The 288358-nt window shown below is 41.9% G+C and overlaps 1 protein-coding gene and 1 long non-coding RNA gene across 3 annotated transcripts; both read left to right on the top strand.

Moving 5' to 3' along the window:
* Positions 1 to 50720: 50720 nt before the first annotated feature.
* LOC117357938 lies at positions 50721 to 266649 on the top strand. Its single transcript, XR_004538906.1, has 4 exons — positions 50721 to 50884; positions 114982 to 115066; positions 119899 to 120096; positions 266395 to 266649. It is a non-coding gene; the product is annotated as an uncharacterized LOC117357938 (long non-coding RNA).
* Positions 99075 to 99407, top strand: LOC117357937 (small nuclear ribonucleoprotein Sm D1-like). 2 transcript variants are annotated; one of them, XM_033939219.1, is made up of 2 exons: positions 99075 to 99162; positions 99286 to 99407. In XM_033939219.1, exons 1-2 carry the CDS (start codon positions 99075 to 99077, stop codon positions 99405 to 99407), a joined length of 210 nt encoding a protein of 69 aa, XP_033795110.1. The 2 variants fall into 2 exon arrangements, with proteins under 2 accessions (XP_033795110.1, XP_033795109.1); XM_033939218.1 differs by having other exon boundaries at positions 99075 to 99407.
* Positions 266650 to 288358: the final 21709 nt, after the last annotated feature.

Below are 288358 nucleotides of genomic sequence, written 5' to 3'. Positions count from 1 at the left end.
CTTCCCTCTGCTCTGTAGAAGAATGTGCTCTTACTCTCCTGCCCTTTTTTTTTTTTCTTCCCTTTATAACCCCATTGTATTATGTAACATCTTTCTTCTCTCATGTATTCTTTCCCCATGCTTCTCCAATGCATGATGTAACTTCCTTCTTCTTGCATTTTGTAATTCACCGATTGTCCAGCCTTCTTTCTATGTGAACCGCCTAGAAGTCAGTTCTATGGCGGTATAGAAAAATAAAGTTATTATTATTATTATTAGATTACTGTAACTCCCTATTTAATGGACTAACCAAAAATAATCTCAAACGCCTCCAACGTGTCCAAAATGCAGCTATCCGCCTCCTACACAACCTCAACTACCATGATCCCGTCTCCCCAGAACTCCGCGCTGAACACTGGCTCCCAATTAGCCAGCGCTGTGCTTTCAAGGCCCTAGCAGTAGCCCACAAGAGAATTTATGCCACCACCCCCTCCTACATAAAATCTAAGCTTCCCATCTACACCCCCACTCGCACCCTCCGCTCAAAATCGGAAATACGCCTATGCATTCCCCCTGGAAAGTCCCTCCTCTCAGAAACTGCCCGCAAACGATCCTACAGCCACTTCATCCCACATCTCTGGAATAAACTCCCCCCCCAACTCAGGCAACAGAACTCTTTATTGACATTCCGTAAAATGGTAAAGACCCTCCTCTTCAACTAAAGGTCTCCCTCAGTCTACACCCCCCCTTAAACCCCACCTCTCTCTTCTCTCCCCTATTTAACTTCTCCTAAATTTCAGTATAGTCCTCTCTTAGTCTGTACTCTGATGAATTGTCTGTACTCTGAAAAATTGTTTGTACCCTGATAAATACTGCACAATCTTGTATGTCCAAGCATCTAAACCTATTGTACATCTTATTTGCCTAATTACTTCTACTGTGTATGTTTACTTGTAGACCGTTCTGAGCTACTGGGAGAACGGGATATAAATCTAAATAAATAAAATAAATAAATAAATAAATAAATAAATTATTAATATTTACTAAAACACCCATAGTGCTATTGCTCATAAATAATTTAAATATATAATAAGAATTGACTTATCTTAGTAATAAGTCAAGGGAGCGCCTCCACCGACATGCCATGTTTCAATTCATTTCTTCAGGGTTGAGGCTTCCAGCACAGAATTATCGAGCTGTGTTCAGATGGCGCTCCTGTAGAATTCTACCCTGAAGAAATGAATTGAAACATGGCATGTCGGTGGAGGCGCACCCTTGACTTTATTGCTAAGTTAAGTCGATTTTTATTATTTAGTATATCTATCTATCTATCTATCTAGTATATCTCAAAAGGATCCAGTGAAGAAAGTGGCTCATGCAATTCATACACTGGAAGCACGTAAAGAAATAAACAGCCTACTGAGGATTCTACACATACAAAAATTGTTTGTCTGAATTGGTATTCATATATTGATAAATTTCATATTATTAACCGGGTTGCTATGGTTGAATTTTGATGACTATCCAGTTATATTATTAGCCTTCAGTCCACTTCAAGCATTGCGAAATATGGCACTATATCAGATTAGAGTTGGGTCTATGAATTGGGAAAAAAAAAAAAAAAAAGAAAAGTGCACTCTTTGCATTTTCCCCCTCTTTTACTAATGCATAGTGCAGGTTTTAGCGCCAGCAGCTGTGGTAACTGCTCCGATGCTCAAAGAATTCCTATGAGTGTTGGAGCATTTACTGCCGCTGCCGGCGCTATGCGTTGGTAAAAGAGGGGGGGGGTTAGAGAAAATTAAAACTTGTGTTAAAAATATATTGACATTTTGATATGGACAAATGGGCCAATGAAGACTCTTTCTTTTTGTGAGCCAAGCGTGAAATCTCATCGTTTGCATCTGGTGGTTCAAAAATAATGCATACAGTACTTTGCTTTTTCATTATTCACCCTAGCAGGCATAGGTAATAAAGTATGCGCCCACATGCTTTCTAATTCAACCATGTACGAGTCATTTTCTCATAAAAAGAGTAACTAAATGGTCACGGTCAGTTTAAATGGTTTAATATTCTTTCATATTTAATGTGAGAAAAATAGGTTTAATTCATCAAGAATAATATATTAAATGGGAGAAGAGTGAAGAAAGGAAATGAGAAATCACTAACTTTTGGCTTCTTAGCAAACAACTCTCTTGGGTTTCTTTTCTTAGATAGGTGTTTTCTGTGATTATGCTTTTTTTTTTTTTAAGCTTCAGTTTTATATACAGCTTAACATTTCTCTGCTTTCCATCCCAGAGAACAGTGCTTTATTCCTTTCTCCACAAAGGGGGAGAGTGTGGTGCAGCGGTTAAAGCTACAACCTCAGTATCCTAAGGTTGGGGGTTCCAACCCACGCTGCTCCTTGTGGCCCTGCCGCTGTATCGAGCGATGGTGCGCCCGCATCTGGAATACTGCGTCCAATATTGGTCGCCGTACCTTAAGAAGGATATGGCGTTACTTGAGAGGGTTCAGAGGAGAGCGACGCGTCTGATAAAAGGGATGGAAAACCTTTCATACGCTGAGAGATTGGAGAAACTGGGTCTCTTTTCCCTGGAGAAGAGGAGACTTAGAGGGGATATGATAGAGACTTTTAAGATCATGAAGGGCATAGAGAGAGTAGAGAGGGACAGATTCTTCAAACTTTCAAAAAATATAAGAACAAGAGGGCATTCGGAAAAACTGAAAGGGGACAGATTCAAAACAAATGCTAGGAAGTTCTTCGTTACCCAATGTGTGGTGGACACCTGGAATGCGCTTCCAGAGGACGTAATAGGGCAGAGTACGGTATTGGGGTTTAAGAAAGGATTGGACAATTTTCTGCTGGAAAGGGGGATAGAAGGGTATAAATAGAGGATCACTGCACAGGTCCTGGACCTGTTGGGGCCGCCGCGTGAGCGGGCTGCTGGGCACGATGGACCTCAGGTCTGACCCAGCAGAGGCATTGCTTATGTTCTTATGGGCAAGTCACTTAATCTCAACCCCTATACCTTTCTCACTATTACTTTCAAAAATGAATTACATGATACCACAATTCCATTGGAAGTTTCGTAAAGATTTCTTTCCCTTTCTAGTGCAGTAGCTAACATCGTTACACACGGGGATCTGAGGCTCTCCCCTCATTTACTATTTTGATAAGTTGTAATGTCCACGAAACTTCCAATGGAATTGTGGTATCATGTAATTCATTTTAAAAAGTAATAGTGAGAAAGGTATAGGGTTTGGATTCAGATTTTCTTTCTCATTCCTGAATATAGGATTTTGTGGTGTTTCAAGTCACTTAATCTCCCCATTGCCCCAGGTACATTAGATAGATTGTGAGCCTACTGGGACAGAAAGGGAAATGCTTATAAACCATTTTGAGCTCCCCTGGGAGAACAGTATAGAAAATTGAATAAATAACCGTGAAAGTGGTTTTTAATGCCAGCTAGTGTGCTGAATGTTCTGAGTTGCTCCCAGCACTCATAGGGCTAGATTCACTAAGCTTACCGATCGTGTCCTGACCAGTTTGCGACCCCAACCCAATTCACTAACCTTCTGCCCGATCCGGTCCGCACCCGATCCGATCTGCACTTGCAAATGAGGGGAAATGGCATTCAAAATAAGAAGGCACCGATTCACTAAACACACCTATTGGTCTGGACGATCCAAACTTGAGTGATTGCTGAGGACCAGTCGCTCACGTCCTTGCCGACTGTCCTGCTGTCTGCCACCCTGAAATCCCATCTCCCTTGTGCAAAAAGCACAAGAAGGCAAGCTCTTTGGGAAAAGAGGAGAGGAGAATACTTGTTCAGAGGATCATAGGGCTGCTGCAGAAGACGCCGAGGGTTGTGTACGTGTGCATGTGTTTTAAAAAGGCTTGGGGAAAGCAAAACGCACATGGATTTTTAAAAACCGGATTTCATAAGGAATCGCGAGCAGTGGCAGTCCAATGATTCTTAGCCAAACCAATGCAGAGACTCTCCTGTTCTCTGCCACCCTTCCCTGCAGTGCAAGCTCGTGTTTTTAACCTGCGGGTTAAAAGCATGTTCTGTTCCTGGCTGCAGCGTGTTCTGTTAGCAAAGCGTGTTCTGTTCCAGCCCCCACCCCCACTTGTTTTGACCTCGCTTGTGGTGTGGAGAGCCAGCGCATGCACGGACCACATCTACAGGCAAAAAAGATGGCCTGCGCATGCGTCTGGATCACTCTGCAGCAATCCATGGGGTCGCTGAGGGGCGTGCCTCCGATCGCTGCAATTTGCATGAGGACACGTTGTGAATCGGTCACTCGGGAAGACTCAACCACGGTTCGCCCACGGATCAGATCGCTTAGGTGAGTTTAGTGAATCACTCCTATAGAGTTCCTATAAGTGTCGGGAGCAGCGTAGAGCATTTAGCACACTAGCCTGTACTAAAAACTGCTTCTGCGGTTTTGTAAAAGGGGGGAAGGGGGGTTACACATATCAGTTTATTTTATCATAAGAAATCTAGAATGAAGAATACAGCTTCTGGATTGATGCAAAGGTGCATGTTCTCAATGATGACAATAAATATGTTAGATTTGATTTCATTTGCAAAAAGCGAGTACAGGTAATTCTAAGAGCCAATTGAAGAATATCAATAATTCACTGTTTATTTTAGACAGAGCGTCAATGTTTGGTTTGTGGTAAAAGCAGTACTATACATTATTAAGTGAATTATTCTCTTTTCCACAGATGTATTTAAAATTACATCTGGATGTATATCATAAGACCACTGATGTGAAACAGATAAATAAATTGACAATCACCACTATATAATTTGATGTTAAAATGATTACAAATAATATAATATAGAGGGCTCCTTTTATTAAGCTGCGACAGCGTTTTTAGCGCGCGCTTAGCGTACGCAGAATTACCACACGCGCTAGATGCTAATGCCAGCATTGAGCCGGCGTTAGTTCTAGCCGCGTAGCGCAGGTTTAACGCATGCTAAAATTCTGCGTGCGCTAAAAATGCTATCGCAGCTTAGTAAAAGGAGCCCAGAGTGTTTGTCCTCGGTTCCTAATGCAAGTTCACCAAGACTGAACCACAACCAAGGCAGGTACAGTCAGTGAGAACATTCCAGGACCTCTCACATTGTAATTACTGTGATTATCAAATGAAATTGTATTGAAATTCAAAAACAATGGTCTCAAAATCAATAATATCAAATCAAAACAAACACTCTATATTATATTATTTGTAATCATTTAACATTGGTATTCACATTACTTTCATCACTCATACACAAAAATAACTCCCTCCTGCTCATGCTCCAATAAAGAAAAGAAGTCTACATCCCGTCCATTCAAAATTCTCCGCCGCCACTTCTGGGACAGCAAACCATCCAAAGGAGCAATAGCAGATAACGTATGTCCACTACAAGAAATCTGGGCTACACCACCAGCATCAGGCACAACCACTGTATGCCCAACCACTGGAACAACACCAGAAGAAGAGGAGGAAGAAGGGAAATGCGATGAATCTCAGGAATCCGAGGATTCCCACACCTACATGGCATCACCCACAGACTGCCATTTACTCCTCGTCTCACTATCTAAATGCATAACAACATGTTGCAATCTCTTCAAAAACTTCTTATATCTCAAAGTCTTACCCAAAGACTTCTGCTCCCTCCCCCTCCCCCCCCCCACCCAACCTGAACAGCGCCACAATCCTGCAAACCCACCCCCTGGAATAAATCAGCACACTGACACAACTCACCAGCAGTCGGTACCAGGACACCGGACACCAGCAGACAAGCCAGATAGACCCAGAACCTCACCATCCTCTTGCTCCACCTCAGGCACAACACAACTCATCCCTCGGGCAACGGGAACCACAGGGCCAGCAGCAGTTGTACAAGAACGAATAGTATCCCGCGAGGAAGCTACACCAAAAGCCGCAGCCCGGCCACACCCACACCCACATCAGGTGCCTTCCGCTGAGGGGTTGACACCCTCCGAGCCTTAGCAGCCTTCTCTGCCTTAGGAGCCATGGCTAGTACTGCACTGACCAACAAGGCCACACAAGCGCTCCCAATAACCTCCCACCACTGGCTACAAAGAAGGACAGGCAACAGCACAAATGACAGCATAAAAGACATAGGAGCAAAAACCCTCCAGCAACCCCACCTCCAAAGCACAATAATCAGCCACACAAATACTGCTCAGCAACAAATCACCAATTCACCAGTCGCTGACAGGAAAACTACACACTAATACTGCCCCAGCACTGCACAGGCCAGGAAAACTGTTGACACAGTCCAAATAGAAGCCAGCAACACCAGCAAGCAGCCCTCAGACACAAGCACCATGTCGATCCACGCTCAACACAGCATAGCACCGCAGCCACTCTGCTGCGGCGCCGCAGTGCCAGCCAGCCATGCCTCAGAATAGGAAAATACTTTGCTGCCCCCACATAGTGTCGCAATGCCAGCAAAGTCCCAAAGTCAGCAAGCACCCGGCTGCCCACACACACATTGCTGAGACGTAGGGAAGCCACCTCAAAAATTAACAGAGCACACAGCCGCCCCCCAAATGCAGCATCGCACTAACCACTTCCAACAAAACTGACCCATAAGTCTTCCAAAGGGCTGCAGGACAAAGTCAGCCAAAGAAAGGGCTCCACAATGCCACACTGGACCACACTGTCCAGTGAACCATGAAGGAAACAAATTCCAGGAATAACTCAGTAAGCCACCTACAAATAAAATAGCTAACAAAATTGCTATTTTTCCTCACTCCCGTCCCTCTCACTTGACTACCCGCTCACCAGCACTCTCACCACCTTTTCTTCCCCTGAATAAAATAACTAAACATTCCACATTTCAGGGTCCAAACTCCCGCTCAGCCTTCCATCCAATCCTAAACCACATCCATTCAACCAATCATTTACAGGTCCTCTCCCTAACAACCATCCATTTTTCATTCATCCAATCAAAACACACCTCACCATTATCTGACATCCTCCTCCTCTCCCCATCCCCCCTCCCATCCATCCTAACACATATTCACTCTTCAATAGCTCAGCCACTGTTATTGGCCCACTGTTTATTCGTGAACCCTTTTAACATCAGATTATAAAGTGGTGATTGTCAATTTATTTATCTGTTTCACCTCAATGGTCTTATGAGTTCATAATATATATCCAGATGATTTGTTTGTTTATTTTCAGTCATACACCTTTGGTATAGGTTTTGGTTTTTTTTGCTTTTTTTTAAATTAAATTACTTGACAAAAAATATACAGTATATACGATAGAATGGGTCTTAGACACCTGGACCAACCTAAGATTCTGGGGTTAGGGAGGGTTTGGGTGGGGTAGTAGGGTGGAGGGGGGTATGTGAGGTGGGCTGGGCGGTCCAGCAAGGGGATGGGGGCGCAAAGATCACGCCACTTCAGGGGGGGGGTGTCCAGAAGGAGGTACTTAGCTTCCCTTCTGCTGGTGAATATCACGCCGCTTCGGGTAGGTGGCAGCAGGAGAGCTTGGTCATCTGTCCTGCCATGATCAGGTGTAGGGAGACGGGTTGCCTGGGCTGCTAAGCTGATTGCGGCAGCCAGATCAGCTCAGCAGCCCGATCCAGAACTTATGCCTGTTTTGACTTCGTCTGAGTTAAAACATATAAGTTCCATCTGGCAACCTGTCAAAGTTTTTTTTTGTTATGGCTGCCAGATGACTAAGTCTAGGTCGGCCCACACCCCGCCTACCTCCTGCCCTAGCCACTCCTCCAAAAATGCCCCTTTTCGCTCTGGGTGTACAGAGGCAGTGAAAAGGCCTAAGCTGGTTTAGATACGTCTAAACCAGTGGTCTCAAACTCAAACCCTTTGCAGGGCCACATTTTGGATTTGTAGGTATTCGGAGGGCTGCAGAAAAAAATAATTAATGTCTTATTAAAGAAATGACAATTTTGCATGAGGTAAAACTCTATAGTTTATAAATCTTTCCTTTTGGCTAAGTCTTAATAATAATATTGTAATTTATAGCTAAAGAGACATATGATCAAGAAACTGTTTTATTTTACTCAAATAATAAATAGTACCAAATAGTATTTTACTCAAAATAGTACCTGGCTGGCTGCGAGTTTGAGACCATTGGTCTAAACCCAGTTTTTGAGTATTGGTACTTGGATGACGTGTCTTTTTGATTGTTCAAGTACCGACTTAGGCCGTTTTTTGGACATTTGAACATTATTTATTTATTTACTTATTATGAGCCCCGTATGTTCATTTTTAGTTTAAATTGATCTTAAAATGGACTGTGGCAAATAATACACAAATGGTCATGCTAGATAATTGTCAACTCATACACAAAGGGGTTTATGCCATTTTTGATGTATTGATCATATAAATATTTATAAAATCATCCACTTTGGGATTCCAGAAATTAGCTTTATATTGATTAGGTCCAGTTATCTTTTATGCTTATGAGAACATAAATACAGGCACATGTTACTATCATTGATTTACTGTCCAGAAAATTATTATTGTTCATTATTTATTGATTATACACTTCCAGAACCATTTCACTACCCACCTATTGATATTATGAATGTCAGCATTTGAGCTAAAACAATTTGCTGCTCAAATTTCGAGTCAGATATTTAGAATACATTCAAAGAGGTATCGCACAGCAACTGCATGGCTGATACAAAAGCACGCTGAGTACCTCACACTTACATAAATATAATGCACAGGACTGGCTCAAAAGATTATGATAAAAGTCAGCTCCAAAATCTGAAGATATTCTCCTTCAATGGCATCTCAATTTAAATCAAGACACTATTGGAGAAGTATATCTTCAGGTTTTGAAGCTGACATTATCATAATCTTTTGAGCCAGTTCTGTTTATTTCAGTCCTGTATGAATTCCCGGAAGAAGCCAACTGAAGTCTGGCGAAATGGGCACCATCAGGATTGGACTGATGAAAAAAAAAACCTTAAGATAAGTTTGGAGGCTCTTCATTTTGAAGCCAGCTATCATTATTCAATGTGCATCTGATTATATTCCAACTTTATTTATGAGACACAAAAGGATGTATTGAAAATAAAGCAGTGTCCGAGGATCGTCAATTTTGAAATTAGTATATAAATTCAAATTAAAAAATATTTAAAAAATAATAATACACAAATAGGGTATTTTGATTTATGAGGGTATTTTTTCAGTGGAGAAGATGCGGTATATAAACCTAAGGCTTAGTTTAGTTTAGTTTAGGATCAGTGATTGAAATCTGAAACTGATAAGTCTCAGACTTAAATCCTTTAGTATTTCATCAGTTTCTGGGCAGGTTTCTGAGATTCTTTTTCCTCTCATATATGACCCAACACCTTTTACATGTTATTGGAAGCCAGAATTTTCGTAGAGCTTGGCCTACTAGTTTGGCTTTCCAGACCATCTCATTTGTTGGGCAGCATTTTCAAGAGATATCAGAGCTCTCTCATAGCCCTGCAGGGGAGAAGTTTTAATGTGTGGCTTTGTTTCCAGTCCACCACTAGTTCTTTCTATGATCCACAGTAACATTTTTCTCTCATTATTACTGTTTTTTTCCTAGTTTCCTGCAAACTATTCTTTTTAAGTTCATAAAATTTTTATTGAATGGGAACCATACTTTCATTTTGCTTGACAAAATTCCCTTTCACTCCCATCTGTGTCTTCCTGAGCCACACCTGGGTTTATTTTATTCATTTATTTAAGCATTTTTATAGCACTTATAGTCTAAGTGGTTTATATTCAGGTACTCAAGCATTTTTCCCTATCTGACCCGGCGGGCTCACACTCTATCTAATGTAGGCTTCTACCTGCAGAGAACCTGTGTTAATTTCTAAGAAAACGCAATAGTGATATGCAAAGGACTGGCGGTTAAGCCGTATGAAGTTAGTTCTATGTGAATACAGTGAAAGCTTAGAGACCAGTTCTAGTTAAGTATTTGAATAATCTTTTCTTTTCTTAATGTAGGACCTAAGACAAAGTAAAATGTACATGAGTAACCGTAAATGCAATAGCAACTGGGAAGGAAGCAGTTGGAAGATCTCCAAGAGCTGGAAGAATAAGAGCTCCACTGAAAGGAAGTAGAGACATAGAAGAGAGACAAAGCACAGATAAAGGACTGCAACATCTTTTCAGGAAAACATACAAGGAGAAGGAGAGAGACTAAAATATAGGAAGAAAGTTAAAAAAAGGGATGGGAAGAGAAAGAGTCTAGAAAGAAATATGTTGTAATAATACCTACCTGGTAATTCTGAGGTTTAAGGAATCAAAAGCCTGCATAAGAAGTAGTTTGTTAATAATTCATTGGTATATTAAGTGTCGCTTTTAAAGTGAAATACTTATCTGATAAATTGATGGCTGCTTAAAAGGTGGTTTGTGAATGTAGTCCCTCTTGAATCTAATTAACTCAAAAAAAGAAATGTAATAATTCAGTTACTTCAATACTGAAGTATTTTAAAGAGGTTTTAAGCTATTGAACATTATTTAAAGAATGCTATTTATTCTCTCCAATTCATTGCTTTTAGGGGACAGATAGGAAAAATGCTTGAAGAACCTGTATTTAAACTGATTTGAGTGTGCTTATACAACTACAAAAAGGTGGTATACAAGTCCCAATCCCTTTCCCTTTTAAAAATCTATTGGTTCACTGAACACTTTATTTTACATGTCATCCCATGTTATAGTAACTGATTTGGGGGGATAGTAAAACTGTTCACATCTTCACCTTCTCAAAGGACTTTTATCAAACTTTCTTTTATTTCCTCCAATTTGACTTGGACATATTGGATGAGGTCAGTGTATATATCTTTTCTCTCCAGCATTCAGCACTTATACCAAAGCAACGGCTACTGACTATATTGTATTGTATTGAGACTCATTGTTCGGTATTGTAAGTAGACTTATTGTATTGTATTAAGACCTTTTGTTATTCGCTGAATGTCCAGCCTTCTTACAATGTAAACCGCCTAGAAGTCGCCTGAATATGGCGGTATAGAAAAATAAAGTTATTATTATTATTATTATTATACACTATGTAAAACTATAAGAACATAAGAATAGCCTTACTGGGTCAGACAAATGGTCCATCAAGCCCAGTAGCCCGTTCTCATGGTGGCCAATCCAGGTCCCTAGTACCTGATCAAAACCCAAGGAGTAGCATATCAAAGAATAGCAACATTCCGGAGCTGAGATTGTGATATTATTAGCCTCATTCCACAGTACCTCAGAGCCAACCTCACCAGAGATCTTACAATGGCTTAATTGTCCTATACTTGGCTCAGGTAAGAACATAAGAATAGCCTTACTGGGTCAGATCAATGGTACATCAAGCCCAGTAGCCCGTTCTCACGGTGGCCAATCCATGTCACTAGTACCAAGCCAAAACCCAAGGTGTAACAACATTCCATGCTACCAATACAGGGCAAGCAGTGGCTTCCCCCATGTCTTTCTCAATAACAGACTATGGACTTTTCTTCCAGGAACTTGTCCAAACCATCATCTGGCAACGCGTTCCAGAGCTTAACTATTCTCTGATTGAAAAATGTTTTCTTCCTCCAATTGGTTTTAAAAGTATTTCCCTGTAACTTCATCGACTGTCCCCTAGTCTTTGTAAATTTCGACGGAGTGAAAAATCGATCCACTTGTACCCGTTCTACTCCACTGCTGATACTGTAAGAACAAATACTGTCACACTAACAAGGAGCAGAGAATGGTTATTGTCTGGACCTGCTTTCACTGATAAAATTCTCCTTTCATTTGTATTGGCTCCCTGGAGAGAAAGGATGACATTATGAGTATGCCAGAGCTTTAATAAATGGTAAGCACGCATGCTAAATGTGCTGCAGGGGAGGCTTCATTTGAGGCTACAGTAGGTGATGTTGAAGCTGTGAAGGTGGAAGTAGGACACTAGGCTGCAGACAGCAGGTAGAAGTTCTTCCTCAGTGGCAGCCCTAGTCCTAAAGACATCTCTACCAGAACAACTGTTGAGACTAGATGGGCCCTTTGGCCTTTATCTGCCATCATATTTCTATATTATCAACAAAGCCAATAATGGAAAATCTGTTTCCATGGTAAAAATGAAACAGTATTTCAGAAGTGTCCCATGTGGTTAAATAAATATCAGTTAACTGTGATAATGCTTTAAGCACAGATCCCTTCACAGAGGTTACAGATTTTCCAGTGGATTATCCAAATTCTTATAAACTTGAGGAAATAGATAGATAGATATATTTTCAAATATAATGTCAAACTCCATCTGAGTAAGAATTTTAATTATCTAATGCTCCAGTCAGTATTCAACTCCTTAATTTGTAACTTTAAAGGTAAAATAGTATCAAAAACCAGAATGTTATAAAATTTAGTGTCTGAAAGTTGACAATATATTTCACTTATAGTGATAAATATTTTGATTCACTATACCACCACCTTTGCCTGCATGATGATAATAGGAGTACTCATATTTATTCAATTTTCTATACTGTTCTCCCAGGGGAGCTCAGAAAAGTTTACATGAATTTATTCAGGTACTCAAGCAGTTTTCCCTGTCTGTCCCATGTGCTCACAATCTATGCCAGGGGTCCCCAAAGTCCCTCCTTGAGGGCCGAATCCAGTCAGGTTTTCAGGATTTCTCCAATGAATATGCATTGAAAGCAGTGCATGCACATAGATCTCATGCATATTCGTTGGGGAAATCCTGACTGGATTCAGCTCTCAAGGAGGGACTTTGGGGACCCCTGATCTATCCAATGTGCCTGGGGCAATGGGGGGATTAAGTGACTTTCCCAGGGTCACAAGGAGCAGCATGGGTTTGAACTAGAGAATGACACGGTGAAAAAATTGGTCCCCGTCACCGCCCCGTCCCCGTCTCACCATCCTCTGCACCGCCCCGTCACCGCCATTCCCTTCACCGCCCCGTCACCGCCACTGCCATCCATTCCATTCACCGCCCCGTCACCGCCACTGCCATTACATTCACCGCCCCGTCACCGTCACTGCAGCATGCATAAAAGCCTCAAACTGACACATTTTGATCACTAAATTGAAAATAAAATCATTTTTCCTACCTTTTTGTCTGGTGATTTCATGAGTCTCTGGTCCTTCTTCTGATCCTTCTTCTTTCTTCTCCTGCCCCCCTCTTTCTTTCTCTCTCCCCCTGGCTCCCCTCTTTCTTTCTGCCTTTCTTTCTCTCCCTCTTGACCCCCTCTTTCTTTCTGCCTTTCTTTCTCTCCCCCCTTGGTCCCCCTCTTTCTTTCGTGCCATCGTGCCAATTTCTCCACTTCCACGATTCTTTCCCTACCCTCACCCCCAAGCCAGCAGCCGATTTCACTCTGCTCCTTCCTAGATGTCCTGAACTTCATCGGGCAGCAGCAGCATTCACAATTCACTTCTGTTGCCCGCTTCAGGCCTTCCTCTCTGTCGGGTCCTGTCTTCATGAAAACAGGAAGTAGGCAGGACCCGGCAGAGAACAAGGCCGAAAAAGAAAACCGGCAAACTAAGGAAAGCTGGAGAGCAGTAGCGTACCAAGGGGGAGGGGCGGGAGGGGCGAAAAAGGTAATGGCACCAGGCCTTGGAGCACCGAGGCAGACCGAACCCCCGAACCTCCTCCCAGCCGAACCCCCGCTTATCCTCCTATCTCCCCCCCCAAGTGAACCTTTCCGACTTTCCCAGCGAAAGCAGCAAACCTCCCAACAGTAGCGTCATCACTGACGCGTCAGAGGGAGGAGAAAGCCGCGAAGGAGGTTTAATTACAGGTGTGGCAGTAGCGATTGGTCCTCTTCTTAGGGGGCGGAGTCAATGCGGCAACGTGCAAGTCGGGTTGAGGAGACAGACCACGCGAAGACAAACATGGCCGCCGGAAAATAAATGACACCCGGTCAAGACCAAAGATTCACGGTGAAGACACGGTAAATAGCGGTTCTTTGAAGGGGGTACATTGGCCTGCGGGGACAAATCTTTTCACCTGCGCCTGCGGGCGGTGAAAACTTTTTTCCCCGTGTCTGCGGCGATTTGAGTATAGAGTCTCTGAAGCCCGCAGCCAAACTGCAGGCTCCCCGCGGCTCACTGTGGGGATCTCTCCCCGTGTCATTCTCTAGTTTGAACCCAGAACCTCAGGGTGCTGAGGCTGTATCTTTAACCACTGTGCCATACTCTCCCCTTTCATCTTTTAGGCAGGTACTTTTATATCTGGGGTAACAAAGTATTAAGCGGCATGCCCAGAGTCACAAAGAGCTGTAGTGGGAATTGAACTCACAACCTCAGGGTGATGAAGTAGCTGCTTTAACCACTAGGCCACTCCTCTGATTGTAGTTTGAGAAGAACTTTTGCTTTTAGGAGAATAAAGTTAATAAATAGAAACAAAACAAAGACAACAAAATAAAAAGATACCATTTAATTGGACCAATTTTTTTTTAATGAACTTTTGAAGGTAATCTTACTCAGAAATTCAGAAATCATGTCCTAACATTTTTAGGAGAAAAAATATCCTTAAAATAATTGTACCAATAATGATAGTTTGTGGACTACTGTTATATGGTAATATCCATGTTGTTTTGTAGACAATTACTAAAATAAGTTTGATGGTTCATGTGGTAACATGGGTGTGGCAGCAGCACTGAGCCTCTACAGAAACAGCAAGTAAACCAAAATCTCTTTATTACTTCAACTAAATATATTGCGCAAGTTGGCTGCATTGCAAATAAAGAGTCTTATGGATTGGTGAAAAGCTCCTAGTGTTGACATTTATCTAAAACCCAGTATGTAGCAGCTCAGAAATAGTCTTATATAATGCCAGGCTTAACTCTGGCCTTGACATACAGGATCGGAACCCTCATGGGGAAAAAAAAAACTGTTTCTACATGGGCAGTCTTCTATTTTCTTATAGACATGTAGTAGAACAGGGGTGTCCAACCTTTTGGCTTCCCTGGGCTGCATTGGCCGAAAAAAATGTTTCTGGGGCAGCACAAATGCGCAAACGCTGCAGCAAGACAGAGGAGGGAGCCAGCAAGACGGTAAACGCCCAGGGGCAGCAGAGGAAAACATTGCATCGCCCTCGACTGGGGCCACACAAAATACTTCACGGATCCGCATGCGGCCCTTGGGCCGCAGGTTGGACACCCCTGTAGTAGAAGTTCATACAGAAGGGCAGTTCTTTTCTTCTCCAGAGCTATCTTTGGACAATGAAGCCCTTCCTGAGAATCCTCTGGAAAATCTCTCTTTTCTGATCAGGGTCTCCCCATTCTGTTGCCTCGCTAGACATTTCAATCTTCTCTATGCTCAAGTCTACTCTTTTGGCTGATCAGGCTATCTTTGCCTCCAGCCAAGCAAAGTATCATCAGAGAAAGGGAGAAATGGTGCACTTTCTGCACCTTCATTTAAAATACTAAGGAACACCTGTAACAAAAAATTCCCCTGCATAAAATAAAATAAATGAAAAAAATATAAACAAACAGCAAAGCACCATCTTGTCTCAACAAATCATAGTGACTTACTTTAACAACAGAAGTCCAATTTGATATATGAAGGTTAATAAGAGTGAACTTAAAAGTTAAAGATATTAATATACGAGGGGGGGCACTAAAAAGTTCTCAGCCCAATCAACAAAGTTGGGGCAGTCTCCATCGAGGACTATACACTGAGGTGGGCATTTTTCTACTTTTTTTGTTCAATATTTTTCTGTTGGAACAAAAAAAGTGGAAAATCACCAGACTAAGGCCCGGATTCTCTAACCGGTGCTGATATGTTTAGGTGACGTTAGGCGTTCAAGCTCAGTAAAAAAATGTTGTTTAAACAACGTTTTTAACTGAGTTACAAGGTGCTTACCTGTTCCTAAAAATTAGGTGCAGAAATTGCACCTCCATAGGCCCTTTAGGCCATCTAACACCATTGTGGGCATGGCTAAAGCACATAGGAAGGCACAATTCACAACTAAAGTAGGCACCAGAAATATAGACCTGGAAAACCCTGGCCTACATTTCTGGTGCTTATCTTGGCTTAGAGGCGCAATTTGGTACTCAGCACCATCGTGTGATTGACCTTCTTTTAAAGTCTTTTCACTCGGCTTTTTGAGCCCATGTCCTGCACACAGCTTTTATGGATCAGTTTATTTCCGACTGGCATTTTTATCCACGTATCTTTCCCATAGGACTTTTTAGGGATCCCTGAAGAAGACATTCTGTCAATACACGGACCGTGTTGGGTCCAGGGTCCAAAGCTTTTCAGCGGACTGCGTCCTAGAGGTTTTTATGTGGTTTTCCAAGTTTTAATTAATTAATTTAATATCTCAGGAACATCATTTCTCCCCATTATTTTTTGTTTCTGCTTTTAAGGTGGCCACTGACTTCGGCACCGGTTACAAAATCTGAGCCTAAGTATAAAGTCCTTGATGTAAACTGCCCCAACTTTGTTGGTTGGGCTGAAAACCTTTCACACATATACCCAGAGACATACACCTGCATTCTTTTATAGAACAGACCATCCAGGTATCCTCTGGGCACCTACATGAGATGCACTGTTAAAGAATTACCTTCTATGCTCAATGCCAAATATATTTCTTTTACGTGTGTATTCAACAAAATACTTTTATAAGTGCTTACCTAAATATGTAAAATGCTGTTCAACATGCCAGTCATTTATAAAATTACTCCCTAAATTTAAAGTAAGGAATATAACGTCATGAATTGGCTGGTCCATTGAATATTTAGTTCTTTTCTATTCTTCTTTGATACTAAGAAACCATATTCTTAATTTACTGTTTCTCTGACATCACACGCAAGTGCTCCAAGTAACAGACTGTATAATCATAAAGAATTATAACCTCATAATGTTGGAAAACAGCAGGAGTAGAAAGGTTATGAAGAAAAAAGCTTCTCAAATATGACATCTTCAACAATTAGTAATTTAGTGAGTGAAATAACCATAAAATATAAGAAGTGATGGCTGTTTTTATAATGTCTTTCTAAAAGCTTCCTAAACAAAGGAGTACACTGCAGAATGGTTTCAAATTAGCTAATTAAGATTACTGCTCCTTCAATTTATTTTCAAGATTGAATAGCTTGAAAATGTATAGTATTTATCATGCAGATTAACTCTTTCTCTATCGCAGAAAGTTTTATTTTAATACATGTGGAGAGCTGGCAGAAAAGGTCCGGTCACTCTGGGTAATGTAACTCAAAACTTTTCTCTGTAACATCGCTGTCTATGCACAGTCTCTTCCTCTGTAAACCGCTCTGAACTGTTTGTGGTACTTGCGGTATACAAAAATAAAGTTATTATTATTATTATTATTAATTGGCTGGGAGAACTGGCCTTTGCTTTCCTCTGCCTCACTGTATAGTAAACATTAAGTGGAGCTGTGAAGGTCGGGGACAGAATGTTTCACAGGGGTTGAATTTTTCTGCACCTCAGAGAGGCATCACAGTGGCAATTCCTGATTGGTTGTTGTTTCTGAGGTGAAGGGCTGGGGGTAGGGAGAGAAAAAGGAGAGTTACCATATTTTTTGTTCCATAAGATGTACCTGACCATAAGACGCACCCTAGAGAGTGTGGCGCAGTGGTTAAAGCTACAGCCTAAGCACCCTGAGGCTGTCGGTTCAAACCCACACTGCTCCTTGTGACCCTGGGCAAGTCACTTAATCCCCCCATTGCCCCAGGTACGTTACATAGATTGTGAGCTTGCTGGGACAGAGAGGGAAAAACTGCTTGAGTACCTGAATAAACTCATGTAAACCGTTCTGAGCTCCCCTGGGAGAACGGTATAGAAAATTGAATAAATAAATAAATTTAGAGTAAGAAACTAAGAAAAAAAAAAACATTCTGAATCAAATTGTGTACTAATATATACCAGGCCAAAATCCCATGCCGAGAGAGACTCTCGTAGAACAAAACAAATGAGAAAAAATAGATCCAGCACAAGTGAAACAAAATAATTTTCCCCTATTATACAACTCCCATGCTCTGCCCAGTTTCCTGTACATTGAATATGTATGCATTTATCTTTTCCAAGAATCTGATGCCTGTACTATACTGATTGTGAGGACAATCTCTAAAGCTGTTTGCCATAATAAAGAAATATTTACCTGGAGCAAAAGTACCGAGCCAAAATCCCAAGCCGAAGAGACAGTTCTTCGAGAGACTCAGTGAATCACCTGACAGGCAGATTCCGCCTCTCGCTTGATATCCCTTTCCACTCCTGTCTGGGCAGCGGGAAGAAGGGGGGCGCGCGGTGCTTCTCAGCATACCCACTCGCCATCGGGAGAAGATTTACACATGACGGGGCTTAGGGAAGCCTGCCAGCTACTATGGGTGTATCACTACTGGGTGGGCCCTAACGCACACATGCACAGCTTAAAGGAAACATACATCCTACATCTGTTCATCCTCTTTTTCCTCCCATTCTGACAAGAAAAAGTACAATAGGAAAAAAAAAAAATTATGAAGGAAACAGCTCATGCAGCTTCCCTCAAGATACCATTTAACTTCCTCTGCTGCTTCTTTTCAGCCTCATTACTCAGCTAACCATTTCTCCGGATAGTTACAAAACCTAGCCAATGTCATTCACTTTAGGGATTCTATAGCCTGCACAGATCTAGCCACTACCATGCTTAGAACAGCCCTGGGCTTCCAAAACTTGGCTGCAATGAGGATGCATGGGTACAGCAGCTGACGGCACTGCACAACTGAGCTGACCCAGGGATGCTGCGCTCGCTCACTGGGAAGTGTGGGCAGGGAAGGGAGGAGGGGATATGGAGGGAAGGGAGAGAGACACGGCAGCTGATGGCGTCACGCGACTGAGCTGACCCGGGGAGGCTCGCAGCGGCTCTCGGGCTGCACTCACTCTCTGGGAAGTGTGAGCGGGGAAGTGAGGGGGGGGGGAATGGAGGGAAGGGAGAGAGAAAGAGGCAGATCCGTTGTCTGGTTCAGAGCCGTTGTCTGGTATATTCGCTCCATAAGATGCACCCACTTTTTCACCCCCTTTTTGGGGGTGGAAAAAGTTTATCTTATGGAGTGAAAAATCTGGTACAGTGGTGCCTCACACAACGAACTTAATTCGTTCCAGGAGCAAGTTTGTTATGCGAAAAGTTCGTTATGTGAAACGCGTTTTCCCATAACAATACATGTTAAAAAAAATAATTCGTTCTGCAGCATAAAATATGCTAAGATGACATAAAAAAAGATAAATTTGTCAAAATGGTGAAAATGGTGGTCTTGCTGAGGCCAAACTCTTTGACGAGGTCACACTGTTTTACCCCACATTCACTCCTTCTAATTATTTCCCGTTTCATTTCAACAGAAATCACCTTCCTGCTTTTTTTAGAAGCCATGATATATAAAAAATATTGAGTTTATCTTAAAAGGACGACTGTATACAGTGAGAGAGGGCAGTTAAGCGCAGTGACTAACGACTGCCTGCAGTGCCTGCGCGGAAGGATGCAATACATCGGCAGCTCGGGCGACTTCGTTGTATGAAACGAAGTTCGTTGTGTGAAGTTCGTTGTGTGAAACGAAGTTCGTTGTGTGAATCAAGACATGAAGTTCGTTGTGTGCAGCGTTCGTTGTGCGAGGCGTTCGTTATGCGAGGCACCACTGTATTTGTTTTTGCTTCCTTTGTCTCTCTCCAGCATCCAATGTAGAAGCTGTCCTGGACAGTGGGCTGTGGGACACTAAAAAAAAAAAAACGAAAGAAGGAAGGACAGAAAATTCTAAGTCTGAAAGGCAAAGAGTATGATGACAAGAAAATTTACAATTTCACACATAAGTGCACTATAGGCTATTGCTAACTTGTAAGTGCCTTGCATCCAAATGCTATATATAGTACCTTAGGTTGCATGCACAAATTAATGTACAAAGCCAATTTGTGTGTGTAACTTAATTATTTAACAAACCAATCAGTGCCATTGATTGACAAGACTTAATAATTGACATTAATTGACACTGATTAGAAAAGTGTATTGCAAATTGTGTGCTGCGGCACACGACATTTCAGGTGTGCTGAGAAACAGCAAGAAAGAGGAGAGGCAACAGTGCTGACTGACTGCCTACAGGACGTGCCTCTCGCAGTGAGAATCACATCCTGTAGGCAGGCAGCCACCACAAGCATCTCTCCTCCTCCCTGGCATCTCTCCTCCTCTACGTGCCTCTTCTTTTTCAACAGCCCCCACTGGCGGATCAGGGCCCCATCTGGAGGGCCCTCTGCGCATGTGCAAATGTCAACGTGACGTCACCAGGCATGCACATGACATCACTTCATCGACGTCTGCACACTTCCGAGTGCCCTTGAGCTGCAGCTGCCAGCTTAATTTGTCATGGCTCGTAAAGTTTGCGAGACACTGGATTAGAACTTTCTAAGCATATTCTATAAAGTGGTGCGTGTCACTTCTAGTGTGCAAATCTCAAAAGGTATACTACTAAACTAACTCAATGTTCCAAGTCTTAGTAATCACAAGTCAACTAATAAACAGACTGGATTTACAAAAGGATTTTAAAACTAGAAATGCTTATTTATGTACTCTCAGATATCCGCTAGGTTGATCATCAAAGATCTCAACAACCTTTTATAGCGGGATCGAATATCAATCATCGAGTACCTTTAAATAATATCACAGTGTACTAAGTGAATTAATAAGTTAATAAATATAATGCACTTATCTTAGTGAGGCTTTTGGTGTAGCCGCTGTGCCCTGAGGCTTTTGAAAAAAGCCACTATTCCCTACGGGGACCCGTTTCGCCTTAAATAGGCTTCATCAGGGGTCAACGTTCTAAAAAGATAAACCAAGAAAATACTAGTTAAAATCTTTTGAAGCGAAGGAAAGATTTACTTAAATAAACTATAATTAAAGAGATAAAACTTTCTGACTTACTTGTGTATTGGCTCGGGTTCACGAGACAAAATGGCGTTAAAGCTCTGTGAACGCCGACGCATGCGCTGTATTTATATAGATTAATTAATGTTGGCGCATGCGAATTCTAACTAACCCATCTTATGGATATTAAACATACTAATTCTAATAGTTCTAAAAGGAACCTCAATCCCCCAGGACGTCCTATAATGTCCTCAAAGGGTTCTTTGTTAGAGCCTCTTTCTAGTTTCGTAGATGAATTTCTTAAACCAGAAGTCATTAAAACAGCTTCGTATATTAAGGATTCTAGAGACATCATGTTAAAACTAGAACAAATTGCAGTTGAAAGTTTCCCCTATGTATTGGTCACTCTCGATGTTGTTTCACTGTACACATCCATTCCACAATTTGAAGCCCTTAATGTTGTTAAAGAGGTTCTAGAGAGAAGAACTAGACCACATACAATTCCTACTAACTTCATTTTAAATCTGGCACAAATTGCTATGAAAGAAAATTTTTTTCTGTACAATAAAAAATTCTATCTACAAAAATCGGGGGTGTCTATGGGAGCAGTTTTCGCTCCGTCGATCGCTAACTTATACATGTGTGAATTTGAGAAGATTTGGATACAAAATTCCCCATTTGAAACTCACATTTCAAAATGGTTCAGATATATAGATGATATTCTGTTGTTGTGGAAGGGACCAGTTGACAGCTTAAATTTATTTTTTCAGTGGCTAAATAACTGTGATGATAACATCCAGTTCACGATGAAACATTCTTCACAACATATTGAGTTTTTGGATCTAAATATAATACAAACATCTAACAGTTTTGAATTCGATCTGTATGTGAAGCCCACTGATAGAAACACTTTTTTAGACTTTAGTAGTTGTCATCCCTACAGTCTAAAGAAGAACTTACCTTTCTCACAGCTTCTTCGTATAAAAAGAAATTGTACCAAAGATAGAGATTATTCCATACATTCCAAGGATTTCTTACGAAAATTAAAAACGAGAGGTTATCCTAAGCAAGTCTTGAAATATTCTCAGAAAAGAGCTAGATTCACACACAGAGATTGGTTAATGCAAGAAGAACACCATTTAAATCCGGAAGAAAAAATAGACCTAAGTTTCAAGCAGTTTAAAGAAGAAAATATGACTTGTGTCTTGAAATATTTCAACAATGGCAGCGATTTGGCCAAGATCTTTAGAAACAATTGGAAGATCGTCCAGTCTCATAGATGTTTTGAAAATACAGAACTGAGAATAGCGTTCTCTAGAGAACGAAACCTGAAAGAAATATTTACCCCCATGAGGGACATTACAGATAAAGAAGATTCATATAGACTGTTACCTAATGGTTTTCATAGATGCGGCCACTGTAGTATCTGTGTTTCTACAATCTCTCAAGATTTTTTCACCAATATAGTAGATGGAAAAACTTACCATATTAATAAATTTTTGACCTGTTCTTCGGATTTTGTGATTTACATGATATTGTGCCCGTGTAAAAAAATGTATATAGGTATGACGACCAGGAGCTTTAGAACTAGAATGATTGAACATAAGTCCAACCTTAAACTTAACAAAAGGATGGCTCCTTTGGTAGAGCATTGCAATACAGCCAAACACAAGTTTGAAGATCTTAAATGTTGCTGTATAGACAAAGAAGAAGTTAATGAAAGAGGGGGAGATAGAAAGAAACGTCTTGCACAAAGGGAGATTAGGTGGATCTATAGACTCCAGACTATGATTCCTAAGGGTCTAAATAATATCATAGACTGGAAGGTATTCTATTGAATTGAGGTTCCTTTTAGAACTATTAGAATTAGTATGTTTAATATCCATAAGATGGGTTAGTTAGAATTCGCATGCGCCAACATTAATTAATCTATATAAATACAGCGCATGCGTCGGCGTTCACAGAGCTTTAACGCCATTTTGTCTCGTGAACCCGAGCCAATACACAAGTAAGTCAGAAAGTTTTATCTCTTTAATTATAGTTTATTTAAGTAAATCTTTCCTTCGCTTCAAAAGATTTTAACTAGTATTTTCTTGGTTTATCTTTTTAGAACGTTGACCCCTGATGAAGCCTATTTAAGGCGAAACGGGTCCCCGTAGGGAATAGTGGCTTTTTTTTTCAAAAGCCTCAGGGCACAGCGGCTACACCAAAAGCCTCACTAAGATAAGTGCATTATATTTATTAACTTATTAATTCACTTAGTACACTGTGATATTATTTAAAGGTACTCGATGATTGATATTCGATCCCGCTATAAAAGGTTGTTGAGATCTTTGATGATCAACCTAGCGGATATCTGAGAGTACATAAATAAGCATTTCTAGTTTTAAAATCCTTTTGTAAAAACAAATCTCAAAAGGGACATGGCCAGAGGAGGAGAATAGGTGGATTATAGGCATTCCTAAAAGTTATAAGAATATACCCAATCTGAAGATGGCCGACGGTCCCGGACGCTGAGCAGCACGCCGGAGATTTTCTGAAAACTTTTCAGAAAGGAAAGAGTTACTTACTCAGAATGCCGAAGAGGAGAGGCCGCAGCGCCGCTGGAGCCTCGCGGCGTTCGGCGGTCCCCTCGTTCGGCAATATTGAAGAGCTCCTGCGTCGGATGCAGGATATCCCGGCAGCGTCGGCACCCCCCCCCGCTGGAGACGCCTCAGAGAGGCGGAAACGAGGTGATCTCCTTGGGGCTAGAGACTACGCTCAGCCCCGACGCTAGGGCACCTCCCCCACCTCCTCAGGTTACCAGCTCCCCACGAGTGGAGGAGCTCCCGGAAGGAAGCAAGCACCTACCCTCGGAGGCCAGGAAAAACAGAGAGGGGAGCGTGGAGATGGACTCCCTGAGTTTTCAGGTGAGTCCAAGAAGTACAGAGGATTTGGAAACATCAGGGATCATTTCAGCCCAGCAGAAGGATTGCCAGAATCAACTGATAACCGGTGAGACTATTCAAATTCCCAATCTTTCATATGTTATTGAAAAACCCAGAGAAGTAACACTGGACTCAATCTGGGATTTAGTTGCTGACCTAGCCAAGTCTGTTAAGCCCCAGCTTTTGCAGCTGGAAAATAAAATTACTCTTCAAGAAAATGATATAAAAAATATAAAAGTTGAAGTTGATGAATCCAAGAACTCAATTCTGAATATACAACAGGAGTTAAAAGCATCAAAACAGCTTAATGAAGCAATGGTAAAAGATAACACAAGTTTGCGCAGAAAATTGGAAAATTTGGAGAACTTTTCTCGTAATAATAATCTCCGTTTGATTAATTTTCCTAAGATAGCCTCTGTGACACCTAGAGATATGATGAAACGTTATATGGTAGAGATTTTGGGTATTCCAGAGGATACATTACCACCACTTACTCAAGCATATTACTTACCAATGAAAACTACTAAATTACCACTTAAACAACAGGAGGATAATCAACCACTTAATGTTTCTGCAATCTTGGAACTTTCGGACAGAGAGCTAGCATCTCCGGCAACATTGCTTCTCACGGTGGCCCTTGCACCAGATAAAAACTGGTTGCTTAGAATGTACTTTAGGAATAAAATGAAAGAATTTCTTGGACATAAAATATTAATGTTCCCAGATTTGGCACGGGAAACCCAGAGAAGAAGGCGAGAGTTTCTTTTGATGAAGCCAGGTGTTATATCTCTTGGAGGGACCTTTTTCCTACGACACCCTTGCAAATGTGTAATACAGTACCATATGAAGAAATATGTATTCTTTGAGCCATTCCAGTTGACAGCTTTTCTGGCAGGAACTCGACTGGATGAAGGGAAATCAAGAGAGGTCCAATTGAATAAATGATATCCTTCCTCAGCTAAGGGACTTTGTTTTCCTAATATTTGATTTGATTTTCGTCAGCATCTGTTAATATGTCCGCCTCATCCATCTTGGATCTAATTTTGAGGACTTGAGCTGAATTTAAGCTAAACATTTATTTTATTTAGTTGATTATTATGTATTTTACCTATGAGTATTATTTTTCTGCTTTTCTTCAACTTTCTGTACAAGTGGATACTTGATTTATAAAATGTAAAATTTGATAAATATAAAATAAAAAAAAAAAAAAAGAATATACCCAATCTACACGCAACTTAGGCTCAGTATTTAGGTCCAGTTTTCATTGGCCTAAATGTTAGCAACATATACAACCACTAAGTGCAATTCTGTACACTGTGCATATCTTTTATAGAATCACACTAAGCGTCATCCATATCGGTGCTGATTTTTTTTTTTTTTGCCACCATATATAGAGCATTGCCTTTAGTACATTACTGCAAGGGGATTTATTATTTATTTATTTATTTATTTCTATAATTTCTTTACCGCCTATAACTAAGCGGTTTACAGCATAAAACATTCACAATGATTCAGTACATATATTTAACCCACTAAAAATAGCAGGGAACTACAGTAGGATTACATATCATCAATCGTTAATGAATCCAGAGCATTATTCATAGTTCAGATTCCTCTTTGAACATTTCCCTTCCATATAGCATCAGTGGAAAGCATCTACATACAATTGAGTTTTTAGCATTTGCTTAGGTAAGGAATGTAATGGACATGGTTGTGTCCTCCAACATATGCAAGAAACAAGAGTACTAGATTTAACACACATTACATTGCACACTTAAGCATGCCCATTTATGCTTGTCATTCTCCTGGCATAAATGGTCACACCTACATGTTGGTGGGCTAATTTAGATTAACACTCTGCCAGACTATGCCAACATATTTCACAGGACTCCACAGCCTTCCACATTGGAAAAACATTCAGCATCAGAAGATTCTTCACAAGCTCATCTTCTTTTTTTTTAAAAAAAATTATTTATGCAATTTTCAAATATTACACTTGATAAAGAAAATAGATTACACTAGAAAAACTCCAGCAGCAATTAGTTAAGGCAAGAAAACAAAAGTGTAACTCTATATTTACCTCAATTTAAAGAAAAAAGAAATAAATGGAGTGGAGACAAGATTACAGAAATCTTGGAGGAAAGAAAACAACAGAATTTCAAAATAGAATTTTTTTTTTCTTTTTCAGAACCATTTAGGAATCATTTTTATAGATACAGCTATAGGAACTGGAGGTTGCTTTGCCTCTAAAAAATTATTTAAATAGTCTGGATCCAAAAATACATACGTTCTATCACTCATTTTAACTGTACATTTACATGGAAATTGAAGGAAAAACACCCCTTTGAGCTCCAGCACCTGAGGTTTGAGTGGCAAAAAGGCCCTCCTCAGTTGCGAGGCCCTACAAAAGTCAGGAAAAATCATTACTGACTGACCCAGAAACTTTACATTCTTAAAGCGAAAATACAATCAATGTATCCAATTCCTATCGAATCCCAGAGCAAAGGATGCAATTATTAAGGTAGACGTAGTCACTAGTGATCTAGAATCCTCTAAAAAGCCAGTAAGATCAAAATTGGCTTCTGATTTCTGTTCTTTAACTAAAGTAACCAGCGGGCTACCAGAGTTCACATAGAATGCTTTAGTAATTTGAGGGATTGAATCAGAAGATATTTGTAATGACTTTCACAAGCTCATCTTCTAATGTGGTATATACTATATTATTCAATACAAAAAAGTATATAGAAGGGTGCTACACTGGAGAGACAAGCCAGGATCAATTTATATAGATAGAGGGGCATAATCAAAACCCGTCTAAGTCCATTTGGAGCTTAGGGCACAAGTCGCCCAAAGTCGGCTGCGTCCAAAGTCCATTATCGAAAAATGCATCCAATTTTTTTTTTTCAAAATTCGTCTACTTCTACAGTACATCCAGCTATGTGATCATCTAGACCAGTGGTTCCCAAACCCTGTCCTGGGGGACCTCCAGCCAGTTGGGTTTTCAAGATATCCCTAATGAATATGCATGAGAGAGATTTGCATATAATGGAAGTGACAGGTATGCAAATCTCTCTCATGCATATTCATTAGGGATATCTTGAAAACCCGACTGGCTGGGGGTCCCCCAGGACAGGGTTTGGGAACCACTGATCTAGACTACTAGTATGTCTATATACTACATTCTCGTCCAAAAAATCGTCCAAGTCTCAAATGCCTAGAACCAGACCTTTTGGACACGGGAAGGGCCAGCAAAATGATGGACTGGCCACCCAGATATGGCAACAGAGTAGTGGGGTACCTTACAGGGCACTGCTGTGAACTTCACAAAAAGGGTGCCACAAAAACATCTCACCACAACTCCCTTGGAGGTCATGGTGAGCCCCCCAAAACCTACTATACCCTCCTGTCTAGAACTCTAATAGCCTTTATGGCTGCAGGTGCCACCTATATGGCAATACAGTAGGATTTGGGAGGGTGGTTGTTGGACTCACATTTTCCATCATGAATGCAGTGATTACAGTGGCTTATGGGTCTGGGTCCTCCTTTCTATGATTTACTAGCCCAGCCCCTAGACTACTTAAACCACCTCTGTGCAGCTCTACTAGGCTTTCATAGGCCAGGTTCTGATGTTCTGGAGGCAGGTATGTATGTTTATTCCAATTTGTATGGCGGTGGGGGGAGGGGTCAGTGATCACTGAGGGGGTGTGTGGGGGTTTGTACTCAAAGTCTGCAGTAGTCATATGGTCACTTTGAATACCTTCTGGATACTTAGACTTGTTTTTAGATTACCTAAGTCACAACATCTAAGTTCCATCCAGGCAGCCTCGTAAAACTTTTGATTATCCCTGCATTACGACTAAGGCTTCTTTTTACGAAACTGCGATAGCAGTTTCTAGCATGGGGAGCCGCACTGAATGGCCTGTGCTGCTCTTGATGCTCATTGAGTTCCTGTGAGCATCGGGAGCAGCGTGGGACATTCAACACAGCTCTCTGCGCTAGAAATTGCTGTCGCAGTTTTGTAAAAGAGGAGGTAAGTCTAGATCAGCCCACATCCCATCCTAACCACTCTGCGCTACTCTGGGAAGGAGGATAGGCACGTCCTGTAGGCAATCAGTGGGCGCCAGCACCTATCATCACTGGCGTTTGGCAGCCCCAAAACATTTCTCTTTAAAGATGCCTACCAATAAGTGGGAAATATGTGGGGGGAAAAAAAAAGCTTTTAAGAAGCGATATTCCTGTTTCACTCTTGTTACTCCCTATCCCTCTACCCTCCCTTTTATTTTTATTTATCACTGTAATTAAAAATTCCCTATTCCCCAAAACCTCTCGTTTCTAATCAGTCTTAATTTGTCATAGTTTTAGGTTTACCCTCTTTTTATTTTATCTCACCTAAATCAAAAAATTATTTTAGACCTTTTTAATTTTTAATATTGTAAACCACCTAGATACATGTGATAGTCGGTATATCAAACTTGAAACTGGAAACTTGAAACGTCTCAGAACCCGCCTAGAGGGCCTTCACACACACATGCGGACATTGACATGATGATGTCGCGCATGCGTGTGATATTATCACGGTGATATCCACGCACTTCCAAGTGCCTCGAGCCATGGCCACTACCTTTAGTGTGCAATGGCTCAAGAAAGTTTGTGGGACACTATAACTAGGGTATTGCTTCTCTTCAGCTTCCCTTTATCTCAATGGACATGATCTGTCCACCTCATTAAAGTTTTTAAAGCAAGGTAATTGGGCAGTGGATGTACTGATTCCTCAACCTTTGGCTCTTTTAAAATAGCCTCTAAGAACATCAGGCCCAATGGCCTCAGGGATGAAATTTAATGTTAGCTCAAAGCTTACATTATTTCCATGAATAATGATATCAAATAATTATATCAAATGCAAACAGTTATTCAAGTTTTATAATATTATATTTTTTGCATATATTTCTATGTATAGCCAAGTTTACAAGTTTATTAAAATTTTGTTAAGAACTTAAGAATAGCCTTACTGGGTCAGACCAATGGTCCATCAAGCCCAGTAGCCCGTTCTCATGGTGGCCAATCCAGGTCACTAGTACCTGGCCAAAACCCAAGGTGTAGCAATATTCCATGCTACCGATACATGGCAAGCAGTGGCTTCCCCGTGTCTTTCTCAATAACATACTATGTACTTTTCCTCCAGGAACTTATCCAAACCTTTCTTAAAACCAGCTAAGCTATTTGCTCTTACCACATCCTCTGATGTTCTAGAGCTTAACTATTCTCTGAGTGAAAAACAATTTCCTCTAATTGGTTTTAAAAGTATTTCCCTGTAACTTCATCAAGTGTCCCCTAGTCTTTGTAATTTTTGACAGAGTGAAAAAGTGATCCACTTGTACCCGTTCTACTCCACTCAGGATTTTGTAGACTTCAATCATATCTCCCCTCAGCCGTCTCTTTTCCAAGCTGAAGAGCCCTAACCATTTTAGTCTTTCCTCATATGAGAGGAGTTCCATTTCCTTTACCATCTTGGTCGCTCTTCTTTGAACCTTTTCTAGTGCCACTATATCTTTCTTGAGGTAAGGAGATCAGAATTGCACGCAATACTCCAGATAAGGTCACACCATGGAGTGATACAGGGGCATTATAACATTTTTAGTCTTGTTGACCATCCCTTTTTTAATAATTCCTAGCATCCTATTTGCTTTATTGGCCGCCGCCGCACATTGGGCGAAAGATTTCATCGTATTGTCTATGATGACACCCAGATCCTTTTCTTGGGTGCTAATCCCGAAGGTGGACCCTAGCATAGGGTAACTGTGATTCAGGTTATTCTTCCCAATGTGCATCACTTTGCATTTGTCCACATTAAGAGGTCTTAGTTCTTCTTTGCCTGTACCAAAACGCCACCACTAGGCAAAGAAGAACTAAGACCCCTTTTACCTACCCCCCACTCAAAGGCACCCAGCGCAAGAAGATATTTGACAGTCTGCTGGCGACGCATGCAGCAAAACTGGACCACACTATCTCCAACCTGCTGATAACAACAAACGACTACAAATATTTTCGCAAAGAAATCAAAACCCACCTATTCAAAAAAATTTATACAGATGCCTTAACCCCAAACAGACCCCCCTCAACGCAACTCCCTCCTCCTCCCCCCTTCACCAGTTCCCTTCTCTTTAGCCTCTAGCATGTCAACTGCTTCCCTAACGGTATATATACTGGATCTGCACTATTTCCTATTTGTACAGCATCTTGTAGCTCTTGAAATATACAGCTCCATTATTCTTGTAACTTCTCCTGGAAATGACCAGAATTCTCTCTGCAATTATCCTGAAAATGTCCAGTTGTCTCTTTTGTAATCCGCCCAGAACTGCAAGGTTGAGGTGGAATAGAAATCAGTAATGTAATGTAATGTAATTAAATTTCATCTGCCATTTGGACACCCAGTCTTCCAATTTCCTAAGGTCCACCTGCAATTTTTCACAATCCGCATGTGTTTTAACAACTTTGAACAGTTTAATCACCTCATTTAATTTAACCACCTCCTTCATTCCAATTTCCAGATCATTTATAAATAAGTTAAATAGCACTAGTCCCAGTACAGACCCCTGTGGCAATCCACTATTTAATCTGCTCCATTGAGAAAAATAACCATTTAACCCTACCCTCTGTTTTCTATCCGATAACCAATTCCTAATCCATAACTGAACTTTGCCACCTATCCCATGACTCTTTAATTTTCTCAGGAGCCTCTCGTGAGAAACCTTATCAAAAGCTTTCTGAAAATCTAGATATACTATATCAACCGGCTCACCTTTATCCACATGTTTATTCACACCTTCAAAAAAGTCAAGCAAATTTGTGAGGCAAGATCTCCCTCGGCTGAACCCATGCTGATGCTGTCTCGTTAAATCATGCTTGTCTACATGTTCCACAATTTTATTTTTTATAATCCTATCTACCATTTTGCCCGGCACTGAAGTGAGGCTTACTGGTCTGTTATCCCACCTTTTCAAATATCAAGGCGACTTTACATAAAATTCAGCATAAACAGGACAGTACAATACTCTTAGGACTTAACATCAAAGAAATATCAAAAGACAAAATACCAAGACTAACATGACTGACCTTAATAGACTGGCATGAAAGGAAGGAGAAGAACTACAATTGTTTGAAAGGAAAGAATGAAAAAAAGGAAAACCAAAAGGACGGGGGAACAGTGGGTTCATTCTGAGTGGCTGGACTAGCCAGGGGGGCTGGACTAGTATTAGATTAAAACATCCTTAGAAGTACGGTCATCCTGCAAAAACATCTGTAAAAAGCATAGGGCTCCTTTTACTAAGGTGCGCTAGCGTTTTTAGCACGTGCTGCATTGCCGTGTGCGCTAACCCCGCGCTACGTGCCAGAAACTAACACCAGCTCAATGCTGGCGTTAGCATCTAGCGCGTGCTAAACCGCTAGCGCAGTTTAGTAAAAGGAGGCCATAGTTTTTAGCCTAGCATCTTATTATTTCTTAACAGGATTTTGCCTTTTAAAGCATGTTATTTGGTTAAAAAAAAAAGTGTTCCTTTAACCAATATTAGTAACTACCCTACTTGCTGTCATAACTAATCTTATTTTACAGATATGGCTTTTTAATACAAAACAAATATATGTGTGCTTTTTAAATTTCTATTTACAATCTGCTTATTTTCTTTATCTGCTCTGTATTTAAATTCACCTAATTTGCCTCCATCTCTACCATAACCTCTCCATCATGGGATTCTAGCTTGGAAAATATTTCACTCTGAATTCAGCATTGCTAAGTAATTGCTGGTTTTCTCCCATGATCTAGTTTTAAAACTGACCTGTTTGATTTTTGAGCATTTAAATCAGCAGGCAGGCTCTACTTTGTCTAAGGTGGAATTCATTCCATAATAGAAGACTTCCTTTCCCCAATTCTCCCCAATTCCCAACACATCGCAAACATTCCTTTATGCACCGCTGTGTTATCAGTATATTGAGGATTTAGAACTCAGCCTGCCTCTGGAGTCCTGTGTATGAAACGGAGACCATTTCTTAGAATGAATATTCTGGATTTCAATTACTTGTCTGCAACCTTCATTTGGCTTTCAAAATCTCCCTCTTGCATTTCCCAGTTCCTTTGGCACCCATGTATACCAAAACAGCCAGTTCTTCTCTAGAACTCTTTAAAATCCTTTTTAGATGACAGATGGCATTAGGCGGGTGTGTTACAGACTAACTGAGATTAACTATACAGTAATTTTGCTCTGTGTCCCAGATTCTATAAACGGTGTCTGAAGTTAGGGGCCTAGATCGGCATATCTAACTGATCTACAGGTAGGTGCCTACCAAAAAAAAAATCAATTAGCTTAATCAGCACCGTAAATGAACAATAATGAGCTCATAATTGGTAAAAATTAAAATTAATTGGGTGGTAGGTGCTCAACTCAGTACACACCTACCACTTTTGGGGAGGTGCCTAGCCTAAGGCACCTACCAGAAAGTGATCGTGATTAGGGTCTGATTGTGGGCAGATCGTGGGTGTGTTTTACATCGAATCCCTTAAATTGGCCTTAGGCAACAATAGAAATCTGACTTAGGCACCAGTTTTTAGGCCAAGAAAAACCTGGCATAAATGGGGGGGCACCTAATATTTTGATACCTACTGGCACCTAAGTCCAATTTAGGCACCACTAGGTACAATTATATAATTGGCGCCTAACTGAAGATTAACAAGCACAACTCGCTGTATTCCTCAGTGCCTATCTTTTAGGTGTCATTTATAGAATGAGGCTCTGATTCTGTAGATTATACCCCCTCCCCTTTTATAAAACTATAACATGTTCATTTTGTGCTGGCTACGGCGGTAACAGCTCTGACTTTGCCTTAGCTGCAAAACTATGATACATCGAATGCAAAACCACTCCAAAATAATAACTAGTAGTTCATAAAGACAATTTCAACTTATAATGAAAGCATGCTCTGAGACATGGAGGTGAAAACAAGGGGCGAACCCCTAAACTATCACCTCACCACCCAATCATCACATATTCAATATATTGTCAGTTGATATTTTAAAACTCTTCATTTAACTGTGTACCCACAGGCTGAAACTTTTTCATGTGATAGTCATTCAATAATTCTTCAAAAAAGACATTCCCCCACCCTTGAAACATTATTTGGAGTTAAACTTTTTGGTTCCCTGACGCAGGATCGAAACGGGCCACGTCGGAACCCAGCATCTAAGATAAGTTCATCATTCAGAGACTGTGTTTGAATTCAAAAGGGCCTGGAATAGGCATGTGGGATCTCTTGGAGAGAGAAAGAGATAATGGTTACTGTGGATGGGAAAACTAGATGTACTATTTGGCCTTTATCTGCCGTCATGTTTCTATGTCTCTAAAACCAGATGGTGTTCGTTCACCAGCCGTTGTCAGTATTTTTCTAGGAACATGACGCCAGTAGAGAGCTGTTCATAAGCACTGTAAACTTATTCAGCGCCAATGTTTCCATTAGATATCGTCTTCGCAAATTCATCAATGTTAACTTTCAGCTGCCTCATAATCATCAGGAGCAGTTACCAGTATACCAGTACCTCACAGATTCTGAGCTATTTAAAACTGTGGCACTTCTTAAATTTCTATACCGAACCTTCTGAATATTCACAATCACTGTCAATGTTCAGTTTGTGATGGTATTTTTTTGGCTTGCTTCATTACCATCAAACCAGCCAATAGCATGCATTCACACCTTCTTTGCCAAACCCACTCAATCAGCACATAATCTAAATCTTTGTGTTTTTTGCTCTATGCAATGTTTTTCTGGTTTTCATTACTTTCTGCACATCACTCTTACCGTAAAACTTCAGCATAATATCTGCTTCTTTAAGTCATATATGATTGTTGTTCCCACACCATATTCTTCAGTCAGCCATTGTACAGACGCACATTAATAAAGCTTCTTCAATACCTCAACTTTTGGTGCTATTGAGAGAGATAACTGCTTCCTTTTCTGCTTCTCACTGCTACCCTGGAATCTTCAACTCTCAATTTTCCATCCCTCTGACCTTTTCTGCTTCTCATTGCCATCCTGTAATCTGCAGCTCTCCACTTTCCAGCCCTCCAAACTGAAGTGCACAGAGATGAGGAGAAACACATGCACCACATCGGGGAAATTAACTACTTCCGTTTCACATCAAATTTTGGGTTTCAGAGCTTTTTCTGTTTTCAGAATTTCAAATAAAGTATGTTGTGCCTGTACTGCTGCTAAAATAATTTTTTTTTTGGGGGGGAGGAGGTTAAAAAGAGCAGACCATGTGGCACCAATTTTGATCAGACTTCATTGGTTTCCAATTAAGGCTCGGCTTATTTTTAAATTGTCATGCTGGGTCTTGTGACAGGGAGAAGGCTAAAGCCCCTATATCATCAAGGGTCTCATCAGTTTTAAACTGCGGGAGTGTGAGGTGCAGGGGTTAGAACTATAGCCTCAGCACCCTGAGGCTGTGGATTCAAATCCTTCTCTGCTCCTTGTGACCCTGGGCTAGTCACTTAATCCCCTTATTGCTCCAGATACACTAGATAGAGTTTGAGCCCACCGGGACAGATAGGGAAATATGATAAAGTACTTGAATATAAACCACTTAGGATATAAGTTGCATAAATAAAATAAACCCTGTCACTGAGAAGAAACTCAGTGGCAGTGCCCTGAAAGCAAAGCAGAAGGCTGCGAGAAGTAAAAGCATTCCTGAGCCCAAGTTTTATTTGTCTTGCAGCCTGGAAGGCGGTGCAGTCAACCATAGAGACGAGGACTCAGGCCGTTATCACTAGAAAACACCCATCTCATAACACTGCCTATGACATACTCCTGGCTTTCCCTGAAAAGGTTCTTCTCCAAATGTCTTTTTTTTTTTTTTTTTTGCATGGTTTGTTCACTTAGACATTTTCTAAGCGTGTGTTTGATTATGGTGATTTGGCAGAAAAACATCATTCTGGCCTTTTGAGACTTTGTTTTCTGCTTTGAAAATGAGTGCCTGAAATACCTTACTCTCATCTCATGATGATTTCTAACCACATCTTCTAGACTAGACGTTTCTAATGTGAACTCGCTTCTTGCAAGTTCAGAACTCTCAGGAGCTATAACGCCTATCACTCCCATTAGGTCACTCTTTTAGTTTCTTCATGCACTCTGTAACTCTTTCTAGTACCAAACTGAAGTATAACCAATGTGCTACATACCTCTCATTCTTTTTCAAGTGCACTTGCACTCTAACCAGTCTATGGATGCGTTAGCGCAGTGTTCTTCAACCTTTTTAGACCTATGGACCGGCAGAAATAAAAGAATTATTTTGTGGACCGGCAACGGTCCGCAGCCCGGCGGTTGAAGAACACTGGGTTAAGTCGTGGGCCAGACCCTGCCCATCTCTACCCAATCTCCACTCCAGATCCTGCCCCCATATTCCTAATTGTAACACTATTTTTTCCATTCATTTTTCATATATACACACAATATAATCTTATTAACAATGCATCGATCGCACCACGGACCGGCAGTTGAAGAACACAGTTTTGGGCCTGATGCACATGCCGGCTCTGTGGACCGGCAAGAAGTTTCTGTGGGCCGGCACCGGTGGTTGAAGAACACTGCGTTAGCGTTTAGTGCACGCTAATTCGGTTAGCGCTCTTTAGTAAAAGAGGGGGTAAATGTTTTCAACTATATTGACATACTCGGAGATCTCAATATGTCTAGACTGGGAAAAAAGATGTGAGGGGGAAATATGAAAGAGACATTTAAATGCATTACGAGTAGGTAGCATAAATGCGCAAGAGGTAAATATTTTTCAATTGAAAGGAAATTCTAGAATGCGGGGGCATAGGATGAAGGTGAATGAGGACAGGTTCAGAAGAAACCTCAGAAAATATGTTTTCACAGAAAGGGCGGTGAATACGTGGAGCGGTTTCCCGATGGAGGTGGTGAAGACAAAAAGTGTATCTGGATTTAAGAAAGTTTGGGACAAGTGTATTGGATCTCTAAAGGAGAGGATGGGATAGTAGATGACATGGTTAGGCAGACTAGATAGGCCATATGGTCTTTATCTGCCTTCATTTTCCAATGTTTCTACGGGATGTTTCTTTAGGATCAGGAAAATTAAATAGCATTTTTTGTCTAATAAATCAATTACTGTACTACTTATATGAAGTTGGAAAACTACCAAATCTGATAAATATAGTGGAAATTGACCATATGCTATCAGAAAGAGCATTGCACACAACTTGAAAATAGCTCCAGATTCTGTTGGGACTGGGAACCAATGCAATTTAACAAACTAAGGTATAATTCTAACACATTTGATAGTACAACAGATGAAATGTTATATTTTTCAAAGTGTGGTGTTTCCTTCATAACTTTTCCTGCCAAAATATAACAAGCTGCAATTGACTAATTAAGATGATAATAATAGGGCAGGTTTGGTTTATGGGGGCTCATAATAAGACAATAACAACTCCAAAATGACACTTGGATGTCCTAATCACTGTGACATCCATGTGCTGATTTCTGAAGCCATTTTTTTCTGGACATCTACATTAGCGAGGTGTTTAGCCCTCTGTATGTCCAGGGTTCAAGGGGGTATGTTTGGAGGCGTGTTATGGACTGACTTTAGGAGGGTTATATTTGGACGTCTTGAGGTGATAATCAAACTTTTCCCAGGAAGTCCTAGATGGAACTTTAGACTTTTGGGGTTAGTCCTCTTTTAGAAGCATCTAATTGCTAAAAAGGTACCCAAACTTACCTGATGACCACTAAGTAATGACAATTAATGATAATGGTAGCAATCACAATCATTTTTTAGACCTACTTTGGAATTCCACTCACCCAGTCACACAACCAGGTACGATTCAGAGAGGGTTGTACAGCCACAGAGGCTATCACAGAGGATACCAGAGGGGCACAGATCACTTCAGGGGACCTTACAGGGGTTCATACAGAGGCAGGGGATGAGCTGATTACAATCAGAGAGATTGGTGAATGACATTCCCATCATTAACCTCTCTTCCATCCAACTATCTGAGATACAGGTAAATGTATTACAAAAAGGTCTATCCTTCGTTCCTACTTCATGTTATGATCCATTTCAAACAAGAATAGATCTTTTCAAATTTAAACGTAAGCTACATATACACCATTTTTTAAATAATGATTCAACCATTAACCAGTACACAGATTCATCAATACTTAAGAAGAAATCCAAATGGTTCCCACCAGGCCCTTGCGACTCAATTATCACAACTTTTTATGAATGTTTCCTCAGGGAGATAGAAAACATGGAGAAAAAACATAAATACGTTAAACATAAACCAAACCTAAGCCATTTAGAAATTAGAGCTATCAATGAATTAAAGAAGAATACTGAAATAGTAATCAAACCAGCAGATAAAGGTGGGGGTATAGTCATTATGGATAGAGATAAGTATGTAAAAGAAATTCAGAGACAAATTAATGATATGACATTCTATATGCCCTTAGATAAGGATCCTTCGTCTGATCTCATGGAAGATATAAAAGAACTGGTAAACACTACTTATGGCGCAGGTTATATCACCTTAAAAGAAAAACAGTTTTTGATAAACGACAATCCGATAATTCCTACCATATATGTTTTACCCAAAATACATAAATCATTGGAAGATCCCCCAGGAAGACCGATAATTTCAGCCAATGGATCTGTTTTGGAACCTCTATCAGATTTCACTAATTTCTTCTTACATCTATACGTACCTCTTATACCTTCTTATGTATGCGACTCAGCTCATATTATTAACATTCTGGATGAATTCAATGGAGATCTAGAAGAATTGATTCTTGTCACCCTAAATATTGAATCCCTTTATAAAAACATTCCGCAAATGGAGACCATACAGGTCATTGAAAATACATTGAGTGAAAGGGATACTTATGGTTGCATCTCTAATAGATTTATTATCACTGTGGCCACTATGGCTCTAACACAAAATTACTTTTGCTTCCAAAATAAATTATTTCTACAAATCAAAGGTACAGCCATGGGTGCTTCAATGGCCCCCAGATATTGCCAATTTATACATAGTTGAGTTTGAAAAGAAATTCCTTACCTCCAGAAAGAGGTTAGACTATACAAACGCTACATCGATGACATATTCATTTTATGGAAAGGTAACACTTGTAGGCTGCACTCTTTCCTGGGATGGCTTAACACATGCGACAGCAACCTCAAATTTAAAATGGAATTTCACAACCATCATATAGCATTTCTTGATATTATGATTTTTAAAGATCGTTACAGCTTCTGCACTACCATTTACAAAAAGCCCACAGACAAAAATAACTATTTGCATTATTCGAGTTTCCATCAAAAACCACTTAAGAGGAATCTTCCTTATAGTCAATTTTTAAGACTAAAAAGATTATGTACCACACCAGAGGAGTTTGAAAAACAAGCCCCAGTTATGGCCCACAGATTTGCAAGGAGGGGATTTCCCCTGGAAGACATATACCATGGTTACCATCGCTCTAAATTACAACATCGAGAAGATTTACTTCAAACAGGGAATAAGGTCCGGAAATCACCAGATTTCACTTGCGTCCTCAGACACTCACATTTATCAGGTGAGGTCGAATGCATTGTTATGGCAAATTGGCAAATTCTTGAGTTACACCATTGTTTCAGAGGCGCAAGACCTACAATTGCACTCACCAGGAATCCTAACTTTAGAGACAAACTGGTGCCTTCCGCTCTCCCCCAAGTAACTACAATACAAGCCAATCATACAGGACATCAACCCTGCTCCTCATGCTCCATTTGCCGACATTCTATCAGTACCATCATCTTCATACATCCAAGAACAGGCAAGCAGTACCATCTTAATTTCAGTACTAATTGTGACACACAACAGGTAGTCTACATCATTATTTGTCCTTGCAAACTTTGTATATTGGCAAAACCAAAAGGAAAATTAAAACAAGAATTATTGAACATAGGAGCTGCATACTGAAAGAAGTGTTAACAGCACCTCTGGTCACACATTGGAAAGAACTAGGCCATACCCTCAATGATCTCCGTTTTGTTGTCTTTAAGGCAAAGTGGTGGACTGGCCATGCAGACTTTTATAGAAGCATATATAACACCAGCCTTGAGCCCTTTCTTGCATAAATCTACCCTTCATTATATCCCAAGTTGTGGAATGCCTTGGTAAAGCAGTTACAATTATGTTCAAATTGGTTACAATTTAAGAAACAGTTAAAAACTCAGCTGTTTGTTACAGCATTTTGTGATGTATTTGGTTAATTCTGAAGCAGAAGATACCTTTTAAGAGTAAAGATTTTATAACCCTATTTTGTGATGTTAATTTTATGTGTTTCATTTATTGAAACCGTTTCGCCTTTAGGCCAGGGGTGGGCAACTCCGGTCCTCGAGGGCCGGAATCCAGTCGGGTTTTCAGGATTTCCCCAATGAATATGCATTGAAAGCAGTGCATGCAAATAGATCTCATTTATATTCATTGGGGATATCCTGAAAACCCAACTGGATTCCGGCCCTCAAGGACCAGAGTTGCCCACCCCTGCTTTAGGCAATATATACATTTTAAAATAAATAAATAAATAAGTTACCACCATATATTTTGCTAGGGTTCCTCTAACTTAGATCTCTCAATCAAAAACTCAGCACTAATCCCTTTTCAGATATAAGTAGGATACTGGTGCACTTACATGTCTTATTTATAAGTTCAAGTGCATTCTTCACCATGGACTTCATATTAATTTCCTCAGTTAACATACAACCATTTGCACTACTCAGTATATGATATATCAAAATAAAGTTAAAAAAAGGAAATAATGAGCTTCATGCACATTGTGGTTGTGGTAATACTCTAGCTTTCAAAGAAGAGCAGGAGCAGACCAAAACTGGCATGTGTAAAGAATTTAATCTGCATTTTAATGCTGTGGATGACCTTTCAATACCATTTTTCAAACTTAGAATGTGATTATTTTTGTCAGAAATTTCTCTAAGTCTCTGGAAAGGGTTGGACCTGTACTATAATGCCTATCAATTACTTACTCACAACACAATCCAACAGCAAATAAATGTTTTCACTTAGGCTCATTTGCAATTTGAACATTCAAAACCCAAATTAACCTGGAAGCTAGGGTTTTCACTAAGGAGAACAGACTGCTTATTGAATAGGAAAGCTTCCTATTAATATTATCTGATAAGATAATTCAGCACTATTATGCAATTAGAATGGGCGGAGCTATAATGGGAAATATATTGGCTGAATTTTAAATTGAAATGTCTAAAACAGTTCAAACTAAATAAGATATTTAGACCCTCTTTTACCAAGAGATTTCTACCGTGACCTGGAGCGCTAAATACTCTAATGCTGTTCTGATGCTCATAGGAATTCTATGAGCGTTGGAGCAGCGTTGGAGCATTTAGTGCTGAGGGCCACAGTAGAAACCTCTATGATAGCTGAGTAAAAAGGGGATTAATTAGTTACCCACCCACCCCTTTTATAAAACTGCAGAAGCATTTTTTTTAGTACAGGCCAGTGGGCTGAATTCTCTGCGCTGCTCCCAATGCTCATAGAGTTCCTATGAGCGTCAGGACCAGCTCAGAGTATTCAGTATGCTAGCCTGGGCTAAAAACTGCTTCCACAGTTTTGTAAAAAGGGGGGGGAGGGGAATTAGTTAGTTCCCCTCCTTTTACAAAACCGTACCATGGCGGTTGACACTAAAAATTGTGCTAGTACATACCAGTGGGATGGACATATATGCACCAGCATCCCCTTTACACGTGTCAGTGCTTAAAATATCAATGGGATCAACATGACTATATACACATAAAAGTGCGTGTAGGTTCAGAATGTATACACATTAGTGCCAACACATAGATGTGCATATACACCATTTTAGAAACATACATAGATTTTGAAGGGGAAGGGAAGAGGGAAATTAAAGAGAACAAATCCCATAATCCCTCCTGTAGAGTGCTTCCCAAAACCCATTTGTTCCCAGGAGCAGTTGCAAATTCAGACATTCCAAAATGGTATAAACGTGTATGAGTTCACCTTCTGAAATGGGGAATGCATATGTATATTTTGTCCCTGTATTAATCCAGCTGTAGTCCCACCCTAGCCATACTGCAACCATGCACTTTAGTATATGAAGGTTTTGGATCGATGAAAGATAACCCATACCACAATTCCTAATTGGATAATATTACTATGATCCTTGGAGTGGCAATTCTGAGATTCTTTCATTTATTTAGTAACCTAATCTTTTTACTATCATCCTTGAGTGGATCTTGATTAGCTGTGGTTAATATATATATTTTTCACACTTTCAACCGTTTGCACTTATACACCCCAGTTTTCTAAACCTGAAGTTCGTATGTCTAGCTGATATGCATGTGTAAATGCTGGTATTTACATGTGCAAATTGCAAACAGAGCTTACAAAATAACAACCTTTAAATCTTTGTTTATAGTGGTGTAGTGAGCATTTAATTGCAGGCACCATAAAAAAAATCTAAACTTATCTTTTTAATTCATCAATTTGTATCTTGCAGCATGCTTTTGAAACCGTGCTATACGCTGACAGATCTTGTTAATTTATGGAAAGGAACATGAAGTTACAAGCTTTGACAGTTACACAGTGCATAAATTTTCTTTTTTTTTCTGCAGTGGATCACTTTCACATTTGTGATATTGAAAGGGAAAGTTCAGTTTTACATTTTTATCTTCACAAATCTGATAAAAAAAATATGCATTCCTTTTAAATATCTTCACATATAAACTAAGAATTAAGAAGCTGCTAAGTGGAAAGCTGTTGCAAGTGGTGTTTTGGCCTTTTTTTTCTAAGTATCGGTAGAGGTTTTTACTGCAGGCCGGCAAAGTAAGTGCTCCGACACTCATAGAATTCGTATGAGCTTCGGAACATTTATGTCGCCGGCCTGCAGTAGAAACCTGTACTGCAACTTTGTGAAAAGATCTCTATATGTTTTTTCATTGATGATTGAAAACCTATCTTTTGGGGCCTGTTTGTTTTTTATGTGGATGGGTGAGTGAGGAGTGAAAGAGTGACTACGAAGGGTTGCTGAAAAGTTCTCAGCCCAACCAGGAAGAAAATGGCATGGATATGGTTCAATCAATGATCTGAAACAAGGTCAAAACATTAGAATTTTGTTTCTGCAAATTGGCACTTAACAAAATATGATAACACTATTTTCAGGTACAGTGGCAAAACAGCGCTCAGAATTTAGGAAGTTGGTGGATTGGGCTGAGAACATTTCAGCAATCCTTCATAGTTTCATTGCTTAATGAAGTGCTTAATGAAGGGGAGTGTGGCACAGCGGTTAAAGCGACAGCCTCAGCACCCTGGGGTTGTGGGTTCAAAACCACGCTGCTCCTTGTGAGCCCACCGAGACAGACAGGAAAAATGCTTGAGTACCTGAATAAAACTCATGTAAACCGCTCTGAGCTCTCCTGGGAGAACGGTATAGAAAATTGAATAAATATATAAATAAATATTTTGTGTTTTTATTTGTTTTAAGCTATTACAACTCACTCTGTACACCCTGTTTGGTTGAAAGTATGGGCTACAAAATATATAAAATTAAATTAACGTAAATCATTTTCAATAGTGAGGAGCAGGCAATATCTGCAGAACTCCAGGGAGCCTGCCTGTTCCTACAAATTGAAGATGAAATATTCAAGCCCTTCACTAACAAGAATGTGGTTGGAGGAATCTCACTCAGCTTAGAGCAGCGGTCTCAAACTCAAACCCTTTGCAGAGCCCCATTTTGGATCTGTAGGTACTTGGAGGGCATCAGAAAAAATAGTTGATGTCATTCAAGAAATGACAATTTTGCATGAGGTAAAACTCTTTATAATTTATAAATCTTTCTTTTTGCTATTCAAAAAATCTATCCAATTTTCTTAACCCTCCATATAATTTTCCCATTGACTTTCTAACCCTTTGACTCTATCATGTAACCAACCCCTAAACTGCAATTTCCCTAAATATAATCCTCAAATCTCTACCTATCCTCAATCCTCCTCAAACCTCTACTATGCAATCTACCCACAAAATTGTAACTTCCTGGTAATGTCCAGCTATCTTCTAATGTAATCAGCTTAGAACTGCAAGGTACAGGCGGAATAGAAGTCACTAATGTAATGTAATGTAATATTGTCATTTATAGCTAAAGAGACATATGATCAAAAAACTGTTTTATTTTACTTTTATGATTATGATAAATATACCGAGGGCCTCAAAATAGTACCTGGCGGGCCGCATGTGGCCCCCGGGCTGCGAGTTTGAGACCACTGGCTTAGAGGGAATAGTGGATTGTGGGTAAGACTGCATGAAACACTCCACTAAAGCAATGCATACTCCTTGCCCTAAGTGTCTTAAGTTTTTGCCAGTAACATATGGATCTGGAATGGTCAAGTTGTCATCTCATCTCACCCCATCTAACCCTTCACCAACCCCCATAATTACAATGCCCCTCCCTTCACTTGCTTATCGAGCTCATATATCCTCAGCAATAATGGCAACGATAAATAAACCACAGATATTTTATTGATGGTAATAATCAGGCCGTAGCTTTGTTTATTGGGACAACCAATAAGCAATGAACAATTGCTTTACCACCCACGCTACAAACATTGCAATTTGGCAAAAACTCAAAATTGTATTCAAGTTTATTAGGATTTTATATACCGCCTATCAAGGTTATCTAAGCGGTTTTATAATCAGTTACTCAAGCATTTTCCCTATCTGTCCCGGCGGGCTCACAATCTATCTAATGTACCTGGGGCTATGGAGGATTAAGTGACTTGCCCAGGGTCACAAGGAGCAGACAACCCCAGGGTGCTGAGGCTGTAGCTTCAACTACTGCGCAACACACTCCTGCCATATCAGCAAGAGCCTAGGGGGTAGCATGGACCTCCATACCCTATTCCGTGCCACGTGCCTCAAGGCATATTCGCTCACTTGAGCTCGCTTCCCTTTAACTGCTCATCCCCTTTCAGGGTCACCTGACCAGCAGCATCACCACTCAACTGAGCCAACTGCTCAAATGCCCGCTCATCTTCCGATGAGCCAAAACCTTGTAGCTCGAGTTACCGCCATTATGACAACCCTAAACCCCCATATCAACTGAGCGAACCCTATATCCAAGAGGAGGGTGGGAGGGAAAATTGCTTTTGAGGGACAGGGAAGTGAACTGTTCCTCGGAAGCATGAAACCTATAAAACCCCCACCCATCATGCCCTGCTTCCCCTCTTGCAGCCAATCCATTCCCAGCCACTTTCAGGAGCAGAGTCCCTCCTTATGTATCTCTGCCCCCCCCCCCTTCCCCTTAACCCAACTACCTCCCCCATGGATCTACAAGCTGTCTCAGCCTGGGCAACCAACTTGGACCATCCAGCCCATTGTTATAGTCACCTGGTGAGACTAGCTCTTGGGCTCCTTTTGCTGCTCCAATTTCTCCTACCTAACCTATTTATTTTATTGAATTCTGTTAACCTCTCATTCAAAACAACCTTTCTGCTTTTGAACCTGGTACTGTCTTGTCTACTGTTTTGGTTTCAGTGTGTTTTGTTAACCCCTCATACAAAAACATTTTAAAAAATAAGAAAATAAAAAAAAACAAATAACCTCTCAATAGAGAGCTGCACAGGAACGGGGACAATGGGAATCCTGCGGGTTCCCCCTTCGGGTCATGGGGATCCCGTGGGGATGCCCCCTAGGGTCGCGGGGTTCCTGCGGGGTTGGATGTACTCGCGAGGCTCGTCTTCTCCGTACCTGCCCTGCCATAGCACACAGCTGATCGGAAGTCTTCCATGATGTCAGCGCTGACGTCAGAGGGAGGGCTTAAGCAAAGCTGAGGAAGTTTTAGCATACAGCTTCTACTATACCCCTTTTCATTTTCTGGCTTTTCTGAATAAATCAGAATCCAAGACTCGTTGAGACTGGTAAAAGGGCTTTCTGTTGTGCAGGAGTTACGTTATGGAACTCCCTGGTGGGTCAGATATGGAATTACTGTGAAAAGGGTAGGTTCATAAAATGATTAAAGACTCAACTATTCGTAGATGCCTTTTTTAAGTTACTTCAGCTAAAATTTTTTAGTTACTTCAGCTAAAATTTTCCTGAGGACTGTATGTATATTCATTTTATTACATGTGTATTTTACCATGTATTTGCTTTTATTTTGTCTTCATTTTAATATTGGGCTCCTTTTACTTAGGTGCGCTAGCGTATTTAGCGCGTGCTACATTGCCGCGGGCACTAACCCCATGCTACGCACCAAAAACTAACGCCAGCTCAATGGTGGTGTTAACATCTAGCGCGCTTAGTAACAGGATCCCGTTGTGCATGTAAATCATGTAAACCGTTTAGTTTTAAACGGTATATAAATTTTTTTAAAATAAATCTGCTGGGCTGAAAATGTGGTCCAAAATAAATCAGACAAAATTTGGCTAGCCTGTTTTGCATATCAGTACTATTTGGATAAAGTGAAACTCTGCACTTTCTTATATACAATATCAGTCATGCAGTTTCAGATATTTAATTTTGTTTAATAAAAGTTATGATATCATATGATGATTTTTTTTTCTGTAAAAAATAATTTCAAGTAACCAACATGTTTTGTCTGATAAAATACTGTCCATATTCATAAACAAAAGACAATGGGCTCCTTTTACTAAGCTGCGATAGCGGTTTTACCACGCACGCTAGACACTAACACCAGCATTGAGCTAGCATGAGTTCTAGCCGCATAGTGCGCGGCAATTCTGCATGCGCTAAAAACGCTATCGCAGCTTAGTAAAAGGAGCCCAATGCTTTCTGCACACTATGTCACACCTCCAAATTATTCAAATTTTCATTAAAAAACAGTTTAAAGAAAACAACTGGAGGGCTAAAAGAAATGTAAAGAATGTGCAAAGTAGATGACAGTAAATAACACAGGGATAAGAAAATTACCATGGTGAACACTATCCTTCCAATTGAAGCAACCCTGTGAGGGTCATTCTAATTGATGCAGCCATATTTTCTATTTCTTATAAATGGTAAAGGATAATTCCTTTCAAAGTGAAGGCTATTTTATTGTTATTCTTGCTTTCCATGTAACTGAAAATAGTTCAAGTGATTGCAGGTATCTGTTAACGTGCGCTGGGTATCATTCTGCTTCAGCAGTGTCTGTTTTGACAAAGACCCATTGATAGATGAGAGCTGGCAGGTAATATATTTTTAAACACATTTCTTCTACACACTGATTCCATCAATCTGTATGTGATTAAATAAAAAGGGGGAAAAAAAGCATTCTTAAGGGATAGTGAGAAAGGTCTATTTCACAACTGATGCATGTAAGGCATCAATGCATGCAGTGTATATTTGTCCCTTGTGGGTTTGGTGTATTACCAAGTGGAAATAAATCATCAGCAGTATTCTACTAAGATTGATTAATACATGCTGCTCTTCTCCCTGCTAATATTCTTTATACTGTACACACTGCAAAAATTCTGACAGCTTAAAGAATTAATGTAGTAAACATGATAAGGGGAACAGAACGTGAGAATTAGGGCTAATCCTAAACCAGTTCAGTTGTCTAACTCCTACTGGTAAATTATTTTTTTCTTTTTGTTTTAATTAATTTTTTAATGCTGCTGTCAATTATTAGTATTGATTAAGCCAATTAAAAAAAATAAGTTAGGTGCCTAACTATAGGCATCTTTTATAAAATCAAGGCCTGTATGTATTACTCTATAAGGTAACCTCAGAGTTACACTTCTCCCTCCATATTCGCTGTGATAGGGGATTAACAGACCCGCAAATACAGAAAAACCGCAAATAACTTTTTCATATGTTATTTGCTGTTTTCTATTAAAAAACATTGTGAATATGGTGAAACCGCGAATAACATGGTGGGATACCTGGCCTGTTCCTGAAGGAGAGGCAAAACACGGTGAAGAAAGTGCTGGGAATCGTCGATTTTCTCTGTAAATGCTTAGAATTAGCGATTTCTCTATGCAAAGTGATGCAATTTAGGGGGAGGAGCCAGCATTCTAAAAACCATGAATAATCGAAACCGCGATTGCTGAAACTGCGAATACAGAGGGAGAAGTGTAGTACTTTTCTGATGTAGCAATTACATTGCTCCAAAATCACCATCTATACTCTTTTCTTTTGTTTGTTTTGATGATAATAAGATCCATAACATATCTAAGGGCCAAACTTACCCTCTCCTTTACAAAGCTGTGCTAGCGTTTTTAGCACCGGCCACAGCAGTAACAGCTCTGATGCTCATAGAATTCCTGTGTGCATCCAAGCTGTTACCGCCGTGGCCAGCGCAAAAAATGCTAGCGTGGCTTTGCAAAAGAAGAGGTTCGATATCTAAGCTTTCTGGAGAGTGGCTGAATTTTGCTGCTCTCAAGATAAAACTTTTATGCTGCCCCACCTAACCCTTTTAACTATGGACAAATGCTGATACAGTAAAACCTTGGTTTGCGAGCAGAATTTGTTCCAGAAGCTTGCTTGTAATCCAAAGCACTCGTACATCAAAGTGAATTTCCCCATAAGAAATAATGGAAACTCAGATGATTGGTTCCACAACCCAAAAACTGTAATACAAAATACTATACGTACTTGTATTGCAAGATCTCGCTCATTTAGAACAGTCACTATACTCTTGCAGCGTCAGAGAGAGAAGGACCATGGGCTCAATTGTGATATGTACATTGCTTGTACATCAAGTTGAAATTTAATAAAATGTTTTGCTTCTCTTTCAAAACACTTGCAAACCAAGTTACTTGCAATCCAAGGTTTTACTGTATATATAAACTTAGTGAAGACATTTAGGGACCCTTTTACAAAAGGGCTGTAAGCACCAACTCGTGCTTATCACTACTTAAAATCAGCACTAGCAGGCCAATTTTTTTTTTGTTCAGGGCAGGATTAATTCGTCGAGAGCCCCTAGGTACACAAGTACACTGGGCCCCCTGCCCCGCCCCACCCCACCATGCGCTCAGGCGGAAACAGGAAGCTGCGCCAGAGGGAAGCTTTGGGCAAGCAGCACCGTTTGCACAATTACAGTTCCCGTTTCCTTTCTTACCCGCGTTGCTTGCTTGTTTTACTTTCCGTCGATGGGGGGGGGCCCACGTTGCTGATCGGGGGGGGGCGTGTTGCCGATCAACGCTGTTTGGAAAAAACAATGCTGATGTCCTCCTTCATCGGGCCCCCCTGACCATTTCGGGCCCTAGGCACGTGCCTACTGGGCCTATTGGTTAATCCTGCCCTGGGTGTTTTTAGAGCGGTAAGTAGGTGTGTCTTGCACTAATCAGTTAGCGTGTGGACATTGGCGCACAATAACCGATTAGCACAAGAGTCCTTAGTGCTACAAAATAGGTGATTGTAAGGACTCACACACTAATGGCTATGTGCTAATATTGAAATTAGTGCATAGCCATTAATAGGGAAAGCCAAATTATGGCCATTTTAGAGCCAAACTAAAAAGTAGCCTCAGCATGTGGGTAACCCATGGGCTACAAATAGTGCAGGTCATTTTTTTCTTAGCGCAGCTTATTAATAGGGCTGCTTAGGATGCAATTCTACCTACCAATAACCTTACAAAATAATAATAATACACACTAAGGGCTCCTTTTACTAAGCTGCAATAGCGTTTTTAGCACGCGCAGAATTTTAGCACGCGCTATGCGGCTAGAACTAACGCCAGCTCAATGCTGGCGTTAGCATCTAGTGTGCGCAGCTTAGTAAATATTACCATAGCCTGATAATTATTTATTGAAAGTGGCTCAGAGAACGTGTACACTATTTGCCAATACAAAAAAATCAACAGCAAGTCTCAACTGAACAAAGTAGAAACACATTGTGACTTCCCCTGCCCACCCGTTTTTCAAAATAGAACCCCAACAAGCAAACAAACATGCTAGCCCACCGCAGAACAAAAGCAATCTCTCCAAGGGCATATAACTTGCAATCTTAGGGGACTGTAGTGTCCATATTCTCACGCTCTTAAAAACTTAACAAAGACATCACCAATATTAAGATGCTGGCAGCAGTCTAGCAGAGAGATGGGGGGGGGGGGTTCTCCAGTCATTTGCACCAAGTGTCACATGTTTGGTTATCTACCATGATTACGGTATCTATTAGTTGGTGAGAGGTCATATGTGTGTGCTCGGAGCAAAGAGTTCCTATCACTCAGGAAACTGGTCTGATCTCTTGAGGCTAGAGCACCAAACTGGAGCTGGGGTAGACAGAGAGGTAAATAGAGGAGAACTATATGGACATTGTAGAGATGTCCCACCTCTATTCTGACAACCTCTGTGCCTCTTTGGAGGAGAGAGGTCTTCTTAAGGAGAGCATCACCTGGGTGAAGTAGGAAGTAATCTTGAAGCCAGGACCTCCCCACCAGGGAATGTAATATCCTCTCACACCAAGGATGTATCTCCAGGGGCTTCAGCCCAGGAGGGAAGGGTTAGGATAGCAGTTTTAGTACGAAATGTAAGCATGAAGCATGTAGATAGTTGGGTGGCTGGTGAATTTGAGGAATGTTTGGTCTGCCTGGTGCAAAGGTGTCAGACCTCACATGTCATCCACATAAGACTTTAGACAATGCTGGGGAGTAACCTGTTGTCTTGGTACATATGGATACCAATGATAAGGAAATACGGTTGAGAGGGTCTAGAAGCCAATTTTGGGCTTTATGGTAAAAAGCTAGAATCTAGAACCTTGAAGGTAGCATTTTTAGAAGTTCTCCCTACTCTATGCACAGATCCAAGAGACAAGCAGTGGTTCAGGGAGGAAGGTTTTAGATTAGTTAGGAACTGGGCAAAATTCTTGAGAAGTGGGAGCCTATTCTTCAAAGATGGGCTCTACCTTAACCAGAGTGGATCCAGGCTGCTAATATCAACATTTAAAAAGGAGATAGAGTAGCTTTTAAACTAGAACTGGAGAGAGACCAATAGTTGCTCAAAAAAAGCCTGGTTCAGAGAAAGGTATCTTTAAAAAGATATCACCAAAACAGAGAAGTCAGGGCCAATTGGAGTCTTTGGCCATGCCCAGTGCATCCCAGGATTCATTGAGAATGGGAAGGCCAACCATTTTGAACAGGCACAAAAATATGTTTAATACAAATAAATAAAATTTCTTATTTACATTTAAAAATATAACATAAGCAAGATCCGCAATAGATTATAATTAAATAAAATTTATGGATGTTAACCAATTAACTATTGTTTGTGCTCCCCAACAGATTTAAATATTTAACCTCATTTATCTCCCCATCAAAGAGTATTCAGCGTGCCAGCCTGTGCTAAAAATCACTATTGCAGTTTTGTAAAAAAAAATAAAAAAAAGGGGGGGGGAGGGGGGCGGACAGTATTATCAGATATGCAATGTTTTATGTTGTTTCTAATTGAACTTTTAAAACCAAAGATTCAAGCAGGAGGTTAGTATAAGAATTTTATTATTTCTGTGACTTTTCTTACAGGGGTTTTGAGAAGATGGGCTCAGGTAAGTATTGTCACAGGGAACCCCCTGTGAAGTCAAAGGAATCCTTGAAGTGCCCCAGAACTAATGAGCAAAGTAGGGATTGTCCCAGGAGAAAACAGTAGATAAAATTCCTTCTAGGGAACTGCCAAGAAAGAAAATGCCTTAGCATAGCAGTGCACAGAAGGCGATAGAGACTCCTCCTGCCTGTTTACCTTTTTCTAAGCAGCAAGTGAAAAGCAAGGTAACATGACTAGAAATCCCATCAGGCCAAGGGCAGAGAATTCCTAAAGCCAGGACTGGAACAGCTCTAGTGCCTAGCAAATCCAGAACTGGTTTGAGCCAGCTCAACAAGCACCTGAGCTCAGAATTAGCCAGAACTAAGGGCACACCTGCACTCCAGCACAGGCAGTTAGCCACTGAGAGAGAAAAGGATGGGGCTCCTAGTTGTAGGAAGGCAGACATTGAACCACACAGGAAAAACACAGCAGGGAGAGAGAAGGGAACCAGACATTCTCTGCCAGGAAACAGAAATGCCCCAGAGCCTTATACTCCAGAAGGGCAGGTTGAGGACTCATTCATAAATGAAGATGATTTAGAAATGAATGAAGCTCAGAGTATGGAAGAAATGAGTAAGGATTTTTTATACGCTAATGACCCTGATTTAATGGAGTGGGGCTGAGGAACAGTAGAAAAAGTTTGGAATTTATCAAAGGGAAATTATTGGTGAAGAAGACTAGCTAGACTGTATTATTTAAAGCCTCTGGCTGAAAGAGGTGGTTTTTTTTTTTTTTCACTTGTATGGAACTTGCAGGGAAAACTGCCTAGCCTAAATCCAAGCAGGACTGAGTTTTGTTATGTTGTTTGGGGGCAGTGCATGAAAATTGGTTACTTAAAGCACTGCTGGCCACAGGACACTGGGGAACTCATTCAAAATCTAGTGGGATCTTGGTTGGGATTTTTGTACATCAAAATCTACAGAGCGGTACAGATCCCAACACCTCTGGGGGTATTTTAGCTAAGAAAAACACAAGGTGAACTTTTCCCCAGTGAAAAGACTTATAAGAAATCATAGCAGAAGCTGTTTGAACAAGCCAGGTGGCAAACAGTGGCTGGGTCGGGAAGGCCTGAGAGCCTCTGAGAAAGCCATTAAAGGGCTGAAGTAGAAGCCACTGGATGGCAACAAGCCAAATAAAGGAAACAAAAGGATTGTTTTTTTTTGTTTGTTTTGTATTTTTGTGCCAGGACTATTGTTTGCTTTTATTTTGGAACTCATTTTGAATTGCTACTAACTTGAGTTAAATGCACCATGTCTGGTGTGAAATAAAGATTTATTTTGTGGCACACAAGTGTTTTGCACTATTTTTGAACTTTATTGCAGTCCTTCCCAGCTACCCGCACCTCGCTTTCGCTTGGCCAAGTGTGACTTAGGGTATTGTCCGTTGGCCATGTCTAATCGGCCCCGCCCAGCCACAGTATATGTAGACCTTTCTTGACACCCTCTTGCATTGGGTACCAAGCACACTTTTGATTGTAGGTCCAGATAGACTAACCTAGCTGTAATCAACTCAAAAAAGCAAACACCCTGCTTCCTATCAATGCTTTTAATTAATTATTATATTTTTCTAATTAAATAAAAGAAAGAAAGATAATTCAGGTTTTCCTAAACTATATCGCTCTTATACAGTTTTCTAGATAATCTAATCCTTAGGTTTGTATACTGCATCATCTCCACGTTCGTAGACCTTGATGCGGTTTACAGTAGGAGAAATAGGAAGGAACTACAACAGAGGGTTAGAGTTAGAAGTGTGAAGAAAATTTAGAGGACTTGGGATGCCAAGATATAAGAGTTTCCTTGATTCCTAAGTTGGAGGGAGACTTACATTTTTTGAGAAAAGCCAGGTTTTCAGATGTTTGCGGAAAACTTGGAGAGAGCTCAAGTTCCGAAGAGGGGAGGTAAGGTTGTTCCAGAGCTCAGTGATTTTGAAGTGGAGGGAGGTCCCTAGCTTTCCTGTGTGGGAAATGCCTTTTAGCGAGGGGAAGGATAGTTTTAATCAAATAATCAAATAAAAAACAACACTCGAGGCTCCTTTTACAAAGGTGCGCTAGCGTTTTTAGCGCACGCACCGGATTAGTGCATGCTACCTGAAAAACTACTCCCTGCTCAAGAGGAGGCAGTAGCGGCTAGCGCGCGCTATTCCGCGTGTTAAGGCCCCAATGCGCCTTTGTAAAAGGAGCCCTCGGTTTCAAAACTAAACCTTTAATTTCCACAACTTGATGTGGGTATATCTTCAAATTAACAAAATATGAATTATTAGGCTAAAAGTGGACCAACAAAGCTTTAATTAAATTCCAGCTCAACCTGGCAATTTAATAACTTAAGCAAATATTTAGGATTATTAAATACACTTTCAATTCTAGGAGAACACAGTCACTTTTCTCTTAACAACAATTATTTGATGCTTGTATAAAAGAACTATTATAATAATAAGCCTACTTACCGTATATACTCGAATATAAGTTGAGACCCCCATTCCCCACCCCCCCAAAAAAGGAGGAAAAATGGTTGACTCAAATATAAGATGGGGGCTTAATATTCAAGTGCAATGTCCTGCCAGGATCTGCACCCAGCCATCTTCCCTTCTTTACCAGGCTCTGCAAACAGCCCTCTTCACTCACTCCCTGCCAGGCTCTGCACAGAGCCCTCTTCTCTCACTCCTGGCCAGGCTCTGTACTCAGCCCCTCTCATTCCATGTCAGACTTTGCACCCTGCCTCACCTTCCTACCTCTGGTGGTCTAGTGGTAGGCCGGGACAGGAGGGATGCCTCCAGTCTCTCGTCCCGGTCGACTAATTTTTTTTTTTTTTAACTTCCTTGCGCATGCTTACCTATTGCGCCATTTTTAATTCCTGGTGGTCCAGCGGTGTACGGGGCAGGAGCAATTTTTTGGTGCTGAGCCTCTCCGTCCCCGTTCCCTTTAAGTGGCCAGTGGCGCACCTGACAGGGCTCAGCTCTTCCTGTTTCCTGCTCGGCCCCGCGCTACTCTCTGAATGGCTGCCGCCAGTTCTCAACCTAAAAGCCTATTGCAGAAATCAACAGTTTCTAGCCTTTAAATGAAATGCATACCTAAGGTGACCATACGTCTCATTTTGAACGGGACAGTCCCGTTTTCGGATCCCCTGTCCCGTTATCCCCATACACAGCTTCGGGACGGCAAAATGTCCCGTTTTCAGGGACAGCGTCCCGAAGCTGTGCGTGGGAACAATGGGACAGGCGATTGCTTCCTATCCCTCCCCTGCCGCACCAAAAAAAACAAACAATAACCTCCCTCCAGGCCCGATTTAAACACCCCCCCCCCCCCCCGGTCCACTGCCGCTGCTCCTCTGCTGCTCGCACATGGAAGCCTTCTTCCCGACGTCAATTCTGACGTCTGAGAGGACATTCCGGGCCAGCCAATCACTGCCTGGCTGGCCCGGAACGTCCTCTCCGACGTCAGAATTGACGTCGGGAAGAAGGCTTCTGGGCGCAATTAGTGGGAGGTAAGCAGAGGAGCTGCGGCGGTGGACCGGGGAGGGGGAAGTTTAAATTGGGCCTGGAGGGAGGCTTTTGTTTTCCGCGGTAGGGGGGGTAGAGGAGATAGGCAGGCTGGCTCTGGGGGAGGGAGGGAGGTAGGCAGGCTTTGGGGGAGGTATGCAGGCAGGCTTGGTGACTTTGGTGGAGACAGGCAGGCTGGCTTTGGGGAAGGCAGGCAGGCAGACTCTGGGGGAGGATGGCAGGCAGACTGGCTTTGGGGGAGGTAGGCCGGCAGGCTTTTTGGGAGGGGATGTGACAAAGGCTGGAAGGCAGTGAGGGGACATTTGAAGGAGGCACTGGGGGCACTAAGGACATAGGAAGGGGGCGCTGGGGACACTAAGGACATAGAAAGGAGGCACTGGGGGCACTAAGGAAATAGAAAGGGGCACTAAGGACATAGGAAGGAGGCACTGAGGGCACTAAGGACATAGGAAAGTGGTGCTGGGGACACTAAGGACATAGGAAGGAGGCACTGGGGGCACTAAGGACATAGGAAGGAGGCACTGGGGGCACTAAGGACATAAGAAAGGGGTGCTGGTGACACTAAGGACATAGGAAGCAGGCACTGGGGGCACTAAGGACATAGAAAGGGGCACTAAGGACATAGGAAGGAGGCGCTGAGGGACACTAAGGACATAGGAAGGAGGCGCTGGGGGACACTAAGGACATAGGAAGGAGGCACTGGGGGCACTAAGGACATAGGAAGGGGCACTAAGGAGATAGGAAGGGGGCACTGGGGGCACTAAGGACATAGGAAAGGGGTGCTGGGGACACTAAGGACATAGGAAGCAGGCACTGGGGGCACTAAGGACATAGAAAGGGACACTAAGGACATAGGAAGCAGGCACTGGGGGCACTAAGGACATAGAAAGGGACACTAAGGACATAGGAAGGAGGTGCTGGGGACACTAAGGACATAGGAAGGGGGCGCTGGGGACACTAAGGACATAGGAAGCAGGCACTGGGGGCACTAAGGACATAGGAAGCAGGTGCTGGGGACACTAAGGACATAGGAAGGAAGGAGGGAGGGAATAGAAAGGGACAATTGTTGGGCCTGAGTGCAGAAAGAAATGAAAGATAGGATGTACAGTCAGAAGGAAACACAACCAGAGACTCATGAAATCACCAGATAGCAAAGGTAGGAAAAATGATTTTATTTTCAATTTAGTGATAAAAATGTGTCAGTTTTGAGAATTTATATCTGCTGTCTATATTTTGCACTATATTTGTCTATTTTTCTATAGTTACTGAGGTGACATCGTTGAAACCCCCCCAAAATGTAAATGATAATTAATATTTTCTCTGTGTATAGGATGCTTTGTGTTTTTTTTTAATTTTATAGTTACCATTATGAAATAAGATACTGTGTGTACATGAAAATTGAATGGAAGAAATTGGCGGCGGGGCTATGGTGTGATTGGGGGCGGGGCTACAGTGGGATTGGGGTGGGGCTAGGGCGGGATTGGGGGCAGGACTGAACATTAATAGATGTCCCGTTTTAATGAAAAAAATAAATGGTCACGTTATGCATACCTAAAAATTAACTCTAGCATTAATTAGATTGAAATAACATGTTCCCCTACCTTACAGGGATTTCTTTCCTTATTCCGATTTCTTTAAATTTTCATATTCTTTCCTGAAGTTGTCTTGAGACCTGGGATCCTCATACTCAAGCCACTTTGAGCTGTTACCAGGGTGACACTGATGTTTCCTGCTCTTTTCCACATCTCTTCTCTTCTGCCTACACTTCTCCTGCACATGCACCCATTTAAAATAAAAAGAATCTATGTCCAATTATCTTTGGGGGGGTCTCCGTAGCCGCCCCACTCTCACCAGGACCTTCTGCGCTCCTGCCGCCCTCCTCCAGATAAAAACAAACTTTACTTTGGGCCCAACTAGGCCCAGCCGGATCCAGGTGTCTTTCGTGTAGGCGCAGCTTGATGATATCATCAATGTGTATGTGTGATGATATCAGACATGTGCCACAGCCTTCCAGCTTCTCACAATGATGAGTATGACTGAGGGTTGCTGTGGCTTCAGTTAACACATGACTATCTCTACTTCAGAAAGCAGGTGATAGATTGGCTCTTCAACCAGGCTTTATACACACAAACACACACTATAGCAGGACATGTTTATTCATTTCTATCCTAGCTAAGAATTTTCAAGCACCATTCTGATCTCCTTTATATTTTTACTCTATCTTATCTATCTATATGCTCTGTCTCTGTCTATTAAAATGTTTTACATGTATTATGTTGACACTTCGATGTAGCATAATTAAGCCATACTTTGCTTGTAATTTGAATATGTTTACTGCTGTAATTGTTTACTGCTTATGCTTGACTTATTCTTGCTGTACACTGGCATGACTGAATTCCTTCAAAAAGGCAGTAAATAAAGGTGCCCACAGAATGATGGATTGGTAAGTGGCTTTACTTTCTTCATAAATGAGCTGACTATATTTTTACAATTGTTTTGTATAATCCTGTGGGTATTCTTCCGTCAGTTTTTTATAATATGCTTTTTGAGAACTGTCTGTGTCCGTCTTCAATGTATTTTTGTGTGTCCATAACCACCACAGAACCTCCTTTGTCTGCAGGTTTGATGACAATGTGGTTAATTTGTAGGTTGTTATGGCTGCTCTGTCTTATGGAGAAAGATTGCACACAATTTTATGTTGTGTTATGGAAGCTTCTAATTTTACCTTATGTCTGAAACTTTCTCATTTATTTTTTGTTTATCTTGTGCGATGAAATAGATGTCATTTTGTTTAAAATTGTATTCCAGACTGTTGGAAGTTTCTCTGGAAATGTACTTTTCAGCAGATTTCTAGATCCGAGTATAGTTAAATTTCATTTAGTTTCCTGAAAAGACAAAATGAAAATCTTTTAGATCATAGAGAGATTTCATGCTGTGATAACTAGTACGTAGATAGAGAGGTTTGCCTATCCCCATCTGATTTGCACTTCCACCAATGTAGTCGGTGGGAATTTTTCTGCAGGGGACTTGTAGGCTTTCATGATCTGCTGGTTTGTTTTAATTCTGATTCTCATATTCCTCTGATGGATAAGGAAGTGTGTCCAAGTTGTTTGGGTCTGTTCATCAGGTATTATGCCGGTGTGCCTGCCATAATTAGATTGTAAGCTCTATTGGGCGGTGACTGTCTTTTGCACGCAGCATTGTACATTAAACATGTGTATGGTAGTGCTATAGAAATAATAAATTGTCGTTCCTTCCTGCAGAATCACAGAGGGAAGTCAGCTTTATTGTACTTCTTTTGGATAGCAATGCATTATTTGGTTTTCACTTGGATTTCTTTCAAATCCTTCTTCAGATTACTCATAAGGCAGGGATTTAGCTCCTGCATATTCCTGATGATTTCTTCTTTCTGGGGTTTTATAATTTTCTTCTTTTTGCAGTGTTGATGTATAAGTTCATTTCTTAATTTCTGGATAGTGCATGTACAGCACTTGTCTGCATAGTCAGAATTGTAAGTAGGAAATTAAGGGGTCCTTTTACTAAGGCGCTAGTCGTTTAAACGCACGCTAAATATTAGTGCACACTAAACGCTAACGCGTCCATATACTATAATGTATTAAGTATAGGACAGTCTTATCTTTAATAGAATATATTTCAGAATCTCCTATTGCCTTTAAAGAGTGAGATCTTTCATTTCACAACATTGAAACAGATTTTATGGCCCCTGGTCCATAAAGAAAATGGGAATTTAGAAAAATAATCCATTCATTTCATGGGAGAGAGCTGAGCTTCTGAACTAAATGTTCTTTATCCAGAAGGATATTAATGCCCCTTTATGATGCATGGTGATCTGAAAAGATTTTCATAATTAACTCGGAGCCTCTAATGCAACAATTCTCAATCCAGTCCTTGAGGCACACCCATCCAGTTGAATTTTTTGGATACCCATAATGAATTTGCATCAGATAAATTTGCATGCACTGCCTCCACTGTATGTAAATTAATCTTATGCATATTAATTTTGGATATCCTGGAAACCTGACTGGCTAGATATACCCCGAGAACTGAGTTGAAAATCACTGCTTTAATAATTTGATAAATTAACAGAGGGGGAAATTCTTGAAACGGCGCCTATTTATAGGCTCCGGTAGGTGTGTGGTACCTAAATTAAGTATATTGGAAGAAGGATGGGAGGGCGAAGTTATAGTTTGATTTCAGTGAATGTATGATTAATAAGTATTATTATAGTGTATATGATTGTATAATTAATTACTTGTTGAAAGTTTTTAAATGAATTTTAAAAAAAAGTAATAAACACCATTTTAAAATGGCACCCTTAAAGCACCTAAATAATGTGCTGGAATCGCACCTACATAGGTGCTCTATGCCACCAAACACCACTATGGGCATGACTAACGCTGGATGTGGCATTAGGTGGCCTAAGATTCATGCCATAGTTAGGTGCCGGAAATGTAGGCCCAGAAAACCCTATAATTTCTGGCACCTATCTTTGTCACATGATTGACACGCTATCGGCAGCCGCTTTTTAGGCAGCCACCGATATCGGCGCCCTATAGAGAATCCAGGCCAGAAAGTCTAATGGGGAACAAAAATCCTTAAAGTTACCTACTAGGGACTCGAAAACTAATGGCTGAATAATTTGTCTTGCTGTTACCTTTCCTTTTACCATCAGCTTTCAGCCATGTAAAGATGGTACTTCGTTTCCAATACACAGGGACAATGTAGCAGGGAACTTTTCAGTTTTTGAACCGCTTACAGTTGAAGCACCTATACTCAGTGTGATTTTTGACAAAATCTATCTACTTTCGGTTGGCGGGGTCTCCTGAAGCAGTCGCCGAAACGGGGCCACGTCGGGACCCTGGAAAGTTGCATGTTGTGCATATAAGCTAAGTACAATCTTTAGCATTTTTACTGAATGCAATCACCATTATTTTGGACTTTTAAAAATCTTGTGAATCACTCCATCCAAATATTGAATATATTTTTCAAGCTTTGCACACCCTCAAGAGTTGGACTCGTTTTCACCAAATACTATGCTATGATTTGAAAAAATAACTCTTGTTCCAAGAGAGGGTTACCTCCCTCTCTTTAGAGTTACAAGTCTCTGAGCAGAGTTACAGTGTTTATGAGCCCTTCTCTTGGAGGTTTAATTGACTCGAGTCAGTCTTCTCAATTGCATGTAAAGATGGTATGCACAGCGGAGCAGACTTGTCTCATTATCATAGTATCAGGTTTCAACAAACATGTTTTGATTAGGCATAAAATATCAAGCCCATTATCTTTAATCAAGCTAAAGGTAGATCCTATTTTTGTTCTTTCTGAGCACATATTTACAAATATATTTTGAACCTTCCATTATTAACATTCTTCAGAGAAGCTAGAAAACTTAACGCAGGTGGTCTAATGATTTTTCTTTTCTTTTTTTACCCTATTACATTGTCTCCCCATAGAATAATTAACTTTAATAGAAACAACTTTAATTTGATAATAGGACTCAGATGTCTGCCCATAAGAAAGTACTAAGATCCTCATAATTATATCTCAGCTACAACCATCAAACTCTCTTAATATAACAAAAATCTATCCCCTCATAGAGCCAATTAATCCTTTACTTTATAGCACTCGGAATAATACAAATCTCTTTCATAGAAGATCAAGCATCCCATGGGAGAGGCCTTAGGTAGCTGGCCAATCAGAGTCTTAGGCCCCTCCCTGGTGTATCCCAGAATGCACCGGGAATGTGAATGTCACCATTTTGGAAGAGGCAGTCCTACTGTCCGGAGGGAATAGGCATCCCTCTGGCTTGCCTTACTTCAAAAAGGTACAGGGAGAGGGATGTTGTGATGGGGGGTTCAAGGGTTTATGGGGTGTTGGGGTGGGGGTTCAGGGAGTGTTTAGAGGGGTTGTTGGGGGTTCAGGAGGACTGGCGGCAGGAGGGAGTGGGCTTCCCAACTGCCAGTCTACAATTGGGGGGGGTTATGGGCACTTTGGGACGGTCTGCAGCAGGAGGGAGTGAGCATCCTTCTTGCTACTCTTCAAGGGGGGTTGGTGCTTCAGGGGATGGGGGTCAGCGAATTTAGGGGGGGGGGCTGTCAGGGAGCTCCTCTGCTGCATTTGGCTTGGCTGATCGTGGCAGGGGTATTTTCCCCCAATAAGCTGAGCTGGCAGGACTCTCTGAAGCTGCAGCTTCGGGGAGTCCTGCCGGCTCAGCTGATGAGAAATTCCTTGCCATGATCAGCTTAGCCAGCCACGTCCAGTTTTAAAGGTCTGAAATGTTATCCAGCATTTTATAGGCCTACATTTCAAGCATCTGTCATGGCTCTAGGGAGATGCCTAGGGCCACTTGAACTCACCCAAGGCCACTTCCTGCTGAAACCACTCCCAGCATTGGGCGAGCTTAGGTATCCCTACATGTTTCCCTAGACCCATGACAAATACCTACAGTGTAGGTGTCCTGCCTCGGGGAGATTTTTTACACATACACATATACTGTATACACATTTTTCATATAAAAGTTCAAGATGTGTGACCATTTTGATAAGCGATTAAGACATTACACATCTACATTTTTTTCACACAAAAGTTGAAGCTGAGCTACTGTTTTAAAAGAGGAGGTTTTTATGCCAATGAGTTTTCTCCCTATGTACCGTATTTTCACGCATATAACGCGCGCGTTATACGCGTTTTTACCTACCGCGCATACCCCCCCCTCGCGCGTTATATGCGTGAGCGCGGTATACAAAAGTTTTAAAACATAGTTCCCACCCAGCCCGACGCCCGATTCACCCCCCCAGCAGGACCACTCGCACCCCCACCCCGAACGACCACTCGCACGCGCTCCCACCCGCACCCGCATCCACGATCGGAGCAAGAGGGAGCCCAAGCCCTCTTGCCCGGCCGACTCCCCGACGTCCGATACATCCCCCCCCCGGCAGGACCACTCGCACCCCCACCCCGAAGGACCGCCGACTTCCCGACAATATCGGGCCAGAAGGGAGCCCAAACCCTCCTGGCCACGGCGACCCCCTAACCCCACCCCGCACTACATTAAGGGCAGGAGGGATCCCAGGCCCTCCTGCCCTCGACGCAAACCCCCCTCCCCCCCAACGACCGTCCCCCCCAAGAACCTCCGATCGCCCCCCAGCCGACCCGCGATCCCCCTGGCGACCCCCACGACCCCCCCACCCCCCTTCCCCGTACCTTTGGTAGTTGGCCGGACAGACGGGAGCCAAACCCGCCTGTCCGGCAGGCAGCCAACGAAGGAATGAGGCCGGATTGGCCCATCCATCCTAAAGCTCCGCCTACTGGTGGGGCCTAAGGCGCGTGGGCCAATCAGAATAGGCCCTGGAGCCTTAGGTCCCACCTGGGGGCGCGGCCTGAGGCACATGGGCCCAACCCGACCATGTGCCTCAGGCCGCGCCCCCAGGTGGGACCTAAGGCTCCAGGGCCTATTCTGATTGGCCCATGCGCCTTAGGCCCCACCAGTAGGCGGAGCTTTAGGATGGATGGGCCAATCCGGCCTCATTCCTTCGTTGGCTGCCTGCCGGACAGGCGGGTTTGGCTCCCGTCTGTCCGGCCAACTACCAAAGGTACGGGGAAGGGGGGTGGGGGGGTCGTGGGGGTCGCCAGGGGGGTCGCGGGTCGGCTGGGGGGGCGGTCGGAGGTTCTTGGGGGGGGCGGTCGTTGGGGGGGAGGGGGGTTTGCGTCGAGGGCAGGAGGGCCTGGGATCCCTCCTGCCCGTAATGTAGTGCGGGGTGGGGTTAGGGGGTCGCCGTGGCCAGGAGGGTTTGGGCTCCCTTCTGGCCCAACTACCAAAGGTACGGGGAAGGGGGGTGGGGAGGTCGTGGGGGTCGCCAGGGTGGTCGCGGGTCGGCTGGGGGGGCGGTCGTTGGGGGGAGGGGGGTTTGCGTCGAGGGCAGGAGGGCCTGGGATCCCTCCTGCCCGTAATGTAGTGCGGGGTGGGGTTAGGGGGTCGCCGTGGCCAGGAGGATTTGGGCTCCCTCCTGGCCCGATATTGTTGGGGAATCGGCGGTCCTTCGGGGGGAGGGATGTATCGGACGTCGGGGGGGGCATCAGGCTTTCAGGATGGGGACAGACCTTCAAGGGGGGACAGTGCACGGAAGTCAGGGGGGGTGAACGGAGAGTCGGGACAGCGCACGGAAAGTCAGGGCGGGCGAAAGGAGCGTCGGGCAGCATGCGCGGTATACCCGTGAGCACGGTATACCAAAGTTTTTGTACATATCATCGTGATTTCTGCGCGCTATACCCGTGTGCGCGTTTTATACGGGTGCGCGTTATTTGCGTGAAAATACGGTAATGATCTGTCTGCATAAAACTGAATGCAGCAGGTTGGAGTCTGAGGCTTTTCAAGTTTCAAGTTTTCAAGTTTATTATATTATTTGATTAAACGCTTTTCAGGATACAAAGCGTTTTACAAAGAAATAAAATTGGATTTCTAAAATCACAAATACATTGTAATTAAAATTAACTACTTTAAAATTAAAAAAATAAAAAAAAAAAAAAAAAGGAAAACAGTAATTTAACAAACAGTCATGAACAGAGATTTAAAATAATTGTAAAATAATTTTTGAAATTGTTGTTTAAAGGCATTCCTCATGAACAGGGTTAACAAAGAATAATTTTATTTATTGGTACAAGGTTTGTTTGTTTTTTTGGTGTGGTAAAACTTTAGAGTTCCTCTTTCTCCCTCACGGACCTCTCTAGGATGAACCCAGCCTGGGTAGAAATACATCTCTCCTGCGAGTCCCACCCCTGTGACTCAGCACTGAGCCCCAAAGTTCAGGGTATACTGGGACATATAAGCCATTCTCTTTCTGATTAGTGTCCCCTGCTGCTCAGGGGTATAATATGTGCATGGCGGAGGGAAAACCCTTTAATCTATCACACTTTCCCCCTCTTTTACTAAGGTGCGCTAACACATCCACAGACTAACATGCACGCATTAGCAATTAGCGCGCGCTAATTGGTTAGCGCACCTTAGTAAAAGAGAGCCTTGGTCACAAAAGCAAAGTTTTTATTTTTAATGAAAATAGACATTTTTGATACTTTTTTTTGGCGTGAGCAATTACAAAATTACCCTTAGGCCCAGATTCTCTAACTGGCGCCATTGTCGGTGGCCGCCTTGAATGCAGCCACCGATTGAATGTCAATCATGTGATGGTGCCAGTAGGCATAGGTAGGCACCGGAAATGTAGGCCAGGTTTTCCCAGTCTACATTTCCGGTGCCTACCTTTGATGTGAATCATACCTCCATAGGCACGCTACGCTGCCTACCGCCACTTCCAGTATTAGCCACCCCCACAGATGCATTAGTCACTGTAAAATGCCTATAGAGGCATGATTCCAACACCAATTTTTTATGCGCCAGTAGGCGCCATGAAAATCAGTGAAAACTGGCATTTAAATTGTGTTTTCCACTTAGCTTAGAAACATAGAAACATAGAAATAGATGGCAGATAAGGGCCAAGGCCCATCCAGTCTGCCCACCCTAATGTCCCTCCCCTACCATTGCCCTGTGAATAGATCCCTCCTCTTCCTTTGCCCTGTGAATAGATCCCACGTGACGATCCCATCTGGCCTTAAAATCAGGCACGCTGCTGGCCTCGATCACATGTAGTGGAAGACTATTCCAGCGATCAACCACCCTTTCTGTGAAAAAGAATTTCCTGGTGTCAGCTCGTAGTTTCCCTCCCCTAATTTTCCACGGATGCCCTCTTGTTGTCGTGGGACCCTTGAAGAGGAAGATATCTTCCTCCGTCTCTATGCGGCCCGAGAGATACTTGAACGTCTCGATCATGTCCCCCCTCGCTCTGCGCTCCTCGAGTGAGTATAGCTGCAATTTGTTTAACCGTTCCTCGTATGGGAGATCCTTGAGTCCTGAGACCATCCGAGTGGCCATTCTCTGAACCGACTCCAGTCTCAGCACATCCTTGCGATAATGCGGTCTCCAGAATTGCACACAGTATTCCAGGTGGGGCCTCACCATGGATCTATACAATGGCATAATGACTTCCAGCTTTCGGCTGACGAAGCCTCTGCGTATGCAACCTATGACTTGTCTTGCTTTGGATGAAGCTTGCTCCACTTGATTGGCAGCCTTCATGTCCTCACTGACGATCACCCCTAGGTCACGTTCTGCTTCAGTTCTTGTTAGGATCTCGCCATTTAGGGTGTAAGTCTTGCATGGATTTTGGCTGCCCAGGTGCATAACTTTGCATTTTTTGGCATTGAAGCTGAGTTTCCAGGACCTAGACCAGCGCTCCAGTAGGAGTAGGTCGTGCATCATGTTGTCGGGCATTGAAACATCATCTATTATGCATTTGCCCACTACATTACTTAGTTTGGCGTCATCGGCGAATAATGTTATTTTACCCCTAAGCCCTTCTGCCAAGTCCCTTATAAAGATGTTGAATAGGATTGGGCCCAAGACCGAGCCCTGTGGCACTCCACTGATCACCTCCGTCATTTCAGAGGGTGTGCCGTTCACCACCACCCTTTGAAGCCTACCTCCAAGCCAGTTCCCAACCCATTTCGTCAATGTGTCACCTAATCCTATAGAACTCATCTTGCTCAGCAACCTGCGGTGTGGTACGCTATCAAATGCTTTGCTAAAGTCCAGGTACACGATGTCCAGGGACTCCCCAATATCTAGCTTCCCCGTCACCCAGTCAAAGAAGCTGATCAAGTTGGATTGGCACGATCTCCCTTTTGTAAATCCATGTTGACGGGGATCCCGTAGATTCTCCTCATCCAGGATCTTATCCAATTGGTGTTTGATTAGAGTTTCCATTAGTTTGCTTACTATCGATGTTAGACTCACTGGTCTGTAGTTTGCTGTCTCCATCTTGGAGCCTTTCTTGTGGAGTGGAATGACGTTAGCCGTCCTCCAGTCCGACGGAACGCTGCTTTTGCTAAGGGAGAGGTTGAAGAGCTTGGACAGTGGCTCCGCCAGGACATCACACAGCTCCCTTAGCACCCTGGGGTGTAGGTTGTCAGGCCCCATTGCCTTGTTAACCTTGAGTCTTGATAGCTCACTGTAGACACTGCTGGGCGTAAACTCGAAGTTACTGAACGGATCAACTGAGTCAACCCTTGTCTGTAGCTGAGGGCCAAGCCCCGGCGCTTCTCGGGTGAAGACTGAGCTGAAGTATTCATTTAATAGTTGGGCTTTTTCCGAATCCTTTTCCACATAGTCTCCGTCTGGTTTCCTAAGACGTACAATCCCGCCTGAGTTTTTACTTCTGTCACTGATATACCTAAAGAAGGATTTATCTCCCTTCTTGATGTTTTTTGCCAGAGACTCCTCCATGTGAAACTTAGCCTCCCTGACTGCCGTTTTGACGGCTTTTGATTTGGTCAAGTAGTCTGCTCTAGAGACCTGTTTCCCTGATTTTTTGTAAGAGATGAATGCTTTTTTCTTCTTCTTGATAAGGGCCGAGATCTCTGTAGTGAACCACTTCGGCTTATTGTTCCTTCGTTGTTTACTTACTAATTTAACATAGCGGTTTGTCGCTTCCTGTATGGTGGTTTTCAAAGTCGACCACATTTCTTCCACGCTATCGGTTTCTGCTTGTTCTTGTAGCGCCTGGTGAACGAAGTCTCCCATTTCTTTGAAGTTTGTGTCCTTGAATTTGAGGATCTTGGTCAGTGTGGTAGATTTAGTGAAACCTTTCCTAAGATTGAACCATACCATGTTGTGGTCACTGGAGGCCAATGTGTCGCCCGCCGAGACCTCTGTGACACTTTCTCCATTGGTAAGTAATAGGTCCAGTATTGCCTGATCCCTTGTTGGGTCCAACACCAGTTGCTTGAGACCAGCTCCCTTCATAGCATTTAATAGCCTCCTGCTGCTGCCAGAAGCAGAGGTAAGTTTATCCCAATCCACATCAGGCATGTTGAAGTCACCTAACACTACTGTGTCCCCACGCAAGGTGATATTTTCTATATCTCTGATTATTTCCATATCCAGGTCATCATGTTGTCTTGGGGGTCTGTAAATTACGCCAAGATACAAGCATTTGTCCTTCCCTCTGGCCAAATTAACCCAAAGGGATTCCCCAGTGTACTGGACATCTGAGATTCTTGTGACCATAATGTCATCTTTAGTATATAATGCTACACCTCCCCCTATTCTGCCCTCCCTGTCCCGGCGAAGCAAGTTGTAACCAGGTAAGACCATGTTCCACCCGTGGGAGTCTGTGAGCCAGGTCTCAGATATTGCCACCACATCCAGGTCGGCATTCCTTATTTCCGTTTCTAATTCCAGGATCTTGTTTCCCAAACTGTGTGCGTTGACGTACATAGCCCTCCATGTTGTATTTTTGTTACGTCTCAGTGGGGGTGTTCCTGCTTGAGCTACTTGAACACCTTTAGCATTGTTTGTATTCTCCCTAGACTCATAACTACAATGTGTACTCCCCTTGGACCCAGAATTACAATGTGTGCTCCCTCTAGACCCAAAATTACAATGTGACCCATAATTGTCATATGAACATACCCCCGATTCGAAAGTTTTCGTACTCGCCCCTGACCCAGAATTATGGTGACTACTTTCCTCAGCCCCAAAAAAGTATTGGCAGTTTAGTTCGCCAGGTATGTTGTATGTGCCTGTACCCTCCCCCGACTTACCTAGTTTAAAGCCCTGTGAAGTAGGCGGGCTAGACGGTGTCCAAGGACATTCTTTCCTCTTCCGGTCAGGTGTAGCCCGTCGTGTCCCTGTAGTCCTTGCAAAGCTTCTCCATGGTGTAGAAACCCGAAGTTCATCTCCTTGCACCATCCTCGCAGCCAGTCGTTCGCCTTCTGTATTCGATCCTCTCTGGCTCTGCCCTTGCCCCTCACTGGGAGAATCGAGGAGAAGACTACCTGCGCATCCATCCTCCTCAGCTTCTCCCCCAGGGCTTTGAAGTCTTCAGATATGCTGTCCGGGGTGCTCCTGGCGGTGTCGTTGGTTCCAACGTGGATTAGAATCATGGGGAAGTGGTCTCGGGGCTTGATGAGTCTGTCAAGGCAAGCGGTTACATCCCGGATCCTGGCCCCTGGCAAACAGCAGACCTCTCTTGATTGTAGGTCTGATCTGCAAATTGGTCCCTCGGTGCCCCTCAGCAGCGAATCTCCGATGACCACTACTCTGCGCTTCTTTGGGGTGGGCCTTACTGTTGATTCCGGAGCTGGAACCATCTGCCGAACAACTTCTTGAACAACTTCTTGTACTTCGTTCTCAGGACCTTCCTGTAGCAGCTGATATCTGTTCCTCAGGACGAGTTGAGGTGTCGATGTAGAGCTGCCCTGTATGTGAGAAAAAGAGACAGAGTTAGGTCCTCTGCGTTTTCCTGTGGAGGAAGTCACCAGCTGCCAGGAGTCAGTGTCTCCAGTAACTTCCTGCATTCCGACGGTTTGTCTCAAGTTAGCAGGTTTGGATGCTTTGGGTGTTCCCAGGGTGATCTTGTCGGGTTCCTGTTCCGTGATCTGTGATCTGATAGGCGCCCTACTGGTGCCTAAGATGGCACCATTTAGAGTATCCAGGCCTTACTGTCCACAAACAAAAATCATGTTGCATACTCCCTCTTTTACTAAAGTGCGCTATGCTTTTTAGTGCATGGTAAATATTAGCTCATGCTTGATCCAGAGCAGGTGATCAAGGCCACCAGCGTGCTTGACTTTAAGAATAAATGGGACGTCCTAGTGGGATCTCTATGAGGGTCGAGTTAAGGAACTAGGTCAATAGTACTCAGACTTAATGGGGTGGATCAGTAGAGTGGGCAGACTTGATGGGCTATAGCCCTTTTCTGCCGTCATCTTTCTATGTATCTATGTTTCTATATTATCCTATGGGCGCGTTTGCGGTTAGCGTACCTGTTGATTTAGTGCACGCTAAACGCGCGCTAAAACGCTTAGTGCACCTTAGTAAAAGAGGGCTATAGTGTTATAGATTATACATTTCTGAGTTGGAACTGTACTGAGACTTATTTTTTCTATATTTTTTTTAGCCTAACATGCAATTAATTTTGCTCACCATTTGATTATCATTCTAGTAGAAATGTTTCTTAGCCGTGAATTTATTGACTGGAACCTTATATAAATTTGTAGGATAGTGTGGCGCCGTGGTTATAGCTACAGCCTCAGCACCCTGAGGTTGTGGGTTTAAACTCTGCACTGCTCCTTTTGACCCCGGGTAAGTCACTTAATCCTCTACTGCCCCAGGTACATTGTGAGCCCACCAGGACAAAGGAAAAAATGCTTTAAGTACCTGTGTGTAAACCACTTTGAGTGTGGTTGTAAAATACAAAAGGCAGTATACAAGTCCCAATCCCTTTCCCTATTTATGGTTCCTTATAAATGTTTTAATTATACTGTCTAGTTTTATTTACTCCTGTTTATCTGGAGTTTTCAGCTTTCATTAATGATACTTACAGTTTTAGAACTAAAGCCCTAAGAGTAGCTGAAATTAATATTTCTATAAAAATTAATCACCGATGGGGTCTTTACAGCTAAGTCAGCTGAATATATTTCTTTCTTCTTTCATTTTTTAATTTTGCACTAGTATCCCATTTTTAGACTGGCAGAATAGTACTTTCTATGGTTAAAATTGCTAAGATTTATTCACCACTGAAAAACTGGTCAATGCATTTTTGCTTCTTCATTAATCATCCTGCTTTAAATTTGCCTTTCCTGTCATGGGTCCTAAGAAGCTTTGTAACCTTCCCAACTAAAGGCTCATTTACCAGCTAATCAGCTGTATGAACTATCTTTGTCAGGTTTTAGACCTTCTCACAGTAAGAAACTACAGTATCTGTGTAATTAATGATATTCCTGTTGATTGCAACTTTGGGTCACTGTATGCCTACTTGCTCTTTGACATTAAAGCAGCGTGTAATAAAGCTAGAAGCTTTTGAATACAGATGCTACGTATTGTGTGAATACTCTATTTCAATTTCAAAGCTCAACCTTCTTTATATGTCAGACTTATTGTAGTAAGTGCATTTCCATTTCAAAGTCATACATTGTTAATGTTTTGGCCATACCTCTCGGGGACTATTATTATTTGCATTAATTACTTTTTATATTAATTGATATAGTTAAATACAAAGGATCCATAATGAACATTTCCTAACATGGTGTTGTAAAGCTAAAATATTATGAATAACAATATTCTGCCTTATATCTCACCCAATTAAAATTGTATAAGAAATAATGGGCCTCAAAGTGTTTATCATATAATATAGTGCAAGTACCTGGAAAATTGAGCTTTGCTTGGGAAAGTGGGCTATGTGATTATGATGGGTTTGTTTGGGTTAAAAGACATTAACTTTTAGTCCCTGTTTTCCCTGTAGCCTATTGGCTGACTAAGCTTCCTTAGGAATGCCTGACCCATCGACTGCAAGGGAGGGGAGGTGGGAGCAGTAGCTACGGAGACAGTTCCTTAGCAACATTGAGTCTTTGTTTTTTGGTTTGTTTGTTTTTCCTGCTGCCTATTTGCTGGCTAAGCTCCCTTAGGAATGTCTGACCAACATGCTGCAGTTTTCTTTGTATCAGTTTCCAGGAATGTCCCAGCTTGTATTAAATTAATCTGTGTTCTTCCTTTTACATTCCATATTTCTTCCCTCAGGCTCTGTTTCTCTTAGAACTCCTTAGCTACACTGCAGGTTTTCTTCCTTAGGCAGCCAATAAGCTGCAGAGGAGACAGGACCAATAGGTTATGATACATCGTCCTTCAGCCCTTGTTTTCTCTATAGCTATTGGTTAATTAAGCTTTCTTAGGAACGTCTGACCAATGGGCTGCAGGGGGAGGCAGGAACAGTAGCAATCTGCTTTGCAACTTTCAGTCTTGGTTTTTCCCTGCTGTCTATTAGCTGAATAAGCTTACTTAGGAATGTCTGATTAATGGGCTGTAGGGAGAGGCAGGAGCAGTAGCTACAGAGAGAGTGCCTTAGGAACCTGCTTAGTAACCTTCAGCTCTGTTTTTCATTGCAGTCTATTGGCTGGCTAAGCTTCCTTAGGAATGTCTCACTAATGGGCTGCAGTTATGTTTGTATTAGTTCCTATGCTTCGCCCAGCTTGCATTGACTTCAGCTGTGTTCTCCCTTTTAAATTCCATATGTTTTCTCTCTGCCTCACTTTACCTTTGAAATGCTTACCTACAGTGTAGGTCTTTGTATCAGTTTCCATCCCACAGCTCAACCTTTAGTTCTGGTTTTCTCTGTAGTCTATTGGCTGGCTAAGCTTCCTTTGGAATGTCTGACCAATGGGCTACAGGAGGAGGTGGAAGCAGTACCTAAGACAGTGCCTTAGCATCCTTCTTTGCAGTCTTCAGTCCTCTTTTTTTTTCACTACAACCTATTGGCTGGTTAAGCTTCCTTGTCTGACCAATAAGCTCAAGGGAGAGGCAAGAATATCAGAAAAATCCCCCATTTGACCACCCAAACTGACCTCTATTTCATCAAAATCCTTTGAGCTGTTTTCAAGATCACAGTCAGAGCTTGCTCACTTTATAGAAAAGAATATTGTCCTACTTCCCATTGTCTCTAGAAATGGATTGATCTGTGCTTATATCATTGAAAATTTATTTAAAAAACTTTTATACCAATTGTTTTATCTTGTATGCAGCATGGGGCCCTTTTACTAAGTTATACAGAAGAATCTCAGTTATCCGGAACCCACAGGGATCGGTGGATACCGGATAACAGTTTTTCTGGTTAATTGAGAGTGTGTTAGAAACCTTGTGTTAGAAGCCATCTGCTTCTGCCACTTCGGGACTGGAGGGAGGGAGGGAAGAGGGCTTTGCGGCTCAGGACCACTACCACACTAGTGCTTTGGGGTAGGAGGGAGGGGCCTTCATAGCTGCTTTGGGACTTGGGGGCGAGAGAGTGAGGAGGATTTGCAGCTCAGGTCGCTACCACTGGTACTTTTGGGGGGACAATTTTTTTTTTTTGTAAGTGGCAATTTTTTTGCTGTTGTATAAGAGTCATGGTTAACTGAGATCCAGTTAACCAAGACTCTACCATATTATGTGCTAATGAGCCCCTAACACAGCTTAAAATGGCATACTGTGGGACATGCTCGGGCAACCTGTGGTAAGTGCTAAATGTACACATTCTAACTGCATACTAAAAAATATTTTTGTTTTTGTTTTTTTTTTGTTTGTTTGTTTTTTTGAGGGTGGTATATTTGGGGCAGAGAGTGGGTGTTCCTGGGATAATCAGCTAGTTTAGCTGTATTATCGAGTGCTAAATGATTAACACATGTGCTCTCGCCACCTATGAAAAGAAAGTGTTTTTGTTTCTTTTTGTGTGTTTGGGAAAGATTGCCTCTCCTGATTTATGGCCAGCTGAAGGTCAGAATAAAAACCGATACCCTCTAACTCAGTGGTTCTCAACCCTGTCCTAGGAGACCCCCAGCCAGTCGGGTTTTCAAGAAATCCCTAATGAATATGCATAAGACATATTTGCATGTCTGTCTCCTCCATTATATGCAAATCTCTCTCATGCATATTCATTAGGGATATCTTGACAATTCGACTGGCTAGGGGTCCCTTAGGACAGGGTTAAGAACCACTGCTCTAACTGAATGTTTTTCCTTGAGGACTATTTTTATGCACTGCAGTTTCATCAGTTACCCTAGGCAGATGCCTAGATGGAACCTTCCTGAAGGGTTTTCTCAGTTCCCGGGGAACAAGCCCAGTCTTACGAAGGTCACGGCTAGCGCCCCCTACTGTCTTGAACAGAGGCATAGCTCATGCACCTCTGTGCCCTAGGCGCTACTCTATGAGGTAGCCCCTCAGTGCTATAGTGCCTAAACACAAGGGAGAAGTGCACATGGCAGAAGTCTTCAGGGAGAGGGGGCCATGTAGTGTCTCCCAACTTATGCCTGCCTTTGCCATGGCATAAAAGAGCACACATACACATGGGCATCAGTGTCTACCTTAAATTAGCATTCTAAAGGAATCTCAGTGGCAAGATGCCATTATAATAATAATTATAACTTTATTCTTCTATACCGCCATAGTCGAAAGACTTCTAGGCGGTTCACATTAGAAGAAGGCTGGACAATCAGCGAATTACAGGAAGCAAGAAGTGAGGGTTACATAAGAAATAGGTAGAGGACAGCAATTTACATCGAGGTAGAGAGAGGAGGAAATATCATTAAGAGTGGAGAGGCTTCTGTTTAGGAGAAGAATTTGTCAAACATAACAGTTTTGATTGATAATTATAATAATTATAGATCTGGCACTAAGCATATGGCATTAGGGTGCCTATAGAGCTTTATAGAGCTGCTATTTATAGGTCCCCAGTCTACATGTCGCATGCTCATTTCCTGCTCATTCCCTTATATCCTTACAAATTAGTGCTTTTACATAGACATCTATCCCTGTGCCAATGAAATCAGACTTCAGCAGGCTCATTCTACTACTTTCTGTTACTTAGCACTGTCATCACTTATTTGCTTCCTATATGTCCCACTAAATTGTAACACATCAAAGTCGAATACAGTGGCTGCTGTCCTCGTAGCAGAAGGCCCTTAAAAGACAGGGTCAAGACCTAGCTCTTTTCACAAGTCTTTAATGAAGAATGAGCTTCCAAAACCTGTCAACCTTTACCTCCTTGTTTCAAATAGTATCTTTATTTTTTTTCTGTTTTGACTGTACAGTAGTTTGTATGTTTCCTGTATTCACCATTACTGGATCTGCTTTTATTGTAAACCATACTGATGTATTTAAAAATAAAAGTATATCAAATTGACTATACACTTGCTACACACACTGTAACTAAATCTGTTCCTTATATTTTGTTTAACTTGCCTTGAGTTTAGTCTCCCAATGGATCTGTGCCACCCATCTTGTCACCTCGGCTATATGATAAGATGTTTAGTAGAAAAGCATTAGCATCGTACCTATATTAATTAAGTGGTCCTTTTACTAAGGTACAATAATCGATTTAACATGCGCTAATTGATTAACGTGCGCTAAAGATTAATGTGCGCTAAATGCTAAGGCACCCATAGAATATAATGGCTGCCTTAGCGGGCTAAATCGTGTGCTAAATCGGTTAGTACACACTGCGCTTATATTCTCTCGAGGAGCGCAGAGAAAGGGGGTCCATGATAGAAACATTCAAATACATCACGGGTCGAATTGAGGTGGAGGAAGAAATCTTTTTTTCTTACGGGTCCCATGGCGACAAGAGGGCATCCGCTAATACTTAAGGAGGGATGATTTCATAGTGACACCAGGAAATGCTTCTTCACCAAACGGGTGATTGATCGATGGAATAAACTTCCACACCAGGTGGTCGAGGCCAGTAGCGTACTCGACTTCAAAAGTCGATGGGACAAACAGGTGGGGGTGCTACAAAGTTATGCATGAAGGGAGTGTTCTTAAGTGGGCAGACTTGTTGGGCCGCCGGCCCTCTTCTGCCGTCATACTCTGTTTCTAAATCAGCACACCTTAGTAAAAGGACCCCAAAATGTTCGGTGCTTAAGTGTTTTATAAGCATTATGCTGATATTGTATCATATCTCTTATTTGAATTCCAGTGCTGTTCATAAGTATATTTTTAAAACTTTCATGGTAGTCCTATTATTATTTTGTAGTCTATGAAAGCTAAGCTCTTATTTCGTACCTTCTCAGCTATAAAGATTTGTCGCCCTTACAATAACTCCTTTTCAGTTTTTCCCACTGCATTTCTACTCCTTCCAGATGTTCCCATCCAGACATCCAAAGTTAGTTAGTTTTTTTTTTTTTTTTTTGTCTAAACCTTTACTTTTGAATGAGCCCTCTCTATACACATCTTAATATGAAACTGTACCATGCAGTGATCACTGTATGCCAGATGATCACTCACTGTAACATCAGAAACACTTTCCCTTTTTGAAAGCACTAAGTCCAGTATGACCCCATTCCGTGTGGAAAGGTAGAGGAGTGGATAGACAGATGGAGTGGACTTCAAATGAACAAAAGTAGTGAGACTGAGACGGGAGAAGTGCTTGAAGTCTACAGGAAGGTGAGAATAACAGCTCGCCTCTATGACCAATTGGGCGAGGTGTATGGGAGAAAAGGTAATCTCCATGACTTAGGGCAGTAACGAAAACAGAGTCTCCAGGACAGGGCCAGGTCTCCTTTAGTGCAAGCAGCTAGAAAGAATGTGGGATAAAGAGGTCATGGATGTAAGCAAGCTTGTTGAAGTGGGCACGCCTAAGGCACATGAAAAAAGTAGAGAAGAAGGGTTGAAGAGAGGAACAAAAATAAGTTTGGAGACATTACAGTATGACCTGTGAATTTGTGGGAGCCATTCAGGAAACCGCTCAGTGCCAATCAGCAGTGCCAAAGTGTGCTCCTGCTTAGTACTGCTGAGCAGCTGAAGTCAGAACACAAGGCAGCGACCGACCGGGTTAGCAGCGGGGCAGGAGCATAGAAAGTTTGCTTTTGCCTTCTGTACCACCAGAGATTCCACTGGCAGCGGAGGTACAATGGGCAGGGAAGAGGGACAGGGTGAAGAGCCTGCGTGGGAGGGAGGGAAAGGGGCTGTGAGCAGTGCCTGGCAGGGAGGAGGCTGGGTGCAGAGCCTGGCAAGGCCACCCAACTTATATATGAGTCAACCATTTTTCCTCCTTTTTGAGGGGAAAAATGGGGGTCTCAACTTATATTTGGATCGACTTACGGTACATTCAAGTATATACAGTAATTTTCCAATGAGAATCCATTATAAAAGAAAAATGGGGTGTTGATTTCAAATTAATTAATTAAAATTGTGTTCAAAATATATTGATATTCCATATTATGTTAATATTAATATTATTCACAACTTTATTTAATACTGAATGGTAATTGTATACTTTGCGGCATATCTTCGTATTTGGCCTAAATCAACAGTATCAATTTGCGGTGTTGTAGGTAGCTCATATACCATAATGTGCAGACTTGCATAAAAAAGGTGAAGCAGAATTTCTCGTTTGCAAATTTAATTATTTCAGATCTTAAATAACAATTTCAGAAGCGATGAAACCTAAGCACACTACTGGGCAGGGCTCTGGCCCAGAAATATCTAAGAAAAAAATACCATTTAAACTAAATTACCGTATTTTCACGCATATAACGCACGCGTTATACGTGTTTTTACAAACCGTGCATAGCCTTCCGCGGTATACGCGTGAGCACGCTATATAAAATTTTTTTTACATAGTTCCCCCCCGACGCACCCCCACCCCGAAGGACCGCTCGCACGCACTCCCACCCGCACCCGCACCCCCACCCTGAAGGACCGCTCACACCCCCACAGCCTCCCGACCCCCCCATCATGTAGAAGCTCCTACCGGTGTCCTGCTGCTTCCTCTTCCGGCGGTTCGCCCTTTCTCTAACGTCAACCCTCTTGCCCCGCCGACTCCCCGACACGATCGGGGCAAGAGGGAGCTCAAGCTCTCTTGCTCCAGTCAACCGCGGCACCCCCGACACGATCGGGGCAAGAGGAAGCTCAAGCCCTCTTGCCCCTGCCAATGGCGGCACCCCCGACACGATCAGGGCAAGAGGGAGCTCAAGCCCTCTTGCCCCCCCGACACGATCGGGACAAAAGGGAGCCCAAGCCCTCTTGCCCCGCCGACTCCCCAACTCCCTGACAATATCGGGCCAGGAGGGAGCCCAAACCCTCCTGGCCACGGCGACCCCCTACCCCCACCCCGCACTACATTACGGGCAGGAGGGATCCCAGGCCCTCCTGCCCTCGACGCAAACCCCCCTCCCCCCAACGACCGCCCCCCCAAAGAACCTCCGACCACACCCCCCAGCCGACCCGAGACCCCCCTGGCCGACCCCCACGACACCCCCACCCCCCTTCCCCGTACCTTTGTGTAGTTGGCCGGACAGACGGGAGCCAAACCCGCCTGTCCGGCAGGCAGCCAACGACGGAATGAGGCCGGATTGGCCCATCCGTCCCAAAGCTCCGCCTACTGGTGGAGCCTAAGGCGCCTGGGCCAATCAGAATAGGCCCGGGAGCCTTAGGTCCCTCCTGGGGGCGGGGCCTTGGGCACATGGTCGAGTTGGGCCCATGTGCCTCAGGCCCTGCCCCCAGGAGGGACCTAAGGCTCCCGGGCCTATTCTGATTGGCCCAGGCGCCTTAGGCCCCACCAATAGGCGGAGCTTTGGGATGGATGGGCCAATCCAGCCTCATTCCGTCGTTGGCTGCCTGCCGGACAGGCGGGTTTGGCTCCCGTCTGTCCGGCCAACTACACAAAGGTACGGGGAAGGGGGTGGGGGTGTCGTGGGGGTCGGCCAGGGAGGTCGCGGGTCAGCTGGGGAGGCGGTCGGAGGTTATTTGGGGGGGTGGTCGTTGGGGGAGAGGGTTTGCGTCGAGGGCAGGTGGGCCTGGGATCCCTCCTGCCGTAATGTAGTGTGGGGTGGGGGTAGGGGTCGCCGTGGCCAGGAGGGTTTGGGCTCCTCCTGGCCCGATATTGTCGGGGAGTTGGGGAGTCGGCGGGACAAGAGGGCTTGGGCTCCCTTTTGCCCCTATCGTGTCAGGGGGGGCAAGAGGGCTTGAGCTCCCTCTTGCCCCGATCGTGTCAGGGGTGCCGCGGTTGGCTAGGGCAAGAGGGCTTGAGCTCCCTCTTGCCCCGATCGTGTCGGGGAGTCGGCGTGGCAAGAGGGATTGACGTTAGAGAAAGGGCGAACCGCTGGAAGAGGAAGCAGCACAGGCGCAGGGCTCACGGAAGGGCCGGGATCGCCAAGAGAAAGCAGCAGGACACCGGTAGGAGCTTCTACATGATGGGGGGGGGTCGGGAGGCTGTGGGGGTGCGAGCGGTCCTTCAGGGTGGGGGTGCGGGTGCAGGTGGGAGTGCGTGCAAGCGGTCCTTCGGGGTGGGGGTGCGAGCGGTCCAGCAGGGGGTGAATCGGACGTCGGGGGGGGCATCAGGCTTTCAGGGTGGGGACAGGACTTTAAGGGGGAGAGGAGAGTCGGGGCGGGCAAAAGGAGAGTCGGGGTGGCCAGAGGAGAGTCGGGGCGGGCGAAAGGAGAGTCGGGCAGCATGCGCGGTATACGGGTGTGCGCGGTATATAAAAATTTCTGTACATAAATTTGTGTTTCCCACGTGCTATACCCGTGTGCGCGTTTTACACGGGTGCGCGTTATCTACGTGAAAATACAGTAATGTATGGAGCATGTATGGCTGGATGGCACACTCGGGTCTTTATCTGCCTTCATTCATTTACTATGATTTGCTGATTTGGATGCCAATACTAGGGAAATTAGATAGTCTCAAAATCCATTTGACTGATGTTTCTGCTTTCAATAAAACTCATATCTAGAGTTATTTATCTTTTTTTTTTTTTACTATGGCCGCTGAAAAGTGCTGAAGTACCCAATGTAGCCTTCGTGGCAAAAAGGTTGGACACCACTGGTATATCACACAGGCATGTCTCATAACTGATGTCAAGTAAGGAAAACATGTAACAGCACTCTGGAAATACAGTAGACCACTGTAGAGTCTACAGGTTTCTAAAGTACTCTCACAAGGCTGACATTCCAAATGAAATGCAGTTTGATCCCCAAAGTGAATAATTCCTATCCATCTTTGCTTTTGAATATGATCTCACCTTAGTTTAATGTGCCTAAGAAGTATAAAGCAGAAATGTTGCTATCAAAGTAACTTGACCACACGACAGCAGTTGGAAAAGCAAAAAAAAAAAAAACCCAACATATGTGCTGTAACAAAACCAAAGGTGGAATGGACAACCTGGATTACTTGGTATGAATGACTAATTGCAAATGCTAAACAAACAGGTGGCAGAGGATAATGCTTTTCAATTTGACTCAATTTGGTGCGATTGTCAGCTTGGTTATTAAGATGAGAAATCTAGTTTGGAACAGCAGATTACCTCGAAGACAATCCCTATTTATTAACGGAGGGCACAGTTGGTCAAAGAACTGAATAAACGAAGACTACAAAATACTAATCGCAGTCTGTCCAGACTAATCAGACCCGCATGATTACACCACTGTACTTAGACAACAAGGACACGTGATATCTGTTGCAAATATCAAATACATTGTAAAGACTACAAATGGAGAGGTCGCATAATTTTAATAAAACTGTGTTCTGACTTTATTCAGAGATAAACGGATCTAATAACTTAATACTTGCAGTATGAGATATGGACAAATATTTACAGTATTTCTCGCAAAATATATGTTTTCATGTTTATAAACAAAAGTGTTTTCATGTTTGTTTGTTTGTTTGTTTAACAAATTGATAACTAATATTAAGAAAATGAATCATAGGACAATTTTCATAAAACTTATCCACTCAAAGCAACTTACAAAGCACACTGGGGCTTTGCAAAGAATGCACTATACTCAAAGATCCAATAAATACTTTGTAGTTCACAAAAGTACCGATAATCAAAACTGGTTCTAAAACCAGTCTAGGCCTTTTTACTGCCTCTGTACACCCAGAGTGAAAAGGGGCGTTTTTGGAGGTCTGGATAGGGCAGGAGGTGGGCCAACCTAGACTTAGTCATCTGGCAGCCATAACCAAAAAACTTTGATAGGTTGCCAGACAGAACTTGTGCATTATGACTTAGACCAAGTCAAAACAGGTCTAAGTTCTGAATCGGGCCCCTGAGCTGATTGCGGCTGCCGTGATCAGCTCAGCGGCCCAGGCAACTCATCCCCCCACACCGGTAACGATTGCGGCAGGAGAGATGTCTAATTTTTCCTGCTGCGATTCCCCCCGTTCCCCCTCTGAATCTTCCCCGGCAGAAGAGATGCCCAATCTCTCCTGACAGACAACCTCCCCCCCCCCCGGTGTGATCATCGGCAGGAGGGTGCCTAATCCCTCCTACTGGACAACCACCCCAATACCAATGTGATTACCATCAGGAGGTGTCATCAGACAAACCTCCCTGACTGCGCACCACCCACCCTCCATACACCTTGGACCCCCCCTCCAACCTTAATAGATGGCTGGCCAGCAGGTCCTCCCTCCATCTGGCTGGCAAGCCCGCCTTCCTCTGAATGGCGGGTATTCCCCTTCTCAGTGCATTGTGGGATGTACTGGGGAGGGGCCTAGGGCATGATTGGCTCAGGTTGGGCAGGGCCTTAGGCATATGGGCCAACCGATTCTTGGTTTATTGTGTACAAAATTACTGATGGAACACCTGATTGGATACGTACAACTTCGACAAAATGGGATGGTTATCCGTTATATCTTATTTTATTCTCTACTCTCAAAAGACAGCATAGTCAAGATAAACTGATTCATACAAGCTGTGAGGTTGATTGAAATATGCTTGCTGAATGCTTGGATGTTCACTTATGATGCGCCTATTTGGAATAATAGTAATATTAAAATTAAAGGTAAGCCGCTGCATTGGCCTATGTGGCAAAAAAGCTAGAATTTGGTTACTCAAACACTTGTGGAATGATAAATGATACAATTTTCAGGAGTTACAGTTCAAGTATCACCTACCACCCACTCAGTGCTATAGATGGGTTCAACTCCAACATTGTTTGTCGGCCTATATTAAAACTATTCACTCGGCACATCGGATCCAGATCTGTTGTCCTTTGTTAGAATTATTAATTTGAAAAAAGGTGCTGTATCTTGTTGCTACAAAGTTTTGCAAACTATTTTGCTTACACATCTCAACAGTACAGAATTGACATGGCAATTTGGTTTGGGTTTTTTTTTTTTTTTTTATAATTCTTTATTTGATTTTAAAATTATAGTTGTGCACAATAATTAATACACTAACATAGAATATTAAAATTAAAGCACATTAAACTTAGAAGAATTCATAAAGGCAATCTGATTTTAAGAAAAACCTTCAGGTGGAAGTTTGGGAACAAATTTGGTCTTTAATAGATAAATCACTTAAATCAGTGGCATTAATACAGTCAATGGGTTTTTTTTCCTACATAAAGCTATATGGCCTCCATATAAACTATCTAAGCTTAAGGATGCTAATCCTAAATCACATGAATGCTGGTCTTGCCATCGAGAAACTGACACTTTCTCCCACTTACTTTACTACTGTGTGCAGATACAAGTGTTTTGGAGTCGGGTTTGGGACACTATTTGCTTTCTGCTTCATTTTAATGAACCCTTAACTCTACAAATTGTTATCCTGGGTCATCATGGTCTTCATCTAAACTTTGCAGAAGACCAGGCGGAATTACTCCGCATACTTTTAATGTTAGCAATTAAAGTCATTCTTCGACATTGGAAGGATACTTCTGCAGTCGAGTATATCACTTGGTGGAATTTAGTATGTATCGCTGCCAAATATGAGCAGATTGCTTTGGACTCATTTAGGAAAATAAGGAATCCTCTTATTGAATATAGTTGTGTGCCCAAAAACATAACATTAATCATTAACAAATTAACATATTAATAAATATCCATATTATTGTTCATGATGTACATCCATGCTGCTTTTTCTATTTTATTTTTTTCTATTACCAGTTTTTCTGCTTTTTTTCCTCTTATGGTTCATTTATGATGTATTCTGTTTGGATATTACTTTCAATGGAATATATATGTATTAAGATATTGTGTACTCTGCATACTTATTGTGTCTGTTTTATTATAAATAAATAAAAATTGTTGAACTAAAAAAAAAAAGGGCTCCAGGGAAGATCCGGGAAATTACAGACCGGTAAGCCTAACTTCAGTGCCAGGCAAAATGGTGGAAAAAAATGATACAAAAATAAAATTGTGGAACACGTAGATAAACATGATTTTATGAGACGGAGTCAGCATGGGTTCAGGCGAAGGAGATCTTGCCTCACCAAATTTCATGACTTCTTTGAAGGTGTGAATAAACATGTAGTGAGCCGGTTGATATACGGCCTCTCTTACAAAGCCGCGCTAGTGGCTGCTCTGCGCTAATGGCCCCGAAGCAATTAAAGGGCTTCGGGGCTATTTCCGCACGGAAGCCGCTTGCGCAGCTTTGTAAAAGAGGTCAATAGTGTATCTAGATTTTCAGAAAGCTTTTGATAAAGTTCCTCATGAGAGGCTCCTGGGAAAATTAGAGTCGTGGCAAAGTTCAGTTGTGGATTAGGAATTGGTTATTGGATAGAAAACAGAGAGTAAGGTTAAATGGTCATTTTTTTCAATGGAGGAGAGTAAACAGTTGAGTGCTGCAGGGATCTGTACTGGGACAGGTGCTATTTAACGTATTTATAAATGATCTGGAAATTGGAACGAGTGTGGTGATTAAATTTGTAGATGACACTAAACTGTTCAAAGTTGTTAAAACGTATGCAGATTGTGGAAACTTGCAGGGAGACCTTAGAAAATTAGAAGACTGGCCGTCCAAGTGGCAGATGAAATTTAATGTGAACAAATACAAAGTGATGCGCATTGGGAAGTTTCAAGTTTTATTTAAAATTTGATATACACTCATTGTCATTATTGCAGAGCGTATTACAAATCTAAAAGCAGGGGAGTAATAATATACAGGTACAAAATATGGACAAACTTATAAATGACAAACCTGATACAAAAGGAGGAGGGGAGGAACTACAAATGTTATAGTAAAGAAAGAAAAAACAAATAGGGGAAGCATAACAGAAAAAGTAAAAAGATGTAGAGGAACATCTAATGAGGGGCTTGATCATTAAGACTAAAAAATAATATGAGCAGAGAGGTGCTCAAATTTAAAAAAAAACAAGCCTCAAAAGCATCCCTGTATAATAAGGTTTTTAGGGAGCCTTTGAATTTATTCAATGCAATTTCGCTACAAAGGCATTCCGATAGGACGTTCCAAAGCTGGGGACCTGTCACAGAAAAAATTGCAGTCTGCCTTTAGCCAATAATTTTCAGAGAGTGTACAGTAAGCAGATTATGTTCTATTGATCTTAGGGCTCCTTTTACAAAGGTGTGCTAGAATTTTTAGCGCATGCAGCAGATTAGCGCGCGCTATAGCGTGCACTACCTGAAAAACTACCTTTGCTCAAGAGGAGGTGGTAGTGGCTAGCGCACACTATTCTGCGCGTTAAGGCCCTAATGCACCTTTGTAAAAGGAGCCCTTAGTATTCTTGGCAAAGTGTAAGGTTTGAGAAGGCAGTCAAGGAATATCGGAAAGTTTGTAAATCGGATTTTGAAGATCAGTAGTGCTATTTTGTAGGTAATTATATAAGATTTAGGAAGCCAATGAGCGTTTTTTAAGAGGAGGGTCAAGTGGTTGAATTTTTTTGAATTTGAGATGATCTTTATAGCTGTATTTTGAATTATTTGTAACCTTTTAAGTTCTTTCTGGGAAATAGCTTTGTATAGCGAGTTACAATAGTCCAGTCTTGATATGATTAGGGAGTGGATCAAAATGTTTAAAGCTGCTGTGTCTAATATTTTTGATAATGATCTGATTTAGTTGCAATTTATAAAAACATGATTTCACTTCAGAGCTAATTTGATTGTGATAGGAGAGTTTGTGATCTAGGGTTACTCCTAAGATCTTTGTGGACTTAACAGTTTGTAGTGGGATTTTATCTAGAGTAATTTGAAATGAAAGTGTAAGGTCATCTTTCCATGAGAACATTGTTGTTGATTTTGATATGTTTAGTGCCAGCAAGTTGTCTCTGAGCCATTGGATGATTTGTTCTAGTTGGTGTTTATGTTGTTAATATCAGTAGGGTCTTCCGAATTCAAGGGATGCAGGAGTTGTATGCCGTCAGCATATGCGTATACCGAGAATCCTATAGATTGGCTCAGAGTCAGAAGAGAAGCTAGAAAACCACTTGCATCCCATGTACTGACTAAACGTATCTTTATTATAAACCGTTTGTATCCCATGTACTGTCAAAATGTATCTTTATTGTAAACCGCTTCAAACTTCACGGTATAGTGGTATATAAGAAATAAATTATTATTATTATTATTAAATAGTAGAGGCGAAAGAATAGAGCCTTGCAGGACCACATAAGAATTTGTATAACTGCTTGAGGTATACATAATACCTGGTCTGAGACACCAATAGAAGATAATCAATTAAGAAGTAGATGATGATAAATGGTATCAAAGGCCGAAGATAAGTCTAGGGAAATCAGTAGAGAACAGACTTGTGATGGTCTAAGAAATATTGGATACTGATGGTTAAGCCTAACATGGAATGTTCTGTCGACTGATTGATTTGAAAGCCAGTCTGATTGGAATGTAAAACATGAGGTGGTTTTTTTTTTCCCCCCAATAAAGTCAGTTATTTGATTAAAAACTACTTTCTCTGTTAATTTAGCCAAGAAGGGAATGTTAGCTATTGGATGGTAGTTTGCTTCATCTGCAGCTGACTCACCATGATTCGTAATGATGGGGCAAATTAATGATTCTTTCCATTCTTGAGGAATGGAGCCTGAGATTAGACTATTTTTGATCAGAGTTTAGATATATGATCCAAAAAAAGAAAAGTGACGCTTTAAGAGAAAAGGAGGGATTGAGTCTGTATTTATCCCTTTGGTGTTAAAGGTCTGAAGCAGTCTTAAGATCTTCCAAAGATGGAATGTTGAAGTTGGTACATTTGAGATGGGAAGAATGGAGATTTGTTCTTCATCGACCTTATAGGAAGTTGTATTCTTTTTAATGTTCTGTCTAATATTTTCAACTTTTTCTACAAAGTAATTTGCTAGATCTTGTGCAGTAGGTTTTAAGGCTGAAGATGATTCAGTTTTGACTCCAGGAGTTGTAACAGACTTTAAAATAGAGTGGACAAGTCTTTGGCCTTAGAAATGCCTTTAGAGTAGTAGTTTGTTTTTTTGCTTGGTTTATTTTGCTTTAGTAGTAGTGCATCTGACATCTATATTTATGTAGGTTTTCTGAATTATAGTTACTGGATGTTAGGATCCACCTTGGGGTTAGCGCCCCAAAAAAGGATCTGGGTGTCATCGTAGACAATATGATTAAATCTTCTACCCAATGTGTGACGGTGGCCAAAAAAGCAAACAGGATGCTAAGAATTATTTAAAAAGGGATGGACAACAAGACTAAGGGCTCCTTTTACTAAGGCGTGCTAGCGTTTTTAGCGTCCACTACATTGCCGCAAGTGCTAACCCCGCACTACATGCCAAAACTAACGCCAGCTCAATGGTGGCATTAGCATCTAGCGGGTACAGCAATTTAGCGCACACTAAGTGCACGCTAAAAACGCTAGCACAGCTTAGTAAAAGGAGCCCTAAGAATGTTATAATGCCCCTGTATCGCTCCATGGTGCGATCTCATCTGAAGTATTGCATTCAATTATGGTCTCCTTATCTCAAGAAAGATATAGCAGCACATAGAAAAGGTTCATAGAAGAGCAACCAAAATGATAAGGGAATGGAACTCCTCTTGTATGAGGAAAGACTAAAAAGATTAGGACTCTTCATCTTGGAAAAGAGACAGTTGAAGGAGATATAATTGAAGTCTACAAAATCTTGAGCAGAGTAGAACAGGTACAAATGGATTGATTTTTCACTCCATCAACAATTACAAACACTAAGGCACTCAATGAAGTTATAGGGAAATACTTTAAAAACTAATAGGAGGCAATATTTATTTTTTCACTCGAAGAATAGTTAAGCTATGGAATGCATTGCCAGAGGTTGTAGTTAGTGGATAGCGTAGCTGGTTTTAAGAAAGGTTTGGACAATTTCCTGGAGGAAAAGTCCATAATCTATTATTGAGACAGACATAGGGTAAGCCACTGCTTGCCTTCGGTTTTTGTCAGGTACTGCTGACCTTCATTGACCACTGTGAGGATAGGCTAGTGGGCTAGATGGACCATTGATCTGACCCAGTAAGGCAACGTGACATAATCAAGCTCGAGGAATGGGCATCGACATGGCAGATGAAGTCCAACGTGGATAAGTGTAAAGTGATGCATGTCGGTAACAAAAATCTCATGCACGAATACAGGATGTCCGGAGCGGTACTTGGAGAGACCTCCCAGGAAAGGGACTTGGGAGTTCTGATCGACAAGTTGATGAAGCCATCCACACAATGTGCGGCGGCAGCAAAAAGGGAAAACAGAATGCTAGGAATGATAAAAAAGGGGATCACGAACAGATCAGAGAAGGTTATCATGTCGCTGTACCGAGCCATGGTACGCCCTCACCTGAAGTACTGCGTCCAGCACTGGTCTCCGTACATGAAGAAGGACATGGTACTACTCAAACGTGACCAGAGAAGAGCGACTAAGATGGTTAAGGGGCTGGAAGAGCAGTCGTACAGTGAAAGATTAGAGAAACTGGGCCTCTTCTCCCTCGAACAGAGGAGATTGAGAGGGGACATGATCGAAACATTCAAGGTACTGAAGGGGATAGACTTAGTAGATAAGGACAGGTTGTTCACCCTCTCCAAGGTAGGGAGAACAAGAGGGTACTCTATAAAGTTGAAAGGAGATAGATTCCGTACAAACATAAGGAAGTTCTTCTTCACCCAGAGAGTGGTAGAAAGCTGGAACACTCTTCCAGAGGCTGTTATAGGGGAAAACACCCTCCAAGGATTCAAGACAAAGTTAGACAAGTTTCTGCTGAACAGGAACGTGTGCTGGTGGGGCTAGTCTCAGGGTGCTGGTCTTGGACCAGAGGGCCGTCGCATGAGCGGACTGCTGGGCATGATGGACCACTGGTCTGACTCAGCAGTGGCAATTCTTATGTTCTTATGTTCATATGTCATCAATGTGTTGAAAAGAGAACAGTAGCTCATCTTTAATTAGAACACTGTGGACCCGTGGTGATTAACCAAGGTGGTGGAATGAATGTACATTTGAAGATTTGACAACCAATACGGAGTAAAAATGTTATACTTAGAAAGTACATTTGTGCAGTGGATTCCATATGGCATGTTTTAGCTATTGATGTGAATGGTGAGTTCATTGTTATACTTGTCTCTGGAAGTTATGGGCATAGCAGGATATATGATGAATATTTATTAATTTATTATTTTATTATTATTAATATATATATATTTTATTTATGATGATGATTTAAAATTTGATTATGTGTTAATTAAAATAAGATGTATGTCATTGGTATTGTATGAGATACATAATTGAAACGAAAGTATGTCTAAAATGCCGCCTAAATTGGCACTTGGATGATCAAAAAGACAGGTCGTCCAAGTGTCGATATTGAAACTGGTTTTAGACGTATCTAAAAACAGCTTAGGTCTTTTCAGTGCTGCTCTATGCCCAGAGCTCAAAGGGGCTTTTTTGGAGGAAATGGTAGGGCGGGAAGTAGGCAGGATGTGGGCCGACCTAGACTTAGGACTCCTTTTACGAAGGTGCGTTAGCGTTTTTAGCACACGTACCGGATTAGCACGCGCTATAGTACGCGCTAGCCAAAAAATTACCGCCTGCTCAAGAGGAGGCGGTAACGACTAGCACGCACAGCATTTTAGCACGCACCATTCCATGCGTTAAGGCCCTAACACGCCTTCGTAAAAGGAGCCCTTTAGTTATCCAGCAGCAATAATCGAAAGTTTAACGAGACTTCCTAGATGGAATTTACCGTATTTTTCGCTCCATAATATGCACTTTTATCCACCCAAAAGTGGGTGGAAATCTCGGTGCGTCTTACGAAGCGAAGATACAAAATTTTTACCCTCCCCCATACAGTTGCATAATTCCCCCCCCCCACGCAGCCACACCACCTTTCTGAACACCGCCCGCCCACCTTTTTAAAACAAACACCCCACTGCCGCTGTCACCGCCGTCCCTTTTTCAAGCAGCCTGGTGGTCCTGTACCTTTTTAATCATACCTCTCCTGTACCATTTTTTTGTGTTTTTTTTAACCCCGTACCTTTTTAAAATTCTTCCTTCCCTCCCTCGATGGCTCTGTATTATTTCAGGGCAGCAGGCGCACAAGTCAGGAGCACGGAGGTCAGGACCAAGCTTTTTGCGCTCCCGCTTGGGCCCGTGCCCCTCTTTAAATGGCTGGCGGCAGTTCTTGCAGGACTCACCAGAACTGCCGGCAGCAATTCAGAAAACAGCACGGGGCCAGGAGGGAACGCAGAAAGCTCGCGCCTGACCTCCACATCCCTGACTTGTGCGACTGCTGCCCGGAAATAGTATGGAGCCATCGAAGGAGGGAAGGAAGAATTTTAAAAGGTTATGGGGTGCATGCCAATAACATTTAGTAAACACTAAATGGGTCTCTTAAACTTGTGTGCCCAGAAAATTGCACTCTTGGAGCAGAGGAGGATAGACTGTTGTTTTAAGCATTGTAACTAAAAGCCAATTTTAAATACAGCCTTTCTCTTCTGCAAGTAAAATTTATTTGTAGGATACCACCTGTATGGTAGACTGAAATTTTTTTTAGATATTTATATTTATATTAAATAGCAGTTACACCTAAAGTTCACACTTAGGGCTCCTTTCACAAAGCCGCTCTAGAGCCTTAACGGACGGAATAACGCGCACTAAATTGCCGCGTGTGCTAGCTGCTACCACCTCCTTTTGAGCAGGCGGTAGATTTTGGGCAAGCGCGCGCTATAGCACATGCTAATCCGGTGCGTGCGTTAAAAACGCTAGCGCACCTTTTGTAAAAGGAGCCTTTAAAGTTATAAGTTAAACACAGGGTTAATATTAAGGAGAATTGGCCTACTGTTATAATATAAAATACTGTGGTTATGCTGCTTTGTTTTTGTTTTCATTTGAACTTTTTTTAATTGGCATTTCAAAAACTTTGAACAGGCATCTTCAAATTCTATTTAATGAGGTTTAATGTATATATCGACTTAATGCTGTAATGAAAGCCTACTGTGCTGTGTAAGTTTATTGATGTATTCTTTTAACCTACATATAGGGATTGCAAATGTATTGGACACACACCATAGTCCAGTTGTATAGCTTTAACCAGGCAGTTGTGTGGAAGCTTGCTTTCTAGTGCTGGCTAAAACAAAAGGAGGACATGTCTAAGTACTGGCTTCAATAAAGATAAACCCAAACTGCTTTAAAAAAAAAAAAAAAAGTATGATTTTAAAAGGTATGAGGTATGATTTAAAAGATACGGGGGTGTTTAAACAGGGGGAGGGGACAGGGGGGTTAGTTGATTTGAACTTTGCTTCCTGTTGGTTATTTCTTCACAATTGATTGTGCTTTGTATTTGCGTCCTGATGGGTATTTCTTCTTAGTTGATTGTACTTTGTTGGTTGCTTACACATAAAAGGGTACGGGGGTATGGGGGATGATGTAAGGTATTGAGGGGACGTGGGGGGCATGGGGGGATGATTTAAGGTTTTGGGGGCATATGGGAGAGTATGGGACCTGCCTGCCTGCCATGTGCCCTATCCCCAGTCCCGGCCTACCACTAGACCACCAGAGGGGGACAGGGTACAGAGTCTGGTAGGGAAGGGGGACAGGGTGCAGAACCTGGCAAGGAGTGTAGGGTTGGATGCAGAGCCTGGCAGGGAGAATTTGGTTCAGAATTTTTTTTTTCTTCTTGTTTTCCTCCTCTAAATCTAGGGTGCATCTTATGGAGCAAAAAATATGGTATACATGGTGACTTAGGCAATTTTAAAACAGGTGTAAATGCCCAGAAGGTATCAAAAGTGACCAGATAACAACTACAGGGACAAAGTAAAGATCCCCCACACTCTCTCCCAGTGATCATTAAATCCCCCCCACCACCACAACAATAAATTTGAAATAAAAAAGTACATACCTGCCTCCAGAACATCAACACCTAGCATAGGAAAGCCTAGTAGAGCTGCACAGAGGTATAGTCTGGGGGTAGAGGGGTAGGCTAGTGAACCATAGAGAATATGAGGCTTTTTCCTCCTTTTTTTGAAGGTCCTCCAGTGTATGTTGCAGTTATTTATGAGTTGAGAGCCAGCAAGAATATTGAATACTTCTTACATAGGGAAATTCGTGATTTTGATGTTTTCAAGGGTTGTGGAGTTGTGAAGATTTTTGTACCTTGAGTGTGTGAGTATGGCGTTTTTACCAAGTCATTTAATCCCCCAGTGCCCCAGGTACATTAGATAAGAGTATGAGCCCGCCGGGACAGATAGGGAAAAATGCTTGAATACCTGAATAATTTGTAATCCGCATAGAATTGTAGGATATGTGGAATATAATTAATTATTTAATGAATTAAATAAATAAATTCACTGTTTGTTCTTTTCTACACCCATGTTTGAAAGACAATCCAGTTATCTTCTCAGATGACATAAAAATATAGGCAACTGAATCTTTGGGAAAGTTGTACCAAAAACATATAGAAATAGAGAGTTCTATTTGTGATGTATAAACAGTTGTACAGAATATTGTTCCTTTTTATATTTAATAAAAAGTTGTACGCGATTGTGAGGTGGAGTGGAGAGGACAATCGTGTACAGATGCAGGAAAGCGCTTGTGTGATGTTACAGCAGTGAGGAGGGCAACGTTCCAGAGCATAAGGTAACCATTGGAGGCAGTGCGGCTTGTGCGTGTGTACGTAATCTCGTGCTGGAGGTGAGAGCTAAAGGCGGTTGCGGACGTGACCACAGGTTTTCCATAAAGAATCATTCTTTATAATGCTGAGGGCCTCAAAATAGTGCCTAGTCTCTTGTAGTTGATACTTTGATAGTGTTTCACTTTCTGCATGTTGCACTGCTTTCAGCTGTGTATAGCTGAAATTATCAGAAGCAATTAAGGATTTATAAACTATTACGAGTTTTACCTCATGCAAAGTTGTTGTTTATTTAATTAGGCATTAACTATTTTTTCTCCGGCCCCTCCAAGTACCTACAAATCTAAAATCTGGCCTTGCAAAGGATTTGAGTTTGAGACCGCTGGTCTAAATGTTCCTTCACATTTGCTATAGAGCCAGAGAGTATAGCATCTGTTTTTGCTTTTTTTTTAATGACCTTTTTCTGCACGTGCTTTCATTTTATTGTTATGAAACTCTTTCCAGTTGCACCTTTACTCAGAAAGACTCCTATCCAGCCCGAGAGGATTAGATGGTCTCGGAGCAATAATTTAAACAGGCCTTTTTCAATTATTCTATTTCCTACATCATGTTATAGCATACTTGCAGAACAATACCCTCAGAGGACTGAATAGCATTACTGGTTTCAAGTGTAGTATGAACACTGAACACAGCTCCTTAATAAAATAAGGAAAGCTATCTGTAGTTGTTGTTTTTTTTCCCCTGAATATTAAGAGCAAGACTTCTATATGTTCAAATTTTAAGTGTTAATGTTTCATGCTACTTGGGAGTTCTTTGAAAGCACAGATAATCAACTACTAGAAAAAGGGTATTATCTTATGTTGGAACTTTCCTTTGGAATTCATTACCTGATGAGATTCACAATGTTCCTTGTTATCTAGGTTTTCATAAACTTCTAAAAACCTGGTTTTTCAACAATGTTTTGTTTAATGAGTAATATTTTTATTGTGTTTTAATGTTATATTGTTTTGAAATGTTGAATATTGACTGTAAACCACCTCTATACCTTGGTATGAGTCAATATATAAAAATCATAACATTGGCACTCGCAATCCTATTACCCTTACTCTCACTCCACTCACTGCTCCCCCAAAAAAAACAAAAAAAAAAAACTCCTCCTACTCCAATTGAATTCAATGTCGAGATATTGGCCACAGCTTTATTTGTTAAATCCAATCTTACTCCTAACAACATCCATGTTAAACAATAACAATATAATACAATTCACTCACCCTGGCACAACTAGATGGTACTGTACTAGCTGGTCTCCTCTCTTGTCATGTATAAATATCCTGACCCCCACCTGTCTACACATATCACAGTACCACCAGGTCATGCTTGTTCTCGTGGCAGTATCACATATGAGCCCAACTTAAATTGTAATACTACACCCCAAATATTACCCATTAACATATATTAACATTCACCTTCCCAACCTCCTCTTCCCCACTAGTTGTGACTGCTCCCATATCACTCCCTCCACCACATGTAGGAGGACCGAGTGGGACAAATCCCCCCCCCACCTCTCACCTCCTAAAAAAAATAAAACCTTCCCACCTATTATTTCCCCTCACCAAACATTCTCCCCACCCCTTTTCCATTTCTCCACCAAGTATCTCACTCCCTCTTCTTCTTCCTATGGGAGGGGCTTTAGGCATCTGAGCCAATCAGAGCCTTAGGCCCCTTCCCAGTGCATACTAGATGCACCAGGAAAGGTAAGGCCCAACATTTTGGAGTGGCGAGCCAGCTGGCCAGAGGGTATGAGCGTTCCTCCAGCTGGACATTCAACTGTAAAATATGGGCAGTTGAGGGTAGAGTTAAGGCTGCATTGTAGGGGACCTGAGCCTTGGGGAGGATATTGGTGGTTCAGGAGGGTAGGCAGCAGGAGGGAGTGGGCATCCCTCCTACCGGCCATTGGTCTGGGGGTTCAGTGGTTCCCTGCCGCAGCCACTGAGCTGATTGAGGCAGGGGGATTCCCTTGCCACGATCAGCTGATGCAAGAGATTAGGTGCAATTCTCTAATCTTGGGATGTCAAACTCAAATCACAGGCTAAATTGAAGACCAAATTTTCTATTAAGATAATTATCCCCTCCTTCACTAACGCACAGCATGGGCCCATTGCCGGCAGCAGTGGCAACTGCTCTGACACTCTCAGGACTTCTATGAGCATCGGATCAATCACCGCCGGCGCCAAAACCCATGCTAAGCACCAGCAAAGGAGGGGGTTAGTTTTGTAAAAGTATAGGGATACAACCTCTCCAACCCCACACCGGCTATGTGTTACATATAAAATAAATAAAAAAGACTTGCTGTCTAACACCAGCTCTGACAGGATACACATTTCAAATCTGACATATTGTAATCACAAAATAGAAAATAAAATTAATTTTTTCTACCTTTTTGTTGTCTGGTTATTTTGCTTTTGGTCCCAGTTTCTCTTTCTAATTTTGCCTATATTCTAATTCTCTTTCCTGTATCTGCTGTCCATTTTTTTGTCTCCTCTTCTCTCTTGCTCCAGTCCCTGTCTCCAACATATCGATTTTTCCCTTTCAACTTTTCAACTTTTTCTTTTCTGCCTCTGTCCACTCAAATCTAGCCCTCTTTCTCATCCTTCTTCTTTTTAAATTTTCAGCTAGCTATCAACTTTCCATCTTCTCTTATTCTGTAGCTCTCCCATCTCACTCCTTTCCCAGAACTATCTCCTTCTATCTCTCCTCCTGGTCCAATATTTTTTTACTCTTTTCTGATGTTCTTCTTCTCTCCCCCCCTTGATGCTGAACAATGAGATGGAAGGGGGGGAAAAAGATGCTGCATCTGTCTCCCTTCCAACCCCAGGCCTAATATTTCTCCCTCCCTTCTATCTCCAGATCCAACTTCTCTCCCTTTCTCTTCCCAACTGCCCCCCCTATCCCAACTCTCCCCATTTCTGTCTGCCTCCCTCCCTCCCTCCCTCCCCCCAGGCCCACCATTTCTCCCTTTCTCTTCGCAAAGGTTCTCCCTTCAAGCATCTTTTTCCCTCTTCCTTCATACCACCCCAGGTCTAACCTCTCTCCCTTCATCTCTCTCTCTTCACAGCATAACATGTATTTCCCTCCAGTGCTGGTCCCTGTTTCCTCACAGCCCAGCATGTGTTCCCTTTCATACCAGTCCGATGTTACCGCCAAGCTGAAAAATCTGCCAGCCTCGGCAATTCAGCAATGTTGTACCCGGTTCACCTCCTGCTTTTTGCTTGCCGCGGTCTGTCTCCAATGACGCTTAACTTCCTGTTTTCACCCAGGTGGACCACGGCAGACGGAATGCAGGAAGGTGAGCCATGGACAACAACACCAAATCGCTGCCAAGGCTAGCTGACTTTCCAGTGTGATGGCGACATCGGACCGGCATGGGAGGGAAGACATGCTGGGCTGTGAGAAGGGGAGGTTCAGGAGCAATGCCACGGACCACATAAAAAGGCCAGGTGGGCTGGATTTGGCCCACGGGCCTTGTGTTTGACATGTGCTCTAACCGGTGCCTGATATGGACACCTGTTAGAGAATCGGGCTGGCTAGGTGAGGTTAGGTGTCCGTTAGGGTAGAGGTGATTCTGTGTAGGATGCCAGTGTTCGATTCTCAGCTGCTTCTTAGGCGACTGCAGAAACCGGCATCCTATACAGAATATTCCCCTTACTTTATGTCTTTTAGTTGAATCAAATGCATACATCTGTACAGCAGAGCAGATATCGCCACAGAAAAGACATAACAAGGTTGAGCATCTTAGGTACATAAGGGATGGGGAGAAGCAGTATTAGTAGAAGTGGTGCTTTTCCAGGGTTTAATCAATAAACATTTTTTGTTTGTGTGCATGGGGAGTTATCCATGTTTCAGTAACCCCACAAACCATAATTTACGTTCGCATATAAAAGGGTTCCAGTGTCTATCACTGACCCAAAAAACCTCCTGATAATTCGCTATTTTTCGCTCAAAACTTTTCTTTTTATAAATAAATTTTTCTTTTTTTTTTTTTTTTTAATAAATAACATTATATTTTTTCAAAAAGCAGCAGAGTGGGACTTAACTTAATCTGCACCTGCCGGCGTCAAGATCTTATAGAACAAAATGACTATTTTGTCAGTCCCCATCCCCATCGGGACCCGTTTCGCCTGATTCTGTGGCTTTATCAAGGGTCTGAAATATACTGGGGATATTGTCTGTGGGAAATCCCATTCTGCTGCTTTATGAAAAAAATAAAAAAATATAAAATAAGTTATTTATTAAAAACAAACAAACCCAAAAAAGAAAAATTTATTTATAAAAAGAAAAAGTTTGAGCAAGAAATAGCGAATTATCAGGAGGTTTTTTTACGAACGTAAATTATCCCTTGTGAATGGTTCACGGGGTTACTGAGACCCTTTTTCCTCTGATTTGATGATCTGTCTTTGGCTTTCATAAGAGATTCCATGATATTGATTATAAGTCATTATGTAATCTCTTTATCCTCTAGTTGTGAGTTATAGAGTTATCCATGTTTCTCATTTAAAGCCTTAAATCGAGAGGATTCAAGAGCTACCAGTACTTGTGTTAGCAATAAATTCTACATATTAATAAATTAGAATGGAGTCAACATGTTGTTCAGTGGTTAAATATAAAACAAAATTATATTATACTTATCTACAAGATAACCTTTTTTTTAGATTTTGCACACCACCTTGCCAAAGATCAATTAGCAAACGCTGATCTTACAAAATTTGCCATGTTTCATTTACTGTTTTAAAAACTATATTGTAATGAACACAGCAGCGAGCAATATTCCTAATGTATGAGTAACATTTAAGATACAAGTATATATGTAATTAGCTCAGTGGAGCTAAATCTACTTAATAAAATTACAGCTCCATAGTCTACATGAGGTTATTAAAACTCAAATTATGTAATTCAGGGCTATAACTATTTGGTGTATTATAAATATTTTCATTCTTATGGGGAAATGGGTATTTAGACAATGTGCAGACTACTTTCAGAACAAGCTAAAAAATAAATGCCCCGCATATTCTATTTCCCTTACAGATTTAGGGCTCCTTTTACAAAGGTGCGTTAGGGCCTTATAACGCGGAATAGTACGCGCTAAAATGCCGCTTGTGCTAGCTGCCACCGCCTCCTTTTAAGCAGGCAGTAATTTTTCAGCTAGCATGCACTAATCTTGTGCGCGCACTAAAAATGCTAGCGCACCTTAGTAAAAGGAGCCCTTAGATCCTCAGTTTGTTAGCGGTAACATACCAGTACATAGATACTGAGGCAATTTTTATGCTATAGAATTGTATGATTTTAAGTCAATATTTAAGAAATATGCTGGCTCTTAGGCCCAGATTCTATAAAAGTTTCCTAAAGTTTGGTGCCCAGATTGGTGTGCCAGCCGATCTAAGGTGCCTAATGTAATTATTTCAAAAGCTTAAAATCAACAATGAAAATGAACAATTAAAAAGCTCATACTTAGCCTAAATTAAAAATGAATGGGTGGTAGGTGACTTTCAGGTACATGACTAATCCAAGGAGCCAACCAGAAAGTGAGCATAGTTAGGGGTGAATCATTGGCGTGATTTGCATTTAGGTTCCTAAATTAGACACAGGCACCGATATTTAGGCCAAGAAACCCTGGCATAAATAGCAAGCACATAAAGTTAGATTTTAATCAATTTGTGTGTTTGTTATATCAAAGTCTTCAGCCCAATGAAAATTCTAAACTTTGACTGCTAAATGAGGGGGGGAATTAAATTCAGTTGGTGTAATCTGTTTCCTTATCTCCTTTCTTCCTTCCCCCTCCCCCTTTTTGGGGAGACACATTTATAAGGGGCTGCTGATTGCTCCTTCCCAGCGTTCCATTATGTATTCTATTGTCTTCATCGTCTTGTCTGTTTTCTATGACTTCATGTAATCCCCTTATTTTACATTGCTTAGAATTCATAAGTGATTAACCAAATTTTTTTATAAACTTGACACTTGTTTACTGTCACCGTAATCTAGTTCTATAAATGGCACATTGCAAGATTGACAAATGATGAGCACCATATTCCTTGGCACCTATGTTTCAAGCGCCTTTTATAAAGTCAGGGCCTCGTTACCTATTTGACAACTGCCCCATTAATATCCCCTGGTGCATTTCCAGCTAAGTTTGAGGAAATCATAGTCGCTCCAATACAGAATAATCAAACGGAATCCACAAATTTCACAAAGTGTAGGCTAATGGGTTTCCATCCCATTGTTTGTGAAGGTATTGGAAGGGCTGGTCACCTTGCAATTAGGGTACTACTTAGACATGCATATCATGGGTCATTGTACAGCACAGATGCAGTGCTTGCCTCTTTAATTGAACATGCTGATCCATTACTCAAGGGAAAAAGTTTTAGTACTTAAATTTGATCTCTCTGCTATGTTTGATATAATAGGCCAAGTTGTTCTAACACAAACTTTGGAACATCACATGAAAAAAAATATCAAGTTAGATTTCTATCTTCTTAACTTCTGGAAACTACATGGTTAGGTGAAAGATATTCTTTCCAATGGCTAGATTAACTCATGTGAGGACCCTTGGGGGGTCCTCTCTTTTTCTGATATTGTTCAGCACCTTCATACACTAATTAGGGAATCTGCTCAAAGAGAAAAAAGGTTGTCTATCTTATAGTTATGCAGATTATATCACAATCCTTATTTTCATAGACTCTAAGGGCTCCTTTTACAAAGCCACGCTAGGGCCTTAACACGTGGAATAGTGCGCGCTAAATTGCCACGCGCGCTAGCCGCTACCACCTCTTTTTGAGCAGGTGGTAGATTTCCGGCTAGCAAACGCTATAGCATGCGCTAATCTGGTGCGTGCATTAAAACCATTAGTGCGGCTTTGTAAAAGGAGCCCTAAATTAGAGGATGAACTTCTAGAATTTCAAGTTGTATTTTATTAAAAGAATCTTGGATGACTAAGGGGTCCTTTTTCTACGGCACGTTAGTGCATCTTAGTGAGCGCTAAAAATTAGTGCACACTAAATGTTAATGTGTGGCAACGCATCCATAGGATATAATGGATGCATTAACACCGTTAGCATTTAGCGCAAGCTAATTTTTAGCATGTGCTAAGACGCACTAGCGCACATTAGTAAAAGCACATCTAAGTATATGTTAAAATTGAATGCTAAAAAAACCTAACTTTCTATTCATTTCCATTTCTTTCCATTCATATTTATTTATAATAAGCTGAGTTGGAGTCATCCAACTGCATTTCTGCCAGTGGGGTATGCTGCTGTAATAGAAACATGATGGCAGATAAAGACCAAATGTCCCGTCTAGTCTGCCCATTCGCAGTAACCATTATCTCTTTCTCTCTCCAAGATATCCCACATGCCTATCCCAGGCACTTTTGAATTCAGACATAGTCTGTTTCTCCACCACATCTTCTAGGAGACTGTTCCATGCATTTGCCACCCTTTCTGTAAAAAAGTATTTCCTCAGATTACTCTGGAGCTTATCTTAAGAACATAAGCAATGCCTCCGCTGGGTCAGACCTGAGGTCCATCGTGCCCAGCAGTCCGCTCACACGGCAGCCTAACAGGTCTAGGACCTGTGCAGTAATCCTCTATCTATACCCCTTTATCCCCTTTTCCAACAGGAAATTGTCCAATCCTCTCTTGAACCCCAGTACTGTACTCTGCCCTATTACGCCCTCTGGAAATGCATTCCAGGTGTCCACCACACGTTGGGTGAAGAAAAACTTCCTAGCATTCATTTTGAATCTGTCCCCTTTCAACTTTTCCGAATGCCCTCTTGTTCTTTTATTTTCTGAAAGTTTGAAGAATCTGTCCCTCTCCACTCTCTCTATGCCCTTCATGATCTTGTAAGTCTCTATCATATCCCCTCTAAGTCTCCTCTTCTCCAGGGAAAAGAGTCCCAGTTTCTCCAAACTCTCAGCGTACCTTTTATCAAATGTGTCGCTCTCCTCTGAACCCTCTCAAGTATCGCCATATCCTTCTTAAGGTATGGCGACCAATATTGGACGCAATACTCCAGATGTGGACGCACCATCACCCCATACAACAGCAGGATAACTTCTTTCATTCTGGCTTTAATACCCTTCTTGATTATACGTAGCATTCTATTCGCTCTCTTAGTGGCCGCTGCGCACTGTGCCATCAGCTTCATTGTCATGCCCACCATTACCCCCAAGTCCCTTTCTTGGGTACTCTCCTTCAATAACATCCCTCCCATCGTATAGCTGTACCTCGTGTTTCTGCTTCCCACATATAGTACTTTACATTTCTCAACGTTACCAAAGTCTTATACAGGGGCATCAATATCTCCTTTTTCCTACTGGCCATATCTCTCCTTATGCAACATAGCATCCTTCTTGCTTTCGCCGTCACCTTTTCAACCTGTTTGGCCACCTTAAGATCATCACATACAATCACACCCAAGTCCCTCTCTTCTGTTGTGCACATAAGTCCTTCACCCCCTAAACTGTACCGTTCCCTCAGGTTTTTGCAGCCCAAATGCATTTCTCAGCATTAAATTTTAGCTGCCAAATTTCAGACCATTCTTCATGCTTCGCCAGGTATAGGCGGAATAGAAGTCACTAATGTAATTTGTGTGGAACACTGTCAAAGACTTTGCTAAAATCTAAATAAACCACATCTAGCGCACATCCTCTATCCAATTCTCTAGTCACCCTAGTTTTCAATCATTAGGGATAGGCAGGTTTCTTGTAGTCTTGTAGCGTTTTCTTGTCCCTCACCATTTAAAATATAATAGTGAAACAGCACCCCCAGTGACAGAACTGTAGGTGGAAGATTACTGTTCAGCTTAGAGCAGGGGTCTCAAAGTCCCTCCTTGAGGGCCGCAATCCAGTCGGGTTTTCAGGATTTACCCAATGAATATGCATGAGATCTATGTGCATGCACTGCTTTCAATGCATTTTCATTGGGGAAATCCTGAAAACTTGACTGGATTGCGGCCCTCAAGGAGGGACTTTGAGATCCCTGGCTTAGAGGAAACTGTCCATAACCCTCCTTGTAAAAAAAAAATATTTCCTGGTGTTACTCCTAATTTGCCTCCCGGCAACCTCATCTTTTAAATAACTAACCCAATGTTTGATAATTTATGTGAAACGCAAGATAAAAATTTTTTATAAACAATGTAATTTTTTATTAGAAAAATAAAATATATGGTTTAGTTTTCAAATAAATACCTACAAACTATAAATGGATAACTTATGCTTATAATATAGGATAACTTATGTATATGGATAACTTATGTATAGGTTTTCAACTATCCTAATTGCAAAATACAGAAATGCTGAAATGTATGCATATGTTTGCATGGAGAGCTTATCTGTATAAAGTTATTTATATCATTTAAATGGACAGACATGCATTTAGAGCTCCTTTTACTAAGGGCTCTTTTTACAAAGTTGTGCTAGCGTTTTTAGTGCATGCACCGGATTTGTGTGCGCTACTTGATAAACTACCGTCTGCTCAAGAGGAGAAGGTAACGGCTAGCTTGCAAGGCATTTTAGCGTGTACTATTCCGCGCATTAAGGCCCTAACTCACCTCTGTAAAAGGAGCCCTAAATGTTGGTAGAGGTTTCTACCATGGGCTGGTAAATTAGGTTTGAGGTTTATTAAAAATTTGATATACCGCCTTATCAAATATCAAAGCGGTTTTACATAGTATAAAAAATACATTAAAAACAGATTTCAAGCCACCACTCATTCAAAGCAAACGCTGATCGAGCGCTAAAGCTTTTTGGCTCTCGTCAGCTCAATATTTTTTGCTGTATATCTTCTTTGGAGATTGCGGTTTTCCGACTTCTCCTCTTTATCCGCAGCCAGCATGAAGCTTGTCAGATTTCTAATGAAATTGAGTCATGAGACTGTGACTGAGCTGAAGAATGGAACACAGGTCCATGGAACAATCAAAGGTGTGGATGTCAGCATGAATCCCCATCTTAAAGCTGTGAAAATGACCCTAAAGAATAGAGAACCTGTGCAGCTGGAAACCTTGAGCATTCGAGGAAATAACATTCGATACTTCATTCTACCATACAGCTTGCTTCTTGATACCCTGCTAGTTGATGTTGAGCCCAAAGTGAAATCCAAAAAGAGGGAAGCTGTTGCAGGGAGAGGAAGAGGCCGTGGCAGAGGAAGAGGAGGACCCCGGCAATAATTTTTCCTTCAACAGCACAGATGCCAAGACCAGAAGATATGGAATATTTTTTTGTACAGGTTTTGTTTTAGTTTTTAATAAGTATGAACAATAACAACAAAATAAACAGATTTCAATATAACGACAATCATACACACAGAAAACAATGACTTAGTGGTACAAAAGGTAACTGGGCAGAACTACAATATTTGGATTGAAAAGAATGGGGGAGGGGAAAAACAAGTGGAAGGGGTAGCAGCAGGCAAATCATCTGGAAAAACAAGGCTACTGGAAGGGTAAAAACTTCCATTACAGGTAAATGCCCAAACGCTATGAGCATTTAACTCACCGACCCATGGTAGAAAACTCTTAATACTGTTTAGGAAAACCCAACGTTAATTTTTATGGATAGCAGCTGAATATCAGTACAATGTTTAGTCCCTCATCGTGTTCTAATTTTAAAGGTTTTACATAGGCTAAATAGCAACTTATAGAACTAAAACTTTAACCAGTGATATATTTTTGAACAAAACATTGTACAGTTAACACCTATCTTTGAATGTCTATGTGGTTTCAAGTAACAACTTCTTATGTTTTGCACATTCTGATATATGAATGCATTTTATGATATCATGCATTTTAACATAAAAATAAAATCAGTGGAAAAAAAAAAGAACCAATTTCTTCACATATTTAGAAAAACTAGGCCATTCTTGATTATCAGTTTTCTCAGAAGCTTGGATCATTCAATCTTGGATGTTTGCCTCACAGTACACCCAAAGGTGTTTTTTAAGATAAAAGATAGGATGCTCACTGTTAAGCCTTAAGGCAATGGTATAGTACATTATAATCACTGTGGAATAGTGAATCGGGATCAATAAAGAACAGAATGCAAAGAAAAAAGAAGCTGCAACAATACCCAGTTGAATGTCAGGGTTTCCAACTTAAGACAAGTTTGATAAAGACATTCTTTAAAGTTAAAATGTACTCTTTTATCAAGAAAAAGAAATGTAGATTCTTCATACTGCAAGATTTCTGTTTTTAAAAAAATATTCACCCCCCTCTTTTACAAAGCTGCGCTAAGCTTTTTAGCATGTTATCCTATGGATGCGTTAGCAATTAGCGCACATGTTGATTTAGCGGGCGCTAAATCCATGCTAAAACACGTGGAGGGGCATAATCAAAAGGGACATCTAAGTCCATTTACGTCCATCTCACAAGTCGTCCAAAGTTAAAAAGAGCCTAATACACATTTTCGAAAGAGACGTCCAACTTTTTTTTACTTTCGAAAATCGTCTAATTATACGTCCTGCCGATCTGATTGTCCATCTTTATACCACATTTCCGTCCAACTTTCCGTCCAAGTCCAAAATGCCTAGAACAAGCCCTGTTGGACGTGGGAGGGGTCTGCAAAGTGATGGACTGCACACCCAGACATGCCACCTAAATAGTGGGGTACCTTACAGGGCACTCCTCACAAAAAGGGTGCCAAGGCTTCTCCTCACTACATCTCCCTTATAGGTGACAGTGAGCCCCCCCCAAAACCACCTCCAAAATGCCCTAGACCCACTTATCTACCACACCAATAGCCCTTATGGCTGCAGGAGCCACTTATATGCCAGTAAAAAAGGGTTTTGGGGGTGTATAGGGGAGTGCACATGTTTAAGTATCAATGCAGTGATTACAGGGGCTTATGGGCATGGGACCTCCTCTCCATGGGTCCCTAACCCACTCCCAAGACAACTTAAGCTGCCTCTGGGCTGGATGACTAGGCTTTCCTATGCCAGGCGGCCAGGTGATGATGGTCTGGAGGCTGAATTTTAAAGTTCTGAATAAAATTTTTATGGGGGTGGGGGGAGGTCAGTGATCACTGGGGTAGTGTGTGGGGGTCTGTGTTATGTGTTTGCAGTGTTTATCTGGTGACTTTAGGTGGGTTTTTGTGACTTAGACCATGTTTTACTTGGTCTAAGTCACAACGTCCAAGTTGTGGCTCTATTGTTAAAATTTCGGTTATCAGTTATACATGCTGTACGACTAAGTCTAAGCTGGCCCATGTCCCGCCTAACTCCCGCCCTCGACACGCCTCCCGAAACGCCCTGTTTAGCTTTGGACGTTGAGCGGCACTATGAAGGCCTAGGTCGTTTAGAAATATGTCCAAAACCCGTTTTTATTTTCGGCGCTTGGACATTTTTGAGAAATGTTCGTCCAAGTGCTGACTTAGGCCAGTTTTTGGATGTTTTTCTCTTTCGATTATGAGCCCCTTAGCGTGCCTTTGTAAAAGAGGGCCTCAATTTTAGTTTAAATTTGAACTTTGAAATGGTGAAAAATCATGTTAGGAAACTTACTGAGGCCAGCTGCTGTTCATTTAGGTGCTTTATTTATTTTAATGTCCATCAAGTGTACTGTATAGTCAATTGGAAGTCTATAAAATATATTTTCTATGAGACATCACAGTTATCTGCTTCTGTTGGTAGTAAGAGTTGCCTGTAGCTCCCAAGTTAGAGTTGAGACTTGAGTGCCACATATTTGAATAACTGGAGTGACCTATGCTGCTTCTTAACATTTTTTTTATATAAAGTAAAAAGTATTTATTTTCAAGTGAGTTTCAATTGACGTTCTCCCCACTATGTTGTAGACTGGAGTTAAAATATAGTTTTGCCATATTGAAATGATTTTGTTTGTGTTTATTAATAATATTTATTTTCCCTAATTTCAAAACATGTGATAATTCCTTGGATTGGATTGAAAATTGCAATAAAGAATAAAAAAATTATATCTGTATATAACAATTAAGGCCCCTTTTTATCAAGCCGTGTTAGGGTTTTTATCACCGGACGCTGTGGTTAAAGCTCCAACACTCATAGAATTCCTGTGAGTGTCAGAGTTTTTACCGCAACGGCTGGTGATTAAAAAAAAACAAAACCCTAATGCAGCTTGATAAAAGGGAACATAAAGAAGCAAATCTGCTTATTGTACATGTATGAATCACAAACCTGCAGAAGAGGAACTTGCAGTCAACCTCATGTTGCTCTATTCTGCTGCCCAAGAGCATGAGACCACTAACCTGCAGCCTAGTACATCTAGGGAACTGCCAGTATGATCCAAAAATAAATAATCTTGGGGGTCCCCTTTCTTCTTCTTTCTACCAGCAAACACTCCCCGAGCATAACTCTAGACCAGGGGTGTCAAAGTCCCTCCTCGAGTGCCGCAATCCAGTTGGGTTTTCAGGATTTTGCCAATGAATATGCATGAGATCTATTAGCATACAATGAAAGCAGTGCATGCAAATAGATCTCGTGCATATTCATTTAGGAAAACCTGACTGGAATGCGGCCCTCGAGGAGGGACTTTGACACCCCTACTCTAGACCCTTAGATTCTCCCTTCCCCTCCAAAGATACATTAGGTCTAAAATATCTACCCTAGCCCATTGCCCCCAGAAACCCACCTAACCCAATCATAGTACCATGGGATTACCACTAGGTGTCATGCCGCCATATAATGGTAAAAGTCACAAAACAAAAGCAGAACCCAACTGTTCCGCAGAAAGGGAATGGCAAGCAAAGGAAAACTGCTAAGATAATATTTGTGATGCTGAATTTTATTCCAACAGTAGAGCATATCACATCAAATTTATCCATAAGTGTGTTGAAAGGAGGGGACCCAACAAGGTCCATGTTTCGACTAAACCGTCTTCCTCAGGGGTCCTAAAATTTGAGGATACAATGATAAAAACCGAATGTGCATTAAAACAGACTGCTAGAAATCACTGGTGCTGAGATTAGTAAAAGGAGCCCTATGTCTGGACTGACTCCATCCTTTTTATATCTTTTTTTTAAGGTGCGGCCTCCAGAATTGTACACAATATTCTAAATGAGGTCTTGCCAAAGTCTTATTTAGGGGCATCAATATCTCCTGCTCAGTTAAATGCCACTGTCAGCAACCGGAACGCAGAGCTCAATTTATGCAGGCAGAAGTTCATCCTCCCTGGTTAAATCATTTTGAATATCAGACCCCAGTCTTACTAAACAGCAGACAAAAATAAATATTGGTCCACTATTTTTGTAAGGACAGGAAGCCACAATTTTACCCCGGGAAATAATTGTTTTTCCTATTCCTCATCAGCGATTTTCCAAGTGTATATTTCTTATTTTAAACAGTATAATTCATTGCTGATGGAATCCCGGTGCTATTCAAACTTTTATTATCTTTCTCATAGGTATATAAATTGTAATTTATACTGCATAAAAATGTTGTGGTTAGTTCATTCCTCCATTTATTGTTGCATCTGAATATAATGCATCCTAGAGGTTTGTCATAATAGATCTCTGCCTTCCAGAGGGCTTCTTATCCACCAAAGAGATATTGAAAATGAAAATGGTTCTTATTTGTGTCACTACTAATTATTGTTAAATAAGAATTTGGATATTTATTTCAATAGTCTATTATTACTTCAATAAAGTAAATCCCCATTTGTAATGCTCAGGTGTAGATCTGAGAGAAAAAAAAAATCACCATAGTAGTTTCAGTTTATAAATTGACTTACTAAAGTCTAGAATTTGATTTTAGACATAACTTATAGAGACAGTTTGCAAGCTTTATTTTTTATTTTTTTAAAGCAAGTGATAAGACTTAGGCTGAGTTTTACTAAACCATGGAAGAGCTTTTTACTGCGGATCAGCAAGGTAAATTATTCGATGCTCATAGGAATTTAATGAGCGTCGGAGGATTTACCTTGCAGGCTCATGGTAAGAAGCTTTTCCACGGTTTAGTAAAATGAGCCCTTACATGGTAACAAAGAAACAGACAATGACAATGGTCATTATTTATTTAATTTTCTATACTGTTCTCCCAGGGGAGCTCAGGATGGTTTACATGAATTTATTCAGGTACTCTCCTGATGGGCTCTCCTCCCCTCTCTCCTGATGGGCTCACAATCTATCTAATATACCTAGGGCAATGGGGGGGATTAAGTGACTTGCCCAGGGTCACAAGGAGCAGTGTGGGTTTGAACCTACAACCTCAGGGTGCTGAGGCTGTAGCTTTAACCACTACGCCACACTCTCCCCCATCTTGTCTACCCAATACCTTTCCTGATGCAATGCAAAAGACTCAAATACCCGTATATAATATGCAAATTGCATTGATTGAAAGCACAGAAAGGCGATGCATCAAATCCCATCCCATTTCCCTTTCCTGATGCTTCACTCTTTGCAAAACTTTACAAGTCCCCCAAGAACCCACTTCGGTTTTCCAGTGGCCCTATTTTCTCACCAAGGTCCAAGTCCCACCCTCCACCCATCCTTATTTCCTCATCCCCAGCATCGTAAGTAGTAAGTGTGGGGCTGGAGTATTCTTTGGTCTCAATCATAATTTTATAATTCAACTCTTTACAAATTGTGATTGGGCTGCTAAATAAGGAAAGGGGTGCTTGTTAGAATTTGGAGAATTTTGAAAGAACGGGGGCATCAGTGGATATGGGGATAGCCAAGCTGCTTAGAAACATTCCTTTAAAAATAGCAGGCCTGATCTGGGGTTTGCTGTCTTTGCAAGCATAAACATGTAAAATCCCTAGCTGTGGTACTGCAAAAATTGACCGTACTGTGGATTATTGGATCCCGTGGTAAATATTCCTGCAGTAGAATCGTTTATAAATGGGCTGTTTAGCCATGGGTTAGTAAATAGGTTAGCAAACAGGTCCAGAATACAGAAGATAAAGACTTTTTTTTTTTAGATAGATTCCCCCCCCCCCCCCCCCCCAGCATGCTTCCCATACTGCTAACATTCTCTAGGTAACTTTCTGTTCTGAGTCATTAAAAAAGGTATGGTGGACCATTTTGCAATGTGCAAAGGCTGCTATAGTCTAAGGCAGGGGTGTCAAAGTTCCTCCTCGAAGGCCGCAATCCAGTCGGGTTTTCATGATTTCCCCAATGAATATGCATGAGATCTATTTGCATGCACTGCTTTCATTGTATGCTAATAGATCTCATGCATATTCAATGGGGAAATCCTGAAAACCCGACTGATTTGCGGCCCTTGAAGAGGTCTAAGGCATTTGTCTTCCATTTTTTGAGGGCCACCAATGGACCAGGTTTTCTTAATATTCCTAATGAATATGCTAAAAGGAGATTTGCATGAGTACTAGCTCCATTGTAAGTAAATATTTTTGTAAGGCCAGTTTTAACCTAAGAGCCTCTTCTCTCAAACTGTAAACCTTTCCTGCCCTTTTGTCCTTTTGTGTCTAGCTTGGTTAATTTGTCTGTGTACTTTCCCCTTGTTATGTTTTTATTACCGTATTTGCCGGCGTATAAGACGACTTTTCAGTACCTTAAAATCCTCCCCAAAGTCGGGGGTCGTCTTATACGCCGGGTACTGTTTACATGCCCTTACTTTATATGCCCTAACATCTCCTTTCTTACCTCCTTACGGTGCTTACGGTACTAGTAAACCTGCCGGGACATCAGCGGGGCCATGGCGGGACATCAGTGTGACAAGGGTGCCAGCTCCTTCATCCTGCGCAGCGGGAAGCAGCGGCGCTCTGGCCCCACCCCTTTTCTCTTTACTACGTCTCTCGCACATGCGGCCGTGTGTGGAGTCTAGCCCTTAAGGAAGTTGCGGGGGCGAGCAGGAGGCGTGCCGCTGTGTATGGCTGTGTAGGGCTGGCACTCCTGTCCCATTGATGTCCTGCAATTTTACAGTTTACATTAAAGGCAGTGTGTAATAAAATACATAGTGCAACTATTTGTTGTGCAGAAGGTGTGCGGAAGAAGGGGTAGTCTTATACGGCGAGTATATAACAAACTCTATATTTTAACTGTAAAAGTTGGGGGGTCGTCTTATACGCCCAGTCGTCTTATACGCCGGCAAATACGGTAATTGTACACCGCTTTGATTTGACTTTTTGTTAAAAATGGCAGTATATAAAATAAATACCTTTTAACTGTAGCATAACCTGACCACTAAACGCTTTAGATTCTATCACTATTATAGATACTATAATCCCCTCTAAAATCTTGGGAGTTATTATAGATACTGGATCAAATGTTGCCTTCATATCTCTTCTATTGTGGGCAGATGTTTCTTTAGACTATGCCAGATCCACTCCATCCGTGAACTTCTCAAGGCAAAGGCTATTTGGATACTTTCCCATGTGTTGGTGTTCTCTCAGCCGGATTATTGTAATGCTCTGTTTAAGAGCACACATGAAAAGGATCTCAAATGTGTGCAACTTATACAAAATATAGGCCCTCTCTTATAAAGCCGCTGTAGAGGTTTCTACCGCAGCCCGGAGTGCTAAATGCTCTGATGCTGCTCCAACCCTCATAGGAATTCAATGAGTGTTGGATCAGCATCGGAGCATTTAGTGCTCTGGGCCTTGGTAGAAACCTTTTCCACAGCTTAGTGAAAAAAAGGAGGGAGGTAGTGGATAGTTGTTAAACTAATAACTTGGAGATGTAAATTTCACCACTTCACACCCCTTTTGAAGGAAGAGCATTGGCTCGCCATGAAACCCATATTGTCTATAAATTACTGGCATTGGTGCATTACATTAAATAAGGGCTCCTTTTTTCAAAGGCGCGCTAGCGATTTTAGCGCGCGCTTAGCACACACTAAAATGCCACGCGCTAGCCGCTACCGCCTCCTCTTGAGCAGGCGGTAGTTTTTCAGATAGCGCCTGCTATAGCGTGGCAGTACAGTAGGATTTTGGTGGCCTCACACTTTCCACCCAAAATGTAGTGGTTAGCGTGGGTTATGGGCCTGGGTCCCCCTTCTCTATGGTTTATGATACCACACACCAAGATACTCCAGACACCTGCTTGCTGCTCTACTAGGATTTCCTATGCCTGGAGCTGCTGTTACTCTTTCATTCAAATCTATGGGAGTGGGAGGGGGGTCAGTGAGCACTGGGGGAGTTTGGAGGGGTCATGACTTAATGCCTCTAGTGATCATCTGGTCAGTTTGGGTACCTTTTAGGCTCTTAGATGCTTTTAAAACAGGTATAGCTCCAGTTGTCATAATGGTATCACAGACCCCCCTGGTAAATGTTTGTCACCACAAGGCATCTAAGCACTAAGCATGCCCTAAGTCTGACCATAACTCATCTCCAACTCCCCCCCCCCCCCCTTGAATTTTAGATGCACTGCAGACAAAAAAATCTAACAAGATGACCAGAAAGTAAGCTTCAAAAATTGACATTTGGGCATTTTGGTGATTAAAATGTCCAATTGACAGTTTATGCCATCTTTTTGATGTCTTTCTTTTTTTTTTAAATGAGCCCCTATAGGCTGTATCTACATTTAAAGCAGAACACGGGCTTTGGCGGACAAACAGATTGACCAGTGATCCAACATACAGTAGTTTTATTTGGACTTATTACAAGTCTGTGATTGGAAAGCTGTTTCTCCACAGCCTTTACTCAGAGATGAACATCTAGGACAGGGGTAGGGAACTCCGGTCCTCGAGAGCCGTATTCCAGTCAGGTTTTCAGGATTTTCCTAATGAATATGCATGAGATCTATTTGCATGCACTGCTTTCAATGCATATTCATTGGGGAAATCCTGCAAACCTGACTGGAATACGGCTCTTGAGGACCGGAGTTCCCTACCCCTGATCTAGGATATCTGAGATGGTGAATTTTCAGTGCAGGAAAAAGCCCTTGTGTACTGCTATCTAATAGAGATGGGCTGTCATCATGTTACCACATTAAAACGAGCAGTAACAAAAAAACATTTTGGTTCAGATGCTCAAAAGTTTTTCTTGCAAGTAAGAGTGGTTAAAAACAATCTTACTTGCCTGGAAACTCCACTTCCTATGCTCATAAGGGTTCTCTGGGGTTTCTACCGATAATGGTAGCAACCACCATGAAAATTATGCATGGAGTACATTAGTATTTAAATTAGCACCCCATGTAATGATCAAAAGGGAAGAGGAGGGGTGCCGACCTCTTACTGGGGAATTTATTGCAGCAGGTCTGGAGCTGCCATAGTTTTTGAGTATGTTATATGAGTGTGTGCAATGTTCCTAACATACCACCTCAATGGTGCACAGTTTTTTAAATTGTTTCAAGGGATGTATAACCATCAATATCTCCAACACAAATAGCTATAATTTCTCAGCTATTATGCCAACTCTTGTAAGATCCTCAGTGGCACCATTCAGGACTCAATATATTTCATTGTCCCAAGCTTTACGTGTCAAAACCTCATTGGATCTGTTGTCGGTCTTTTCTTATTTAAATCTTATTCAAAAGCTTAATTTTTCTTAACTTTTCATTTCTACATTCAATAGTTTATAGTTTATAAATAAGCAAATACTTAGCTTAAAACAAGTGGTTTCTGACTGGGAATGTTAGATGCCGACATGTTTCACATAAAACAGCTTGTCAGGGAAGACATGAAGTCTGCAAATCAAGTAGAGCAAGCTTCATCCAAAGCAAGGCAAATCATAGGTTGCATACGCAGGAGTTTCGTCAGCAGTAAACCTGAAGTCATTATGCCACTGTATAGATCCATGGTGAGACCGCACCTGGAGTACTGTGTGCAATTTTGGAGGCCACATTACCGCAAGGATGTGCTGAGACTGGAATCGGTCCAGAGAATGGCCACCAGGATGGTCTCGGGACTCAAGGAGCTCCCATACGAGGAGCGGTTAGGGAAGTTACAGCTCTACTCACTCGAGGAACGTAGAGAGAGGGGAGATATGATCGAGACATTCAAGTACCTCACAGGTCGTATCGAGGTGGAAGAGGATATCTTCTTTTTCAAGGGTCCCGCGGCAACAAGGGGGCATCGGTGGAAAATCAGGGGCGGGAACTGCACGGTGACACTAGGAAGTTCTTCTTCACCGAAAGGGTGGTTGATCGCTGGAATAGTCTTCCACTTCGGGTTATTGAGGCCAGCAGCATGCCAGATTTTAAGGCCAGATGGGACAGACATGTGGGATCTATCCGCAAAGATAGATTGGGAGGGTCATTGGAGTGGGCAGACTTGATGGGCCGTGGCCCTTATCTGCCATCTATTTCTATGTTTCTATCAAGGCTTTACTCCCAACTAATAACCGCCAAGTAGTTAAAATACTGCAATCATGCAGCACACATACACAAACTTCAGAATTTGTATTAATTTATGATTTTCTTTTCTTTTTCTTTTTTATTTGTATGCTTCTTGTTTTATACTTGTAGTAATGCCTTCGAAGATAATCAAAATATGGCCCTTATCTGCTGAATTAAACCAATAAGTTTGAACTTTTTAATCCATATTAACCTAGTTTTTTATGGGATCTTTTGTTATGTCTCTCTTTCTGGTGTGGATCCTTATCTCTTCTTTTTTTTTTCTTAGCTATTATGGATATATTGATATATAGTACAGTCTGGAAGACATAGTTGACTCAAGTACAGGCAGTTCTCTCAAGTTCTTGGAAGCTTGTTTGATAGCCAAAGAAATGTTTTCTGGGATGATAAGAGGTCTATCCCCTAGGAAGGAGAAAGTATGCCCAAAGTTGTGGATTGTATCCATGTTCTCTAAGTGAACTAAAGGAAGCAAGAACATGCTTTACTAGGTTTGGTCAGATATTTCTGATGGCTCATGCTATATTTTGTAGAAAGGATAGAACTGTTGACTTGTCTCTTATGGAAGAAGGCACTAGAAGAGATTATATGGTTGACTGAGCTGGACACTGTGTTCCAATGCTTGAAGAAGCCCTGTGCTCCAAGCTAGTCTTGATTACTCCTGACTTTAATTATAATAATGCTGTGTTGTAGGTCTAGGTACAGTCCTGGCCCAAGCAGTAGATAAGGTAGAAAACACAATGACCTTAATAAGTTGATATTGCTTTCTTGTTAGAAGAATTACATGGTAATTAAAAAGGAAACACTAACTGTAAATTGTGTTTGAGAGGCATTCTAATATTTATCTACTGGGGTGATGGTTTACCTTAGTCATGAGCCATCATCCTCTCATGCCTGGCCAGACATAAAGCAATCAATGGGTGAATCATGTAGTGGTTTCTCAGCCTATAGCCTTTCCCAATATAATGTGAGGCATCAGTTTTGAAAGGAGTACCTGAATGCTGGCTTCCTTACTCACAAGGTGGCCCTCACTGAAGCATTCATTCAGCTGGTAATAGGCTGAAGGGGAGTAGATATGAACGAGTACCCCCTTATCCTCATAAGGTCAACTTAAGAGGCCTAGAGCTGAGAAGCTCAACTAGGAGGTCATGGTTCAGCTAGAGGAAAGAATATCCCAGGGCTGGGTAAATAGGCACAAAGCAAGAAGAAGCAGACCTCCAGAATACCCCCATAAGGCATATTATAACCCATAGAGTTGAATATAGTTTTAAAATGACCTGGTCTGGGTCCCAGGTCCAGGATGTATAGGATAGGGAATGACATAGGGATAAATTTGTCCTTTCCCATCCCCACGAGCTCTGCCCAATTCCTGCAAGCTCTGTCCTTATCTGCACAATCCTTGAACACTTTAAAATCATGTGTTTGAGGCTTGTACAGTTAATACAGAGTTTGCAGGAATGGGACAGAGACAGAACTCACAGGAACAGGATGGGGATATTGAGATACAGGAGTGAGCATCTGTGGTGATTGTAGGTACTGCACCATGAGTTGGGATTTCCTGGTAGCATATGGGACAGATAATCATAGTGGCACGCTGAGGCAAGATGGGATGATTCATGTCTTCTGGGGCCATGCCCAGCATGATTTGGGATGGCCTTTCCAAATAATAAGTTAACATTCTATTTGCTTTTCCATACAGAGTAACATAGTAAATGATGGCAGATAAAGACCCAAATGGTCCATCTTGCCTGCCTAACTGTACACATTCTATAAATTAATAATTTAATTTAAATGGTCCTTTTTATTAGATATTTCTGAGCCAGAAACCCAGAGCTCTGCCTGGTAGTGTGTTTAGGTTCTTTCTACTGGAGTTTCCATCAAAGCCCATTCCAGTCCATCTAAACCATATCAGTCATCGAAGCCCTCTCCAGCCCGTCCTCAACCGAAGGGTGTGGAGTGGCACTCGCTTGTGGACTGTAGGGGGTGCTAATGGAATGGATAGTGTGCAAGACATGGTGCAGAGTTTTTTTCTACAAAAATGCCGGCTTTTAGTATGGTTCTGGGTAAACTAGTTAGACATACATATGAAAGTTAAGGTCATGCCCACTAGAAGCATACAAAAAAGTTGGTGAATAAAAATCTGAATACGGATGTAGCCAAGGCCAGAAAAGATTAATATTAAGGAAAAGCATAATATTCTCTATATGTACTTTGCTATTAAGCCAGACCAACTAGACAACTGGATGCCGGAGAGTCACTAGACGTGGTATATTTGGACTTCAGTAAAGCATTTGATAGCGTCCCACACCGAAGGTTTTTGAACAAGCTGAAATCGATAGGATTAGGAGACACTCTAACTACATGGGTTGGGGACTGGCTGAGCGGTAGACTACAGAGGGTGGTGGTGAACGGTACCCCATCAGAAGCGTCGGATGTGCTCAGTGGAGTGCCGCAGGGCTCAGTCTTGGGCCTGATTCTATTCAACTTATTTATAAGAGATATGACGCAAGGACTTAGAGGAAAGGTATCACTGTTCGCCGACGACGCCAAACTTTGCAACATAGTAGGCAAAAGCTTGTTACCTGATAATATGACACAGGACCTACTGCTGCTGGAACGATGGTCAATGACTTGGCAGCTAGGCTTCAATGCTAAAAAATGTAAGGTAATGCACCTGGGTAAGAGAAACCCGCGCAGAACTTATGCACTAAATGGTGAGACCTTGGTTAGGACCACGGCAGAACGTGATCTAGGGATGATCATTAGTGATGACATGAAGGCTGCCAATCAAGTGGAGAAGGCTTCCTCCAGGGCAAGACAAATGATGGGTTGTATCCGTAGAGGTTTTGTCAGCAGGAGACCTGAAGTCATGATGCCGTTATACAGATCCATGGTGAGGCCTCACTTGGAGTAATGTTTTCAGTTCTGGAGACCACACTACCATAAGGACATGCTGAGGATCGAGTCGGTTCAACAAATGGCCACCAGGATGGTCTTGGGGCTCAAGGATATCATGTATGAAGAAAGACTAAAAAAATTGCGGCTGTACTCACTTGAGGAACGAAGAGAGAGGGGAGACATGATTGAAACGTTTAAGTACATCATGGGACGCATCGAGTCGGAAGATGATATCTTCTGTCTCATGGGACCCTCGATCACCAGAGGGCATCCGTTGAAAATCAGGGGAGGGAAGTTTCATAGCGACTCCAGAAAGTACTTCTTCACCGAAAGAGTGGTGGATCATTGGAACAGACTCCCACTGCAGGTGATTTGAGGCCAGCAGCGTGACGGATTTTAATAGAAAATGGGATGCTCACGTGGGATCTTTAAGGGAGTGAATTCAGGGGGGCGGATACTTGGAATGGGCAGACTTGGTGGGCTATAGCCCTTTTCTGCCGCCATTTTCTATGTTTCTATAGAGGAAATCGGGTAATGTGTAACATACTTCTAGAGGTATTAAGAACTCCATCTTGAGTTAGTGACTCCATTTTGTGTCAGTGACTTTCTGTCTCTGTCTGTTCTTTGTTCTTTCTGCATTTCCCATCTTGAGCCTCATGGCTCTGATTAATACCAGACCTCTCAGTCTGGCTTGTTGAAGATATAGGGTTTCATATTTTTGAATACAGATAGTTATATGTATCATATGAATGCAGTATATCATGTTGGTGTGTGTGGGGGATCCCACGAGTGATTATGTGTGTGATAAGTGGTATAAATGATATGTGAGAGAATGATTTGTACTTAATTTTAAATATTTTAAACCTGAAGAAACTTTAAGGGAGCCTAAGAGGCAACATCTGGAAATAGTTAAAGCCAGAAACACTGTACCAGTCTTTGAGAGACTCAGAGCAGGAAGGGTCAGCAGGTTTGACCTCTAGCATAGGAGGGAGGGGGAGTAGGCCTCCTTCTTCTGGTGCTGACAGGGACACAAATTTATCAGCAGACGCTGTAGAGAAATGCAAGCTGACTTTAATACAGACAAACTGTTTGATTTTGCCTTTTTGAGAATGACAAAAAGAGTATTGGATATATAATAATGGGTTTCTGCATATTTAGAAAGTTAAGATAAACAAAAATATGATTTGTGAAACTTTCAGTGTCAAAAAAGAATTTATTTGTTTAAACCTAAGGACAACCTCTATTAGCCGATTGGCTGACAAGTAATGATGTCAGACTGGACAGAAAATATATATTGGTGAGCAACGAATTATCGGTGAGGATTCTTTGTCAGAAATGCTAGCGTTTGGCGTCTGTAAAAGACTCCCACCGATGACGTAAATAATCTTTTGATGAATGTTATGGAAATAAATAAAATTAATACATTTTTTTTTGTGGAACCTTTTGTGTCATGTGCCATCATTCATGTACACTTTACCCACCTATGAGCAAACCTGGCTGCTCAAGGGCCATATATGGGACACAGACTGTTCAAGTCTGCCCAGTACTGGCCTTAGTTCATCAATATATTGAACTTTTTGCAGTTTTATTGCTAAACTTTGGATTGATAATGTATCTGTCTACTGTTTGCCCTTTGGTCGCATACATATGCACAATTACGATATTATGTGTGTAACCAATATGTTAACCACATAGTTTTATGCGGTATATAAATTATTAAATAAATAAAATAAATATGTAGCCATTAGAGATCCTCTGTGCTCATCCCATGCTTGTTTGAACTCTGTCACTGTTTTCCTCTCCACCACCTCACTCGAAAGCACATTCTATGCATCAATCACCTTCTCCATAAAGAAGTATTTCCTAACATTAATTTTCAAGTCTACTACTCTTCAATCTCAAATTATGTCCTCTGGTTTTTACCATTTTTCTTTCTCTGGAAAAGATTTTTTCTACGTTAATACCTTTTAAGTATTTGATCATATGAATCAAATCTCCCCTGTCCTTCCTTTCCTCAGGGCATACATATTCAGGATTCTAGACTTTCCTCATACGTCTTTCAGTGCAAATCTCCTATCATTTTCATCGTCTTTCACTGGACTGCTTCAAGTCTTCTTATGTCCTTTGCCATATATGGTCTCAAAAACTAAACACAATACTCCAAGTGGGGCTTCACCAATGACTTGTACAGGGGCATCAACACCTTCTTTCTTCTACTGGTTACGCCTCTCTATATACAGCCTAGCATCCTTCTAGCAGCAGCCACCACCTTATCACACTGTTTCTTTGCCTTTAGATCTTTGGACCTATCACCCCAAGGGTCCTCTCCCTATCCGTGCATATCAGCTTCTCACCTCCTAGCACATAAGGCTCCTTCTGATTTCTAATCCCCAAATGCATCACTGCATTAAATTTTAATTGCCAGATATTAGACCATCCCTCTAACTTTTGCAGATCTTTTTTCATGTTTTCCAATCCCTCTTGGTGTCTACTCTGTTATATATCTTGGTATCATCCACAAAGAGGCAAACCTTTCCTTCTAACCCTTTTATGACCATTGTCACATATTTAGCTGCAAATTTCAGCATATTGTCCTTCATGACTTGAACATCCATTCTCTGTCTGTTTCAGAAAGTTCAAGTTAAACATGGGGATACAGTATCTACGATTATTACCAAAAAAGAGAAATGCAGCTCTACTTCTCTTTGACTGCAAGGTGAATCACTGTGCTCACAGTGTTATTAATTCCTGTAATTTGATTCAACTTAGCAGGTGACAGACTCAAATATTTTAAGTGCAAATAAAGAAGACAGTAAGTAAAGAACATCCAGGTTATTGTGTCATTCCACATTATTAGACTCTAAATGCAACGACTGTGAATATGTTGACCTAAGGCTCAGTTTGTAGCTGCTCTTAATTGCATACATTTTTGGTCATCAGTGAAGCATTTGTCATGTACCTGCCATGAGTTGTCATAACAATCCTCAGAATTTCTTCAGTTGGTTACATTATTGGTAGCTTTCAAATGGCAATACTTTGGGTTTTTTTTCAGATAAGAGTGATAAAAACTGGGAACATTGACAAGCTCTGCACAAATTTCACCTTTGTGAATTTAGTTTTTGAGTCATGCTGACTAACCATGTAACTTCCTTGAGAATGTAGCATTTATTTTGTGAAGACATATAACAAGTGTTTTCATATTAATATTAACACACAGCGATGCATTTTAATCTCTAATGTGTATTCAGGGCCTTTGTTAGACATGATGGGGCCCAGGGCAAATGCTAGGGAGATGGACTCAAAGCTTGCTTGCAGTCTCTGGCTTTTTTCACCTTCTTGAATGATTGAACAACTCTCTCCTAACCCACCCCCCCCATGACAAGGAAGACCAGGGCAATTGCCCTGGATGCCAACCCCTAACACCGGCCCTGTGCGTATTTTAAATGCCACAGTCATATTCATTTTAATGGGACAACTTATTTATCAGGAACATTAATCAACACTGGAGTTAGCGCTTAGGTAGTATTTTATAAAATGCAACATAACTTGTTCAGCAAGTGTGCGCTTAAGTTGGACATTTTTAGAAGAGAAAATAGATACAAACCCCCTGAATACTATATAGAGCACCCAGTGTTAGATGCCTGATTTTATGCATTGATCCAAGATCCATGTGCAACTTAACATTAGATAGTGTGAGCCAACCAGGAAAGATAGGGCCAAATGCTTGAGTACCTGAATGTAAACTACTTAGATCATAAGTGGTATATAATTACCAAAATAAAATACTTAATTGGTACTAATTGATACCTAATTGGAGTTGCACACAGATCTCCCCTGTGCACTGTTCTATAACTTATTATCTAACTTTTCCTATACTGTATATAGCCAAAAAGAGGGTGTGGTCATGGGATGGGCATGGGCACTCCTAAAAGTTAGGCACCAAGTTATAAAATATGGCCAATCTGTGCGCTATGCTGGTATTTTATAAAGGTTGGGTACCCTTTATACAATACCCTCTGGATGCTGAACTTTATAGTACCTAGATTTTGACTCTATTTATAAAATTTGCTCCAAAATGACAGGAATATACTCATTTCTTGTCCTAATCCACTGTTCATTGCTATCAACCTCAATTTTGATCAGCTCCATTTCCTGATTCGTTCTCATAATAATGAGGACCATTAGATCCAATAAATATTTATTGAGAATTTGATGCCATTTCTTAATAAATTCAATATCTTCATTAATCAGGTGCAGCTCAAGGTTCACCCTTAGACCCCTCGGTATAAATTCCTGTTTACAATATTCTTGTAAGGTGGCTGCATGCGAATTAGCCTTAATCAAACATTTATTACTGGACATAAAAACTGCCCAACGGTGACACATTTTAATGAGTCAGCCACAACATCTGACTTGAATCTTAAACCCAATTGCCATGATTGCCCAGACATCTTCAGTCAGAAGGAGAGATGCTCACTTTTCCTGCCATCAGGCCCCCATCAAACCAAGTCACTCCCCTGAACCCCCGACACCCCACCCCAACACTTCCTAAACTTCTGGCACCCTACCCTGACACTCCCCAAACTCCCAGCATCCCACCCTGACATCAACCCCATATTTTCAATGACAATTGAGCGGGAGGGATGCCCACTCTCTCCCACCGGAAGGCCCGTCTTCATAATGGCTTTCCCCTTCCTGGTACATCCTGGGATGTACTAGGGAGGGACATAAGACTCTGGTCCAGTTGTCTAATACCCCTCTTATGGGAGGGGTCTTAGATGCCTAGGCCAATCAGTTATCACAGAGAAGGAGAAGAGGGTGGCAGGTGTTGAAGAGAGGTTAGCAGAAGGGGCAGATGGAGATCCCATATGCCTCCATAGCTTTCTCCACTTTCTGATTTTCTAGTTGCTTATAAATGTTTTCTTCTGTGAACCACTTATAGCAACACAGATCATGTATAGTATTGAGGGATACGGGAAATCCGGGTCTCCAACAAGGAGCACCTAAATGGGTCTCCGCGTGTGCGGATCGCCGGACTAGATGGACCTCGGTCTGTTCCGGTGAAGGCGTTTATTATGTTCTTATGTATAGGGATCTTCAGATTACCACCCAGGTAGCATAACCCAGGCTGGCCACAATCCTCATTGATCCCGGTTATTAGTATCTACACTATTCTTCTATTGTAAATTCATAATATTCATTAATCAGTTCTTGCTTTAAATCAGCTAATTATCAATTTTTAATATATAGAAGGGGAAGTAATCAACTTATCTTGCAGCAGCACCTCATCCTCCAACATGAGCCCATTTCAATCCTTTCCTCAGGGAGTGAAGTGCTAATATGCCATTGAGCTAACATTTACCCTTCATACCAACTAACATGTGCTTCCCCTTTATCATCTCGTTCACTCTTCTTTGAACCTTTTCTAGTGCCGCTATATCACTCTTGAGATAAGGAGACCATAAATGAACTCGATACTCCAGGTGAGGTTGCACCATGGAGCGATACAGGGGCATTATAACCTTCTTAGTCTTGTTAACTATTGAGTTAGAAGGTTTCATCTACATTGAGTAGAAGGTTTCATCTACATTGAGTAGAAGGTTTCATCATATTGTCTATGATGACAGATCCTTTTCTTGGGCGCTAACCCCCAGGTGGACCCTAGCATTCGATAAATGTGAACACGGGTTGAACATGGGTTATTCTTCCCAATATGCATCACTTTGCATTTGTCCACATTAAATTTCATTTGCCACTTGGATGCCCAGTCTTCCAATTTTCTAACGTCTAGCTGCAATTTTCACAATCTACATGGTTTGCCTTTTGAAAATAGGTATTTTCTTACTGCTGACTTTGGACGTCAACCACAGTATCTCCAAATTGGACTTAGACATATGTTTTAAAAAATGCCCCTCCACATGCCTAAGAAGGTATACACACCATACCATAGTGCCTAAATTCTCCCAAACCATTGGTAAGTCCCTCTGAAGCAATGATGAAAACAATCTCAAAAACTCTCTAAATCAGTACTGTAACACCACTACAGATGCTCTTTATGGAAATTTAAACAAAAATAAATAAATAAAATCACAGAAACTCTGTTATGTACCACCATTTTTATTTATCTAGTGTTTTTTATAATGTTCTCCAAGGGGAGCTCAGAACAGTTTACATGAATTTATTCAGGTATGCAAGCATTTTCCCTTTTCTGTGCTGCTGGGCTCACAATCTATCTAATGTACTTGGGGCAATGGGGGGATTAAGTGATTTGCCCAGGGTCAGAAGGAGCAGCATGGATTTGAACCCTCAAGCTCAGGTGCTGAGGCCATAGCTTTAACCATTGCACCACACTCACCAGTATAGAAGCTTATAAATTGTAACTCCTTTACAAAAGCTCACGTATTGCAACACCATTACAGAAGCTTGTGTAAACTGATCCGAATTGATTTCTCAGTCTTTAGTAGCAGTATAGAAGCTAACAATAAACAATGATGACATAATTTATATTATGATTATGATTATGATTTTTTTAAATGTTTTAGAGATTTTTGTGATATTTAAGCTTTCATTTTTTTCAGATGAGAGAAAGAGAGAGGGCATAACCACTTCAGCCAATAGCTGCACAAATATCTGCAAAATATTTAAATGCCAAAGCCATCATTTAAAAAAGAAATGCTGAATGTGGCCTTTGAATAGTGACCTCTGTTTGGTTTTTTTTTCATCTGTTCGGTTATCAAGTCTATGGCCCTCTTTTACAAAGGTGCACTAAGCGTTTTAGTGTGTGTTTAGCGTGCGCTAAATTAACGCATGCGCTAACCACTAACACGCCCATAGGATAACGTGCACGCGTTAGCGTTTAGCTCATGATTAGCGTGCACTAATATTTACCGCACGCTAAAAAGCGTAGCGCACCTTAGTAAAAGAGGGGGTATGTGTTTAACTGTACTACCAAAAGAGCATAAAAAGCAAGCTACAGTAATTTGTAAGCTTTTGTGTTTTACTTCCTAACAAAATATTCAAGTGCCTTAATTTTTCTTTGAGTTATAAAATTGCTACTGCTGAATAACAAACAAAACTACTGTACACAGCCTAATGTGTTTTCCCCCCTTTAAATTCAGTTTTAATTAAACATCCTGTCTAACAAATGTTTCTGAACAATGCTAGTCCGTTAAGAGTTTTGATAATCTGTGGTATCCTGAAGGCTTTCTAGGGGTTGCTATGGCAATGAATGGTCAGTTCCATTAATTCCAAGGGAGTCAAAGTGGGTTGCCCTAGCAATAAATATGAAAACTGTGGAACTATTGAAGACTCACAGAAGAGGTTGACACAATGCTCCTATTTAAGCATATGTAGATGGCTACTACTGTTGTCATCTGAAATTAAAACAATTCCAATCCTCAGAAAAGAAAAACACCACAGAAACCATCCTAGAAAGCAAATTTACTTGTAGTAGATATCCATTTATTCAAGTTTAAGACATTTGCCCAATTTATGTTATATACAAAAGGAAAATAACAGAAAACCAAATTGTACATTTTTTTGTGACAGGAAAAGCTTACTCACATAAATGGGATCTCTGGCTGCTCTTCCAAACTTCATAAGACCTGTTTATCAAGAACTGTGAGAACCAGTTGACTGCACCAGGCATACCCATTTCATTGAATCTCAGAAGAAGGAGTGAATGGTCGATGGAATCAAAGGCAGCTGAGATGTCTAATTGCAGTAAGGCTGTTTTCCTTTGCTCAGGTAGGATTTGGCTTCTGAGCTTAATTCTAGTGGTAGTATTTTGGTGCTATGCATAGCTCTAAAACCATGTTCTGAGCTGTGAAATCCATCCGCTTAGTTGAGGAAGTCAATTGTGTCAATTGGTCAATTGTGTGCTAACATGAAATTCTAAAGCAACAAAACAACAAAAGAAACAGAGGTCCAACTTCGTCTGCAGTGAAAAAACAGACCAGAGCAAATAAACCAAAACTGCAGATTTGTACACGGTGCAGGCAAATTTTATTTTGACAAATAAATCTTAACTAAAAACCTTTTACCAGACGGGGGACCCAACACGGTCCGTGTTTCGGACAACCTTCATCAGGGACGAACTTGTAGTGCATTTCGGAGATTCACTGGTGTGCTACCAAACGCTATTTTTCCAGGCTTCTTTTTGTGATATTTTTCTTTTTACCTTTATTACCATGGACCCCTGATGAAGGTTGTCCGAAACACGGACCGTGTTGGGTCCTCCGTCTGGTAAAAGGTTTTTAGTTAAGATTTATTTGTCAAAATAAAATTTGCCTGCACCGTGTACAAATCTGCAGTTTTGGTTTGTTTGCTCTGGTCTGTTTTTTCACTGCAGACGAAGTTGGACCTCTGTTTCTTTTGTTGTTTTGTTGCTTTAGAATTTCATGTTAGCACACAATTGACCAATTGACACAATTGGTCCCCCGTCTGGTAAAAGGTTTTTAGTTAAGATTTATTTGTCAAAATAAAATTTGCCTGCACCGTGTACAAATCTGCAGTTTTGGTTTGTTTGCTCTAACATGAAATTCTAACAGTTTCACAGGCCAGGGTATTCTAACCGGAAATTCTCGATCTTGGTTAAATTGAGGCCTAGGCATTTCGGAATAGATGTCGGTACAATTGCCAACACAACTGTGAGATATATTCCTTTGCTTAGGCATGTATTGATAAGGTCAGTCAGCCAGAGGAAGAAGTCGGGGAGGGTATGTCCCAGCAAATTGGCTGGATATATATCAAGGCAGGATGATTTTTTTTGAGAGCCTCTTCATCCAGCTCAAGCATCTTACTGCTACTGCAATAGATTAAGTCATTATTGTTGGCATCAAGAAATATTTCCAATATTTAATAAATACTTATTTTCCTGTTCATCTTCTACACCCATGTCTGATAAACAATCCAACTACCTTCCCAGATGATGCAAAAACATAGGCAACTGAATCTTTGGGAAGGTTGTACCAAACCCAGATTGAAATGAAAGGATCTATTTGTGATTTATAAACACTTGTACAGAATATTATCCCTTTTTATACTTTAATAAAAAAGATTTAAATATTTATTTATGTAAAACATTTATAGACCGCTTAGGCCCTCTTTTACTAAGGTGTGCTAACTGATTAGCGGGTGCTAAACACTAACGCGTGCATGTTAGTCTATGAACACGTTAGCATTTAGCAAGCGCTAATTCGATTAGCGCACGCTAATCAGTTAGCACACCTTAGTAAAAGAGGGGGTTAGTATCTAAGTGGTTTCTAGCAGCAAAAATACATAAAATTTACCATAAAATATAACACTAAAAATATATATATATAAAAATATAAGTGTTTGAGGCTTGTGAAAATTAGGACAGAGTCCACAGAGATAGAACAGAGATGGGGACAGAACTTGCAGGAATGGGATGGGGAAAGGGGCAGACTTTGTCCTGGTGTCATTCTGTATCTTACAGGAAAGACTGCAAGCTGGGCCTTGGAATCCAATTTCCCAAGTTTGTGAAAATCTCCCTTCATATTCTTCATAACAAAACCCCTTGATTGCTCCATAGCTCCACACCAATCAGCAACTGTCATTCCCTGTCTTCTAATGCCCTACCTCTCTTCAGCTCAGCCTATATACTAGAGAGTTGCGCGGGGACAGAAATCCCACCCGTCCCCACCCGTCCCCGCCAAAGTCCCACCCGTCCCCACCCGTCCCCGTGAGGAATCCCACCCGTCCCCACCCGTCCCCGTGAGGAATCCCTCCGTCCCCACCCGTCCCCGTGAGGAATCCCCTCCGTCCCCACCCGTCCCCGCGAGGAATCCCCTCCGTCCCCGCCCGTCCATATAAACTTCAGAAATAGTTATTTCATTTAATTATGCTACTGAATTAAAGGCTCTGGTAGAAACCATTTACAAATAAGCAAAAAGACTTTATTAATTTGAAAATATTAATTGGGAAGAATACATACTTTGCAAATGGGTTTCTACCAGAGCCTCTAATGTTTATAAATTTTTATCAACACAACTAATATACTACTTTATCCTGAAGCAAAATAAAAAAAAAGAAATACAATTCTTTTCCTACCTTTGTTGCCTGGTTTCTGCTTTCCTCATGTTCTCATTCAATTCCTTCCATCCACTGTCTCTCTTCCTTCTGCATCTTCCATTTGCTCTGTTACTGTGCCTCTCCCTTTCTTCCCCCTTCCAAATTGGTCTGGCACCCATCTTCTTCTCTCCGCTCCCCCCATAGTCTGGCATCTGTCTTCTTCCCTGCCAGCGTCTTCTCCCTACTCTCTCTTCCCCATTTCCTTTCAGCGTCCTTCTCCCCCCATCTTCCCCATGTCCTGTCAGCGTCCTTCTCCCCCCTCTGTCTTCCACATGTGCTTTCAGTGTCCTTCTCCCCCCTCTGCTTCCCCATGTCCTTTCAGCGTCCTTCTCCACCCCCCCGTCTTCCCCATGTCCTTTCAGCGTCCTTCTCCACCCCTTTGTCTTCCCCATGTGCTTTCAGCATCCTTCTCCCCCCTCTGTCTTCCACAAGTGCTTTGAGTCCTTTCCCCCCCCCCCGCCCTTCCCATGGCCTTTCAGCGTCCTTCTCCACCCCTTTATCTTCCCCATGTCCTTTCAGCGTCCTTCTCCACCCCTTTGTCTTCCCCATGTGCTTTCAGCAATCTTCTCCCCCCTCTGTCTTCCACAAGTGCTTTCAGAGTCCTTCCCCCCCCCTCCGCACTTCCCATGGCCTTTCAGCGTCCTTCTCCACCCCTTTGTATTCCCCCATGTGCTTTCAGCGTCCTTCTCTCTCCTATGTTTTCAAGTGCTTTAAGCGTCCTTCTCCCCCCCCCTCCTTCTCTACCGCCCCGGGTGCAGCGCAGCCGGCCAGGTCCCCTTACTTTTGTGGCACTTCCCCGACCGACTGACAACAGCCCCGGTCCGACAAACCTCCCTGCCCTTAACTGCGAATCTAAATTACCTTATTACAGCTGCTGTAAGAAGATAATTTAGATTCGCGGCTACAGGGCAGGGAGGATTGTCGGACCGGGGCTGTTGTCGGTCGGTCGGTCGGGGAAGTGCCACAAAAGTAAGGGGACCTGGCCGGCTGTGCTGCAACCGGGGCGGGGTGTGGCGGGGCGGACCGCCCCGTCCCTTGGTAGCCACTCGAACCGCGAGGCTACTCTCCTCCTTACCTGCACTGCCTGCAGCACAGAGCCAAACGGAAGTCTTCCCGACTCAGTCGCGCGGCTCTTCTCTCTACCTTCTCTGCTTGCAGCACAGAGCCGAACGGAAGTCTTCCCGACGTCAGCGTTGACGTCGGAGGGAGGGAGGGCTTTGTTTAAGCTTTGTTTAAGCCCTCCCTCCCCTCCGACGTCAGCGCTGACGTCGGGAAGACTTCCGTTCGGCTCTGTGCTGCAAGCAGAGAAGGTAGAGAGAAGAGCCGCGCGACTGAGTACATCCAGCCCCGCAGGAACCCCGCGACCCTCGGAGGCGTCCCCACGGGATCCCCGCGACCCTAGGGGGCGTCCCCACGGGATCCCCGCGACCCTAGGGGCGTCCCCACGGGATCCCCGTGACCCAAAGGGGGAACCCGCGGGATGCCCGCGGGTCCCGCGGGATTCCCGTCGTCCCCGTTCCCGTGCAGCTCTCTACTATATACCCCATCAGCCTCATATCAAAAATATGACTATGAAATAAAAAAGGGGTGAAGAATCCGCATAGCCATGTTATGGCACACTCTAAGGTACACTAGCGTTTTTAGCGCACGCACCTTAGCGTGCGCTAAAATCGCTAGCGTGCCTTTGTAAAAAGAGCCCTAAATATTTGTGTGTGTGTGTGTGTAATGTGCATGTAAATACACATAGATTATAGAACACCTAGATTATAGACTTGCCCTTATGCATGCACTTCAAATGTTATTACCAGGGTTCTTCAAAAAGTTTCCGTACTTTCATATTTTCGGGGGAAATGGTCAGAGCGGGAGAAGTGATAAGAGTGTGTGTCTTAGAATGTCATGTGACTAGTTCGGCACGCTGACTTACCTTGCAGGTAGTGATGTAATTTGCTTTTGAGATATTTAATAGTGTTTAAAAAAATTAAAATGCGGAAACCTTTTGAAGATCCTTAATATATTCATACATATTTTGCAAATCTCCCAACCTAACTAATACCTTGTGAAATGCTTATGCTTCTCATTGGTATAAGTATACATCATCTTGTACTGTATAAGGTGGTAAAAGGGGCCAAAAGAGACTACAAGGAAAAAATAGCCAAGGAGGCAAAGAACTTCAAGCCGTTCTTTTGATATATTAACGGGAAACGACCAGCGAAGGAAGCGGTGGGACCGTTGGATGACCATGGAATAAAGGGAGCACTAAAGGAGGACAAAGCAATCGCCAACAAACTGAACAAATTTTTTGCGTCTGTATTTACTAAAGAAGATTTACACAGCATACCAGGACCCATCAGGCTATATGCTGGAAATGAAGTCGGAAAGCTGACAGGATTGACGGTCAGTCTAGAGGAGTTATGTAGGCAGATTGATAGGCTTAAGAGCAATAAATCCCCGGGACCAGATGGCATCCATCCGAGGGTCATCAAGGAACTGAAAGGGACCATAGCTGAACTGGTTCAACTAATAGCCAATCTGTCATTCAAATCGGGAAATATTCCGGAAGACTGGAAGGTGGCGAATGTTACGCCGATCTTCAAGAAAGGTTCTAGGGGAGATCCGGGAAACTACAGATCGGTGAGTCTGGCTTTGGTACTGGGAAAGATGGTAGAGTCGCTGATAAAAGACCGCATCATAAATCACCTTGACGGACATGGGCTGATGAGGACCAGTTAGCATGGTTTCAGCAAAGGTAGATTGTGTTTGACAAACTTGCTGCACTTCTTTGAGGGAGTAAACAGACAGTTAGACAAGGGCGACCTGGTCAACATTATATATCTAGATTTTCAGAAGGCGTTTGACAAGGTTCCACATTGCAAGCCATGGAATCGAGAGTAAAATACTCACGTGGATTAAAAACTGGCTTGAGCATAGGAAACAGAGTGGGGGGTAAATGGACAATATTCAGACTGGAAGAGCATCACCAGTGGGGTGCCGCAGGGCTTGGTGCTTGGACCCGTGCTCTTCAACATCTTGAAAAGGACCTTTGTGTGTGGGTGACATGCAGCATAAACATCCATTTACGAAAAATAGATGTCTAAAATATCAAGGGAGCAACACAGAAACATAAACATCTCTATGGCAGCAAATAAATGTCTGTTATAAAATGGCAGAGAACCCTAAAATACGCATTGAAATATTGGATATTGCGTAAAATCAAAATTTAATAAACTTGATAAACGATCTGGACATTGGTATGACGAGTGAGATGATTAAATTTGCGGACGATACAAAGTTATTCAAAGTAGTGAAGACACAGGGGGATTGTGAAGATCTACAACATGACATAATCATGCTCGAGGAATGGGCATCAACATGGCAAATGAGGTTCAATGTGGATAAGTGTAAAGTGATGCATGTAGGTAACAAAATGGGGCGGTACTTGGGAGATATGATCGACAAGTCGATGAAACCATCCGCATAATGTGTGGTGGCGGCGAAAAGGGCAAACAGAATGATATGCATGATAAAGAAAGGGATCAGGAACAGATCTGAGAAGGTTATCATGCTGCTGTACCGGGCCATGGTGTGCCCTCACCTGGAGTACTGTGTCCACCACTGGTTGACGAACATGAAGAAGGACACGGTAGTACTCGAAAGGGTCCAGAGAAGAGCAACTAAGATTGTTAAGGGGCTGGAGGAGTTGCCATACAGCGAAAGATTAGAGAAACTGGGCCGCCTCTTCCTTGAACAGAGGAGATTGAGAGGGGATATGATTGAAACATTCAAGGTACTGAAGGGAATAGACTTAGTAGGTAAGGACAGGTTGTTCACCCTCTCTAAGATAGGGAGAACGAGAGGGCACTCTCTAAAATTGAAAGGGGATAGATTCCGTACAAATATAAGGAAGTTCTTCACCCAGAGAGTGGTAGAAAACTGGAACGCTCTTCCGGAGTCTGTCATAGGGGAAAACACTCTCCAGGGATTCAAGACAAAGTTAGACAAGTTCCTACTTAACCGGAACGTACTCAGGTAGGGCTAGTCTTAGAGCGCTGGTCTGTGACCAAAGAGCTGCCGTGTGAGCGGACTGCTGGGCACGATAGACCACTGGTCTGACTCAGCAGCAGCAATTCGTATGTTCTTATGTATAAGGTTTCACAATTTATGAAAAATCTCTTTATCTTATAAGCTGACTTTATGTGTGGAGAAACCTTTATAAAGTTATTCCCATAATGTGCTTATAGACAGAAAATTTACTATGTTCATATGTACAAGACATAAGAAAATATTTTGAATTTAGTATCAGAATATTAGGTAGTTATTCTGTCTCGGCTAAATGTGACGATTTAAACCTTACAATGCATTATTGCATTCAAAATGTCTATTAAAGTCAATAACGCAAGCACCAGGCACTTTGAGTTCTATTGATTGTATCATTCCAAAACTTGTATACTAACACAGAAGTTCAGATTCTATAGAATCATTAGCATGAAAGAAAACCCTATTTTCTCAAACTGATGTCTATAGAAACATGAAACAAACAGAAAAAAGAAAGAAATGCCATAGCCCTGTCAGCCTGGTGAAAATTTGAATGATACCTTACAGGATAGATTAGTATGCAGAAACCATAATGGAAATATACAAAGGCGGCTTCAGGGTAAAGCCGACCTATCTAAACATGTCATTGAAATTGCAGTGTCTATGGTAACTGTGACTAAAGAGGCAGCAGCGTTATGTTCCAAGGCAGAAGCAGAGGCCGATGACCATAAAATATGTACCGTATCAAAAGCAGAGCAGTAAATTGCAACAACACACTACTGAAAAGCCCAGCATGCTCTAATGCCGAGGAAACTGCTCAGAAATTAATTCAAGTACTAAAATAACAAGAACCACATTTAGAAGGGAACATGGGAAAAAGGAATACTTTTTTTTTTTTTGCACAACATTAAGGCATTTACAAGACTTTCTTTCTTTACTAAGGGCCCGTTTTGTAATCAGTATTAAACTAAGGGCTCCTTTACGAAGGTGCGCTAACCCTGCGCTACACAGAAAATGTAAGCCAGCTCTATAGAGGCATTAGCGTCTAGCACGCAAGCTTAAACCACTAGCATACCTTCGTAAAAGGAGCCCTAAGACCTGATTGGCTAATTCCAAGTCAGTTTATTGTGTGTTCTCAAGTTAAAACACATTTACTTTTCTAGCAACAGGACATTTTGTTCAATAAATCATTTTCCCTTTGGAGCAGAGTGGAAAATTTTCCTTCCAATAAGCTCCTTGGTATCACAAATCAGCAGTGTAAGCTTAAGATGTTTTTGTTCACTTACCCCCCTCTTTTGCAAAAGCACACAAGAGATTTTTAGCACCAGTCAGCACACTGAATGTTCTGCGCTGTTCCAATGGTCACAGAGTTCCTATAAGTGTCAGAGCAGTGCAGAGCATTCAGCGCACTGGTTTTATAAAAGGGGAAGGGGGGGGGCGTAAAAATAGAGCAATACTTGACAGCTTTATGGACTCATTTACTAAACAGTGCTAGAGATTTATAGCGTGGACCAGCGAGGTAAATTCTCCCCCACTCATAGAATTTCTATGAGTGTTGGAGCATTTACCTCACTGGCCTGCGCTAAAAAACTCTAGCGCTGTTTGGTAAAACCCAGCGTGCGTATATTAGTCTAACATAATTTAGAGGAGGGGGTTTCATTTTCAAATTGTATGTGTGTGTGTGTGTAAATTTAAAACATGAGTAGCATTGTTGCTTGGGATCGGATACCTTTTTTTTTTTTTTTCTTCTTTTCTTCTTTTATGTTCTTTTACTTTAATTTTTTTTTGGGGGGGGGTCTTGATAGTTATCCCCAGAGGCCAAAAGAGTAAGGGCCTATGGTCACCTGCTGTTTTGTTCTCTTAAAAAAAAATGGGGGGGGGGGTTGGAGGGGCTGGGATGCGATGGGCTACTTCAACTGTTTCTCTGTTATTATTGGACTGTACTGTGTTTGCTTTTTTTATATATCAATAAAAACAGATTTGAACATAAAAAATGAGTAGCATTTTGAAAAGGATTTTCAAATCAAAATGTAACTATACTCAAAAAAAGGAGTTTGCAAGGTTCCACAACAAATATATCACAAGATAACAAAAAAACTAGTGGTACCCAACCAGCAATATCAAAAACGTTAGTGGAAAAATACCACTATACTAATATTTTGTTGTTGTTGTTTCATGAGGAAAAAATACCTCATCGGGGTAGGCAGACATTGATTTTTAATATTGCTGCAACAAACACGGTCTTATCACTGGCCCAAAAAACCCCTCCTGCCATCCCAATTAACATTACAATTGATGTTTGTTGCATTCAATCATTAGAAAGAGATACAAAAGTTAAGTACTACATAGTAACATAGTAAATGACGGCAGATAAAGACCTGAACGGTCCATCCAGTCTGCCCATAAGATATACCCATTAAAAAATACATGATTAGATTAACTTGTCTTTTCCTTGAGGGCGGGGAAAGGGACAGGCAGGGCTAGGGGGCCCAGTGTACTTGTGTGACTACTTTTGTTCAGGTTTATTAAAATTTGATTTAATTGCTTATCCAATTTCTAAGTGATGTACAATAATAAAATGGATACCAAAAATAAAAAAACCCTTATAGACATTAAATCAAATCACTCTATAAATACAGACAGGCAATAGGGAAGGACAGGAAGAAATACAATGGAGATAGGAAGACATTTAAGATCAAAAAAATAGGGTGCGGGGAAAAAAGTTAAAAGAATCAAAGGGAGAATGGTAATAGTAAAGCCAGTTTATTAAATGTTATAAATTGAAAGCATCTTTAAATAGGAAGCTTTTTAGGCCCTCTTTTACTAAGACCCTCTTTTACAAAGGTACGCTAAGGGGTTCATAATCAAAAAAAAAAAAACGTCTAAAAAGTGTCCTAAGTGGCTACTTGGACGATCAAAAAGCCTGATCGTCCAAGTACCCATAACCATAAGTTGGTTTAGACGTATCAAAAACCAACTTAGGCCTTTCCCTGCCACTAAACGTACAGAGAGAAAAGAGGTGTGTTTAGAGGAGGAGAAAGGGCGGGCAGTGGGCGGGAGGTGGGCCAACCTACTCCTAGGCGTACAACAGGTATAACCAAAACAATTTAATTGGCACTTAGACCTGGTTCACTTAGACGAAATAAAACCAGGTCTAAGTGCCGAAAAACGGGCCGCTGAGCTGATGGCCGCTGGTGCCATCAGTTCAGTGGCCCGGCAACCAAACCATCGTGGCAGGAGAGATGCCTCATCTCCCCTACCGCGATGCCATCACCCGCAGCAGTTCGGGTAGAGGAGTGATGGCATCGCGGTAGGGGAGATGAGGCATCTCTCCTGCCGCGATGAATCACTCCCCCCCAAAACACAACATCGGGGCAAGAGGGAGTCCAAGCCCTCTTGCCCCGTTGAAGCCGCGACCCCCCTGATAACATCGGGGCAAGAGGGAGTCCAAGCCCTCTTGCCCCAGGCACCCGCGGCACCCCTGACTCGTTCGGGCCAGGAGGGAGCCCAAGCCCTCCTGGCCCAGGCGACCCCCCTACCCCCACCCCACTACAGTACGGGCAGGAGGGATCCCAGGCCCTCCTGCCCTCGACGAACCCCATCCCCCCCAATGTCTGCCCCCCAAGAACCCCTGATCGGCCCCCCCAGTCGACCTGCGACCCCCCCTGGCCGACCCCCCATTCCCCATACCTATTTTAGGTTGGCCGGACAGACGGGTGCCAAACCCGTCCGTCCGGCATGCAGCTCAACGAAGAATGGGGCTGGATTGGCCCAGGGGCACCAAAGCCCTGCCTCCTGGTGGGGCCTAAGTCGCCTGGGCCAATCAGAATAGACCCAGGAGCCTTAGGCCCCTCCTATGGGTGGGGCCTTAGGCACATGGCCCTTAGGCACATGGCCCAGGCGCCTTAGGCCCCACCAGGAGGCGGGGCTTTGGTGCCCCTGGGCCAATCCAGCCCCATTCTTCGTTGAGCTGCATGCCGGACGGACGGGTTTGGCACCCGTCTGTTCGGCCAACCTAAAATAGGTATGGGGAAGGGGGGGTCGTGGGGTCAGCCGGGGGGGGTTGCGGGTCAGCTGGGGGGGCCTATCGGGGGTTCTTGGGGGGGCGGACGTTGGGGGGAATGGGGGGCGTCGAGGGCAGGAGGGCTTGGGCTCCCTCCTGGCCTGAACGAGTCGAGGGTGCCGCGGGTGCCTGGGGCAAGAGGGCTTGGACTCCCTCTTGCCCCGATGTTATCGGGGGGGGGGTCGCGGCTTCAACGGGGCAATAGGGCTTGGACTCCCTCTTGCCCCGATATCGTCGGGAGGGGGGGGTCGTGGTTTGACATGGCAGGAGGGCTTGGGCACCCTCCTGCCTGCATCGTTGTTGGGGGGGAGGGGGAGGATTCTGTAACCGGTGTTGTTTTTGACAGACACCGGTTACAGAATCCAGCTTTTAGGCGAAGGACTGGCTCCTCCTTCGCCTAAAAACCCTTCTCTTGGACGTTTTGTGTTTTTTTTTCATTATGGTAAAAAAGTGTAGACGTGCTGTGGGGGTACTTTTAGACGTAGTGGAGATTGGGCATTTAGGCAGTGGAAGGCCATAATCAAAACATGGACGTATGTTTTGGTTATGGACACTTTCCCTGCATCTGGGTTGAACGTTTAGGGACTTAGGCCAAAAGGGGACTTAGACACTTTTTTTGATTTTGCCCCTCTAAGTGTTTTAGCGCAGATTTAGCATGTGCTAAATCAACACATGCGCTACCTGCTAATGCGTCCATAGGATAACATGCACGCATTAGCATTTAGCATGTGTTTAGTGCGTGCTAATATTTAGCATATGCTAAAAAGCATAGCGCACCTTAGTAAAAGAGGGGGTAAGGTGTGCTAACCGATTAGAGCATGCTAATCGATTAGTGCGCACGCTAATGCATGCATGTTAGTTTGTGGATGGGTTAGCGTTTAGCGCACGCTAATTGGTTTGCACACCTTAGTAAAAGAGGGGGTTAATTTGTATCTTTTTCTAATGATTGAATTCAACAAATGTCAATTGTAATGTTAATTGGGATGGCAGGAGGTTTTTTTTTTTGGCCGGTGATAACTGTGGGTTGTTGCAGCAGTATTAAAAATCAATAAGTCTGCCTACCCCAATGAGGTCTTTTTTCCTGCTGAAAGAAAAAAAAAATATTAGTATAGTGGTATTTTTCCACTAACATGTTTGATATTGTTGGTTGGGTACCACTAGTGTTTTACAAATCAAAATGTAGACATCTAAGTCAGGATGTCTCAAGGTTGCTAGTATCTAAGAACAGCATCTACCATCATAGGACCTATTCCACTGTAAAATACATCGTGAAAAGGACCTTTGTGTGTGGGTGACATGCAGCATAAACATCCATTTACGAAAAATAGATGTCTAAAATATCAAGGGAGCAACACAGAAACAGAAACATCTCTATGGCAGCAAATAAATCTCTGTTATAAAATGGCAGAGAACCCTAAAAAATTGTGCACCCTGGAAAGAGAGAATAAAGTAACACCAACAGACTAAAACCTCTCTATGAAAAAAAAATTTACTGTTAAGACACTCTAGCACTAATATCTATGATATGGTAAAGTGAAACAAAAATCAAATATGTAAAATAAATGTGTGCAAGGAAACCCTCAGTTACTAGCACTATATGTTGTATAGCTTTAATTGGCAATGTGCTCAAAATCTTGCCCAGATTGTATTCAGAGCTTGAGAGCTTCAGCCCAATAGCATCCCTGGGTTTTCCTTACTTTATTTTTATTTATGCTTTATCAATATGGAAATATGGGCTTATAGACAGCAACACCATGAGTTATGCTGTGGCTTGATGACACCGTAAGTCACAAGAGATCATAACAGAACATATAATATTAATGGTGGAACTAGTTTCACACCAAATAGCTCTAGGGAGTTGATCCTTCTAATTGACTAAAAGTTGAAGTGGTTGTTGCATTGCAAGCTATTTTATCTTGATATTCAATACTGAAGGAAATAGAAATAGATCTGTGGCCAACTTTACACCATAAATAATAGTGTGGGTGATTTTATTTGGTGAGGATGAGGTATGGAAATGTATGTGCTGGAATGGCTGAGACATGAATGAATCCCAATGTTATGTTTTGCTTTACCCTCAAAGACGCTGCACCCTATAACTCCCTTGTCTTCCATAACGAGAGGACCAGCCTGGATGCTACTCTCTTCCTATACAAATGTTCCAAATTTTATCTTTATTTCTAATATAAAATATTGAGAGGGTTGATGGCCAAAGCAAACAAAAGAGGTATGTGAGCGGCTTTGCCAGGCACCATGCCCCAACTAAGTGGGTCTGAAATTCATGCATTGATTAAAATAGAATTAGTGGGTCCAAAGATTTCCAGGATGCAAATTAAATAAGAGCATGCCACTTCATCAAAAGCTTTTTCAGCATTTAACTCATTAGAAGAGTAGATAATATAAATGTGATTTTTTTTATTATCTGAACAATATATGCTTTTTTTGTTTTTAATAAGTTTGGTCCAAATGAATAATTTGTATAACTCTGTTTTTGACAGGAATACTCTGAATTTTAATGAATATTTTGTAGTAAACATCTAGAAATAGATTTGCGGTTGACACAAGATGTCAGATCTTTACCTCGTTCAGAATAATTGATATGACTGCTGTATGAAAAGTCTGTAGCCAAATTTTACTTTTCTAAAGTAAAAGTGAGTAAACAAAACTTATGGCTTAATTCTTAATTGAAAATCCTCTGAACAGGAACCAAAACTGCAGTCAGTTGAAACACTTCAGGAATTTCAATGTTTGTTGTATATGTAATAAATTCCTTCAAAACTTCACTGGCTTCCGGTGATTTCTAGGATTCACTTTAAATGTACCTGTCTAATATTCAAGATCCTACATGGCATTCTTCCTCCCCTAATTCCACTATCCTGGAATTTTTTGAGACCTGACACTACCAGATCCGCCCACAAACTTAAACTATCTTTCCCCTAGTTAAAAGGTGTCATGTATGCAGGTAAATTAGGGAAATCCCTTTTCTTCAAATTTACTGAGCTTTGGAATTACCTCCCTGCCCCGCTGTGGAACCTAGGCTCATTCCAATTATTCCGAAAGCATCTGAAAACCTGGCTTTTCTCCAATACGAATAGCTATATATTTAAATGTAAAGCTAGTTATCCTCTTTATAACCTCTAATTTCTTATTTTGTCCTTCCCTCATTTATTGAATTACCTGTAAACCGTGCCGAGCTTTATCTTTAAGGAGAAGATGCGGTATACAAACTTAAGGTTTAGTTTAATTTAAATTATATATGGAGTTTAAGGTTAAGGCAATGAATATCAGTCAAGTTTGATGAGAGGATGTTTAGAGGTGCCACTTATGCAACACATGCTTTCAGATTTTTAAATGCTTTGCTATTGATATGGTTTTTGAACCCATTAGGAGACTTGATAGGATATAGATTGTTGCAAAAGAAGTAACAATGGATATAGACTAAATCATTGTAGCCTTTGGGTTTAAACAATTACAACAAATGGCAATACAACAACCAATCAACATCCATTGATGGATAGAGGTGAAATATAATTGGTCATTAGCATGACAGCATCTTAGGCCCTCTTTTACTAAGGTGCGCTAACTGATTAGCATACGCTAATCGATTTAGCATGCGCTAAACACTAACGCATACATGTTAGTCTATGGATGCATTAGCATTTAGCGCGTGCTAATCTGTTAGTGCACCTTAGTAAAAGAGGTTTGTTTTCATTTTGAAGCATTTATCTTAGTGATGAAAAATATAGGGCTCCTTTTACTAAGGTGCTCTAGCGTTTTTAGTGCATGTGCTAGCCGAAAATTACTGCCTGCTTAAAAGGAGGCGGTAGCGGCTAGCAAGCGCCATTTGGCGCGTTAAGGCCCTAGCGCACCTTTGTAAAAGGAGCCCATAATCATTCTAGGAGGATCTGTGAGTAGCAGTCACCAGTATTTTATTTTTTGAATGGTTTAAAACCTGTTTTGTAACCATGGTAAGCTTTTAAAAGTCCTGTGAATAATGGGCAGTTGATGATTGGAATGTTCACTGTGAAGACTGAATTAAATTTTTGAATACTACGACTATGCATTTAATGATAGCTGGAAACACAACCCTTAAGGAAGCCGGGATGGTGAAATGGCTGGTACAACATCTGGATCACTATAGTGATATAGACAGATTGATAGGCTTAAGAGCGATAAATCCCCGGGACCGGATGGCATCCATCCGAGGGTCATCAAGGAACTGAAAGGGACCATAGCTGAACTGCTTCAACTGTCGATCAAATCGGGAAAGATTCCGGAAGACTGGAAGGTAGCGAATGTTACACCTATCTTCAAGAAAGGTTCGAGGGGAGATCCGGGGAACTACAGACCGGTGAGTCTGACCTCTGTACCGGGAAAGATGGTAGAGTCACTGATAAAGGACAGCATCATTGGGAATGTCTCCCAGTTGGCTAAGTACCACTTAGCCGGATATGCGCCAATATTCAACGAGAGATAACTACCGTTAACTATCTCTCACTGAATATCTAGCTGTCTGGATTGGCCAGTGACTGGCTATGTCCTGCAACATAGCCAGTCATATCCAGTATTCCATGCCTGTTTGGCTAAGGCTGGCGGTTGGATAGACTCACCTAAAAAAACAGGTCTCTCTTTCACTGCTTTGCCTTTAGCTAGTCAGGCACTGAATAGTGGCTTTGACCCAGATATTCCAAGCCAGTGGTCGGATATGTTCCTGGCATTGGATATCTGGGATTGCCACAAGCTGCCTCCCATAGTCTGAATATTGGGCTCTTTAAGGCCCTCTTTTACTAATGTGGGCTAATTGATTTAGCGCGCGCTAAACGCTAATGAGTGCATGTTAGTCTATGGACGCGTTAGCGTTTAGCGTGCACTAATTCGATTAGCACGAGCTACTCAGTTAGCGTACCTTAGTAAAAGAGGGGGGTAAGTTTTTCCACAAAATAAAAGTAGTGAGATTTTTGATCAATGAAAGAATTAAAAACCCCAGTAAAGACATGTAGGGTCTAATTCTATAAATGGTGCCTAGCAGCACCTATATTATAAGCACCACTTGATGTGGTTGTCAATCAACCGCTAGATGCCATTTATAGAATCACGTCTAGCAGCACCTAAGCAGACTTTGGTGTCACTAAGCATCCTTAAGGCAAGCACTGTTCCATTAGGGCAGGTTTCCACTGGCCTAATTTACTGTCACCTATATTGGACGTCAAATAATTTCTAACTCAACCATGCCTATTCTCTGCCTCGACTACGCCAACCTTTCTAATTAGGCATTGGTAAGCATCCTTGGATGTGGGACGGTGTCTCCACTTAGGCGTTCAGCACCAAACTCTTAAATTGTTTATTTTTTTTTTAAATGGGGGAGGGGGGGGGCTGAAAACCAGCATGGTCAATTCTCATGCTGATTAAGTCAATAAAAAAAAAAAAGTTCCACACAGATCCCAAACTTAGGCATCGCTAGGCCTAGTGATGCCTAATGTAGGGGTCTTATATAAAATCAGGCCCTTAATTTTCAGTGCCTGAGTATCTGTGGTCTTTTTTCCTCATTTTCCTTTTTCTATTGGTTACTGTATTTATATTAATTTACTTGACTGACCTATTGTTGCGAATAAGCAAATTTCCCTATATTACTTTTGTACGTTTGTGGTCTACTGTTTCTTAAATTTCTTAAAACTTGGATCTATCCTAAAGGATATGGTTCACTGTTATGTCTTCATTAAATATATTTTGTTTGAAACATATTTTCTAATATTAGCACAAAGGGGGGTGAAGGGGACGCATAATTTAGGTTGCTGATTAAACTGCCAAAAATGAGGAAATAAAAAAAAAGATCCTAACTTTAATGTGTATTCTTATAAGAAGTCTCAGTGGACTCATCAACCCTGGCAGCTTTACTAGGCTCCATTTACCATTAGCTAAATTAGGCATAACTTTTTAACATTGGCTAATTGCTTTGTGAGTCGGAGGTAACTCCAGAGTATACTAAAACTCAATATCAATACAAAAAGATTTTACTTCACAGTATGATATCATGCTATTTAAATCATGATTGATGGCTTATCTTCGGAAACTGAAATGAACTTTATTGCCTCTTAAACAGTGAGCACCGAATGTGAGACAGGGAACTTTATTGTCGAGTCCAAGCACATTTTCTTGGTTCCAGAATCATTTGTGAAGGTGACTGACTGACTGACTGAGTGAAGTCCACAGACATGCTTATTAGAATGAGTTCACACACTGACTTGCACTTGTTCAGTGGCATAATCATGCCCGAGACCCTTTACACCTCAATTTTATTCTCTTAAGTCAGCGCAGACTATGTGCCATTAATTCCATACTGGATCAATTGGGATAAGACACCTTTGCAAAAGGAGGCAGCAACATGATATTCAGGTTCACAGAAAGAAAATGATCACTGCGCAACTTTAGTATATTTACATTTCCTTCAGCAAAAGGTTGTGTATATAAGTAATTTTTTTTTTTTCAGAGAATTCTAGCTTTACGGTAGCATCCTGGAATAGAAGTGCTGGCAAATTGATACAGGATTCTGGCTCTTATCAGGTTTTTAGAAACATGTTGAAGCATTTTAGCATGGATTTAGCGCTTGCTAAATCAACACGTGTGCTAACCGCTAACACGTCCATAGAATAACATGGACGTGTTAGTGTTTAGCGCACCTTTGTAAAAGAGGGGGTTAATAAATAGCATTAAAAAAAAAGTGCAGAAGCATTTTGAAGGTCCCTAGTACTTCTTGCCTTGTAAGGTCAGGCTACTTTACCATCATTTTCCTGTGGTATGCTTGAATGAATTATGAACATACAGTGGTACCTTGGTTTGCGAGCATAATTCGTTCCAGAAGCATGCTCGTAATCCAAGGTACTCGTATATCAAAGCACATTTCCCCATAGCAAACAATGGAAGCTCGGACGATTCGTTCCACATCCCCAAAACTTGTATCGGTAGTAAGTAGACGCAGAAGAGGGAGGGTTAAGTGACTTTGCCCAGAGTCACAAGGAGCTGCAGAGGACATTAAACCCAATTCCTTAGCCAAGCCAAAAAGAGCCGGAACAAACGAGAAGACCGACTGTTCTACCTCCCTCATCGCCTGGCTCACCTCCTTCACTTCCAACTCCTCCAGCGTTGGGAGCACCACTGTCACCTGCAAAAGTCCTACATCAAGCGTCACCCACTAGCCGGCTGCCATCGTTTCCGCCTCAAACAGCCACAGGTCCTCCAGCGGGGTCCTTTCTAGTCAGCGGTCACCTTTTTAGCAACTCAACGCCCGCCTGAGTTCGGGAAAGTGAGTTGAGCGGAGGATTGCCCGTATGATGAAACAGCAGTGGCCTCGAGCTCGGTTTCGGTTGCTGGTGCCCCGCAGTTGGGCGGGAAGCGGTCGAATAGACGCATGCGCGGGAGGACAGGCATCTGCGCAACTGCCCTGGCATTCTCAGACTCCGGCGATGTTTGAGTCAGCGGCGGATATGGTGCCGGTGTCTCCACGTATGCAGCCTTTGCCTTCTGTGCCCTGGTAGCGCGGCCTCAGGCTGGAGTTGCTGCAGACAGAAAGGAAGAGTAGATAACAACTGTCAGAGGCTCACGGGCGGCGCGTAAGTGCTCATTTACTCGGTTTGCGAGTCATAGTTTGCTGGAGTGTTTTGTTCGTCTTGCAAAACACTCACAAACCGGGTTACTTGCAAACCAAGGTTTGACTGTACATAGTTTGAGGTCCTAAATTGTGATATGGAGGATGTGCCTGCTAGGTCTGGCCCTAGTATAAGACCCATTTCCAAAGCTGTCATTCCTCAGCCTGACCAGGTTAAAACCCATTCTGGTAAAATGACTGACTTTTCTGCTGTGTCCAGTAGAGGGAGCTCAGGGGCTGAGTTGCACTTTTCCCCTCCCCCGCGCTATTCCAGGGTTTGTAACCGGATATCCTCTGCACCTAGGAGTTTGGAGCGTGGCTGCAAGTTCCTAAACCTTAGGACTGAGCTATTAGAAAGGCAGAAGGAGAAGTGGGGAGGAGGAGAGCAGTTGCAGTTGAAAGACTGGCAGCCAAGCACAGAGCTGAGAGCTCTGCAGGGCCAACAATTTTCTGAATGCATGGAGTTTACAGAAGCCGGTGCTAAGCTAACTCCTGATCCAGCGGAAGGCATTCAAGACATGGAATTGGAACCGGAGCCTAACGCTGAGGCGCTGAATGAAGTTCAACCCATGGAAGTGTGCTGGGTCAAAGGCAAGTGAGATTACTGCCTAACTGGAATATAAAGCTTGTGTTTTGTTTTTGGACTGTTTTTTTTTCTGAGCTGTGCTTTACTTACCTGTTGAATTGGAGGCAGGGGAAGTACATGGACTAAGAACTGTAAAGAGCTTTCACTTAATTGTTTGATTTGATTTTTCTTCCTTGTTGGGAAGGTGGCCTTTTCTCTGCCAAGGTGGGGGAGGGGGTTTGCCCCACGTTATTGAGGTGGGATAGAGGGCCTAAATTGTGGCAATTATCACCACGTGGAGCACACCACCTGTCCAGCACTTTTTCATTGCTGGGAAAGAACAGTGCTGTTGCACTGGCATTAGCTCAGGTTTGTAACCTGAAGGAAAAGACTGTTTTTTTCTGTTTTGTTTTTTTTTCTTTTGAAGAAAGTTTTCCAAGCTGGGACTCTCTTGCTAAATATAGAGCCCATTGTGGCTTAAGAATAAATTACTGAATTTGAAGCTCAAGATTTTGAGACTGTGCTATTTGATGAAGTATCCTGACAAAGTTATTTTTTTGTATTGAGTTAAGACTGGTATATGAACGCTCAAGTGAAGCAGCCTGTTTGCTTGGATGTTAGCAATAAATCCAGTCCTGATTTTGACAAATACTTTCCTGGCTTGTTGGCAATCCTTTCACTAAACTTTTTATATTTTCCTTTTCCTTGTGTCGCCCACAGCAACACACAAGCGTTCCTCCTTGTCCCCACAGCCCTGGACCCATTGCCCTGAGGTTGCGGGTGACAAAAAGTATTCAAGTTTCAAATTTCTTTATTTGCTATATGTTTGCATAGCTTACATAGCTTTTTTTTAGTTTTATAAACTGCCTAGAACTGAGAGGTATAGCAATATACAAGTGGATTTTTATGTTGTTGTTATGTTATTTCACTATAACGGCACCATCTTGGGTAAGAGTTGGGGGTTCAAAAGGGGATTGGACGAGTTCATGAAGGAAAAGGGGATCCATGGGTACAATTAGAGGGTTACTATACAGTACAGAAGGCTGTAAATTAATAGAGTAGTAGAGAAATAGATCACTACAGGTCATTGACCTGGGGGGGCCGCCGCGGGAGCGGACTGCTGGGCGTGATGGACCTATGGTCTGACTCAGCAGAGGCAATGCTTATGTGCTTATAAGAGTGGGATATAAATAAATAAACCATAAACCATCTTTACAGTATTCTATATTGTTAAAAAAAAATAACGTTTATATCAAAGAAAAGTTTTCTGCAAACAATCAAGTAAATATAAAGTAAAGCAGAACCATTAGGGATGTGCTTTCACTTGAAACAGCATGATAAATGTTAACATTTCCATGCTAATTCTGATCACTTTTAAACTGAAAAGAGGAGTAAACCTGAAAAGCTTTTGTGGGTTTTTATCCCCCATACCACTAATGCATAATATTGCTCAATAGATGCCTAATGAAGTGCTAAGTGGACTCTATTGAAGTACAGTATGCTTAAAGAACATATTACTAATGAAATCTTCCTAAAATGAAAATAAGTAAATGAATAAAAAATGAACCCAAGCAAACTAAACAAATCATTTTTTAAATGTTTATGCATATATTTATTCATTGATTTTGTTTGGCTACACTTAAGAACTATACTATATTATCTTAAAATACCTTTATATGTTAAAACAGTAGATTTTGCTAAATTCTGATATTGCTTATTACTCAAACAATATACTGGCTTAGATAATTCCAAAATGGTATTGATTTATCCTAGGAAAGAACAGGACCTCCCCACTTGAGGTGAATTGGCTACAAATGAGCCAACGCTGCTGCAATCCAGACCAGGGGGTGGGGGATGGGGGAGAACCAATTGGAAGCCGGAGGTTCTGTGAGTAGGATGGTCCAAGGAGGGGGAAGTGGCAGCGGTGACGCCCGAGTTGGGCAGAGCAGCCATTGGAACTGGAGTACACGACAGCATCTCCATGATGTCCTGTGAACTATCGGTGAGAGGGAATAAGAAAAAGGGAATGCGGTAAAGCTACCTGGATAATAAAAAGAAAAAAAGAGAACAGTGAGGGGTGCAGTGGACGAAGAGAGAGCGTATTCACAGGACAGTGGGGGGGGTACCTGAGAATAAAATCAGTGTGATTGAGCTACAGTGGGGGTAAGACTTGAAATTATAAATGGTTTTCAAACGTTAGTATGTGTGTGTGGGGGGGGGGAAGAGGGGGGTAACATTTTTTTTCTTTAATACTAACCTTCACTCCAGCAGAATTAGTAGTTGGCAAGATGGGGCTTCATTCATTTAATACCGCACTGCAAGTCATTTAAAAAAAAAATGGCTGTTATAATTCAGGTGGGTCATTACAGTTGCTAGTGATGCAAAAAAGTAGAGAGGCAAAAAGAAAGGATATGGACACATGCAGGACAACACCTTCCTGAAGGGAGAGAAAAGGCTATATTTGGGAGGAACAGCAAGTACAAATTAGCAAGCTACTGAGCAGAGGACACATAGATATTACATGAGGATTGCAGACAGATAATAGTGCAGCAGCTAAGCAAACGGAGCCATTGGGCAGCCATGTTAGGAGGGGGAAATCAAGCGGACTTTATATATTGTTTTGCAAAAGAACTGGTGGTAGACAGACAAGGCAGCCGTTTGAAGAGGGGCAGCTATGAAATAAATAAACGGCAGCCATTTTGATGAGGGGCATGTAGGAGATAAACTGCAGGCAACCATATTAATGAGGGGTAACAAGTGAGGTGTTATATTAGGATGAGCCCAGGTATATAGCACCTGGTTAAGAAGGAAGCATATGTAGCGACCAGAATGTTCTAAAAGAGTGATATAAATTAATAACATGTGTCATTTGGAAGTCTATGACTATTTGAGTGATGTCTCCCAACTTAGGATGGCTGGGATGCCAGTGGAATGTTAAATGACTGAAATGCAAAATGGCCCATCCTTGGACATGGCACAGTGGGAACAATGGTCAGTGAGGGAAATGGGGGGAAGCTTAGATGGTGGCACACAGAAGGAATAAATACAGTGGTACCTCGGAATCCGAACGCGAACGCTTTGGAATCCGAACATTTTTTTGTAGTAAATTTTGCCCCAGAATCCGAACTCTGATTTGGAATCCAAACGCCCTGCACATTGTATGTGTGTGTTTCTGGCTCAGAATATGAATGCTGCTTTGGAATATTTGTTAATATTTTACCTTAAAATTTGATAATACCTTAAAATATTTGTTAATATTTTACTTTAAAATTTGAGTTTCTGGGACCCAGGAACGGATTAATCCAGTTTCTATTATTTTCAATAGGAAAAATTATCTTGGAACTTGAACGGTGTTCTGGAACGGATTAAGTTTGGATTCCAAGGCATCACTGTATAGAGTTATATATGCTGTTTAACACAGGATGGACTAGGAGGTAGATTGGGACAATAGGAAGAGTAATGTTCAAATATTAACAATAGTTTGGGAAAATTGTTATAATAATTAATTGTTAACGAAGCTTGTAAAGTTGCAGTCTTGGCTGTGGCCTTCATAAATCCACATTTTCTGAAAAATTATGACTGCGTTGCTAAATAGGAGGGAGCAAGGAATACTGAGTGCAAAATTTGTGAAAGGCTGACAATTAGTTGAAAAGAATGCATATATTTTCTTTGGTGGCAGTCAAAAAAAGCAAATAAGATGCTAGGGATTATTAAAAAAGGGATGGCTAACAAGACTAAGGCCCAGATTCACTAAAGAGAGCGACTCAATAGCTGTTGGCCGATTTTAAAACAGCGATTGATTCACAGTTACCGATAGGTCTATAGCAGTCAGGTTTTAGGATTGTAAAACCTGATGCAAAATAGCCAAGCAAATGTTAGTGAATCAATCGCTTGGCTATTTTGCATGGGGTTTTGCTCATTTGCATGCTTTGGATTGGATCGGATTGGAAAATACACGGTGGGCTGTTTAGTGAATCGGGTGGGTAGCAGTGATCATCGCTAAACCTGTGAAAACCAGGTTTAACGACGATTGCTGACTTTAGTGAGCCTGGGCCTAAGAATGTTATAATGTCTCTGTTTCACTCCATGGTTCAACCTCACTTTGAATTTGTGTGCAGACCTGCCTATATGCAAAAATATCTTGCATATATCACCAAGGGGGGCATGGTCATGGGAGGGGCCTAGGCCAAAGAAGCAAACAAGATGCTAGGAATTATTTAAAAAAGGGATGGCTAACATTTGACTAGTCAGTCGGGCAACATGGTAATTTGTGGAAAATTGATGTAATTTGCTTTTGAGATATTTATGCCCTCTTTTACAAAGGCGCGCTAAATCAACGCGAATAACATGTATGCATTAGTGTTTAGCGCGCGCTAAAAAGCTTAGCGCACCTTTGTAAAATAGGGTGTTAATAAATAGCATTAAAAAAAATAAAAGTGCAGAAACATTTTGCAGTCCCTCGTACTTCTTGCCTTGTAAGGCTACTTTACCATCATTTTCCTGTGGTATGCTTAAATGAATTATGAACATACACAGTTTGAGGTCCTAAATGTATTCAAGTTTTAAGTTTCTTTATTATTTGCTATATTGTCCATTGGGGTTCATCTGAGTGATTTCCACATACAGTATGGGGCTTATAATCGAAACAGAAATACGTCTAAAAACCGGCCTAAATCGACACTTGAACGATCAGTGACACAAGTCGTCCAAGTGCCGGGTTTTATCTAAAAATGGCTTAGGCCTTCACAGTGCTGCAGTACGCCCAGAGCTAAAAGGGGCATTTCAAGAGAAGTGTCAAGGGTGGAATTTGGGCGGGATGTGGGCAGTCCTAGACTTAGTCGTACTGCATGTATAACCAAAAGTTTTACAACAATGCCTAGACGGAACTTGGACGTTGTGACTTAGACCATCTAAAACCAGGTCTAAGTCCATAGAAAGTATCCAAAGTGACCAGATAAGCATTGCAGACACATAAGAACATAAGCATTGCCCCTGCCGGATCAGACCAGGGGTCCATCGTGCCCAGCAGTCCGCTCACGCGGCGGCCCACCAGGTCCATGACCTGTAAGTGCTCCTTACCTAGGATGTTTATATCCCATTTACTTAATGTCCCGTAAGTAACCTTCTATCTGTATCCTGCTATCCTCTTCTCTTTCAAGAAGTCATCCAGTCCCTTTTTGAACCCCAATAATGTACTCTGTCCTATCACCTCTCCTGAAAGTGCATTCCAGAAGTCCACCACCCTCTGAAGAAGAACTTCCTAGCATTTGTTCTGAATCTGTCTCCTCTCAATTTTTCTGAATGACCCCGTGTTTTTGTTGTCCCCACTAGTCATGTTTTTATTGTCCCTCTCCGCATTCTCTATGCCTTTCATGATTTTATAGGTCTCTATCATGTCCCCTCTAAGTCTCCGCTTTTCCAGGGTAAAGAGCCTTAGCTTGTCCAACCTTTCGGCATATGAAAGGTTCTCCATGCCCTTAATCATCCTTGTTGCTCTCCTTTGGACCCTCTCGAGTATCGCCATATCCTTTTTAAGGTATGGTGACCAGTATTGGACGCAGTACTCCAGATGCGGGCGCACTATTGCTCGATACAGCGGCAGGATAACTTCCTTCGTTCTGGTAGTGATACCTTTTTTGATAATGCCCAGCATTCTGTTTGCTTTCTTCGAGGCTGCTACACATTGTGCCGCCAGCTTCATTGATTTATCCACCAATACCCCCAGGTCTTTTTCTAGGTTGCCTTCCCCCAGGACCCTCCCTCCCATTGTATAGCTATACATGGGGTTCCCTTTCCCTATGTGCAAGACCTTACATTTCTCTACATTGAAGCTCATCTGCCATCTATTTGTCCACTCACTCAGTTTGTTCAGGTCTCTCTGTAATTCATTGCATTCCTCAACAGTTCTGACCCTGCTGCAGAGTTTTGTGTCATCCGCGTATTTAATAACTTCACACTTTGTCCCTGTTTACAGGTCATTGATGAATATATTGAACAGCAGCGGTCCCAGCACCGACCCCTGTAGGACACCACTCGTGACCTCTTTCCAGTCAGAGTAGTGTCCCTTTACACCCACTCTCTGCTTCCTGTCCACCAGCCAATTTTTGATCCATCTGTGCCCATCCCCTTCCACCCCGTGGCTCCACAGTTTCTTCAGTAGGCGCTCATGGAGTACCTTCTCGAAGGCTTTTTGGAAATCAAGATATATGATGTCTATGGGGTCACCTTTGTCCAATTACTCACTTATCCCCTCAGAGAAGTGCAATAGGTTCGTTTGGCATGATCTTCCTTTACAGAAACCATGCTGGCTTGTTCTCATCAGTTTATTTTTTTCTATATGCTCATTGATACTTTCCTTGAACAGTGATTCGGCAATCTTCCTGGAACTGAGGTCAAGCTCACTGGTCTGTAGTTCCCCGGGTCACCTCTCAATCCTTTTTTGAAGATAGGTGTAACATTTGCTATCCTCCAGTCCTCCAGGATTACCCCTGTTCTCAAGGATAGGTTGCAAATATGCCGCAGTAACTCCGCTGTTTCGTTTCTGAGCTCTTTCAGTATTCTCGGGTGTATTCTGTCTGTGCCCAGAGATTTGTCAGTTTTTAATCTATCTATCTGTCTGAGTACATCATTGTGGCTTACCTCCATGCATGCTAATTTTCCCTCTTGATCCCCTTGAAGATTCTTTCCGGTTCCGGCAGGTTGGATATGTCTTCTATGGTAAAGACCGACGAGAAGAACATGTTTAGTCTATCAGCCACCTCTTTTTCCTCCTTCACCACCCCCTTCCTGTCCCCCTTATCCAGAGGTCCCACCTCCTCCCTCGCTGGCTGTTTTTCTTTTACATATCGGAAGAATGGTTTAAAATTTCTTGTTTCCTTGGCTAGTCTTTCTTCGTATTCTTTCTTGGCTTTCCTGACCACTTGGTGACATGCTTTCTGATGCTTCCTGGGCTCTTTCCAATTTTCTTCGGTTTTGTCCTTTTTCCACATTCGAAAAGATTTTTTCTTATCTCCTATCACTTTCTTAACTTCCTTGGTTATCCATGCCGGGTCTTTTGTTGGATTCTTTTTGCTTCCTTTCCTGAATCTGGGTATATACAGGTTTTGTGCCTCGTTTATTGTGTCTTTGAATAAGGACCAGGCTTGCTCCACAGTCTGAGCTTTCTTGGAGATGTTTCGAGCTTCTTCCTCACCATTTGTCTCATGGCCTCATAGTTCCCTTTCTTGAAGTTAAACGTTGTTGCCTTGGTTCTCTTTCCCTTTGGTGATCCTACTTTCACTTTGAACTGAATCACTTTGTGGTCACTGTTCCCTAACGGTCCCGCTACTTTCACTCCCTTTGCAGGTCCCTTCAGCCTATTGAGGATCAGATCCAGAATCGCTGACCATCTCGTTGGTTCCTTGACAAGTTGCTCCATGAAGCAGTCCTGAATGGCCTCCAGGAACTCTGCTTCCTTTGTACATTTTGAATTTCCAAGATACCAGTCTATCCCGGGATAGTTGAAATCTCCCATAACTATGGTGTTAGCATTCCCGCCTCATCTCGGCTACCATTTCTGTGTCATCTGCTTCAGTTTGCCCGAATGGATGCTAGTACAGTCCCATCTTTATCTTGGATCTGTTTCTCCCTGGTATTTTAACCCACAATGATTCCAGTTGGTCATTCGTCGCTGCTGCATCCACACTGGTCGAGTGAATGGTGTCTTTAATATATAGTGCTATTCCCCCTCCTTTCTGATGTGTCCTGTCTTTTCGGTAGAGTTTGTATCCTGGGAGTACTATATCCCATTTGTTTTCCTCATTCCACCATGTTTCCTTGATCCCTATGATGTCCAGGCTCTCATTTTTGGCCAAGACTTCCAATTCCCCCATTTTGTTCCTTAGGCTCCTTGCATTCGTATACATGCAGTTTAAGTCCTGATATTTTCCCTTTCATTGCTATTCTCCCTTGCGTGTCATGCTCTTTGCTGTCCCCTTCCTGACCTGCCAACTCCCGAATAATGTCTCTTTTGTCATCCTCATGTGGTATGTTCCTATTGCCTTATCTTGGTGTGCTCCAATTGTCTTCCTCTTGTTCATTCCTATCATCCAGTTCCATTTTGACTCTCTCTTGTAGTACGTTTATCCTGTCTTCCTCTCGTTTCATCTGTCTCCCTTGTTTTTCCAGATCCTGTTGTTTGCCATATGTGCCTACCCAGCATTTTTTCCTCCCTTCAGTACCTTCACTGGATACTGTCTCCCGAACCATCAATACCAGGTCGACTGTCGGCTTTCCCCATCTACTTAGTTTAAAGCTTGCTCTTTTGCTCTTCTGATATTATTTGCTAGTTGCCTAGTTCCTGCCATGCTCAGGTGTAGACCATCTTTCTTGAAAAGCTTCCTCTTGCCCCAGAATGTTGCTCAGTTCCTCACGAAGAGGAATCCCTCTTCCTCACACCATCTCCTCATCCACGCATTAATTGATTGTAGCTCCGTCTGCCTCTTCACTTCTGCCCTCGGTACTGGCAGGATCTCTGAGAAGGCTATCCTCTGAGTTCTAATCTTCAGTTTCCTTCCTAAGATCTTGAACTGTTCAGTCAGTGCATTCTTGCTGTAGTCTCTCCTGGTGACATCGTTCGTCCCTATGTGGACTATTAATGCTGTCTCTTCCGTCTCAGCTCCCTCTAGGATTCTTTCAATTTTGTCGGTGATGTCCTTCGTTCTTGCTCTTGGGAGACAGGTCACTAGCCAATCCTCTCTCCCTCCTGCTATGTGACTGTCTACTTGCCTTAGGATTGAGTCTCCCACCAGGATTGCAGATTTCCCCTTTTTCAGCCTCCGTTGCGGTCACAGGTCTGTGTCCATAGTGTTTTTTGCCTCTTCTTGCTCTAGGCACTGGTAGTGTCTTTCCTCTTCTTTCTGTGAGAGTCCTCTATGGGTATCTTCTACCTTGGTGTCAGATGCTTCTTGTCCTTTGCTCTGTATGTCTTCCTCGTTGCTGCGCTTCTCGTGTTCCTGTCCTTCCACTCTCCTGTAGGCATCTTCGATGAACTTCTCGAGCTCCCTGACTTGTTCTTCAATGTTTCTCTCTCGCATAGGGTCTTCATCTGTCTGGAGGGGGTCTTCTGAGGTGTAGAGTCCCTCCAGCTCCTGGATCCTGAGCTTCAAACGACTGACCTTGCTCTTCAAGCTCTTAGTTCCTGACACCGTCCGCACACATACGACTGCCGCCCAGAGGGGAAGTAGTCATACATGTGGCAGTCCGTGCAGTACACTGGGAAGCTCATCCTCCGGGTTCCTTCAGCTTCCATTCTCATCCGCCTTCTAGGAGTCCTCGTGCTCTTTGCTAGTGTGCACCCTCCTGTGCCTGGCTCCTCTTTACCTTCTTCGTCTACTGCTTCCTGTTGCTTGTGTGTATGCGTTGTTTACCTCTTGTTTGCCTTCTGTACCTGCCTCTTGTTTTCCTTCTGTGCCTGCCTTTTCTGTTAGTACGTGTACTTGTGTGTGTTCTCACTTGAGTCCGCCTTTTCCTGTCCTGCTGTGCCTGTTGCTGCCTTTTTGTATGTGTGTGTGTACGCTACCTCCTGGGTCTGCCACTTTGGCCTACCTTTACTATATCTTCTGTCCCTGCTGCTGTTCGTCAGTGCCTTCCTTGCCTGTCGCTTCCCTTTGGTCGTGTGTGGGTGTGTGGTCCCCCTCTGGGCCTAGGCGCTCTCGCTAAGGCGAGCGCCTTTGCCGCTCGCCTTCGCTGTGCACCAAACGGCTGCGCGCCGTTGGCTCCCTTCCTTTTAAGGGGGAGTCCGGGCCTGATGCGGCGCTGATGCGGAAGGGGTGGACGGAGCCTTCTTTCGCCACTACCTGCTCCTTGCCGCTGCTGGATGGAACTTCTGGCTCCTGGCTCCTCTTCTATCCTTCCGACTTTGATTCGCCTCTCTTCGCCACTTCCACGTGGCCCGCAGTAGCCCTCGCACCACGGCTTCCTTCCTTTTAAGGGAGAGTCCAGGCGCTGATGCAGCGCTGATGCGGAGAGGTTGGGCGGAGCCTTCTCTCGTCGCTACCCGCTCCTTGCCACCGCTGGATGGAACTTCTAGCTCCTGGCTCCTCTTCTCTCCCTCTGCCTCTGATTCGCCTCTCTTCGCTGCTTCCACGCGGCCCGCAGTAGCCCTCGTGCCGCGGCTCCCTTCCTTTTATGGGGGGAGTCCGGGTGCTGATGCGGAGGGGGTGGGCAGAGCCTTCTCTCACCGCTACCCACTCCTTACCGCTGCTGGATGGAACTTCTGGCTCCTGGCTCCTCTTCTCTCCCTCCACCTCTGATTTGCCTATCTTCGCCGCTTCCACGCGGCCCGCAGTAGCCCTCGCACCACGGCTTCCTTTCTTTTAAGGGGGAGTCCAGGCGCTGATGCAGCGCTGATGCGGAGGGGTTGGGCGGAGCCTTCTCTCGCCGCTACCCGCTCCTTGCCGCCGCTAGATGGAACTTCTAGCTCCTGGCTCCTCTTCTCTCCATCCGCCTCTGATTCGCCTCTCTTTGCCGCTTCCACAAAGTACATCACTGCCTCCCCCCCACCCCCATAAAAATCTTAATAACAACTTTACATATCTGCCTCTAGAACATCAGCACCTGGCAGCTTGGCATAGGAAGGCCTAGTAGAGCTGCACAGAGGTGGCTTAAGTCTTGGGGTTGGTTAGTGAACCATGGAGAGGAGGACCCAGGCCTATAAGCCACTCTAATCACTGCATTCATGGTGAAACGTGCACCCCCCAAAAAAAACCCAAACCCTTTTGTACTGCCATATAAGTGGCACCTGCAGTCATAAGGGCTATTGGGGTGGTAGGCAGGTGGGTCTAGTCAGTTCTGGGGGGTGTTTTGGGGGGCGTACCATGACCTATAAGGTTGTTGTGGTGAGATATGTATGTGGCACCCTTTTTTGTGAAGTTCACAGCAGTGCCCTGTAAGGTGCCCAACTACTCTGGTGCAATGTTTAGGTGTCCAGTCCACGTCCAAAAGGTCTTTTTCTAGGCGTTTTTGACTTGGACAAATTTTTGGATGAAAACGGGCTATAAAGATGGATGACTTAGCAGCCTGGACGACCAGGCGGCTGGACGTACAATTAGACAATTTTCCCCCAAAAAATGTTAGACATATTTTTCAAAAATGGACCTTTTCCCATGTCCGACTTTGGGCGACTTGTGACTTAGGCCCAAAACGAACTTAGACGTTTCTTTTGATTATGCCCTTCCACGTGTCCAATCTAACTATGCACAATTGCATATAAGCTAGTCTTTGTATCCTTTAAAATGCTTTTTCAGCTTAACACTGATAAGAAAGACCAGGATAATTTATATATTTTGTTCTTATACCTTCATTCCTGACCCCTTTTAAATAACAAATCCCAATAGCACAGAATGTTTGAATGTACTTTTATGGTTTAGACAAATGTTTCTAAGGGACTAAGCAGAGATTACCAAACTCATTTCTCTTCTGACCTAAAGAAGCTCACTTAACCTACTTTTCAAGAGTCAGGAGACTGTTACATTAATCCACTAATCTTCAAAGTCCCACATATCACCAAAAGGCCCTGATCTACTAAGGCAATCTCAAATTGAAGAACTGATAAAGATTAAGCTATAGGTGAAAGTTTAAACAGTGAACTGTTCTGTTTTCTTTTCCTTTTATAGTGCCTGTTTTCAAAGCAATGTTTTTTAAAATCATTTTAATAATAAGCAAAATTATTATGAAACTTCATAGGTAAGCAACAATTACTATTATAATAATGTATGCAAGATTATAAATATTAAAATTAGCCATATTTTTGTACATGTCCTAGCATTGGCTTTCTTTCCCCTCTCTGGCTTCTGTCATACATTTTTTGCATTTATGAGTGCCTATTGTAGTAGATAACATAGAAAACTCTGATATGAAATACCCAGTGAGGCCATTTTTAATGTGTTTAAACAGGTGACTCTGGGAAAGATTCATTTTCAATTGAGGGACCTCAGTTATACAACAGTTTACTGGGGTATCAGCACTTGTTGCTACTATTTATTTGTTTTGAAAATTTATGAATCATTTACATCTAACCCTCTCTTTTACTAAGGTGCGTTAACCGATTAGCCCACACTAAACACTACCGCGTCCATAGACTAACATGCACGCATTAGCGTCTAGCGCATGCTAAATCAATTAGCGCACCTTAGTAAAAGAGGGCCTAAGTAATGTACAAAACATTTACATTGACCCATTTGAAAAACCCTTTGATTTTATCGGCATATCTTTTGACATAATGGGAACATAGATGTGAGGTGGTGCAGCCCTTTGGTTCATTTTTATCTATTATGTTGAATTTTATTGTTGTATGCGAAGCATTTAAGAACACTTGAAAGCTTTTAAGATCACATAATTTCTTTTTTCTCTATGGCTAGGGTTACCATATGGCTCCAAAAAAAGAAGGACAGATTGAGACATCTGGGCATTTACTTAACATAGTTACATAGTAGATGACAGCAGATAAAGACCCAAATGGTCCATCCAGTCTGCCCAACTTGATTCAATTTAAATTTTTTTAAATTTTTTCTTCTTAGCTATTTCTGAGCAAGAATCTAAAGCTCTACCCGGTACTGTGCTTGGGTTCCAACTACTGAAATTTCTGTCAAAACCTACTCCAGCCCATCTACACCCTCCCAGCCATTGAAGCCCTCTCCAGTCCATCCTCCCCCAAACGGCCATATACAGACCGTTCAAGTCTGCCCAGTACTGGCCTTAGTTCAATATTTAATATTTTCTGATTCTAGATCCTCTATGTTCATCCCACGCTTCTTTGAACTCAGTCACAGTCCTCTGGTTTTACCATTTTCCTTTCTCTGGAAAAGATTTTGTTCTACGTTAATACCCTTCAAGTATTTGAACTTCTATTGAAAGCAATGGAAGTAAAACCTGGATGGCTCAATCCGTCCTCCTTCTTCTGGAGTCATATGGTAACCCTATCTATGGCAGACTTGATATACTGATTTCTGGGTTAGTTATTTCTGTTTCTAGAGGCTCCTCAGATTGCCATCAGAGTAGCATAACCCTGTAATGGCCACAGTCTTCATTAATCTTCTCCAACACATCATTGCTAATTATTTTTCATTATTTTAATTTTAATGCATTCTTATGTTATTAATGTAATAACTTAACCTATCTTGCAGCTATACCCCTCCAATATGAGTCATGTTTCAAACACTTCTTCAGGGTTGAGATGCATAGAATAACAACATCAAGCTGTAACATAAAGTTAAAAATTACAATCCAATCAATCAATAAACCTCCATAGTCTATCTAATTTAAAATCACTATTATATCTTTACCCAAAGATTATATCAACAAATCCCAAAATGGTCCAGTTTCTGAATTTGAAGGCATGCAGCACTTGAGTGATACATTGTTTACAGATATAGATCTCATTCTAAAGTTCCTCGCCAGTCTCTCACGCAGTGAGACATAGATGTTTAAGTGCTTTTGCGCCATCTACTGGATGACCATCTATACCCCTGAGGCAGGACTTCCTCTTTGAAGATGAAACACAGACCATGTCGGGTCTGGAAGGAACCACAAGAGATTTGGTTATTCTATATGTTTCATATTGTAATAGTTGAATGTATCCAATAAACTTCGTTATATCCCCAGGCCGATGTGCATAGTTCCTTTCCTACTTTTCTTTTGTTGACTACCTCAAGAATGACATGGCAATACTCGAGAGGGTCCAGAGGAGAGCAACGAGGATGATAAAGGGTATGGAGAACCTTTCATATGCTGAATGGTTAGACAGGCTGGGGCTCTTTACCCTGGAAAAGCGGAGACTGAGAGGGGACATGATAGAGACTTATAAAATCATGAAAGGCATAGAGAAGGTGGAGAGGGACAGATTCTTTAGACTAGCAGGGACAACTAAAACAAGAGGTCATTCAGAAAAAACTGAGAGGAGACAGATTCATAACGAATGCAAGGAAGTTCTTCTTCACTCAACGGGTGGTAGACACCTGGAACGCGCTTCCCGGAGAGGTGATAAGACAGAGTACAATTCTGTGGTTCAAAAAGGGACTGGATGACTTCCTGGAAGCGAAGGGGATAACAGGGTACAGATAGAGGTTTACCTTACAAGACATTGAGTGAATAGGGTATGGACATTTTAGGTTAGGAAGGGAACACTTTCAGGTCATGGACCTGGAGGGCCGCCGCGGGAGTGGACTGCCAGGCATGATGGACCCCTGGTCTGACCTGGCAGAGGCAATGCTTATGTTCTTATGTTCTTACCATGGGATGATTTGCCTTGTTTTGTGGATTACTCTTGTTCACGGATACAAGACTCTATAAGAGCTAAGTTCAGTTTTTTCCATAGTCTTTTACATTTGTTCCTCTTCCAATTTGGAATCAGGTAGGAGTGCTGCATTACCATATTGTGACTTTAAATTATTTTGATAGCTTACAGTATTATTTGCACAGTTATGCACTATTAAGCACACAGAGTGTACGCCGATGATGGTATGTGGCTAAAGTAAGAGCAAGGTCTATGCCCCCCCTCAAAAAAAGCCTGGGTTTAGTAAAGTAAGGGAGCCACAGTTCTTTTTAACTTGGCTTCTTGCAGCTTACTATCTCACACTGAAGATACACTGCACTATTTAAATTTATAATTATATCACAATTGTAAGAACATAAGAATTGCCGCTGCTGGGTCAGACCAGTGGTCCATCATGCCCAGCAATCTGCTCACGCGGCGGCCCCAAGGTCAAAGACCAGTGCTCTCAATGAGCCCAGCCTCACCTGCGTACTTTCCAGTTGAGCATGAAATTGTCCAACTTAGATTTGAATCCCTGGAGTGTGTTTTCCCCTACGACAGACTCCGGAAGAGCGTTCCAGTTTTCTACCACTCTCTGGGTGAAAAAGAACTTCCTTACGTTCATCAGAATCTATCCACTTTCAACTTTAGAGAGTGCCCTCTCATTCTCCCTTCCTTGGAGAGGGTGAACAACCTTTCTTTATCTACAAAGTCTATCACCTTCAGTATCTTGAATGTTTCGATCATGTCCCCGCTCAATCTCCTCTTTTCGAGGGAGAAGAGGCCCAGTTTCTCTAATCTCTCGCTGTATGGCAACTCCTCCATCCCCTTAACCATTTTAGTCGCTCTTCTCTGGACCCTTACGAGTAGTACTGTGTCCTTCATGTATGGCGACCAGTGCTGGATGTAGTAATCCAGGTGAGGGCACACCATGGCCCGGTACAGCAGCATGATAACCTTCTCCGATCTGTTCATGATCTCCTTCTTTATCATTCCTAGCATTCTGTTTGCCCTTTTCGCTACCGCCGCAACGCATTGCATGGACGGCTTCATCAAATTGTCAATCATAACTCCTAAGTATCTTTCCTGGGAGGTGTCTCAAAGTACCACCCCGGACATCCTGTATTTGTGCATGAGATTTTTGTTACCGACATGCATCACTTTACATTTATCCACGTTGAACCTCATTTGCCATGTCGATGCCCATTTATCGAGCCTGATTATGTCACGCTGCAGATCTTCGCAATCCCCCTGTGTCTTCACTATTTTGAATAACTTCGTATTGTCCGCAAATTTAATCACCTCGCTCGTCATACCAATGTCCAGATCATTTATAAAGATGTTGAAGAGCACGGGTCCAAGCACCGAGCCCTGCGGCACCCCACTGGTGATGCTTTTCCAGTTCGAGTATTGTCCATTTACCCCCACTCTCTGTTTCTTATGATCCAGCCAGTTTTTAATCCATGTGAGTATTTAACCCTCGATTCCATGGCTTGCAATTTTCCGAAGTATTCGTTCATATGGAACCTTGTCAAATGCCTTCTGAAAATCCAGATATACAATGTCGACCGGGTCGCCCTTGTCTATCTGCCTGTTTACTCCCTTGAAGAAGTGCAGCAAGTTCATCAAACAAGATCTGCCTTTGCTGAAACCATGATGGCTGGTCCTTATCAGCCCGTGTCTGTCAAGGTGATCAATGATGTGGTCCTTTATCAGCGCCTCTACCATCTTTCCTGGTACTGAGGTCAGACTTACCGATCTGTAGTTTCCCGGGTCCCCCCTCAAACATTCGCCACCTTCCAGTCCTCCGGAATCTTTCCCGATTTGATTGACAGGTTGGCTACTAGTTGAAGCAGTTCAGATATAGTCCCTTTCAGTTCCTTGATGACTCTCGGATGGATGCCATTTGGTCCCGGGGATTTATCGCTCTTAAGCCTATCTATCTGCCTGCATACCTCTTCTAGACTGATTGTCAACCTTGTCAGTTTCCCGTCTTCATTTCCAGCATATAGTTTGATAGGTTCCGGTATGCTGTGAATATCCTCTTCGATAAATACAGACGCAAAAAATGTGTTCAGTTTGTCGGCGATTGCTTTGTCCTCCTTTAGCATTCCCTTCATTCCACGGTTATCCAACGGTCCCACCACTTCCTTTGCGGGTTGTTTCCCCTTAATATATCAAAAGAACGGCTTGAAGTTTTTTGCCTCCGTGGCTATTTTTTCCTCGTAGTCTCTTTTGGCCCCTTTTACCGCATTATGGCACCTGCGTTGATGTTGTTTGTGCTTATTCCAGTTTTCGCTCGTTTTTGACCTTTTCCATTCCTTAAACAAAGTTTTCTTGTCTCTGATCGCTTCCTTAACCTCTACAGTGAGCCACACTGGTTCTTTGTTCTTTTTGCTCTTGGATCCCTTGTAGATACGCGGTATATATAAATTTTGAGCCTCGGTGATTGTGTCCTTAAAAGGGGACCTAGCATGCTCTAGCGTTTTTATAGTGCTTAATCTCTTCATAATTGTCTTCCCTTACCATGCATCTCATCTCTTCATAATTCCCTTTTCGAAAGTTCAGTGCCGTGGCCGTTGTTCTGGACCGATGTTTCACCTCTGTGTTCTTGTAGCCCTCCTACCTGTAGATTAGGGCATTTGCTACACTTCTTGTTACTTTTAAGTACCTACGGTAACTTGGGGCTTTTGATTTATGGATAATAATGCTTATATCAAAAATACCCCACAAGTTGTAAATAAATAAATATAAATAAATACTTCAAACATATATCAAACATACATATAAAGTGCCATCATGGTCCCGGCAAACAACCAGAGCTAGTATGTTCATTTGTACTTTATAGCACTTTATAGTTGGTGATCTGAGCACTTTATATGCACTTGATGCACTTTTTGGGCTCCTTTTACTAAGTTGCGGTAGGGTTTTAACGCGCAGAATAGCGCGTGCTACATTGCTGCATGCATTAGACCTTAACACCAGCATTGGGCTGGCGTTAGTTCTAGAAATGTAGCGAGCGGTGTAGCATGCGGTAATTTCCTATGTGCGCTAAAAACTCTAGTGCACCTTAGTAAAAGGAGCCCTATATGTATGTTTGAAGTATTTATTTGTTTATTTATTTATTTGCAACTTGTGGAGTATTTTTGATATAAGCATTATTATCCATAAATCAAAAGCCACAAGTTACCGTAGGTACTTAAAAGTAACAAGAAGTGTAGCAAATGCCCTAATATTTATTCCCTAACACAAGTATTTATATTCAAAGCTCCTTATTGTACTGCAATAATGCTTAGGTGGCTCTCAGCATCCTAACATGTAGGCAGCTCCAATTTATGCCAGGGTTTTCTATGTCTAAAGATAGGCACTGATATCTGAGCCTAAAGGCACCTGATTCACAATGAGGCATCTATCTCGCGGACATACCAATGATCCGCTCCTAATCACATTCATTTTTAGTCTACAGTAGATGTTTTGGGCCTAACTTTCAATTAAGTCCAATTAAGGTTGATTGTGAGGTGGCTAAGCTTATCTTCTCAAAAAGTAAATTTGACCATGTCTCACCACTCCTGGCCAAGCTCCACTGGCTCCCTGTTATCTCCAGGGTCCACTTTAAATGTGCCTGCCTAACCTTCAAGATCCTCCACGGCATCCTTCCTCCTCTCATTCCTCTATCCTGGAATTCCTCAAATCCAATTTCTACTAGATCCACGCAAAAACTAAAATTGTCCTACCCCTCCTTAAAAGGCATCTCCCTCGTTGGTAAACTTGGGTCCTCCCTCCCCTTCAGAATCACTCAGCTCTGGAATAGTCTCTCTTCCCCTCTTCGTAACTTGAGCCCCCTTCTACTATTCCATAAGCATCTGAAGACCTGGCTCTTCTCCAAAATGTAACCTCTTCCCCTCCCTGGTACTCTTAGCCCTAACCTCTCTTCTTACTTACTTATATAATTCCATTGGAGTTCCGTTCTATCCCAAACCATGTAAACCGTGTCGAGCTCCACTTGTGGAGATGATGCGGTATATAAACCCAAGATTTAGTTTTGTTTAGTTTAGGTGTTGAACGCCAATATCAGCACTATTGCTCAAAGTAGGCACTGATATCGGCACCTAACGTTAGGTGGACTTTACAAGACTAGTGAGACCTCATTTAGAATATTGTGTACAATTCTAGAGATTGTACTTTCAAAAAGATATTTAAAAAGATGGAGTCTGCCCAGAGGAAGGCTATTAAAATTAAAGAGGCACCCAACAATTAAAATTCTTCTTTCCTTTGGTGAAAGGAATCAAGAATTTCAGTCAAACTTTGGTCTTCAAATTATCTCAACTATAGAATGAACTTCCTTTTATCTTAAGAGGTCCTGGTCCTTTTCAACTTTTTCGCAAATTTTTAAAAACTATTTGGTTTGCTAAACATTTCGGAAATCAGTCACATTAATGTTTTTTGACTGTTATTTTCTTTTTCTTTGTACTTATATCAGTTTCTGTTAACTGAGTCGAGCTCTATTTTGGTTGAAGACCTGGTATACAAAGCTAAATTTTAGTTTAGTTTTAGTTTAAAATGGTGCACGGTCTTCGTCATAAGGCGTATGTGGACAGGCTTAAATATTTCAATATATATACTGTACTTTGAAGGAAAGGCAGAAGAGGGGAGATATGCTAGAGATGTTTAAATACCTATGTGGCATAAATGTGCATGAGTCGAGTCTCTTCCATTTGAAAGGAAGCTCTGAAATGAGAAGGCATAGATGAAGTTAAGAGGTGATAGGCTCAGGAGTAATCTAAGGAAATACTTTTAAGAACATAGGAATATAAGAATTGCCGCTGCTGGGTCAGACCAGTGGTCCATCGTGCCTAGCAGTCCGCTCACGTTCTGGTTCAGCAGGAGCTTGTCTAACTTTGTCTTGAATCCCTGAAGGGTGCTTTCCCCTATAACAGCTTCCGGAACAGCGTTCCAGATTTCTACCACTCTCTGGGTGGTAAATGTGTGGAACAATCTCCCAGAAGAGGTGGTAGAGATGGAGACTGTGTCTGAATTCAAGAGAGCATGGGATAAGCATGTGGGATCTCTTAGAGAGATGAAGAGATAATGGTTACTGCGGATGGGCAGACTAGATGGGCCATTTGACCTTTATCTGCCATCATGTTTCTATATATCTATAGAATCAGGTTAAAGAACATACAGGGATGTATAACTGCATCATATTCCACAAATATTGTTATGTGCAATCTTATATCTAGCCAAATCCTTGTAAATCTGAGATCTAGGCAGGTTACAATCAGCATATCACTATACAGAATTATACGTACAATCATACATGTTTAAGGGCAGAGATGGATTTAGGCATGATTCTTTACTTGGGTGCCTATAATGTAAGCTTTGATCCTGTAATGGGTGCCTAAATGTAATTGACGTGAGGTAAGCACCTAACTTTAGGTACCAATTACAAAATCTGTCCCTAAGTAACCACTGACATTGTCATTCTATTGAGTAATCATTTATTGTACACACACACCCCACCCCCGTTTCAGAACCTGAAAAATCAAAAACAAAATATTGTACTGTATATAATATATAACACAGGTGACATATATTCACATTTTCTAGTGTCAAAAAGCAGTTGAGTTGCAGATTTTGATATTATTTGTGATGCCTTGCGGTGTGCCACCGACAGGCCCATTGCATTGCAGAAATCCAATCCAGATAAAACCAGCAACTGAACCACAGTTGTAAAATCGTATACTTCCAACATTGGTTTCAACTTCAGTAGCATGTGCAAATAGTAAAAATATGCCCAATTTTGTTCTTTTAAAGATAGTTGTGAATGCAATACAACTCCGAGGGCTCCTTTTACGAAGGTGCGCTAGCGTTTTTAGCGCACCCACCGGATTAGCACACGCTATAGTGCGCGCTAGCCACAAAACTACCGCCTGCTCAAGAGGAGGTGGTAGAGGCTAGCATGCGCGGCATTTTAGCGCATGCTAGCACGCGCGTTAAGGCCCTAACGTGCCTTTGTAAAAGGAGCCCCAAGACTTCTCAAAGAGGATTTAATAGGTATCGTAAATTGCGTGATGTTACATGTTGTCATAGAGAACTGAGACAAATTTTTCATAGTTACACCAGCCATAGATCTTAAATAACCGCAGGGGCATAAATACAGCAGGGACCTGTAACTTTCAATGGTCTTTAAGTCAAGTGGGTAAGTGGGAGCCCAGCCTATTGCATATCCCCTTGAATTTATTTGAAGGGAATTCAACAAACGGTGCTGAAAATGTAATACAAAAAATCTTGAGTGCTAAATGCTAGCCAGTAATAGAATGTGCCTTTTTGTAGACTAGCGTTTGGTGCTGATCCCATACCTAACTTTTGGGTGCTATACTTATGCTTGCCAAAGGCAGGTGTAATTACCAACGCATATCTTCAGGCAAATTCTATAAATCCACGTGCAGCTTTTTGGAATGCCGAATGCCTTGACACACCCCTGGCCACATCCCTTTTTTCAGATACATGCGATTGAAGTTAGATGCTTTATGGAATCGCATGCAGCAAGATGCATTGCACAAATTATTAAGACTACCAATGGACAACAATAATTGGTTGTTGGCACCCAATTAGTTATGTTTCTGAGCTCATTCGTCAATTTATTTGCATTTGCACCTCTGATGTGCTCACAAAGGTGGGTGTCAAAATTTAGGCGTGATATATAGAATCCAGGGATATGCCACTTACATGTACTGCTACAGAATAGTGTTCAGGTGCACTACTAGCACTTTTGTATGTAAATGTGCATTGAAGCAAGTTAAGGGTTAAGAACATAAGAATAGCCTTACTGAAAGATCCATCAAGCCCAGTAGCCCATTCTCAGCTTCACATTAAACAACATGGTATGCTGACTATCCCAAGTATACTCTGTATGCCTAATAAAACAAAAACCAAAAATTAACAGCTGTTTCAGATCAGTTGCCCACTTTTCAGCAGGTTTAATTCTATACATTGCTGCACTCATAAATGGCCAGAAATAGTTACCTAAGGAATGAATGTTCTAATCCTCAAACCTTCTAATTTAAATAGTATCAAACACATTTCCTTCCACAGCCAAACCTGTAAGTCAAATACAAAATCCTGACTTATCCCATAGAGCCACTGCAGAACCCCATCTGGAAATCTGTGTTGATCCCCCTGGGAAAATTGCACAGTTCCTACATCTCTTCCAGTCCCTCTGCAAAAATAGTGTAATTTGGAAGGAAATAACTTGTATACTGAATGCAACTCACCTTGAGCTTGGATTTGAAAAAACAACAACTATTTTAAAGTTAAATTCCTAATCCTAATCACACCTTTGCAGCCCAAGACATTCCACTCCCCCTCCAGAATGTTCATCAACATTCCAAAAGTAGCTCATTTCTTTCCTGATAGGAAGGATTGAAGAGCTGTCCAACAGGTATAGCTATCACACAAAGAATAATACCATCTAGCAGCATGTCACTAAGCTTGATTTTCTAGTGAAAGAAAGGAAATTAAGTTTGAAAAACTGTCTGCTTCTGAAAATCATGGGAGCTGCATGAGAAAAGAGAATCTGTCTGGATGTATTCTTTCTATATGTTGAAGTAAATATATTGGCTGTGATCACCCATTTCCATGAGCTGCAATGTCTGTTAATTTGAAGAATTTGGCAGACACTGTCTCTTTGATCCCTCTTGGAAGTGGAGGGTAATACATCATAACATGTGCAAAACATTTGATGGAGCCCCAGTATTTGCCCCTTGCCTCAATTCAGGCTCTATTTCTACCTCTCAGCCTCTATCTTCCCTCTCGCTCTCCCCCCCCCCCCCTTCATTCCTGCTTCCTAAAATATTCCCTCTCTATCATTCCTTTACTTCCAAAACACTAAAGAGGGAAGTTATCAAGTTGCATTAGGGCTTTAAGTTGAGTTAAGTGCCCTGTAACAATTTCAAGGGCTGTAATTTCAAGCTTGACTTGGCATCCAAATGGCAGATGAAATTTAATGTGGACAAATGCAAAGTGATGCACATTGGGAAGAATAACCTGAATCACAGTAACTGGATGCTAGGGTCTACCTTGGGGGTTAGTGCCCAAGAAAAGGATTTGGGTATCATCATAGACAATACGATGAAACCTTCCGGTCAAAAAGTAAACAGGATGCTAGGAATTATTTAAAAAGGGATGGCTAACACAACTAAGAATGTTATAATGCCTCTGTATTGCTTCATGGTGTAACCCCATCTGGAGTATTGCATTCAATTCTGGTCTTCTTATCTCAAGAAGGATATAGTGGCGGTAGAAAAGGTTCAAAGAAAAGCAACCAAGATGATAAAGGGGATGGGACGCCTCTCGTATGAGGAAAGACTAAAATGGTTATGGCTCTTCAGCTTGGAAAAGAGATGGCTGAGGGGAGATATGATTAAAGTCTACAAAATCCTGAGTGGAGTAGAACGGGTACAAGTGGATCAAGTTTTTACTCCGTCAAAAATTACAAAAACTAGGGGACACTCGGTGAAACTGCAGGGAAATACTTTTAAAACCAATAGGAGGAAAAAATTTTTCACTCAGATAATAGTTAAACTCTGGAACGCATTGACAGAGGTTGTGGTAAGAGCGGATAGCATAGCTGGTTTTAAGAAAGGTTTGGACAAGTTCCTGGAGGAAAAGTCCATAGTCTGTTATTGAGAAAGACATGGGGGAAGCCACTGCTTGACCTGGATCTGTAGCATGGAATTTTGCTACTCCTTGGGTTTTGGCCAGGTACTAGTGACCTGGATTGGCCACTGTGAGAACTAGATACTGGGCTTGATGGACCATTGGTCTGACCCAGTAAGGTTCTTCTTATGTTCTTATGATATTTATGTCACCATGGGTCACAAAGTAATGGAAAGCAAATCATACGAATCTATGTAAAGTACCTCATTACTATATACATTTTGAAATGTGAACCACTAGTAGTAGTAGCACAAGACTACTCAAAGGAGCACCATTTTGTAGATGGTGCTGGCAAAATCAAGGACAACTAGGCATTACTCCTACTTGATCACTGCTGGACAATTAGGGTAATTCTTTTATGTGTTTTCTTGGGGTGGGAGCTTGGATTGGAAGGTTGAGTCCTGGAGTCCAAGGGCTGGGGTCTAGGAGGTTGAGTGCTTGAAATGGGGATGGCAGGGTGGGAAAAGCTCTGCCAGATGTGGCCCAGGAACATTGGCCTGCAACTTTGAGGCCCGATGCTCCTGGGTCGTTGGTGTAATTCTACTTGCAAGGTGGCTCGCAACAGCATTATTCATTTACCATGGGAGTCAACAATCTGTTGGACTGTTATCTCACAGGTTGCTGAATCCCATGGGAGATCAAGATATGGCAAAACTTCTCACCCCTCCCTCTCTTTTCTTTTCCTTTCCCTGACACACGTGTCTGTTCCCAGTTCTTCTCCCCTCTTTTTTTTCTTTCTATTTCTGTAGTACCACTGTTTCACCTGTTCCTGGTTTATCACAGTTCTGCAGTTCCTAAAGTACACTTGGCACACCAACCCCTATGGTACTGATTATCTTTCTTGTGTCTGACACTTAATGGCATGGCATAATACCTGTAATCTGGTGACAGATAGAGCCAACCTGCTATTATATACAGAAAATAATAAATACTAGCAGTAACTTGCAAAGCAAAAGCAGATGCAGTGGCTGCATATTTCTCCTTCCTAACTGTACCTGACTCAGATACATTCTCTGCCCATCCCCACCCCTTGCATGTCCTCTCTCTTCTTTTTCTACCTGTATGACACTCACTTTTCTTTCCTTCACCCCAGGAAGTCTCTCTCTCATCTTCCATTTTCCTTCCTCCACAAAGAAATATTTCTATCTCCTTTTACTCTTTACAAAAGCTCTCACTCTTTCCTCTTCCCCCAGCAGTGGCTCCCTTTTTCCCCTCAGTGCATATACATTTACATATATATGTGCTCATACAACTTTATAAAAAGACATTATAGGAATAATTTTGTATAAAGCCACTTTGTCTTAGGCAGCGAGTACATGGGGCACTAGAGATCAGTGACCAAGATATAAATATACAAAAAAGATGGTAGAATAAAGCCCGGGCACCCTCCTAATCTGACTTTTAATAATCAAATAAGGGCTGTAAAACAGACCATAGACGATTACATTTGCCATGCATTGTCTGAGAAGATAAAGATGAACAAAGCTGGAAAGTTGGAATTTTCTATAGAGGCCCTGCAACGGTAGGGTTCATGATATTTGTGTTTTGTTTTCTTCTGTGATTATTGTACTCAGTGCTGGGCAAAATAAAGGAAACAGTTATAAAAAAATAAAATTATGGAACACGTAGACAAATATGATTTAATGGGACAGAATCAGAATGGGTTCAGCCGAGGGAGATCTTGCCTCACCAATTAGCTTGACTTCTTTGAAGGTGTGAATACACATGTGCATAAAAGTGAGTCAGTTGATGTAGAGCAGTGATTCCCAACCCTGTCCTGGAGGAACACCAGGCCAAATGGGTTTTCAGGCTAGCCCTAATGAATATGCATGAAGCAAATTTGCATGCCTATCACTTCCATCATATGCAAATCTCTCTCATGCATATTCATTAGGGCTAGCCTGAAAACCCGATTGGCCTGGTGTTCCTCCAGGACAGGGTTGGGAATCACTGATGTAGAGTATCTAGATTTTCAGAAAGCTTTTGATAAAGTTCCTCATGACAGGCTCCTGAGGAAAATTAAAGTATCATGGGACAGGAGGCAATGTTTATTTGTGGATTAGGAATTGGTTATTAGACAGAAAACAGAGGGTAGGGTTAAATGGCCATTTTTCTCACTGGAGGAGGATAAATAGAGTGCTTCAGGGAAAGTTCTGGGACCGGTGCTATTTAACTTATTTATAAATGATCTGGAAATTAGAATGAAAAGTGAGGTGATTAAATTTGCAGATGACATAAAACTGTTCAAAGTTGTTAAAATGCATGCAAACTATGAAACATTTGCTGGCAGACCTTTGGAAATTGGAAGACTGAGTGTCTAAATGGCAGATGAAATTTAATGTTGACAAGCGCAAAGTGATTCACATTGGGAAGAATAACCCAAATCATAGTTACCAGATGCTAGGGTCCACCTTGGGGGTCAGCACCCAAGAAACAGACCTGGATATCATTGTAGACCAGTGTATCTCAAGCTGTGTGCAGTGGTGAGATTCAGGGTGTGCTAAGAGATGCCGATGAGAAGAAGAGATGCTGGCATCAGCTGACTACCTACAAGACATGCGTCTCATGGCGATAGGCACATCCTGTAGGCAGTCAGCCAATGCCAGCACCTCTCCTCCTTGCTGGCGCCTCTCCTCATTGCCATACCTCTCCTCCCAAGGTTATGAAGCTCAAGGCCCTGTCTGGAGGACCTCCGTGTTTGCACAGACATTGATGTGATGACATCACACATGTGCTTGATGTCATCATGTTCAGAGACCCTCCAGCCTCATCCCCAAGTTTAGTATGCCATGGCTGCAAAAAGCTTGTGACACACTGTTGTAGACAATAGACTCAAACCTTCTACCCATTGTGCAGAGGCAGCCAAAAAAGCAAACAAGATGCTAAGAATTATTAGAAAAGGGATTATAAACAATACTATGAATATTGTGATACCTCTGTATCATTCCATGATGCAACCTCACCTGAGTATTGCATTCAATTGTGGCCACTTTATCTCAAAAATGATATAGCAGAGCTAGAAGAGTTTCAAAGAAGAAAGACCTAGATGATAATAATAATAATAGTTTATATACCGCAGGACCATGAAGTTCTATGGGGTTTACAATTATTAAAAGATGGTACAACTTGAGTGGAATAAACAGAGTTAAGAGCTAGTGATTAGCAGGTATAGATTAATGATATCATGGAACTCTTCTTTTATGAGGAAAGACAAAATAAGTTATGACTTTTCAGCTTAGAAAAGAGATGGTAGAGAGGAGATATGACTGAAGTCTACAAAATCTTGAGTGGTGTAGAATGGGTATAAGTGGATCGATATTTTATTGCATTAAAAATTACAAAGACTAGGGGACACTCGATAAAGTTACAGGGAAATACTTTTAAAAACTAACTGGAGGAAATATTTTTTCACTGCTTGCCCTGGATTGGTAGGATGGACTGTTGCTACTTTTTGGGGGGTTTGCCAGGTACTAATGACATGGATTTGCCACAGTAAAGACGAGCTACTGGGCCATATGGACCATTGGTTTGACCCAGTAAGGCTATTCTTATGTTCTTAATGTGTTTCAGAGCTTAACTATTCTCAGTGAAAATGCTTTACTGCATGATAAAAGGCAAGAGGGAGAATTAGAAAATTAGAAGGCCTTGAGCATGCGCAGGTGCATGTTCAAGGCCGGCAGAGGCAGGAAGATCTTCTAGCGGCACCGGCACGTCCTGTGGGCTGCGTGCCGGTGCCAGACGAGGGGGTGCTGGTTCGTGTGTGTGGGGGGGCGGTTCAAGCGGGGAGGCCTTTGTGAGTGGGGGGTGCGATGCCGGTTATCGGGGGGGGGAGGTGCTTGCAAATCTAGTCAACACTCGGTGTGCGAAACAAGTTTTACGAGAATGTTTTGCTCGTCTTGCAAAACACTCGCAAACCGGGTTACTCGCAAACCGAGGTTTGACTGTACATCTTTTTTTTTTTCAACTGTCTCTTACAGTACCATAGGCTGTAAACAAATTTTCTTTCATTTCATTTTCTGTTGAGACAGACATGGGGGGAGCCACTGCTTGCCCTGGATCGGTGGCATGGAGTGCTGCTACTATTTGAGATTTTGCCAGGTACTTGTGACTTGCATTGGCCTCCGTGAAGACGGGCTACTGGGCTGGGTGGACCATTGATTTGACCTAGTAAGGCTATTCTTATGTTTTTATAACTGGCAGCCCAGTACTGAACCAGCAAGCCAGGCAGTCCAGAGGGCAAAAAGTAACATTTACCTCCTCTTTTACAATGGTGCACTAAATATTGGCACGTAATAAACATGCGCTAAATGTTAACGTGTGCAAGTTATCCTATGGACGCATTAGTGGTTAGCACACACGTTGATTTAGCGCGCGCAAAATCTGTGCTAAAATGCTTAGCGCGCCTTTGTGAAAGAGGGCCTTAACCTTTTGGGTTACATCAGACCTGGCTGGGGCCCAGGAGTAAATCTCCAGCTTTGGTATGGACCACCCTTGGCATTCTCTTCATTAAGGGTTCTCTTCCAGACATTCTTTAGAAAAGCCTGCATTTTTGTATTGGGATTTCACAGTTGATAATTAAGCAAGTCTGGGAAAGGAACTGTTTTTGCTAACTCTATTGCAATGTTTCTCAAACTTTTATAGCCCTGGCACACTAAATGGAGCAAATGGTTTTTTTTGCGATACATTATAATTTAAATTATAAAAAGCAAAACCAACAAAAAATTAAATTTGAGATTTATTTAAAGTTTTTTTGTAATGCTATGTATGGGTAATTGTAACAACGGTGTAACTAAAGTAGATAGAATAGAATTGCTAATCAATGTGATGGATGTGCTTGTTTTTGAGGCAGATTGCTTCTTTCTTTTTTTTGGTTTCCTTTATCCCTTGTTTTTAAATGCAAATTAACTCAAAATGCAGCTTGACAGTGGACAAGCAAACACACATTTCATCATCCACCATCTGCAGTCGTTCTCCTTTTTCAATTTAATTTCTGTCAGAGCTGAAAATCCAAGTTCACAAAGATAAGACGATCCAAATGGAAACAAAGCCTTGATTGCTTTGTTGCTCAAGTTAGGATAACTACTGCATAAAAAATAAAAATAAAATTACTTGCCGTTAGTTTTCAAGGACCAATCACGTCAAAGAATGATGCTTGTCTGAGCGGTTGTATCCTATGCATGCAGACGCTCATAGCATTAACAGACTTGCGTATGTGATGTATATGTCATCTATTCTAGTGTATGCTTGTGAAGGAAATTTTAAAAAATGAAGTAAAATTCTGGAATCTCTTGTCGCACACCCGGAATATCTTCAGGGCACACATCAAGAACGTGTTTGGAAATTGAAGCTGGCAAAAAAGCTTTTTTCTTTTGGATCTGTACACAAGGCTCAAAGAGAAACTGCTTTGCTTCTCTGTGCTTTGACCATGTTTTAAACCTAAGTCTGCCTGAAAAGCAGGACATTTTTGGGACCGCATAGGCATAGCAGATAAATAAGCAAGGGCCAGGATACATATTTCTATGTTTCTATAACTTAGGGCCTCTTCTATCAAACTACACTGGCAGTTTGAAGCGCAGTAAGCTGCACTGAATGGCCCGCGCTGCTTGATAGAAGAGGGCCTTATCCCCTCTTTTACTAAGGTGCGCTTACTGATTAGTACGCACTAATCGAATTAGCGCGTGCTAAACGCTAACGCGACCATTGACTAATATGCTCGCATTAGCATTTAGTGTGCGCTAAATTGATTAGCACATGCTAATCGGTTAGCACACCTTAGTAAAAGAGGGCCTTAGTGCCCAATTTTTGGCATGCCCTGACCCATCCATGCCCCTTCCATGTCCTTGACCCCCTTGAGTTGTGTGCCATAGAAATTAGGTTCTAATGCCCTAATTTTATAAATGATGCCTAAAATAGGTGCCTAGATTGGTGCCCCTAGCCAATCTAGGTGCCTAACTTAATTGTTTAAGCGTTTTAATTGGTGCCAAGAATTGACAATGAACAACTTGTAATTGATGCTAATTGCACTCAGTTGGATGGTAAGCGCCTTAGTTAGTAGGTGCCTATCACCTTGAGATTGGCTTAGTTAAGGGCAGATTGTGGGAGTGTTTTTCATCTAGGCACAGGAGCAACCTTTCCTTGCTGGAAACAAGCCTCTGACAAGGCCCTTGTTTCACCAATAACCGACTGCATCAGGGAAACTTTTCAAACATGTATCAACACCGGGAACACGGTGTTGATATATCTTTGAAAAGTTTCCCTAAAATTTTCATTACTACATGGAGTTTGTTGTTTTTTTTTTTTAACTATGCAGGATTCTGGCAATATTCTAGAAGCATACCGCGCGGTTTAGCGCAAGGTAATTTTGTGCGGGCGCTAAAAACACTAGCGCACCTTAGTAAAAGGAGCCCTTAGTGTTTGGTTTTTAAGGTATCTCTTATATACATTTTCTTGACTGTTGAACAATGCAATTATTTGTACCTTCTTTTGTAATTGACATTAAAATCCAATAAAAAATGGAACTTCAAAAAAAAAAAATCATTGAACCATTGCCTCAGAGGATTCTACGAGTATAAAGATCTTCCAGAAAATATATTGATTTGGCTGTCAGCATTAATTAGTTGGCAGTTCCAGGAAGGGTATTACCCACCAGATTTTGGCAATATGATAACACCATTGGATAGTGATTGAAGCTTAACAGTATGTTCAAATTACAGACCATTTGCACAAATTCCAATTATAGCAAACATATCAGAAGCAATTTGGCTACAAGATTAAAACAACATATTGAAGAATTTAATTTTCTGGATAAAGCTCAACCTGGCTTTCATAGCTATTATAGTATGGCAACTTTGCTTGCTTCCGTTGTCCAAGAACTAAAAGCTCACCTAGACAAATACCAGCAGGTTTTTTGTGATGCAACTGGATCTAAGAATATAAGCATTGCCGTTGCTGGATCAGACCAGTGGTCCATCGTGCCCAGCAGTCCGCTCACGCGGCGGCCCCTAGGTCAAAGACCAGTGCTCTAAATGAGTCCAGCCTCACCTGCGTACGTTCCAGTTTAGCCGGAACTTGTCCAACTTTGTCTTGAATTCCTGGAGGTTATTTTCCCCTATAACAGCCTCCAGAAGAGCATTCCAGTTTTCTACCACTCTCTGGGTAAAGACGAACTTCCTTATGTTTATACGGAATCTATCCCCTTTCAACTTTAGAGAGTGACCTCTTGTTCTCCCTACCTTGGAGAGGGTGAACAATCTGTCTTTATCTGCTAAGTCTGTTCCCTTTAGTATTTTGAATGTTTTGATCATGTCCCCTCTCAGTCTCCTCTTTTCAAGGGAGAAGAGGCCCAGTTTCTCCAATCTCTCACTGTACGGCAATTCCTCCAACCCCTTAACCATTTTGGTCGCTCTTCTCTGGACACTTACGAGTAGTACCGTGTCCTCCTTCATGTACGGCAACCAGTGCTAGACGTAGTAATCCAGGGGAGGGAGCACCATGGCCCGGTACAGCGTTCTCCGATCTGTTCGTGATCCCCGTCTTTATCATTCCTAGCATTCTATTCGCCCTTTTTGCCACCGCCACGCATTGCACAGATGGCTTCATTGACTTGTTAGTCAAAACTCCCAAATCTCTTTCCTGGGAGGTGTCTCCAAATACCGCCCCGGACATCCTGTATTCGTGCATGAGATTTTTGTTACCGACATGCATCACTTTACACTTATCCACGTTGAACCTCATTTGTCATGTTGATGCCCATTTCTTGAGCTTGATTATGTCACATTGTAGATCTTTGCAATCCCCCTGTGTCTACATTGATCTGGTGAATCATAATGCTCTACTGACTAGGGCAGGGATAGGCAATTCTGGTCCTCAAGAGCCACAGGCAGGTCAGGTTTTCAGGATATCCACAATAAATATTCATGAGATAGATTAGCATCTCAAAGAGGCAGTGCATGGAAATCCATCTCATACATATTCATTGTGGATATCCTGAAAACCTGACCTGCCTGTGACTCTCAAGGACTGGAATTGCCTACCCCTGGACTAGGGTTACCAGATTTTAGTTGACTAAAATTCAGACCCATAGCCCCGCACCCAGGCCCATCCAGTTCTGCTCAGCCCTGCCTTGTAATGCTCACATCACGCTTCAAGCCCTGCCCCCCAGCCACGCCCCCTCAACTTGTTCTCATCAGGAAGGAGGGCATCCGCACATGCATGGATGCAACACAATGGCATCAAGCATGCATGTGTGTATGCCTGTGATGTCACAACATTGCATCCATGCATGCTTGGATGCCTTCCCGACACGGTCCCAAAGACGAAGCTTTTCAAACCCGGACAAAGTACCGGGTTTTGAAAAGCCATCCGGGCACCAGGACATGCCCTCTAAAAAGAGACATGTCTGGGTAAATCTGGACATCTGGTTACCCTACTACTGACACTAGTGGGGTATTTGAGAGTAGAAGGCAAAGCTTTCTGTTGATTTCAAGACTTTTTGAAGAATTGTGAGCTGAAATTAATATTGCATGGCCTCTGCATGGCACTCATTTTGTGGTGGGCCATAGGGCTTACCAATTTTACCTTTATTAACATATTTAACATTTAATCTTTGGGTCAAATATTTCAGACATATCACATTTCAGATTATTTATAGGCAAATTATATAGTTTCAAGTTTCAAGTTTATTAGCATTTTTGATTAATCGCTTAATCATACTTCAAAGCGATGAACATAAATAAAAAATATTAAAAATTACAATATTAAAGAGTAATACAATATTTAACATAGACTTAAAATCAAACCAGACTATACACAAACTTCACAAACAAGATAAAAGGGAAAAAGGGATTTGAACTACAAAGTATTATAAAAAGAATAGTCAGGGAAAAAACACAAGGTAGGGGATATAAAATTCATTAATAAAAATCAACATAATTAATAAATCCAAGGTTGAGAATTATCACTCAAAAGCATCTTTGAAAAGAAATGTTTTTAAATTAGTCTTAAATTTATCAAGATTGCGTTCTTCTTTCAAATAAATTGTCGTCTAGTATTGATGATCTTGAGAGAAGGAATTGTCAATAAATGTTGTTCGTTTGACTGTAATATTCTATTCGAGGAGTAAGGAATTAATAATTTAAAAATAAATGCAGGAGTTTTAAAGAGTAATGATTTGAAAGTAAGTAAGCATAATTTGTAAGTTATTCTATAAGATACCGGAAGCCAATAGGCATTCTTAAGAAGTGGTGTTACATGATCAAATTTTTGTTGTTTTTTTGCTTATAGAAATTCATTACAGTTTTCTTACCAGACAATGGACAGGATTTTATTTTTGGTTTGGTTTTTGATGAGTCTTAAAGGTTTGAAACTAAGCCCAGGAAAAGCTAAATTTTTGTGGGTAGGTGATAAAACATACACCACTCCAGATATTTTTCCAACTATATTGGGAACAATCATTGTTTTATATGAAAAGATGGAATTTATTTGGACTCGTATTTGATCATGAATTCTCATTGAAAAAAAAATTTTGTAAACAAAATATATGTTAAAATGTGACATATTAGACATATGAGATCATACTTAGAAAATCAACACTTGCAGACAGTAGTTTAGACAGTAACCCTGTCTACTTTGGATTACTTTAATAGTGTTTTTTATTGGATTACATGATTTTCAGATTTCCAGACTACAGATTTTGTAAAATGTTGCAGCAAAAAATTATTTTTGAAGGCTCTCGAATGATATGAGAGTACGAGAGTTTAAACTTTTACTATTTATTCACAAGATCTTGTATATCCATAAATGAAGTTTCAATTCTGAAGATCAGTGGAAAGGTAGTTTTCCTTCTGCTTAGATTTTTTTTTTTTTTTTTTTCAGCTAGGCATTATGATATATTCTGTAACTGTGGAAACTAAATTTAAATTGTGTAAGAGTATATGTCTGTATCTTGCTGTTGATTTACAGTATGTTGAGTTGTTTGTTGACTTGTAACCCATTCTAGAATCTCTTGTTAGGACAGACTAAAAAAACTGATGTTGGGTTTTACTAAACATCGATACATGTTTTTAGCTCCGGCCAGTGAGGTAAATGCTCCGATGCTCATAGGAATTCTATGAACGCTGAAACATGTACCTCTCCAGCCTGCACTAAAAACCTCTAGCACTGTTTATTCATTCAGGGCTCCTTTTGCTAGATAAATGAAATGGTCTCATCTTTGTTGCAAATTACATTGGCTCTTGATAAGATTTAGGATCAAGTTTAAAATAGCTTGTTATATTCATAAAGCATTGTGTAGAAAGTCTCCTGAGCAGTTGCGTTTTCTACTAATTCCTGCTAAGTTTGCCATTTCAAGGATTAGTTGTTGTTTTAAACTAAAAGTAATCTGTAACAATCATTGTCTTACCGAGCAGCCAAGGTTTGAAATTGTCTTCCTTTACTTATAAGATGTCTTGAATGTTGTGTTATTTTTCATATAGCACTTAAGAGACACTATCTTTGATATTTGTTAGTCAAAATAAATCTATTTCATTTTATTTGACTTTTAGCTGTACTTCCCCTTAATGAAGGGTGCCATCTTATTGTGGTCTGCATTGAATCTGAATGGACATGATATGGAATAGAAGACCTTTAATTAAATTAAAATTAAATCCCCAATCTCTTCTCTCCAAGATCACCATTCAAAAGGAAAAAAAAAAAAAAAATCATGCTCCAATCCGATTTCAATGCAGACTGCTAGTGTCAGGAAACATGTGACAATTGCCATCCCATCAAATCGTGCACTCAGCACTGTTGCTCTTACCCCTCATGATCTAGAGGTTTATACCCGGCACCACTCGAAAGGGTCCAGAAAAGAGCAACCAAGATGGCCCTGGAGCTGGAGGAGGTGCCATACCGTGAAAACCAGGGACACGACCGAAACACCCAAGGGACCGAAGGGAATAAACTTAGTTAACAAGGACAGGCCATTCACCGCCTTCAAAGTAGGGAGAATGAGAGGACACCATGCAAAATCGAAAGGGGACAGATTCCGCACGAACAAAGAAAGCTCCAGGAGCGGTAGAAAACCTAAAAGTATTGTGACCAAACAGACACAAGGCCTGTCAAGGTCCCAGCTAAGGTAAAAGATAAAGTAACAATAAAACCCAGGAAGAAAGATTCCAGGATTTCTCAGGAATTTATTGTGAGAAACAGGGTCAGTGACCACCAGGTGGAGCCTGACTTATCTGGGGATGAGATAAGTGAATTATGTACAACTCACCACCAGGGGAGCTCTAGAGGACCCTGGGCTACTGCTGTCTCACCTAGAGCAGGGCACGCCCCTAGACTAGATAAGCCAGCAGTAGCATTCAAACCAGCAAGCCAGTTAGGGAGGAAGTTTGGGCCTTGCCTCCCTAGGAACCCTGCCGAGCCAAACAGGGACAACAAACCCCAATCTATGGAACCAATGGAGGTTGAACAGCCAGAGGATTTGTCTTACCTGTTTGAAGAACCTATGGACTTCCAAGAGTCTTGTGCTGGCTGTGAGAGTAATTTGCCTGAACCTATGCAGCTGAACCTGACTTTGAGCCACAAACAGTGAGTGTGTTTTGGAACTGTTTGTGTGCTGTGTTTTTTGTTTTTGAATGCTTGTTTTTGTGAGAAAGCTTTGAGAGAGTGGGGAGAGGTTTTGCTTCCATTCTGGGAGGGAATTTGAAAGCCTTTTCTGAAGGCCTTTGTTTTTGGCAAAACCTATTACTCTCTCCTTTTCCTGGCAACCATATTCTGATTGCCAGAGGCTTTCCTTCATTTGCTGAAAGGACTATCAATTAAGGAAAACTTGAATGCTGAACTGTAATTTTGATGAAGTGAAATACCTGCTTTTCAGCAGGCAGAGTAAGCTCTGTATTGAGCTGAGGTCCCAGGGATAAGTGGGCCTTAAGAAACACAGAAAGAAAGTTGCACTGTATTGTGAGCAGCTTTATTTTCCTGCCTTTTTTTTCTTGTGGCAGTTTTTTTTTTTTTTTTTTTGTTTTTTTGGTTATTAAGGCTGTGTGGAATCCTGACTGAAGTTGTAAAGTCTGAGAAAGTACTTACCTGCCTTACAGAATTAAGTAAAAAGAACTTTGACCTGACAAGCCACAATGGTTGGAACTTTATTTGTGTTTGATTGAATTTTTCATTGCTGCTATAAACTCCAGTCCTGCAGGGTGACTCCAGGCCGGGTCACACGCGATTGCATTATTGTTTGTAGCCATCAAATTTTCTACAGAGCCCTGCTCTGGGTAATACTGGTGGCCACAGTATTAAGAACTGCTAAACATGCGCTAAACGCCAACGCGTGCATGTTATTCTATGGACGCATCAGCGGTTAGCTGAAGTGTTGATTTAGCGCATGCTAAATCCATACTAAAACGCTTAGCGCATCTTTGTAAAAGAGGGCCAATGTTTCAAAATGGGGTTCCTATGGATAAACCTACATTGTCAAAAGTTTGAATAATATGGTCCATTATTAATGAAAACCTTTGTGCATGGTTTGTGACGTATGTAGATTATTAGCATTCTGTATTGAGCAGCCATGATGTAAATATCATGCAAAACAGCTCATTAAAGCAAAGTTCATCAGAAACTAGTGTTTTATTATTTTTATATGAGTTAACCTTTGCAAAAAATAACTGAAGTAATTAGCATTTTTTTATGGGCCCTATGGTAAAAAAAAAATAAATACTTTTATACATACAGTATATAATTTTAAGTGGTATAATTTTGCTCAGAAAAAAAGGCTGAAAGCCCTTGAGTTAACATATTGGCCTCAAATACTTCAATTACATATTTCTATATAAAAGCTAATGACATTAATAGACTAACCAGCAGGGATGCCAAGATCATTAATGAAAGTAGTGATGAGAGAACTAGAAGAATAAAAACAACCAAGACTTCAACAGTTAAAAAAATAAGACACATTTGAAAGTAATTTGCCCAGATAATGAAACCAGTTACACATGTGAATTCTTCATTTCTAAAAGGATTGCCCATATGCAAATGGGTATTTCCCTAAGCATATGTCATCTCTGAAAATATTTTATTTTCTTTATACTCATGCTTATTTCTAGGGAGGGCACTTGCAGAATTTGCAGGTTGGTTTTTTTGTTTGTTTGCTTTTTTAACACTAGGCTCCCCTGGTTTTGCCGAGATTTCAATTGACCTTAAACAAGCTCTTCCTTCAAGCCCCAAAATGTTGCTTAATAAAGGACAATATTTTGGTCATGGGAAGAAAGGAGAGGACTGAAGAAGGGGGTCCTTTCATTGAATTTCACTAAGGGTCACTTTTATCAGGCTGTGCTAGAGGTTTTTAGTGCAAACCAACATGGTAAATGCTCTGATGCTCAAAGAATTCCTATGAGTGTCAAAGTTTCAAGTTTATTAAAATTTGATATACTGCTTATATATATTCTAAGTGATGTACACTTCTCCCTCGTCATTCGCGGGGGATACGGGCAGAGCCGGACCGCGAATGCCAAAAACCGCGATTATCTGGCTCTGACCCTCCCCCACCTCCCTGCCGCCTTCCCGGCCTTACCTGGTGGTCTAGAGGGCTTTCGGGGCAGGAGTGATCTTCCTACGCTCCTGCCCCGTGCAGATCGCCATCAGGAAATGGCTGTAAGGAGTTCCCGACGTAGTCTCGAGAGACTACGGGAACTCCCAGCAGCCATTTCCTCATGGCGATCTGCACGGGGCAGAAGCGTAGGAAGATCGCTCCTGCCCCAAAAGCCCTCTAGACCACCAGGTAAGGCCGGGAAGGCGGCAGGGAGGAAAAAAAGATGTATATTTTTTTTACATTAAGACTGTTTTTTTAATATTCCCTCTCCCCAGAAAAAAATTGCGATTATATGAAACCGCGAGTGCAAGAACCACGAATGGGGAGGGGGAAGTGTACATAATTAAAAAGACTAAAACTATAAAATTTCTTGGGTAATCACAATGACAAAGACACAAAACATGTTCAAAGGAGGAGGCGGGGAAAGAAATACAATATTTGATAGGAAAGAAAGACAGTGAAAGGAAAACACAAGAGGGGAGGGGGCGGAGTTAAGAGTCCTGTTAGGGCGATCAAAAGCATGAATAGAAATGTTTTAAAGTCTAATTTAAATTTAGAAAGAGAGGAATCTTCACAAAGATATGATGGTATATTGTTCCATAGCGTTGGAACAATAACGGAAAAGATCGATTTCCTGGTCATATCATATACAGTACTCTGGGCTCCTTTTACTAAGCTGCGATAGCGGTTAATTGCTTAATTGCCGCGCATGCTAGACCTTAATTGCCGCACGTGCTAGACCTTAATGCCAGCATTGAGCTGGCGTTAGTTCTAGCTGCATAGCGCGGGTTTAGCGCGCGCTAAAATCCTGTGTGCGCTTAAAAACGCTATCGCAGCTTAGTAAAAGGAGCCCTACGTGTCGAATGGATCTCCAATAAATTATGATTACTGGAATTTAATGACCATGAGGGAATATATGGAGTAAGATATCTGTTAATGAATTCCTGGGATTGTGTCATTTTTGTTTTGAAAGTTAAAAAAATAATTTTATAAGTCAGTTGATTATGATGTGGGTAACCAGTGTGCCTTAAGAGAGGGGTAACGCGATCAAATTTTTTTTGCTTTGAATAGAAGTTTGACAGCAGTATTCTGAATTATTTGTAGTCTTCTTAATTCTTTCTGGGTAATGCCCTGATATAGGGCATTGCAATAATCTAGTTCTGACATGATTAGAGAGTGTATAAGGATATTTAGAGAAGGGGTATCAAGGAGACTGGAGATAGAACGGACCATGCTGAGTCAAATTTGTTGATGTCTAATTTGTCGTACTAATTTGTTGATGATATGTTAAGTTATTGTCAAGTGTGACTCCCAGTAATCTGATTGTGGTCCCTGCCTCTAGTACTCTAATGCAGCTTGATAAAAGGGGGAGTAAGCAATTAAAGCTATACTAATTGGTAGTGCAAAGCCATGCTAAGGGTCTTTATAGATTTTTGCAGTTAAGCATGCAGTAAAACAGGAGTTAAGTGGTTTTATTTTTTGTGTGTTTCACCCCCTCTGCTGTTTCATTCCTCCCCCCACCCCCTATTTTTTCCTACCTTAAATTTTACCCAGATAAGCACAGTATACAGACATATATGCCTGCTGTCTCTTTAAAATCTTACAGATCAACTGTTTCACTTTTTCCATCTCAGACTTTTTACTATTGTCCATAACACTGCAGTTTTTCACCGCTTAAACCTGCACTTGAATTTGAGAAAAATAAGTTGTGCTGACTCAGTGTTAGCTGGGCTCTGTGGTATATTTTTCCATTTGCAAAAAACAAGTGAAGTATTTCAGGATGTTATGTTTATATTGGATCATTTGTGACTTTTTAAAAATTTTAGATATCTGTATTCCAAAGTGGACACACTAAATAATCTTGTATTAGAACTACAATAATATTCTACTATATGTTTTAGAAATATCTACGTTTATGTGCAGCTACATTTAAAGATGTTTTAGTATTCTTGCAACTTTTAGTATGCCACCATTTGTTTTTACTATATCATTATATATTATGTTATGTTAATCAGTTTTTCTATTCCACCTTTACCTATTCAGTTCAAGGTTTAGTTGGGCCACAAAGCTACAAAGGACAATTTGACACGGACATTCAATAGAGTTGCTAGTTCTTAATACTTTTAGGTCCTAGGTACAGATACATACAAGTTTAAGTAGGTCAACAGGAGTTGACTTGGATAGTATGGAAGTGGACTTTTACAATTACTATTACAGTTACTTCAAGGTTGGTTCCCTGTTTTGGTACAGAAATGCTTTTAAAACTTTTCTGAACCTGAGATAGTGGTCACAAGATTGTAGTGTGAGCGGTAGTTGGTTCCAGTATGTTCCTAATTGATATTGGATGGATAAGATACTTTGCCTGTGTGACAGTGTGTATGAAACCCTGCCACTTCCCCTGCTTGACACTGCTGCTCGGACTCAGAATAAACCTCAGGAAAACCTGGCACTCCCCCTCCTGGCTAAATTGTCTCACAACCACTGCAGCACTGAGAGAGAGTTTCTCCCAGGGAGGAGAGAAAAGTAGGACACCAGGATGTGACTCAGGGGAACTTAAAAGGCCAAGCCAGACCCATGAGAAGGGGTGTGTACTAGAAGGAACCTAGGAGCTGGAGAAGCTGGTTGAAGGGCCTGACACTGAGTTTGTAGGAGGTAAGACTCTACTGCATTTACCAACCCTGCCTTTGTTCTAGTACCTGCTAACACCTGGGACATAATGTGGCCTAACTGTTCCCGGAATAAAGACTGTTTTGGGCGTGGCATGCCCTATGGAGAAGGGAACTTGTGTTTGAGAAGACTGGGGAAAAGCCTAACTCTTTTATTTGAAGAACACAAACTTATAGGAGCCTGTGAAGAAACAAGTTCTGCACTACTGTTGAAGAAAAGAGTTTGTTTTCTTAAATGTCCAGAGTGTGGTCTGTCCAGCTATGCAACCCTTCTCCTTAGCAAGCTGCCTCACTCTATCACAGCCTGGTAGACTTTATATTGTTGCATGCTAGGAATTTTAAATGGAAAAGATTTCTGGTGGAATAACTGTTGGAAGCCCCCTGGAGTAGGGTGGCCAACTCTGTTAGATAGTCAATCTTAAAGACAGAATCTTAAAGGCAATGATGCCTTATTTAAACTTGATCCTTGTGATTATGGGTAATAAATGTAGTTTCATATAGTAGGGCTGTAAGTGTTCCGATTTCCATAGTCCATATATGAGTCTTACTGCTGCATTTTGAACTAGTTTTAGATGTGATAGCAATGTTTTAGAGCAGGGATCTCAAAGTCTCTCCTTCAGGGCCGCAATCCAGTCGGGTTTTCAGGACTTCCCCAATGAATATGCATTGAAAGCAGTGCATGCGCATAGATCTCATGCATATTCATTGGGGAAATCCTGAAAACCCGACTGGATTGCGGCCCTCAAGGAGGGACTTTGAGATCCCTGTTTTAGAGCAAAGAACTTGTGTTACAGAATTGTAGTCGAGACAGGATTAGGGATTGCATTAAAATTTGGAAAGACTCTGTTTCGAAGTATTTTCTGATGGATCTTAGCTTTCTCAACACAAGGAAAGATTGTTTTATTATTGATTGTACGTGACACTTAATGCATAGGTGGTTATCAATTTCTACTTCTAAAATTTGAGACTGTAATTCTAATAGAATGTCTGTGCCGCCTACTGTAATCTTTGGAGTGTAGCATAGGCCAATTGAGGGTCCTAGCCAAAAGAATTTGGTTTTGTTCTTATTTAATTTGAGGTGGTGGGTTGAGGTCCAGTTTTCTATGATGTGGACACATTTTTTGACAGTGGTGAGGGTGTTGGTTAATGCAGCCATTACAGGTAGCCTGACCATTGTCATCCGCATAGGTGAAATATTTTATTTGTGTAAGATCTAAGTTGGCTCCTTAGGATTCCATTAGAAGGTTGAACACTGATGGTGAGAATGGGGATCCTTGGGGGGACCCCAATGGGAGGGTGCCAGCTATCAGAAAGTTCACTATCCTTACCTACAGTATAGTGCTGAGTGGTTAGGAAGCCTTGGAACTAGGAGTAGATTGGGCTACTAAATCAAAAATCATGAATATCTCGGACATTTGATAGAACTCTACTAGGTCAAATTAGATAATGATTGCCCTATGACCCTTGCTTAGTAGTACCAATTTCAATATTTTTATTTGTATTATTATATTGTCTCCATTTTTTATAAGTATGTTAGTTTTTTATTTATTTTTTTAAGAAGATGTTTTCTTTGAAACATATATTTTTGTTGTGTTCAGTTATAGATTCCTGACGAAGACACCTTATGGGTGTTGAAACACTGGTCGTGTTGAGTCTTGTGAGTGTAGATGAGACTATTTATGATTAATCAATAAACATTTGTTCCTTTAGTATCCCGAGTAGAAGCATCTTTTCCCCCACTTTGTTTCATTTGTATTTATACCCTGTTTTATTCATGGAAAAGGGTTTCATAAAATTACCCCCAGGATTATACTCATTTTACATAAGCTAAATGTAGGCATGTTTGAAGACGTTTAGGTAGAGTCACAAAGTACATGTGTATACATGTACTTCACAAGAGTACATATACTCCAAATCTTGTCCATGTGTGAAAGTATTTATATGGTATATTTTACCTGCAATTGTTGCAGCTTTTGTGAGGCTTTTTAACTTGGATTTTCTACTTAAGCAATCTACCAATCTCAATGGGGTTAAGCTCTAGAGTAACATTAGAAATATTTTTTCACTAAAAGCTTGATAGAAACATTGATGTACCTCCCAGGGTAGTGGTAGAATAGAAAACAAAACAAAAAAACAAACAAAAAGCTACATAATTCAAGAGGCATGAGATGAGCACTGAAGGAATAAGCTGTAGAGATTTGAGAAAGCCAGTGATTCAGCTGTGGCTAATGGCTATAAGACTTTTGTAATCTACACAGTTACTTAAAGCCACTACTATGAGAGGGGCCTTACAATTCTGACCAATCGGAGTCTTATGCCACTCCCAGTGCATCCCAGAATGCACTGGGAAGGAGGCCTAAGACTCTGGTTGGCCTAGGTGCCTACAGCCCCTCCTGTGGGAGGAGCCTTATGCGCCTAGGCCAATCAGGACCTTAGGCCCCTCCCCGGTGTATCCCAGGATGTACTGGGAAAGGGAAGGCCCACCATTCTTAAGAGGCATCCCTCTAGCTGGCCTTCCTGTTAAAGGTACAGGGGGGCCGGGTGGGCTTTTGGGGGTGGTTTGGGGGGTGCCGTCAGTAGGGAGTGGGCATCCCTCCTGCCAGGGATGTTGTGGGGGTGTGCTGGCAGGAGGGAGTGGGCATCCCTTGTACCAGAGATTGTTTCACGGTTTGTAGCAGGAGGGAGTGGGCAACTCTCCTGTCACTAACAGCGTGGTGGTGGGGTGGGGGGGGTTCAGAGGTGGCGGCAGGAAAGAGTGGGCATCCCTCCTGCCAGCTGACTTGTGGTGGGGTTCTGGAGTTCCCTGCCGTGGCTGCTCAATTGATCACAGCAGGGAGATTTCCCTGCTGCATCTAATTGAAATGTAGGCCAGCATTTCAATGGCCTACATTTCAGGCACCTATCACGGCTCTAGGGAGATTCTTAGGCCACTTAAGCTCACTAAGGCCATTTATGGGCAAAACCACGCCCACTCCTAGCCTTGGGCAAGCTTAAGCATACCTATGCGTTTCCCTCAACTGCGACAGATGCTTGCAGTATAGGCTGCCTACCTCAGGTTTTGTTTTTTGTTTTTAGAAAACGTGCATCCCGATTGGTTAGACAGCGGTAGAATGTGTACCGCTACCTACAATTGGGATGCCATTTATACTGTATGGCCCTCGATGGAGACTACCCCAATTTTGTTGGTTGGGCAGAGAACTTTTCAGCAGAACCTCATATTTAAAAACGGCTATTACATGCACAGATAATCTTTAGCATGTTGAAAAAAATTCTTGGCATTAAATCCTTAGTCATGTCATACCAATATATTTACAATATATAGTATATATGTTCAAAGTACTATATAAGAGATATGAAATAATTTTAATGCTATTTTTCTTTAATGCTGCTATGTAACCATTTCTAAACTGTAGAGCATAGTGCTCACTTTTTATTTCTTTAAATTTAGAAATGGAATCATCTGTTTTACTTTTGAGACAATAAATTAAATTTCCTAAATGTGTTTTATGATATAAATTCTGTTGAAGTTTGTGCTATATTACTCTGTGCTCTGTCTCTATTCACATTAATTCATGAATGGTTCTCATAGGTATGTTTTTCATTTAATATAGGTAATATGGCCATCAGAAGCTTAAATAAAACCAGACTTTAACAGCTATCTAATCAAGCAAAAACAGATGCTCAAAAGGTACATGTTATCCTTTGTGTAAGAAACCAAACAACCAGACCTGGAAATTTCTTCCTGTACTAGCTTCTTTCCAGACCAGCAATCTTTATAGCAGCACGGAATGAGGAGCATTTGTGGCAGGCCCTAGAGAGCCAAATTAAACAATGCTTGCTGCAGCAGAAACTAGCTATATCCTGGCTGTTTTGTTTCTTCCTTCCTTCCCCCCAAAAAAGAAAAAAAAAATCCCTACCCTTCAATCTTCAATCAAAGGGGGTGGGGGGGGGGGGGACGTACTGTCTGCATAGCAGCATGTGCAATTAGCGAGCTGAACTGTAGCAGAGAAAGAACTTCGGAGTAAATAAAGCAAAAATACAAGTTATTAAATTAAAGAAAGCAGGGTGTATGCTTTGAATCTTAAGCAGTTTTGTTCCTGATCTTCCATCGGTCCCTTTGAGGTAGGTTATATCTCCTGAAAGGACTCATTAAAGATGACAAGTAACCAAGGACAGCACAGACATTCCTGTACTCACAAGTGCACACAATACATATATTAATCTGGTATTATTCAGCCTTTTAGAAAATGATCCAAAAGAATTTGCCAGAAACCAAGACTGAGCAATTCATATTTACCTTAACACCTTTATGCCACAAAGACTTTGCTAAAAAAAAAAAAAATATATATATATATATTGAAAGGGCTGAGGTTTAAAGAGTGTCAAAAGAAAGCAAAAATGTTGATTTTGTTCAGTGTCAGCTTAGTGGTTTGGTTCATCAAACACACAAAAAAAATAATTTTCTTCTTATCTTTACCTTTGATTTCTACTTCAGATCCAAATTAACACAGATATTTATTTTATTTCAAGTTGAATAACAAAAGATCTGAAAAGATCAAGGGAATACACCAGAGCCTCAATTCTGTTATGTTATCAACGTTGCTGCAAGTCCCTTTTATTGAGGCATCGGCATTCTCTTATGGGTCCCAGATTATCATAGCCACATCAGTTGTTCGGAGATAACACTTTCATCACACATTGCATGTGGAACTATTCATTCTTACGCTATCATGAACAATATAAAACGTGTTTGGAGGCAAATCTTTGTACTTCAATGTGCTTACAGTACAATCTTTTTCTAAAGGGTAGAAGTAAGGGTTCTGTATTTGAACATTGTACGTTTCTGTTACTGTAGCCCAAATATCTGTGTTTCTAGTTCAAGATCATGCAGCAATGTACGCAGTTATACATCATTTGCTTCCCATCATGACTACTCAGTGGTTTGGTTTCAGGATGGATTTTTAGACTCTAGCTATATATAACAATGTAAAATCTTATCTGCATTCAGATCGTCCTTGGAATATGCAGTAGTGAAGTTTCCCATTGTTCTATATGGCACAAATTCTATAAATGGCGCTATAAGCTAGGCAGTGGCAGATGCCCTACCGCCGCCTAACTTACTCCCTGTTTTACTAAGGTGTGCTGTGCGTTTTAGTGGGCGTTTGGCGCATGCTAGCCACACGCTAAATGCTAATGCGTGCATGTTAGTCTATGGGTGCGTTAGGGTTAGCACGCATGTATATTTAGTGCACGCTAAAACAGGGGGTAAGTTAGGCGGCTAAATAGCTAGGCTAAATATACGTGTGCGCTAACCGCTAACGCATCCATAGACTTAACATGCACACATTAGCGTTTAGCGCGTTGTTAGTGCGTGCTAAAATGCTTAGTGCACCTTTGTAAAAGGAGCCCACAATCGTTGTAATTGGTTCAATCAGCGTAATAATTGACTGTGCCAATTAAAAAAAAACACAGTTAAAAACTTGTTTCAAAAAAATGTTTTATTCCTTGATTGAATGTACTGGAAGGGCGAGGGGGGTAATTCATTTTGTATTGTTTCTGATGGATTGTAAATGCTGATTCTGATTATTAATGTATGTATAATTTTATGCATTTTGTATTAGCCTTGAACATTTAAAGATTTTTTTTTTAAAATGTAGGCATCTGCAAAAATGGCACCATCATCGCGTCTACAGAGGCGCATAACAGCGCCTGAGGTTGAGTAGGCGTGGCTTGCACTGGAAATGACCTTGGGAGCCGTTAGGCATCTCTGTTGATATGATTCACGTCAACGATAGGTGTCGGTAATGTAGGCCTTCAAAATTCTGGCCTACATTTCCGGCCCCTAACTTTGATGTTAGCTACAATTCTGCTAACGACACCGTTATTGCAGGCGGCCACGATTACGGTGCCATTTGTAGAATCTGGCCCCAAGTGCATAGGCGTTTGTATTTTGAAGTCTGTTTTTTATTGTGTGTGTGTGTGGTGGGGGGTGGGTTAACTAATTGAGATTTGAGTTTGTTGCACATGACACTTTGACCCTGATGAAGAAATTGAAACGTGAATTCATGTCGGGATGGGTGATGAATGGGCCTGTTTTCTATATTTAAGATCAGTTTTGCTTTTGTTTGAATATCAATGTATATTTGGAAGAAGAGTATGGGGCTCATAATTTTAAAAAAAAGTCCAAAAAAGGGGCCTAAATCGCTACTTGGACGATCAAAACGCTAGATCGTCCAAGTACCGATAATCAAAGCTGGTTTTAGACGTATCTAAAACCAGCTTAGGCCTTTCCCCTGCCTCTAAACACCTAGAACGAAAAGAAGCGTTTTTAGAGGAGGGGAAAGGGTGGGAGGTGGGCCGACCTAGACTTAGTCGTACAGCAAGTATAATCAAAGCCTTGAACAGGTTACCTAGTCAGAACTTATACGTTTTGATTTAGACCAAGTCAAAACATGTATAAGAATCGAAAAGGAGCCGCTGAGCAGATTGCTGCTGCCGTGATCAGCTCAGTGGCCCCGGCAACCTACCCCCCCCCCCACCACAATGATCGTGGCAGGAGAGATGCCTCGTCTCCCCTGCCGCGATAGCGATCCCTGAAGTGTCGCGAACTGCCTCATCTCCCTTGCCACGACCTCACCCCGAAATGCTGCAGTTCGCATCACTTCGGGGATCGCTATCACAACAGAGAGATAGTCAATCTCTCCTGCCGAGATGTGACCCCCCCAACCCCGAACCAATACAGGCAGGAGGGAGCACAACCCCTCCTGCCTGCGATGACACCCTACTAAGATATGGGCAGGAAGGAGCCCAACCACTCCTGCCAACAACGCACCCACCACCCACCACTAAGATACAGGCAGGAGGGAGCCCAACCACTCCTACCCATGATGACCCCCTACTCCCCACTAAGATAAGGCAGGAGGGAGCCCAACCCCTCCTGCCCATGACACTCCCTCCACACCCCACTAAGATACAGCAGGAGGGAGCCAAACCCCTCCTGCCCATGCCGTACCCCCATGACCATCCCCGAACCCCAAATCGCCCCCCAAACCCCGACACACCTACCTTACTCACAATCAGTTGGCCAGGCGGAAGGGTCCAAAGCACGTCCACCCGGCAGGCCTGCCATCCGCTGAATGGCAGGCCTTAGGGTCTGTTTGGGCCAGACGCCTAACGCCCCATCCACAGGAGGGGCCTTAGACACCTGGGCCAACTGGAATAGGCCCAGTGGAAGGAGCTGCTAGAAAGCGGAGAAGAGAGCATGGGGGGGCACCTTTTACCCTCGCTATGCCATTGTAGTAAGCCAAGACATGGAAGCTGTGTTCCCCCCATAAGTAATATAAGCATCAAGTCTTCCAAAAATAAACAATGCTATCAATACTGTTGAAGAACGAATTGAAGAAGCAGTAACAACTATGCTTATATCTTTAAAAAAAATTTTTTCCCATAAACTGGCCCAGTTTATGGGGGAAAAAAAAAAAAGATATAAGCATAGTTGTTACTGCTTCTTCAATTAGTTCTTCAACAGTATTGATAGCATTGTTTATTTTTGGAAGACTTGATGCTTATATTACTTATGGGGGGAACACAGCTTCCATATGACTCCTCAATGTAATAAGAGTTGAATGTTAACACCAAAAACTTCAGTTCTTTAAAGAGTTTATTATTATCATTTCTCTATGAATTGAAGCAATCCCCCTCTTTTACTAACTGAATTAGCGCACGCAAAACGCTAACATGTCCATAGATTAGCATGCACGTGTTAGCGTTTAGAGCGCGCTAATCGGTTAGCGCACCTTAGTAAAAGAGGGCCAGTGTTTCTCCAGATCCAAACTACTGCACTCAAGAATGCCATTTTTTGACTTGTTTCTGTTCAGAAATTCTTTAATGAAAAAGGAGGTCAGTGCCTGTGCTAACTTGGCTGCTTCACGAGTGTTTTGCTAATACTATCGCACCTTGTAGAGAAGTACAATAGGATTCTGATAGATACGAGGGGGATTGTGAGATTATTTTGCCGTTAATTAGAACCAAAATATCAACTCGGAGCTAATAAAAGGAACAAAAGGAAAAATCAGCTGTTTTCCTACCCGTTACTTCCATAATATTTCAGACTTGTTTTTTTCACAGTTGCTGTACAGTTGTAGGTAGTGACAACATTGCTTAATAAACTGTAAGATGGAATTTCCAAGACCATGTGGGTGGTATATCTAACAAACGGTGACCCGCTACAGAGTGGAAACAAAACTCCTCAGTCCCAATTTGTGAACAGCTAAAATAATATGTGTGCATTTTTCATGTGGAGACTGATGGAATAAAGTTTCATATTGAGTTAATTAGTATAATTAATTACCCGAGAAAAGCAGAAATGCACCATGATGATTACTCTCTTACATGATTAATACAATTATTATTTGTCAGATGCATGCTGCAACACTTCAGGATCTCCTGGTGTGTACCATTTTATCAAAAAGAATTCCATTTTTCTTTCTTTTCTTTTTTTCTTCTCTTCCCTGGAGAATATGTGCATAGGGCTGTGAAATGTGAGAAAAAAAAGTACGGTACACATTTACCGTGTTTCCCCGATGATAAGGCAGGGCCATCAAATAAGACGGCCCCCCCTTTTTAGAAAAAAATGTAAAATAAGGCACACCCCCCCCGCAAATAAGCCACCCACCGATACCTGCGCTTACCCGAATCGGGTGGTACGGTGGGTGACTCCGTGTGGTCCCTCCGTCTACCGTATTTGCCTCCATGGCTGCGTGCCATGCCTCGTCATGAAGTGAAGAGGAGGAAGTGACAGGACTGCAGCCGCGCACGTGATTCCGCGCAAAGAAACACAGGCAGCTTCCCTCATCCCTCCCTAACGGAGACTGCAGGAGTTTGTTCACGGCCAGAACATCCAATACAGGTAATAAAATTTTGTTTTTTTTCAACAATAACTGTGTACTGTAGTCTTCTTCATGGGTAAATAAGGCATCCCCCCGAAAATAAGCCCTAGAGCATATTTTGGCCTTCCAAAAAAAATAAGACAGTGTCTTACCATCGGGGAAACACGGTATAGCATAATCCCATTTTCATTACTTGCCAACACTTTGGATAACTTTTTCTTTAGAAAATAGAAACCTTCCTTTATTCAACACATTTTATAAAGTCAATGTTTTGTGCATATGTACCTGTATACGGGTGTATAATGCCATTTATAAAATTACTCCATATGTAAAAGTTCCAGCAATGGCAAGATTGTGTACCCTTATCTCAGAAAAGATACAGCGGCTCTAGAAAGGTTCAAAGAAGAGTGACGAAGGTGATAAAAGGGATGGAACGCTTCTCTTATGAGGAAAGACTATATAGGTTAGGGCTCTTCAGTTTAGAAAAGACACAGCTGAGGGGAAATATGATTGAAGTCTACAAAATCCTGAATGGAGCAGAATGGGTACAAGTGGATTGATTTTTCACTCGGTCAGAAATTACAAAGACTAGGGGGATACTCAATGAAGTTACAGGGAAATACTTTTAAAACCAATAGGAGGATTTTTTTTTTTTTTTCGCTCAGAGAATAGTTAAGCTCTGAAATGCATTGCCAGAGGTTGTGGTAAGAGCGGTTGTGTAGCTGGTTTTAAGAAAGATTTGGGCAAGTTCCTGGAGGAAATGTCCACAGTCTGTTATTGAGATAGACATGGGGGAAGCGACTGCCTGCCCTGGATCAGTGAGCAAAAATAATTATTTCTTATTCTTAACCTCTTGGGAAAGTATATTGGTGTAACAAAGTAATTTTATACCATAGATGTGCCAACAAAAAGGACCAAAACTGTGTGATGTAAGGTGGTCCTCACTAATCACAATTCCAAAAGACTTTCATAGAGTTGGAAGCTTGATAACCCAGGTGGGTTTAGTAAGCGTGATACATCCTTGGACCGGTTTGGGGTGTGATGTGCAAAATCAATACAAAAGTAATACACTTAACTAAAAACTTTGCCCTGTGGTTAATCGCAAAATAATTTCAAAAACAATAAGCCCCTCTTTTACAAAGGTGCGCTAAGCTTTATAGCGTGCACTAAACGCTAACACATGTATGTTATCCTATGGATGCGTTAGCAGTTAGCAAACTTGTTGATTTAGCGTGCGCTAAATCTGCACTAAAACACTTAGCGCGCCTTTGTAAAAGAGGACCTAAGTGTCAGAAGGGAGAGCACTTCTCCTAATCTAACAATCAGCTTAAAGAGAAGAAACAACAGTTCTGAAGGTACAAAAAAGTACTTATCTCCGTTGGCGAGAGTGACAGTCCAAATTCCTTTCAAAGTCTGTGCTGGAATTCAGCCCTGGATCTGTAGCATGAAATGTTGCTACTATTTGGTTTTTTGCAAGGTGCTAGTGACCCAGATTAGCCATCGTTAGGATGGGCTACTGGACTAGATGGAAGGGAGCCGCGGTGCGAGGGCTACACTGAGCAGCGGCGAAGAGGCAGGGGAGTCGGCGAGAGGAGCAGGAGGGCAGAAGAACCGGCGATTCCAGCGGCGGGTAGCGGCGAGAGGAGGCTCCGCCCACCCCACCGTGTCAACGTAGCGTCATCGCCCGGGCTCCCCCTTAAGAGGAAGGGAGCCAACGGTGCTCAGCCGTTCGGCGCGCGACGAAGGCGAGTGGCAAAGGCGCTCGCCTTAGCGAGAGCGCCTTTGCGAAGGAGCCTTGAGAAGGAGACCAGGCAGCCCAGCAGCAAACCTAAGTTTCAAATTATTTTTAAATTTTCTAATTTTTTTTCTTTTTAAAAAACCTAACTAAAAACAAACAAAAAAAAAGTACTTTCTCCTCTTCTCATTCTTCTCTTATACTCTCATACTATCTCTCATACTCTTACATTTACTCTCTCTCATTTACTCTCTCCCTTTTGTTATGGCAGGGCGGACAAGGAGTGTGAAGCCTACAAGCAAGATTGGCAACCCCTGCACTGAGGTGATCCGGGAGTTGAACTCAGCCTACGCGCAGACAGAGGAGAACACAGCCCCAGGAATGGACTTCTCCGTGCAGACCGAGGCCATCCCACAGCAGTACATTACGGCCTCTACACAGACGGAGGAGGTCGATCAGAGGGATGAAGACATCATGCAGGAACTAAGAAACCTCAGGGAGGAGGTGAAACGTCTGAGAGGCATTAGAGAGGATGAGGCCTACATCGATGGGATAGGAACTATCCCAAGTAACAGAACGGACCCGAGACGGATCTCCCATGATGACTCCAGGGCCGCCGACAAAGAAACCAACTGTTGCAGTTCAGGAGATGGATGGAGACACTGACTCCTGGCAGTTAGTGACCTCCTCCACAGGTAAACCTAGGAGACCCCCCTCCCATTTACAATATACTCACCTTCTCTCTCTTTCTCTCAACAGGGCAGCTCCACATCAACTCCACAGCTGAGCCTAAAGAACAGATTCCAGGTCTTGCAGGAAGAGACTACCGACGGGGAGATGGACCAGGATCAACGCATATCTCCATCTCCGGGGACGATGGATCGACACCCCCAAAAGAAGCGTAGAGTAATAACCATTGGGGACTCCATGTTGAGGGGCACTGAGGGACCAATATGCAGACCGGATATGCAGTTGAGGGAGGTCTGCTGTCTACCCGGAGCCAGAATAAGAGATGTGACCACCTGTCTCGATAGACTTCTCTGGCCCCAGGACCACTTCCCCATGCTGCTCATCCACGTCGGAACGAATGACACTGCCAAGAACACCCTGGAGGACATAGCTAGAGACTTCGGAGCTCTGGGAAAGAGGCTGAAGCAGATAGGAGCACAGGTAGTATTCTCTTCCATTCTTCCTGTTAGGGGCAGAGGAAGGGACAGGGACGAACGCATCCTGAAGACGAATGAGTGGCTACAACGATGGTGCCAGGAGATGAACTTCGGATTCCTGAATCACGGAGAGACACTGCAGGGACTACAGGGACCAGACGGACTCCACCTGACCAACAGAGGTAAGAATGTCTTTGGACACAGACTAGCCCGCCTACTTAGAAGGGCTTTAAACTAGGTAAGTCGTGGGTGGGTACCCACTTTTACACCGGAGCAGTAAGTAACAATCCTGATGTGGAGAACCAACACTACGCTTCTAAGTCTGAGGTAAGTACCCTTATTGCAAAAGAATCGCTAGGAGACACCTTGACTCAAATGGGGGGCTCACTACAGGAGGTTAGTAAACAGAAAGAGTGGAGAGCTATGTATGTTAACGCACACAGCCTAGGGAATAAATTTCTACAACTAGAAACAGAAATAGTTAATGCAGATCTAGACATAGTAGCAATATCCGAAACATGGTTCACAGACTCTCATGGGTGGGATATAACTATACCAGGGTACAACCTGATTCGACAAGACAGAGAGGGTAAGTTAGGAGGTGGGGTAGCACTATACATCAAAGAGAACATTAAGACAACCAGGATCACGGATGTCAAGTATACTGGGGAATCTATCTGGGTAAACCTGGCCAGAGGCGGAGAAAAATGCCTGTACCTTGGTGTGATATACAGACCTCCAAGACAATCGGAGGACAAGGACGCAGAATTAATTGAAGACATTGAGAATATCACCTTACGGGGGGAGGCTGTACTATTAGGAGACTTCAATATGCCTGATGTAGACTGGAACACACTATCAGTGACAACTTGTGATAGCAGGAGGATATTAACGTCCATGAAGGGAGTACGGCTCAAACAAATGGTACTAGAGCCCACTAGGGCCCAGGCCATCCTGGACCTGGTACTTACGAATGGGGAAAGCGTCTCAGAGGTCTCGGTGGGAGAGACGCTAGCCACCAGTGACCATAACATGGTATGGTTTAACCTTAAGAAAGGCTTCCCTAGATCACAAACAAAAACAAGGGTACTCAATTTCCGGGGCACTGACTTCACACGCATGGAAGATTTCGTCTATCAGACGCTGCAGGTTCAAGAAGTAACTACTAATGTGGAGGCTATGTGGTCAACCTTGAAATCGATCCTTCATGAGGCAACTATCCGCTACATAAAATTGGTAACCAAACAACAAAGAAAAAAGAAACCCCAATGGTTCACAGATGAGGTATCGTGCCTCGTCAAGGAGAAGAAAAGAGCATTTCTTTCATACAAACGCACGGGGGAAAAAGAAGCAAACATTGAATACAGGAAAAAGTCTGCAGCGATCAAAACAGCAGTCAGGGAGGCCAAAATTTGTATGGAAGAAACTCTAGCAAAGAACATTAAGAAAGGGGACAAATCCTTCTTTAGATACATTAGCGACAGGAAAAAGAACGCAGACGGGATAGTACGCCTTAGAACACCAGACAGGAATTATGTAGAAACAGACTCCGATAAAGCCAAATTACTGAATGATTACTTCTGTTCAGTCTTTACCTGCGAGGCACCAGGGCACGGGCCTCGGCTAGCAGCAAAGCAAAGCATGGAAGACCCATTTCAGAAGTTTGAGTTCATACCAGCTGATGTTTATAAAGAACTGTCAAGACTCAAGGTGAACAAAGCCATGGGACCGGACAATCTGCACCCAAGAGTGCTCAGAGAGCTATGCGATATTTTGGCGGAACCGTTAGCAATACTCTTCAATCTCTCCCTAAGTACGGGGAGAGTCCCCCTGGACTGGAAAACTGCCAACGTGGTTCCTCTGCACAAAAAGGGTTGCAGAGCGGAGGCCACGAATTACAGACCAGTAAGTCTCACATCAATAGTGTGTAAACTCATGGAAACTCTACTTAAAGGGAAATTGGACACGATATTGGATGAGGGGAATCTGAGGGATCCCTGTCAACATGGATTCACTAGGGGCAGGTCATGCCAGTCCAATCTCATCAGCTTCTTTGATTGGGTGACAGCAAAGCTGGACTCGGGAGAGTCTCTGGACATAGTATACTTGGATTTCAGTAAAGCTTTTGACAGTGTCCCACACTGTAGACTATTAAACAAGTTGAAATCGATGGGGTTAGGTGAGAAACTAACGGCGTGGGTCAACGATTGGCTGAGTGGAAGACTTCAGAAAGTGGTGGTCAATGGCACCCTCTCTGAGACATCGGAGGTGACTAGCGGAGTGCCGCAGGGCTCAGTCCTGGGACCATCCCTTTTTAACATATTCATAAGGGACTTGACCTGAGGGCTTCAGGGTAAAGTAGCGTTGTTCGCCGACGACGCCAAACTGTGTAATATAGTGGGTGGAAGCAACCCCACGGATGGCATGACGCAGGATCTAATCAAGTTGGAAAACTGGTCCACGACATGGCAGCTGGGCTTCAACGCTAAGAAGTGTAAGGTCATGCATCTCGGCAGCAGAAATCCATGCAGAACATACACCTTGAATGGAGAAACACTAGCTAGGACTTCAGAAGAATGGGACTTGGGAGTGATCATCAGTGCAGACATGAAGGCTGCCAAACAAGTGGAGAAGGCCTCATCCAAGGCAAGGCAAATGATGGGATATATCAATAGAAGCTTCGTCAGCCGCAAACCTGAAGTCATAATGCCACTGTATAGAACCATGGTGAGACCTCATCTGGAGTACTGTGTGCAATTCTGGAGGCCACATTACCGTAAAGATGTGCTTCGAGCTGAGTCGGTCCAGCGAATGGCCACTAGGAAGGTCTCTGGACTCAAGGGTCTCTCATACGAGGAAAGACTGGGCAAATTGCAGCTCTACTCTCTAGAGGAGCGCAGGGAAAGGGGTGACATGATTGAGACTTTTAAGTAAGTCACAGGTCGTGTCGAGGTGGAAAACGATATATTCCTTCCCAAGGGACCCTCAGTCACAAGGGGGCACCCACTCAAACTCAGAGGAGGGAAATTTAGTGGGGACATCAGGAAGTATTTCTTCACAGAAAGAGTGGTAGATCACTGGAACAAAATTCCGGTGCAGGTAATCAAGGCCACAAGCGTGCTCGACTTTAAGAATAAATGGGACATCCACGTGGGATCCCTACGTGGGTTGAGCAGCATTCAGACTTAATGGGGTGGGTCAGTAGAGTGGGCAGACTTGATGGGCTGTAGCCCTTTTCTGCCGTCACCTTTCTATGTTTCTATGTTTCTATTGGTCTGACCCAGTAAGGTTATTCTAGGCAGGTTCTGAGGCAGGTACTGGTGAGTATGAATGGAGGCATGATTGACAAACATTTTACAAAAATATAAAAAATTGTGCATAATGGGCCAGATTCTGTATTGTGCGAGCAAAGTTGCATGCACAAATCTATGTATATTGCTGATTTGCTTGAACCATTTGTTAAACAAGTCAGTCAGTGCTGATAATTGGCAATTAACAAGTAATTGTCACTAATTAGAATTTGCATGCACACCTTCCTATGCATATCCTATAAAATGGTGCATGTAAATTCTAGTGCACAAATCTCAAAAGGGGGCATGATCAGGGGAGGAGCATGGATTTATTTATTCATTCATTCATTTTTCTATACCATTCACCCAAGGGAGCTCAGAACGGTTTACATGAATTTATTCAGGTACTCAAGCATTTTTCCCTGTTTGTTCTGATGGGCTTACAATCTATCTAATAATAATAATAATAACTTTATTTTTGTATACCACAGTACCATAACAGTTCAGAGCGGTTAACAGAGTAAGAGACTATACTTATACAGTGATGTTACAAATAGGTCAGTCAGCATAGCTTAGCGAGTAGGGAGTGGTCAGGGAATCCGGAGGTATGTCGGAAATACAAGGCAGGGTTATAAGGCAGGGGGGGAGGGGGGCATTCAGAGGAATTTGTCAAAGAGATAGGATTTGATTGATTTCCTGAAAGTTTGGTAGGAGGGTGAGCTAGAGATGAAAGTGGTAAGACATTTATTCCATTTGCCTGCTTGGAATGCCAGGGATCTATCGAGGAACCTCTTGTAGACACAGCCCTTTAGGGACGGGAAGGTAAACAGGTGGGTATTATGAGTGCGGGTGAGACCTGAACGTTCAAAGTGATCCGATAGGTAGAGTGGAGACAAGCCTGTTAAGGTTTTGAAGCAGAGGCAAGCAAATTTGAAGATGATCCTTGCCTCTATCTAATGTACCTGGGGCAATGGGAGGATTGAGTGACTTGCCCAGGGTCACAAAGAACAGTGTGGGTTTGAACAAACAACCTCACGGTGCTGAGGCTGTAGCTTTAACCACTGTTTTAGATCATGGCCGATCTGCTCACAACTTTTTGAGTAATTATCCCTGTAGTAGGACCAAAACAAGAAAATGTATAGTTGTTTTGGGTTTTTTTTAATTACACGGGCCTCTATCAAACTGTGCTAGCAGTTTTTAGCACAGAGAACCGCACTGAATGGCCCGCGCTGCTCCCGATGCTCATAGGAACTCTATGAGCGTCGGGAGCAGAGCGGGCCATTCAGTGCGGCTCACCATGCTACAAACTGCTAGTTTGATAGAAGAGGCCCTATTTCTTATTTCCCTATTAAGCACTGATTTTGTTGTCTCATTTTTATAATTCTGAAATGTGTCTTCTGAGACAGATTCTGTAGTAGAGAGAAAAAGTATTTTTATAAATTCTAGTCATGAGTCACAACTGGCTTGAGGAGGTGGAGGAGTTGAAAGAAAATGTCAAGACCTGTATAATTTAGCTGACAAACATTCTTTTTTCCCTGCTCTGTATTGTTGAAATGCAGTTTCACCTTTTCCTTTAAAACCTAGTGAAATACTATTGAATTTCAGCTAACAAGTGTGCTGTCTTGCTGTTTATTGTAAAATCAGTGAACAGATTTTTAATGGTTATTAATGTCAACGTTATTCTGCTAGGATCTTATATGGTTTCAGGTTACTTGTTAATCTTCTGTAATTTAGGAAAATCTATATGCGTAGGAATGGATTTCAAATTAGGGATTTGTGTTTGGTTTACAGTTTTATTTAGAATATTTAGTTTGTATAAATAGCATACACTAAATTGATTTAGCATGGTATTTAAGTACCTCACCCACTGTCCAATACAGGAACTAGCTCAATACATTGCAAAACAAAACACAAATTTATTAGCATCATACGTTATTCCATTAGTCTCTTGGAGGGTAATTCTATAACAGTGAACCTATGTGGCATCTATTCTATAAGGGAAAGAATAGATTAGCAGCATACCTGGCTCTATGGTTAACTATAATATACTGTTAGTATAAGAACATAAGAATAGCCTTACTGGGTCAGACCAATGGTCCATCAAGCCCAGTAGCCCGTTCTCTCGGTGGCCAATCCAGGTCACTAGTACCTGGCCAAAACCCAAAGTGTAGCAATATTCCATGCTACCAATACAGGGTAAGCAGTGGCTTCCCCCATATCTTTTTCAATAACAGACTGTGGACTTTTCCTCCATGAACTTGTCCAAACCCTTCTTAAAACCAGCTTTGCCATTCGCTCCCACGACATCCGCTGCCAATGCACTCCAGAACCCAACCAGTCTCTGAGTGAAAAAAGTTTTCCTCCTATTGTTTTTAAGAGCACTTCCCTGTAACTTCATCGAGTGTCTCCCAGTCTTTGCAATTTCTGACTGAGTGAAAAATCAATCCACATGTACCCGTTCTACTCTACTCAGGATTTTGTAGACTTCAATCATATCTCCCCTCAGCCGTCTCCTCCCCAAGCTGAAGAGCCCTAACCATTCTAGTCTTTCCTCATATGAGAGGAGCTCCATCACCCTTACCATCTTGGTCATTCTTTTTTGAACCTTTTCTAGCACCACCATATCTTTCTTGAGATAAGGAGACCAGAATTGAACGCAATACTCTAAATGAGGTCGCACCATGGAGCGATACAGGGGCATTATAACATTCTTAGGGCTCCTTTTATCAAGGCGCGCTAGTGGAGTTAACGCACGTGACTTTTCATCACACGCTAACCCTCATACTGGCTTAAAAACTACCGCCTGCTCAAGAGGAGGCGGTAGCAGCTAGCGCGGCCAGCGGTTTAATGCGCGCTATTAATAATTCCCAGCATCCTATTTGCTTTTTTGGCTGCCGCCGCACATTGCACAGATGGTTTCATCGTATTGCTTGCAATGACACCAAGATCCTTTTCTTGGGTGCTAGCCCCCAAGGTGGACCCTAGCATCTGGTAACTGTGATTCAGGTTATTCTTCCCAATGTGCATCACTTTGCATTTGTCCACATTAAATTTCATCTGCCACTTGGACGCCCAGTCTTCCAATTTCCTAAGGTCCGCCTGCAATTTTTCACAATTCGCATGTGTTTTAACAACTTTGAACAGTTTAGTGTCTTCTGCAAATTTAATCACCTCACTTTTTTGTTCCAATTTCCAGATCATTTATAAATAAGTTAAATAGCACCGGTCTCAGCACAGACCCCTGCGGCACTCCACTGTTTACTCTCCTCCATTAAGAAAAATGACCATTTAACCCTACCCTCTGTTTTCTATCCGATAACCAATTCCTAATCCACAAATGAACTTGGCACCTATCCCATGACTCTTTAATTTTCTCAGGAGCCTCTCTTGAGGAACTTTATCAAAAGCTTTCTGGAAATCTAGATACACCTTCAAAGAAGTCAAGAAGTCAAGCAAATTTGTGAGGCAAGATCTCTCTCGGCTAAACCCATGCTGACTCTGTCTCATGAAATCATGTTTGTCTACATGTTCCACAATTTTATTTTTTATAATCATTTCTACCATTTTGCCCGGAACTGAAGTGAGGCTTACGGGTCTGTAATTTCCCGGATCTCCCCTGGAGCCCTTTTAAAAATTGGTGTAACATTGGCCACCCTCAAATCTTCAGGTACTACAGACGATTTTAGTGACAGGTTACAGATCGCTAACAGCAGGTCAGCAATTTTTTTTTTTTTTTTAATATTTTAATATTTTATTCAACAAAATGAAAAAACAGTACACAGGCAGCATGCCAACAGCAAAAGTACATTGCCCATAGGAAATAACATAACCCCCCCACCCCCAACCGAGTGATACAGCATAAGCCTGAAACAAAGGAAGATGAAAAAGAGGATAACTCAAAAAAGACCCCGCCAGGAGCCATAACGAGACCACTGACGATGAAACGTACCACAGGAATCATTATTTAAAGCAGTCAATTTAGACATCAAGTAAATTTGGTCAATCTTATTTAACAGTTCAGTACGAGAAGGCAAAGAAGCACGCTTCCAATATGTAGCCACAGTAAGTCTAGCCGCCGTAGCAACTAGGGCCACAAAATGATTCTGATCTACATCCAAACTCCCCGAAGGATAGTTAAGTAAAAATACTTCCATACGCAATAGAATGGGTAAGTGTAACACATCAATCATCAGTTGTTGAACCATCTTCCAAAAAGGTACAATCATAACACAATCCCACCAAACATGCCCAAAAGTGCCCAGACTCCCACAGTTACGCCAGCAGTGCCCATCTCCACAATGATAGAAACGGTGCACCTTTTCCGGCGTAAGGTACCACTGAAATAGCATCTTATACCCCTGCTCAACTAAGGGGGACGCTAAAGAAACTCTTAGTAATGTACCATAAAGGCGGTCCCATTGTTGATAATCAAAGGTCTTTCCCAACAAGATTTCCCAACGATGTTCGTATGTGCGAGCCTGAGGCCTAGTGTATAGAAGAGCTTTATAAAGACGTGAAATAAGGCCCACTCCAAATCCCATCCTAAAAACTTGAAGGAAAGCAGAGTCTGCCCCTTCCCACTCAGGAATCACCCTCTTCACCATAAAATCCCGAAGTTGTACATAGGCGAAAAAATCCGTTGAGGGGAGGTCATATAAAGATTGCAAGGCAGCAAAGGATACCAGATGTCCACCCACTACCAACTGACCCAGGACCCGAAGACCCTCCATTTCCCAACGCCGAAAAATCACAGTATCCCTAGCAGGCAAAAAATCAGGGGCAAATCAAATGGGAGTAGCATAAAAATAGCGCTGACGTGGGAACCAAGCTCGTCGAACCCGGCTCCACGCCTGCAAGGTACACGCCATCCCATAAGAAGTCCCAGTCTGCAAATCCCGAAGGATATCAAAAGACAGCCAAGGCAATGCTGCCAATGGGTAGGTTGGCTGTAGAGCCTGTTCCAGAGAAACCCAGCGTTGGGAGGGATATGCCCAATGAAACAACCCTTGCAGTTGGGACGCATAATAATATGTAGAAAAATCAGGGACACCCATTCCCCCATGTAACCTGTCCCAATACATACGTTCCCTCCGCACCCTAGGAGGCTTACGTGTCCAAATATAAGCAAAGGCCCGCCGTTGTAGCCTAAGTAAGAACCGCTTAGGAATTGAGAGAGGCAGGCAGGAAAACAAATATAAAAAACGAGGCAGCACATTCATACGCAAAGCACTAATCCTACCCATCCAAGACAACCTCAATCCTTCCCAGCGATCCAGATCTGCAAACACAGTTCGTAGCAACGGAGGGTAATTCAATTCAAAAAGGTCAGATAGTCTTCGAGATATACGCACACCAAGGTACTTAATGGATTTAGCCGCCCATCGAAACGAAAATTTAGCACGTAAGTCCGTTACCAACAAGTCCGGAAGGGAAACATCAAGCAATTCAGACTTTTCAATGTTAATTTTAAAGCCAGCCACCACACCAAACATAGTCAAAACACGAAGCACCTCCGTCAAAGAATGATGTGGGTGGGTCAAGGTAAACAAAATATCATCAGCATACAGTAAGATCTTATGTTCTTCGTCACCCACCACAATCCCTTGAATATCAGCATTCGCACGTATAGCAGCTGCTAAAGGCTCCATAACCAACGCAAAAATCAGCGGTGACAAAGGGCACCCTTGCCTAGTTCTTCTACGAATCATAAAATTAGCAGTATATCTTCCATTAACCCTTAAACAAGCCTCCGGAGCAGCATATAATAAGGTCACCCAATGTAGAAAAGCTCCCGAAATGCCCATCTTCTTTAAAGCTGCTAGCATAAACGACCAATAAACCCTATCAAAGGCTTTTTCAGCGTCTACTGATAACAAGACAGCTGGAACAGAATCTCGATGGGCCACTCCAATAAGATCTAACACTCTTCGAATATTATCACCAGGTTGCCTCCCTGAAATAAAACCACATTGATCACCATGAACTAGGAAAGGCAAAAAACGTTGCAACCAGACTGCCAAAATACGGGTAAACAGCTTATAATCAACTCCTAACAACGAAATAGGGCGGTAGGACCCACAAAGGAGGGGATCTCTCCCGGGTTTAAGAAGAAGAGAGACCGCAGCCTGATGAAACGAATACGGCAAACAATCCCCCTCCAAAAAAGAATTAAACAGTCTAGTCAAAGGAGCGACTATATGGGCCTCCATTTTCTTATAAAACAGGGGCGAAAAACCATCAACACCCGGTGCTTTAGAAGCAGCTAAATGATGTATAGCCGCCACCACCTCAGCGGGTTGAATAGGGGAAGAGAGCCACTCCGCATCAACCTCCGCCAAACAAGGCAAGGTTACGTTAGATAGAAAAGCATCTATCTCCCCCTCCGTGGCTTCAATCTCCGGAGAGTACAGAGTCCGATAGAAAGATAAAAAAGCCTGGTGAATGGCCACATCATCTGCACAAAGCTGTCCCGACCCATTACGAATCCGAGTGATGGAATGTTGCGCCTGAGTTTGCCTGATCTGTGTAGCTAACAAGCGACCCGCCCTACCACCCCATTCAAAAAACCGTTGTTTCCGTCTCTGTAGGGCCCAAGCCAGTCCCTCTAAATCAAGCTCCTGTAAATCCCTCCGGCACTCCGTCAGCGCTACACCACCAGCCACCGACGGAGCTCTCTTATGAGCATTCTCCAAGCGTCGGAGGCGGGACACCAGCTCTAATCTACGAGCAACTCGACATTGGTTACGATATGACCCTCTCGAAATACAACAACCCCGAAGGGTGGCCTTAAAACTTTCCCATAGTATCGCAACATTAATGCCGGCCACATCGTTAAAAACAAAAAACTCCTTAACATCAGCCTCTAACAAAGTCAAGGTACTGGGATCCTTCAACAAAGAATCATTCATACGCCACAAACGACGACCACCTCTAACCAGTCCAACTTGTAACTCCAAAGTCAAGGGAGCATGATCAGACCACACACGGGGTTCAATACTGGAGGCCAGGGTACGGGGTAGAGCAACACGAGGCAGCATCCACATATCAATTCTAGTATACGAATCATGTTTTGATGAATAAAAGGTGTAATCCCGCGCGCCAGGGTGTAAATAACGCCACACATCTATCAAATCCTGCCGACGCAGAAAGCGCAAAAAAGCCCTTCTGTCACTTCTAGCATAGCGGATGGAAGAATTGGAATTATCCTCCTGAGGATAGCAGGTAAGATTAAAGTCTCCACCTACAAGGAGAGTACCTTCTACATGGTCCAACAGCACACGTTCTAACAACGTAAAGAAGGCCCCCTGACCAGCGTTTGGGGCATAGACATTCAGTAAACTATATAAGGTGCCATCCAACTCAGCCTTGACCAGAATGTAGCGGCCTTCAACATCCCGCACCACCTCTCTCAATACCACCTGGACACGTTTATGGATTAAAATACCCACCCCCTGAGTCTTTTTCCGGATCTTATTAGAGGAAAGGAAAACATGAGGATAGCTATTGTGTGTAAGCAATTTCTCATAGTGAGATTGAAAATGGGTCTCCTGAATGAATCCAACAGCACTATTCAGGCGGCTCAATTCCTTAAATAACAAGCGTCGCTTCTGTGGAGAATTCAAACCATGTACATTATAAGACAGCAAAGTAAGTTTATCCATTTATACAAGAGAAGAAAAAGCACTTCATCACCAAACCCATACCATGTTCCAAAGCAGCCAAGTCAACCAACCCCTGCAATCGCAACCTTAAGAAAAACAATATACAAACATACTCCCATACAACCACACAAAAGAGCACTCGGTCACAACCCTTCCCAACACCAACACCCCCCCCTCCCCCCAACCCCCCAACAACACCCCACATGGTCCAGCTACCAAAGCACCTGGTAACCACGGTACAGGAAGTGTAGAGAAACAGCTCACAAAGGGACCCCCAGAACAAGCCCTAAAAACAACCTTCGCGACAGAAGCCTCACTGCAAAAATAAGAAGAAACATACACAGCACAAAAGTTCAGGAACACATCCCACAAATACAAAAGTTCAAAGGGATGAAGACGTGGCCACTTCCAAAGGGCGACGGGTTGTAGTCGACCTAGCCACTCTCTGCCATCCCAGCCCTCTTCCTGATTTGGGTATAGGTGACCTCTGAGGCAGTGGAGCCATTTCCGAAGCCGTCATCAAACCTGCTTCCACCATTCGAGATTGAACATCAGCCACAGATACTGCAGTGTAGTTCTTGCCTGCATGTGTAAAAGCCAGTCCAATAGGATAAATCCATCTATATCGAACACTGCGCTCCTGCAGTATACGGGTACAGTCTCTATATGTGCGACGGCGGGCCAGGGTTGCTGGAGCCACATCAGGATAAACATCTATGTCCGCTTCTTCCCATTTAACAGCTCCCCCAGAACGCCTCACCGCCCTAAGCACATGTTCCTTATCCATATAGCGATGGAAACAGGCCACAACATCACGAGGGCGGTTCACATCACGAGGGCCAGGGATGCGATGAGCCCTATCAAGCAATGGTTTTCCCACTTCCACAGGTAAGCCAGCAGTCTCTAGTGCCTGAATACATATATGATCAATCACCTCCATACAGCGAGAGTCAGAAACAGTGTCTGGCACACCCCGAAAGCGAAGGTTGCATCGTCTGGAACGATTCTCCAGATCCTCCAGCTTTAGGGTGCTCACATCAGCTTTCTCCTCCAGCGCTGCAATCCTGCCTCTCAACTGTGTTAATTCTGAGCCATGTGCCTCCACTGCAACCTCTGTCTCTCCCACTCGACTCCCGATCTCACCCACCTCACGTTTTAACTCAGCAACAACAGCATGGATATCAGCCCGAACCGCAGAGATTTCAGACTTCAGTTCCTGGAACCAGCCACGCATCTCCAGCTGAAAAGTCGGCAATGCTGCATCAGCAAGTGAACCCTCCACAGCCGCGGTCGGATCGGGCGCCATTTTAGAACCAGCTTTAGGTGGCCCATTCGGGAACGGTGAGGAGAACGCCTTGATGTCCGTTTGTTTCTTTCGCGTCGCCATCGAGATGCAGCAAATCAGCTTTACAAACAAGCTGAAGGAAGTGAAAAGTGCAGGCACGCAAAATCGCGCGAAGATAGCAGAAATCAGCACGGGGGTCCGCGGAGCTATCGCTCTAGGCTGCCATCAGCCACGATGACGTCACTTCCTCTCCAGGTCAGCAATTTCATGTTTGAGTTCTTTTATTACCCTGGGATGTATACCATCTGGTTCTGGCAATTTATCGCTTTTTAACTTGTCAATTTGGCTCAGTACATCTTCCAGATTCACCGAGATTTCTTTCAGATCCTCTGCATCATCACCCTTGAAAACCATTTCCAGTTCAGATAGATCTCTTACATCTTCTTCCGTAAAGACCGAAGCACAGAATTCATTCAGTTTTTCCATTATGGCCTTATCCTCCCTGAGCACCCCTTTGACTCCTTAGGTCATCCAATGGTCCCTCGGAATAACTAACAGGTTTTCTGTTTCTGATTTACCTTAAAAAATTGCTTTGAGTTTGTGCCTCTTTTACAAGTTTCTCTTCATATTCTTTCTTAGCTGTCTTTATCAGTGCTTGCCAGTTCTTATATTTCTTCTTATTTTCTTTATTCAGATCCTTTTTCCATTCTTTAAAGGATTTTTTTTTTTGGCTCTAATAACCTTTATATTTTATCTTTATATTTTAACCATGCCAGCTTAAAAGGTGAAGTACAATTCCACTGCTTACATATTTAACTTACAGATCAGGCACATTTGTTGCGTGTCACTTGAAACTACCATTTTATGGGACCCCTGAAGAAGATGTGTTGATCGAAACATGGACCATGTTGGGTTTCATATATATTTGTACGCAAAAATTTGTTTGTGTAAAATAAACTTTGCCTGCATTTTGTACATCTGTCTGCAGTACTTTTCCTTTGCTCACCGCATTTTTATTGCAGATTTGTTGGATTTTCTTTTTTTGTCTTCATTCCAAGCAAAAAGAAGCCATCTAAATTTGTTACAAATCTATGATCTCAAGTTATAATAATAACTTTAATAATAACTTTATTCTTTTATACCACCTTAACCAAAAGTTCTAGGCGGTTTACACTAAAAAGAGCTGGACAATCAGCAAAATACAATAATATAGTAAAAATATAGAATATAGAATACTGACAGAAAAGCACACAACAGTAACATTTAGTTGCAGACATTTACAGTGTTCCCCCAGTCATTCGCAGTCGGCGGTTTGCAGTCCCGCTCATTTACGGTATTTTCTGACTGCAAACCACCGCCAAGGAGAGGGCAGCGGGCGAGGCAGGAGAGAGCAGCCAGAGCCCCGCAAGTACAGGAAATCACTCGCAGTACGCTCCGACCGCCTCTTCCTGCCCTAAGTCAGGCAGCTCCTGATTGGATACGGACTGACTTAGTGCAGAAAGAGGCGGTCGGAGCATATCGCGAGTGATTTCCTGCACTCACGGTGCCCCAGCTGCTCTTCTGCTGCCCTCTTCAGGCTCCCCCATGAAAAACCGTATTCTCAGTTTTTTGAGATTCATGGGGTTTCATTGAACGGAACCCCCGCGAATATCGGGGGAGTACTGTACAGCAGCCAAAGATAAATGTTAGCATGTAAATTAATGGAAACATTTTTAAAACAGAAAATCATGCAGTTTCTGGAATCCTGTGGATTACAGGACCAGAGGCAACATGGATTCACTAGAGCAGTGTCTCTCAAACTTTCTCGAGCCAGGGCACACTAAAGGTAGTGGCCATGGCTCAAGGCACCTGGAAGTGCACGGATGTAACCGTGATGACATGTGCATGCATGACATCATCACGTTGACATCCACGCGTGCACAGAGGCCCTCCAGACAGGCCCTGAAATGCGAGTAGGGCATGCCAGCAGGGAAGTCTAACAAATATCAACTGAGTACCGCAACCACAGACCTCCCAAGCTCCACCCTACACCCACCCAAGCTCTTCCCCAGATCCTGCCCCCTTTACTAATTGTAATGCAATATTTTCCATTCATTTTCATATACACACAATATACACAGCAGATATAAATTCTCAAAATTGACACATTTCTATTACTATACTGAAAATAAAATAATTTTCCCTACCTTTGTTGTCTGGTGACTTCATTTTTCTGTGCTTTTAACTATGTTTCCAGTGCCTTCTTAGCTATTGACTCTTTTTCTCTCCTTCACTTTCTGCCTTGCAACCATCTTTGGCATTAACTTAACATTCAAGTTTTCAATTTTTCTGTTTTTTTTCTCAAAATCTACTTTTCCATGTCTTACCTTCCCTTCCTCTCTCTCTCTCTCTCTCTCTGCATCTCCCTCACCATTTCCATGGTCTGGCATATTTCTCCTTCCTTCCTTCCCCCCCCCCCCAGTAGTCAAACATCTCTCTTCTTCCCTCCCTCCTCCCAGTGATCCGACATCTCTCTCCTTCCTTTTCTGCTTCACAGTCTGGCATATCTCTCCTTCCCATATTCTGGCATCTCTTTCTTCTTCTTCTACTACTACTGTTACTATTATTTCTATGTGCTACCAGACTCCCCTCCTTCTCTTCTATTCCCTGGTCTGGTATCTCTCCCTTCCTTTAGGCATCTCACCATCCCCCCCCTAGTGTAACATTTTTCTCTTCCTTCCTCCTTTCTGCCCCCTGCAGTCCATCATCCTTCTCTTCCTCCTTTCTGGCCCCACTCCCAGTCCAACATTTCTCCCTCATTTCTACCAGTCCAACATTTCTCTTTCTCTTCCTCCTGCATGCTTCTCTTTTTTCGGTCCTCCTTCCCTCCCCTAACCAACATCTATCTCTTTCTCCCCCTTCATGAGTCTATCTTTTCACTTTATGCCCTCTCCTCCTTCCCCCCCATGTGTGACATTTCTCCTTCCCTCCTTTCTGTCCTCCCTATCCATCTCACCCTCTCCATGAGTCCAACCCTTTCTGCTTCCTGCACACTTTTTCTCTCTCTCCTTGCCTCTTCCCTTGAGTGACATCCTTCCTTCCCACTCCCCAACCCATGTTCTTCCCCCCATGCATCCCCCATGCCCATTTTCCACTCTATCATCACTCTCACTCCTCCTGTAACAATTTTCCTTCCTTCCCTCCCCCCCAACCCTACTCACAGCTAATATGCTCTCTCCCTATCCACCATCTTACCCTCCCCTTCAGTGTGTAGCATCTTTCCTTTCCCTCCCCTTCTACCAGGTTCAGCAGCACCTCTCCCTCTCCCCCTGTCCAGCAATAACCCTTCTTCCTTCCATCCTCCCCCTTCTCCCTTCCCTTTCCCTCTTCTCTTGTCCAGCAGTACTTCTCCTGTCTCCTCTCAATGTGTGCTTTTTAACTTAGTCACACAGCTGCCGTTAGGATTAATTTAGACGCGGTTTCATCCGGGAACCTCAGGGCCTTTGATAGGCTGGCCTGTTTCGATGATGCCGGCCAGACTAGCAAAGGCCCCAAGGCTCCCAAATGAAACCGCATCTAAATTAATCCTAGCAGCAGCTGTTTGACCAAGTTAAAAAGCACTTGGAGCTGCTGGTCAGGGAGAAGGGGGTGCAGAATGAAATGTGACAGCAGCAGGAGGATGCTGCCTGTAAGGGTGTGTGTGCAGAGAGAAACACGACGGGAGCAGGAAGATACAGTGCTGGCACGTGAACCTCTGGCCCTACAGGAGGTGCCTCACGGCAAGAGACAAGTCAGCTGGCCAGCGCTTCTCTTCCTCCTCAGTGTGCTGCGGCACACTTGGAATCTCAAGAGGCATACTAGTGTGCCGTAGCACACAGTTTGTGATACACTGCACTAGAGGCATGTCTTTTCAGACAAATCTGATCAATTTCTTTGACTGGATGACCAGAGAATAGGATAGAGGGAGAGCGCTAGATGTGGCGTATTCAGATTTTAGCAAAGCATCTAATAAATAAACTGAGTGCCCTCAGCAAGGGCCCCAAATTTTCAGTCTGGGTCAGGAACTGGTTGAGTGGAAGGCAGCAGAGGGTTGTGGTCAATGGAGGTTGCTCTAAGGAAATAGATGTTACCAGTGGTGTGCGTCAAAGTTCCATTCTTGAGCCTTTCTTTTTAACATTTTTATAAGCTAACATAAATTTTTATTAATATATTGCAAAAGCCTTTTGGTTCTATGAGGTTTACAGAAAGAGGTAAATCTGACCAGAGTAAATGAACTTCAACATATCTAGGTAGGAGGGGTGACAATAGGGTGTACAAGGGGGAAACAGTGTATATTTACAAGGAGGTAGAGCTGATCAAAGCCCAGAACGTCCTCTCCAACGTCAGAATTGACGTCGGAAAGAAGACTTTGTGTCGGCTTTAGCAGTAGCAGCAGCAGGGCTGTAAGATAGCAGCCTACCCGGGGAAAGGAAGGAGGGAAGGAGGTAGGCAGGCAAGCAGGCTGGCTTTGGCCATGGAGGGAGGGAAAGAGGTAGACAGGCAGGCAGGCTGGCTTCGGGGGTGGGGGTGGGACAAAGTGTGGAAGGCAGTGAGAGGGACATAGGAAGGAGGCACTGGGGGCACTAAAGACATAGGAAGGAGCACTAAGGACATGGGAAGGAGGCACTGGGGGCACTAAAGACATGGGAAGGAAGCACTGGGGGCACTAAGGACATGGGAAGGAGGCACTGGGGGTACTAAAGATATGGGAAGGAAGCACTGGGGGCACTAAGGACATGGGAAGGAGGCACTGGGGACACTAAGGACATGGGAAGGATACACCGGGGGCACTAAAGACAGGAAGGGGCACTAAGGACATGGGAAGGAGGCACTGGGGACACTAAAGATAGGAAGGGGAACAAAGGACATGGGAAGGAGGCACTGGGGGCACTAAAGACATGGGAGGGAAGCACTGGGGGCACTAAAGACAGGAAGGGGCACTAAGGACATGGGAAGGAAGCACTGGGGGCACTAAGGACATGGAAAGGAGGCACTGGGGACACTAAGGACATGGGATGGATGCACTGGGGGCACTAAAGACAGGAAGGGGCACTAAGGACATGGGAAGGAGGCACTAGGGGCACTAAAGACATGGGAAGGAGGCACTAGGGGCACTAAAGACATGGGAAGGAAGCACTGGGGCACTAAGGACATAGGAAGGAAAGAGGGAGGGTATAGAAAGGGACAATTTTTGGGCCTGAGTGCAGAAAGAAAGAAATGAAAGAAAGGATACACAGACAGAAGGAAATGCAACCAGAGACTCATGAAATCACCAGACAGCAAAGGTAGGAAAAATGATTTTATTTTCAATTTAGTGATCAAAACGTGTCAGTTTTGAGAATTTATATCTGCTGTCTATATTTTGCACTATATTTGTCTATTTTTCTATAGTTAATGAGGTGACAGAGCTCACGGAGATGGGGTAGAAACGGGGTTTTTAAATTTTAGTCCTAGTAGTTTGCCGGTCTATAAAATAATTCTTTTATTTCTGCTGGTCCACGGGTGTAAAAAGGTTGAAAAACACTGACCTTAGACGGTTTACAATACTAAACTTGAAAAAGAAAAGGGAAGCATTCATAGTTAAAATATCGAAGACAGATTAGACAAAGAGTGGTAGATGTGTGGAATAGGCTCCCAGTAGAGGTGGTGGAGGCAAAGACTGTCTGAATTCAAGAAAACGCTGGATAGGCATGTGTGATCTCTTAGGGATAGGAGGAAATAGAGGAGGCTGTGAATGGGCCATTTGGCCTTTTTCTGTCTGATGCTTCTATGTTTCTATGACTTATGATAATATTCTCTAATGGCAATTACATCTTGTAGAAAGTAGGAAGAATGCCTTTTCTGTGGCAGAACCACTGCTGTGAAACACATTTCCTGGATATTTGCACTTCTGCCCAAGTTTACAGCAATGTGAAAAGGCATTGAAAACTCACATATATCTGCAAGCTTTTATAGATCTACTAGTTTTTTAGCCCGTTACATTAACGGGTGCTAGAATAGATGTGTAGACTTAGGCATTTATTTCTCTCTTTCTGTATGTGTGTCTTTCTTTCTTTCTCCCTGCCCCCCTTTCTTTCTGTCTGTTTTTTCTGTCTCTCCCCTCTGTCCAGCAGTAGCACTTCTCCCTTCCTTTTACCTCCCCTCTGTCCAGCAGTACCCCTTCCCTGCTCCCCCTGTCCATCAGTAGCCCTTCTCCCTTCTTTTTACCAACCAATATTCCCATTTCCCCTTTTACCTTTCCTATTTCCACCTTTTTCACCCCATTCAGAGTACTTGTTGCATTATTGGTGTTCCAGTGTCTCCTCTTCCTTGGGTCTGGGCCGACTATTGTGGGCCAGGATTGCTAGGGGTGCCCTGTGGGACAGGCAGGGGCAAGGGTCAGCAGAGTTGGGGGAGTGTGTGGGGCCTCTGCCGGGTCGCGGGGAGCTGGTGTCTGCTCCCATTCCCTCTTCCACAGCCGCCACCACCAACATGTCTGACCAGGCGAAACTCAGCGTTTTATTTTTTGTGCAGCGCGCAGGCGTCGCATTGCGCGGCATCTGCCAGGCGAAACGCAACATTTTATTTTTTGTGCAGCGCGCAGGCGTCGCATTGCGTGGCGGTGACGTCCAGGCCTCGCACTGCCACGTCTTTCTTGGGCCGCGACGGAGAGGGCAGGGTGTGCTAGCGGCCGGAAGTCGCCGCTCTGCACCGCGTTTCGCCTCAAGCCGCCACGGCCTCCTCCCGGCAGCCACCGCTCCGCACTGTCTTGCCGCGGCTTTGGCCGATAGGGCTGTATTGTGAGGTTGAGAGCAGGGAAGGGCGCGCACGCGCACTTGTCTTGCCACATCCCGACAGAAAAGGGATCAGGGAACACGCGAGGCAAGTGCGAATGCGCGGCTAGCATTTTATTATTTAAGATAATATGATTGTTTAGCCTGAGTTTTTGAAAATTTATATTACCATGAGTGGTTTATATGTTTGTTTGTTTTAAAGTATATTTAGGCATAATTTCTTATTTCTATAGCTGGCATAATTGGTGGCACCAAAATGCAGCGGTTGGGCAGGTAAACGCAACTATTTCTATAAAATGTGCTTACGAATAATTGGAATGCCTCTGACACACCCATTCCCCTCCCATGTAAACGGCCCCTTGCATTTGTGCACTAGAGAAGTTAGAATAGGAACACATATGTTATGTACACAGCTGCAAATTAGTGCCGTTAACATACGAAGCAATAATCTGTGGTACTATTTTACATGTTAAACCTCCCCTTGATAATTTAAAAGCCGTCTTTTCTTGATTTTAACTGGAATTGCAGTTCAAATGATCACACCAAACTGGAAAAATCATGACAGGTTAAATTATACATTTTGGTGGACAAATGTATGTAATACATATAGATATGAGAGAATGAACGCAGAATGTTTAGGGTTTAGGTTTTTATTTAACAAAAGGCTTTATTTGCTATTTCACATTAAAAGATAATGTGTTCCTTTCTGAGTTTTTTCATTACACATCTGGAATGGGATATGGGGGGGGGGGTAGGGAAAGGTAATGAAAATATAGATATTAATTCTTCATATTAAAGATGTTTAATATTGTCAATATTAATAATTGATGGAAAGGGGTTGGGTATAGCTATGAATCCATGATATTATTGTTTGAGATAGTGTATTCTTTGTTATATTTTGTTATTTACAATCTAAATGTATTACACTATTGTAACTAAATAAAATAATAAAAATGTTAAAAAAAAAAAATTAATGCCAGCTGGTGCTTATTAATGCCAATTATTATTTGTTATCAATAGTTATATACCAATTCAGTGCTGCTGATTAATTATGCTAGTCTTATAACCAAACTCTCCAAGCAAACATCCAATTTTAATTTCTCTGAGCCTCAGCCCCACCACTCCATCCCATCAAATAACTTTCATGGCGGTGAGCTTTATGTGGAAATATCGACACAGGCTCATTATAATTTTACATACTATTTAACCATGTAAAACTATAGTGAGCCAGTGACGATATTTCCACATAAAGCTCACCGCCATGAAAATTATTTGATGCTGTGGAGTGGTGGGGCTGAGGCTCAGAGAAATTAAAATTGGATGTTTGGAGAGTTTGGTTATAAGACTGTGATAACATTGGCTCTAAGCGACGAACTAATTTAGAAATTACATCAATCTGAAGATTGATTACGCTATGCATACAATTGTCCTTATTCTTTAACTGTGTGCACAAGTTTGAGTTCCAGTTATAGAGGGCTCCTTTTACTAAGGTGCGCTAGCGTTTTTAGCGCACGCAGGACATTACCGCACACTATGCTTCTAGAACTTACGCCAGTTCAATGCTGGCATTAAGGTCTAGCGCACGCAGCAATGTAGTGTGCGCTATTCCATGCGTTAAAGCCCTAGTGCACCTTAGTAAAAGGAGCCCATAGTTTGACGTAAATATACATTAAAATATTTGAATGTGTACTGAAAATTTTTATTAACACAAATGCGTAAAAGAAACAAAAAAAAATGTTAAAATCAGGAAAAGTTTTCAGCTTTCAGGGCTACTTTCCTATATATGGTTATAAACTTAAGAATTTGGTTCATGCATACTCTCTGAGACATATTATAGGTTTAAAGAAATTCTGAAATGAAGAAAGCATTATTCAGGAATATTTAATATTTAATGCAATTTAAATTGCATTTCGCCCAGAAACAGCTTTGTATGACCTTGCAGATATCGCACTACAATCCAAAGATGTTTTATTTATATTCAACATTTCCGTCATACAGCTAGGAACTCTTTTAATATTATTTTCTACAAGGGAAAACTTCTGCTTTCTTCCAATTGTATAAAAGACATATCGGGTCTGATTCTATAAACGTCTAACCGTGCTTAACTTGTAGGCGCCTAGGCATCCTTAAGTATCACTAGGCTTCGTTGAGGTAGGCTCTGTTATATTAGGACAGGTAAAACATGACCTAATTTACCAGCACCTAATTCCCATGCCTAATAATGCCTACTTTTACCATGCCTATTCTCCGCCCCTAACCACACCTACTTTTAAGGTAGGTGTCATTAAGCGTGTGAGTTGATTGCTGGTAAGTGAGAACCTTGCACATTGCTCACTCATGTTTTACCCACATGCACACCTCCTTATATTTAAGCGCTCTACATGCCATTCCAGAATAGCACTTACGTGCCCTGCTAGCTCTGTTAAGGGCAAATGCACACTTATGCTCATAATTGCTAATATTCTGTAAATCTGATCACCCAAGGAGTGCAGCAATGTGAGTAGCCAGTTATAGAATTGTCCTTGAATTATCTCAGAACCTTCTCTGGATCATCTCTCAGAAAAACTCTCAACTGTTCATCGACAACATAAAGCCGGTGAAGCCAAATGATCTAATAAGCTGTCCAGAGCTGTGCAAACATGTATAGATGATATATAAAAATATTTTTATATGTTTGTGTGTGTGTTATGCTATGCTATATTCAGGCTTATATCCCACTGAATCCTCACAAATCGGAGTTCTAGGCAGGTTACAAGTGGCATATTACTACATAGAGTACTGCATTGTAAAAACATGTTACATATTGAAGAGTTATACTTATTACATAGAGATATCAACATATTACATATACATTTTATATAGAGTTATCAATATATGCAAACAGCATAGTGTAATACAACAAAAAAATAGGAACTGATTTTAACATTGTCTTTATTCCTGTTAGCTTCTATTATTACTCTGTGTTTCTATGTACCGCTGGTAGGGATTTAGATTTTTAGATTTTTGTGAAACAGTTTATATGTGGTGGATGTGTACATTTTGATAGGAAGTGAGTTCCATACTTGTACCATTTGGTAATTGATTGATTTGCTGTGGTATGTCATATGTTTTATATTTGGGAATGATATGATTAAGCTATTAGGAAGATCAGTGTACCAACATTACTCTAATAGCCTTGTAAATCTGGAGAAGCTATCTGGGGTATCACTGTATAGTGTTTGAATGTTACACAGCATAATATGAATTCTGTTCATTTTTGTTTGTAGCCAGTGTAATTCCCTGAGTAGCGGTGTGACATGGTTGAATCTTGATTTGTAATACTGTATATGATTTTTGCTGCTATGTTTTGTTTCAATTGAAGGTTTTTCTTGTTAGTTTCACAGAGATACCTGAAAGTAATGCATTGCAATAATCTGAGATAAAATCATTGATTGTACTATTATTCTGAAATGTTACTGGAAAAAATAGGGTCTTACCCTTCTTAGTTTTTGTAAAGTAAGGAAGGATTTCCAGACTAAATTATTCACGTGAGTTTCCAGATTTAACAATCTGTCTAATGTGACTTCCAGTACTTTTGACGATTTTTCAAAGTTGAAGCTGGTGCCTGTTGTCAATTCAATGGAAGTTGGGATTAGATGTGCATGATATCTGGACCATATTTATGTATTGTATTTTTTCAGTATTTAATAATAGCTTTATTTATATCCCATCATACCTTTTCAGTTCAAGACGGTGTACAATAATAGGGTACAGTGAGCTTACTGTGCGAATAGGTAGCCATAGATATTACAGCATTAGATTAGAGAGGGAACATAACAAGTAGAGCTTAAAGCAATAAAAGAGAAACAGCATTGGATAAATAGAGGTGCCTTTGCATCATTGGAATAGAGTGGGAACCAGCAAGCAGAGGATATGCATTGGGATTGGAGTGGGATTGAGCGAGTTGTGGGGATCATGCAAATTGAGGTTTTTTAGGCGCGGGGAGGGCGTGTAGCTTAGGAAGTGGAGTGGGGCGTGGGGGGATATAGCTGGGAGGGGAAAATGGCTGGAGCTGGGGCTTGGGCTGTTAGATGAATTTGTCGACTAGGTTGGCTTTTAGTGCTTTTTTGAACAAGTGGTATGACGGAGAGGTCAGGAGGAGGCCACTTAGGGTGTTGTTCCAGATTCCTGCTTGAAATGGTATCTTGTCGACCATTCTTGCACTAGTTATCACTCTGGACAGTATGCTTGCTGTACTTGATTTATTCAGACTTGCAGGGATTAATAGAAAAGCATCATCTGCATATGAGAACAGCCATTCCCTAGTTCAACGTAGTCATGAATATGTTGTATAATAGTGGTAAGATAGGAGATGCTTATGGTACACCACATGGTGGAGACCAATAGAAAAAAAATGGTATAAAAAGCACCAAAAATTGGGCACACAGTTTTGGTTCTGCAATGTAATTTTTTTATTTTTTTTTTATTTCTTATATACCACTATACCGTGAGGTTCAAAGCGGTTTACAATGAAGATAGATTAAAGATACATTAAAATAAAATAAATAAAAATGGTACTTTGGATTTCCCTAGCTGTCCCGAAGGCTCACAATCTAGCTAAAGTACCTGAGAAAACAATAAATAAAAATAAAATAAAATAAATTCCAATCAGACAATAGGATCTGATGTTAGAAGTTCATAAAGACGATATGCCAAGGAGAGAAAGCTGGTATGCTCCTTAAGCCCTGACGTATGCAGCCAAGCCAACACACAATATTTCAGCCATGAGATTTCCCAGGAAGTAGCAATGAGTGCCAAAATACAGGCTAGTCATTTAGATCAGAGTCAATGCAATGATAAAATGCAGGCATGTCATTTGGATCAGATGACCTCTGCAACAGCCAGACAACCACCACTATCATCTCAGTGCAATTGAATAACAAACATAATTAGCACTGTAACAAACAATTATTGGCATTAATTAGAATAAATCAAGGGTTATATGTATAAATTTTACAGGTGGATCAAAAAAGGGGGGTGCAGAAATGAGCTGATCAAGGCAATCTTTCAGTTACACGCCTCCACACCTAAATTTAGGTGCAGGGGTTTGCACCACATTTTCCTTGGTGCAAATGGCCATGTTTAAATTTAGGTGCAATTCCCAGGCATAATCACCATTCAAGGCTTATAGAATAGCACTTTTTTGGCACAAATATTTGTGCGCCATATATTTAGAATTTAATCCATAATGTACATGTATATCAAAACACACAAACACGGTTGAGTCACATTATTATGACCACCTGCTAATATCCAGAATAACCACCTCTGGCAGCACGGATGGAAGCCAGACACCGTGGGAATGATTCAAGTAAGATGCTGGATGGTTGCTAGAGGCATCTGGAGCCACGCAAACTGCAGTGCATCCAACAGTTGCGAACGGGTGCGAGGTGGTAGATCCAGTCATCAAACATGTCATTTGAGGTGATCCTAAATGTGCTTGATTGGGTTAATGACTAGGTAATTTGGAGACCAGGAAAGTAGCTGAAAGTCTTGGTCATGCTCTGCAAACCACTCACAAAAAATTCTGGTGGTATGACATAACGCATTGTCCTGTTGAAAGAAGCCATCAGCTATAGAGAAGACTGTCAAATGGGGAAAGTGTTTCTGATGTTACAGTGTGTGATCATATGGCATCCAGTGGTCACAGTTTAATATTAAGATGGGTATGGAGAGGACTCATTCAAAAGCAATGGTTCTAGACTTTTAAAAAAACCAAACTTGACAGGTCAAGGATCTGATGGGCCGCCGCAGATGCGGACCGCTGGGTGCGATGGACCTCTGGTCTGATCCCGGTGGAGGCAACTTCTTATGTTCTTATGTTTGGATGGGGAATTATGCCAAAGAATTGTTGTCTGGATTTCTTTTCCCATCCTTTCCTTTTGTATTAATATGTTTGTAAAGTTAGTCTCCAATATGTTTCGTAAGGTTTAGTTCTTTGTTTTGTTGCCTCTTAAACTTTGTAATTTTACTGATATGTTCATCGCTTAGAATTTTGAATAGACGATCAATCAAATTTATAATAAACTTGAAACTTGAACTTGTCTAGAAAGAGTGGAAATGCAGTGGGCAAAACTGAAAGGAATAATTGTAAGAGTGACAAACCTTTTTGTGAGGCAAGTAACTAAAAGTAAGAAGAAAAGAAGGCCGCTTTGATTCTCAAAAGTAGTAGCTGAGAAGGTAAGGAATAGGAGGTTAGCTTTCATCAACTACAAAAGATCACAGAAAGAGGAAGACAGGCAAAAATATCTGGAAAAGTTAAGAGAAGCTGGTCGTGGAGTCAGGAAAGCAAAGATGCAAATGGAAGAAAAAATAGCTGACATGATAAAATGGGGAGACAAGACATTTTCTAGATATATTAGTGATAGGAAGAAGAGCAAAAGTGGCATTGTGAGACTTAAAGGCAAAGGGGAAAAGTATGTAGAAGCTGATAAAGAAAAACCTGAATTGCTTAACAAATATTTCTGCTCTGTGTTCATGGCAACCGAATGGAACAGTACAGTTTAGGGGGTACAATTTAGGGGGTGCCACTCACCTGAATGCCAAGTGACCATGAAGACCTCTCCCAGTAATCTTGGGCTTCTGTAGATACAATGATCTTGTTGTCTTAAGGAGATAAAAGTTGTGCCCATTCTTATTTCATGCATTCTTAGTTTTACTTAACACTTTTGTGTTGTCCCAAAAAAGTTTAGTCCATACAAAATGAAAAATATTTTTAGGGGAAAAAAACCCCTGTCTTCTTCCAAAACATCCACTCAAATAAAAAAGGCTGTAAAAGTATCTCTCGCATGTCTCTGTCATACATATCCCAAAAGCCTGCCCTACTTCTACCACCCTCATAGCCTATTCCTCTGGGCAACAACCACCAAAAGGCAGGAACCAAACAAGCCAATAACTTAGAACCACCAACAAAATAACAGTGGATCAGTTCCTCCTTTCTTGTAGTTCAGGCTTCATCTTCTTCCATTCTGCCTTATCACAGGAAGATTGTGCTCTGTCTCATGGTATAGTCTCTTATAGGGCTCCTTTTATCAAGGTGCGGTAGGTGGTTAACGCGCTGAATACCACACGTTAAACCGCCTGCCATGCTAATCGCTAATGTCTCCATTGACAAGGTGTTAGTTTTTAGGCTCGCCGCGGGGGTTAGCACATGATGAAATGTCCGACGCGCTAACTCCCGTAGCGCGCCTTGATAAAAGGAGCCCATAGTCTCCCTCATCCAGGCTCCACCTCACTACAGGGTTGACCAGGAATACTGGCCCCCCTGCTCAACTGGAGACACTAGGGGACCTGTCTTTTATATTCAAGTGTTTTCACAACTACCTGGGAAAAACTTTTGAATATCAACCCCCTAAAGCTTTTGTTCATGTTGATCTAATCCTTGATTTCATTTTTTTTTTTTTTCATTCTATCGGCACCAACAAAATTACCAACACTATAAATCCACTGAGATGACATTGAAGAAAGACTGCAGATGTTTACCTTTTTTCTATCACTGTTTTTCATTTCCTCATGAATCTGTTAAAATAATGACAAGAGTACTGATAAGATACATAATGAATATGTATGTTGCAGCTGATAATAAATGCCAATGGTGTGCAGTGTTCCCGCTAAGCTGCGTTGGCCTGCGCTCGCGCACAAAATATTACATCGCAGCGCAAAGTTTCTCTTCACAGCGCACACACGCGTCGGTAAGGTAAGGGGACGCATTGGGGGGATTGCACTTCCCCACAATTGCCATGCTTCGGTTCCTCTTCTTCCTTCCTTCCTCCCCCCCCCCCCGCGGGACCCTGCGGCACCATCAACTCTTACTCCCTCTAATGTCGGCCCTGCAGCTCCAGACTTCCTCGCACCTTCTCCCCTCCCCCTTTGGATCGCTATTATTTTAAATGTTATAGCCGCGGAGCTGTATCCATCAGTGGAGATGTCTAACCTCGGCCTGCCCCGGAACTCTTACTGCAACAGTGACTTCCTGTTCCTGCCTAGACGGGCGGCTGCTGCAGTAAGAGTTCCGGGGCAGGCCGAGGTTAGACATCTCCACTGATGGATACAGCTCCGCGGCTATAACATTTAAAATAATAGCGATCCAAAGGGGGAGGGGAGAAGGTGCGAGGAAGTCTGGAGCTGCAGGGCCGACATTAGAGGGAGTAAGAGTTGATGGTGCCGCAGGGTCCCGCGGGGGGGGGGGGGAGGAAGGAAGGAAGAAGAGGAACCGAAGCATGGCAATTGTGGGGAAGTGCAGAGCTGCAGGGAAGAGTGTTGCGGTACCCAGCTGGAGGGAGAAGGAAGATGAGGGAGGGAATTAAAGGAGATGCCAGGGCTTGGAGCGTAGGAGGAAGGTATGCCAGTCTAAGGGAAAAGGAAGGGGGAGATGTGAGAGCATGGAGGGGGAGCGAAAGATGGAAGAAAAGGAAAGGAGAGAGATGCCAGAGAATCAGGGAAGGGGAGATACCAGACTATGAGGAGAGGTGTGGGAGAGGGAAGGCGAGGAGAGAGATGCCAGACCAATGGGGTGAAAGGAGAGATGGAAGGGGGAGGCATACAGTTTCTGGAAGGGGCATAGAAGGAGAGAAGATGCCATATAGGGGAAGAGAGTGGATGGAAGGAAGAGAGTTACAAGAAGATGAGGAAAGGAGAAACCACAGAAGACAAAGGTAGAAAAAAATTTCTATTTATTTATTGCTTTAGGAGACATGTGTCACTGTTTCTGTGAAGCATTGTACGCAGAGTCCAGCTTCTTGCTGGTTCAATTTAACCTTTGTCTATGTATTTTTATTTTATCCCCCCTTTTACAAAACTGTGAAGCGTTTTTAGCACCAGCCTTGGTGGTAGCAGCTCTGATGCTCAGAATTTTATGAGCATCAGAGCTGTTACCTCCGTAGCTAAAATCCACACTACAGTTTTGTAAAAGAGGGAGGGGTTAGTTTGTGATTACATATTCCTTACTAGGCGAAGGTGTTTTCTGTGTTCTGTGTGTTCGAAAGACATGGTTTTCTGTTAGGATTGACGGTGTAGGATTGATCTGTGCTGGTCTGGCTTGTTTAGTTTTACAATGGGTGTATTGATGTACTGCTCACTGCAATATGTAAGATGCTGCCTTTTCCTAGGTACTCATGTGTGACGTGTGGTTTGTTACTAAAAATCATGTTTTTCTTACAGATGGGGGGGGGGGTGCCAAAAAATGATGGGCCCCGGATGTTACATATGCTAGGTACGCCACTGTATGTAAAGCTACCAGAAAGCTGGCGTAGCAAAAACTTCTAAGTTTTGAGTATTTAACCCTCCCACAATCTCACGGGCACTCGTTTCAAGTTTATTGAGATTTTGATTTAAACGCAATATCAAATATTTTCAATGCGTATAACAAAAATAAATTTGGGGAAATAAATAAAACCATTTGAACCAGTGTTCCCGCTAAGCTGCGCTGGCGTGCGCTGGCGCACAAAATATTACATCGCAGCGCACACGTTTCTCGTCACAGCGCACGATCGGAAGAGGCGTACGGCAGATGGCAGGGCGGCGAGAGGAGAATCGGGCGAGTTGGCTCATAACTTGCTGGCGCCCGATATTTTTGGCTCACGGTGAAAAAAGTTTGCTCACAACACCCGCCCGCTTAGAGGGAACACTGATGGTGTGATAATAAATACTATTTTTAATGACAGTACATTTGTATTGTTTAATCATTTAAAGGAGACTAAGGCATTAGAATATCATCAAAAAAGTTGTCTGTTTAATCAAGCTATTTCTTCTAGATTTTGTTATTACAATTCTTCAATGATTTATCTTTTAGAAAACAAAAAAAAAATCAATAAATGCTCAAATAATATGAAAGTTACTGATATGACATATCGTGCAACAAATTTTTTAAAGGTTTGATTTCAGACTTTAGCAATAGACAGTCCGGTTGAATTTCATGTCTTATTCAAAGAAGGGAATGAAGGCAGTATTTCTATTGTTGTTTGGAATATCTGAGCATTGATGATTTCTTTCTCAGTTATTGCTGAAGGGCTATCTGGTAAGGTTTGCCTTTTTTTGTGGATGATACCAAAATCTATATTAGAGAGTAGACAACTCTGATGGGTGGATAATATGAGGAAAGACCTAGAAAAGCTTGAAGAAGGTCCAGAATCTGGCATTCAGTTCATTTATTTGGGTTGCTAAACCCACGGGCGCAAGAGTTTAGAGGGTGAAGAACTTTTGTGCACAGAAGAAAAATGATGACTTGAATGTAATTGTATATGATTATCTTAAGAAGGCCAAACAGATAGAAAAGGTGATAACAAAAGCTTTGAGGATGCTTGAGTGCATAGGGAGAGGAATGTCCAGTAGGAAAAAAGGAAGTAACGATGCCCCTGTATACGATTCTGGTGAGACCTCAATTAAAATATTGTTCTGTAGGCTGCACCTTCGAAAAGACATACCGTATTTTTTGCTCCATAAGATGCACCTGACCATACATCACACCTTAGATTTAGAGGAGGAAAATAAGAAAAAAAAACATTCTGAACCAAATTCTCCCTGCTAGGCTCTGCACCCTGCCCCCCCCCCATCCCCCACCAGGCTCTGTACCGTCCCCCCTTCTGGTGGTCTAGTGGTAGGCAGGGACAGGGCACAGGGAAGGCAGGCCTAGTGGCCTAGTAACAGGAAGCCCCCCCCCCCCCGAGGCAGGCAGGCAGGGCCCCCCAAAGTATATAATCTCTTCACTATCCATGTGTACCATTTCCTCCCCTTCCATTAAGTATCACATCTTTATATCTTTATTCCTCCCTTTCCAGCATTATTCCATGTCCCTGTCCCTACTCCTTCAGCATTTCTTTGCTCTGTCTCTTTCCCTCTCCAGGTTAAGCTTCATTTCCTGTACTCCTCACCCTCACCCCGAGGCAGGCAGGCAAGGCACCTCACCCCTGCAGGTAGGCAGGGCCCCCAGGTACCCCCTCCGACCTCACCCCTGTGCAGTTCAAGGCAGATTACAAAAGAGCTATAGAATGTGGGTTACAAAAGAAGATCATTGGTCATTTCTAGTGAAGGTAAAGAGTAGATCAGGTAGTATCGGTGAGATGGGAAGAAGGCAGGTACTCGTGTTAAGACTTTCAGGGATTTCTTGAAGAGCATCTGGGATTGTTATCAGTAGATTGGAGATTTGGTTATCTAGTTTTGCTGCTTGAATGGCTAGGAGGTCATCATATAGTTTTTTCTCCGTTTAACTTCTTTGATTGGAGGGTATGTGAATGGGGGAGTGTTTTTCCTGGTTGAGGTGGTTTGGATGAGGCAGTTGTTCAGGTGGGTTGAGATGATATTGTATATATTGGTTTGGAGTTATATTTACATGTAAATTGTATTATATTTTAATTTTGCATTTTATTAATCTATATTGTGACCGGGCGTAGCCAATTGGACATGCCCAGGGGACAATACCCTAAGTCACACAGACCTCGGCCGAGCGAAAGCAAGGTATAGGTAGCTGGAAAGGACTTCAATAAAGGTTCAAAAATAGTGCAAAACACTTGTGTGCCACAAAATAAATCTTTATTTCACACCAGACTTGGTGCATTTAACTCAAGTTAGTAGTAATTCAAAAGTGACTTTCAAAAATACAAGCAAACAATAAGTCGTTGCACAAAATACAAACAAAAACAATCCATTTGTCTTCTTTATTTGGCTTGTTGCCATCCACTGGCTTCTATTTCATCCTTTTGATGGCTCTTTCTGAGGCTCTAAGGCCTACACCTGCCACACTGGGTTAGGCCTTTCCTAGTCCAGCCACTGTTTTACACCCAGCCTGTTCAAAACACTTGCTGCTATGACTTCTTATAAGTCCTTTCACTGGGGAAAATTTCACCTTGGTGTTTTATTAACCAAAATACCCCCAGAGGTATTGGGATCTGTACCCGCCCTGTAGATTTTGGTGTACAAAAATCCCAACCAAGATCCCACTAGACTTTGAATAAAGAGTTTCCCAGTATCTTGTGACCAGCAGTGTTTTAGATAACCAATTTTCATGCACTGCCCTCAAACAGCCCTCACAGAAAACAAATTAATTCCTGCTTGGATTTAGGCTGTGCAGTTTTCCCAGCAATTTTCATACAAGTGGCCAAAAAAATCCTCTTTCAGCCTGTCTAGTCTGGAATCATTCACCAACAATTTCCTCTTGATAAACTCCAAACTTTTCCTACTGTGCCTCAGCCCCACTCCATTACCGTATTTTCGCGGATATAACGCGCACCTGTGTAAAACGCGCACAGGGGTATAGCGCGCAGAAATCACGATGATATGTACCAAAACTTTTCTATACCGCGCTCAGGCATATAACGCGCATGATGCCCGACGCTCCTTTCGCCCGCCCTGACTTTCCGTGCGCTGTCCCGACTCTCCGTTCACCCCCCCTGACTTCCGTGCACTGTCCTCCCTTGAAGGTCTGTCCCCATCCTGAAAGCCTGATGCCCCCCCCCCCCCGACGTCCGATACATCCCCCCCCCCGGCAGGACCACTCGCACCCTCACCCCGAAGGACCGCCGACTCCCAAACAATATCGGGCCAGGAGGGAGCCCAAACCCTCCTGGCCACGGCGACCCCCTAACCCCACCCCGCACTACATTACGGGCAGGAGGGATCCCAGGCCCTCCTGCCCTCGACGCAAACCCCCTCCCCCCAACGACCGCCCCCCCCCAAGAACCTCCGCCCGTCCCCCAGCCGACCCGCGACCCCCCTGGCCGACCCCCACGACACCCCCACCCGCCTTCCCCGTACCTTTGTGTAGTTGGGCCAGAAGGGAGCCCAAACCCTCCTGGCCACGGCGACCCCTTAACCCCACCCCGCACTACATTACGGGCAGGAGGGATCCCAGGCCCTCCTGCCCTCGACGCAAACCCCCCTCCCCCCCCAGCCGACCCGCGACCCCCCTGGCCGACCCCCACGACCCCCCCCCCCCCCTTCCCCGTACCTTTGGAAGTTGGCCGGACAGACGGGAGCCAAACCCGCCTGTCCGGCAGGCAGCCAACGAAGGAATGAGGCCGGATTGGCCCATCCGTCCTAAAGCTCCGCCTATTGGTGGGGCCTAAGGCGCGTGGGCCAATCAGAATAGGCCCTGGAGCCTTAGGTCCCACCTCGGGGCGCGGCCTGAGACACATGGTCGGGTTTGGCCCATGTGCCTCAGGCCGCGCCCCCAGGTGGGACCTAAGGCTCCAGGGCCTATTCTGATTGGCCCACGCGCCTTAGGCCCCACCAGTAGGCGGAGCTTTAGGACGGATGGGCCAATCCGGCCTCATTCCTTCGTTGGCTGCCTGCCGGACAGGCGGGTTTGGCTCCCGTCTGTCCGGCCAACTTCCAAAGGTACGGGGAAGGGGGGTGGGGGGGTCGTGGGGGTCGGCCAGGGGGGTCGCGGGTCGGCTGGGGGGGGGGGGGGTTTGCGTCGGGGGCAGGGGGGCCTGGGATCCCTCCTGCCCGTAATGTAGTGCGGGGTGGGGTTAGGGGGTCGCCGTGGCCAGGAGGGTTTGGGCTCCCTTCTGGCCCAACTACACAAAGGTACGGGGAAGGCGGGTGGGGGTGTCGTGGGGGTCGGCCAGGGGGGTCGCGGGTCGGCTGGGGGACGGGCGGAGGTTATTGGGGGAGGGGCGGTCGTTGGAGGGAGGGGGGGTTTGCGTCGAGGGCAGGAGGGCCTGGGATCCCTCCTGCCCGTCATGTAGTGCGGGGTGGGGTTAGGGGGTCGCCGTGGCCAGGAGGGTTTGGGCTCCCTCCTGGCCCGATATTGTTGGGGAGTCGGCGGTCCTTCGGGGTGAGGGTGCGAGTGGTCCTGCCGGGGGGGGGGGATGTATCGGATGTCGGGGAGTCGGCCGGGCAAGAGGGCTTGGGCTCCCTCTTGCTCCGATCGTGGATGCGGGTGCGGGTGGGAGCGCGTGCGAACGGTCGTTCGGGGTGGGGGTGCGAGCGGTCCTGCTGGGGGGGTGAATCGGGCGTCGGGCGGGGTGGGAACTATGTTTAAAAACTTTTGTATACCGCGCTCAGGCATATAACGCGCGAGGGGTATGCGCGGTACGTAAAATCACGTATAACGCGCGCGTTATATCCGCGAAAATACGGTAAATCAGGATCAGTAGCAAATGGAAAATCCTAATTCATTTCTTCCATACTGGGAGCTTCATTCATTTCTATATCATTTTCACTTCTGTAGGAGTCCTCAACAAAATCCTCCCAATCCTGAGGTCCTACCTGCCCTTCTGGAGTATAAGGCTCTGGTGCACTCCTGTTACCTGGCAGAGAAGGTCTGGCTCCCTTCTCTCTCCCTGCTGGATTTCTCCTGGGTGGCTCAATGTGTGGCTGCCTGCACCTAGGAGCCCCACCCTTTTCTCTCTCAGTGGCTAACTGCCTTTGCTGGAATGCAGGTGTGTCCTTAGTTCTGGCTGCTTCTGAGCTCAGGTGCTGGTTGAGCTGGTTCAAACCAGTTCTGGGTTTCCTAGGCACTTGAGCCGTTCCAGTCCTGGCTTTAGGAATTCTCTGCCCTTGGCCTGATGAGATTTGTAGTCCTGTTACCTTGGTTTTCATTTGCGGCTTAGAAAAAGGTAAACAGGCATGAGGAGCTTCTACCTCCTTCTGTGCACTGCTATGTAGAGGCATTTTCTTTCTTGGCAGTGCCCTAGGAGGAATTTGGGGTTTATCTATTGCATTCTCCTGAGGCAATTTCCTGCTTTGATCATCAGTTCTGGGGCACTGCAAGGATTCCTTTGCCTTCACAGGAAGTTCCCTGTGACAGTATTTAATTTGCCTATTTTCAAGTTTACTTGATTGTTTAAACTATACAGTATATTACACTAATATATGCTGAGTTCACATATACTATTACTGTAACTTAAGTTGTCTATATCAAGCTACACCTGATTAATATATATTTTCTTAAAGATGGGGATGGGAAAAGGGATTGAATTTTATGCACCACCTCTTTGTGCTTACAATCAAAGCTTTTTGCATATTATATACAAGTAAATATGTCAGCAACATTTAAATCAACTGTTTTGTATCTGCTGTATGTAACTGATATATAAAAATTTGAATTTAGATAGAACATAAAAATTAGAATTGAAGTGGCCAGGTCTGGAGATATCAAATTCCTTTTGTATTTTAGAAAACATCTTGTGATGTAGAGCCTTTCTAAATTATATGCATAGGGAGGTCAGACACAAATGAGCTATGGCCTGGCACTTGGCTGGGGAAAGAGTTTAGGGAAGAGGGGGGAAGGGAGGCAGGTATGAGAAAAAGGGCTGGGGACTTGGGGAGGAGTCATAGCTAAGTATAAGCAGGTTAGGATAAGAAAGTGGGAGGCATTTGAGTGTATAGAGGGGGAGGGATAGCTACAGTTTGGAATGAGGAGAAATTTAAAAGGTGGTGTCAAGATGGGTGGAGATGAGGAGCATAAACGGAGGCATTTTCAAGGGCGCAATCACCATGTTGCCTGCAACTCTAACTGTTCTCATTCTCCAGGGTGTTTTATCTGCTCTCCTACCCCTTTCCTTTGCTTACTTGCAAAACTGAGAGCAGAATGCTCCATGGTGCTCAATCCATGTGCATTTCCGCAGGATTCAGAACTTTCACTTGGTGGGACTGGAGTACATCTTCAGGCACCTTGGAGCTGAAGGATGCAAAGAAAAAGCTCTACAATGGCATGAGTCCTAGCTCATTAACAGGTATGCCTGAGGCAATTTGAATAGAGGAGTATGTATGGAGAGAGGAGGAAGGAGAAAACTTCCTTAACAGGATGTGCTGTGAGGTGTTTTATTTTTTTTTTTTTTTTTGGGGGGGGGGTTGTTCTATTTCAGGATCCTTAGCAGTGTTTGTGGGGAGAAGCAGAGGGGAAAGAGGGAGCTTCCCTAGCAGAATTCTGAGTTTTCCCTTTTTTTAACTAGCAGGACGGACAAGCATCAGGTGAGGGCTGGCAAATTTAGAAATAATTGCAGATTAAAGCATTAATTCATGATAACTAAATATGAGTGTCTTCTTATAGAATTACCCTCTATGTGCAAAACTTTACCACACCATTAAAAAAGTTCCTTAATGGAATATATGCTAATATTGGAAATAATAGAATTTATGGAAGCAAAATAAAAGATCTCTTCTACACAATGGACATTATGTTTCTGCGTTGTACTGAATAATCACTGGGTGGGTGGGTATGTGAAAATAATTGGTTATGTATATTTGTAAGTTGAATGTGCTTTCATTGACTTAATATATCTTATATATTTGTGTATTGCACTATTGAAGTTTGGAAAATCAATAAAGCAAATAACATTGGTACATGTACAAAATAGTATGTATTAAAAAATTGTAAGAAAATAGAGTGAAGTTGAGGGAGTCTCATCGGTGGAGGCTATCTGGTGATGGTGACCATTCCAACTTGTAGCCTAGATAAATCTCTACAGGCAGAGTTGAATATTTTTGCAGCATCAAAATAATGTGCCTTCAGACAAATGTTTACATGAATTTCAAACAACTGATTTCAGCATGTAGGCCCCAGCGTAAGTTCATCAAAATATGGGATCTTCTGGAGGCACTGGATGCAGGCAGGCATTCGTACATTAGAAGATGTTACATCAGATAGGAAAATGCTTGATTTTTCATGACTGCAACAAACATTTGGTATTGCTAAGTGTCAGAATTATAAGTGGTTGCAGTTGAAGCAAGCCATTCAGAAGGGGTTCCCTGATTGGCAAAATCTAAAAAATCATTATATTTTGAAGGTCCTTTCCTTCCAGACAGATTTTTTAGGACATCAGGCTGCCTGGTGGTATAAATTAATATCTGATTTCTTGAATAAAAAAAACAAAATCTAGTCTCAGAGACATTTGGGGCATTGAGATTAAGCAGTATATTTCTTCATCTCGATGGCCACATATTTGGACTTGGAGGATGAGATGTACAGCGTCAGCATCTATAAGACAAACATGGGTTTTTTTTATTACATAGATCGTTTTGTACCCCGGTTAGGTTACAAAAGTTAGACTGTTCTAAATCTAATACATTCTGGCACTGTCATCTAGATCAGTGGTTCCCAACCCTGTCCTGGAGGAACACCAGGCCAATTGGGTTTTCAGGCTAGCCCTAATGAATATGCATGAAGCAAATTTGCATGCCTATCACTTCCATCATATGCAAATCTCTCTCATGCATATTCATTAGGGCTAGCCTGAAAACCCGATTGGCCTGGTGTTCCTCCAGGACAGGGTTGGGAATCACTGATCTAGATATTGGGACACTGGATCATCTGTTGTTCTATTGTCCTTTGATACTTAACTTTTGGAGGTCAATATGGGGTAAGATTAACAACATATTGGAATCATCAATTCCACTGACATATGAGGCGGTCATATGTGGAACATTATTACATGTTAAGCCCCTATGGATCGATATAAATGCCGTCTTTTCCTTTTCATGACTGAGATAATCATGCAGATGGTAACCCGAAATTGGAAGAATTACGATCGTTTGAATTTTCCTTTCTGGTGGGCAAATCTGTGCTCCAGCTATAGGTATGAAAAAATGAATGCCGATAATCTGGGGCATAGTAATTTATTTAAATTGGTTTGGGGCCCATTGACATCTTACATTATTTTATTATAGTAGGTCTTTGATTATGAATCAATTTTTGTGTTTTTTTTCATACATCCAGGGACTGGGGGGGCTATTTTTGTCCTAATTTTGATCTTTGAGTATGTACACAATGGGTGGGGTGGGTGGAAGATGGGAAGATATTATTAATTTGTATAGGGTAAGGTAAGGTTATTGGGAAATTTTATGTTTCTGCGTTGTACTGAATAATCACTGGGTGGGTGGGTATGTGAAAATGATTGGTTATGTATATTTGTAAGTTGAATGTGCTTTCATTGACTTAATATATCTTATATATTTGTGTATTGCACTATTGAAGTTTGGAAAATCAATAAAGAATTTAAACAAAACAAAATATACTTCCCCCCCCACCAATTTACAAAACCATAGTATGGTTTTTAATACCGGCTATGGTGGAAACAGCTCCAATGCTCATAGGAATTATGAGCATCAGAGCTGTTGCCGTGGCCAGCGCTAAAAACCGCACTACTGTTTTGTAAAAGTGGGGGATAATGAACTGTTTTCTTGGGTATAAAATTAAAGAGCAATGAAAGAGATGTTAGCATGTTCGCTATTTATTTATTTAATGTTTTGTTTGCCTCTTTCATAAGTCAGAGAAATAATCTGGAATATTAGAACAAACCCAAACCTGGCTTCCTAGATCATTAAATAGATCACACAGCAAAAGCAAATAGTTGTTATCTAGCAAAATGTCAGGGATGATTCAAAGGCACATTTGTACACAGAAAAATAAAAGCAACTATAGAAAAGAACACTTTATTATTTTTGCAGGAGGAGAAAGAAAAGTGAGAAATTGTTTTTGAAATAACATAGGGCCTTTCACAGTACATATTGTTTATCAAACGGACATTAATTTTATTTCATTCTTTGGAAACTCATATAACATTAATTTAAATGCATTCACCCAACAAATGAAAAGCATATAGATTCCTATCACTGAAAGAAAGCTAATCAAATCCAGTAGGTGACAATGTACTATAATATTGCCTATGGGGCTCTTTTATAAAGCTGCAGTGAGTAAGCACTAATGCGTGTTTATCATAGATTAACAAGGCACTACTGCAGAATGTGCTCAGATAGCCCGCAGTAGTTTTGGGTTTGGCATATGCTAAAAAATAGATTTTACTTTTTAGAGTGGGGATGTCTAGAGATAGGAAAAGTAGGAATTCCCTGCATTAATCATTTACAGATAGATTCTGTAACCAGTACCCATGTTGGAGGCCGCTTTAAATGCAGCCTGTTGATCGCGTGTCAATTACTCCACAGCGCTGGTTACAGATTCATGCCTATTCAGCCAAGATATGCAGCTGAAATGTAGGGCCTGGAAAACCCTAGCCTACATTTCAACCACCTGTCTTTGCTGCTAGACCATAGCAGACATAAACTGAATGCGGCAAGGGAAATTTATCCCCTTCAACTGAGCCAGCAAGGCTCCCTGAATAGTCCTGCAGGCTCAGCTGATCAAGGGGTGGGGGAATTCCCCTGCTGCAATCAGCTGAGCCACTGAGACAGAGGATCCCCCAATCAGCAGGAGGGATGCCTGGCACCCCCCAACCATGATAGGCAGGAGAGAGGCCTACTCCCTCTTGTCACAGGACCTCCCAAACCTATGACACCCCGAATCACAGACATCTTCTGAACCTCCCATCCTGACACCCACCCAAATCCCAATACCCCATCCCAGCACTCCTAAGCCTACAAAAGATATGGGGGCTTGAGGTGGGCTTAGTGAGACCATGGTGGGATATTGGGGGTTGGAGGGGTATTGGGTTCGGGGTTGATGGAGTATCAGAATTTAGGGGGTATCAGGGGTTCAGGGGGGCCAGCAACAGGAAGAAGTAGGCATCCCTCCTGCCTATTGCAGTTAGGGGGTGTCTGGAGTTCTGGGGGCCTGGAAGCCAGTGGCAGGAGGGAATGGGCATCCCTCCTAACTATTGTAGGTAGGGGGTGTCAGGCAGGAAGGAGTGGCATTCCATCCCACCTACTGTGATTGAAGGGGGCATTTTGGGTGTCAGGCAGTAAGGATGCGCATTCCTCCTGTCGATTGGGAAGATCTTCTGTCCTCCACAATCGGCTCGGCTGATTGTGGCAGGAGAATCCTCCACACACACACACACACACACACACAATCATCTGAGTCAGCAGAACTCATCGGGGTGCCCTGCCGGCTCAGCTTCTCTAGTCTATCGATAAAGATAGGCGGCTGAAATGTAGGCCAGGGTTTTCCAGGCCTACATTTCAGCCACCTATCTTGGTGTGAATTGCAGCTAGTTAGGTGCTTTAGCCCGCCTAACGCCACTTCAGGCATTGGTCACGCCTACTTTGGCATTCCGAGACATAAAGCGGATAGACCTAATCGCGATTCCAGCCACCTTTTATTTTTGCCCTTTCTGATGGCGTTTTTCAATTAACTTACGCATCGTGAGGCGCCTACCACTGCCCAAGTTTAGGCACTGGTTATAGAATTTCCCCCTTAGTGCATGGGCACTATCATACACTAATTAATTAGTGCATCAGTGCCCCACCATCTACAGAATAAGTGGTAGTAATGGATACACATTGTAAAGGCTACACGCTAATTGGGAAAACAGAAATTTTGGCCATTTCCCAGCTGCACTAAAAGTGGCCTCAGCTCGGAGAAACCCAAGCACTAAAAATATTGCAGGCTACTTTCTAGCACAACTTAGTTAAATAGAGACTTTATAAGGTGCTTCCTGAATACTAAAGGGTCCTTTTATTAAGGTGCACTAACTGATATAGCACGCTAAATGCTAAGGCATCCATTATATTCTATGGGCGCCTTAGCATTTAGAGCACGCTAAATCATTTAGCACACCTTAATAAAAGGACCCCTAAATTGGCAATGTCTGGTTCAATGTGTTGAATCTTTGTCAAAAAAGCAGACAGACCTTGTTGGGTCAATATTCATCTATAGGCAGGGTGAAAGGTTATAACCAGTATATGGGATGCAACCATGGCCAGAGCGTGAATGGGCATTGTTTCTACCCTGACAGACCTCTCTTAGACCATTAATAGCCACATGCTAATTGGGAAACTAGTGCATGGTAATTAATGGAAAACTAGAAATTGTGGCCATTTTACAGCCATGCTAGAAGTAGTCTCATGTGGCCTCATGTGGCCATTTTTTTTGCATTGCTGGGGGAAAAAAAAAAAAACTTTAGAAAGCGGGAATTCACACATGAAATTGTGAAGATGTGCAAATGACTAGGGCTTGGAACAAGGATAGGCCAAAATATACACATGTACTTTAAAAAAAAATAGTATAATATATATATAGTATATATAGTATAATATATATATAGTATATATATATATATATATAATAGTTTCAAATCATGAAACAAAGTAATTTCTATATAATTATGAGAAACAAGCATACAGAAGAAAATATATAGTATAGCCAACATCAAGAGGATTATGTGGAAATTTACAAACAAGAAAATGTTTTTAAGTAAATAGCACACAAATTATACCAATTGCACCAGAAATGCTGCTTTCAAATTACCCTAAACATGATTAATGCAGCTCCTATGTAATTAAACTCCAGAAATCATTGCCGGAGAATGTGGTGAAAACAGCTTAGCAGGATTTTAAAAAGGATTGCATAATTTCCTAAAAAAGAAGGCCATAAGCTATTAATAAGAAGACTTGGGGAAATCTACTGCTTATTCCTAGGATAAGCAGCATAACATCTGTTTTATTCCGTGGGATCTTGCCATCTACTTGTGACCTGGATTGGCCACTGTTGAAAATAGGATACTGGGCCAGATGGACCTTTGGCCTGTCCAGTATAGCAACTCTTATGTTCTTTCCAGTTGTTTAGTACACATGTATTTCTTATTTCAGAAGGGAGATGCATGTCTGTGATCTCTAGCGAAGCCACAAAGCACAAGGAGTAGTCATAGTCCAAATAAGGACAATTTTCCAAAGACAAGTCAAAACTGTCCCTAAGAAAGAGAAAGCTTTTAACATTTTTTAAATAAACCCCCTACTGTAACTACAAAAATATGATACCTGCAGGCATAAGGGCTATTGTGGTGGTATACATGTTTTGTTTTGTTTTTTTTGGGAGGGGAGAAGTTTGGAGGGCTTACCACATAATATAAGCAGGTTATAGTGGCATATGTACCTGGGACTTTTTAATGTGATGCTCAGTTGTCTGTGTGACCAGTTTGCAAAGAATGTTGGCTGCTTGGACATAATAATGGCTTCTTTTTGTGCATTTTTCATGTGAACATTTTTGTTTGTCTATGTTTATTGAAATTTAAAATATACAATCAAAATATAATATACAGTGATTATGTAACAAATAGTAACCACGGGGTGGAAGGGGACGTACACAGATGGGTTAAACACTGGTTGGCAGGCAGGAAGCAAAGGGTTGGAGTGAAGGGCCACTACTCGGACTAGAGGAGGGTCATGAGCGAAGTTCCACAGGGGTCGGTACTCGGACCGCTGCTGTTCAATATATTTATCAACGACCTAGAAACAGGGACGAAGTGTGAAGTTATAAAATTTGCGGATGACACTAAACTCTGTAGCAGGGTTAGAACTGTGGAAGAATGTGAGGACCTACAAAGGGACCTGAACAAACTGGATGAGTGGGCGATTAAATGGCAAATGAACTTCAATGTAGGGAAATGCATATAGGGAAAAAGAACCCGATGTTCAGCTACCAAACGGGGGGATTAGTACTAGAGGCAAGTAACCTTGAAAAGGACTTGGGTGTGCTGATGGACACAACAATGAAGTCAACAGCACAATGCGCAGCAGCCTCAAAGAAAGCAAACAGAATGTTGGGTATAATTAAGAAGGGTATTACAACCAGAACGAAGTCATCATGCCGCTGTATCGCGCGATGGTGCGCCCGCATCTGGAATACTGTGTCCAATATTGGTCACTGTACCTAAAGAAGGACATGGAGATACTTGAGAGGGTTCAGAGAAGAGCGACAAAAATGATAAAAGGTATGGAAAATCTTTCATACGCAGACAGGCTAGAAAGGCTAGGGCTCTTCACCCTGGAGAAGCAGAGACTCAGAGGATACATGATAGAGACTTACAAGATCATGAAGGGCATAGAGAAGGTAGAAAGGGACAGGTTCTTCAGCCTATTGGGAACTACAAGAACAAGGGGGCACTCAGAGAAATTGAAAGGGGACAGGTTTAGAACCAAAGCTAGGAAATTTTTCTTCACTCAGAGGGTGGTAGACACCTGGAATGCGCTTCCGGAGGATGTGATAGGTCAGAGTACATTAAGGGGATTCAAAGAGGGATTGGACAAGTTCCTGAAGGATACGGGGATTGAGGGATATAGATAGAGGTAGAGATAGGATCATGAAAGGGTATAGATAGAAGAAAAATGGGGATTGAAAGGTTTAGACAAAGGATCACTTACAGGTCATGGACCTGATGGGCCGTCGCGGGAGCGGACTGCTGGGCGCGATGGACCCCTAGTCTGACCCAGCGGAGGCAACTTCTTATGTTCTTATGTAACACGAAGTTGCAATGCGATTTATATATAAAACAAACATGTATAAGTGTAACATCAAAGAACAAAGAACTTAGAGCTAGATTCACCAAGGCCACGGTTCCGATCTGATCCATGGCGGGGAGCTGATTCACAAAGTGCCCTCATGCAAATGAGGATGATTGGAATCACACCCCCAACTCACCATGCGGATCGCTCTCCAGCGATTCCAATGCATGTGCAGACTATCTTCTTTGCCTGTAGATGGTCTGCGCATGCTCTCCGCGCTGGAAACTCTCATCTCAACTCTGCACCAGGAGTCTTAGCGAGGGCAGGGGAAGAAGTGCCATTAAGCTAACAATTGTTTGCCCCCCCACTCCCCGAGATCCTTCCAGTCTCTTTGTGGGAGGCTGGGTTTTGCTGCCCTGACTCTCCTGCTCTCTGCTGCCCATCCCCACAGTGCAGCTCCGCTTTTAACCCATGGATTAAAACCATGGACTTGCACCACGGGAAAGGGCGGCAGAGAGCAGGAGAGTCAGGTTGATTGATAGGGATGGAGCCGGTGGAGAGTGCGAGGGATAAGGCTGCCACAGAGGAGCTGCAAACAGATCGCCACAGAAAAAAATACAAGAGAATCCATTGCTGCATGGAATGCAAAGAAGACCAAAATGGAAAGTCCATGATGCCCCAGCTCTCCCCCACTCTTCCGTGCAGTGCAGCCCCGTGGCAAGAGCTGGAGATGTGCTTCAGCTGTGGTTGCTACTTTTCAGGGGAAATGCTCTGGAGAGTCAGCAGGAACATGAGCGACTGGTCCCCAGCAGTCGCTTATTTTTGGATCAGCCAGCCCAGTCGGTGTTCCTGAAAATTTTTAGTGAATTGCTGCCTGCCTACATTTGCATGCCGTTCCACCTCATTGGCAGTGCAGATCAGATCAGATGTGGATACGCTCAGGAGGCAGGTTAGTGAATCGGGTCAGGTCACAAATTACATTATATTACATTAGGGATTTCTATTCTGCCATTACCTTGTGGTTCAAGGCAGATTACAAATGGTTTGTCTGGAGATTAGAAGTATTTAGGGAGTAGTTTGTACATTTATTTGAGTTGTTAAAGATTACATCTGAGTTGTCATGACATTAGAAGTTCATATGTAGTAGTTGCAGGTGATGCTTTGGACATTTCTGATTGTGTTAGTTCGGTTTTATGTGTTTTATGAATAGAAGGGTTTTTTTTTATTTTTTGAAGGTTTTGTAGTCTGTGGTCATGGTCAATAGGTTGTAGAGTTGTGGGTCGAGTTTTGCAGCTCGAGTGGTTAGGAGGTTGTCGTACAGTTTTTTTTTTTCTTTTGATGTTTTTGGTTGGTAGGTGTGTGAATGCTGCGTGGGTTCTCCTATGTCTGGTTGAGGTGGATTGAACTAGTCGATTGTTCCAATAGGCTGGGCTGTCTCCATTTATTGCTTTAAATAGTAGGCAGTAAAATCTGAAGTGTATTCTCTCTTGTATTGGGAACCAATGTAAGTCGTGGTATGCCTCTGTGATGTGGTCGTATTTGTTCAGTGAGTAGACCAGTCTTAGGGTTGTGTTTTGTATTGTTTGTAATTGTTTTATCATGGTTGCTGTGCATGGGAGATATAATATGTTACAGTAGTCTATTAGTCCTAGGATTAGGGATTGTACCAAGAGTTGGAATTGCTTTCTGTCGAAGAATTTTCTGATTTGCCTCAGGTTTCTCATGATTGCAAATGATTTTTTTGTATTGTTTTGTTGATTTGTGGCTGCATTGTACAGTGTCTGTCTATTAGCACTCCCAGGAGTTTTAAAGTGGGTTGGATGAAGTATGTTGTAGAGTTTATGACAAGGCTTTTTACGGTTGGGGTTTTGTTATTTTCGAGTAGGATGAAGTTTGTTTTGTCGGATTTAGCTTTAGTTTGTGGTCTTTCATCCAAGTTGCTATTGTTTCAAGTGTTCTGTATATTTTGACTGTCATGGATGGTGCTGGTTGATCGAATGAAAGGAGAATTGTGATGTCATCTGCATAGCTGTAGGAAGTTAAACCTTGTCTGTCTAGGTAGGAACCGAGGGAAGCAATGTAGAGTCTGGGTGAAAGAGGTGATCCTTGGAGTACTCCGCAGGGGTTAGACCATCGCTCGGATTTTTCTTTGTTTGTTTTAACTCTGTATGTTCTGGATTGTAGGAATCCTTTAAACCATGATAGTACCTTACCACTGATTCCTATTGAGTCCAGTATCTGTAGAAGGATGTTATGGTCTACCAGGTCAAAGGTTGAGGAGAAAGCTAGTTGGATAATTAGCTTTTTTTTTTTTTTTTTCCTGTGCTGAGGTGTTGTCTGGCAGTGTCCATGAGTGAGCCAAGTAGGGTCTCAGTGCTGTGGTTGGTTCTGAAGCCTGATTGTGTTGGGTGGAGTAGGTTGTGGTTCTCTAGGTATGAGTTTAGGACTTTGGCTACAAGGCTTTCCATTAGCTTGACATAAAGTGATATTGAGGCTATGGGTCTGTAGTTGGATGGTTGGTCTGTTTCTCCTTTGGGATCTTTCAGGATTAGTGTGATGATGATTTTGCTGAGATCTTGTGGGAAAAGGCCGTCAGTTAGTAGGGTTCATATCCATTGCAAGAGTAGGGTGCGAAATAGTGTACTGGAGGCTTTCAGTAGGTATGGGGGGCAGTGGTTGAGGTTGCAAGTTGCGTGCCTATATTTGTTGTAGAGTTTGTTGAAGTCTGACCATAGTATTGGTGAGAAGTGAGCCTGCAAACGCTCCTACAGCCACTTCATTCCCCAACTCTGGAACCAACTCCCCCTTCAACTCAGACTACAGAACTCACTAATGACATTCCGGAAAATGGTAAAGACCCTCCTCTTCAACTAAAGGTCACCCTCAGTCTACACCCAACCCCCTTAAACCCCACCTCTACCCTTCTTTCTCCATTCTAATCTTCTGCCTAAATTTCTGTATAGTCCACTCTCAGCCTATACTCAAATAACTTGTATCTAAACTAAACTACTTATATTTAAACTACTGTTCTTAATTTGCTGTATAGTCCCTATATCTAAACTGCTGCACAGTCTCGTATGTCCAAGTATTTAAATCTACTGTATAATCTTGTATGTCCAATTCACTCCATTGTGAATGTTTACTTGTAAACCGTTCTGAGCTACTGGGAGGACGGGATAAAAATCTAAATAAATAAATAAAGTGGAACCATGTTCTGTCTGCTGTAACTGATTCTTCTTTTGTGGAGGGTTTTGTGATCTCTTCTAGGTGCATAGGTGCTACATTGAAGGTGGATCTTATGGTAGCGATTTTGTCTTTGAAAAACGTTGCTAAGATGGTGGCTGTGGGGGCATTGTTGATTGTCAGGTAGGGTTTGGTGTCTGTGAGTTCTTTTAGTAGTTGGAATAGTTTTTTTGTGTCTTGGGTTTCTTCTCCTATTTGCTTTGTGTAGTATGTTTTTCGTTTTACGCTAAGTGGTCGGGACATGATCTGTGGGCTCAGTGAATCTAGCCCCTTAGCATGGGAAGTGCCTTTAAGGAAAAGGTGTAATACTTAATCATTGGGGATCAGATAATTCTTCAAAGCAAACCATTTGGCAATAACATTTTTTTTGAAACCTTAGATCTTTTTGCTATGTATAGTTTATACATGTATACAATACATATTGTGTTCCACCACTGATTATAATTTACTTGAGACACATTTTCCAATTAGCACAGATAATTTTTAGAGCTGAAGTGAGACTTGTGTCCAGTAATACAGTTTTGTTCAGAGATTGTGTTTGTAAAACAGTTGCTTTTTAGCAGCGTAAATTTATGAGATTGAGACATTTATATTTAACACTTTGCAAATAGTGTTCCAAATATCTTGCCAGTATCTGTGAAGTAAAGGTCAGTCAAATATAAAGTCTTTAAAAATTACCAATATGTTTTCTGTAAGATCAACAGTTTTTGAAATATTTGGGGTCCATAAGATGTGATCTTAAAAGTATCCATAAAAATCTATGGATAAGAAAATGTATGGATTGCAGGACAGAAGATCTAGAGGATTTGAATGAAGAGTTTCATTTCAAATCCCTGTTAGATTCAGATATGGATTGTTCTATATCTTCTTCCCAGCATTTATATAGGCCAGAGCACTTGGAAGGCAGTAAACCTTTGAAAAAATCTTAGAAATGGGATGCTGGGTGTCCAGATTGATGTATCTTAGCAAGTATATTAAATATATTAGGGGTGTTCTGTAGCTTCATAAAAGGGATATTAGATTTGCGATGAACTGATCTTATCTGGAGCCAAGCATAGAATTGAAAGACTTTTAGGTGATATATGTATTTCATTTCAGCAAAAGTTATCCAGTTCTTTGTTGTTTTGTACATAAAACTGCCAATTTCCCAAATATTATGTGGTTGCCATTGTGTCTAGGAAATGGATTTTTTTTATCAATTAAAAATAATGGGTTATTCTATTTGGGAAGAAAAAAAGATTTGGAAATTGGGATTTTCAAAATGGAATCCAAGTGATTGAATATTGTTTAAGTATTCTTAAGAATAGGCTTATTAATGTACTTCAACTTAGGAAAAACTATTCCAATTAGTTTATGTAGAGGGAATAGATGGGTGCATTAGTTTTTTATATGTAGCCAGTGAGGTGGGGGAAGTGAATCTGTCAGTAAAATTACATTACATTAGGGATTTCTATTCCGCCATTACCTTGCAGTTCAAGGCGGATTACAAAAAGAATTATCCATGATGTATTACAACAAGAACTTACAAAAAAAAAAAAAAAATTGGTCATTTTCAAAAAGAGTAAGAAATGGGTAAGGTTATTTGTTTGGGGTAATTGGCTTTAGTGAGAGGTGGAGTTTGAGACTTGCGGTATTATTTCTTTTTTCAGAGTTTTCTTGAAGAGTAAAATCCATTCTAAACATTGTCTTAATATAAACGATTTATGATAAAGCATTAGGTAGGGGAAATTAACACTTCCTTTAACCTTGGGAACTTTCATTTTATCTAATGAAATTCTGGGTGATTTACCATTCCATAAGAAATTAGTAAGTAATTTCTCTACTGATTTATAACAGGAGATAGGGAATAATATAAGTAGCATTTTAACATATATGTTGTCTTAATTTACTTTTCTCAGTCCTGTCATACCTTTAAGAGTGACGAGCATTCGGTACTTATGTCACTGTGGGCAGGGCTTAATGTCACACCGCCAGATTCCCGAGACTAGCTCACCCAGGTGGTATACCAGCAGCAAAGTTGGATGATGCAGATAGTCAGGAGGGTAAGATTCAGCAGCAGGTCTGGTGCTTTGCAATGAAGACCAGAGGAGAAACAGATTATATCCCAACTTTATTAAAGTCACCACATGAATGCCTTACAGTGAGTGGGGGTTAGGAGTTTAAAGCAACTTCAAAGTAGGTCTTGAACCAGGATTTAAATACAACTATGGATAGAGATTGATATAAGAACATACTGGTTTAGACCAATGGTCCATTCTGCCCAGTATCCGGTCTTCATAGAGTCGTAAGTATCTGTCAAAAACCTAAATAGTAGCAGCATTCCATGCTACTGATCAAGGGCAAACAGTGACTTCTCCCATGTCTGTCTCAACAGTAGACTATGGACTTTTCCTCTAGGAACTTGTCCAAACCTTTTTTAAAACCAGCTACATTAACAACTCTTACCACATCACTTAACTGGGCTCGTTCTGTGAAACGCTATGTCTGGTTTTACAATAATCTGTTGCAATTCAGAAAATTGCTCAGAACTTACCTCATTGTACAGGTGTTTTTCTGTTAGCTTTCCACTTTTCAAAGAAGATTATGCGCTAGTGTATGTATCCCTGACTGCTGTTTTTTACCTTTTATGCACTTGGTCTTATAAGACTGTATGTATTATAAGCTGTGTATATGAACATTGAGCCGCTTTGGTAAAAAAAATCGGATTATAAATGTTTTAAATAAATAAATAAAATATTCTCTGAGTGAAAAACTATTTCCTCTTATTGGTTTTAAAAGTATTATTCTGTAGCTTCATTGAGTGTCCTCTAGGCCCAGATGCACTAAAGTCAGCAATCATCGTTAAACTTGTTTTAACAGCTTTGTGATGATCACATTTGCCGACCCGATGCAGAAAACAGGATCACACGGGATACAGAGGGAGAAGCCAAATACCCTGATTGGGAGGGGCCTTATGCGTCTGAGCCAATCAGGGTCTTGGGCCTCTCCTCACGTATCACATGATGCACTGAGGAGGGAATATCTGCCATTTTGGATTGGTGGGCCATGAAGGTGGAGGGATCATGCTTCCCTTCTGCATTCAACAGAAAAGGTACAGGAGGGAGGGTAGGGGGGGTGTTCAGGGGAGTATCCAGTATCAGGAGGGAGTGGGTATCCTTCCTGCATGCTGGGGTGAGAAGGGGGATGGTAGTGGATGGTTCAGGGGGGCCTCTATTGGCAGGATGGAGAGGGCATCACTCCTGTTAATTTTCTCTCGCAAGGGGGGGGGGGAATTACCATGGCAGGAGGGAGTGGGCATTCCTCCTGCCATTTTTGCTGCTGGAGTGGGGGAGGTCAGTTCCTGGTGGTGGTTCATCAGGGAGAGCCATCATCGGTGGGGAGGGGAGGTGCTTTTTATTGATTTATTTCTTTTAATTTTAATAGGGCAGACATTATGCTTGGGTAACACGCAAAACATCTGTGCCCATTATAAAAAAGAAAAAAAAAAGGTTTCCTTCCCTGTACAGCTTAGTGGCAGGAGGCTGTTTTCAGGGCTTCACCTGCCTCTCAGCTGTTCGGGCTTTCCTTACCAGCTTTGCACATGTGTGAGAGTCACTTTCACAGCTATCAGTCAGATGGGAGAGATGAGGATTACAACAAACCTCCGTGTGAATCATTTGCGTGCAAACTCTTTTAGTGCATCAATAGATCTTTTTGAATCAGCCAATAAATTGGATCAGAGAGATCCACATGGTCTTTCTGATCCTCTTTAGTGCATCTAGGCCCTAGTCTTTGTAAATCTTGTAATGATTCAGGGAGTATGTTCCAGGCATAAAGCAAGAAAGAAGGAAAAGAGTCTGGAGTTGGCATTAGTGGAGTAGGGTACTGATAGGAGAGATTTACAGAATGAAGAGAGTTCCTGGGAAGGAGTATAGGGGGAGAGAAGAGATACTGAGGAGCTTTGGAGTGAATGCATTTGTTTGAATAAGTCAGTAAGAGGAGTTTGAATTGTATGCAGCAATGGATAGGGAGCCAATGGGGTGATTTTGAGGATAAGGGCAAAGTGACTCCGGTGGAATATAAGTCATGCAACACAATTTTGGCAGATTGAAGGGGATAGAGATGGTTATTAAAACATCTTGTTCCTATATTCAGACATTATAAAGACAGCATTAGAATATTTAGAACATAAAAATAGCCTTACTGGGTCAGACCAATGGTCCATCAAGCCCAGTAGTCCATTCTTACAGTGGCCAATCCAGGTCCCTAATACCTGGCCAAAGCCCAAAGAGTAGCAACATTCCTTGCTACCGATTCAGGGCAAGCAGTGGCTTCCCACATGTCTCTCTCAACAACAGACCAAGAATTTTTCCTCCAGGAAATTGTCCAAACCTTTCTTAAAACCAGCTACACTATCTGCTCCTACCACAACCTCTTGCAATGTGTTCCAGAGCTTAACTATTCTCTGAGTGAAAAAAATCTCCTCCCACTGGTTTCAAAAACATTTCCCACTCCCTCCTGTCTCAGTCACCTAGTTGTGTATCTGGGCCACCTCCCCCCGACACTCTCCCTGGCACTTCCCCAAGCTAACCTTGACACCCCCCACCCTACACAAATATCCCCCTCTCACAACCCCAACAAGACCCCAAAAGACAGCCCTGGTGGTCTGGGGGGCAGCTCAGAACCCCTAAACTCAAGCACCCCCAAGCCCCCGACAATTATAGCAGTAATAATATTTAAATTACAAAGTATGGCGAAGTTTATGTATATGTGTTGTAAGCCACTTTGAACTTAGGAAAATGCAGGCTATAAATTCTAAAATAAATTCATAAATTAAATTTAAAAAGTGCCCAGCAACTATACCTATCGCTAGGAGAAAAACGCAACACCCAGATCATGAAACTCCTAAAATGTCTCTCAGAAATCAAAAACTGGATGACCGACAACAAATTGCAACTAAACACCTCCAAAACGGAACTCCTTTGAATCCACAAAGAATGCTGCAATTGTGCCGGTCCCTTGCTTTGCTGAAACTTGACTACCTTAACTGCAAAGGACCAAGTTCGCAGCCTAGGAATTCTCCTTGACTCTAACCTGTCGCTTTCCAACCATAGCTCTCAGGTGGTATCTTCCTCATTGTACTACCTACGTCAACTCCAAAAAATAAGGAACTGCTTCTCTGAATCTGACTTCACCCAACTACTCTATGCCTTAGTCTTTTCCCGCATGGACAACTGCAATGCCCTATTCAATGGTCTCACAACGATCTTCAGCATGTACAAATGCAGCAATCAGGCTTCTAAAAAACCTCCGTGCCCATGACCCTGTCTCCCAGGCTCTATCATCAGATTACTGGCCACCTGTGGCCAAACATTGTGTCTTCAAGGGTTTGATGCTAGCGTTCAAATCTTTGTATGACATGGCGCCAGACTGTAATACAAAGCTTCATCCGTACGTGGCAAGCAGGTCCCTCCGCTCCCAGGATGAAACAGGCCTCAAAATGCCTCCTGGTCATGCCCTTCAACTGCAAACCACCAAATGACGTTCCTACTCCCACTTCATACTGAACCACTGAAATCAACTGCTGCTGCAGATTAGATTCCTTGAAGGACTTCTCAGCTTTAGGAAAGCAACAAAAACATACCTCTTCACCTAACTCCCCTGCCCATGACCGATGGATTAGAAAGAAATGTATATTGGTGCTAAATCCCAGTATGTATCACGTTAGAAAAAAACTGGTATTGAAACATCTTCCACTGTAACTATGACAAATTTAACCTGTAACTGTACATTATGTATATTGGTATTAGATCCCTAATGTGTCTAGTTAGGATAGAAAACTTGTATTGAAAAACAATGTTGAGAATTACTATGGCAAACTTTAACCTCTGAACTCTATTTTAGGTTTAGTGGTATTAGACCCCTAGTATGTATAGAATTAGGCCACAATCTTTATTGTAAAAATTGTTCTGTAACTGTCATATTGTAACCTGTAACCTATTCTAAGCTCCCTGGAGAAAATGGGATAGAAAACAAATTAATGAGGTATCATGTACTCTGTGGAATACTTCCCTCCTTAGTCAAAGCCCATGATTATACTAGGCTACAGAAACCAAATATAATTGAGTTGACTCTTCCTTCCAAGTCCAGAAGTACATGACAGTGATACACATAGGCCCCAGGAACAGAATGGACTGATTCTGTATAGGACGCCGGTCTCAGCAGCCGACTAAGAAGTGGCTGAGAATTGTGCACTGGTGTCCTATATAGAATCTCACCTATTTTAAAGAACAGATGCCTTACTCTCCCCCCCCCCCCCCCTCAATTCTCTAACCAGCGCTCATATCACCAGTGTCGTTTAGAGAATCACACTTGCCTGATTGCAAAGATAGACAGCTCAGTTGCCTATCTTTGTGTGGGATTCCTTGCCATCAGCTGATTGAGGCATGGTAATCCCCCAATCAGTTGAGCTGGCAGGACTCCCCAAAACCATGGCTTCAGGAAGTCCTGCCAGCTCAGCTGATCAGGGGGAAATACCCCTGCCACAGTCAGCTAAGCCAGTTGCAGCAGAGGACCCCCCAATGCCCACATCTGTGATCAGCAGGAGGGATGCCCACTCCCTACTGCTACCAGGCCCCCTCAATCCCCCAAACCCACTATATCCCCAACACTCCAACACACCACCCCGAGACCCCCACAAACCCCCAAAATCCCACTTGATACCCTATGACACCCCAACATCCAATCCAATATCCCCTGACACCACTATACCCCACCCAACACAACATCCCAACATGACACCCCTGAACCATCTTGAACCTTTAGAAGAAGGCCAGCAAGAAAGTTACTCTCTCCCTCCTGCTGGTAGGCCTACTCTTCCAAAATGGTGGACCTTCCCCTTCCTTGTGCATCTTGGGAGGTACTAGGGAGCTGGCCTAAGGACCTGATTGGCTCAGATACCTAAGTCCACTCCCTTAGGAAGGCCTTAGACACCTGAGCCAATCAGAGCCTTAGCCCTCCTTCCCGGTGCATCATGGGATGCACCTGGGAGTGGCCTAAAACTCCAATTTGTCCAGATACCAGAGGTCACTCCTATGGCCCACTCCCAAGGTCTCCACAACTTTTACTCCCATTCCTTACTTCAAGAACTGAAGAAAATGATTTTTCTAAAAGGCTATGCTATGCTATTTACAAATAAGGAGCAATACAATAAGTTACCTAAATGAAAAGAGAGAAGAAAAACCCAAAGAAATTTCCTTTGATGAACATAATTGAATATCTTGTTAATGTCAGATTTGTTGCTGTTCTTTAGTTCAAACAATCTTTTCTCATAATTCTTATGTTTCTATGTTCTTATTCTAAATAGGTAGCTTGTCAAGAGGTCAGTTTCTGCAGGAACCTTTTACAAGCTAAGAAAGTAAGACAAGTTTTTAGGTACATTTTGCCCAAGTGGTAGCATAAGAATATAAGAGTTGCTTTGCTAGGTCAGACCAAGGGTAAATGTAATCTAGTATTCTGTGTCCAGCAATGACCAGTCTAGGTCACAAGTACCTGGCAAAGTCCCTAAAGGTAACAAAATTCCATGCTACTTAAACCTCAGAAATAAACAGTAGCTTTTCTAAAATCTTAATAAGTGTATATGGACTTTTCTTCCAGGAATTTCTTCAAATCTTTTCAAAACCCAGCTAAATCAGTTACTTTTACCACTTGTTCCAGCAATGAATTTCAAAGAAAATTATATTAAGGAATCCTTTTTACTAAATTGTGCAAAAAAAATGGCCTGCACTGTTTGTAGGCCCAAACTAGGGCCTTACAGATACAGAGTTTTCAGATAGGTAACCAATGAACAGAAGCCAGTGCAGGAGAAACATGCTCATGGACATCCAAATTTCTCAGCAGTTGAATTGCTGCATTCTACACATGCTGTGCGAGGGGGTGCTCAGCCCAACCAAGAAGAGAATGATGTGGATATGGTTCAATCAGTGATCTGAAACAATATAAAAAAAACATAGAATTTTGTTTCTGCAAATTGGCACTTAACAAAATAATACCCTTTTCAGCTATAGTGGCAAAATAATGGACAGAATTTAGGAAGTTGGTTGGTTGGGCTGAGAACTTTTCAGCACCCCCTCATAAATGTAATGCATCTTTTGATGACAGGCCTACATATAATGCATTGCAATAATCCATAGGAGACAAAATATGAGCATGAAATAGTTGAGCAAAATCTGCTTCAGAGAAGTACATCCGGATTTTGCATAGTTGACCATAAATAGTAGAATGCTAATGCAAATGGTGTCTTATATACCACTATATCTCAAACTGGATTCAAAGCAGATTTTAAAAAATTACAAAAATTTTACCAAGATTAAATTAAGAATGAAGATTGAATAAGGACAATCTATATATATAAAATCAGAGGTATGTATGTGTGTGTGTATGTGCCGCGATCATGCAAAAACGGCTTGACCGATTTGAACGAAACTTGGTATGCAGATCCCTCACTACCTGGGGTGATATGTTCTGGGGGTCTCGCGGCCCACAACTCTATTTTGCTTGCTCAGGGGTGGGTTCACCCAAGAATTTATATGTTCTTGCTCCAGGAGGTGAAACTTAAATTGTTGTTTATTATCACGTTTTGCGTTAGTTGTATTGTATTCATTTTGTCAAATATTTCACTTTATAATTTGAATATTGTACTTTTTATTAAGCTGTAAAAAAATACTTTCATTCACCACTATAAAGTATCTTTATTTGAATCCATTTACAGTGTTATTGCTATAATTAAATACCCGTGCAACGCCGGGGCATCAGCTAGTAAAATATAAATTAAAGACAGCATTATGTGTCTTTCTCAAAGAAGTAGGTTTTCAGCAATTTGCGAAAAGAGCAGGTATAGATCTAATTTCAGCTGGTAGGTCATCCTAGGTTTTAGCTCCCAGATACCAGATACCATAATGAAGTTGATACCGCTTGAGAGAGATTTGTAAGTGTTAAACCAGAATCAAATAGTACTCCTAAGATGCATACCTAATCTTTAAGAACATAAGAATTGCCGCTGCTGGGTCAGACCAGTGGTCCATCGTGCCCAGCAGTCCGCTACTGCGACGGCCCTTAGGTAAAGGACCAGAGGCCTAACCGAGTCTAGCCTTACCTGCGTACGTTCTTGTCTAATTTTGTCTTGAATCCCTGGAGGGTGTTTTCCCCTATGATAGCCTCCAGAAAAGCGTTCCAGTTTTCCACCACTCTCTGGGTGAAAAAGAATTTCCTTACGTTTGTACGGAATCTATCCCCTTTTAACTTTAGAGAGTGCCCTCTCGTTCTCCCTACCTTGGAGAGGATGAACAACCTGTCTTTATCTACTAAGTCTATTTCCTTCATTATCTTGAATGTTTCAATCATGTCCCCTCTCAGTCTCCTCTTTTCAAGGGAGAAGAGGCCCAGTTTCTCTAATCTCTCGCTGTACGACAACTCCTCCAGCCCCTTAATCATTTTAGTTGCTCTTCTCTGGGCCCTTTCGAGTAGTACTGTGTCCTTCTTCAAGTACAGCGACCAGTGCTGGATGCAGTATTCCAGGTGGGGTCGCACCATGGCCCGGTACAGCGGCATGATAACCTTCTCTGATCTGTTTGTGATCCCCTTCTTAATCATTCCAAGCATTCTGTTTGCCCTTTTCGTAGCCGCTGTGCATTGTGCGGACAGCTTCATGGACTTGTCGACCAGTACTCCCAAGTCTCTTTCCTGGGGGAAATGTTACATCACTAAATAAAACAGTTTTCTTTCTGGATCCAGAAAAGTTTGGTTTTAAAAGCGCTCAATTTCATCTTATGAATGGTCATCAAATCTTTAATTACTGATATGCAGCATTGCAGATTTTTAATTTGAATGTTGCAATCTGATCCCAGCGGAAGGTATAGCTGAATATGATCAGCAAAAGAGTGAATTCTAATCTGATATTTCAAGGCGATATCTGTCACAGGTCTAACATACAAATTGAAAAGCAATGGTGATAGTAGGGCACCCTAAGGCACAATATATTGAAGTAGCTTAGGCTTATATACTGTATGTCCAGGGCTGCCATCAGGGCAGTACCACCAATCCTGCATTCAGGGGCCCGGAGCTGACAGGGGGCCCGGGCTCTCCCAGGGTCCTAGGCCACAGTCTAGGGGGGGGATCGGTCCGCCCCAGGTGGTCAGGAGAGAGCTGGATGGGGGACCCGCGGAGTTCAAAACATCTCGAGCCGCGAGGCTTGTCTTCTGTTCCTGCCTGCCCTGCCGCTCACATATAGCCGATCGGAAGTGTTCCCCGATGTCAGCGCTGACGTCGTAGGGAGGGCTTAAGCAAAGCCTGCCCTCTGACGTCAGCGCTGACATCGGAGAATACTTCCGGTCGGCTATTTGTGCGCGGCAGGGCAGGCGGGAAACAGGAGACAAGCCTCTCGGCTCGAGCTCCGTTTTGCTGAGAAAGTTGCAAAGATGGACTGGGAGGCAAGCGCGGAACACAAAAGGGGGGAGGGAGTGCGTTTTGGACACAAGGCATGAACTTGGAAGAGAGGAAGGGAGGGAAAGAGATGCTGAGGTGGGGGAGGGAATGGGTTTTTGGACACAGAAGGCATGGACTTGGGAGAGAGGAAGGGAGGGAAAGAGATGCTGAGGTGGGGGAGGGAATGGGTTTTTGGACACAGAAAGCATGGACTTGGGAGAGAGGAAGGGAGGGAAAGAGATGCTGAGGTGGGGGAGGGAATGGGTTTTTGGACACAGAAAGCATGGACTTGGGAGAGAGGAAGGGAGGGAAAGAGATGCTGAGGTGGGGGAGGGAATGGGTTTTTGGACACAGAAGGCATGGACTTGGGAGAGAGGAAGGGAGGGAAAGAGATGCTGAGGTGGGAGAGGGAATGGGTTTTTGGACACAGAAGGCATGGACTTGGGAGAGAGGAAGGGAGGGAAAGAGATGCTGAGGTGGGGGAGGGAATGGGTTTTTGGACACAGAAGGCATGGACTTGGGAGAGAGGAAGGGAGGGAAAGAGATGGTTGTGTACACGGGGAATAGAAGAAAGGAGAATTTTTGGTCATAGGGAGGGAGTGAGGTACAGATAGTGGCATACCAGGGTGGGGGGGGGGGCGGTCCGCACCGCCCCGCCCCGGGTTTACGTCCCAAGGGGGTGCACAGCTGGCCACCCTCCAGTGTTCTCCCTAGGCCGGCAAACTGCGGCTCTTTAGTCACTTGAGTGCCACCGCCACCATCGGGAACAGGCCGGCACCAAGTTATCCCTGCTTTTCCCTGTGGGGCCGGCCAACTCTCGCCACTTGCGTCAATTCTGACGTCGGAGAGGACGTTCTGGGCCAGCCAATCGCTGCCTGGCTGGCCTAGAACATCCTCTCCGACGTTAGAATTGATGTCGGGTGGCGAGAGTTGGTCGGCCCCGCGGGGAAGAGAAACAGGGCAAACTCAGCGCCGGCCTGTTCCCGATGGCGGCAGTGGCAGCCTATTCCCCAGTGGCGGTGGCAGCATTTTCCCAATGGTGGTGGCATAGGGGAGGGCAGGGAGAAAGAAAGAAAGGGGGGACAGGAAGCCATAAAGAAAGAAAGGGGGCAGGGTGAAACAAAGAAAAATGGGGCATGGAAAGAGAGAGAGAGAAAGACAGACATACAGAATGAAAGAGGGTGTGGAGAGAGAAAGAAGGGGGCAGGGTGAGAGAGAGAAAAACAGACATACAGAAAGAAAGGGGGTATGGAGAGAGAGAAAAAGAAAGAAGGGGCAGGGTGAAACAAAGAAAAAGTTTGGGGAGGAAATGAGTTCTGGAGGAGAGGAAGCATACAGGAGGCTAAAAGAAGGGAAGAAATATTGGATGCACAGTCAGAAGAATAAAGTGCAACCAGAGACTGCTGAAATTACCAAAGGTAGGAAAAATGGTTTTATCTTCAATTTAGTGATCAAAATGTGTCTGCTTTGAGAATTTATATATGCTGTCTATATTTTGCACTATGGCCCCCTTTTACTAAATCGCAATAGCGTTTTTTAGCGCAGGGAGCCTATGAGTGTTGAGAGCAGCGTGGGGCATTCAGCGCAGCTCCCTGCGCTAAAAACCGCTATCGCATTTTAGTAAAAAGGGAGGGGGAATATTTGTCTATTTTTGTATAGTTGTTACTGAGGTGACATTGCATAAAGTCATCTGCCTTGACCTCTTTGAAAACCCGCGGAATATAAATGATAATTAACATTTTCTCTGCGTACAGTGTGCTTTGTGTTTTTAAAATTTTATTGTTGGTAGATCATTTTGACTTGGCCGCAAAGGTAAGGGGGAGGGAGGGAGGGGAAAGACATCTAGTAATCCTTGAAGGCTTGACTGTGCAGGGAATTATTTTTGTAAAATCATGTTTTGTTATGTGACTGGCATTATTTAGTCTTTAATTTCTATGAATGAATAGAATGAAAATTATATAAATTACTTGCTTGTTTTTATGTGCGTGTGCTGAAGAAAAGTGGAGAGAGAATGGGCTGAGGACGCTGAAGGGAAATGGGGAAGAGAGAATGGGGAGAAGACGCTGATTTATAAATTGACAATTGTACAGAATATTGTTTCTTTTTTATATTCATCCATAGCTGCATGTTAATGATGTGCTCATATGCACTTATTTATCATCATAACATATACATCATCATTAACATGCAGCTGTGGATGTGTAAGGACAGGCTGAGGAGGATGGATGGGAAGGAAGGAAGGTGCACCTATCAACATATCGTACATTTTTAACATGCATGATGCAGCTATAGGCAAGCAGAGGAGGATGGGATCATACAGATGGGTATGTTCAGATATGCGCTCAGATGTGTAGTTTTTTCTGATATATTTATTAAGCTTACAGTATTTATAAAAACACATTTAATTCTTGTTACAAAAAATATTGTGCAATTGTGATCTACTTCTGGCCTACAAAGGTCAAAAGAAATTCTTAACAGAGATTTTACATTCAAAAGTGAATTATAGCTACTAGCACTATTATTTATTAGTTATTTATTATGCAGATGTTTGTTAGTTTGTTATTAGTTCAGTATTAGACATATGTTAGTTTAGAATAAATAGGTATAGATTAGTTTAGTTTAGGTTAGGTTAGGGCCCTGCTGAAAGAGTCTACCTTGACGTGGTTGCAGGCTTACAAATCTTTTGGTCAAAGAGTGCGGCGACAGAGAAAAGTATGTGTGTATTCGGCCCATGGAAGAAGGGGGGTCAGGGGGAAGGGGTACGTGGGGGGCCCAATAGGATTGCTCAGTAAGGGGCCCAGAAATTTCTGATGGCGGCCCTGTGTATGTCCAACCCTAACACACTAGATGATCTCTGATCAAGAAAGGAGGAGAAATAGTGATCAAGGGTGTCAAAATAGCACTTAAGTCAAGTAAAACCAGAAGCACCTTTATCCAAAAATTTCCAGCAGTCATTTATAATGTCTAATAGAAGTGTTTCGGTACCACATTTGGTGGTATTGTGCTAAAGCCGAAACTTATTGGGATGAGTGATTTATTTCCTTGAGACAGTGCTGGGCACTTTGGCGCCTAAGACTATAGAGTGTTGCCTACTGAATGTGGGACCTGCTGCCTTATCTGCTAAACAGGAAATAGATACATTTGGTATTGACAGCAGATCTTCCGGCTTTCCGAGTAGTGTTGATTAAAGTGCAATTTATACAAAAAATGTCCAAATTGACTGCTCTTCGGAGAAATCAGCTACAAAGTTATTATACCATATGGGGAGCTTATGATGCCTGGATTAGCTCCCGAGTGGGTAATGCCATTGACTTTTGATTTTTTTTTAAACTTCTAGTGTTTAGTATTTTATGATAAATTAGTACACACCTTCTCACTGGAGGGGGTGTGTGGAGGGGATAGTATGGGGGGCTTGGGTGGGGCAGATTAATAAGACTTTATGTATAATTGATACATTCGGAGGCACCAAAAATTGGGTGCAATATGATCTAGTGTATTGTGGAACTTTCAAATCCCTGACTGATAGGTGGACAGTCTTTCTTGCTTTTGCACAAAATCCTGGAGCTGCATTAAGACTACTTTTTCTAAGACCTTTGATATAAATGGTAGATTAGAAACTGGTCTAAAGTTAGTTGGTAAATCAGAATCCAGCGTAGGTTTTTTTTTGTTTTTTGTTTTTAATAATTTGAAGTACAGCAGCCTTCTAACTCTTAGATACCACATCAGATTGTAAGGATTCATTGATTAAAGGAAGAATTGACTGTAGAAAAGCATCTTTGGCTGATAAAGGGGAGTGTGTGGCGCAGTGGTTAAAGCTACAGCCTCAGCACCCTGGGGTTGTGGGTTCAAACCCATGCTGCTCCTTGTGACCTTGGGCAAGTCACTTAATCCCCCCATTGCCCCAGGTACATTAGCTAGATTGTGAGCCCACCAGGACTGAAAGGGGAAAATGCTTGGGTCCCTGAATAAATTCATGTAAACCGTTCTGAGCTTCTTTGGGAGAACGGTATAGAAAAATAAAAAATAAGAGAGAGGAGGGGCAAGGGTTTAAGACAGAACCTGATGGATGCCACAAGTCCACTATCATACATAGGTCATCTTAAGAGACTGGCTTAAGGTTTCTGTGCTAGTTCCATTTCTAATAGGCAGATTAGTAGAATCATTTTGTATCAGTGACTTTAAAAGCTAAACTATTCTCTAAATTGCTTTCGCTAAATAAGCAGAGTAACTTAAAATAGAGCCATTGGGATTATCTATTTAACTCCAAGACAACCTTTGTTTTTCCAAGTTTGAATGCAATTTCCCAACAGGTAATATACTCACTAATGAAGTGTTCTTCCCCTCAGTAAGTCGTCTCACCTATTTGAGAAACTCAGTCAATATCTGCCTGTTTGTCCATCTGCATAAACATACTTGTATTTTCACACCCAATCCCTGCACAGATATGCATGAGTTTACAAATGGAAGAAGGAAAAATGCTCCATTTTACCACTCTATAAATGTAATGTAATGTAATGTAATTTATTTCTTATATACCGCTACATCCGTTAGGTTCTAAGCGGTTTGAAGAAAATATACATTAAGATTATAAATGAGAAGTAAGAAGGTACTTAAAAAATTCCCTTACTGTCCCGAAGGCTCACAATCTAACTAAAGTACCTGGAAATTAATAATGAAGAGAAAATAAAGATGGTTGAAAAAAGAAAAATTCTATGTGAATTTATAGGATGGAAATTAAACTGACAGTGAAGAACTGTATGAAAAATACATATGGAATGCAGTTAGAGAGGGTAGGTTACAATCTATTTATGGTATTTGTTTAATTGGAAGGTGTTAAGGTGGGTAATTTGGGGGAAGGTTATCTGAAGGTAGGTGAATCTTCTGGAGGTAAAAGAGGAGGGGTTAAGATATTTGGATGAATTTTTTGAAAAGCAGGGTTTTGATTTCTTTTCTGAATGTTTTGAAGTTGTCTGATATTGTCATAAGATTGGAGATGGAATGGTTGATTTTTGCTGCTTGTGTTGCCAGAAGGTTGTCAAACATTTTCTTGCGTTGTGTGCCTTTGAGTGGGGGGAAGGCGAAAGGGTTCGAGGTTCTTCTGTGTCTTGAGGTGGAGATTTGGTTTAAGCAGTTGTTTAGATAGGAGGGGGAAGAGCCGTGTAATGCTTTGAATATCAGGCAGTAGAATTTGAATTGGATTCGTGATTGTATGGGTAGCATTTTTTAACTTTTTAAAACTTATTTTTCATAGAAGTGGATTGACAACCATGTTTATGATTCTGTCTTTAGTTCACTCCCTAAAGGGTATGCTGAATGTTGTTTCTGCTGTATTCCTGATTACAAATATATGCAGAAAATTAATGGGAACAAATAAAATATTTCAGCACAGTCATAATCTAGGAGCAAAATTAATACTGAATTGGTAATTAAAGCAATGCTTTTCTCTTAAAACTTTGGAATCTCGTATTATTGTTGCTACGTAAAAATAGGTTATATAACAAACTTAGCTAGAACAATAATACATACAGTAAGAATATGCATAAGACTAGCCATACTGGGTCATACCAATAGCCCATCTAGCCCAGTACCTATTTCCAACAGTGGCCAATCCAGACCACAAATATCTGGCAGAAACCCAAAGAGTTATTATATAGAAAGGCCTTAAACATATACCAACCCTATAAATGTAAACATATTAGATAGAGGGAAGATAATCTGTTGAATATATGAAATCATCAATTTGTCAGAACTAACACCATCCAAAATCAAAATAAAAGCCACTATAGCATCTAATATGAAAAGTTTAAATGAAATATTATTACAAATGTTCCAAATATGAGAATATGATTAGAATTAAATAGTAATCCTAATTGAGTGTTGAAATATTTAAAGAGAACTGTAGTGGACGTATCATAAATTATACAGACCTCAATCTTTGGAACCTCTTATGATGTAAACCATTCCAAGTTCCTGTCTTGTATATTGTTATAATCATTTACCACCTCCTACCTATAAAATATATTTAATTCATTTATTTTATTTTAATTACATTTAATGATTATAGTTGCTTAATTTATTGAATTTGCTATTAAGAAGAACACTAGATTCATCTGGTGTGATATAACATTAGCTGAGCTGATGTCACCGGCTGGTAATATTTATTGAATGATGGGGGGAGGGGGGACAGAGAGTAAGGGGAATATATGAGGTATTATCAAGGGTCTGGAGAATAAGGATTGACAATTTTATAGTAGGAAGTAAGAAAGGGTTAATAGACAGAGCTTGTAAGAAAGAAAAATGATTAGGGAGGTTTCTAAGGTGATGGGGTGGAGCAGTCACGTGATTGGTTGGATGTTGTGGCAGGCTGGAGTGAACTCTGTGAGGAAAGGGGAACAGTAGATTAGTCTCTTCAGGAAAAGAGTAGCACTCTCTCCCTCCCATTTGTGCTGGTGTTATGTTTTGTGTTAGTGTTGTGGGGTGGGGTGGGGGGTGTACATGTTATATGTTGACTTGGGTGGATTTGGTGGAGCTTATGGGGTTGGGGGAGGTAGTCGCAGCTTTGGGTGGGGCGGAAAATGGGGTTTGGCCCAGTTGGATCTGGGAGATGAGCAGTTAATAAATAAATAAATGTAACACTCGTATGCGATACCGCTGCGAGGGGAAGCATGGCCTTGCGTCACCGTGGATCATGTTTGGGGGGAGGGGAAGCATGGCTTGCGTCACCGTGGGCCATGTTTGGGGGAATGTTATAAATTTAAAGACTTAACGGGAGCTAGTTTCGACACCGAATAGCTCCCTGGGGATGTGTGAAATATGCATTGGGGATTTGTTGGTTTTTGGACACAGATTGTATTGTAAGTGAAGATAATATTCAGATAGATAATAAAGCTGCGGCCAAATATTTATTCCAATAAAACTGAGTTGTGTGATTATTGATTGATGGTGATTAGCTTTCAGTTGCAGGTGACGGGAATGCGAATGCTAATGTTATTATAAACACTAATCTCGTATGCTTTTAAATATTAAATAATAAATAATAACCTTGTGTGTGTAAAAAACTAAGTTGTGATTTCATTATTAAGTTTCCATTAAATTACAATATAATAAATATATAAATTTAAAAATATAAGTATAAAGTGCATGTATGTAAAAAAATTGATTAATTTGAGTGTGAACTATATCATTGTGTGTGAATGGAACTAAAGATATATTCCTAAAACATGCATTTACTTAAATCCATTTAAAAGCTGTTCTCAGCACAAGAGTACATGGAAGACTTCATCTTAAATGATTTAGGCATTAAGCCAGTTCAGTTTGGTATGTGCGTTCGGATACATTTAAGTATTTTCGTGCTGATAATGCTTGTTCAGGCCAATGTAGCGTATGCTCATTCCAGTTCACGTCTCTTTTTCTTTTGGTAAGTATGTGTGATTTTTTTGTGGCGTTTGCCCTTAGTGTTTCTCTTGGTTTTCTAAATACGTACTATGATCTTCAATGTATATTTAGGCCCTCTATGGGAGTTCTTTAGTCTTATCTTTATACACGTCACTCACTCAGCCATTCTATTGCATTTACTTTTTAATTATCGGGTTGAAATGCCCACATAAGTTAAAGGCGTCGGGAGTTTTTCTATCATATCAGCGTTGATGGTGGCAGGTTCCACCACACAACAAGCTAAGTGTTGCCTTTACAACAAAGATTAGTTATATTGCACATAATTTATTTATTTATTTATAATCTTTAAAAGGATTTAAGTAAATGCATGTTTTAGGAATATATCTTTAGTTCCATTCACACACAATGATATAGTTCACACTCATCAAATGAATCAATTTTTTTACATACATGCACTTTATACTTATATTTTTAAGTTTATATATTTATTATATTGTAATTTAATGGAAACTTAATAATGAAATCAAAACTTAGTTTTTTACACACACAAGGTTATTATTTATTATATAATATTTAAAAGCATACTCCCAGATCCATCATTTCTCTCTTTCATCCCTCCCCACCCCCAGTCCATCATTTTTTATTTATTAATTTATTTTCTATCCCATTTTCACCAAAGAGCTCAGAACAGATTACAGTTTAAACATACGTGGAGTAATAAAAAAAAACATCTAAGTCCATTTTGGGCCTAAGTTGCTAGTTGCTCAAATTCAAACGTCCAAAGTCCTTTCTCAAAAATACGTCCAAAATATTTTTTCTTGTGAGAATCATCTACTTGAATGTCCTTCTGGGGAAAGAGCAAGCTCTACCGGAGGGACGGCCTGCACCTGAGCACAGCGGGAACTAGACTACTGGCAGTCAATGTGAGGAAGGAGATCGAGAGGGCTTTAAAATGAGAAGAGGGGGAAAGCCGACAGCTGATCTGATGTTGATGCTTCGGACAACAGTATCCAGAACAGATGCTGAACGGGCTGACTGCAAGGAGGAAGCAGAGGGACCGGAGGATCTTATGATCAAACAGCGAGGGAAACATCAGGTAAAGGGAGCTTGCTGGGAGAAGACTAAGGGGCATGGAGTCACAGGGGGACTGGGTGGCACGAGGGCGAAAGCTGAGGGCAATATAGAGGTACCACAAGGCGAGGGGGATCAAACAGAGGCTCAAGGGATGATAGCCCAGGAGGGGGCTGGTAGGGCTAGAAAACCCAGAGGAAAAGAGGGGAAGTGGGGTGGCGGGAATGTGGGGAAGCTGAAAGCTAAGAGGGTAAAGGCTGAGGGCAAAGCAGAAGCACAGGGAACGGGAGAACTGCCCGAAATCCAAGGGCAGGCGGCCCAGATAAATGCAGAGGTGGAGGGAAAACGACGGGACCTACGGGACTTGCGGTGCTTATACGCAAATGCAAGAAGCCTCATGGCCAAGATGGGTGAACTAGAAGTCGTGGCCAAGGGGGAGGACCTAGATATAATTGGAATTGCAGAAACCTGGTGGACAGAGGAAAATCAATGGGATGTGGCGCTGCTGGGGTACAAGCTCTACAGGAGGGACAGGACCCACAAGAAGGGGGGAGGCATAGCACTATATATAAAGGACTCTATCCACTCGGTCGGGATGGATATGGCAACGAAGGCAGAGAGGCTGGAATCGCTATGGGTCAAATTGCCGGGAAACAAGGGTGCAGGCATAAAACTGGGGCTGTACTATCGCCCACCTGGTACGCCAGAAGGAGTCGGACACGACTTGGAAGCAGAACTGAGACAGGAATGCAGGACTGGAAGTGTAACAGTGATGGGGGACTTCAACTACCCGGGAATAGACTGGAGTATGGGTCACTCCAACTGCACTAGGGAAACAGCACTAGGGAAACAGGATTTGTAGAAGCTGTTAGGGACTGCTTCATGGAGCAACTAGTCAAAGAACCGATGCGAGGGGGTGCTACTCTTGACCTCATCCTAAACGGATTAGGGGGGCCTGCAAGAGGGGTAGAAGTGGGAGGACCACTAGGCAACAGTGATCACAACGCGATCAGATTCACATTAGAAAGGGGGACACCCATAGTAAGGAGGACCGCAACAACTGCGCTCAACTTCAAGAAAGGGAACTATGTTGCTATGAGGGAAATGGTGGGGAGGAAGCTCAGAAACATCTTTAGGATGGAGACTGTGGGAAGCGCCTGGACCCTATTCAGGGACACCCTGCAGGAAGCACAAAGAATGTACGTCCCCAGTTTCAGGAAAGGCTGCAAGAACAAGCGATCAAAGGACCCGGTTTGGATGTCAACTGAAGTAAAGAGGGCAATAAATGACAAAAAAGTATCCTTCCGGAGATGGAAAAAGGACCCAACGGAGGAAAATCACCAGGCGCACTTAGGTGCTGCTATGCAGAATTCTATAAATGGTGCCTAGTGGATGACTGATAATCATATTCAGTGAAGCCTAGGAGTTAGGTGCCCTTGTTTCATAGGGGGTATAGGTCTCAGAGGAAAGACACCACATGGTAGGCGCTTGCTTACACATGGAAGGTGGCTTGAGGGGAGCAATCAGGAGAGATGCCATAGAGGGCCTGCAATTATGAAGAATGCCATGAAGAGATGTTATAAAGGTGGGGCTGCTATGAAGTCATCTGTTGGGGTACTATGATCAGGGGGAGGGGGTTTGGCATCAGCAATTTTGGAAATGTGTTCATGGATCTATGTGACATGATATCTATGCTTCTTATTCTCACATGCAGCTTTCCATGATTACTGTTCCTTTTGTAAGTGAAAGGTCTTTTACATTCAGTCCTGACTCTATTTTATAATCTATGTTTTGTGGAGCATCTTGTAAAATAGTATGAGAATTCCCTGTCTCCTGACCTAGATACATGAATCTCTATCTTCACAGGCTTGTTACTGAAAGCAATTTTCTAGGGATGATCACAAAATTATGTCTAAAATAAATGTATTGAATATTCTACCAGACAACACATCTTTGACATTCCATTAGAGTAAAAAGTCTAATTTGTACTAAGAACATTTAATGAAATCCTATAAAGTTTACTTTACAATATTTTACCCTAATTTAGGTGTCATTAAAGATCTTGAATGATACAGTTAAATTGATTCTGCACTAAAATTCTATGATGCCTTTAAAAGTTAATGTCATGATGGTCATATTGAACAGATTTGGGGTATCATTAACACAGTATAACATTTAGAATGGAAAGTAGGCACTTCCTAATATACAGTCCTTGAAATAAAACATAATCAATTAAAACTATGTTATCAGAAAATGCCAAATGATAGTAACTTGATTAGATTCCTGTTAGGCACTGTCATATTGGAAGTAGCCAACACATTTCACCAGGTCCTTATTTTATAAAAAGTTGGATAGTGGAATATGTGTTGAGTACAGTTTCAAAGAATGGCACACTGTGTTTTTATGACCAAGACAACAATGTTTTTGTTCTTTAATGGAACACCGACAATGCCCACACCACTCATAAATTGAATTCCTATCCAGGAGAGTTTATAGTATCAATAGGCACCTGAGGCAAAGAGAAATAAAGCTGCCTGTGTGAGGTCAAAACAGATTTCTAGGATAGAATCATGACTTGAAGAAAGATAAAGAGTGCCAAGTCTTTAAACTAACACTACCCTAATTAGTGTGCGGCCACAAACTGGGCAGGCAGCACTTTGACATTTTCCTTAAATCCCACACATATCACACTCAACCTGAAGAGTGATGGATATATGGCTGTAGCATTGTACTACTTACATATGTTAAGCCTAGTTTATAGTATTATACAATTATATACATGGGTACAACTTACAGTTTAATGCAATTACATACATGAATCCCTGTCAATATTTTATCTAGATAATTTCAAGGTAGGGTGTCTAGCCTTTTACATCACATAGTTCCAACTATTTATCAGCTGAAGCACAATTCTGCCCTACCTGGGCACAAACTGTAGAAGTCCTGGTGCACTTCCTTCATCAGGAGTTCCCGTAAAAGCACATTCCCCTCCTTGACTGTTGAATCCTTTTCTTGATACCTTCAGCCCCACATTTTGTCAAAGTCTGGGTTAGATACTGCCATTCTGTTTCTCTGGCACTGGCTCATCTCTGTAAAAGAGGAGGACTTCCATGGTCCTTGACATCATCAATTTCACTGTTAGCATGTAACTATACAACTTTGCACTTAACCATTGTTGACCCCTTCACACTTGACCCCATTGTTAACCATTGTGACCCCCTACATGCCCTAAATTAGGGTAGGTGTGACAGGAAAGCAGTTAGAACTGCAGGAAAAATGGTGAATATGCCCTTGCAAATTCCCCTCTCTGTCTCCACGGACAGTGTGTGTGTTTGGGGAGGGGGGTCAGGGGTTACGGCGGGAGGGAGTGGGCATCCCTTCTGCTGGCTGACTTACGGTGGATTTCGGGGTTCTCTGCCGCAGCTGCTCAGCTGATCGTGGCAGGGGAATTCTTCCCCTCCCCTATCAGCTGAATGGCAGGGACACCCCTGGCACCCTAGATTGACAGGTGATCAGTGATTGACAGGTGATCAGTGGCCTCTTTTAAGGTGGCCACTGACATGGTCACCAGTTACAGAATCCGGCCCTAAGTCTATACTTAGAATTACCCCATTAACTAGTCAATTTTGATACAAGTGGATCAATTTTTACTCCATCGCAAATTACAAAGACTAGAGGGCACTAAATGAAGTTACCAGGAAATACTTTTAAAACCAATAGGATGATTTTTTTTTAACTCAGAGAATAGTTATGCTTTGGAATGCATTGACAAAGGATAGAGTGGTAAGAGCGGTAAATGTAGCTGGTTTAAAAAAAAGGTTTGGACAAGTTCATGAAAGAAAAGTCCATAGTCTGCTATTGAGACAGACATGGGAAAGACACAGTTTGCCCTGGATCAGTAGAATGGAGTGTTGCAACTATTTGGATTTTTGCTAGGTACTTGTGACCTGGATTAGTCACCATGAAGATGGGATACTGGGCTAGATGGACCTCAGGAAGGGAGTCACAAGGACAAATACATCGGCAAAGGTCCTTAGATTTAAGGGAGTTAACTTCCAGAGCATGGGAGATTTTGTCTATGAGATGCTGCAAAACCAGGACACGACGGACGATGTGGAGGTACTGTGGTCGGCTCTGAAATCTACCCTGCAGGAGGCAACCAACCTCTAGATACAAACCGTGAGTAAAAGAACAAGAAATAATAGACCCCAGTGGTTCTCCGCAGAGATCTCGGAACTAGTAAAGCAGAAGAAAAGAGCATTTGTATCCTACAAACAATCACAACAACCGGAAACTAAAGAAGCCTATCTGGTGAAATCTAGAACTGTTAAAACAGCAGTCAGGGAAGCCAAACTCCGGATGGAAGAAAATATAGCTAGGCATGTTAAAAAAAGGGGATAAATCATTTTTCAGGTATGTTAGCGACAGAAAAAAGAACACAGATGGGATTGTGCGCCTCAGGAACTATGTAGACTCGGACTCAGATAAAGCCGAACTACTCAATGGCTATTTCTGCTCAGTCTTTACCTGTGAGGCATTGGGATCCAGACTGAAGATGCAGACAAGGGAGTGCTCGGAGGATCCGTTCTGGGACTTTTAATTTACCTCACACATCGTCTACCATGAGCTATCGAGGCTAAAAGTGAACAAAGCCATGGGACCGGATAATCTACACCCCAGGGTACTTTGGGAATTGAGAGATGTCCTGGCAAAGCCCTTAGCTGCGCTTTTCAATCTGTCCCTAAACAAGGGAAAAGTCCCCTTGGACTGAAAAATTGCTAACGTCATTCCGCTCCACAAAAAAGGATGCAGGTCAGGCTGAAAATTACAGACTGTGAGTCTCGCATCAATAGTGTGTAAACTTATGGAGACGATTAAAAACAGATTGGATATGGATGACGAGAGGCTGAGGGATCCCCACCAGCATGGATTTACGAAGGGAAGGTCTTGTCAATCCAATATGATAAGCCTCTTTGACTGGGTAATGAAACAACTAGATAGGGGAGAGTACCTGGATATAGTGTATTTAGACTTCAGTAAAGCCTTTGATAGTGTCCCACACCGTAGGTTATTGAACAATGGGACTAGGAGAAACATTGACTGCATGGGTTAAAGACTGGCTCAGTGGTAGACTTCAGAGGGTGGTGGTAAATGGTACTTCCTCAGAAATGTCAGAAGTGACCAGTGGAGTGCCTCAGGGATTGGTCTTGGGTCCGATACTATTTAATATCTTTGTACGAGACCTGCCCCAAGGACTTTGAGGTAAGATTACATTATTTGCTGATGACGCTAAGCTATGCAACGTAGTGGACAACGCAACCGTGCCTGACACTATAAGGCAGGACCTACTTTTACTGGAAAAATGGTCAAATACTTGGCAACTGAGTTCCAACAAATGCATAAACCCCTATCAATAAATCAGATCAAACAAAACGTTAAAGAAAGGCAAGCCTTGAATCATTCAATCAACTAAAGCAGCAAATAGTCATACTTAAATGTATCACAAACTTTATTAATAATTATAATTTAACAACAGCAACAATGTATATAAAAGCATTTAGTATAAATATATAAACATATAAACATACCAGGCAAACAAACATGCACCCAAATAGCAGTGGCAATCGTAACAGTAATAATTTAAAAAATCATGAAAAAGAGATAACTAAGGAAAAGACTAAAGAAAAATGCATGAAACAGCTGAGACACACTCAAAAAAGTCCGTGATAATGAGCGTCCACGGAGAGGTCAAAATTCAAAATCTGAAGTTTTAAAGCTCAAAGCTCAGGAATCAAAGTTCAAAGTTCAATGTGTAAAACACGCAGAAAGTGCAAAATCATGAATAAATCCAAATGTCCTCAAAAGTGAGTAGAATCCCACATTGAAAAAACCAAGGAAAAACCAGAAAAAATAATCCAGAAAGGTCAAATGCAAGGCAGATCCAGAAAGTGTATCACATGGGTTCTCACACAATCACAATCACGATCACCATCGCCGGGTAAAACAGAACTATTTCTTTCCTCCTTGACACAGGCCGTGTTTCAAAGCTTTCTTTTTCAAAAGGAAGAATGAAGCGGGCAGAGAGTCACAGCAAGGTCTGTAGTCAATTGAACTCCTGCAAAACATACACCCTGAATGGTGAAACCTTAACAAGAACTGTCACAGAACAGGACCTGGGTGTAATCATTAGTGAAGATATGAAGACTACCAATCAAGTGGAGAAAGCTTCAACCAAGGGTAGACAAATACTGGGTTGCATCCGAAGAAGTTTTGTCAGCCGAAAGCCTGAAGTTATAATGCCGTTGTACAGGTCCATGATGAGACCTCCTCTGGAATACTGTTTTCAGTTTTGGAAGCCACATTATCAAAAGGATGTGAAGAGAATGGAATTGGTTCAGCGAATGGCCACTAAGATAGTCTCAGGACTCAAGGATCTCCCATATGAAGAACATCTAAGCAGACTGCAGTTATATTCTCTCGAGGACTGCAGAGAGATGGGATACATGATAGAGATGTTCAAATATCTTACAGGCCGTGCTGAGGTGGAGGAACATATCTTTTTCCTTACAGGTTCCACGGCAACAAGAGGGCATCCGCTCAAACTCAAGGGTAGGAGACTTCATGGTGACATCAGGAAGTACTTCACCGAAAGGGTGGTTGATCGTTAGAATGGTCTTCCATGTCAGGTAGTCGAAGCTAGCAACGTGCTCGGCTTCAAGAGACGATGGGATAAACATATGGGTTTACTCCGGGGAAATGCTTAGGGGAGGGTTCTTTTAAGGGGAGGGTTCTTTGAGTGGGCAGACTTGTTGGATCGTCGGCTCTTTTCTGCCGTCATACTCTATGTATTGGTCTGATCCAGTAAGGCTATTCATATATTCTTATGATATGAACTTTAATATCAAGTAAAATAAGCATTCTTCAGAGACCTAGAATATTTTATTGAATCCAATATCATTGGTTTAACTATTTATAAGAAAATGATTCAATTAAAATGACATAAGGAGGTTAGCGAATGGGGAATATCATATCTATAAAGTCTATTCAGAAGATGGTACTTCAAAAGCTAAAAACACCCAATCTTTCATAACAATGGCACTCGCACTTCTTCAGCTTCTGTTATATCACTTAATCACATCCAAAATAAATATAAAACACCAGTCTTTTTTGGGGAAAAAATTATTTGGCCGCAGCTTTATTAACAATTTCCTTTTATAACCATATTACAATAATAATAATGACCAAATATCATCCAAATCCATCTTCCGGGCCAGCCACTTAATACAATCTTGACTGTCGGTGCTGACCTAGATGATTCCAAAATCCCAACTTGTATTCATGTAAACATCCACATTATTCACTTCCCATCCTCCCAAAGAGACCTGCGGTGTTGCCCAGTCTCACCCCTACTTGTAGTATCACATGCAAGTAATCACCAACAATTCCATTAACCAATACTTCGACAACTTCACAAAACTACTTGGCCCTGGAAGATTTTATTTAATTAAAAATATCCTCCATTCTGCCACAGCAGAGACAGCTAATGCTTGTCACTGCTCCCCCCCAAAAAAAAATATACATCAGATGCGGCCAACAGAAAAACCAAAAAGGGATTCCAACAAATCTTGAACCGTAGATAAAAAGATATCCCAACCAATATCGTATAAATGGACACCATCCAGCCTGAACAAGCCAGGACAATCAACAGTCAATAAATCATGTGTTAAAACCACCCCCTTCCAAAGCTCTCACACACATGGAGGGGCCTAATAAAAAAAGTCTAAGTCCCCTTTTGGCCTAGGCCCTAAACGCTGAAAGTAGAAGCAGGGAAAATGTCCATTCTTAGGTTGTTGGTTTTTTTTAGAATGACCTACCTCTACGTTCAGCAGTTTAAACGGCCATACCACCACTACGTCTACACTTACAACACATTATCAACTCAAAAACTGCCTAAGTCTCAAACGCCCAAAACAAGACCTTTTAGGTGAAGGAGGGGCCAGTCCTTTGCCTAAATGTAAAATGGTGGAAAATGCCTAAAAATACGCACAGGACACTGAGCATCCCATCAGCATGCATTTAACAAAATAAAACTTAAATGTAAAACCCAACAAATGAAAAGATTTCAGATGCACAGGCAGCAGGCAAAAGGCAGACTCAATATCTGTCTTAGCCATCAGCGCACCCCTACCCAAGTCACGCAACATGTCCACAGCCCAGTCAAAAGATGCATAACGGACCAAACAGAAATGAAGGTCAATAAAAAGCATTCACCCCCACTCCAAGAGGATAAGATAAATTATGGATCAATCGCAACTTCCCCAACTCCTTCTTAGGCACTACCCCCAATGGAGATAGAACCAAATTAGTGAATGGAGGAGAAGAGAAAGGATCGGTGATCCTATCCAACTGAATCTCTTTTCCCAGCTTTTCCTGAACAATATCAGGATGTGTAAAAATAGAAGAAGCATTCTGACAATGATGAACTAGCACATGACCCTCCTTGAGGGCCGAATCCAGTCGGGTTTTCAGGATTTCCCCAATGAATATGCATGAGATCTATGAGCATGCATTGCTTTCAATGCATATTCATTGGGGAAATCCTGAAAACCCAACTGGATTTGGCCCTCAAGGAGGGACTTTGGGGACCCCTGATCAAAAGGAATAACAAAGCCTTCAGCAAAGCCACTCCCCAATTAATTGGCATTTCCCCTATTAGGATAATATTGCAACAAAAACTGTAAAGACATCAAATTACCAGAAGAGGGAGCCTTGACCAACCATACCCGAGGCCCGGGCCAAGTGGAGTTGAAGGGCTGCCCTCGACCCCACATCCCTGCACAACGGATGGCAGATTGGGAACCCTGGCACTTATTACATCTATGCCGGAATCAACATCTCTGCCAATCACAGTGCCCAGCATTAAACTGGAAACAGGTAGCCCCCAAATGAACCACTCTGCTGTCCACTCAGGACTCTAAACCCACCTCCATTGGAAGAGGAAAATCCAAATTTTCCACCAGGTTGAACCCGGGTACCCCCTGAAAATTGTCCCCAACCGTTACAGAGACCCTGGAGGGGATAGCTCCCCGAAAAAAATGACATACCTACAGAAGTCATATCAGATAGGCAAAGGTCCATATCAAACTTTGCAGAAAATGCTCATCATACATGAGCCACACCCAACCACCATAAGTTCTATAGGCCCAAAAATTAAGTCCTCATAACGCAACAGACCAGGATATAAATCAGGTTTCACACCATCCAAAACACTCAAATAAATATTAAAGCCCAACAGCCAGTTAAAAATAATCCATGACACACGGCCTTTCTGTCTTCTTTATCTTTATCTTTATTTAAGTTTTTGATTAAATGCTTATCCAAAAGTACAAAGCATTGTACAAAATATTTAAAAATAGCTGGAAGATACACATTTCAACTTATTAGACATACATTAAACTAATTATTAGACATGCATGAACAATGGAAAAGTGGTGGGGGGAGAACCACAATTTTTATAGAAAGAATATATAGAAGGAAAATACAATAGGAAATGGGAAAAGGTTAAAAATTGCCTCCTATCCTCCCCTTTCTTCTGTTCTGACCTATCCTGATCCCATTCCAACAAAGAAAATACATCCACATAATGCCCTTTTAAATTTTCTACCACATTTTCTGAACTAACAGAGTCCAAAGGCACAAACTCACACTCACACAACGCGAATCCTTGCCGTGAACAACGTGAAGCAGTCCCCTCCACCCTTCCTGACATAGGAGGGGCCACCACCCCATCCACAAACACCTCTGAAGAAGAAGAAAAGGAGCAAGAAGAATCCCAGGAATCAGATGACTCACACATCTGCATAGGGTCACTCTCCCACCGCCCACTTACTCCTCTTCTTCCTCGCCAAGCGCTTCACTACATGCTGTAGTACTAAACAAAAAATAAAATAACTCCATAATCAACAGGAAAGTAAATATACAAATAAATAAATAAATTACAGTGTAAATTCTAATTAAAATAGAAAAATATTATAAAACTTAAAATACAATTATAAAAGCAGCAACTGCAAATCTGCAAATTTCTCCCCCACCGTTCGTACTAGTATGATACTAAGGACTCCTTTTACTAAGATGTGCTAGCGGTTTTAGCACGCACTTAGCATGCGCTACAATGCCGCACATGCTAGACGCTAACACCTCCATAGAGCTTGAATTAGTATTTTTCGTTTAGCACGGGGTTTGCACGCGCTAATCCTCAGCGCATGCTAAAAACGCTAATGCACCTTAGTAAAAGGAGTCCTAAATATCCCCTGATCGAAAAAAGCAATTAAGAGTATACCAGTCCAAAAAGATAAGTTTTTTAAATAGATTTCAAAATTTAATATATACGTTACAATTATTGTCTTTGTGGTTATTAAAATGGGATTTAGGTAAATTATATTCTTTATTGCTCCAATGTTGCTGGGGCTGTAGTGGGGGAGGGGGGGGGGGCGGGGGTATTGTCTTTTGCTAGTAAAACAATGTTCTCAATTGTGTCATACTTTTCTTTAAACTCGACAGTGATCTTAACTATCGAAGTTTATAAACACCTATTAACTGTATAGTCTTACTGGAACTTCAGGCTACCACTCAGAGCTCAAACTCGTTCATTGCTCTAAGCTTTATGTGGAAGCTCCTCATCGGATCCTTTTTATATTATTTTAAGCCTCTTTATGCTTTTGTAATTTGTTTTTAGTTTTTTTCTTAAACAGTTTAATAACCAAACTCAAAGCTTAAGACATTAAGCAATACTTAGCTCGATCTTGTGGTCAATACTTAGCTATTGAAACATTCACCTTAAAAAATAACTTAAACATAATTGTGCATAGAAATCTCAATTGTGTCATATGCATGTTTTTTTGTTGGTTGAACCTTAAAATCTTCTTTTTGATGTTGGATCTATCAGTGTGTACTATATCTAATATTAGTAACACTGGTTTGTAGTCATGCAATTTATTTGGAACAAGCAAGAATCCTAGTCACCTTGTACTAGGCCCACCTTTTTGCTCCCTGTACGCGTGTTGTCAGAGAAGAATAATGGTGGGATGATTTGAGCTAGATACAAATGAGCTTGAGGGCAAACACATAAAGAGTTTCAGTGTACTAAACTCACAAGAGATTTGACTATTTTAAATGGAAGTCTATTTGTTAGAATAGGATTTTACTTTTATTAAGTTGTCCCAACAGATGTCATAATGCCTAGAGCAGGACTGGGCAACACTCAGAACCTTATTTATACTTATTAATTATTATAACATGTAACCTTGCTTCCAATAGCTTGCTCACATCTGTCCTTGCCCTTTGTCTTAAGCTACATATCAAGAATTATGTTCCTTCAAAACCCTTCTGAGGGTTTATTTGGAATGAGAAATATGTGACTTTTGTTCACCTTATTTAAATATAGACCATAAGCATCAGAAAGCAAGCCTGACGAAAGGAATCAGCATCTCAAAATAAAGGTTTTAAACATAGTGGCATAATTTACATTAAGGAGAAAACCTTTTCTTAAAATTCATAGCTAGTAGCTTACTTTAAAGAATACTTTTTTTGCTTCCAAGCAATGGGAGTCAAGCTGTTATTATTGTTTCCACTTCTACTGCCTCCAAACAATGATTGCTAGGATCAAATATGTATGATACGCTAAAATGTGCTAAGACAATGTACCGAGTAATCATATTTACTCTAGTTTGGTTTTCAATCTGTGGAAGTGTTATCATCCATAAATAAGATCCGCAGTAGTTTATAACAGTGTTTCCCAACCCTGTCCTGGAGGACCCCCAGGCCAGTCAGGTTTTCAGGATAGTTGAATAGTTACCCCATGTCAAATAAGGGTGGGAGGGAGGTAACTATGAACGTAAGTTAAATTATTGTGAACAAAACTGGATTTTTAGGTTGAATACGGTATACCCAGGAGGTCTAAACCAGGAAATAGAATGGATGTCTCTTATCTGATTCCTGATTCCCTACTGCTGCCTCCGATGTCAGAGAGGAGGGAGGTTTAAAAAGATGAGCAAAAAATGCCTCGGCCATCTTTGTCACAAAATTTCCAATGATTGGGATGGTGTGGAGCTAAAGTAGAAGGGGTAACTATTCAACTACTAAAAGATATGTCGGTTGGGAGGGACCCCTTTCTTTAAAGATGTTTTTAGAGAGGTCTGTAATAGCAGAAAGGCTTTTTTACTAAATTGATATTTTATACTGAGATTAATGAATGTATTTTATTGCAGGGGACTTTTTTCTTGATACAGCCTTCGGGCGAAACCTGTCGGAATGACATGTCCTTTCCCAATAATTACTGACAAAGGGAAAACTCAGAAAAAGAAAAAAAGATAAGTTGAAAGATTATTTATTTACTGAAGTATTGAAGCGCTAATGCACTAAAGCACTAAAGCACTTTATATAAAACACAACAGTCTGATGAGGAGGCTAGTGCCACATAGTATTTGGCCATTCAAATCAATTGGCTAATACTGGCACTTTTGAAGACCAATGAATAAGTAAAAAGCTATAAGTAAACATGCTGTGAAGTAGGTATATTTATAAACTTATTACATGGTTAATATACTTGTCTGCATAGCTTTTACTCATTTGAAAGTTGGAATGGATATTAACCAAACGTGCTTTTAGCTGGGTGAAAAGTAAATGTTTTCTGAATCATGTTAATATCAAATAAAGAAACAATGCACAGAGAAATCATTTTCAAATCTAATCTGCAAGCATTATTTTCAAAAGAAAAATCCTGCTAGAAAAAACTGGTGCAAATCAGGTATATTTTCCCTGGGGCAATTTTCAAAGACAAAGCATGATTGAACTTCCACTTTGAAACTTGGTACATAGACTGCTGTTAAAAGAACCCAAAGAGTCTAAAAAGATGTGCTCAGCTTGGAAAATGGACTCTTTACTGTATTTTTCTGTCAAATGGATGTAACTTGCTAATTAGATAATAAGATACCTTAGATTTTCAATAAGTGTTTTCTGTACTTAATGGACTGGATGATTCTAGGGGCTGGCACAGCTTTATTTTCAGTCATTCATGCCCAGATAGTGAGTTCAAATACAACCGCGATTGGTATGACCAATTTTTGCCACCTGAAAGCTGCTTGTTGACACGTGAAATGAGTTGATGTTTGTGGTCCAGTTCCCCATAGTCAGGCATCAAACAAAAAACATGAGTATAATGAAAGACTGATTGGTACTGTTGTTGATAGTTTCAATAGAGAGGCCAAGGCTGGGCATCACCCCTAGATTCTTTCAACAGCAAGTCTGAGGCCTATTGTTGAGATATTGCTGAGCAGACTGCACTGTCACAACCTTTTATATTTGTTGTATATAAAAGTGTTTTTAATAATATGACAAAAAAACAAAACAAAAGGAATCATAACCTGTTTACAATTTTGCCAGTAGACATTGTAACAGCAAATAGACCTGAATGTTGTCTAAATCAGTGGTTCCCAACCCTGTCCTGGAGGACCACCAGGCCAATTGGGTTTTCAGGCTAGCCCTAATGAATATGCATGAGAGAGATTTACATATAATGGAAGTGACAGGCATGCAAATCTGTTCCATGCATATTCATTAGGGCTATCCTGAAAACCCGATTGGCCTGGTGGTCCTCCAGGACAGGGTTGGGAACCACTGGTCTAAATGATAACTCTAAATATTCTTGGAAGGATACATGGTCAGTACACACTTTTTTATTGTTTTGTTTAGGTATTTATATACTGCCTATCAAAGTTATTTAAACAGTTTACAATCAGGTACTCAAGCATTTTCCTTATCTGTCCCAGTGGGCTCACAATCTATCTAACCTACCTGGGGCAATGGAAGATTGAGTGACTTACCCAGGGTCACAAGGAGCAGTGTGGGATTTGAACCCACAACCTCAGGGTGCTGAGGCTGTTGCTCTAACCAATACAACAAACAGAAAATCTGACAAAACTGCAGTGAAATATCGAGTCGAAGAACAAAAAGCAAAAACTGCAGTAAAGAAGAACACCAGATTCATCTGGTGTGATATAACATTAGCTGAGCTGATGTCACTGGCTGGTAATATTTATTGAATGATGATGTGGGTAAAATGGGAGGGGGACAGAGGATAAGGGGAATATATGAGGTGTTATCAAGGGTCTGTAGAATAAGGATTGACAATTTTATAAGAGGAAGTAAGAAAGGGTTAATAGACAGAGCTTGTAAGAAAGAAAAATGATTAGGGAGGTTTCTAAGGTGATAGGGTGGAGCAGTCACATGATTGGTTGGATGTTGTGGCAGGCTGGAGTGAACTCTGTGAGGAAAGGGGAACAGTAGAGTAGTCTCTTCAGGAAAAGATTATCCCTCCCTCCCTCCCATTTGTACTTGTGTTAAGTTTTGTGTTAGTGTTGTGGGGTGGGGTGGGGGGGTGTACATGTTATATGTCGACTTGGCTAGATTTGGTGGAGCTTATGGGGTTGAGGGGAGGTGGTCGCAGCTTTGGGTGGTGCGGAAAATGGGGTTTGGCCCAGTTGGATCTGGGAGATAAGCAGTTAATAAATAAATAAATGTAACACTCGTATGCGATACCGCTGCGAGGGGAAGCATGGCCTTGCGTCACCGTGGGTCATGTTTGGGGGGAGGGGAAACATTGCTTGCGTCACCGTGGGCCATGTTTGGGGGAATGTTATAAATTTAAAGACTTAACGGGAGCTAGTTTCGACACCGAATAGCTCCCTGGGGGTGTGTGAAATATGCATTGGGGGTTTGTTGTTTTTTGGACACAGATTGTATTGTAAGCGAAGATAATATTCAGATAGATAATAAAGCTGCGGCCAAATATTTATTCCAATAAAACTGAGTTGTGTGATTATTGATTGATGGTGATTAGCTTTCAGTTGCAGGTGACGGGAATGCGAATGCTAATGTTATAGTGTACAGGACGCAAAGTCTTTAACAATCATAAAAATAAGATCATAAACAGTTTGTATCCAAAAGGGCTGATAAGACCAGACCTGACATGGTCCGTGTTTCAAAGAAACACTCCTTCCTCAGGGGTCCTAGAGTGTGCTTCCAGTTTTTATCCAGTTGTTATCCATCAGGTTCTCTTGTATTGACATACCCTAGGACCCCTGAGGAAGGAGTGTTTCTTTGAAACACGGACCATGTCGGGTCCAGTTTTATCAGTCCTTTTGGATACAAGCTCTAAACCACAACACCACTCCTTCCTCTAATTAAACACCATGGGGGAAATACTCAAAGCAATTAACCCTGAGAGGCCCAGAAATTTTTGCAACCACTCAGTCCCAATGGGGTCATTTTGACCACACATGCTATATTCATACTTTATTAGAGGTTTTGTTATTAATATGACTTTGAAATCTGTGTATTTGATTATAGTGACTATAATTTGAGGAAAACCAAGTCAAAATTAATTCAAGCCCTGCTTCAATTTGATATAACTAAGCAGAAATGCAAAGATTATTTTAAAAACTGTTGATTTTTATGATCTGTAAGTACTGTTATTAAAGTTGTTCAAGTATTGTAATCATTCAGAATAGTTTTATTGAAAAAGCCAAAGTGAAGATTTTTAAATTCCTGAAATAATAAATGTAGTTAAAATAATAAGTATAACAAATTTAATTAATTAAAAGTAATAGGCCTGCAAGAACGGAGGAAAGAATTTCTTTCTATGCGTCAAGATACTATTAATTTGGGAGCAACGTTTCTTCTAGCATACCCCTGCAAATGCTTGGTTAGGTATTTGGGAGTCAAATACACTTTTTTTTCTCCAAACCATCTGAAGGAATTCCTAGATGTGAAGAAGATCATCAAGGACTGAGGGATAACGAAATTTTAATAGCTGGTGCTTAGATACATTAAGCCTATTTGTTAATTAAATTCTTCTTTAATTTTCATATATTTTCTTGATTGACCACCCCCCAAAAATTGTGGTCTAAGAAGGGGATAAAGAAATACTTTTTATTTCTATAAGTATGAGTTTATAATACTTCTGTGTTGTTTTTGCCTCCCTGTGTTTATTGTAGCAAGATGTATTCTTGTAAATTTTGTTGAATAAGAAATAAATAATTAAAAAAAAAAAAAGTAATAGGCCTACTGTTGCAGTATGTCAAAAGTTGGTACAGTAGTCTGTGGTAATAAATGCAAAAGATTTTGCTTAGTTGCTGCAAATATTTTTTAATGTTCCCTGCACATTGCAAGTCCACATTTTGATCAGGTAGTGTTGCACTTTCTGTCTTTCTCTCGAGGGTAATAAGAGCAACACATACATTTCTTGGGAGACACAGACTCGGCACGAAGTTCTGCCAGTAGGCATCTAATTTCATCAAGCAGATCAGACTTTCTTACTACCTGCTTTCCAAGCTCCAGTATGAAGAGTCATCGCCGATGTCTTGCCTTATTTTCCCACTCTGAATCCAGTCCAATCCAGATTATGAAAGAATTCATAGAAACAAAGAAACATGATGGTAGATAAAGGCCAAATGGCCCATCCAGTCTGCTCTTCTGCAGTAACCATTATCTTTTCCTTTCTCTAAGACAGCGGTTCTCAACTTGTGGGTCGCGACCCCTTTGGGGGTTGTACGACCCTTTCACAGGGTTCGCCTAAGACTGGGAAGGAGTTGGGAAGAACAGATGCTGCACGGGCTGGGAGATTAGAAAGGACAGATGCTGCATGGATGGGGTGCTGGGAAGGGAGGGAAAGAGAGATGCTGCCAGTGGGAGAGGGAAGAGAAAAAGAAAATTGTTGTACATTGGTGAATGGGGTGGGAGGGAAAGAGAAATTATATACATGGGAAAAGGGAGAAAGAGGAAGACATTTTTGGACATGATAGTGGTGCAGAGGAGGGAAAAAGAAATATTACACTGGGAGAGAGGACAGATGACTCAAAGAAGGAAGAGATGTCAGATTCTGGAGAAGGGTGATGGAAGGAGAGAGAAAGAGCTGTCAGACAACTGGAAGAGGAAAGAGAGATGCCAGACCAGAGAAAGGAAGGAAAGAAGAAAGAGATACCAGACTGTGGGAAGGAAAGGAGAGAGATGTTAGACCTTGGGAAGAGGGAGGGAAGGAGAGAGAGAGAGAGATGCCAAACCATAGGGTAGGAGAAAGATGACAGACCATATGAGGGGATAAGGGGGAAGACAGAGATTTCATACCACTGGAGATAGAGGGAGGAGATGGTGCACAGCAATGGATTTGACAGGGAAGAGAGATGGAAGAAATGCTTCTTATAGGATAGATGGGAATAGGGGAGAAGAAAGAGAGAGAATATGGTACACATGGATAGATGGGAAGGAAAGGCAAGACATGGAAAAGTAGATTTTGAGAAGAAAACAGAAAAATGTAAGAAAGTTGAATGTTAAAAGTTAATGCCAAAGATGAATGTAGGGCAGAAGATGAATATAGGGCCAAAGATGAATGTAGGGCAGAAAGTGAAGGAGAGAAAAACAGCAAATGGATAAGAAGGTCATGAAAACACAAAAACACAGAGAGAAAGAAGTGCAACTAGAGACTGGGAAATGATGATTAGATTACCAGACAACAAAGGTAGGGAATATGATTTTATTTTCAATTTACTGACTGAAATGTGTCAGCTTTGAGAATTTATATTTGCTATCTATACTTTGTACTGTTCAGGAAGAAATTAATTTATTTCTATTTCTCAGGTGTTATAATGCATGTAGAGTCTAGTATCTTAGTAACTTTTAAGGTTACTTTTACAAAGATGCACTAAGCATTTTAACACATGTCTAGCGCACGGTAAATCAATGTGTATGCTAACTTCTAATGCATCCATAGGATAACATGCACATGTTAGCGTTTAGTGCGTGTTTAGCGTGCAATATTTATTGTGCGCTAAAAAGCATAGGGTACCTTAGTAAAAAGAGGGGGTTAGTTTGTGGTCCTGTGTTTGCAAAGGGGTTATTATCTGTGTTCTGCATATGTGACCAAAGCCAGATGTTTTGGTAGGAATGAATGCTGAGAAGCATACAGTGTGTTTTGTGTAGTTTAATTTTGTGGTTAATCATGTGTTGTTGTTAAGATTATAATGTGTGTATATTTGAAAAATGAATGGAAAAATGATATTATAATTGATACTATCATTATTATGGGGGTGGGGTCATGGGTGGAGCTTGGGTGGAGTCTGGGCGGAGCTTTTGGGCTCTCTCAAGCAAAAAAGTGTTCTGCTGCCTATGGTCTCTATCATATCTCCCCTATTCCACCTTTCCTCCAAAGTATACAGATTAAGATCTTTAAGTCTGTCCCCATACGCCTTATGACGAAGTCCACATACCATTTTAGTAGCCTTCCTTTGGACTGAATCCATCCTTTTTTTATATTTTTTTGAAGGTGCAGCTTCCAGAACTGTACACAATATTCTAAATGAGGTCTCACCAGAGTCTTATACAGGAGCATCAACACTACTTTTTTCCTACTGGCCATTCCTTTCCCTATGCACCCTAGCATCCTTCTAGCTTTCGCCATCACCTTTTCAACATGTTTGGCCACCTTAAGATTATCACATACAATTACACCCAAGTCCTGCTCTTCTGTCGTGCACATAAGTTCTTCAACCCCTAAACTCTACCGTTTTCTCATTTTTTTGCAGCCCAAATACATGACCTTGCATTTCTTAGCATTAAATTTTAGCTGCCAAATTTCAGACCATTCTTCAAGCTTCGCCAGGTCTTGCTTCATGTTATTCACACCATCCTGGGTGTCTACTCTATTGCAGATCTTAGTATTATCCGCAAAGAGGCAAATTGTACCTCGACAGTCCTTCAGTTGTTAATCAATCTAGAATGATCCAAGTGGCCGGACCAACATTATGGAATTCAATCCCAGATTCTATTTGTCTAATCCCTGACTTCCTGGTATTTCGGAAAAACCTGAAGGCATATTTTTCCGACTAGCTTTTCCCTATATGGGCAATGTATAAAGTGGTAGCTATTTGGTACTAATTGCTTTAGGCATAGGTTTGGGGTTATAGGCTATCTGTTGTTTTTTATTGTGCATATGTGTTACCCGAATAGATGTTTGATATGCAGGCTATAAGTGTTTTAAATAAATAAATAAAATGTTATCCTAGCCAAGCAGCAAGAAGGGCGACAACAATCACAGTAGAGTTCATCTGAATCTGTATTTAAAAGTTCATTACAGATGTCTTTGAAAACCACTTTGAATTGACTCTTCTGTCATTAGTAAGAATATAGAAACTTCCAATAAAGATAAAGATCAAGAATGTGTAGAAGATCATCTTCAATAAATTCAACATCATGGTTGCCATAGTCGGCAATCTTCATTTCATCATCATGGCCTAGAATTAGTTAAATTACAAGAGAGTTCTTTTTATCTAATAGATGATTAAACTCTTGGGTAAATAAATGGGATGTCAATGAAAAACAATATCTGTGTAAACAGGATCTCTTTCAAGGTAAAATAAAGAAATTCCAAAGCAATATTTGGGGACAGTAATGAGTCAGACAATATTGGGCAATGGAAATCGATATAGGACAGAGGGATTTTGTTAGGAATTGGGCAGCATTCTGATGAAGAGGGATTCTATTCCAAAAGGGTGTGCTTATCTTAGCAAGCTGCTGTCACAAGCACTTAACTGCATAAGGTGAATTACATAAAGATAGGACTGTGTTTTATTTACTCCTATTTATATGACTACCTTGTGCACTTAAGCACTGAATATCAACACTTAATTGACATGCTGCAAGATAACCCTCAAGTTAACCAGATCTAAGGGGCAAATTCTGTAAGCGGCGCCTGCCGCATATCAATCATGGCCAGGCGCTGCTTTCAGACATGGAGATACTGGCCCATAGCAAGGACCCTAGGTGCCGGAAATGTAGAACAGGGTTTTACAGGCCTACATTTCTGGTGCCTAGGGTCCTTTCAGAATCACAGGTAGCATTGCCTAGTGACACTGAAATCTGGCACCGCCCCTAAACATGCCCACTTCCAGGCTTTGACATCACTAGGTGACCCTAGGCGCCATGGACCTAGGCACCGGTCCCGGAGGCCACCTAGCATCACCTAATTTTTTTGTTTTCTTAATGGTTCCTAACGGTGTGACCAATTATCACGTCACTTAGAACCGATTAAAATCCTTAAGTTAGTAGCTGGTAGGTATGATCTAGGCACCTGCTGGTGACTAACTTTTGGCGGCTTTTTGAGAATCTGGCCCTAACTGTGGATATACAAAAGCAGTACTAACCCATTAAGTGCCTTAGCCCCATACAAGTTAAATGGTCGGGAGCTTGCTTTGGCCATTTGAATCGATTTAAATATTGACCTCTATATTTTTGTTAGAAGCACAACTAGGATTCCTTCTTAGTAACTTAGGGGCATATCAGTGTAGGCTACCATTAAGATGGGATTATTTTACCACTAATGCATGTTATTTTAATGCAATGAGATCTAATTACTAATAATCTAGGTTAACAGTTTAAAAAAAAAAAACCTTCTTTTAACAGCAGCCCACTTTGATAACTTCCTCTCTTAGTTTAATACAATACACAAAACTGAAATTTAGAACCAAGGACAAGTTCAGTCTAGTTGTACATTCAGAAAACAGCAGAAACTATTATCTGTCTCACCCATACCAAAGGATTGCACTGCTGTCCCACCTTAGTCATGCTGGCATTTTCAGTCCGCCAATTCATCGCCTCTACTCTAGCTGACATCTCACTACAAGACAGGGTCAGCAATGGCTGTATGGCAGTTAGACAAGCTTGACAACATTCTCTGCATTACAAAAAGTAGCAGTTTTGTACTGAGTGTTTGTGGAAGCAGGCACGGCAGTAAATCTCTGCCATCTGCACACAGCCGTACTTTGGATTCACTTCCTCGGGGTCGTCTGTGTGTTATGCTGCAAAACAGAAATGTCGCAGAGGTTTGGAAACTTAGTTTTTTTCTAATGTTACACACATTTTCTCATGAATCGGATCTGCTGCAACCACTATGAAGTTTCTTCGGCAACTTTTGGTAAAGTGAAAATCACAGGCACAATAAGTTGCCTGATCTAGAGCCTAAATCTTGACAGACTAATCGAGAACATGCAGTCATATGGTAACATGGAAATGCTATGTAGTTGGTTGATGAGAGCAAAACCTGAGGCTGGATGGTCACGTGCCATAGCCAGTCAGAACTCATATAGATACACCCCAGGTTCTATACACTGCGAGCAAAGTTGTGCATGCAAATCTATGCACATCGCCAATTTGTGTGCACAACTTAATTGATAAACCAATCAGTTCTGATAATTGCCAATTAACAAGCAATTATTGACAATCATTGACACTAATTAGAATTTCCGCACACGACTCATAGCAAGCCAAGATGCGTTGGAAGATGTGGATGTGTGAGCAATGCTCTCCTAGTGGTGTCTCTTGGAGGTATGGGGAAACAAAAGATTAAGCTTAAGCTGGTGTCCCCCCCATCGACAGTTGAGCCTCCCAGACTGAAACAATCCACTCTTGAAGCTTGCACAGTTCGCTGTCCTCCGATAGATACTGCTATTTTGGATGGTCTAGGTAGTTCTACAGAAGGAAGTTTTGAAGTGGTGTCATTGAACCCCAAGAGGCCTTCCCTTCCCCTGCGACCCAGAGATGAATCGGTGGCAAGTAGGGGCAATTCTCCTGCCCAAAGGAGGAAAGTGAGAGATTTACCCATAGAGGGGATACCACTGGCAATATTGCCTCCGGCTCCACAGAGAAATGGAGCATTAATGGTGAATGGAGATCTTCAATGGGGGGAATCTTTGCCAAATACCAACTTGGCATTTGAGCAGAGGGGTTTGAATAAACTGCCCATAGTCACTCTTGACTCTGTTTGAAAAGTTTTGTCTAACATGGATCAATCCCTACTGACACAGTTTAAAAATGTTTCTGAAAAATTATCGGATTTTGCAATACAAAAAGACGGTCTGGTTCAGCAACAGAAACAATGAGCTACCATGTTAGACAACTTGGAGACACAAGTGTGGGAATTTACCGCTGCTAAGTCGAAAGAAAGGGGAATATTATACAGGAAGATGGAACATCTTGAAAATCAAGTAATAAATAACTATTTATGTTTTTTGAACTTTCCTAAGTCACTTTTAGTACCTCCAATTGAGATGCTGAGGAAATACTTTCAAGAGGCCTTGAATCTACATGAGGATAATCTTCCCCCAGTATGAAAACAGTTTAAATAGCTTTATCTAAATTGCCACCTAGTAAAGGGGAAGGAAATCAAGAAGTCAATCAACAGGAATCTTTAAATTTGACTGAATTTTTAGAATCGTCATTAGAAGTAATTACGTCTAGAATGACTTTTTTGGTAACTTTCGCTTTGGAATCAGACCATAATATGGTATTGAGATTGTATTTCAGCAATTTATCTCAGCAATCTATGGGATCAACAGTGCATATATTTCCTGATCTATCTAGAACAACCTAAGCTAGAAGATGGGAATTCTTGGGATATAAGCCCAAAGTTCTCGGGATCGTTTTTATTAAAATTTCCGTGTCGTTGTTTTGTTAATTTTGTGGGGGAAAAACTTTGTTTACCGATTCTAAACAATCGCTGGATTTTATAATTGCAAGGAAAAATCGTATGATAATTAATAATCCCACAGAGGTACCTTAACCAACTAATAGCAGAGCATTGGACACCTTCTAGATATCTGTTTTCTTTTTGCCTCATTTTAAATATTTTCCTTTGGTTTCTCCCAATATTGTGGCCTAAAGTTTTGTTATGACTCTTTTGGTTGTATTGTATTTCCTATTGATGATTGTTCATTATTTCTAACATTTATGCTGTATTTGCTGAATGTATATTTTGAAAATTTTGGAAAACAAAAAAAAAAAGAATTTCCAGAAACAAGTTTCTAAGCATAGTATATAAAATGCTGCATATACACATTCTACTGTACAGATCTTAAAAAGGGGCATGGCAAGGAAAGGAACATTGTCAGATTGTAGGCATTCCTAAAAGATAGGTGCACTGTTATATAGGTGCACTTGATCCGTGTACAATTTAGGTGTGAGCATTTATGCCAGGTTCTTATTGGCATAAATTGCTGCACACAGATGGGCCCTATGTGTATTCTATAAACTGTACCTAACTCTAGAGGCAGTTTATAGAATAGCACTAAGGGCTCCTTTTACTAAGGTGCGCTAGCAGTTTTAGCGTGTGCTTAGTGCGCATTACAATGCCGCGCACACTAAACGCTAACGCCTCCATAGAGCTTGCGTTAGTATTTTATGTTAAGCACGTGGATAGTGCGCGCTAATCTTTAGCGCATGCTAAAAACGGTAGCGCACCTTAGTAAAAGGAGCCCTAAGTGCTGTTTATTTAGACAATAAATAGAGAGAATTTAATCTACAATGTTGCAGTCCAAGGTTTACCAAGCTATAGTCAACGGAGAAAGTCTCATTCCTCCATGGTCACACCTGGGAACTATTGGCAAAGAATACATTCACCCCCAAATTGTATAAAACGCTAAAACTTGCATGCACAGTTTTGGTCATGCACTCAAATTGCATGCACAATTTAAATGAATACCAAGCTAATCAGCATCAATAAATGGCTTCTTAACAAGCAAGTATTGGTGTAATTTAAAATCTATTACAAGTTACGCATGTAAACTGAAGCACGGGTTCCATGCCTATATTTTACACATTAGTTAGTAAAGGTGGCATGAAAATAATAATAATTTTTATTCTTATATACCGCCAAAGCCATGAAGTTCGAGGCGGTTTACAATAAGAAGCGCTGGACAATCGTCCAAGAGGTCACAATTCAGAGTCATCAATACAATCTTACAAAATGAAAGAAGTGGAAAGCTATATAGTTCTTAAGGTTACTGGTTGGAATAGCAGAGCTATGAAAATTCTTAGTTTACAAATCAATTGAACAAACTCGTTTTGACCAATCTTCTGAAATTGAAGTAGGTTGAAGAGAGCGTGATAACGTTACTCAGCCAATCGTTCCATTTGCCTGCCTGGAAGGCAAGGGTTCTGTCCAGGAATCTTTTGTAGTGGCAGGTCTTTATTGTCGGATAGGTGAACAGATGTATTCTTCATGTGGGCCTAATAGAACTTACCAGGTTAAATTGGGAAACTAGATAAGTGGGGGCCAGACCAAATATTGATTTATAACACAGACAAGAGAACTTAAACAGAATTTGTGCCTCCAGGGGCAAACAATGGAGTTTTTGATAATAGGGGCTCATGTGTTCCCATTTCTTCAGCCCAAAAATCAGTCGAACTGCCGAATTTTGGTAGATTGAGGTCATTACTTTCAGTTATATGTGTAATTATAAAATACAGGCATCCATGCCTAAATGTAGGCACAAAATAAGTCAAAAATCACAGAGAAATATGCCAAGAGGTATTGCAGTAAGGGAATGAAAGAATTTGATATATGACAAAATACACTTCCCTCAATAAGCTATGACAGCTATTGAAATGCGCTTTACATATGTTAGGATTAGCTCAGAGACACAGAGGGGTACCGCAGAGGGCGAAACCCCCTGACCACCTCACCACCCAATCATTGCTGAATCCTCCATACTTTTAAGCTTAAATGTGTTTCAAAACAATGCAGTGGAATCCTGAACTGTGAATCATTTAAATAAGTGAAAACCAGCTGAAGTTTAGCTAGAAGAAAAAATAAGGAACACAAGTATAGTATGTCAGGTGCGACTCTGGGAAGAACCGAACAGGAAAAGGACCTGGTCATATTAATAATCAATAGGACCCTGAAGCCGTCGGTGCAATGTGCGGTGGCAGCGAAGAACACAAACAGAATGCTAGGCATGATAAAGAAAGGAATCACGAGTAGATTGGAGAAAGTAATAATGCCGCTTTATAGAGCGATGGTCAGACCACACTTGGTCTCCATACCTAAAGAAGGATATAAAAATGCTCGAGAGGGTGCAGAGAAGAGCAATAAAGCTAATAAAGGGCATGGAGAACTTGGAATACGAGGAATGACATAAGAGACCGGGATTGTTCTCCCTTGAGAAGAAGACACTGTGAGGGGATATAATCGAGACTTTCAAAATACTGAAAGGAATCGACAAAATAGAGCAGGAAAAAAAATTATTTACAATGTCCAATGTGGCACGTACAAGAGGACATGGACTGAAGCTAAGGGGGAACAAGTTCAGGACAAATATCAGGAAGTTCTGCTTCACGCAACAAGTGATGGACACTTGGAATGCTCTCCCAGAAGAGGTAATTGCAGAATCCACCATTCTAGGATTTAAGGGTAAGTTAGATGTGCATCTTCTTATGAGTGGCATAAAGTGACATGGGTAAGGGTGAGCTAGATACATATCTCCTTATGAGAAGCTTAGAGTGATATGGGGACTAAAACTATGCCAAGGTACACCTGGCAGGGCCTCTGCGTGTGCGGATTGCCGGACTTGATGGACGTAGGGTCTGTTCTGGAGATGGCACTTCTTATGTTCTTATGCCACATGAGCTTATTTGTAAGAACATAAGAATAGCCTTACTGGGTCAGATCAATGGTCCATTGAGCCCAGTAACCAATTCTCACAGTGGTCAATCCACATCCCTAGTACCTGGCCAAAACCCAACGAGAAGCAACATTCCATTTTACCAAACCAGGGCAAGCAGTGGCTTCCCCATGTCTTTCTCAATAACAGACTATGGACTTTTCCTCCAGGAAATTGTCCAAACCTTTCCTAAAACCAGCTACGCTATTCACTCTTACCACAAATTATAGTAATGTGTTCCAGAGCTTAACTATTCTCCGAGTGAAAAAAATTTCCTCCTATAGGTTTTAAAAGTATTTCCCTGTAACTTCATTGAGTGTCCCCTAGTCTTCGTAATTTTTGACGGAGTGAAAAATCGATCCACTTGTATCCGTTCTACTCCACTCAGAATTTTGTAGACTTAAATCATATCTCCCCTCAGTCATCTTTTTTCCAAGATGAAGAGCCCTAATCTTTTTAGTCTTTGCTCATATGAGAGGAGTTCCATCCCCTTTATCATCTTGGTCACTCTTCTTTGAACCTTTTCTAGTGCTACTATATCTTTCATGAGATAAGGAGACCAGAATTGAACATAATACTCCAGATGAGATCACACCATAACATTCTCAGTCTTGATAACCAACCTTTTTTAAATAATTCCTAGTATCTTGTTCGCATTTTCAATGATGACACCCAGGCTGGAGTGAGCTTAGATGGCAACTTCAGCAGTTGAATCCTAGGACAATATCAGGTGGACTTTAGTCTATGGCCAATAAATATCAAAGAAGAGACAAGTTAATGTAATCATGTATTTTTAATGAGATTAACTAATGGGCAGACTGGATAGACCATTCAGGTCTTTATCTGCCATCATTTACTATGTTACTATGAATCATCTTGAAACCAGTTTTGGCCCACTGAAAAATATTAATCTCATCTGTTACTGCACAAATGGAACATTTACCACACTTTTTATATGTCCTTCTATTGTATGAGAATTAGGGGGTAAATGTTTAGTGCTCATTAGTGAAAGGATCTCTTAGTTATACTCTTCAAAGAGACAGTTTAAGGCAGTGGTTCTTAAACTGTCCTGGGAGATCCCCAGCCAGCCCAGCTGGGTTTTCAAGATATCCCTAATAAATATGCATAAGGTAAATTTGCATGCCTGTCACCTCTATTATATGCAAATCAGCCTCATTCATGTTCATTTGGGATTTCTTGAAAACCTGACCAGCTGGGGGTCCCCCAGGACAGGTTTGAGAACCACTGGTAAGGAACTCAGCATACATAGAATTAGAATTGTGAATAGTACGGTAATTGCAAGAGCTTGAATCATTGATGTGAATGCTGACTGACTAAAGAAAGAGTCTTATTAGTACCTAATACACAGGCAATTTTGGTTTCATTGTAATGATCAAGCAATTCTCCCTTCTTTCCAGTGGAGGTATGCAGTTTATAGTGCAAAATGTATTGCTGTTTAAATAATGCTATAGTTATTTCATTCGTTGATCAAAGGGAATTTTTATTTTTCAGTGGTCTGATATTGTTCAACTGTTACAGGGCATTGTACAGAAAAATGGGGGAATATATTGGGGAGAAGAATAACAAGAAACAGGGTAAAAGGTATACTCATGTTGACATTCACTGAAGAGCTGAGTAATTTATTTTGCTAGATTGCCACTGATGAATTCTTTAAATTCGTATTCTACTGCTCTAACTTTAAATGCAGCTTCTATCTTAACTGAATATTTAGGCTTGTATATTTATTAAATTGTCTGCTTGAAATTAAATGTTTTAAGCTTTGTACATTGTTTGCAACAAGATTACAATTATAGTATATTTTTAATAGAATAATTAAAATCCAATGTACTCTAAGTTAACAGCAAAAAAATCAGCCAACCAACAGTTATACTTTCAGTTCATCAAGAGCGTTTTGTTTTCCTTTGTACTGAAAACAATTTAGATGAGCTAGCTTCCTCTCTCTTTTTTTTCTGAAATTATGTTGTAAATTTGATAACATCATTTTGTGGGAGGGGAGTTTCTTGTAGGTATATGATCATGGTTTAATTTAAATGCAATTTCTGTAGGACAAAAGGTACAGTGGTTAAAGCTACAGCCTCAGCAACCTGAGGTTGTGGGTTCAAACCCACGTAGCTCCTTGTGACCCTGGGCTAGATTCACTAAACCTACCGATCCTGTAACAACGATCTGTGATCGTTCCCTGACCCCGACCCAGTTCACTAAACTGCTGCCCGATCAATCTCCTATCCGATCCGATCCAACCCATGCAAATTAGTAAACTCCATGCAAAATAGTCAAGTGATTGATTCACTAACAATTGCTTGGATATTTTGAATCAGGTTTTACTATTCTAAAATCCGACTGCTACATTTAAAAAAAAAATGAATAAATGGCCAATCAGGAAGTCCTGATTGGCTCAGGCACCTCCGTGCAAATCATTTGCATGCAAAAAAAGATAGTGAATCAATCGCTGTTTTAAAATTGGCCTACAGCGATTGAATTACTATCTTTAGTGAATCTGGATCTTAATCCCCCCATTGGCCCAGGTACATTAGATAGATTGTGAGCCCTGCAGAATAGACAGGGGAAAATGATTGAGTACCTGAATAAATTCATGTAAACCATTCTGAGCTCCCTTGGGAGAACAGTAAGGAAAATTGTATAAATAAATAGTGTGAAAAGTTTGTCTCTGGTAACCAGAGCTGATATTGTGATGTCACAATTCCTCATTCTACCAATAATGAGCCACACTCATCAGTGATGTCACAATGGCTTGATTGTCCAATATTTGGCTCACTTTTACTACACTTTGATTTCTAGAGAGGCACAGTGGTTAAAGCTATAGCCTCAGCACCCTGAGGTTATGGGTTCAAACCCACACTGCTACTTGTGACCCTGGGCAAATCACTCAATCCCACCATTGCCCCAGGTACATTAGATGGATTATGAGCTCACCAGGACAGACAGGGAAAAATGATTTAGTACTTGAATAAATTCATGTAAACCATTCTGAGCTCCCTTGGGAGAACGGTATAGAAAATTGAATAAATAAATAAGTTGGAGGGAAAAACAAGGTGACGATCCGACAGATGGAAAAGAGAAGCAAGGATATGAAGGAATCATATTATGTGTATTAACTTGACCTACTTTATATCTATATAATTTTTGATGGGTTTTCCTTTTGTGTTTTTTCACCATATTTAATAGATCCGGATTCTCTATAAGGCGCTGATATTGGCGGTGGCCTAGAAAACGGTGGCCGATTGCATGTCAATCATGAGACAGCACCCTATAAAGAAAGATAGGTGGCGGAAATATATGCCAGGGTTTTCCAGGCCTACATTTCTGGTGCCTATCTTACCATGAATCACACCTATGCAAATGCTTTATGGTGTCTAATGCCACTTCTAGTGTTAGCCACGCCCATTGTGCCATTAGGCACTGTAAAGCACCTATATAGGTGCAATTCTGGCACCTTTTATTTAAGCACAAGTTGGCACTTGAATGCATTTTTTTGTGCCATTTTAAACAGTGTTGGTTAATTAACAGGTGCCGGTAGGGTGCCTATCGGTACCTAAATTTAGACGCCATTTCTAGAATTTCCCCATAGTGGGTAGATCTTCTACATAGATGCTAACATTTAGATGTTAATTGCATATATTAAATGTATGGAATGCCAGAATTAATGGGCATATGTGTAAATAAATATAAAAAATCTACCTAAGCACTCTTCTATAAATATACATATATTATAACACATAATCGATGGGTACACACTTGGGTAAAGTCTTAGCAGAATAGGAGGAGGACTCCCACTCATGCATGCAACTTACAGAATCTCTGGTGGGAGAATTTACCCTATCAGGTATCAGTGCTTGTACCTAAGGACACACATGCATATATACTAGAAGTGTGCAACCTGAAAATTTCCCTTTTAATTTCTTTTTTTAAAAATTTAGGGGTTTTATTTTCATTTTGGTGTTACGGGTACAAAGTCATTCAGAGTGGGCATTCTTACAAAAGAATTCTCCATCTTTCAGTATAGTACACGCTTTTTGCAAAGAATACACACTATTCATTAAAATGTGCTGTATTTTCATGCATTCACTATCAAGAAAGTATGTGCTGTTCACAAATAGGGTACATGCTTCATAAGAATGTGCATTATTGATCCCGTTGATATGTTTATGATACGTTGAATCCCTCTGCTCAGTGTGCAGTGACAGTGAGGAAAGCAAATACAGTGTTTCCCGCAAATTTGCAGTTCGCGAATCGCGGACTCGCTCATTTGCGGTCTGCTCCAACCGCCTCTTCCTGTAGTAAAGGTGGGCTACACCAATCAGGAGCTGCACGTCAAAGCAGCTCCTGAATGGTGTAGCCCGACTTTACTACAGGAGGAGTCGGTCAGAGCAGACTGCAAGTGATTTTCTTCACCCTCTGGCACTCCAGCTGCCCTCTCCTGCCTCCCCTGCCAAACTAGAAGAATGGGCGACGAGATGGTAGATCAAATTTAATGTAGAGAAATGTAAAGTCTTGTATGTAGGAAACAGAAACCCGAAGTACAGCTATATGATGGGAGGGCTGGTAATGGGTGAAAGTACCCTAGAAAAGGACTTGGGGGTAATGGTGGACAAGACAATGAAGCCGTCGCACACCGTCGCACAGTGAGCTGCGGCCTCTAAGAAAGCAAATAGAATGCTAGGTATTATCAAGAAAGGTATTACAACCAGAATGAAAGAAGTTATCCTGCCGTTGTATCAGGCGATGATGCGCCCGCATCTTGAGTACTGCGTCCAATATTGGTTGCCGTACCTTAAGAAGAGTATGGCGTTACTCGAGAGTGTTCAGAAAAGAGCGATGCAATTGATAATGTATGGAAAACCTTTCATATGCTGAAAGATTAGAGAAACTGGGGCTCTTTTCCCTGGAAAAGCAGAGACTTAGAGGGGACATGATAGAGACTTACAAGATCATGAAGGGCATAGAGAAAGTGGAGAGGGACAGATTCTTCAAACTTTTTGAAAACTACAAGAACGAGAGGGCATTCGGAAAAATTAAGAGGGGATAGATTCAGAACCAATGCTAGGAAGGTCTTCTTCACCCAAAGAGTGGTGGACACCTGGAATGCGCTTCCAGGGAATGTGATAAGACAGAGTACGGTATTGGGGATTGGATGATTTCTTGAAAGAAAAAGGGATAGAGAAGGGTATAGATAGAGGATTACTATACAGGTCCTGAACCTGATGGGCCACTGCGTAAACAGACTGCTGGGCAAGATGGACCCCTGGTCTGACCCAGCAGAGACACTGCTTATGTTCTTATGACAAGCGATAAACCACATTTGCAGTTTTTTTTAAATTCACAGGGGTTCTGTTCCAGGAGCCCATACGAATTTCGGGGAGTACTGAATAATGTTTGGAATTATCAGGAAAGGAATAGCAAACAAAAATAAGATTATGATAATGACGTTGTATTGCTCCATGGTGTGACTGCACCTCGAATGTGGTGTGAAATTCTGGTCACCGCATCTCAAAAAAGAGATAGTGTAATTTAAAAAGGTACAGAGAAAGGGAAGCAAAAATGTTAAAGGGGATGGAACAATCTCCCTATGGTGAAAGGCTAAAGCAACTAGGACTCTTCAGCTTAGAGAAAAAAGGACTAAGGGGAGATATGATAGAGGTCTTTAAAATACTGAGTAGAGTGGAACAATTAGATATGAATCACAAAAAATACTAGGACTAGGGGGCCCACAATGAAGCTATTAAGTAGTAAATTTGAAACAAACCTGAGAAAATAGTCTTAAACTCTGGAATTCTTTGCTAGAGAATGTGGTTAAAGCAATTAGATTAGCAGGGTTTACAAAAGGTTTGGATAATTTCCTAAAAGAAAAGTGGCTCAAGGTATGACAGATAACCTCATCGGCATTTTCTATATTGAAAAAAGCTCTGTGAGATGCAGTTTGGGAGCAACAAGATAGAAATGTAAACTACTTATCTTGTGCAGGGGATCAGCGCACAAACTATGGCCGGCGTTTCACAATCCATGCTGCCTCAGCGTGTGGAGATCGCCGATCAGCCCTCTTTTTGGGAGCACGAACAAACACGTTTCCCTGCACGTGCCCTATATAGCGATGAATTTTTGGTACTGAAGTTTCAGCACAGTTTATAGAATTCTCCCCAGTATGCATAGCGTGTTTTCACTTGTGCAGTTGCTGTTTTCTCAAGAACTTTTCAGTACGGTTACATCAGGGTACACACTTGACACACCCTAATACAAGGGGCCGCTGAAAAGTTCTCAGCTTAACCAAGAAAGTTGTGAGAGTCTCCATCGAGGGCTATACACTTAGTCCAGCAATTTTCTACTTTTTTCCTTCTGTAATTTTCCGACGGAACAAAAAAGTACAAAATCTTTGGACTAAGTGAACAGCCCTGGATGGAGACTGCCCCAACTTTCTTGGTTAGGTAGAGAATTTTTCAGTGGTCCCTCATATTTACCACAGTCTTTACCTTACCGACTCTTGATATTTGTTGTTAACTAAACTAAATTAAACCTTAAGTTTATATACCGCATCATCTCCACAAGAACTTAAAATATAGGAAGAGAAGGAAAAAAAAGGTTTACATGAACTTATACATAGAAGAGAAGAGTAAGAGGGGATAGAATTACATTTTAGTGAAAAGCCAGGTTTTCAGTGGTTTGCGGAATAATTGGAAGGAGCCCAGGTTCCGCAGCGGGGTAGTAAGGTTGTTCCAAAGACCTGCGATTCTGAAGAGAAGGGATTTTCCCAGTTTGCCTGCATAGCGAATATCGTGTAGAGAGGGGAAGGATAGCTTATATCTTAAAGCATGGTAAGTACAAAAACTTACTGCAATTCAGTAAAAGGGGCCCTAGGACAACAAAATCACAAATTCCTTGCTGTCAACTTCTCTTCATTTTATATTAGTAAGAAAAATGTAAACAAATTAACTTTAAATAATTCATGCTATTGTTCACTGTATACTAAAGGCTCAATCCTATATTTGTGTCCTAAAAAATTGGTTCTGACTAGTGCAGAGCTAAATGTGATTCTATAAAGCTTACCACTGTCTAAGCAGCATTAGGCGTCGCTAGGCATCCCAACTTTAGGCATGCCCTATTTATGGCAGGGTTTTCTTTGCCTAAATGCCTATGTCTAAGTTGTGCGCTCAATGATCCTTAAGTAAAATTAAAAAAAACAGGCATTTAACCCGAAAACATGCCCATGATCCATCCCAACCAGGCCTACTTTTAGGTCAATGCTTTGGACTAGGTGTCTATCATTTTTTGATAGACACATACCAAGTCATGCGTCTAACACTCAATTAACTTCAATTAACATCAATTATGAGATGCTAATTGCCAATTATCAGTGTCAGTTTGGCCTATTAATCGATTAAGCTAGGTATCTACATTGGCTAGGCATGCCGATGTAAGCATCTAACCTTAGGCCGATTTTATATAACATAAGAACCTAAGAATAGCCTTACTGGGTCAGACCATAGGTCCATCAAGCCCAGTAGCCCGTTCTCATGGTGGCCAATCCAGGTCCCTAGTACCTGGAAAAACCCCAGGAGTAGCAACATTCAGTGCTACTGATCCAGGGCAAACAGTGGCTTTCCCCCTGTCTCTCTCAATAACAGACTATGGACTTTTTCTCCAGGAAATTGTCCAAACTTTTCTTAAAACCAGCTATGCATCTGCTCTTACCACAACCTTTGGCAACGCGTTCCAAAGCTTAACTATTCTCTGAGTGGAAAAAAAAAAAAAATCCCTCCTATTAGTTTTAAAAGTAAAGGTAAGACACAAGCATTTTCCTTTGATTAGCCTTTTCCTTGAGTAAAACATATTTCTGAAAAAGTCACCGCTCCTATTTTCTAAGTTTATTTTTGTTCTGCAATCATCTCTCAAGTTCAGCAAACAGAGTTATCTCAATGAATTGGGTCACCAAATGCTGTTTGCTTCAATGCTATTTCCTCAGGGCATTCTGCTGGCCACAGAGACTGCAGTGTTATGCATGTAAGCCTTGAGCAGAATATTAATGCTACAAGGTATTTTGGAACATTTCATAATACAGAAGAAATTCCATGTAAAGTAGAATTACCTGTACACCTTTTTTTAAAAGATATATTTCATAGGGAACAGAAGAGCGGAAGACAAGGCCCAGAAGTTTGTGATGGGGGGGGGGGAGGAGGAAAGAAAGACAACACATTTTTCTTTTGTGGAAGAAAACAACCTGAAATATTTCCTTATAATGAAAATTTTATGCATTTCAAAATGATCACAAAAAGAAGAAGGGTTTTTAGAAGGAGCGAGCCATGGTGTAAAAGAGATCTAAGTCCTAATAAATATTAATTGCTTATGCTAGGCAATAACAGACTGCTGTTTTATTTTAGTCATGTGATTTTATACTCCCTAATGTCATGACATCATTTTAAGCTTGACTTGCCAGATCCATTTAAGCTTCCTGTCATGCTTGGCAGCTCTCAATCACACTGCTTAGGTGAACACCTTGGTGGAATATGATAATACAGGTGAAGATAACGCTCTCTCCCTTGAGTATGCTTTCCTTCCAGAAATGCAATACCAGCAACCCACGCTCGTTAGCAAATCCTTTACATTTAAATGAAAATTGGCATGTTGCTTTCAGTAGGACAGTTGGTAAATGTTT

Source organism: Geotrypetes seraphini, chromosome 3 (genome assembly GCF_902459505.1).
Source record: "Geotrypetes seraphini chromosome 3, aGeoSer1.1, whole genome shotgun sequence".
Classification (NCBI taxonomy): domain Eukaryota; kingdom Metazoa; phylum Chordata; class Amphibia; order Gymnophiona; family Dermophiidae; genus Geotrypetes; species Geotrypetes seraphini.
The sequence above is the reverse complement of the archived record's forward strand: the minus strand, read 5'-3'. Positions and strand labels throughout refer to the sequence as shown.

Excerpts from the sequence above, each read along its gene's own strand:
- LOC117357937 (XM_033939218.1), top strand. The coding sequence starts at position 99,075 with ATGAAGCTTGTCAGATTTCTAATGAAATTGAGTCATGAGACTGTGACT.